The following is a 241,748-nucleotide window of genomic DNA, read 5'->3' as shown; positions in this document are numbered from 1 at the left end:
CTATGGTAGCCCAGGAAGGCTGGGGGAAGAACGGAATCAACAGGTGGGGTTGTTGCAGGAGCACCCCCTGTGAATAGCATACAGCTCATAATTTCTGTAGGATCTGACACAGAGCAGCTGTGCTCTCTGGCTCTATGATACAGTGGTTCTCTAGTACACTTGCCCATATTCTAGGCAGGACTGATTCTATTTTTAGATACCAAAAAGGAGGGATTGACTCAGGGAGTCATTCCCAATTTTGGCTTTTGCGCCCCTGGCTGATCGGCCAGGGGCACTTATGACAGCAGCAAATGGCACAGTGCAAAAGGACTGGTAACCATGACCATCTTATTACCAATTTATGGTATGATAGATGGTGCAGTATGGCTAGTAACCATCTCTGCTATCATGCAAAAGCAAAAGCATGCTTCTGTGTAGCGCTGCTGAATCGCCTCTGTGAGCGGCATCTATTACACATACGGTGACAGTCTCAAAAGGCAAAACAGGCTCAATGATTGCCATGCTATGGCATCTGCCAGGGCAATCCAGGGAAAAAAGCCGCGAAATGCTTGTCTGCCGTTGCTTTCCCAGAGGAAGGAGTGACTGACAACATTTACCCAGAACCACTCGCAACAATGATTTTTGCCCCATCAGGCACTGGGATCTCAACCCGGAAGTTCCAAGGGGCGGGGGAGGCTGCGGGAACTATGGGATAGCTACGGAATAGCTACCCACAGTGCAACGCTCCAGAAATCGACACTAGCCTCGAACCGTGGACGCACACCACCGAATTAATGTGCTTAGTGTGGCTGCGTGCACTCGATTTTATAAAATCTGTTTTACAAAACCGGTTTATGCAAATTCGGAATAGTCCCGTAGTGTAGACGTACCCACAGAAACCAGTTTATAAAAGTTTTCCCCTAGGTTTTAGGCTAGCACTGGTCATTTTTTTTAGTAAGGACAGCAGGCTTTTGCAGCAAAGCAGCTGTCAGCAAAAACAGCCTCTGTAAGTCAGTGGATCAGAGATAAGAAGGGCGCTTCTTTGCCTGCTTTTTAACAAATACAAGTGAAAGTTATATTAAGTTTTGTAAAGGAATAAACACTTTAAAAGACACGCCTATATGAAGACAGAGCCCTTTATTTAACATTTTTACGTGTGTTCAATTAAAAAAAGAGATCATGCAGAAAACACACCAGAGTGAAAACCACAGAACCGTAATAGCTAGTTTATATCCCCCTTATTTTGTAATCCAGTGGATTAGAGAGAAGTTTATTTTCCTCCCCATGTTTTAACAAATCCATGTGAAAGTTATAGTAAGCTTTTATTTCCCTAGGGCTTTTAGATTTAAGTATGAATTTTTTGTTGCATTATTAGAATGTCTTTGTTTTTAAATGTTTGCAACTCATGCACTGAGACTCAGGTACAAGCTCCTGTGTGTGTTTTGGGTCCATAGATTTTTATTAAAATAATACAACACAGGCTGGAGCTGGAGCTTTCTTTACATTTTAAACACAGATAAGACTAATTAGGCTAGCCAGTTCTTCATGCACTGTAGTCTGCCTTAGCAAGGCTCTAGGGCAGAGGTTCCCAAACTGGGGTTTGTGAACCCTTGGGGGTTCGCAAAATCTATCAGAGGGTTCTCAGGAAAAAAAATTCTGTAATGGCGGACAGAGCCATCCCTAGGGTCTCTGGGCACAGGGGCCAGCAGCCCGAGTCCCGGGACCATGACTTCCTGGCAGAATAAGTTTAAGCTCTTTTTGTTTGCCTGGACTGCTCAAGACCCGAATGCTTGTGGGAGGAACTCTTTAATTGAGTTGGCTTCTTAAATACCTTCATGCTGTTTCACATCTGGTACTCCTTGATGAAACATGTAGGAGGCTTAATCGAAGTGATAGGAGCTACAAAAGTGAAATCTTGGAAAAGTGTTGCCATTTTCATAATGTAATAAAATAAATAATGTAATGATAAATAATAATGTAATAATAAATAGTGTGTAATAAGCGTGTTATAAAAAAAACAAATTATTTCCAAGATCACTGCTTCTATAATTTATGCTCAGGTAAGGGAGAAAATCACTGGAAATACTTAGGAGGGGGTTAGCGAGATTTGATATTTTCGCGAAAGGGGTTCACGGGTTCTTAAAGTTTGGAAACCACTGCTCTAGGGGTCACTCCTCCAGTTTGCTTGTTTTTTTACACAGACTTCTTTCCTAACTTTTAAAACGTTGTTAAAGTTTTAAAAAATGGCGAGATTGCATTGAAAGATACTTTATGAAAGTTATACCAAGTATTTTATTCCATTTACTGATTGTAAAAGACAAAAACCACCGCTTTGTGACTGCATGAAGCTTAGAGATAGCCTATCTGAAGAATACCCTCACCCCTTGACTTCCCCCCCATACTTTTAACACTTGCTAAACATGCAGTGTTTCATTATATAAAGGTTTTTAACATTTAACACGAAAATACAGAATTGACTGAGATGTAACATAACACGACCTTTTTAAAGGATATTCTGTATGCAGTGAGGCCTATTTGAAGCATTGTTTTGTTTTGTTTTTTAATTTATTATGAAAAAGCAGTATTGCCTGAGCTGTAACAAAACAAGGCCCCTCTTAGGGATATTTTGTAGAAGTTTAGTGAACTAAAAAGGCTTAAGATACTAGTCTGTTCTTTTAAAAATAGTGTTTTTTTTAAAGTACCAAAACAACAACTGGGTAAGAATATGAAAACTGGTAACTGAAGGGAGTTTACATATGGCCTGTTTTGTTCCCAAAACACGCTCAAACTGTTAGTGTTTTTTCTGAGCAAGATTTTGTAATTTGAGATGTTTAACATTTTGCATTAAACATTTATCTGTCAGTTTGATGATTTCATCTAAAATGCTATTTGGGTCCTCAGCCTCTGTCACTTTGTCTACCAATTCTGCCCCTACAGCTAAATGTTCCTGGGTTAAACAGAGGCACTGCAGCATGTATTCCAGCGTGATAATGATATTTACCACACTCTCCATACACAAACTACCGCTAATTTCTTTAATTTTACAATTCACACCATCTAAAGACCAGTACATGCAGGCATGATGCTTCTGACCGGGGGCATTTATGGCACACCCAGGACAATCCTCATTTTGTTTCTCTCTCAGGCAGTGCTTGATGATTCCGTGCACCGCCGCTCACACAATTGCATGCATCACTGTTTTACGGTTATGAACTCGCACCAGCTTAATACCAAATTTCTCCCTCAACTTTAGATAGTATAGGCCTATAGAATAAGCGTCCCCTGCTGTTTCGGCATTCTGTGGAGCATCTGATTTTGTGACTGGCCAAAAACAGATTGGGCCCAAACCGCTCGGTCCTTCGGAGCTGTCGGTGTCCAAAACCTCCAAGTCCTCTGAAGAACCATCGCTCAGCTGCTGAAAAATTGACAGTAAGAAATGCGTGTAAGGCATCTTTGTACTTTTTCATAAACCTTTTACACCATGTATCAAGAGATCCCTTCCGCAGGCAGCTTTTACAAAGAACAAACAACAACTGAAATATGTCTCTGTGCAGGCTTGATCCAAAAGGCCCTAGCCAACTGAGCATCGGTCCCTGCCAAACCACCCCTTTGAACGTTCTTACATACAACATACCTGTGCCTCGTCTCCACACAGACCTTTGATTCATTTGGGTTCTCCTGGCCAGGGGCCGGAGTCTCAAACAAATCATGGCCCAGCGGTCTGGCCTCGTGTTTCTCCACCGCGTTGTTCCTGCGGGTACAGGCATTGTTAGCTATCCCCATCTCCCCGCTCCCATGACCTGGCTCAAACACTGTTTGCCACAACGGCGTGTTTGTTTCTTCAGGGCCCATAGCTGTGACCATATAACGTCTCTTCACGAGAAGCTTGACTGCCGGTGTTGGCCAGGGCCTTAGAGGTACAAACATCTTTAATCATCAAACCCGTTTAAATAGAAGCTCCTCCTTACAAAGACAGCCCTAAACTATTGGCTAAGAGTATCATGCGCCCTCCCTCCCTGAAGCATCTGACCCCAGCCACTGGGCTAGATGGACAATTGGTCTGACCCAGTATGGCCAGAACTAAGGACTTCTCACACATAAATGAACCTAGGTGTCCCGTCTGTTCCCGCCTATGCTCAGACCACTGGATGACAGTTCGCTCTTTTCTCAAACAAGAGTGGTAGGAACCGGTCAGGAGGTAACAGCTGCTTGGGTTGATTTCACTCTTCTTCCCTCTGTTATAAACTTACCAACTTTGAGGAAGGTTTTGAGTTCCAAGGGCCAGAGAATCGGCTGCTTGTCCAGGCACTCGTACGTCTCCGCGATGCTCTCCACTTCAACCTTCGGGCACTTAAACAGCTCATAGGTCCCATCCCGGTTCTGGATGAAGCTGCGTGTGATTTCCAAGGGCATCTTGCAACAGAAGCCAGGCACAGATGATCAGCATAGAGCTTTAGTGGCCGTCAACCACCACCAAGCTGTATTTGGCACTGTCCCTTAGCCTGCAGACGCTCACAAACAGGGCAGAGCGGGGACGTACAGCTTCACACGCGCCTGCCCACCACCTCTACAGCCCCAGAAAGCAGACAGTGGGGGTGGGGAAGCCCATCTGAGCTTACAGTCCCTGCCCAGAGCTCCAGAAGAAAGAACCCTCCCACAAACACCACCACCAAAGCCCTTGCTTCTAAGGGCTAGTCTACACTTACCTGCCAGTTCGACGCGGAGAGTTCGACTTTTCGGAGTTCGAACTATCGCGTCTAATATAGACGCGATAGTTCGAACTCCAGAAGCGCTCCGTTCGACTCCGGTACTCCACCACTGCAAACGGCGGTGGCGGAGTCGACCTTGGAGCCGCGGAGTTCGGTTCTGTGGCGTCTGGACGGGTGAGTACTTCGAACTAGGGTACTTCGAATTCAGCTACGCTATTCACGTAGCTGAATTTGCGTACCCTAGTTCGACCCCCGTTCTTAGTGTAGACCAGGCCTAAGCTGTAGCAGATATTCCTGCCTGACCCCAGCTGGGGTGATCAGTTCATCCCTCTAGCTGAGGCTGGACTATGCTCACCTGATCCCTGCTCAAACGTTCCCACCGAAGGAACTCTGCCAAACAATGCTTTCCGCTGATTGCAGACTTTCCAGCTCAGAATCACTCTGTTGTGAAGCAATCGAGGGCCTCACTTCTGCAAACTCTAGGGGCTTGTCTGCACTACAAAGGCTTTGCCAGTATAACTAAACCAGCAGCGCCCCCTAGTGGAGATGCGGTTCTTTGCAGGTATACTTAAGCCACCTCCCCTCCCTGAACGACACAAGCTATACCAGCAAAAAGACACTTGGTGGTATAAGCTGAGTCTACATAGGGGGGTTTCAGGCTGCCACATGACAAAGCCATGTGGATAAAACTTGGTTGCATAGATCTGACTTTACCCAGGTGAGTAGAAAGAAGATACCGAAGGAAATACTGAACTCAATACGTGTGTTTGCGGGAGCAGTGTCTAACTCTGCCCTGTCTCCTCTCCAGCCTGCTGACCTAACCAACTGGGCTCCACACTTGGTCTTTAGAGAAGAACCAGGAGAACAAACAGGCCTTACCTCAGGAGTGTCAAATATTTGCTTGACCTGCAGGATGTTGGTAATGTGCCAGGTGTATTTGGAGAAGGTAACCGAGGGCAGGGCATCTTTCCGGACAAAAGCTGTGAACAGGAAGACCATATTACAGATGTAGGGCCATCGCTGTTCTATATCCGATGGCAAACTAATCTAGTAACAAGAGGAGAGAGGTCACTGCAGGGGACACGACTAGCGTAGTCGAAAAATGCAATTTAGTTGAAACTAAACCAGTTTGATGGTGATGACACTGGATTTCTTCCAATGAATTTTTAAAAAGAGAATTTGTTTCAAATTGAAATTTTGTTTAATTTTGGTTTATTAACCACAATTTGGGGGTGGGCGGATGTTTGCTTAAAAAAAAACCCCAAAGATTTTCACACAACATTTTATTTTTCATCAGGCTGCTGGGTTCTGTCCCTGGCTCTGCTACTAACTCAGTGTGTGTCCCTCGCAAATCACTTAACCTCCCTTTGCCATGTCACTCCCCCATAAAACAGGGATAGTAACGCTGACTGGCTGTGCCTCAAACGGGTGCCATCTCTATCTGTCGTTCCAAAGATGTGCAAATAAACATATTTCTTACAAGATGTTGGTAAACTTGGAACAAAAAATAAATACCCCTGAAGCCACAAAGGTAAAATATGAGCGAGGAGCTGATGTAGTGAAACAAGTCTGGGCACCTGAATGTTTGCTACAGGGCCACCTTTGGTTTGACTAAAGACTTCCAAGCATTGTTTCTCCTCCTGTTTCCCGTGACAGAACCTCACTTCTGAGGTCAGAAACACAAGCTCTATAGCCTGGCCTACAGGGATACTGAAGGAGAATGTAGATGCAATACGCTCTGTGACTAGGAAACCAAGACAACGTTGTTTTGAAGCATCTGTGATCCCCCAAAACTAGGCTCCTGTTGAGGAAAGAACTGACAAGCAGCGTGGCAAATATTTACGAAGAAGGGTTTGCCCTTGAAATGCTTCACTTTAATGTCTCAAAGTAGTTAGACATGAAAGCAAGGCGCAAAACACGCCTGAGAGTTAGGTCAGTGTTATCACACCCAAGTTACAGGTAATGCAATGAACCAAGGAGAGGCCAAGCAACCTGCCCCACATTCATACAGCAGAGCTGTGGCTAGATCTAGGAGTCTTGCTTTTCAGACCCATTCCCCTGCCATTCGACTGCACTTCCTCCACTAAACATTTTGGGTGGCTAGAGCAGGGGTAGGCAACCTATGGCAAGTGAGCTGATTTTCAGTGGCACTCACACTGCCCCAGTCCTGGCCATGTGGGGGCTCTGCATTTTAATTTAATTTTAAATGACGCTTCTTAAACATTTTAAAAACCTTATTTACTTTACATACAACAATAGGTTAGTTATATATTATAGACTTATAGAAAGAGACCTTCTAAAAACATTAAAATGTATTACTGGCACGCGAAACCTTAAATTAGAGTGAATAAATGAAGACTTGGCACAGCACTTCTGAAAGGTTGCCGACCCCTAGTCGCTAGAGGTTTAAACTTTAGACTTAAAAACCTTTCCCATGTAGACAAGACCTACCGTTTAGACAGGCGTACGCTGTTCCAGTGTAGGAACTTTTTTGGGTTTAGCTTAAAACCCTTTTCCCAAACCGCACAAGCTAAACCGGAAAAATCTGTTCTTATGTCAGACTTGTATCACTTTACATTCACACCTTAGATTATATTGAAAGAGCTTTCCCCACATGCACAAGGCCTTAGAGGCAGGGAGGTGATGGCTTTAAATTGGCTAAAGCACCCTTGAGACTTTGAGCAAGTCACTTGTCAGACAATTCCAGGTAAAGGTAAGTCACACGCTGCTGTCAGTCAGAATGATTTTCAGAAACCCTGTGAATCATAAAGTATTTCCCCTTGTCACCTGATTTACTATTTCTCTCCTAATCAAGGCTGAAGGCTAGCAAAGATTCACACATAGATGACACACTGCAGGCTATTCCCTTTGATTCTGCATTTTTAAAGAGAGGAAAACAATATTTATTCAGCTGCTACTGCTCTGGATGAATGAACATGGTGTGAAATTTGCCCCTGACCAGAGAGCCAGCACAACACCTCAAGAGAGATTTAAGCCCTTTGCTTATGAGTGAATTCCTCCCTCTGGGCCTAAGGATTTTTAGTATGAATGCAGAGAATAGTCCCTGGAATATATCGACTATTAATTACGCTAACGCCTGTTGCTACAGCAGACTGTTACGGTCTGTCACATCAATAATCCACAGCCTTTAAGAATCTTAAATACACATTGATGTAGCAGCCCAGAGTGGCTGTGGAGCCATCCCAATCTGTGGACTGACTTCACCAATAAGCACCGACCAAGTGGACTGGATTGGAAAGCCACCAGCAGCTTATGTCTGAAAGAACTGTAACCATTTCACTGGCCTGGGTCACAGCCAGGGCCGGTGCAAGGATATTTTGCACCCTAGGCAAAACTTCCAGTTCCCCCCCACACACACGTCAGTTCATTGAGGGGCAAATCCCAACAAGCCTTTATAGACCCCAGGGGCCAGCTTTGCCCAGGGACTGCTCCCCAGACCAGGTTCCCCCCTCCCCACCCCCTGAACTCCCCTGGAGGGTGCACAGCCCACCCCACCCCACCCCGGCAGCTCCCGCCCTGAGTCCACTCACTGGGTTTGCTGGGTTTGGGCTGCTGCAGCAGCTCAGCAGGGAGGAGCCTCCTTCCGGAGGCATCGGAGAGCCAGAGCATCCCGCTTGTGGCGGCAGCGAGCCCCAGCCATGGAGGAGCTGGCACGGTGCAGGGGGGCAGCAGCCCTGCAAAGGTGGCAGCGCAGCTAGTGGGGAGCAGCCGCACCCCTTGCCCCTCCTGCCTGGTGCACACAACTGCCCCCCGGAGGCTCCTGCAGGCTGCAGCAGATGCATACAGGCGCTGGCTCCCTATGTGCCCCCCGGCTCCCCACTTGTCGTGCTCAGGCTCTGCGGCTCCCGGGAGGGTGAGCTGCTGCTGGGTGGGGGCTGAGCTCAGGTGGAGCTCTCCCCCATGCTCTTTTTTTTTTGATTGTTGAAATATGGTAACCCTAAAAAAGCGGTGCCCTGGCTCGGCAGGGAGAAGCCACCTTCCGGAGGCACCGGAGAGCCAGAGAGTCGGCTTGTGGGGGCGGCGAGCCCCAGCCATGCAGGAGCCAGTGCGGTACAGGGGGGCAGCAGCCCTGCAAAGGCGGGAGCATGGCTAGTGGGGAACAGCTGCGCTCCCTGCCCCTCCTGCCCAGGCTGCGGCCTGGCTCCCCCCCGTCAGGGGGCTCCTGCAGGCTGCAGCAGATGCATGCACCCCCCCAGCTCCCGTGTGCTCCCCAGCTCCCCCCTCGCCATGCTTGGGCTCTGCGGCTCCCGGGCATGTGAGCCGCTGGGGCACGGAGCCCTGAGACTGCTCCAGGAGGGGCAGCGGCGGTGGCTCACACTCCTGGGAGCTGCAGAGCCTGAGCACGCCGAGGAGGGAGCTTGGGGGTTCATGGGGAGCCGGCGCTTGTATGCATCCGCTGCAGCCTGCAGGAGCCTCCGGGGGGGGGGGGGAAGTGCATGGGGCAAGGGGTGCGGCTGCTCCCCACTAGCTGCGCTGCCACCTTTGCAGGGCTGCTGCCCCCCCTGCACCACGTGAGCTTCTCCATGGCTGGGGCTCGCTGCTGCCACAAGCGGGATGCTCTGGCTCTCCGGTGCCTCCGGAAGGCGGCTTCTTCCTGCTGAGCTGCTGCAGCAGCCCAAACCCAGCAAACCCAGTGAGTGGACTCAGGGTGGGGGGCCACCAAGGTGGGGTGGGGAGGGCTCATGGGGGGGCTGTGCACCCTCCAGGGGAGTTCAGGAGGTGTGGAAGGGGGAACCTGGTCTGGGGAGCAGCCCCTGGGCATGGCTGGCCCCTGGGGTCTATAAAGGCTTGTTAGGATTTGCCCCTCAATGAACCAATGGGGGGGGGGGCGCAAGCTGGAAGTTTCACCTAGGGCGCAAATATCCTTGCACCAACCCTGTCGGGAGGTCATCTAGTCCAACCCCCTGCTCAAAGCAGGACCAAGCCCAACTAAATAAAGAAGCCCTTGGTTTCATATCTCAGTTGATTTAGAGTTTTAGAGTTGAGCAGGAACTGGAATTTCTTGTTTTGTGGGACATTCCACCATTTCCAAATATATTTTTGTTCAGGGGAAAGTGGTGAATTTTGGAAACTTAACATTTTAGGTAAGTTAAAACATCTTGTTTTGATTAAAATCAAAACAGTTAGTTTCAATGTAGACTTTTTATTTAATTTTTAATGTTTTTATCATATAAAATTAAATTTCAAACTGAAAAGTCATTTCTAAATTAACATTCTGTACTAAAATTGCCTAAATGGAGCGCTTCTACATTATTAAAATGATTTGCTTTATTAATGGACATTTTACCAAAATGACACTTTCCACAGAAAGTTTTGGTTTGAACAAAACAGTATTTTCTGACAGGCTAGAATGTTTCTCTGGGTTGTTTTTTTTAAAGGATGCATATGTACACTGCATATCGTATTGTTTTGTAAATTATGCTTTTTGGCCAAATTCCTATATATTTGCATTCATGTTTCTTACACTGTAGCATTATTGAACAAGAGCCAGTGTTGTTATAGTCTTTGAGCACTCTGTGTGTTCATTTCTCATATTGATGGTGCTATTTTTGGACAGAGGATCGTGCCTTTATATTTATTGGTAATGAGTTTATATAAGTCATCAAATAAGTGCCATAGTCAGTGGGGTTCCTGTCTAGCTTTTTCCAAGCAATGTGATTTTGATTCACTCTTTCAAGGGCAGACAGTACAGCAGAATCGTGGCAGGAGATTACATTAGTCATGTCAAGCCTTCATTTGGCGCAGAATAGAAATTATACTGTTTTTGCACTTCATTACCCCTCCCTGGTTTGAGCACACTAAAGTGCCAAAGGATGTCGTACATCACACTTGGCATATATCTCCTTGTTTCACATAGCAGGTGGGTGCAATACAGTGCAGGGGCGGCTCTAGGTATTTTGCCGCCCCAAGCACGGCAGGCAGGCTGCCTTCGGCGGCTTGCCTGAGGGAGGTCCCCGGTCCCGCAGATTTGGCGGCATGCCTGCAGGAGGTCAGCAGAAGCCGCGAGACCAGCGGACCCTCCGCAGGCATGCCGCCGAAGGCAACCTGCCTGCCGCCCTCACGGCGCCCAGCAAAGCGCCCCCCCCCATGGCTTGCTGCCCCAAGCACACGCTTGGCGTGCTGGTGCCTGGACAGAGCCGGCTCCAGACCCCAGCGCGGCAAGCACGCGCGTGGGGCGGCCCTTTCCCGGGGGGGCAGCAGGCTGGGCCGGCGGACCTGCCGCAGTCATGCCTGCGGAGGGGGCGCTCGTCCCGCGGCTCCAGTGGACCTCCCGCAGGCATGACTGCGGATGGTTCGCTGGTCCCGCGGCTTGGCTGGACCTCCCGCAGGCATGCCTGCGGCAGCTCAAGCAGAGCCGCCGGACCTGCGAACCGTCCGCAGCTGCGGGAGGTCCAGCCGAGCCGCGCAACCAGCAGACCCTCCCCAGTCATGCCCGCGGGAGGTCCGCTGCTCCCGCGGCTCCGGGGCACCTCCCGCGCATGACTGCTTGGGGCGGCCAAAAAGGTAGAGCCGCCCCTGTGCCTGGAGCAGCCCCTGATACAGTGACAGACTCATGAACTGGTAAAATCACACTGCAGAATGTAAGATTTGCAAGTGCTGTATGGAGGATGGTTTTGTGATGAAGGCATAGGATGGGGAACCTGTAGCTCTAGGTTCAATTCCAGATTTTGTGCGTAACCGGGGAAATTGTTTAGTCTGCAGAAGAGACGAATGAGGGGGGATTTGATAGCTGCTTTCAACTACCTGAAAGGGGGTTCCAAAGAGGATGGATCTAGACTGTTCTCAGTGGTACCAGATGACAGAACAAGGAGCAATGGTCTCAAGTTGCAGTGGGGGAGGTCTAGGCTGGATATTAGGAAACACTTTTTCACTAGGAGGGTGGTGAAGCACTGGAATGGGTTCCCTAGGGAGGTGGTGGAATCTCCTTCCTTAGAGGTTTTTAAGGTCAGGCTTGACAAAGCCCTGGCTGGGATGATTTAGTTGGGAATTGGTCCTGCTTTGAGCAGGGAGTTGGACTAGATGACCTCCTGAGGTCCCTTCCAACCCTGATATTCTATGATTCTATACTTTAGTTTCCCTAGCTATACAGTGGAAATAATATTTATCTCATAGGGGTCTTAAGTGCTTTGAAACTCATGGATGAAAGATAAATAAAAAGTCTTTCTGGCTATAGCAGATACATAAAAACATAGCGTTCTCCTGTCACTCACTTCAATTGACATTATTAGGGACCTTAGGGCTTCTGCCTGTATTAGCTGGGGTGTAATAATAGTCACTAGACATGGACATGAACATCAGCCCAGATTTTGGTAACAGGACAATCTAAAACTTTGGATAAAAATATATCTCTAGATTTGAGGTGAGTAAAGTTCTGGCTTCAAGTTCTGCAGCATGAGACTAACATTTTATAGCTAGAAAACACTACACAAACACTAATTACACCAACAGTCTTGTATTATGTCGATTATACAGATGAGACACAGCGCTTAAAATATCTTGCCCAGACCACACCGTGGTTTAGAATGTAAGGATCCTCAGCCCAGTTTACCAGTGCTCTGCCCTTGTGCAAGCCATTTACACTGGTGTAAAGAAGGTGCAAAATGCTACTATTTTGATTTGGAAGAATTTTACATTCACTTTGCCCTGACGTAAATGATGCCTGTGCAACACCACTGAAGTAGACATACCAGATCTCCAGTTGGTGTAAATCTGCAAAGCTTCTTTGATGCCTGGCCCAGTTGATGTATGTGAAAGCATAATTTTGTCTAAAATGTGTAAGTTGCATTTACCATGGGAATGGAAGAGTTAAGAAAGGAAGATGGTGGCTTCTACAGATGGCAACCTATGTTTACTGTTAAAGCTACTCAATGTCCTTTTCATGTACAATGTGCTGTTTCAAGATAGGAAATCACTACACTGATCATCCAAAAAGGTTATATTAATAAATTAGCACACAATTCTCCCCACCCACCCAGAAAAGCAGGAGCCTGGCTTTGACGCTGGCTATTTTGTATTTTTAACACTTTGGCAGAGTGTTAGCATTCCATTTAAAATGAGCCAAAAGTCACAGCAAACAAGAATTTTTTTTTCGCCCACTACTGCATTTGGCTTAATAGAGCACATCTTGGACTTGGATTTCATTTACCTTTTCCACTGAAACAAAATGGGAAAGGAATGGACAAACTGATGTCAGATTAATTCAATGGAATTGGGGCATCTTGGTCTCCTTAGGTTCCTTTGAAATTCCCAACCAAAAAGAATCTTTCAGCGAGATAATGGACAGCTGTAGGGCATTTTGTTATTACAAGGAAATAGCATTTGTATATTAAGAAATTTCTGGAGTAGTCACGAAGAAAAATCATGAAATACGGCTCTGATTTCTTTTGTACAATAGTTTGGATGATTCGCTTGGTAAAGAATTAAAATATTATCAGTATTGCATTGAATAGGAAAGGTATTTTTAACTATTTTCAATCAAAAAAGGCACATTCTCATAGGCAAATGACTGTAATGTGCAATGCACTAGTAGCAATTGTGATTCACAGCCAGACATCTACCTGTTTGAAAATAAAGAGCAAGGTTCTCTGCTGTGCCTAATCTGACGGTCAGGGAATCAGCTACAACTCTCTCATATGCTGCCCCAGTCATAGCCCTGGGGCATCTTAGGAGCAGCCTAGTGGCTGCTGTAATTTGCACCAATTGGCTGTGATCCCTAAGGGACCTTGCACCAACTGAAGATAACTAGATTACACTGCACTCCGGCCACATTCCTCACTTGCCCCCAACATACTTCCTGTGCCCATCATTTCAGCTCAGAAAGTGAGGGTTTGTGTTATGGTGGGTAGACATCACTTTGCATTTGACAATAGGGATTGCATTCAGCAGAAGCAGAATGAGAGTCATTATTCGTTCTCATCATGTGTATGCCTGGTTTAGGCAATATCCTGATACTGTCTCACACACACATTCACCCAGAAAAACTCTCTTCAGGGCATGCAGCTTAAATAACTTTTCTGAATTTTCTAAGTTTCAGATTGAACATGTATCCAGAAGCAGTTGAGTTCAGATCCTACAGATGAATCCATAAATTCCCCTACATTTTCAAAAGTCACCTCATCTTAGGCTCCCCTGAGACCAGAATGAAACACTGGAAAGTTCAGGAACTGCTTTCTGGCATGGTCCATGAGCAGAGAAGCATTAATGCAACGAAGTTAGGATCCACATCCGAACTTCTTCAGCTTGGGGGTTTAGTTGGGCACACAGAGGTCTGGGGGTGATCTGAACTTCCCCAACTTTCAGTTAGAATTTGAGATCTTTTGTCTTCGTTCAGGCCCATGTCTCTAACAAGTATTGTTGTTTGTATGATTTTGGAGAATAAAAATGATGAATGCTTGTTTACTGGCAAACTTCATGTGTTGTGTAAATAAGTACTACAATATCCCTATCAATCTCGGCATGTTTATGATTTCACAGGGGCCGGGCGTGGGGATATGTCAATGTTAAAAGAACTATTGATCAAAATCTTGGCTGTAAAGACCCAAACAAGCAAATTGTGTTTTCTGGGAATTTGGGGTGATGTTTATATCTAAGCTATGTTGTCCAAAGTTATCACTGATTTTGGAATGATAGGGTAACATTATTAGAGGCAAGTACTTGGGAAGCATAATAATGAATGCCCTTTCCCTCAAAAACCTGTTAAGGATTTAATGCAATGGTGGATCTGCAGCAGAAAGTGGTCCTACAGGCTTTTTTATTTACCATGGGCCCCCAGGACAGGCAATATTTTGACAGCATGGAATCCAGTTTTCTGTTTAATTCACAACCAGACAGCACTGTTTTCATTTCTAAGAAACTTGAACATCTGAGCTAGAGAATTGTGGGATCTTATTACTGATGAATTTCTAGTGTTATTCTGGGACCACTAAGAGCAGCTTTGTAAACAATTCTCCATAAGCATCAGTGTTACATCTTTGGTATCCTAGCGGTGTTTCTATATTTTGGTCATTATGGCCCTGATTCAACAAATCCCTTAGGCACATGCCTCTCTTGATGTTACAAGCATCATTTGAATAATGTCAGTAAGCTTTCTTACTATAACTCTAGTTTATGGGTGAAATGTACAGTCATGTAGCAGGCCAGTCTGAGGCCTACGCACCACTTACATCCTCAGAACAGAAGAATACCACACATGCTAGCAATACTTTTAGTCACTTTGCTAAAGTGGGACATACCGGGTGCATAGGCATTGTGCTGGCCTCTGCTCAAGAGTGAATTTTACTCTACAAGCGCCAAGCGTCAGTTGGAGAATTGTGTCCAATCCTGGGCACCACACTTTAGGAAAGATATGGACAGATTTGAGAGAGTCCAGAGGAGAGCTAAAAATGATAAAAGGTTTAGAAAACCTGATCTGTGGGGAAGAGTTTAAAAAATTGGGCATGTTTAGTCTTTAAATAGGGCTGAGGAGAGCTCTGATAGTCTTCAAATACGTTAAGGGCTGTTATAAAAAGGACTATGATCAATTGTTCTCCATGTCTACTGGAAGGTAGGACACGAAGTAATGGGCTTATGCTGCCTGCAGCAAAGGAGATTTAGGGTAGATATTAGGAAAATCTTTCTAATTATCAGGGTAGTTAAGCACTTGAGCAGGCTTCCAAAGGAGGTTGTGGGATCCCCATTATTGGACGTTTTTAAGAACAAGCTGGATAAAAATACCTGTCAGGGATGGTCTAGGTATACATTGTTCTGCCTCAGCACAGGGGACTGGACTTGATGACTTTTGGAGGTCCCTTCCAGCCTGGCATTTCTAGATACCGATCCTCTTTTTGGTGTTTCTCTTGTGTACAAACATCGTGTGAAAGCTTTTCCATTACAGGGACAATGGTATTTTTCTTCTTAATGGCCTGCAGGCGTTCATCTGTTCTTACTTGACATACTATAATTGGCTGGCTTGTGTACCGCTGCCCTCTACTGGATGGGATCAAATCTTCCTGCCATCTCTGTCTTTTCCTTCTCTCTATCCACAGACACTCCTCGTCTGTCTGTCTGTCCACCCCCCTCGATCTATCTACCCATCCTCATACACCACATCAATCTATCTATATATCTATCCCCATCCACCCCCTCTATCTATCCATCCCTATCCACCCCATCCATCTCTCTATCTATCTGTCTGTCGCACGTGCCTGAGCACGAGTGTGACCCCAGACGCGCTGGTGATGTGTAGACGGTGGGTGAGCGAGTCTCTCAGCGGAGGCAGACCGGGGGATCCCAGGCTTGCAATGCCCCCAGCCGGGCACCAGAGGCCGCTGTTCCCCCAGCCGGGCTGCGCTGACCCGGGAAGTGAACGCAGGGGGCGGCCGGTGTCCTCTGGCCCATGTGGGCGCTGCCGGGCGGGCGGCATGGCCGAGGCTCAGCAGAGCAGGATGCAGGAGGCCATCGACAGCATGGTGCAGGGGCTGGAGCGGGAGAACATCCGGAAGATGCAGGTAACGGGGAGGGGAGGATGGGGGAGCTGGGGTCCCCGCTGGCCCCTCCCCGCACCCCCTCTTCTGTGCTGCCCGCCCCAGCAGCTCCCCCATTTACTGCCGCCCACATCTACCTGCTTCTCTCCCCCCAACAGCCCCCATTAGCACTCTGCTTTCTGGCCCATTGCAATGCCGGCCCTGGGGGCCTGGGCCCTTCTGGTAGTTGGGGGAGGAAACCAGTGAGCCTGGGGCCCCCACCCCTCTTGTGTGTATGTAGAGGGACCCTGGGGGAAGGGGTCAGTGAGCTGTGCCCCCAGGCTCACTGAAGTGTGTGAGCAGGGATCTGGGCCCCTCACCGGATTGGGGTGGGTGGGTGGGTGGGTGGGTCAGTACTATGCTCAAGGAGAGTTGGGGGTCAAAGTCAGACAGGTCTGGTTGGGAGGTCTGCACTATCTGCCCAAGGCCCCCACTGGATGGGTTATGTGTATTGGGAGTGAGGGGTTCGGATGCGTGTTGCTACAGGCAACAGCTTTGGAAAAGCCCAGCCTCTGGCTCCACGGAGCCCGCAGCCCAATCCCAACCAGCGTTCTCTCCCGCTCTTTGCAGGGTAACATGTTTCGATGCAGCGCCGACTGCTGCGAGAATGACACGGCCTCCATGCAGCAGGTGCACCACTGCATTGAGCGCTGCCACGCGCCCCTGGCCCAGGCCCAGGCCGTCGTCACCAAAGAGCTGGAGAGGTTTCAGGTGCGGAGAAGGTGAACGATGAACCCCGGTGCGGGTTAGCACTGACGTGCCATAGGGAAATAGCATCGACAGGGGCAGTCTATTGGGCCCCAACTCCCTGTGGAAACTAATCCCAGTTTAGTCTCAAGACGTGTGCAGAGGTTTGCCGTGGATGCGCACGGGTTTGGGATGTGGGGCAAGTCAGTACTGTGCCAAACCCTGTTGCAAAAGTAACCTGGACAAAGGGGGACGCACCCAAGCAGAGAGTTGGTAACATGAACGGGGCATCTCATTTTGGAGAAGAGAAGGCTGTGAGGGAGGGGGGTATTGGAGCCTTAAGGTTCTGCTCTGTGTTAAATCCAGGCTCATTATGCAGCACGAGGCTTAAAAGCTCAGGTCATCAGGAAGGAGAACCTCCTGCAAAGAGAATGTGTCTCGTTAGGATAGATTTTTTTTTTCAATGCTCCAGTTCTAGTGCTGGTGAAAGGTGCTAGTCTGAAAGCAGGGAGGCTGGAGCAGGCGGGAGTCCTTGGAGCACCTATGGAGTGGGCAGAGGGAAAGCTTTGATCTATCTGAGGTATTTTGATGGCCATGTTACCATTGTATCTCAGAGCCTCCCAGTCTGTTCACACATTCCCTTCACAACACCCTGGGAGGTAGGGCAGTGCTGGTTTCAGTTTACAGATTGGGAACTGAGGCACACAGTCATTCGCCCAAGATACACAGGACGTCTGTGACCAAGCAGGGACTTATACTCAGGTCTCCCATGTTTTAACAACAAGACCATCCTTTCTCTCTTTTCCATGTTACTGAATTTGACTTGGTCCTGCTTCAGAAGGATGGCATTTTGGGGTCATAGAACAATGTGATCTACAAGGGCATCTCTCCTGAGAATCTCAATAGAGGTCCCAGCAGTGGTACAGCTAGGGTGACCAGACAGCACATGTGAAATATCGGGACAAGGGGTGGGGGTAATAGGAGCCTATATAAGAAAAACACCCAAAAATCAGGACTGTCCCTGTAAAATCAGGACTTCTAGTCACCCTAGGTACAGCTTTTTTTGTGCAGGGGAGACACCTACTAGGAACTGGGCTAAGACCCACCAAGCGTATTTCCCATAGACCATCATGCAGCCATTGCAACATCTCTAAGCTGCTACCGACATGAGCTTGGTTAATACTGATGACCTAGAGGTGAAATGCCCTGTGTCAAATACACATCATTCAGTCCTCGGTCTCCATGTAAACTGCTAGCCACGTGGAACAGTGAGAGTAATTAACCACTGGAACAACTTACCAAGGGTTTTGATGGATCACTGACGATTTTAAGTCAGGATTGGATGTTTTGCAGAAAGCTCTGCTCTAGGAATTATTTTGGGGCATTCTCTGGCCTGTGTTGTACAGGAGGTCAGACTAGATGATCACAATGGTCCCTTCTGGCCTTGAATCAATGAGCTAGGTTGACACACCCTGCCCAGCTTATTGCATGTAGCCCACTGCACAGCATCTGATAGCTGTTGGATAACCTAAGCAAAATTAGTTTGGAGGTCTCATTGCAAATGGCGATCGACTTCCAGCCCGCAGCAAGCTTCATTCTTCTGCCATCCATCCCCTCCATTAGAAATAATTTTGTTCTGTGTCCAAAGGCATGACAGCCTGCCATCTAAGAAGTAGATAAGAGCTCATTTGTCCAGCCACTCCACCACCCAATGCATTTTGCTCGCAACTGCATGAACTCTAACCGTCCGGAATTCTCGTTTGCAGGACCGTTTGGCTCGCTGCACGATGCACTGTAATGACAAAGCCAAAGATTCCCTGGATTCAGGGCGCAAGGAGCAGCAGGTGAAACAACAGCTGGAGAGCTGCGTGACGAAGTGCGTGGACGATCACGTGCACCTCATCCCCAGCATGACCAAGAAAATGAAGGAGACTCTGGCGGCCATTGCACAATAAAGCTGTGTCTGTTTGGGGAGAGAGAGGGAGACGTGTAGTTCCTATTAAAAGAGAGACGTGCACACGGAGATTCGTGTTGGAAATTGAGGAATGAAAATGGATGATAAGGGTGATTTTGTATTTTCCAAGTATTGCAGTGGTCCATTCAAGAGCTGGTTTGGTTTATGGGCTTGGTGGTCTGGGGCTGATATGAGCGTCACCAGTTGTGGAGAGGACAGACTAGTGACTTTGCCCCAGTCCTCAAAGGATTAATGGTTAGTGTATATACAGACCATGCTGATAATAGCAGTGTCCTCCACTGACCTTGACGTCCCTCGTGAATGTAGAGCTGCTAGAAGGCACCAATTTAACAGGCCTGGAGCCTGAAGGGCCTATATCCCTAAGAAGGTATAACAGCAATGCAAGCTTCCCCAGTGCTGCCTAACCAATATGCCTCAATAGTGCCCTGCAGGAGTTAAGGGCCAGATTCTCAGCAGATGTAAATCAGTGTAGCTCCGTTAGTGTCAGTGGAGCTGTGCCAGTGTAAACCCACTGAGGATCTGGCTCCAAAAGTCCAGTCTCCGTGTCCTTTTCATGGTGGTGATGTGAGGGGCTAGGAGGATTTGAAGTGAAACTATCACTGGATTGGGTTTGAACTGATGACCTAGAGTTCAAAGGTACAGTGTCCCTGCCTCACTTGTTCTCCAGGCTGTTGTGAACAGGGGGGACAGGATTTTCTCCTTCTCAGCTGCTCTCACATCTGCAGAACTTATTGTCTAGCACTGATAGGTCCCCCTTGTCCCGCTAGTGCAGGTGCCTTTTGCTCTTGGAAGGAACAATTGAAAAGGGAGTGTATGCAATGTATTAGATAATCAGTCTGTTTCTCTTACAATGTTTCTTCCACCAGGAGAAAGAAGTAGTCAGGGAGAATATTTTTGCATTGGTAGGTCAAGTCTGTGCAGTTGAAACATCTTTGGCCTCTACTGCCACTCACACTGGTATAAATCAGGAGTAATTCCACTGGAATAAATGGAGATATGCCTGTGTGTAAACCCAGTGTGACTGAGTGGAGAATTAGCCCCTTGACTTCCTCTGATCTCATCAGGCCACCAATCCTGCAGTGTCTAATTCTACTAAGAGAGCAAGGTCATCCAGCGCCAATGAGTCATGAGAAGTAGCATGTTGTGTTGGAAAGGAATGGCCAATGCCACTTAATGATCCACTCCTGCTGGTTTTACACCAGTATGACTCTATTGGCTTTAGTAGAGTTACTCCTGATTTATAGTGGTGTAAGGAACAGCAGTGTTGGGCCTGAAGTCTATCATTAAGAGTTATACCAGGTACATTGTTCCATGCAGTGTGGCATAAATAACTGTCCTCACCTGAGACTCTGCAGAACAACCATTGAAGGTTTTAATAGGTGGATTCGCTCCTCCTTTTTTATCTGATATTCCTAATTAAACACACAGAGAGCCTGTCTCTGTTCTTCCTCATCCTGGTATAAATCAGGAGTTTCTCTGCTAAAGTAATGGATTTACAGCAGCATAAATGCACAATCAGATTCTGTAGCATGTAGCAGTGCAGGCTTGAGGTGGATTTCAGACCTTGTTCTTCCCTGGAGCAGCAGGGACAGGGAGCAATGCAGAGGAGGTTGGCTTGAATGCTGGGGCAAGGTTAATGCGCTCCATTAGTCATGGAGCAGCATTACTGGCTGCCTCAGATGTGGAGCTACTCAGCTATAGGAGGAGACAGTTCTGAAATCTGTGGTCCTCAAGGTAAATGAGCACAATACAGAGATGATCACCACCAAACTAAAAAGGGGAAATGACATCCAGTAAACAGCAGCACCACCACCTTGCCTGTCCTTGTGGCTGGAGACACTGTAGCAAGTACCTTAGGATGGTTCTATTTATTGTGAGCTGAATGACCTGTCTGTACCTTCTCAGGAACAGCTATAATGAACACAACCATTTTGTTCTGTCCTTTTAAAAACTGATTTATTTTCTAAAAGTTTGATTCAAAAATAAATTTTAGATGACAACTCCTCTGTATTTTTACTTACGCCAAGGCTCGCCATGACTTCATTGTGAGAAGTGCTAGATTTTGATTTTATATGTTCTAGTGTTTTCCTTTCTTGAATGCTTCATTTTGTATTATAGCTGTAGCCAGTGGGTTTCACTGCTAAGATTTAAAATAGCTCTAGTGCCAACTCACTGCTTGGGAACCAAAGGGCAACCTTATTAGGGGCGCAATGCAGAATGGAGCTCCATTGTGCTAGGGGCTTTGCAAACAGAATAGTGGAGAGTCCCTTCCCCAGAGAGCTAACAATCGAAATAGACCAGACAGGGAAAGGGGTGGCAGCAAAGGTCTGGAAGGCTTCTCCTGCACTGAAATTTCTGATTGGTTTCCAGTCACCTCTAAATCAGAGTGAGGTCCACATTTTGGACGTGTTTGAAACCCGAATTGGCATCTGGATTTTGTAACTGGGTGCGAACTTTTTGAATGAGCCGAACCAAAGCTGCTGCATTTGGGCTGCTCTGACTCCAATGTAAGATGCTGTAGGTGGGCAGCTAAATGCTACAAGCAGGGTCGTATAGCCGTGGGGAGCCGCGCATCAATATTTTTGGTGCTGCAGTGTTTATGCTGCAATGGCAAGTCCGCGGCTGACGGCTCCACGCGGTGAATTGGCCTTGTCATCAGCTGCTGTCAAGGCGCCTTCTGCAACTATGTCGCTCCCGAGCGGCCACTAAGTAGCTAGGGCCTCTATTCTGAGGAGTACGGGGGAAGTGAGTCACGTGCTCTCGCTCTGGCGCTGCCGGGAGGGAGGGGAGGAAGCCGCACGGCCCGCATTGGCTGGCGGGTCAGTGAGGTCACCCGCAGACGACACCGGCGATCACGCTGGTTGGCTTAAGTGATTTTTAAGTCATACGCATGCGTTCCCGGCGTTACTGTTGATTGGCTGAAAGGAGGCAAGCACGCGGCCTCGGCGTAATCCCTGATTGGTTGCTGAGCCGCGGACGCGGTGACGCCAGAACAGGAGCCGCGCGAGGCAGTTGTGGTGGGGCTGACTGAGGCGGCACCATGAGCAAAGCGCACCCGCCCGAGCTGAAGAAGTGAGTGCGGCCGGGGGAGAGCGGGGAGCGGCCCCCCGGCGGGGGGGGGGGGGGATGTGGAGCCAACGGGGGTAGCCCCTGGGACATAATGTCAGTAGGACCCACCTTTATTACCTACTCCCCCAGCGTCCCGGCATGCACTGCGCTGGCCAGCGGGGCCTCTCTCTCTGCGCGCGGGGTGGGAAGTAGCCCCTTCTCCCGCCTCCCTGTGCTAGGCACGTGGTGCCGCCTCGGGTAGGGGCCTGGGGCAGCCCCGCCCCATCCACCCTGGCAAGGGGCACGTGCGTAGGGACCTGCCCCTCCCCCCCCTCAATTCGGGTGACATTAGCCTGGGTGCCCCAGAGCAGAAATTTACTCAAGTCTCTTGTGCTCCCCCACCTCTCCCCCCAAAACATGCAGAGCTGCAGCTGGCTGTTTGCCCTCGGTCAGGCTGGCTGCAGTGTAGTGGTAACGTGCCCAGAGAACGCTGCACTGAGCCGACACATCCACCATGGCTTGACACCTGCGTACAAACCAGTGGGATGCCAGGGAGAGGGCCGATTGGCCAGGCTGTTTGTGTTTTACCTTAACGCGTACTGTCTTCTGCCTTGTTAATGTGTCTCTCTCCCTCCCTCCCTCCCCCTTGTGCTTTCAGATTCATGGACAAGAAGCTTTCACGTGAGTTATTTATGTGCCTAGATTTATTCTAAGCATTGCTGTCATTTTAAAGTTCCCATTGTAGTAGGAAGAGAGCCTGAGACATAAGCCCTTGTATTAGAGGCCTGATATGAGGCAGGACCTGCTCACAGAATCTGGCAAGAACCGGGCTGATATTGCAGAAGTACACATTCCTAAGAAGTGCTGGTCTGTACTCACGCAAACACATCCTGATATCAAGGATGGTACAAAAACATTCCCCAAGGATAACAGGAACACATCAGAACAGTGGTCACTAACACACTAAATGCCTAACCACTAAGAAGCCTTAATGTAACTTTACTCCTGCATTTTGAGGGCTATTATACATGATAATATCAGCCCACGGTCTGCTAATATTGACCACCATCCAGACTTCCTCGTTCTTATACTGCATTTTTGCATATGAAGCCTGTGGTATGGAGAATGCTAGTTCTAGTATGCAATGGGCCGTTCACATGCAGTGTGACTAAATAGTGTTTCAAACTATCATAGCATTAAAAGATGGTTCTAAAGCTCCGGTCTCAAAGGTAACACCTTCTAACCAAGAAAGCTAAGTACTACAGCTACATGCCGGTAATTTTTTATTATTATTATTATTATTTATCAAATATTTCTTCTAGTGAAGTTAAATGGTGGCCGACATGTCCAAGGGATATTGCGAGGGTTTGACCCGTTCATGAATCTAGTGATAGACGAGTGTGTGGAGATGGCACAAGGTGGACAACAGAACACTATAGGGATGGTGGTAAGTATAGAGTTTTCACCCCTATTGGATGATATAGGTTGAAACATTTTTAGAGGGGGAGTCTTTTTTTCAGAGTTTCTTTCCCTAGTCCCCATCCGTCGTGGTGATGAGCACTACTTTCTAGCAAATGTGCCTGAACCAGGTGAATTCTAGGAAACTAGCTAGTCCACACCATACCTGTCACTGAATAATCTCTGGGCGGTTTATTGGTCAAAGTTAATTGCTGTTCATGTTTCTAGAAGAGCTAATCTGGAGAAATATACATGCTGTAGACAGCTTCCTAGCTGGGTTTTGTTGGTAGTATTAAATACTCCTGATCTTTGTCCCATCTCTAGTTCTGATAAACCACATTGGTTGCTATAGAATTCTAATCTTTTTATATTCCTTATTTTTAGGTAATACGAGGAAACAGCATCATCATGTTAGAAGCCTTGGAACGAGTATAGATTAACCAGTGAACTCCTGCCTAGAGCTGTGATAAACCTCCCCTTAACTCCAGCTGTCTTGTTAACTAATGAGGATTTTTCAGGAACTGTACATTCCTCATGTAAACTTATTTTTGTTAAATAAATTTTGTAATGGTTAACATAACTTGAGTAAATGAATTTAACTTCCTCTTAAAACTGGTGCCAGTTGCCTGCCGAAGTAACTTGTGCATATTCCAGGAAGTCTTGGCTCTTGAGTGCAACAGAAGTAAGTGAGACTTGTGTTGATTTATATTTCTCTGGTAGTACAATAGGTGAGCTATACTTTTTTTATTTGACCATTTTATTAATACACAAGCTTTCAGGCCAGCATGATGAGAAACTTTTTATCTTATCTTATTTCAAGTGAAAAATTTCTAGGAACAGGTCTCCAGTCTTCACAGCAGAAAAGAGCCAGAATCTGGCCTGTGAATCCTACGCTGTTACTAGTAGCACCGTGAATTTCAGTCTGCCTCTTTCCCATCTATTTTCGCCTATTTTTAAATGGCTTTAGGGCAGAAAGGTACTGAATTACTAATCTTTTTCCTTATCTGGGGGCTGGGTAAGGATGGCCTAAAGGATTTAGGCTATCCTGGTCCGATCACAAGTCCAGCTGGTGGAGTCTGGAGGGGATGTAAAAAAGCCAAGACTCTCCGCCTCTTCAGTAAAGCCTCCGGGTTCGCCTTCCCTTATTAATACATGAGCTGGGTGCGTCAGGCTCCTGGGAAACAGTAAACCTGGTTTATCTTCTGTAGTGGTAATAATACTACTCCATTGTGATGTTTCTGCTGTTCAAACCATTCCAGCTGGTTCTGATGGTTAAACAGCAGTGTATTTACCATAGTGAACAACTCTAGCACAGTATAATAGATGAACTCCTGCACAGTGAGCTGTTTCCTCCTCATGTGAACTAACATTTATAGATAGTCGAGTTACAGCACAGACAATTTGGCCTCTAGACATGTGATTAATATTGCAATTTTGCTACTGTGGTGCAAAATCTCTCTAACAATGAAATCCTTTAATATGCTAGGGTTTGGCTGACGCATTTGCCCCACCTTTTGCTTTACAAATAGGTGCACCTATTTAATTACACAAAAATCAAAACTAGTTCCATATTAGCTGAATAACTTGCACAGACACATGGTCTGCTGCTACTGGAAATGGACTTAAAAATGCTGAAGAAAGAATATGCCAGTCCTAAGGATCTTCAAAAGATTAAACTATCAATAACTAGCACGAACATAAATATTCTGGTATGAAGGTTCTGTGGCTTTACACTTTTTCTCCACAGTAGATTAGAAGGCACAGACATGACTCATGGAAACAACCTAATCTTCCCAGGAGATGATCATCCTTTAAATAGTAGATGCAAGCCCCCAATGCAGCTTGCTTCTCAATATCGTCCTCTACTCTGGTAGCTTGTTTCAGAGGAAATGTTTATATTTAATTACCTTTTAAACATAGAAAATTCAGTTGGAAGGCTTTACTTATGCTGCTAATAACACTGCATCTTAGTAAAACTGAGTTTTTAAAAGCACAGATTAGGGAGAGAAATGCAAGTGCTAAATGGGGCATAAACAGGGAAGGTAGTCTTATGAAAAGTCAACGGGCCTAATCACATCCATAAGCGTGTGCAAGCTCAAGAAGCCCAGTCAGTTTCAGGTTATTACTGTTGCAAAGATTGAAAGCTAATGGTTGATGAACAGGTGTAAGTGGGGGAAAAAAATCGAAGGACAAATGAAGTATTTCCATAAAGCTTTAATTTTACAAACTACATAGCCCTGAATTAAAAACATTATCAATTTTTTAAAACAAAACCAAATGTGATTCTTCCCCCTCCCACCCCCAATTAACAGTACTTCTTTAGGTACCTTGAATTTCTGTTGAAATTAGACAGGAGGTAGAGTTACAAGTAAAAAACTATAAATTTATGTTGAGTATCCCTCTTTAAACTACTTGTAGGACTTGAGCTCACTAATTGGTTAAAGCAGCCTGATTTTTTAAAAAAACAACTGTCCACTGACAACCATGTATTTCTGCAAACATTTCATAACCTCTCTGGAGCTCTGGTATTTAAAGCAAATAAGATTTAGTTAAGACGTGTTAGATTTACTGTGCTTGATCAGTCTGTGAAAGCTGTAAAGCTATCGAGAATTAAAACATTTAAATTAGCCTCACTTGTAAAAATATGGCCCTAGTGCCCTATGTCCTACAAGCAACAGAATTTACACAAGGTGCGCAATCAAAAGAAACAAAATCCCAAAATTATTCGGATCTCCCTTTTTACTGGATAGCTAGCATGTCTTTGTGATTTTATTGACTGACTTTCATAAAGTTTCTGGTGTCTCTCAACCACTTTGACAAGTTAAGATTCTGTTGCATTAATGTGTTTATCATCAGCATGTGTAGCATTCATACCATCTCCCATGCTCCTACTGTAGCCCGCTATAAAAAATTTTATTTCTCTCTCCTCTTAAATACCCGCTGTATTCACTCACTTGAAAAGCATGCTTTAAAATAAATTACAGTACTGTTAATACATGCCAGGTCAGACAAGTACTCTGTACGGAGATTGTCAAAAACGGGTAAGATTCCAATGTATGAATAATCAAACTTTCAAAAATACAATTGCAGTTCCTTCTGATCCCATGACTTATGGCCTTTTTCAAAGCTGTATATTAACTTCAGCTGGGAAGAAGCCACATTCACTATTTTCCAAATTATATTCAGGTTCTCTACCATAGAACCTAACACTAGAACATAAGAACAACCATACTGGGTCAGACCAAAGGTCCATCCAGCCCAGTATCCTGTCTACCGACAAGTATCAGAGGGGTAGCCATGTTAGTCTGGTTCTGTATAAGCAGCAAAGAATCCTGTGGCACCTTATAGACTAACAGACGTTTTGCAGCATGAGCTTTCGTGGGTGAATACCCACTTAGTCGGATGCAAGTAGTGGAAATTTCCAGGGGCAGGTATATATAAGCAAGCAAGAAGCAAGCTAGAGATAACGAGGTTAGATCAATCAGGGAGGATGAGGCCCTGTTCTAGCAGTTGAGGTGTGAAAACCAAGGGAGGAGAAACTGGTTCTGTAGTTGGCAAGCCATTCAGTCTTTGTTTAATCCTGAGCTGATGGTGTCAAATTTGCAGATAAACTGAAGTTTAGCAGTTTCTCTTTGAAGTCTGGTCCTGAAGTTTTTTTGCTGCAGGATGGCTACCTTAAGATCTGCTATTGTGTGGCCAGGGAGGTTGAAGTGTTCTCCTACAGGTTTTTTGTATATTGCCATTCCTAATATCTGATTTGTGTCCATTTATCCTTTTCCTTAGAGACTGTCCAGTTTGGCCGATGTACATAGCAGAGGGGCATTGCTGGCATATGATGGCATATATTACATTGGTGGACGTGCAGGTGAATGGCTGACCTGGTTAGGTCCTGTGATGGTGTTGCTGGTGTAGATATGTGGGCAGAGTTGGCATCGAGGTTTGTTGCATGGATTGGTTCCTGAGCTAGAGTTACTATGGTGCGGTGTGCAGTTACTGGTGAGAATATGCTTCAGGTTGGCAGGTTGTCTGTGGGCGAGGACTGGCCTGCCACCCAAGGCCTGTGAAAGTGTGGGATCATTGTCCAGGATGGGTTGTAGATCCCTGATGATGCGTTGGAGGGGTTTTAGCTGGGGACTGTATGTGATGGCCAGTGGAGTCCTGTTGGTTTCTTTCTTGGGTTTGTCTTGCAGTAGGAGGCTTCTGGGTACACGTCTGGCTCTGTTGATCTGTTTCCTTATTTCCTTGTGCGGGTACTGTAGTTTTGAGAATGCTTGGTGGAGATTTTCTAGGTGTTGGTCTCTGTCTGCGGGGTTAGAGCAGATACGGTTGTACCTCAGTGCTTGGCTGTGTCTACCGACAGTGACCAATGCCTGGTGCCCAGAGGGAGTGAACTTAACAGGCAGTGATCAAGTGATCTATCTCCTGCCATCCATCTCCACCCTCTGACAAACAGAGGCTAGGGACACCATTCCTTACTCATCCTGGCTAATACCCATTAATGGACTTAACCTCCATGAATGTATCTAGTTCTTTTTTAAACTCTGTTATAGTCCTAGCCTTCACAACCTCCTCAGGCAAGGAGTTCTACAGGTTGGGTGTGTGAACTTCCTTTTATTTGTTTTACACATTTGGCTTCTAAGATTATAATGAAGCTAGAAGGAGAATGAAAAAAAATCAGTAACATTAAAGAACATGCACCCAGACTGCTCCACGCTTTAAAACTAAATACAGAAAACCTCTTTAAAACCAATTTAAAATTATTTTCCTTAAAAGAAGCAAAGTCAAATCTAGTAAAAAGGCTCCCAAACCTTTTCAGATGGTAGGGCATTGCCTCTTTCTACTCGCATAAGACCCCTGTGGCAACAAAAGCAATTGCTTAAAATGGAAAGCTGACACTATGTTAGGAAACCATGGAATTAATTTGTACTGGACTTAACAAAGGTTAGCAGTTGGAAATGAAGTGAGCCAATAACATGGGACCAGACAGCCTCTTACAGGCTAGTTTCAGAATTTGATTTTATCAATTTTTAAAATAAAATGTATATGTTACACCTGGCTCCACATCCCCCTGCCTTTTTCCTATATTTAAGAGTTTCTGTCACACCACAGGAGCCACTAAGGCCTTTTCCTGCAAATATTTAACCACATGCTTACCTGTCAACAAGAGCAGGGCCTAGGTGATTACACATAAACAGGTCCTGATTCAGGAACGTATCCCTATTCAGGACTGCACTTAAGCACATGCTTAACTTTAAATACTTGCTTAAGTGCTTATCTTGAATAGGGATGGGCTTTAGTACATGCTTAAGTGCTTTCCTGAGCTGGGGTCAGAATACATAGGGGAAGGAGAAATTTAAAAATCCTACACCTCTCTGGAATTTTTCCATCTTCACTATTGTGATAGGTAACACTTGTGACTACTGTATCAGGTTAGAGGGGAAAATATTGCCATATATTCATTTTTAACAGTAAGGGGGGCCAGAAAGATGTAGCATTTGATCAATACCATGATCAATTTCCTCTGGCCATCACTGGGCAATCTAGACTCATCAGCCGTGGGGATTTGTCGCTCATACCTGGGTAAAACTCACAGCTCTGTTTTGAGTTTCTCATGTAAATCCTCCTGGTCAATCATGTCCACGTTTCCATACCAGCGATGATAAGAAAGGAGGGCTGCATTTTTGGCGGCAACTGCGCTCATTTCCATGGCGCTTGCCGCCCATTCTATGCCATTAAGGTAGTATATTCTATCGTGCAGGATTATAGGTGGGCATTTGTTTGGGAGACTGTAGTGCGGGTAAGCCAGCCACTTCTTCTCTTTCACAGAGTCATAGGATGAGAAAAGCAAATTCATCTGCTCCTTGGTGAGAGGTTCTTTCGAGAACACTTTCCAAACGGCAGGTCCCATGGGTTGCTTCACTTCCTCGTGTGTGTTTTGGACAGGAGACACAACACCTATACTGTTGATAAATAAGTTGGGATCTTCTGTTGTGAAAATGTTGGCTAAATGAAAGCGGGATGGGTCCTTGTAGCCGAAGAAGGATGGGTTTATGCGCCCATGAACAAAAGTTGCGACAGTCTGATGGTAACTGTCTGAGAACTGTGCAAGGGGCGGGTTAAAGTTCTGGAAGGTGATGTTGGATATTTTACGATTCAGGGGTGTAGCAATGAGAACTATATCGTACATGTCTGTAGCTGACCCTGATGCAGAGTTGTAGCTCACTTCATACAGCTTAACTGTACCTCCTGGAAAAGAAATAATATTTAAGAAAACGCAGAATCCTCCTGGCAACAGGACATGAGTATTTTTTTGGGTTAATGCTTTTGTAAACTAGATTTTGGGGGGGGGGGTAAGAGAGCAGGGGGGATTTTCCCTTATTGGACTAAGAACTTTTGCATCACATATTGCACACCGGATCCTTTATTGACATAATTTAGAACAAGTCTTTCAGACTAGTGATTTTTGGGTGCCCAATTTGACTCCTCATAAGGGGCCTAAAAATCAGACGGGCCCTATTATGTATGTAGTGACCTGAATACCAGGGTTCTTGAGATAGGCATCCAAATGTTTTAGCATAAGCCGATTTCTAGCTTTAAAGCCTTTTCCTCTTAAGACCAAAGAAAGCGAGTGCACCTCACCTGTGCGTTTGGGCCGTGTTCTCTCCTCTATAGAGATAACCGTGCCAGAGATAAGTTGTGCTTTAGAAGCATAAAGAAGGCCAGTGCAGACAAGTTTGTTGCCACCTTTTACTGACCAAAGTCCAGAGTCTGCACCTGCCATAGACACTGCACCTGCCAGGGAAGAGAATGAAATTCTAAACACACTGTTCTAACATCCCATTCACTGAATTAAGCAGGGGACTGATCTTCACTCAGGGCTGGAATAGTAAAATGGAGCTAAGAAAACTATAGGTCACTAGGAAAGTAACACACAATACTTGCTAAAAATAATGGTACCAAACAGCTACTGAACAATTTGCTTTCCTATCGGAATATCACAGTGAGAGACGATACTGTTGAGCAACAAAAGTAATCCCCCTTTCCTTAAGGCTGAATGCATCGCCTTCAAAGCCTACCCATGACTAGAGAGCAAGAATCCTAAGAATGAAGCCAGAGTTTTCACTATAGCACAACAGAGGTCACAACACCCAGCCCTTTAATGACAGCTCCATCTGTCAGTAGAAACAGAACTATGTAAGTATGGAAGACAATTAAACACACACCTACAAACCCATTAATGTTGACACCTTGGCCATAATTGACTCTCATGATTGGAGTAACGATCTCATAGATAAACTTCTGGGAGAAGCCAGCCTTCTGCAAAGTCTCATCAATGGTCCGATTCAGCATCTGGATAAAGTCATTCCCTCCAAGCGCATGAAACAAGCCCTCCATGCTGCTGAAGGAGTAGTCATGAGACTGATAGCGGTAGATTCTTTATGCAAAAGGAGAAAGACATAAATCAATTAATAAGACTAATTTAGACTATACAGATTAGCACAGAACAATTAATTTGCTGTCACTGACTTACTGTAAATGAAAAACATTTACAGAAATAGCAAAATTTCTGAGTGCATTTCCAGTTTTTCGTTTTACTCTGCAAAGACCAGTATGCGGAGGGGGTCTGACCATTTTAGATTCTGTCTTCTGTCCCACTGCTCCCTCCTGACAACTGAGATCAGCTGTAGTGTTCGTGCTGATAGTCCTTGGAGGGGCGTTCTTGGGAACTGGAGACAAGGGATTCTCAATGGGACCATCAGAATCTCTTAACCTTCAGAAACAAGGGACAAGGCTCATCTTGCCAGCCAAACGATTGCCTAACACATCTAAAACAAAGCCCTTTTGGGTCTTTTCATAAGTTTCCTGACTTCTTTCCAGGTGGGTGGGTGCTTTTGCTCACTGCAGGCAGTTATAAATTAACGTCTGTTTCTGTGTTTTATGCACCCAAATGCCAGTGTGATGGACACACTACGTTAGGGCAAACTGTACTGATGACTCCTTTCGCTCAAAATTATATTGTCTGGTTTACACTGTACAATGTACAAGTGGTGATTGCTGTGTTTGTGCTTACTACTACAAAGTAGCACTGTTTAAACGGCAATCCTGTTTTAATTAGAACAGTTTACAAAGTAAAATGGCAGGCAACAAAAACTACTCGTAGAGATCACCCCACTGCCATGCGGAATGAATCCTGGGTTGCCCTAGCTATATTGCGACATATGCTCATAGGAAAAAAGACCCAAGAAGATCACAGAAGAGAAACAGAAAGAGGGTAAAAAAAAACCCAAAACCCTCAACTGCCACTTCTTTATTAAATGTTTCCACAGCATTCATCATCATAGATAGTACCTCCCAGTTTTTAATCACTCCAGCAGGAGAATTAATTTAGTTCAGGCTTTACATTGTTACCTCATAAACTTGTCCAAGATATCTTCCACCCACATGTTCATTCGCAGAGGATTGAATCCATAATGCCAGAGAAGTTTCAGAATATTGATAATGTACCAGCTACTCTCCTCAAACACAAATTCATCTCCATTGTAAATGCCCAGAAGGCCATGTCGGTTCTCAGGAACAGAAAGTCCTGCAAAGGAAAGAAATATTTGCCATAAGCTAACAGGGCCTGCTGGCATAATTTAAAAAGGAACAGGTCTATCTATTGCACTGTACTGCTTCAGGAAGCATAAAAGACGCATCATTATAAGCAGCAAAGAATCCTGTGGCACCTTATAGACTAACAGACGTTTTGCAGCATGAGCTTTCGTGGGTATTCTTGCATCCGAAGAAGTGGGTATTCACCCACGAAAGCTCATGCTGCAAAACGTCTGTTAGTCTATAAGGTGCCACAGGATTCTTTGCTGCTTCTACAGAACCAGACTAACACGGCTACCCCTCTGATACTTGATCATTATAAGCAGTGACAAGTGTGATAATTTTGACTTACCAGTTCAAACTGTCTAGATTTTTATTATTTCCTTTTAAAAACCTTAGCAGCAAAGCTGGCTCTGAAAAAATGTGAGTGGCGCCCCAAGAGTGCAGGAGTTCTAAATGACTTCCTCTAAGATTATACCAGGATTATTTCAACTCAAGTAAACAATAATGTAATGAGCAGGATAGTGTGTATGTTCAGTATTGCCCTTGAGTGGAGAGAATCAAAGCTATTCAAACAGACCCTGAGCTGCTAACAGAGATTTCCTTTCAGCTCAAGTACTATGAACCTGGGCTTTGAATCAAGAAGCTCTGAGTTGTAGTCTCTGTCTAGCTTTAAAATTCAGAGTGGCTCTGGTATACAGTATAGCAATAACCAGGAAGTTCATGGATTTGTTACAATATATCTTAGATATTTTGCTGTGGTCATCCCATTTAGTCAAGAGCACCTAAACACTTAGAAGGAACAGAGGGATTGTAGTGGGGAGGTTACCCGCTTCTGCGCTTCGGGGCTTAAAACAGCCCAGGAGAGGGCTGGGGCTGGGGCAAGAAGCCTAGGCTGACTGGGGAAGGGAGGCTCAGCTGTGGCCAAGGCCCAACTGGCCCCTATAGGAGGCAGTGAACCAGGAGCTCACTCAGTCTCTGTCTGTAGAGGGAGAAGGGCTTGGCTGCTGCAGGATTAGCGGGAACCTAGATTTGGAGCAGGGCTGGGAGCTCTGGCCTGGAAAGCCCCAGGCTGTAGGTCTATTAGGTACTGGGTTGCAGGGGACAGCCCATGGGCAGGCTGAGGCAGCAGATCCAGAACCCCCTTTGCCTATGATGAGTGGCATACACTGTAGTTTGCCCCAGTGAGCGGGGGCTAGATGGGGACTGGCAGTAGCCTAACCCTGAAGTATAGTGGGGGGGGGGGTCCCCTGGGAGGGGGAGACCCTGAGACTGAGAGGGTTCTACAAGGGAGGGGCAGAAACCCAGTAAAGGGGTACTGGGTCCTGGGAGGGACCCAGGGGCCAGAGTGAGGTAAGGTGCATTACTGTCCTGCAGAGGGCACTCCTGGCTGGAAAATGAGCTAATTCCCGAGGATGACCAGCAGGAGGCGCTGCAGGGGTGAGTCCGCACCCTCACAGGGATATTGCAAAAAAGCCTAGAAACAAAAATCAAGCGGCCCAACCCTCTAAAGTAACATCATATGAGTAAAACACATTATTTGTTTTGTTTATAACAATCACCAAACTGACTCTAAGTTTTGTTAGTTGGGCAGATGTAATGGAATACACCCCTGGGTTCACGTTATACACACTATTGTAATAATCTTTGTACAAGATATACCTTGTGAGGTATCATTTGAAAACTCTTTACTTGCAGATCAGTAATGTCATGGTAAAATGTGTGCAACAACGTAACCTCTCAAGGTCCCTTCAGGTCCTATGATTCTCTCTAGTCCTGTTCCCCGAACTTCCTGCATAAAGTTATACATTTCCCCTGTATGATGTTAAAAATACATGTTTAGACTCATGTAGCACAAACTGGTCAAAGGGACCTGTCTTAACAAAGGAGAGTATGCTTGTCTTAATTTGCATTTAAGCAGTAAACAGACTCATCAAGGAGAAGGGGAGAAATGAGAAAATAAAGAAAGCTCCCATAAATGAAAAAGACCAGCAGAGACCATCCTTCCACCCACTTTGTCTCCTGGTTCTCAGCTGAATGTTTTCAAGAGGGGGCTGAAACTATAAAAAGCAAACACATCTTTGCCCACCTCATTCTCTGCACCTGAGACAAGAAAGGAACCAGCCTTTGGACTCTGTGGGAGGAGTCCTGACCCAAAGAGTTTGGTCAATAAAACTCTTGGAAGCATATGGTGAGAAACTTTGCTTGAATTCAATATTGTTTGTTAAATTAGGCACTAGAAAGCATTTTATCTTAATTTTTCTTGAAACCTTTGTAACTTTTATGCCTCATTACTTGTACTCAAAATCTTTCTCTTGGTAGTTAATAATCTTGTTTTATTGTTTTTTCCAGTGTGTTTAAGTTAGTGTCCAGGTAACTCTAAGATAATAGGCTAGTGTATACTATTTCCTTAAAGGAGTAACAGACTTAGTATATTTGGTCTGTCCAGGATAGGACGGGACAGTACAAGACATATTTCTGAGGGGAAATCCAGGACTGGGAGTGTGTTGGGATCACCCTGCAGTATAACCAAAGCTGGTGAGATCCAGCGTGTGACTGGCATGCTGAAATTACACAAACACATCTGGGAGTGACCTGCATGCTGGAAGGCTGTTTGTGAGTAGTCCGGGTTGGAGGTTACATCAGCAAGACACTGCAAGGCACTCCAGGTTAGAAGGCAGGGGTGACACACTCCTCCACTGGTCTGGATTGCACTCCAGTATGTCACAGCAGTCTGATGGATTGTCCTTTCATGTATACCAATGTAACACCATTGACTTAAATTGATGTTTCTCCTTATTTGCATTGGTGTGAGTGGAGAAATGAGCCCAGTAACTTCTGCTCCTTAGGAAAAACTCACATACCTAGCTCCTTGACGAAATGCTTCATATGTAGGTTAAGAGGATGGATGATGGACCCTCCTGCTTCATAGTCTTTTCCTTCCACGTTTATAGTAGCCAAACGGCCCCCCACCGTTCCTTTCTCAAACACATCAATCCGTACATCTTTCCCAAACTTCTGGCGTAGAAAATAGGCTGCTGAGGTGCCCCCAATACCAGCTCCGATAACAGCTGAAAATACATTTTAAAAGGAAGTTATTTTCCCCACTTTAGCTAATTTCCACGGCACGTCCCAAGTCTCTGAATTCAGGCAGCCCTCCTGCTAGTGTCAATTGTGGCTCTCTTCTTCCAGTACTGTCTCTATTGTTGAGACTATAGAGACGGAGTTTTCATTTTGAGGGTAGAAATTTCAAAAGCGCCTACGTGATTTGGGCTCCTAAATCTCTTCTGTGCTTTTGAAAATCCCACCCTAAATTCTTTAAAGCCACAACCCTTCAGCTGAACATTAATTTGAGAGCAGCAGGAACCCACTCCAAAGGCCTCAACTACACTATAGAATTAGTCAACTTAACTATGCCACTCAGGGGTGGGAAAAATCCACAGCTGTGAGTGGTGCAGTTACGCCAACCTACCACCAATGTAGCAAATTCTTCCATTGACCTATCTACTGCCTCTCTGGGAGGTGGATTACTTATACTGATGGGAGATCCCCTCGCATTGGCAGTAGTAGTGTCCACACTGAAGTGCTACAGTGGCACAGCTGTGCCTCTATAGCATTTCAAGTGTAGACAAGCCCAAAGATTGAGTTGCTCACATCCACATGGTAACATGTATCATGTATGTAATGTAACTGGCTGTGTCATGTAGCTGGTTCAGCAAATGTTGGCAAATTTTGCTGCAGGGCAGGGGTTGCAGCATCAATTAGTAATTCATATTTATCATTTATGGTAGCAAGATGAGGGACTTGCAAGCACTTGATGGACTTGGGCAAGTTGCTTAGGCCCAGATCCACAAAGGTATTTAGGCTCCTAACTTCCTGGACCTTAGGCTCTCTGTGTTTCTCAAGGTATCCCCATACTATAGAGACTATTTCTGTGTAGCCACGTCAGCATAGCTATGCCAATAGAGCCCCCCAGAGTAGATGCAGGCTCCACTAAGAAAAAGGGTTTTCCGGTCAGTATAAGGCCACCTCCTCCCCGAATGAAGTTACCTCTGTTGACAGAAGTCCCCTTCTGTTGACAGAGCTCCAGCTACACTGGAGCTATGTCAGCGTAACTACATTGGTCAGGGGTGTGGTTTTTTCACACCCCTGACGGAAGTATCGCTTTCCAGTGCAGACCAGGCCTCAGTTCCCCATCCGTACAACAGGGCAGTGCTGTTCTCCCCATCTCACCAGAGCATGGTGAGGATAAATACAGTACAGACTGAAGCACTCAGATGGCAATAATGGGGGCCAGATAAGTTAAATACCTTAGATAAACGTGTATAAGCCTACCAAAATCCCAGCATAGACAGTGCTAGGTAGAGACTACCATCTCTTGGGGATGTGGACTGCGTAGCCTCATTTGCAAATGAATGAGAGAAAAAGAAAAAAAAAACACTCAGGCCTGGACTACACTAGGCTTTTATATCAGTATAACGACGTCTCTCAGGGGTGTGAAAAATCTACACCCCTTAGAAACGTAGCTATACCAACCTAATCCCAGTGTAGACAGCATTACGTTGCTGAAAGAATTCTACTACCTCTCGGGGAGATGGATTACCTGTGCTGACTGGAGAACCCCTCCCAGCAGCATAGGTAGTGTCGCAGTGCATGTGCAGCCGCGTAGTTGCGCTGCTGTAGCACTTTAAGTGTAGACAAGCCCACAGATTATTCAGAAGACAACACATTGATATGTTGTAGGAGGTATTAGTATAAGGTGGATAGAAAAATGGTATTAGTATAAGTATAAAAACATGCAAAGTGAGTGTATTAGTATAAGGTGGATAGAAAGCTGGCTAGATCATCAGGCTCAATGGGTAGTGATCAACGGCTCCATGTCTAGTTAGCAGCCGGTTTCAAGCGGAGTGCCCCAAGGGTCGGTCCTGGGGCCGGGTTTGTTCAATATCTTCATTAACGATCTGGAGGATGGCATGGATTGCAACCTCAGCAAGTTTGCAGATGACACTGAACTGGGAGGAGTAGTAGATATGCTGGAGGGTAGAGAGAGGATACAGAGGGACCTAGACAAATTAGGGGATTGGGCCAAAAGAAACCTGATGAGGTTCAACAAGGACAAGTGCAGAGTCCTGCACTTAGGATGGAAGAATCCCATGCACTGCTACAGACTAGGGACCGAGTCGCTAAGCAGTAGTTCTGCAGAAAAGGACCTAGGGGTTACAGTGGATGAGAAGCTGGATATGAGTCAACAGCGTGCCCTTGTTGTCAAGAAAGCTAACGGCATTTTGGGCTGTATAAGTAGAAGCATTGCCAGGGATGTGAACATTCCCCTCTATTGGGCATTGGTGAGGCCTCATCTGGAGTACTGTGTCCAGTTTTGGGCCCCACACTACAAGAAGACTGTGGAAAAACTGGAAAGAGTCCAGCAGAAGGTAACAAAAATGATTAGAGGCTGAAGCACATGATTTATGAGGAGAGGCTGAGGGAACTGGGCTTATTTAGTCTGAAGAAGAGAAAACGAGGGGGGATTTGATAGCTGCTTTCAACTATCTGAAAGGCAGTTCCAAAGAGGATGGATCCAGACCAGAGGTAGGCAAACTACAGCCTGTGGGTCACATCAGGCCCGCAGGACCCTCCTGCCCAGCCCCTGAGCTCCTGGCTCGGGAGGCTAGCCCCCGGCCCCTTCCCTGCTGTTCCCCCTCGCCCTCAGCCTCAGCACACTGTGCCGCCGGCACAATGCTCTGTGTGGTGGGGCTCTTGCAGAGCCGCAGCCGGACCCAGTGCTCTGTGCTGCATGGTGGCGTGGCTGGCTCCAGCCGGGGGGCACGTCTGCCTCTCCCGGTGCTCTGGGCGGCGTGGCTGTAGCCAGCCTGTAAGGGGGCAGAGGAGTTTGGGGTGGTGGTCAGGAGGCGGATAGGGGCAGGGCGGTCAGAGGGTGGGGAACAGGGGGTTGAATGAGGGCAGGGGTCAGGAAGCAGTCAGGAAGGAGGGGGAGTTGGATGGGGCAGTGGGGGGCAGTCAGGGTGAATGGGGGGTTGAATGGGGACAGAGGTTCCGGGTGGGGGCAGTCAGGAATGAGAGGAAGGATTAGATGGGGCAGTCAGGGAACAGGGAAGGGTGGATGGGGCAGGAGTCCCAGGGGGGCTATCAGGGGGCGAGAAACGGGGATCGGATAGTGGACAGCCTCCCCTCACGGGCCCTCCATAGAATTTCAGAAACCCGATGTGGCCCTCAGGCCAAAAAGTTTGCCCGCCCCTAATCTAGACTGTTCTCAGTGGTACCAGATGACAGAACAAGGAGCAATGGTCTCAAGTTGCAGTGGGGGAGGCTTAGGTTGGATATTAGGAAACACTATTTCACTAGGGGGGAGGAATAGCTCAGTGGTTTGAGCATTGGCCTGCTAAACCCAGGGTTGTGAGTTCAATCCTTGAGGAGACCACTTAGGGATCTGAGGCAAAAATTGGTCCTGCTAGTGAAGGCAGGGGGCTGGACTAGATGACCTTTCAAGGTCCCTTCCAATTCTAGGAGATTGGTATATCTCCAATTATTACCTTAGTAGGGTGGTGAAGAACTGGAATGGGTTACCTAGGGAGGTGGTGGAATCTCCTTCCTTAAAGGTTTTTAAGGTCAGGCTTGACAAAGCCCTGTCTGGGATGATGGGGATTGGTCCTGCTTTGAGCAAGGGGTTGGACTAGATACCTCCTGAGGTCCCTTCCAACCCTGATATTCTATGAATACACACTCAGCTGTTCTCAGGTCACTCTCTAAGTGCTGGTCTACGCTAGAAAGTTAGGTCAATCTAGCTACATCCTTCAGCAGTGTGAAAAATTCTCATCCCGAGAGATGTAATTAAGCCTACCTAAATCCCACCATAGACAGTGCTAGGTAGAGACTACCACCTCTTGGGGATGTGGATTAACTACAGTGACAGGAGAACCCCTTCCATTACTGTAGTGAGTGTCACCAAAGAAGCACTGCAGCTGTGCCACTGTAATGTTTTAAGTGTAAACAGTGTCTGCAACAGGCCATACCACCAATACTGGTTTATTCAACTCAGTCAGCTAGGCTCCATAATTACATCTTGGGCCTGCACTGTCTTGCTCCTTCGGCAGTAGCCATCTGCACCAGCATGAAAACATGCAAAGTGAGTGTAAAATGCTACCACACCAGAAGGGTAGTATGTTCCACCATCTTGCACTGGGGCAAATGACTGCACAAAGTGCAAGGCACCAGAGACACAAGACTCGTTTCTTCAAAGTTTGTGTGTTTGGTGGGAAACTATTGAGAACATAGACTCCAAAGGGCAAAGAAAGTAATAAACAACTATGAATCCAGGAAATATTTTAAAGCTCAGTAACAGAGTCTCACAAATTTCAAAACTAGACATCTAGTCAATATCACGGGTTTCACTTAGGTTTTTGTTACAGACGGAACTACGCCAAACACGGAAATTCAAGGGTCTATGAACAATGGAGAGTTTCCTGAATTTTGTGGTTACTTATAGGATTTTTGTGAGCTGAAACAAAACCATGGCTCCAAACTATCCCAAACAACAGGCATGTCTCCAATAATAATTAATCTATATTTTTTAACATCTTACAATTATTAGAAATGGAAATGGTCTGTTTTGTTTACTGTTGGGTTTGCTTTTAAAAAAATATGTCGTGCAGGGGATTAAGTAAGGAACAAGTATCTGGCACTGCTATTTCCATATGCAAGTGCAGTCCATAAAGGGGAGTTGTGAGCAGGAGGGAGCGAACAAGATTAAGGGCCATTATCTACTTCTTATAGAGTGCCACTGCCAGCTTTGAGTGGCCTAGGGGGCACACGGGCCCTAGATAAAGCATTAAGTGAGGAGTGACTGCACTGACCCACTGCTCTGCTTTTTCCCATCCTGAGCCAGTTACTCCAGGTCCACCTCCTGCCCTCTCACCCCAGACATCCGAGTCACCCCCCTTCCCCTCTCCCTGGCAGCTTGTCCCCAGACTCCTTATCCTTGCCCCACTCCCCCAGTAACTGTGCCTTAGACCCATCTCTCCACCCCTCTCACCAGCAACTGTGCCACAGAACCAGCGCAGTCGCCCAAACCCAGGGACTGACCTGCCTGTCCCCGCAGCCCCCCTAAAGTCCCCTCCCCGAGCCCCCCACCCCAGATCCCCTCCCCCTCTCCCCAGCAATGGAGACCCAGCCTCCCCAAGCCCTCCACCCCAGATCCCCTCCCCCCAGCCTCCCCGAATCCCCTCCACCATAACCCCCACCCCTCTCCCCCGCAGCTAGGCGCCAGCCTCCCTGAACCCCCTACCCCAGCCCCCCGTCCCCAGCCTCCCCGAATCCCCCACTCCAGAGCCCCTGCCAGGGCCGCCCAGAGGATTCCGGGGGCCTGGGGTCTTCAGCAGCAGGGGTCCCTTCCGCTCCGGGACCCGCCGCCCAAGTGCCCCGAAGACCCGCAGCGGGGACCCCCCGCTGCCGAATTGCCGCTGAAGCGGGACCCGCCGCCGAAGTGCAGCTCGGTCTTCGGAGGTAATTCGGCGTTGAAGGGCTCTTCGGGGCACTTTGGCGGCGGGTCCCGGAACGGAAGGGCCCCCCGCCGCCGAATTACCGCCGAAGACCGAGCTGAACTTCGGCGGCGGGTCCCGCTTCGGCGGTAATTCGCGAAGACCGGGAGCGGAAGAAGCTCCTGGGCCCGGCCCTGCAAGAGTTTTCCGGCCCCTCCGGAGCGAGTGAAGGACCCCGCTCCGGGGACCCCGAAAAACTCTCGTGGGGGCCCCTGTGGGGCCTGGGGCAAATTGCCCCACTTGCCCCCCCCCCCGGGCGGCCCTGGCCCCTGCCCCGCAGCTGGGCCCCAGACCTGCCCCCCCCCCCCGTACCTATCTTGCCGGGCGGGTAGCGCAGCTCACTGGCCCCCGGCGCCCCCCGCCAGAGGGAGGCCAGGAGCAGGAGCAGGGGCGCAGGCAGCAGGGCCCGCATGCTCGCCCCGGGCAGTGTAACGACCAAACCAGCCGCCGCTCCGGAGTCGCTACTTTGGCTGCACTGAGCATGCGCGCCCGAACTGAGCATGCCCAGTAACCTCCGCTGTCGCCGCCGCTGCCCTCACTTCTACTTCCGACGTGCTGCCTGCGCTTTGGGGGCGTCTAAAAGGCTCAAGGGGGCAAATCGCAGCGGGGGGGCTGCCAGGGTCTGGGCGGGGCGGGGCGGAGCGGAGCGGAGCGGGGTGGGGGGGGTCACGCTGCTGCAGGTAGCGGCAGGAGAGAGGGAGGCTGAAGGGGAAAAATCGGCGGGGGTGGGGGGGTGGTAGCCGGGGTTAAGCCCGGGGGGGAGACGCTGCCAGACCCTGTGCGGGGACAAAACCCCCGTTTAGGGAGGCGGGGGGGGGGGGGGACAGTGGCCGCTCGGGATGAGCCACCTGCCGTGCTCACAGATCTGGGGGTGTCGGGGTTGTGGGGGGGGGGGAGCACAGGCTGTTTTCAGTTCTGCTGCGTGTCAGCCCCGGAGCAGGGGGCGGGTTCCTGGGGCTGGGTCTTAAAGGCACAGGCAGCCCAATTCCTAGACTGTCAAAGCTTAGACACTGCAGCTCCTCTGTATCCTATACAAGTGCTGCGGGGCTGTTACTGCTCCAGCCAGGAGACTGAATGCGGGGAGTGTGGGGAAGTCAGAGAACTAAAGGTCGGTGTGGTGTGGCCCGAGTGTTGCCTGATGTCCAAATTAACAGCACGTTAGATTCTAGTCAGATTCTCAACCTGGGAAGTTTTCACAAGCTTAGGCTTTTTACCCCCTCCATAAAGACTAGAACCAGGCCGGCTGAGAATCCCTTGGTTGTCAGGCAGACAGAGTTCCATTCCTTTGTTCGTGCGCTCATTCCTGGGATAGGGGTAGCCGAACTAGAGAGAGCAATTGTGAATATTTCTGCAGAGCTTGAGAAAGCAGCCAATGCGTCAATAGATGCATTCCAGAAACTGCAATGGGAGATTGATGAAGTAGCAGAAGTGGCTTTGCAAAATAGACATGTGTTAGATGCTATGAATGCTGAAATGGGGGGGGGCTTGTGCTCGCATTGGGGAAAAATGTTGTTTTTATGTTAATCACTCTGGCTTAATTGAAAAGGATTTACAAGCTATTAAGAATGCTGCTGTTGTATTTCATGCTGTATCTCTTGATCACACCTTTAGTTTTGAGGACCTCCTCCCAGACCTTGGGTCTTGGTTCACTGGCCTTTTCTTGGTTCACTGGCCAAGTTGCTTACAGTAATGGCATATATCATCTGCTTCAGGCTCTTCCGGGTCGCAGTGGGAAGAGCTGGCGGGGCTCCCCCTCCCTCCCACAAACTCTGCCTCTCACATTTTGATTATGTAAAAGTGTCTTCTATTAGTTTCTATGTCTATATGAAATCACTGCAGCTCCTTTCTCTTATACAACGTGCTGATTTAGTAACTCCCTCCCAGAGCCCACATGTCTGTACCCCCTCCTGTACCCGAATCCCCTGCTCCAGGTCAGAGCCTGCACCCGTCACTCAAACTCCCCATAGCCTGCAACCCTCCAGCACCCGCAACTCCATCCCAGAGCCTGCACCCCAAACAGGGCCAGATTAACCTTTTGTGGGCCTGGTGCTAAACATATTTGTGGGTCCCCATGGGAGAAATGGGGACATGAGGCAGGGGGGCAGAGTCCTCAGAGCGAGGGGCGGGTTGGCTGGGGGCAATGGGAGATTAATCATGGCACAGCAGGGACAGCCCCACTCCACCCAGCCCAGTACAAGGGCACTGTTTACAAACCAGGAGCTGCCAGACCCACGCTGTCCAGCCCAGCCCTGCACTGCCATTGTGCTTCTTCCCCTTGGGGGTGGGCCCATGCTTCACCATACTACCCCCTGCCCAGCACCCCTCTGGCTCCCTACGCCCAGTGCCACACCACCCAGAGACCCCCACAAACCCCCTGCCCAGCACCCCTCCGACTCCCTTCACCCAGTGCGGCACCATCCAGAGACCCCCACAAACCCCCCTGCCCAGTGCCCTCCCAGATCACTCCCCCACTCACTCAGAACCCCCCCACAGATCCTCTCACTGACCAGTGCCCCCCAGCTGAAGACCCCCCACAGCCTTCCCACAACTGCACAGTGCCCCACACCTTCCCACCCAGAGCCCTCCTACAGATCCCCTCACTGTCCAGTGCCCCCCCACCACAACTGCACAGTGCCCCGCACAGACCCCCCACACTTCCCAGCACCCACACACACACAGATCTCCCCCACTGACAGCCCCCCAACACACAGAGATCTCCCCACCCCCCAGTGCCCAGCACCTACCCAGAACCACTAGAGACCTGCTCTCCCACACCCTAACCCCCAGCCACAGTAGCCGGCCCTGATGGGAGGTGACTATGTCTGCCAGGCTGAGATGGCAGCGCAGCCAGAGCTGGTCCTGGGGCAGGATAACTCTGGCCTCTTGGGAGTGGTGGAAGCAGCCAGGCTAGAGCAGGAGCAGAGCCTACCCGGACAAGGCTCTCTCAGGACCCAGCTGAGCCTCCCCCCTCCCCAACTGTTCCCTGTGAGTGGCTGAGACTGGCCCAGCCTCTGCACCAGTCCCAGGTGGCTCTTCCCCCAGGAAGGCAGGTGGGGCCACACAGGTCCCAGGCAGTGGAGACAGCTCAGAGCTGGAGCAGTGCTGGGGAGTGGGGCAGAGCCCTGAGACGTGACTCCCGAGATCCTACCCAGCCCACCCACATCCATTGGCCCCGTGGCCAGCAGCCTTGCAGAGCACACACCTCTCTCTCTCCCTGCTTTCCTATCACCAGTTATGTTACTACAGGAATGAAATCGAGACATTCCGTAAAACAGCTAGTTCCACATTGTTCTTCAAACCTCAGATAATTGAAATGCAGCTTTGCATTTGAGATACTATATGACTGTAGTACCTTTTGCACTGCCTGCATCTACACTGACATCAGGAGAGGAGAAGAGGACAAGACTGTCCCTAGCATATATGATTTTAAAGAAAGGTGAGACACACCCACCCACTATCAATACAACAAGAAGGGAGAACAGTAGCTGGTGCCAAAAGAGAAGATGCAATGAAACCCTTCTGTACCCACAACTGATGTCTGAAAAGCATCAGTCACTCTGCAGATAAAAGAAAGAAAGAGCAGCCAGTTTCAGACAGATAGGGTCCTTATGACCTATATAGGGGAAGTGCACTTCCCTATAGCAGTTTCCCAACATAGTTTTCTTATGGATTTATCTATTAAGCAAAAATTAAGATTAGGAGTCTGATTTAAATTATGTACATTTTCAGTGTTAGTTAAGTATGAAACTATTGCAGCTACTTTTATTTTACTCCTGCCTTCATAAAAAGCTACAGAGTTATAACAGATAATTACAAAGACTAAAGTACATGCTTTAATATAATTAGGACCGGGCAACCCAAGATGAAAACTACACCGTGGAAGAGTCCTACAACCAGGTATTTGAGGCCAATCCCTTTATCAATGGAATCCTAACCAAAATATGAGGAAGGAGAAGAGTCACCCTCAAACTTTTGACAATAGCTCAAGGTCAGACACCAAGAAGACCAGCACCATTCGTATTCTGGTTTTGGATAAAATACTTGATCTTGCCTACATCATAGAAACCTTCCTCTCTCCAAGTCTACACCCCACTACACCCTTTAGCAATAAAGTAACCATTAAACAAGTTCTGAATCAGTCATCTTTCTTCCCAATTTAGTTTTAACAATAAAGCTGCAACGTAAGTAGCTATGGGAGATGACAGTGCAACTACTAGGTATTGGTGGGGGAAAAGTGTGCTAGTAATGTCCTGGATATACTGGCAGGGCCGGCTTTAGGCCAATTCAACCAATTCCCCTGAATCGGGCCCTGCCCCTAAGAGGGTCCCGCGCCCAAGCCCCGGTTCGGTGTATTGGCAAGAGTCAGTGCACTGTACCGGGGTGGCCCGGATTCTCCAGGGGACAATTTAAAGGGCTTGGGGGCCCTTTAAATTGCCACCACAGCCACACTGCTGGAGCCCTGGGGTAGGGCTGTGGGGATCTGTGGGCTACTTAAAAAGTCCGTGGCTCCCGTTGCTTCTATCGCCCCAGCCCTTTAAATAGCCACTGGAGCCCCGCCGCTTCCTCAGGGCTCCGGCTGCTGTGTACATGGCCAGGGCTGTGGAAGCAGGGGAGCCCCAGGCAGCTGCTGCTACCCTGGTGGGGGAGGGAGGAGGAGGAGGAAGCACTTACCATACTGGGTGGTCTGTACCCCCTGTACCCGCACCCCCTGCCCTGTCTCCAGCCAACCCCTGCTGCACCCCGCCCCGCCTGAAGCCAGCCATTCCTGCACTTCTCTGTCTTCAGCACTGCCAATTTATGCCGCACCCCCGTATGGTCCTGCTTGAAGCCAGCCAGCCCACCCCACCCCACCCCACACACCCCTGTCTCCAGCCATTGCTGCACCCCTTGCCCTGCCTGCAGCCAGCCCCATGTCCACTGGTGCCCTGCAATTCCCTGGGCAGTAACCCTGCATACCTGCTTCAATGATGGGAGAAGAGAGCAGCTGGTACCCACACATGTGCATACCCTAGGGTGACCAGACAGCAAGTGTGAAAAATCAGGATGGGGTGGAGGTTAATAGGATCCTATATAAGAAAAAGACCCCCAAATTGGGACTGTCTCTATAAAATCGGGACATGTGGTCACCCTAGCACACTCCCAGGGAGTGGCGGGGACCCACACATGTGAAACGGAGTTCATTTCTAGTTCAGTCCCATCTTTTTTAAAAAGAACTGTAGGTAGTGTTAACATACAGCGGTATTTTCGCGGACATGTCAGACTTTTTGGTTCTTAAATTGCTGTCCGGGAGGAATTTTTAAATATGGACATATGGTAACCCTATTGGTACCAAAAATACATAGTCTGGCACATCCCTTAAATCAGAACTTTTTATAGGGAACCAGTTGCTAAGAAAGGAAAGGCTTTTTTTTCACCATTTTTTCCTCTTTTTTAAAGTCATCCCTGCTGGGGCCCCGCCAAAAATGTTTGAAGTGGGTGGGCCCCAAACTTCCTAAAGCTGGCCCTAATTAGTCTGTTCAGTGTTATAGCTTTTAATATGCTAATGCAAACACTGTAATAGAGCATTAATGTCCCAATGTACTGTAGCTTGTTTTAACTTACTGTAATACTAGAAGTGATGCATGTGAACATTGCCGTAACGAGGGCAAGGTGAGTGAGGCACTTGCCTCGGGCACGGAAAGTGAGGGGCTCAGAAAGTCTCTCCTTCAGCGGCAATTCGGCAGCAAGTCCTTCCCTCTGAGAGGGACTGGGGTACTTGTTACAGAATTGCCGCTAGTCGTCATCAATGGAGAGGGGCGGCACATACGGCTCTTTTGCAGAAATTCGTTGGTGGATCCTTCCCTCCAATAGGGAAAAGCCGGACATGCTGCCTCTGTTCCTTGCCTTGTGTGCAAAAATCCCTAGTTACGGCTCTGCATGTGAAGCTCTCTTAAAAGCTGACACTACAGTAGTGATATTCCCAAGCCAGCATGCATAGGGCTGGGAGTGGGGAAGGGGAGTGCGTTTAGGTATAAGTAACATCTCTCACACCAAACAGGAACTTTTCCAAAGTTCATTATTATACTTTGTCTTACAAACACCAAAAACTATTACATATGCACAAAGGTCAATAATCACCCCCTCCCCATATATATATATATATAGTTGTGCTTCTGCATATAGTATCTATCTCAGATTAATATTGAGCTACCAGCTGTTCAGGAATCAGTAAAGAGTCAGCTACCAAGCCACATGTTGAATCCTATTGCAAACAGTATGGGTGACCCATGAGGCATTCTGAAGCAAGAGATTACTGTAAAACTTTAAATAAGACGCAGAAAGAATAAAAATTTTCTAGGTTTTGTTTGTCAGATTTATTGTATTAAGTATAGTAGGTGTTTAATATAAAAACCAGGTACTGTGGTTTACAATGTTATAACAACAGATTATGCTATCACCATTATCCAGTCAACTTGCACACTATTTTGAATTAGTGATAATTCACAGCGAGAGAAAGAAGAAAGCTGAATTTAGATAATTATTAACCAGATTCCTGGTTATTCACCAGCCACTTTGCTTCAGTCCATGGCATAAAGCATCATAAACCCAGGACAGTATTGACAAGACAATATTCACCTCGAATTTGCATCTGCTACACTCCCTGCCCCCGCCTCATTCCCAGTCACAATATTCAGGATATAGCCTAGTGAGAAAGTGGCATGGCTGAAGCATGTAGCTGGCAACTGAAAACTAGTACAGAGTACAATAGCCCTGAGAACATTGCTTAATTCTGAGCACTGTGTCTGCAGTGAGATGCAGGGTGGGCCTGGTGCCACGGCACCGTTGGCACCATTGTAAAGTCGGTACTGACTCTAATATCCCCCTCCCACAGGAAAACTCCCTTGGACCTTTTCTGGATGCCACTAAAAATATAAAAATCTGCTTCCCTGGTGCTAATTTACTGCTACAGGAGACTTGATGCAGTGAAATAATTTCCCTATATTCCATCAAACTCTGCATCACATCTCTTGAGTATTTAAAAGAGTATCTCATAACTATTTGTCTATGTAAAGTATCAGAACTGTTCACAAATTTTAGGATTGCCTTTTGCTGCATTACTCTTGCCTGTGAATCCAGCTCTTATAGTCCCATGTTCACACGTCATTGCTTGTGTGTAGAAGCTGATTCACAAATATTCAGTGTGTGTATTATATGGTCTCACCCTACATCGTTCCCAAGGGCAAAAATCTTCTGCAACAATGAAGGCTTGGGCTGATGACCAGTGGCTGCAGAATTTTTGGATGCATCTTTGTGCAAAACTCGCCAAAATGACAGTGGAGGAAAAAAAACAATTGCACTATGGGGATCTGCAACACCTGATTACTTTGTCAATCAGTGCTCTCTCTCCTAAACTAAGGTGAATGGATTTCTTTAATGTAAGTAGTCACAACATATGGTTAAATATTTTATGCTCAATATCCTGTTAAGAACTCAGCGGTCACAGATAATACCTGTCTTCTTTGGAAACCAGGGCACATTATCCAGTCTTTTCCCCCACCCCCGCACAACCAAAACTGATCTGAGAAAAACCTTGCATAAAGCAGTTAATGGAGGTACGAGACATACCTACTTCCTTGGTGACAAGCTTTAGGCAACACCCCTATCCTCATTCACACCCATAGCAGTAGGACAGACTTCTAGTAGTGAAACTCTGATTGATATCCAAAATACCGAAGCAGACAAATTAATTGTCAGCCCCCTGAAGGAACACCACCCATAGTAAGAAGTGATCAGCTCCTATTATCTAGCCTAAAGAAATTCCTTCAGTCCTCAGTTTATCCATAAACAAATCTAGTGTTCTCCCATCAACCAATTCAACCAATTGCATATTTTCTCTACCAAACCATTTCCTCACTCTCAATTAAGAATTCTTATGTGTGCATAGACCCAAAGTATGCCTGATTTAGAATCATAGAATAGAATCATAGAATCTCAGGTTTGGAAGGGACCACAGGAGGTCATCTAGTTCAACCCCCTGCTCAAAGCAGGACCAATCCCCAACTAAATCATCCCAGCCAGGGCTTTCTGAAGCCTGAGCTTAAAAATCTCTAAGGATGGAGATTCCACCACTTCCCTAGGTAACAACATCTACTCCTGACAGAATCAAGATTCTGAGTTAAGAACATCAATGCAGACTCACGAGTTCAAGCTTCCTGGAGTGGGTGAGTTCCCTCATTTTATCTCTCTGTTTCCTTTTCTACCACAGGTATTAATCTTTAAGAATGTAACTTATTTTATTTAGGCTCTCCTTGTGATGTAAGGGTGATGATAGGGACATGCTAAATCTGGGACAAATAAGGGTGTCAGCTTGAAAGTGCTGTTTGAATCATTCCATTGGGCACACAACCAGTACATTGATAGATTTACACAACCCCCCCACCCCCCAGAAGAGTAGAAATATTGAGGAAAACCAAGACAAGTAACCACAATAAATGAGCATATCCCAAGTAATGGGCAAATCTGTTAAAAGTACCCAAATAATAAGGGTCTTCCTGGCTAACTGCATGAATAATAAAGAATCTTCACAATATAGTCATTTCTTAAATGGTTTGCAAGCCTGTAATCATGGTGATTTCTTTATTGCTACCAATTTCTATATTGATTATCTGTGCGGGGTCTGTTTTTTTATATGTCTTTGGCTGACATATAAGTAATTTTGCTTGGTTTAAAACAATTTAGATGGTGGGATCTAATTGGTAAGATAATCAAGTAACATTATGTTACGGTTGATTAGTTAAATTATATTACAGTGATTGACTAAAGGCATTGATGAGAATGAGGCATGGCCGCCCAAAGGTGGGGGTGCAAGTGGGGCAATTTGTCCCAGGCCCCGGGCTCCGCAGGGGCCCCCAAGAGAATGTGTGAGGCTCCCGCTCCAGCCCGACCCCACCTCCGCCCCTCTCCCGGAGCCTCAGTGGATCCAGCAGTGTCCCTGAACAGCTGCAGCCTGACTCCAGGGCCGCCCAGAGAAGGGGGCAAGAGGGGCAATTTGCCCCAGTCCCCAGGCCCCACAGGGGCCCCCACGAGAGTTTTTCGGGGCCCCTGGAGCGGGGTCCTTCACTCACTCCGGGGGGGCCGGAAAACTCTTGCGGGGCCAGGCCCAGGAGCTTCTTCCTCTCCCGGTCTTTGCCGGCGGGGCGGAAGGACCCCCCGCCGGCGAATTACCGCCGAAGCGGGACCCGCCGCTGAAGTTCAACTCGGTCTTCGGCGGTAATTCGGCGGCGGGGGGCCCTTCTGTTCCGGGACCCGCCACTGAAATGACCCAAAGACCCGTGGTGGGGGCCCCCTGATGCCGAATTACCGCCGAAGACCGAGATGAACTTCGGCGGCGGGTCCCGTTCGGCGGTAATTCGGCGGCGGGGGGTCCCCGCCGTGGGTCTTCGGGGCACTTGGGCGGCGGGTCCCGGAACGGAAGGGCCCCCCGCTGCCGAAGACCCCAGGCCCCCGGAATCCTCTGGGTGGCCCTGCCTGACTCCGGCGTGGCCTGACCCCCTCCCTGCTCAGAGCCATGTGGTAAGGGGGTGGGGCTGCGAGCTCCAGTGGGGCCTGCGCTCCCAGCCCCGCCCTTTACCATGTGGCTCTGAGCGTGGCGGAGCTCAGGAGCCACGCTGCAGCTATTCAGGGACCCTTTTGGATATGACGCGCTGTGGCTCCGGGTGAGCGGGGCGCCAGGGGTAATTTGCTGGGGGTAAGGGGCCAGGGCATATTTAAGTCCAAATACCCTTGAAATATCAAAAGACACCTGATATCGCAACATTTCTGTGTATTTACTGCTGCCAAAATTTTAGTAAAATGTATTTGGAGGTGCATATCAGACATACAATAGAGGGCCACATTAGTTTTGCTGTACAGTTCAGTGGGTCCATTAATTGTACACAAGTATGCGAACAGCTTAGTCACATTTTTAAATTAAGTAAGACAGAGCACATTGATTACAAATCATTTTGTTTTTATAGGACACTCTTACATATACGTATCTGATTTGTAAAACGAAGGATCCCTTGCATGTCTGTCTCTATTAAATTCATTATGTTCTTGACGTGCCACAATTATTAATGCATTAATAGCTTTGTTGACTGTCAACAGGTACAAGCCATCTCATCAGTAGTTTCCACTGTCATTCTCTCAGGCAGAGCTACTCAAATGAAAGTGAAGGTAGATGCTAACACACTTTCATACATAGCATGAGAAAAGCACAATTTCATTCAGTGAGTTAAACAGTGTGAAACAGCAAATGCAGTGGTATGTTTGATGTAGAGGAGTAGTCTAATAGTAATACATGTAATGAATTTGGGAAATACAGTATAATGTATATTTTATGGTTTGCTTCACTGGAAACTATAATTGAATTTCTAATTTTTTAAATAAACACAGAGTGAATTACTTCAAAATGATATATTATTGCTTCCTTACCACACACCAGGTCATTGGGTTATTGCGGTAAGATGTTGTGTATTGTACTATAATTTCCCTTGTTGCGGGCCTTCAGTGAGTTCAGTGCATGCAAAGGAAAGAGGAATGTGAATGTTATAAAAAATTGCTACTGTCACTTTACATTGTTCATGTATCCTGGAAGAATACATTCTGTAAAGAATTGATTGATTTCACAATATGCTTATATCTTGTGTGTTACTGAGACATTACAAACGACAATATGTTAGTTGCATAATGATTGTTGATAAATCAGTATAAAGTTTTTGAAAAAATCTCATTACCAATAAAATTTGTGAATATATTGAAACTTACAGATAGCTTGATGAAAAAAAAGGAATTGTTAATAATTGACCCCTTGTGTGATGACATCAGATATGAAAGAACATGCCTGAGGAATTGGAGGTGATTTATTAGATACTTACTTTTACATTGGACATTAACTGTTCCATTGAAATTTTTTTTAAAGGGAATGTAACAATAGTGAGACTAATATCTTCCTGTTAGCTACAAGTAAACATTGAAACAGCATGTACTTCTACTGAATATGCTTAATAATGGACTTTGAGTGAACTTGTGTGATTTGACTCTGGGGAAAGACTTCACAGAATGTGGACACAAAACAGTAGCATGTTGCATGTTTGAGAATGTGTTATTATCAACATGGGGCACAGCAAATCAGGTGATACATTGTGTAAGTGTGAGACAATAATATGAAAACAAGTGTGTATATATATGAGCAATAAGTCATTTCAATAACTAATTAAAAAGAGAGAGAATGGATTTTTATCTATGTCCAGAAACCAGAGGGGGGAAAAAAGGAAAGCAAAGCTCATTTATGCAGTCTGCTAATGTACTCTCTAAAAATTTCAGAAACTTCATCAAATGATTAACTAGTAAATCCTCATCTGATTGGAACAGTAAAATTGTTCAGCATCCCAGACAAAGTGATGGCCACAACTGCGGACCACTCATCTTAAAGTTATTGAATACCAAATTGCCATTAATATTGGTTATGTATGTTTACTTATCCATGTTGAAAGTAAATGCCAGAGATTACCAGTGGGCACTGCACTGGTGTCCTTGCCAGGGTGTACGGGGTGCGCTTCTGGCCCCAAGAAGGGATAGGGTCTCCAGTGGAAGGTGCGGTGCTGGGGGACCAGATTCTACCAGCCAGCCCTTCCTGACAGCTGCTGCTGCAGTGGCCAGGAGCACCAGGCGCTTGTAAGTCAGCCATGTACGGGCTGGAACCAGTTGCCAGTTCTTACCGGTACACTGGACCGGCCCACTTTCACCTCTGGTAATTATAATGTGTATTCTAAATATCTGTGTTGTTAGTTTACAGAAACGTATTTGCAGCACAAAGACATCAGTGCGGTAGAAACAACACAAGAGGCTAATACTGCGTTTAGAAGACATATAGCAATTCTTCTAATGAAGGAGTCAGGTAATTACTTTCTTCCATGTATTGTGGACTCATTAGGCACATGTGAAGATAACATGAAGAGTGGAACTTTGTCACATAGTAGACAGTTATCTTAATACCCCTAAAGTGGGATATCTCACAGGTTTGGTTCTCTAATGGTGACTATGAATCAATAATATCTTTAAGTACAAAAAAATTTGAATGGGGTGAATGATTGCTATTGATCGACCAGTTGAATGAAATTTGCATTTTTAGATACAGGTGCAGTAAAGTAAAAATTTGAGAAAATATGATTCCAAAAAAAGAAAAAAAAAGTTCAAACCATTGACTGGATTAAAATATTGACAATTAATAAATCAAGATTTGCATTTTCAGTGTTGGTCGTACCATATTCATCATTTCATAACGCTATATTTATTTTTAAGAAAGCGTGGAGGACTACTGCATATACTGCAACTTTATAAACTGTGAAAAAGAAATTGAGGATTGCACGATGGTAAGAAACATAGGATTGAATGAGAAATATATGCCATAAACTGGCTAAGGATCATAATTCCTGTAAAAATTCCACAACAATAATCATTTTCTTCATGCTGATAGTCATATATTAGGTAACGCTCCCATGTGGACGGAATAGCATGAGTGAATGCAAAGTATGTGTAACATTATAACTTCTGTGATTTCATTTCTTAATTGTTACTTATCAAAGGTCCAGTGTGATTCTTGCAAGACGTGGGCACATATACCCTGCATTGCAGAAGGAACCAATCAAGAAAACCTGACAGATGAGAAGAAAGAGTACAACTGCAAGAAATGTGCATAGTTCACTTCATTACCCCCCAAAAAACCCCAATACAAAAACCCATAGTTTAAATGCCTCTTGTTCAAAACATAAAACTATATTTCGTTGGGTTGCATTTTGTATAATCAGAATTTAATAAAACGTGTTTTTTACTTGAAAAAATTATTCTCTGTATTTGTGTCCATATATATAATGCAAATTATAAAATTATAAAAATAAATTTAAAAAAAGAAAGTGGTCTCATCATGGGCGTTCTCCATATCCCCAAACCTTACCTCCCTTTTCACGTATTCACACACAAACAAGGGAAAGCGCGCGCCTCACTCATCCAATAGGTCAATTTGGCACATTAGCCAGGAGGAAGCAGATCGTGAGCGTTTTCGACCGCAAACCCCATCCCTCCAGATTTGCAACCGTCCCTGGACCAGTGACAGGGGCACAACCAACCCTGGACCAGTGACACATGCACAACCATCCCCGGACCAGTGACAGGGGCACAACCAACCCTGGACCAGTGACAGGGGCACAACCAACCCCGGACTAGTGACAGGTGCGTAGGCAGCCAAGTCATTGGAAATAATCAAGGAGGAAGCCAGTGGAAAAAATGAATGGGACCACTCTGGTTATCACCTTGGGGTCAGGGGAGTGCTCTGTACCCCCAAACCTTACCTCCCTTTTCACATATTCACACACAAAAAATGAAAGAGCATGCCTCAAGCATCCAAAAGATCAGGGTTCGGCAACCTTTCAGAAGAGCTGTGCCAAGTCTTCATTTAGTCTCTCTGATTTAAGGTTTCGCATGCCAGTAATACATTTTAATATCTTTAGAAGGTCTCTTTTTATGGCTATAATATATAACGAAACTATTGTTGTATATAAAGTAAATAAGGTTTTTAAAATGCTTAAGAAGCTTCATTTAAAATTAAATTAAAACGCAGAACCCCCCAGACCCCTGCAATAGGTCAATTTGGCACATTAGCCAGGAGGAAGCAGAATGTGAGTGTTTTCGACCACAAACCCTATCCCTCCTGATTCGCCACCCCATGGACCAGGCGGCAGCAAGTCCTGAGCAGGAGCCCAGATGGTCACGGAGTAGGGGACAGGGGGAAGCCCCTAAATGTCCCATGGGTGGGGCATTCCAGGCAGGGCCGTTGGAGAAAATCCCCAGGGAGCCCCCAGCCTGAGCCTGGCTGCAGTGTGTTTGCCCCACTTGGATGGGTAACAACCTCTTCAGAGTGTACCTAGCGCACACCCCTCCTCACAGTGTCTGGCCCTTGTGCCTGCTGGTGACTTGAATTCCAGCCCTTGGCTTGTAGGGAACTAAAGTTTTGGGGTTTTTTTCTCATCTGATGGGTGACATAGGTGGGTGTCTGGCTGTTTCCCAGTGTGCAGGTGTCCCTGTCCCCAAAATAACTCACTAGCATTGATCCTAAGTCATCCTTTTTGGTAGTCTCTACAAAAGAGCTCAGGATTAAATAAACTGGGAAGACTGGACTAGCCTCTCAGGGGAAGTCCCTCCAGGTCAGGACTGAGGTGCATTAGCAGCGTAGTGTGGTCCCAGGGTGTACCTTGGAGGTTCTCATACTGGTGGTCGGGACCCCTCAGGAGGTCGTGAGCTGTCCGCCTCCACCCCAAACCCCGCTTTGCATCCAGCGTCTCTAATGGTGTTAAATATATAAACAAGTGTTTTTAATTTATAAGGAGGGGATTGCACTCAGAGGCTTGCTATGTGAAAGGGGTCACCAGCACCGTTCCCTCTAAGATGTGCGCCTGTGTGCGCGCACACAGATCCGAAACACCGCGCACACGGTGAAACAACGCATGCACAAAAATTTGCACAGAAGCACAAACATTTGTACAGAAGAAATTTTTGCACACATGGCCTGTCAAAACTTTGTACAGAAGAAATTTTTTGCGCACATGGCCTGTCAAAAATTAGAGGGAACGTTGGTCACCAGTACAAAAGCTTGAGAACTACTGGTGTATCTCAATTCATCATATGCACATGCTGTTGTTTTCCCATTTTTGGGGGGGGGTTTGCCCCTAGTGCTAGGTGGCTGGCAATTACTTGATTTTTAAGAAAAAATAATAACAACGTTTTTGTTGAACAGAGAAAAACACTTACATAGGCTTTGAAAAGATTTTTTTTAAAAGGTAAAAATCTTGTCTTTGACAATCACAAACAGATTTGTGTTCCCAGTGATAATCTGTTTGAGCCAGAGAACACTAATTCCAGGATAGCAAAGACATTTTTTGTTGTTAATCGAGGAAAGAGTCAGGAGAGCTTTGTTATCCTCACTATTATGTCCGTTATGCTAACTTCTTCTGAAAAAAGAGCTTGTCAGAGCCAGATAGATCTGGCTGCAGCTGTTTGCAAAAATTATGTTACTTTTTTTACTTTCAGGGTTCCAGTCCTGCAATTGAATCTACACAAGTGGCTCTTTACACTGGCACAGAGTTCCACTTAAGTCAATAGAGCACACTGCGCAGGTTCAGGAGTCTATTGCTATGGAATAGTTTGCAGGATCAGGTCTTTAGGGTGAAAATCACGCAGGACAAAGAGAGAGAGGGTTACTGCATTTAGGTGTCATGGTGAGGTGGTGCAGGAAAGACATAGAAGAGCAAGCACGTAGGAGTTTCTGCAACCCATGCATGCTACGTATGGGAGTTTTGTTCCAGCTTCAAATATTCCAGGAGGTAAATACTTCCAACATATCTGTACCTTCAGGCACTCTCTCCAAATAAGCATCAGAGCCAGATTCACAGCTGGAGTAGTCCCACAATTTAACACAAACTGAAGATGTGGCCCCAGGGGTTGATGTAGCAGAGCAAAGGTAGGGGAGAGAATGCAGGATTCATGATTGTGTGGCTATTGTGCTATAAACTTCCTGATAGTTTTCCACACAGAACCTAATTGGGTTGAGTGCCAAGCTCTGAACAACAGTTGTCTTAACTAAATGTGGTGGGTTTTTTTATATATTTGCATTTATATATGCATATATTTATGTATATTTGTATCTTGCATAGTTGGTATATATGGTGCGTGTTTTTAAATTGTGTGAAGCACCCAGATGCCATGACAGTAGAGTCCACAAATTAACAGCCTTGTGGATCTGGGCCTGCAACTCCTGTAGAAAGAACAGGATGAAATAAAATAAATATATTCAAAATATCTGCCTAAATGTTATACATTATTAAATATAATGTTTGAAAAATTCCAATGTATATGCACATATAATCTTCATATTTTCATACCTATATAGGCCCCAATCCTGCAAAGATGTACACACTTGTTTAACATGATATGCAGTAAATAACGCTAAGCATATGTGTGTATCTTTCCAGGATTAGGGCTGTGTGTGTGTCTGTGTGTGTTATATATGCCTCTGTTGCCGGCACAGAGGGCCCGAGGCAGCAGCAACAGTGGTTCGTTGCCCGGTGTGCTTCGCTCCAATAAACACACCAAGGTGGAGAAGCAGACAAAGTTTATTTGAGCCCAAATAAGGTGCAAGGGAGACATAGCAATCTCAAATCCTGCACACAGATACAAGCCGTTTTTCCCTTCTTATACATGATTTCAGCTAAGCGTTCCCATTACCCCCACACTCCTCCCCCTTACCCCCCCCTTCTTCCCCCTCCCGTCTATTTTTCTATAGCAAATACATCATGCAAGTAGCAATTACATTAAGCAGTTAAGTCATACTTGGCAACAACCACTTTAGCTCGTTAGTAACTCTTCTGTGAACAGTTATCTTGTTTTATTTCTTTGATCTGTTATTTTGCCCCTTAACCAGGAGCAAGCAGGCCTCATTATAGCAGGCCTCATTATTACCTTCTGGTACAGGTGTTGTAACTGATAACCATTCTTTGTTGCCGGCCTGTTAGGTCGATTAAAGTTCAAACATAAACATGGAAGCGCTTTGGTCAGACATGGAGTGACTTTAGTTCATTTAGGCCTACTACAGGAAGGCTTTATTGACACTTATGGTTTTCCACTCTCCTGAGTTACCTAGAGTCATGCCTAGTGACACCAACACCTCTATGTTAACAGATATCAGATATATTTTTACATACATAGGCAAATAATACTTTATTCCTATTTATCAATATATTAATAATCATACAATGCATTTGTAGATATACGTCTACATTTTCATTAGATCTTACATGTGCCTTTGAATATATAATAAAATATGATGTGCATTTACATTTTAATATGTAATATTCTATCATTTGCATGTTTATTTCTGTACATTAATATCTGCAATGGATGTTTTTGTAATTACAATTCTATACATGTGAATATTGTAAGGAATTCAGTATAATCTGTTTGCTTGCATATATACAATTGCATAGGTCGTCCACGAAAACATTACAAGGACACCATCAAAGCCAATCTGTAGTACAGCAGTATCAAACCCAGGGACCTTGAGGACACTGTCAGCAATAGAACACAGTGGCATGCAACAGTCAGAAACACTTGCATCGCCTCTGAGGAAGATGGCTGCCGGCATCTACAAGAGGCACATGAATGACGTCACAGAGCACCAGCAGCGCACAACCCACTGACTGCGAAGTTCCCATGCACCATCTGCAGCCAAATGTGCACCTCTAGAACTGGCTTGTATAGCCATCAGAGGGCACACCATGAGACCAACAATAGATGATTTGTTCAGATTTGTCATCATTGGCTCGATGGACTACCAAGATATGTGAATATGCAATGCCAGTTATGCATTTGTACATACATGCACAGCTTTAATGTTTGTGCCTTTTATGCACAATTCTACACAATGCATATATATAATTCTGTATTTGCATATGGGAAAAATTGCTACGTAAATAGCTACTCTAATGCGTGTTCACACTGTACAGAATTATAATTATGGGCAATGCATGTGTATGGTATACCTAATACTCTATGATGAATTTGCATATAGGCACTGTTTATTAGTGTTTGTAAGGCATGTGAATACACATGTGCAAGTACAGGCACAGACAAAGTGCTTGTATTATAAACACAAATAGATCTATGTGGATGTCATCAGTAGGTACCACAGAAATAGATTGTGTGTATAATTTCACATCCCTGCTGCTTCATAAAGCTCATGACTGCTGCAACCAACAAAATTTCCCATCTGCGCCGCTGGTGTAGTGGTATCATGCAAGATTCCCATTCTTGCGACCCGGGTTCGATTCCCGGGCGGCGCACTCAGTTTTTTTTACACCTCCTCTTCCCCCACCCCCAGCTTAACTACAGCAGCAGAGGAGCCAGCCATAGCAGCGCACCGTCGCGAATGGCGGAAGGAGGTTGCGGTAACATTTAGGGGTCTGGAAAGAAAGGAACCGCCGCCGGACAATAGTGCGCATGCGCCGAGGGAAGGCGTAGAGAAAAGAAACCGGCGGGAGAGGGCTAACGTATGATGTGCCGCGCATGCGGAACCTGATGGCCGAGCCGGCGGAGGGAACGGGCCTCAGAGGTTAGTAGTGCGCCTGCGCTTGTTGCCGGTCGGCGGGCTACCCTCTGCGCATGCGCTGTTGCTTTCCCCTCTCTGAGCCGGCCGCGCCGGGCCCCTTCCCCCGCCGCCGCCATTTTGAGAGGAGCATCGGGGCTTATTGTCCGCCTTGTGGGCTTCGCGGGACCGGCGGCGCTCGGGCTCCCCAGGCGCTGACTGGGCCGCGGCCGGAGACCCCGGTGGAGGGGCAGCGGTAGAGCCATGGAGGACGAAATGCCCAAGACCCTGTGAGTGGGGAGGGGGCGATCACGCCTATTGTTCGGCTCCGCGGGAAGGGGTCGAGACCCCCTCCTCACGCCTGGCCGGGGGGGTGGGGGGAGCGGGGCAGGGGCTTCCCCTCGAGGTGAGGGGGGACTGCTTCGCCCCCACCCCCACCAGTCACTGCCGAGGGGAGCTCCGTCTCCGCCCCCTCAGGCAGCGCTGGGGGGGGTCTGCTTCCTGGGGGGAGGGGCTGTCAGGGGAGGGGAGCTGCTGGGGGACTGTTTCGTCTGGGGGGGGCTGTGAGGGGAGGGTCTGCTTCCTGGGGGGGGAGCTGCGGGGGGGCTGCTTTCTCTGGGGGGGCTGTCGGGCGGGGAGCTGCTGGGGGGGCTGCTGGGAAGGGGGGTGGGCTGTGAGGGGAAGGGCTGCTTCGTCGGGGGGGGGCTGCTTCGGGGGGGTGTCAGGGGAGGGGAGCTGCTGGGAGACTGTTTCGTCTGGGGGGGCTGTGAGGGGAGGATCTGCTTCCTCGGGGGGGGGAGCTCCGGGGGGGCTGCTTTCTCCGGGGGGGGGCTGTCGGGAGGGGAGCTGCTGGGGGGGGGCTGCTTCGTCTGGGGGGGGGCTGTGAGGGGAAGGTCTGCTTCCTCGGGGGGGGGCTGCTTCGGGGGGGTGTCAGGGGGGGGCTGCTGGGGGGGCTGCTTCGTCGGAGGTGACTGGGGGAGGAGGGGGGCTGCTGGATGTGTTTTTCCCAGGCTAAATTGGTCCCTAATTCCCCACTTCCTCAGAGGGAGCGGGATGGGGGTGAGGAATTGACTCAAACTGAACAGTGCCCTTTCTCCATTTATTATCTGTTTTCCCCCCCCTTCCTGTTTTTAAGGTTTTGTTCTTTCTCTATTCAAGGTTTTTCTGTCATCTTTATTTTTCTCTCTTTTTCCCTCTGTTCTTTCTTTCTTCTTCTCTCTCTGAAAGAATTTTTTTTTGGTAGATTGAATGTATGTACCTTTTCATGAGTATATGACTTAATTTGTGTCTGCTTGTATCTGTGTTGTATTAACCCAATTTGCAAATGCGAAGCCTGACTTCTTAAATGGATTTAAAATAATCCTGACTTCTAATTGAGAGAGAACCCCAAAACAATAATCAAATGCCTGTATAGTTAAAAAAAAAACAACCACCACCCAACTTTGCGGTAGATTCCAAGCTGTTTAGGAAAGGTACAAGAGGGGTAAATCTGTATAGATTCAGAGGTATTGACTATAATAGGGCAATGTACTGTTAAAATAAACTGAGATGGGGAGGTTGTAAATTATGAGGAATTTTCCTTGTAATGTGGGTGTAGTTAGCACACTGCTTTGAAAATCTGATAGCTTTTTCAAAGCAATCAACAGTTTACACAACTGCCTCCATTTGAAATACATGGGAGAGCTGGAGGTATAACGCTTGTCTACATTTCTTCCCCTTTCCTCTTCCTGGCAGATTTTTTTTTAATCTGGAGTGATTTCTAATGCTTTGACTTCATGATTTCACTGATCTCTAGCTTTGCTGTTCTATTAACTTGTTCTCCCGTTTAGGATGCTGCCACCATCTATTATGTCTTACTTTTAGGAGTATTGTTGTATAGGTGGGGGGCGTGAGGGGGAATCAAAAGGAGGGGGTGAAACTTTCCAAAAGTGAGAGTAAAGTTCCTGCATTTGCCCTTGAATGATGCTTTGCACATGTCCCATAGGCATGATAAATGTCTTGGCTGACTTGCTGCATAGGAAAACAGGACTCTTGTGACCCATGCCACCTTTTCTAGATTCCGTAAGTGATAAAGTAAACACTATTAAAAAAATACTAAGGTATTTTTATCCAATGTATCCATTTGAACTGCTTGAAACATGTGACCTATCTGTTTTCAGAACATTCTCACCCTCATACTCATGTTTTAACTTCCTATTGTTGTACTCCTTATTTTTCCCTAGCTGATTTTCTCATATGGACTCTTGATTAATGATCTTACCAGTTACTCTGAGCATACTGCTTCTGTTTTAAAGAATGAATTATCTGCGCTCAATACATGCAGCTTATTGCAAAAGCCTAAATGCGTTTCTGACCTGCACAAAATAGCTATTGTATTGTATTTTCTTGAGTCAGTTTCGGGGGAATTACAGTTAACTCATCTGGAATATTGTGCCATTAATTTAAATTTCAATCTGTAATATTCACATGCTCAAGGTTTTGACTATAAGGCCACTTTCCAACATAGGAGTCTGGAGTTTATTTGGAATAGCTGATAGTAAAAACTGTACACAAAAATCCTAATACTAAAACCTCTGTCCATAGAAGGATTAAATTATTGTTCAGTCACACTGTCTTGCTACAGTTGGATAGGACACTAATGTCCTTGGGTGATTGCCAGCTTCTAAACTTTTATATTTCTGGTTTTCTTAGAATAGTTGTTTTTAGTAGCTCTTTCTGGAGGACATAGGTTGTTTTTAAAACAGCCTTTTCTTTATAAAGATATTCATGTAATTCTGATGCTTTGATATGAGGTTGTTAAAGCATTGATATTGAAGCTCAGCTGAGCTGGATTGATAGCTATATTGTTTAAGTAACTCAATCACTGAGTAGCCTATTTATGTTTACATAGTAAGCTATGTAACCACTGCTTTTGTTTAAATAAATGTTTGAGCATTCACATTTTAGGGTCACTTGTAAAACTTCACAGAAACAGTTTGCTCATGTAGCTATCTGATTCTTTAATATTGTTCTTATATTTAAAAAGATCAGTTTCTATTCACGTCTGCTTGTTTAGCAACACACTTTTCAAGAAGATACCTACTGAAGCCTATATTGAGGAAATAAGTACCAGTTAATTAATGAAGAGTATAGTTAGGAGGGTATGAAAATCCATAGTATTCCCATATCTGGAGAGACTTTCCCTCCTCTGATGGAAAAGTTAGCCTGTCCAGCTCAGAAGAATCATTGATGTTAGTGCCTACTCCTGCAATTGTTGCATGTACATTCTTATTTCTGACTTCAGTTGAGTTACACTTAGGAGTGCAGGACCGGACCCTTAATGTACTTAATCTGTCATTGCCTCTCCACAGTAGCTCTCCTGTAGCTTTGTCTCCTTGTGAAAAAAGCCTGTAGAAATGGTGATAGTTGAGTGTAGAAATATCTATGGGTAATGACTGTTAATCTAAACATTAACACAATGAAGAGTTATAGTGTAGCAAGTGAGCCTAATCTACGCTCCAGTATACATGTGCAATGCCAATAAAGCAGGGGTTCTCAGTCACGGTGAAGCAGTGTCACAACCACTATGTCGTTCTCATTTTGCTAAATGGGAGACAGGTCTTGGGTGGACAGCATTGGTGAGAACCACTGCAGGAAAGCAGAGTGTTCTTTCCATACCAGAGATGCTGCTTTCAGTTTGCTGGCACACAGCATAGTTAAGACCCATTTTAAATTTCACTAGTTATTCAGTACTTAATTTGATGCCCCCAAAATTATGAATTCTCTAGTGCATTTGTGAAGGTTATTCAATGTAAATGCAATATAGCAACTTATTTCGCCAGCAGTCACTCCACATAAGGTGGTGTTAATTTATTTCTATAAAGCCATCACATCCTCCCAGTAATACACCTCACATACTTTAGAATACTACCATTTTATGTCTTGTTTTGAAATTGACATGAATATAAATTAACACTGGGAGTAAGTTAATTTTTTTTTTAAACTTGGCACTCCTGGCAACTGCTGAAGTAGGATGTTAGTTAATTTATTGTCACCAAGCAATACTGTCTGTCTTCAGAGCTACATTTTTTTATGGTTACACCTTTGCTGCTGCCCCAAATCTTAAACTAAACCACCTTGTTAACATGTTAGAGAATTCATTTAGCATATTTGACTTCAGTAATAAATATGGAAAAAACATCAGTCCACTTTTAGGAACATTGGTGCCTGTCAACTTTAGAATAGTGTAGTTTTTCTCTGTTGGTCTGTTGAAGCAGCAGCTATGGAAAACCACCTTTTCTACTATGTTTTATATTGATTAGCTTGGCATAGTGCAAGTTTTTAAAAAAAATAGTATTTGGGAATTCTTTATTTCAAATGCATATGAAATATTTCTCTAACAAATCTGTTTTTAGATTTACTACACATGCATAATTTTAAAGCATAGTTTCCCAATTAATGATAGCAGCTGGTCCATTTATGAACACTACATTTATGAACTCTTTCACACTTTTGCTTCTTGTTAACTCTTTGAGCAGAGCTTTTAATATTTTAGCAATGTTTGATACCAGCCCAAAACTTTGCATGCCTTTCTTTAGCCGGTAAGTGCAAAAAATCTGCAAAGTTATTAGTCATTGAGAATAGGTAGCAGAGGTACACAACTATAGGAGTTAAGCTATAATGAAAAATAAGGGAAGTGGAAATACTCTTGATATTTGATATCTTTAACCAATTTTTCTACTTCACATTTCTGAGAATACTTGCATGTTTTACAGCTTCCATTTTGGCTTTCTCCATTAACCATCACTACTATTTAGCAAGTTGTGTGCTTTTTCTGATGAGTTATACCTCTTGCATGCCCATTAAGACATTCTGTATACGTACACAGAAATTCTAGACATCCATGCACAAAGAACTGAGTTTTGATATTTGACATCACTGATGCTAAAATGTTAGGAAACTTGTAGAACCATTCATGTTGCAGATATTGATACCGCAGGAACGTATTTTTGCAGCTCCAGCTGATATAAAGTTTTATATGTCTGCCAAGAGATTATCCAACTAAATCCGACATCCTAGAAACCTCTCAAGTTGCTATGTAATTCTGCAGGTGAAAAGGTGACATAATTCACTCAGTGATCAATTTGTAGATATTCAGTTTCTAGGAAACATTCTGACTTTTATTCTGTTAATAACGCCAACCTTGAAAGTAATGCAAGGCTATAAGCAAGGGCAGCTCCAGACCCCAGCACGCCAAGCGCATGCTTGGGGCGACATGCCACAGGGGGCGCTCTGCTGGTCGCCGGGAGGGCGGCAGGCGGCTCCGGTGGACCTCCCGCAGGCATGCCTGCGGAGCATCCGCTGGTCCCGCGGCTTCGGTGGAGCATCTGCAGGCACGTCTGCGGGAGGTCCACCGGAGCCGCGGGACCAGCGGACCCTCCGCAGGCACGTCTGCGGGAGGTTCACCAGAGCCGTGGGACCGGCGACCGGCAGAGCGCCCCCCTGTGGCATGCCGCTGTGCTTGGGGCGGCAAAATCGCTAGAGACGCCCCTGGCTATAAGTGCTCAAATAACTGAATTATTTAATGTACAGTAATACTTAAAGTCCAACTCTAAATAAGTCACTAGCTATTATCAGTGCAGGACTACATTTGATGTGGGGTGGGAGTGTTACTCAGCCTATTACTGAACATCTGGACTCTTCTACAAAAACTTTTATTTCAATTACTCCACCTAATATTACTTTAAACATTATAGTAGCTGCCCTATTTATAAGAGAAATCTTTATCACTCAGATGCAGAGAAATCCTTGCTTTAGTCAACACACTCACACTCACACTCTCTGATCCTGATGAAATTTTCCAAGTGTGTAGCTTTTTAAAATACAGTCCCTGGATCAGACTTGAGGTTGCCATTTTTCTTAATGTATTACTTTTTTATTCATGCTTGCAGATGGCCAAAATACATTAAATTCCGGTAGAAGTTAATCAAAGACATGGTAGCTGAGTGGACGAAGTGTCTGCCTTCTACTTCTCATATACCAAGTTCCTATTCTGTTGTGGTATATAAATTATTTAAGCCCTTTTATCTAGAAAAATGTAAAAAAAACCCCAAAAACAAAACCCTGCCTTAAGTAGTTCTACTGTTGGATTCCTAATGAAGAAATTAAAGCTATTCACTATCTGATTGGGTTTGTACTTTGGCTAAAGTACAAATCTGTCTTGAACTTGCTATAAGTTTAGGAAGTTTAGGAGATTGTCACTTTGTCCTTAACTTACTTTTTAACATCAAATCATTAATAGAACACAACCTGCATCTTGTGGTGCTCAGATGCAGTGCTGGTGGTCATTGGTATAAGAACCCAGATTGAGCAGGAAATTTGCTACTTGTATTGCCTGTGTTTCATTTAGTGTATTTTGTGCCTGGCACCGTTTTCTGACACTAAGGTTTGCCACGTTAACTTGTAGTTTATGGGAAGGTGCTCTCATAGGAATTTTTTTAACTCTTTGGAGTAGAGCTTAAATGAAATCTGTATCTTCTGTACACTTTCCAGAATCTGAAATTTTCTGTTGACCTCCCTTGTGGCCTGATTGCCTTCTACTATTGCTGAGGTTGCAAAAATGCCATAAAGGCACCATTCTAAAGAAACTTGGTACTGACACAGTTGAATATTATAAAGAATGTTTTAGACTGGCCTTTTTAAACGCAGAACTAAGATGGATTCACCGGCTTTTTAGTGTTAATATGTTGGCACTAGCTGCTGTGAAGCAAATTTTATGGAAATCATGACTCCTGTCAAAAAGGAATTAACCAAAAATGGTAAGATTTGTTGTTTTGCATAATCATCTTGATTATGATGTCAAATGGAGTTGTTTAAGACACAAAGAAGACTGATGTAAATGAACAATTAGCATACAAAATTCCCTTATTAAACACGTATGTACGAAAATCAACTGGTAATAGGTTTAGTCGGCTTGTTTAACTAGCATGTGCTGTGGACTGCCCATCTCCCATCTTTTGCTCAAACGTAAACCAAAGTCAGGTTCCAAAACACAATATTGTATCTATTCCCTCTGTCTAGAAAAGCAAATACTTTGTGTTTCATGCAGTTTATATCAGGGGCTTGTGGATCAGAATGATGGATCTTATGCTCTATGTTGAACTACACCGCGGTGATTAGGCCTCAATTGCACTGTTGAGTGTCCAGTTTTGGGTGCCACATTTCGGGAAAGATGTGGACAAATTGGAGAGAGTCCAGAGAAGAGCAGCAAAAATGATTAAAGGTCTAGAAAACATGACCTATGAGGGAAGATTGAAAAAATTGGGTTTGTTTTGTCTGGAGAGCGAAGACCGAGGGGGAATATAACAGTTTTTAAGTACATAAGAGGTTGTTACAAGGAGGAGGGAGAAAAGTTGTTCTCTTTAGCCTCTGAGGATAGGACAAGAAGCAAAATGGGCTTAAATTGCAGCAAGGGTGGTTTAGGTTGGGCATTAGGAATAACTTCCCTACTGTCAAGGTAGTTAAGCACAATGAATTGGCTGGGAAGGTTGTGGAATCTCCATCATTGGAGAATTTTAAGAGCAGGTTAGACAAACACCTGTCAGGGATGGTCTAGATCAGTGCTTCTCAAAGCTGGTCTGCCGCTTGTTCAGGGAAAGCCCCTGGTGGTCCGGCTGGTTTGTTTACCTGTTGTGTCCGCAGGTTTGGCCAATTGCGGCTCCCAGTGGCCGCGATTCGCTGCTCCAGGCCAATGGGGGCTCCGGGAAGCCGCGGCCAGCACTTCCCTCGGCCTGCGATTGGCTGAACCTGCGGACGCGGCAGGTAAACAAACAGGCCCAGACTGCCAGGGGCTTTCCCTGAACAAGCGGCAGACCGGCTTTGAGAAGCACTGGTCTAGATCAGTGTTTCTCAGATATGGCCACTGTGGCTGCCTGCGGCCACCAGGGACTTTTCTTGCAGCCACAGGCTCCTGGGCGATAATGGGGGGAAGCAGCGGCCCCTCCCTTGGGGCCACCAGCAGAGGCTGGGTCCTGCCCCCCTCTGGAGCAAGAAATGCTGGAGGAGCAGCAGCCGGTGTGAGTTCCCCACCTTCCTTGGTCCGGTGGAGTTCGGGCTTCTGGCTTCAGCTTTGGGTTGGCAGGCGGCAGGCTCCAGCCCTGGGGTGGTGGGCTCTGGTCCCCGTCCGCAGGGCTTTGGCCCGGACCCACTGGCCCCCACTGCCTCCTGCAGCCCCCATCCATCGCCTTGACCCCTGCTGCCTCACTACCCACCTCACCATCGAGGGCTTAATTTGTCCCCCAGCTTTCTGGGGCTTTGTAAATGTGCTGTGAAAAATATTTGTATGTTATTATCACTTTTCACTGCCTCCTAACCAACTAGCAAGTCTGCTACTGTGAAAAATGATATTAACAAACATACAAATATCACTTTTCATAGCAGTAGACTTACTAGCTAGCAAGTCTTAAGAAAAAGCAACCAAAAAAGGCAAAAGAAACAACAACAACAAAAGACAAGAACATACAAAGCACCTTAATTTTGTTCTGGTTAGGTCCAGTAAAGAATAGAGACAACTGTACATTATTTGTATTACAAAAACAAAACCCTTACATAAATAAATTACAATGATTTGGACATTCATATGTGCATATTTATTTGTTATTCCTTAAGTTAATTAAGTATTTTAGGAAAAATTGTCAAAGCGACCACCAGCAAGAGTTGGTGGCCGCACTCTGGGGCCACCAAAAAAATTGTTGTGAGAACCCCTGGTCTAGATAATACTTAGTCCTGCCTTGGGTGCACGGGAGTGGACTAAGAGACCTCTCGAGGTCCCTTCCTGTCCTATGTTTTTCTGATTCTATATCAAGTATTTAATAGGGTAACTTGTTAAACTGTTACATTAGTCACCATTTTTGGTTCTGCTAATGGAATTTGAGTATGTAGTAAAAGCAGGTTGATTTTATTTAATACATTTGAAATGATTTTAATCATTTTTAAATTCTGATTTGTCTTCCATTATTATCCAGATGATAGAAATGTGTGGCCATTAGAAGTAGAACCATCATAGAGCAGTAAGATTCAGTACTAGGTACTTGAGGTTTGCACAGGGATTTAACCCAGCTCCTCTTACATGTAATCTACTGTTCATTTCCTAATAAACATATCACAAACTTAAGTTCCTTTTTTAATTGGTTTGGTTAGTCTTTGGTTTGGTTTACACTTAAAAGTTAGGTCGACATAGCTAGGTCGTTTGGGTTTGGTCCTCAATAGTTATGCCTACCTTTCTCCCCAATGCCCCTTGTGTAGATGCAGCTATGTTGACAGAAGAATGCTTCTGTAGACTTAGCTAAGTTCCTTCAGGGAGGAGGTAGCCTTACACAGATGGGAAAAATCCCTGCCGTCAATGTAGGCTGCCTGTGTGCTGTGGGGTTCTTTCCATAGTATGGATACAGCTTTTTGTCTGTTTCTTATCTGTAAATGGGAATAATACTCCATTTCTCCAACCCTTTGTCTTATTTATTTATAGTGTTAGCTCTATAGGGCAGGGACTTCTGTATTTTTGCCATACGTCTATACAATACGTGGCATAATGGGGTCTCAGCTGAGGACTAGATACTACCATAATACAGATAATATGTATGGAGATGGCTGTGGCTCTCATCCACGCCAGAGCTGAAGCACGTTGGTGAGGCAGCCCATATTAAAGCTCTAGTCCTGCAAGGAGCTCCTCGTTTGGAGAGTCCTGTGCTCACATGGAGCTCCACTGAAGTCAGTGAAGATGTGCCCAGGCACAAGTCTATGCATATAGACTTGCAACATCTGGGCCTAACTGTTGGTTAATCAGCAGATGACTTCTGTCTCCAAAGCTATCAATAGAACATTGCTTGCAAGCTTTAGGTTTGAATGGGAAAATGTAATCTATGCTATTTAGGTTTTTATACTGTACTCATCACTGTAGTATCTGAACACCTTAATATTGGAGTATCTCCATAATCTGAAGTTAGAATGTAGTTTGCATGTACATATATTAAAACTGAAAAGCTTTCAGAACAACTGTTGAATTTGCTATCTCATAGTAAAATGTTTTGCTAAATTAAGGGATTGTGCTTGGCTCAGCAAGAAGTTCCTGCTTTCGTTTTTAATAATGCTGAATGGAGTAAATAAAAAAGTTTAGATATTTACATGTTCCTTTTAATCTTACAGATATGTAGGGAACCTGTCAAGAGATGTGACTGAGGCACTAATCCTCCAGCTGTTCAGCCAGATTGGACCATGCAAAAACTGCAAAATGATCATGGATGTAAGGGCCTTTTACTTGGATAACTTTTCCCACTTCTTGTAGCATGTCAGTTTAAAGAAATCCCCATACGTTTAACTTTTCATGAGTACAATGAAGAAATTTAAAGAAGGATGCTGAAGAGCTTAACTTCTTGATGCAAACTTCAGTGATGGGAATTATATTGTAAAAGGAATAGAGCATATAACTCAAACGTTAGTTGCTAGTTTTTTATGTCATGTCAAAAGGGCGGGGGGAGGCACAAAACATGCTAACCAAGATGCCTACCACAGCATAGTTTTAAAATATTTTTCTAATATGTTGTTAATATTGTGACTGGCTTAAAGCTGTTACAGCAAGCTTTCTCTAAATTGCTAAGACTTTCAGACATAGATATAACTGGGCACCAGCTACAATTTGGTTAAAATTTGAGGGGGTGATAATGTTTAATAACATGTGCTTTTTTTAACAGACAGCTGGAAATGATCCATACTGTTTTGTGGAGTTTTATGAGCATCGTCATGCAGCTGCAGCATTAGCTGCTATGAATGGACGGAAGATAATGGGTAAGGTAAGCTGTCATGTCTAAAGCGTGAGTTGCGGTGGAAATAATATATACAATGATATGGATGAAACATCTTTAAAATAAACAAAACAAAACCCCAAGCAGAACTGAACCACAAAAGGTAAACACTTTCTCCTGTTTTTTAATCTTTTAAAGTGAAGAACTTTTAACTTCATTTGAGCTTTACGATTGTGGTGGTAAAAACTGGATAGTGACAGTTCATAGGAGGGTTGGGTACAGAAGTAGGACAGGGAAGAAGTCAAAATGTTGTAATAAATATTTTAATTCCATTGATCTTGAAGGTGAGGGAGACTAGCAGAGCAATAAAGCAAGATAGATTAGTTATCTTCATTGTAAAATGGCTTAATGTAGCTGGAAATAGAACATTTTACCAAGGAACTTCAGCCACTTAGACTAATGTCTTTAACTACAAACTTGTGTACCTTCTCCCCCTGCAGTATAGAAATTAATAGCTAACAATCAGAATATGGTTCCAATATTTACTTTAGCAAATATTATTTGTAGGAGGTCAAAGTGAACTGGGCAACAACCCCCAGCAGTCAGAAGAAAGATACCAGCAGTAAGTGCCCTTTATGCTTTTGAGTAATTTTTTTATTTGCACAAATAGTTTTTAAACGTAAGCAATAAGCATCATACAAATGTTTGCAGTAATGTTTTGATCATTATCCTAAGATGATATTAAATGTGTTTGTGTTAATAAACTTAAGAACAAATCTAATCTTTGTCATCAGGTAGTACCGTTGTCAGCACACTGCGTTCACAAGGTAATTGTATCTTCTTAAACATAAAATGAAATCTCTCAAGGGTATTCACTAACCAGCTGAAGCTATTTTGGGGGTTTTTGTTCTGTTTTGTTCTTACGTTTGTGGCAAGATTTCCCTCTCCTTTCCCCATTGCATCAGAATGTGGTCTGTTGTCCACTCTTTTTCATTCTGGTGCTGCTTCTTATAGTCCTTTGACCCCATTAGTCATGACTTCTATTCTAGAATTTCATCCACTATGAAAGCAAGAAAATCAGCTGCCTTCAAGGCTGTTGTCTGTGCTGCTCCATACAAACTCATTTGGAGTACTTAAATTGCTTCTGAAATTCCCTTTTCATGGCAACCCAGTGTGTTGCTTCTGTACTTGGCCAGCCTTAAACTGCTTTTAAGAATTTGCGGTTTAACCAAACTAGTATTGTAGTGGATTTGTAAGTTTCACACCTGCTCTAATACAAGTTAGTCTCTATAGTGTTAACTGTTAAAATATGCTTTATAAAAAATTGTTTAATCAAAGTGGACAAAATCCTGAGATGTGGGATCTTTATTTCTCTCCAGTGCTCTTTTTAATGTCTGTGACATAAAGTGAAGGATTACTCTTTTCCTCTGTTGCCTTCAGTCTTAGTTCACTTGCACATGGATTCACTTGTATTGAATACACATGGATTCACATGATGTAATGGCTGGGCAACCAAAACTGTTTGACTTTTGAGAAAACTGTCAAATTCTTTAACATCAGACTATTGCAATGCAAGGTATTTCTTTGTTCTTCACAAAATATGGTTACACCAAACATTTTGTAGCTAGGTTCAATATCCATCCTACTTTTAAAGCAAATTTTATTCTACATTGTTCACAAAACCACTAGATGCTTTAGTTGGTAAACTTTTGGATAGCTAATGAACTATCTGTAAATGTGTTAAAATTAAACACAACTATTGTAACATTAATATTTTAAAGTAAGCTTTGTCTTTAAGTAGACAATTGCAATCTTTGTATGGTAAAATAGTGACTGGTTATGAACCATAACTACAAAAACAAAATTTGAGTTAAATACTGTACATCACAGCATTATCCTTAAAATTATTGCTTTTGTTATACTGTAACCAAGTGATGGTTATATTTGAAGCAGTGACAAATGTTACCTTTGATAGATAAAGAATTTTAGTTTCCCATGTAGCTCTCAGATATATGGAAGTTAATGCAATATAAAGTTGCTATACTGCTTATGTTTCCAGGAACATTCTTCACACTTGTAAATTATTTTCTCTCTTTTTCCCAATAAGACCATTTCCATGTCTTTGTTGGAGACCTCAGTCCAGAAATTACAACTGAAGATATAAAAGCAGCTTTTGCACCGTTTGGAAGAATATCGTAAGTGATTTCTTAGGGCAAATAAATTAAACGTTACCTTTTACTGGAGGCAAGCTTACAGTAAGTAAAAGTCCAGTCAAGTTGCAGAAATGACTGCAATGCACACTTTTTGTGTTCATAAAGAGACTTCAGAGTTCTAGTACTTGAGTAATAAGTAGGGATACATAATAAAATTACCCACCAGCAGTCAGTTTTTCTTTTTTAGAAAAAAATCACTGTATATGTAGCTTTGTTTTTATACTGTAGAAATCCTCATGTAACTTGGAGGATGTCATACTGGGTAGTTTCTCTGACATGGGTCTTGTATTTCATTTGCCACTAAATGTAATCATACATGTAATCATTCTTAAAAGAATAGTTTAATATGGATCAAACACTTGCCTTGTGGTTACATCTAAAGGCCACAACCAGTTTGGGCCTTGTTGTACTAGTCACTATACAAACACAGTAAATAAGAGTCCCTGGCCCAAAGAGCTGAGTCTGAAAGACAAGATTTAACAGGTGGATAGGGAGAAACAAGTGAGGTGGGGAGATGGGTTAACAAGTAGAACAGTATGTGTAAAGGCTTAGCTGATCAGTGGTAGTGATCACAGCTCTCTACCTGCCTACTCATTACTATTTGCTGTATCACATACAGCTGTAATGCTTATAGTTTGAAAAGCATATAAAAATACAGACATTGTAGCAGGGCTAAGAGTGGCTTGTTTGTTCCTTCCTCCAATTTAAACTGTTTATTTACCTTTAACTAACTACTTGTACTTGGATTGCTGCTCCTTGATGGTGAGGTACCAAGATAAGAGTGCTTTGAAGTGTTGTGTAGTGATGCTTTTATTTGAAAGAAGTTTTTCTTATGAAGTCCAATGTATTGGACTTAAATCCTAATTTTGTTTCTTATGATAGGGTTTTCAAACTTGATCTGCAGGAGATTCTCATTTTAGAAAACACTAATTTATATTTTAGATTTTTTTTTTAAATTTTAATGACTGTCTCTCTCTGTAGAGGTAGCAGGTATACTTACTTGCGGAGGAGGTTCAGTGCTTCACATAGCTGAACATCTACTCTCCTGAATGACACATGGCTTCTAAAGTAGGTCTTATCTGTCCTCATCCAGAAGGATTAGTCTGGGAAGGAGGAAGTCGTACACTGAAATGTAGGAGGGATAGTTTTAGGCAGATGTTCTTTCAGACCTGCAATCATCTTTCCACCCTAAAATACTAGTCTAGCAGTCAACTGCACAAGGCTTTTTTGAGAGCTGGCTTAGTGCTGGTCTACACTGAAAAGTTATGTTGGCATAACTACATCTCTCAAGGCTGTGAAAAATCCATATCTCTGAAAGATGTAGTTAAGCCGACCTAACCCTCAATGTAGCCAGCCTAGGATACTGCCTCATGAAGGGGTGGATTATCTGCAGCGACAAGAAAACCCCTCTTGTCACTGGTTAGTGTCTACACTGAAGTACTGCAGTGGTGCCAGCACAGCTATGCCACGCTAGTGTTTTAAGTGTAGGCATTGCCTTACTTTGCAATTTATATACTGATACTCAGAGTGTAAAGAGGGGGGTTCCAAACATAGGCTATTTTAAACTTGCTGCCTTGATTTTTTTTTATTTTTTTTTTCCAGTTCCTGTGAGGGGCGTTTGTATATAAAATAACTCTTAAAACTGTGTAGCACATGTCTGAAAAACAGCAGGATTACTGGGATCCTATATATCATTCCCTTTGTTCCAAAAGAGATTCTCGTAGTGGTGATTCTCTCTGCAGTGAGAGAGCTGATTGTCCAGACTTTGCAGGGCCTAAAGGGTGTTTTTTGTTTGTTTGTTTTTTAAAGTCAGGTTTCAAATAACTTGTGAGAGCGACCCTTTTATCCTTTTTCTTTGGGGTATTCAGTACAGAATCGTAGGGCTAACTATCTGAAAAACCTTTTTGGTCACCTTTGCTCAAGCTGACTTTTCATGGGGGGGCGGAAAAGGGGGGAAGGAGGATTTAAGATCCCTCTTTGTTGTAAACTGTTGTCCTAAAGAAGTAAGGGTAAATAGTAATAGAGGGACCTTGATTTCACACAGTTACTCAATTAAATGTGTGAGGAATAGACCATATTTATAAAACGAAATTAGAAATTTTTTTTTTGTATATTTAACTCTTTTTGTCATTGACTATTTCCTGGAAATGTGATTGAGATTTTTTTTCTGATTTTCTGTAAAATCAAAGTTGAACCAACGCATGATTAGCATGTAAGAATTTTTGGTAGCTTTATACAACTTAATTTTTAATATAAATACATACATCTTTATTGTGGTCTCCCTTTATGTTTGGTGTATGCATGTTTTCACTTGTTCAAGTCTTATTTTCAAAGTTTTCAGTTGAGGGTAAGTATAGCTTAGTTTTTATTTCCTTTTTAGGCTGTGCAGAGCAAACTGATCTAAGATTACATAAATGACTGTTCTCAGGCAATTTGTAACATATTATTCAAATTTTCTTAACACAGAAAATTGCAAGCAGTTTAACACTTGCTTTTTCATGAAGGGTTTAAAGTACATTTCATTCTGTAGCGTGTGGAAGTGGTCTTAATTTGAGCCTTTCAGTGATCTACATATTCTCTATAGTCGTATGTGTAGAAGAACTAGGTTTTAATACAGAATGCAATTATTTTAAAAGGTTTTAAAACTGGCATCATAAAACTCTAAGTATGATTTTTCTGCCAGTCTTGGAATACTGAATATCGTGCATCTAGTTGATCTAAACCATATTTTATAAAGCCTTTACATTACACTGCATGACTTGCTGACTGGTTTTATTTGTCTTGTTTTTTCAAAAGTGCCTGTATTTTTGTGGGGTTGGGGAGGGCAGGATAGTGGTGTGTATGTGTGTGTGCTTCTTGATATTTGGCTAACTGTACACAAATTGCCTGAGAAACACCATTTAATAAAATCAGACTTTCCACAAATGGGGTTTAGCTATTGTAGCTGGGTCTCTCCTTTTTTTACTCAATCTCAAATAATAGGCCTCTGGTTATTTTGCAGAGTGTCTCTGAAGAATGGACAGAATTGCCATGGCTAACTACCAGCTACAGTTCACAGTGGACAAACGTTGTAGTTTTCTTATTTACTTTATAAATTTTTGCCTTTTATATCTTGTAGTTTCCAATCAATCCTGTATGATTGCTGTTTGCGAATGCAGTTTTAAATTCTTTATAATAGTATATAGTTTAAAACGTAAATGTCTTTAGTGTTTTATTTCCTTCGATAATGCAACCATTTCTGAAAATGTCAATTTTTCAAAATTTACAGCTGCCCACAGTCCAAAAAGGGGGTAACGAATTGACCTGAGAAACTTAAAGAATTCAGTTAACAGGCGACGTATGCCTTTTAATTCCTATTTTTTTCATTTTTCTATTTCATATTTTTAATGAGTAGGTAGAATGTGTTGGCAATTAGCAAGCTATAAATTGCATGGTTAAAGAGAGCCATTCAGCTAATGTTAGTCAGCTGTGTGGCTTAAGTGAGTCATTTGAATAGCTGCTTTGACCATGCTTAGTGTCTTAACAGTATGTTAAAGCATTTTGAACTGGGAACCATCTATTGTAAAATGTTTATTAGAAAAACTATTGATTTGCATGTTTACAAAATTAAGTTTAATTTTGCTACTACATGACAAAACACTAGTAATGTTTTTGTTTAGAAAAGGAGGAATTTGTTTTGAATATGTTGCTGGTGCATTAAACAGTTCACTTTAATAAAGGTGAAACATGAAAATAAGGTCTGTGTGACTCACTTTCATTTTATTATGTGTTTTTTAAATGCTAAATTGGCCATTGCTTCTGCTTTTTAGAGATGCACGAGTGGTTAAAGATATGGCAACAGGGAAATCTAAAGGATATGGCTTTGTTTCCTTCTTCAATAAATGGGTAAGTAATGTCATTATAAATAGCAAGAGTTCTAAAATCTTGGTAGTTGCTTTAAAGAGAACAGCTGTGTAAAACGTACATTTTTGGTCCCTTTTATATCTGGTACTGTATCAGTTTCCCCTTCTGTAAATAGGTAAGTAGTATTAGCACTTTCTAAGCATCATCCCTATGTAAGTGCAAAGTATTTATGTACAGAGATGAAAACTAGAATACTTACTCAGACTGATATTTGTATCTGAAATTTTTACTTTTTTTCTTACATTAAATACAAATTACTTTGGACTGAGTTATTTGGCTCTGGCAGAATGGCAGTATTTTAGTGCTCAAAGGTCTGATGCACTAATCTCTAGAGCAACTTGTATTTGGAAATACTTTTATAGGATTTGCATTATATCATTAGTCAGTTTTTATAGAGCTTTATTAGTGATCTGGGGTGGAAGGTATTCAACTTAAAGGGAGAAAATGGAGTTAACCAGTGTAATACTAAACTTAGAATAATCAAACATTCCTACTTACAGCTTCTTTATGGGCAGGGTACTAATAACTTATGGCTCCAAATCTCTCTCTCTCACTCAGAAATAATACACTTTGGAGGGAAGAAAGAGTAGGGCAAGCCATTATGTGGTCTCAGTATATTTTGTAAATGGGAGATTGGGGGAGTTTAAAAAAAAACCCCAACACATACTTTTCTTGGTGTTAGGCCAAACCAGGTTGAAATATTAGGTCTGAGAGATTTATTCTAAGTGCAGATGAGGGAGCGCTAGAGACTCAGCTGAAGGAATGTCGTACAGCCTTTCAGCTTAGTGGAGCAACTGCACAAACATGCTCTACAAGAGTGCATAACTCTTCTTGGGATGCATTCAGTTTGGCCTAAAATAACTGCCTTAGTCCTGTATTTTAAACATCTTTTTGAAGCACAGATTTTATTTCAATATTTGTTATAAGTTGGGAATATCTGAGTCTGACAGACCTACGATGATTTGCTTTTAGTATGGTGTTGCTCAAAAAGAATTTGCTGAAAAATGTTTTTCTCCTATGGATAGGATGCAGAAAATGCTATTCAGCAGATGGGTGGACAGTGGCTTGGTGGAAGACAAATCAGAACTAACTGGGCAACACGAAAACCTCCAGCTCCAAAGAGTACATATGAATGTAGGTTTTTAGTTTCTGTCTACCTTGCCCCCACCCAAATAAGGAAGAAATGAAACCTCTTATTAGTTCCAAGTATTAGTGCTTCTATCATGAAAAAAATTTAATGCCCTATAGAATTCAGAAGTAAAGATTTTGCTTGAAGAAATATATGTTAAATTATAACTTTACACAAATTTCCTTAAATACTAATATTGTTAAAATTTAAAAACCTTTCAGTTACTTTTCAGCACTTATTCAGTCTTGCATTTCAGTCAGCTTGGACAATGAAAGTAGTGTTTTTTTTATTTAACTTGTATCATGCACTGCCAGTGTTTCAGTTTTTGTGGTGAAAATACTGGGTTGGGGAGGAGTGTGTTTAGACTTAAACTGATGGAAGAAAATATTTCCATTAAGTGTATTTAAAAGTAGATTTATAAACCTGAATTTTGGGCTTAATGTAAATGACATCCCTCTAAACATTATATGCATCAGTAATCCATCCCATTTATCATTTGGGATTTACATGTCTCCTATTTGAGATCATCATGTATTTTGAATGTAGCTTTCCTTTTGGCATGCGCATTTGTTTCTTTATTTTGTGCAAATGACTCAGTTGGGAAACCACACTGACTTTTCATGTCCCTTTTAATGCTTGTAGTTCTTTGCTTTACATATCTCTCACTTCCTAAACTACCACTTGGGAGGATGTTATAGCTGTATATTTTGTAAGATAAGTCTAATGGTAAAATTAAAGATTTACAGGAGAAAATGTATTGGTCTGATTTAGGCATCACCCAAAAAAGCCCTAGGATCCTTGCTCTTTGTAGACTTCTGAAGACAGGAGGAAAATAAATAAATTGTTTAAATGAAAAACTTGAACATTTTTTTTACAGCAAACACCAAGCAGCTGTCTTATGATGATGTTGTAAATCAGTCAAGCCCAAGCAACTGTACTGTATATTGTGGTGGTGTTACTTCAGGACTAACAGGTATGGCATCTTCTAAATTTTGGGGTTTCCTCATAAAATGTATCTAAAAATCAGAAGTACTTCCTAATTTTGATTGTCAACCTTTTCTACACTGCAGAACAGCTAATGCGCCAGACCTTTTCTCCATTTGGGCAGATAATGGAAATTCGAGTCTTCCCAGATAAAGGGTACTCTTTTATACGGTAGGTTACATTTTGCTCAATTTTTAAAACGTTACTTTTACCTTTCCCTTGAAAACACGTTAAGCACCGGTGTCAGAACGTTTTTAGTAGGAAACTAGCCTAGACAGACTTAGACTAGCTTTCAGTGTCTACAGTTTAAACTATGGTCTCATCTTGTTTGTGTGGTAATGTTGATCTGAGTTAACAAAGATGTACTACTTTTCTTTTTATAATTTCATAGTTGTAAGTATTGGATATGATTCTTGCAGATTCAGAATCATATTTTTAAATGCAATTTCTTAGATTCTTTTCACAGACAGTGCTGTAGATAATAAAAAATGCAGCTTGACACAATTTCAGATTTTACCTTTCATATGTGCTACTTACTTTTTGCAGCTCACTCAAGGTGAGACAGTGAAACTAGATAGGTCAGTTTCGCTTTCTGAATCTTCTGTACTACTACAATGCTGCAGTATATGAGTTCCCTTGCAAAGACTAGTTTCTCCTGCAAACAATTATTTTCATTTTTTTTCTTCTTTTTGTAATCAAACTTGGAAACTCTTAAAACTTCTTTAAGTGCAGGCACACTTTTAGGTTGACAGTCTCCTTTTAAGTGTCTTGTCTGTAGGTGTATGGAAAGTGGGTTTATATTGATGTTCCTTTTGTATCTTAACAGGTTCAATTCTCATGAAAGTGCTGCACATGCAATTGTTTCTGTCAATGGAACTACTATAGAAGGGCATGTTGTGAAGTGCTATTGGGGCAAAGAAACACCAGATATGATCAATCCAATCCAGCAGGTCAGAGAACAAACTTACACTAACTTGTAAGATGATGATTAGTGTGATCTTATTAATGAAATTGTTAACAGATTTCTAGCATGGAAATACATATTAGTTTCAGGGTGGTGGGTTGTGGATTTCAGGGTCACATGGCACATGTGACCTCCCAAATTAATTCTTGCTTCCATGATATCTGCCTTTTAAGATACTTGATCAAAATTAAACTGTTTGGAACTTGTGGAAACCTGCTTTGGTCAATGATAGAGAGTGGGAAGAGCTTTAAGTTTCTGTCAGAATTTCAACTTTGCTCTTTCCTGCAGTGCTCTCTGGAATAGTTATCTGTAGTATTAGACTGCTGTACTCCAGAGAATAATCAGCAAAATATGTGTGTGCAGGAGGTGGGGTGATTTTTCATATATATAGTGTTAGAGGGAGTTGCCCAGCTACATTTTTATAATAACTTTTAAAATGAGGTATTAGAATATAAGCCCTTTTAAGTTCTTGATTAAAGGCTAGCTTGATAGGTAGGAATTTCTACATCAGTAGATAAATATGCCTGTGTGTAGTGTATTCAATATTTCAGCTTTCTTTGCAGAATCAAATTGGATTTCCACAGGCTTATGGCCAGTGGGGCCAGTGGTATGGAAATGCACAGCAAATTGGTCAGTACATGCCTAATGGTTGGCAAGTCCCTGCATATGGAATGTATGGACAGGCATGGAATCAGCAGGGATTTAAGTGAGTAGACATGCTAACTGATCTGTGTGCTATAAATAAATTGTGAAGAATGATGCTTCATTGGGGGAATTTGGGATTCATTGAAGTACAAGGAAGTTGTACCATTGTAAACTGGTGTAAGAAGATCAGGCCCCATATCTATCTGAAAGTACAAGAGGAATTTTAGGTTGGCAGAATAATTACCATACTTGAAATATTTTCAGGGTGTAAGGGACTACTGTCCTTGCAAAAATGCCAGAACTACCTTTTAGAGTAGGGGGTGTATACGGCAGTGTCCTGGTTAAAGTAGTACTCTCTTTACTAATGGTCATCTTGAACTTCTCGTAAATATAGGCACAGTTTGTTCCTTTGTCCTAGCCAAATTCTAATTCTGGTAATTACAGTATGCCTACTTACAATTCCTTTGAATTTTAAATTTAGATCAGTATTTAGTTATTTCAAACAGCTGCTATTACTTCCCAGTTGTGGGTGTGATGTCTGTGCATGTGCACTCATGTACCTGAAGATTGATTTCTTACGCAGAATACTTCAGGGTTTAAATGTTGGATCCATTAACCAGTAGTAAAACTCAGATATACTATAGTGACCTAAATCCTTTGAACTACCCCTTCTGAGGGGTCTGGTGGCAACAAGCTACTTGAGCTCTACTCTTTCCTCCCCTCTGTTCCCATGCCAGCCCAGATAGAACTACAGATGTTTATAAAACAATCTGGACCTCTTTAAAATTCAGCTACATACAGCAGCAGTGAATTCCTGCATGGATTTTTGTTTTTTACACTTACTGGCCTTAGTTGTCAACAGTTTTCCTCTTTTGCTTATACTTATATCTGCACTTTATAAACATTTAAGTAACGCCAATGTAACTGACAAGTGTTGTGAGGGATTTTATCTCCACTGAACTTGTCTGTTTTCCCATCTGTAATGGGCCTGCATTTTTTTTCAGAAGTGCTGAGCATCTACAGTTCCAGTTGACTTCAGTGGTGCTTAGCATGTCTTAAAGTAAGGTCCTAAATGATTTGTCGAAAGCCATAACATCACTGTCAGAGCTGGGGTTACCTGTAGGAATTTTTCTGTTTACTAGGCAAGGTTCTGTTGGCCAACACTTGGAAAGTATTATCCTCTCCAATCTCTTTATGTAAATTCAGTCTTTTGGAACTATACATTTTCTGTAATCACCTCTCTTCCCCCTCCCTCCACAACAGTCAGACACAGTCTTCTGCCGCATGGATGGGTGCAAATTACGGAGTTCCACCACCTCAGGGGCAGAATGGAAGTGTGTTAACTAATCAAACTGGATATCGCATGGCAGGTTTCGAAACTCAGTGAGAGAAAAGGACTCTGGAACCTAACACCAGTGACTTGAGGCAACAAGGAGTGCTGTAAAGCCTTTGTTTACTTAGTTTTATCAAGTCAGTGCAAATGTCAGATACAGTGTATTTATTTAAAGAAATCATTTTAATCATGAAACTATTGGTCATCCACATTGTTTAAAAAAGCAAACAAACAGGAAAAACTAGATGCTGGATGTCTGCCAACTTTTGCCTTCTTTTCCTCCTTTTGATGTGTGTTTCTTAAGATCCTTGTTTGAAACACAACAAATGCAGGGATTACTGCCACTGTTAAATTGGGGCAGAAAATTGCACAAAGTCAAACTTTTTTTTCTTCTGAAGTAGTGTGCAGTTTTAGTTTGCATTCCTAATGGTTTAAAATGTATTATAAACAGTTGTACAAAAAAGCCAAAACTGTGTGAATTCTGAAGGTTCTTTACAATCTTCAGCCTGTGCACAAATTTGTTTTAAAAATAGCCTATTGTATAAAGTGTCCATCTCTCCACTTTTGTTTATACCAGGGTTTTCAAATATAAATTATTTTACATCATTTTGTATCTAGACATTTTTCAAACAGTTGTCTTTGCCTTATGTCATGAGGAAAATGTGATGCTCAGCATAAAATTGTGTGCACAACTCTCAGATGGATCTAACTGAAGTCACATTGTGTTCTACGTGAGAAGGTGCCTAGAGAAATCCCTGTTGGATTTGTTCTATAGGATTTTTATCTTCAGTGATAAACTTTGATGTGTACTAGGGAATATAAAATCCTGTTACAAATACCACAATGTGACAAATTCCTAAGAACCAGCTTTTTTCTTTCAATCTACATTTACACATATCCATTATCATGTAAAATATTTTAGCAAACTAATATTTTGCACAAAAGTTAGAAAACTTTGGATGTTTCCTTATTTAAAGGTAGGATGCAGAGTCCTTTCACGTGATTTATGCGTAACATTTTTAAGGGTTTTTTTTGGTCTTGCATGTGAATATCAAATATACACTTTGGTAGTCTTTGAATACAAAGTCATCCGCTCTTTTTTAAAGAAACTGTAAAAGACACAAAGTTGTATGTAGAAAACAAATCAGTCTTGCTGTTTACTGATAGTAAATTTTACTCAAATAGAGTAAGTTGACTTGATTTTAACATGTACAATTAGAGCTGTGAAAACTGTAGCATTGTATGTGTAAGCATCAGGCGGGGGGGTATGTGGAATGCTCCAATTTAGCCTGAAGGACCAGCTGGGCAAAGCATTTTTAAATGTTCAAAGGCCAAAAAACTTTCTATCCTACCTCCTTGACCAGCCTTCAAAGAGCAAAAACTTCTTCATTGTGTAATGTTATTTATTATTCCTATTAAGCTTTGGCTTCTGGAGTTCCCATATTTCTTCTCCCCCCCCCCCCCCCCCAAATCAGTTGCAGTTGGGCAACTCAGAGTATCAAGGGATTAAACTTCTGCTATATTTGACAGTCATGTGACAATGTATTTCAGGTTCTTGTATGAAGTAATAACAGAGGATAGTGGGGAGTGGGACAGGAATGAGGTCAGGCTTCCCTTCTCCTCCAATTAAGGATATAATATTGGACTGTTAAAATTTTTTTGAACATTTTTATTAGAAAATGGGAGGGGTGGGGAGAGGGGGAAGGCAGGCATAGGGCAAATCTCTTAGGAGATTGTGTTGGCCTATATCTTGTAGCCAACGTTATATAAAATGTGGAGGACCTGAGTGTGCGAGACTCTCTGGAGAACTTTTCTATGCAGCTGTTTTTAAAACTTGGCTTTAAAGATAGGTGAATACAAACCAACTTTTTTACTTGGAAATGTTTTCCTCCCTGTAACTCTTGCAAATAGGACTCGCAACAAAAAACAAAAACAAAAAAAAACAGTTTAAAAGTGAAATGCTTCACAAAGTAGATCAGTATCTTAACTTCTATGGATTATTCTAGGTTAGGGCTCTATTCTGACTTTAATTATGCAAACATACATTTTTACTTTCTGCTTGACCAGCTGTGCTGTATCATATTTTGCCCAAAGAACATCCATATCTGTGAGTAGGCTCTGGAGTTTAGCTCAATGCTGTATTTGAATACAGATTTTAAAACCAATATATGCATAATGTGTATTTTTACCTCTTTTATTTTGACTGCATGAACAGCATCTGTCTAAATTTAAAAAATGTATCGTGATTCCTGTCATTAAAATGTACACATTACTGCTTGGTTTAATTAAAAGCAGAGTGGGGGAGGGCTTCCTGTGCTGATTGCTGAGGACTGAAATACCTCTTGAATTATAGGCTCCAAGAGACAAGGACACACCTTTTTTTAATGAAACAAATTGAGAGGTCACATGCAATATGGAAAATCTAATCTGTAGTTGGAAAAGATACCTCTTTATTTCTCTGAGGCCTAAAGTTGTGAAGAGTATTGTCAGAATGAGACACATCTTGAATTCTCCCAATGCACTGGCTCTTTCCTTGCAATGGCCTTGGTGTAAACAGCTCTATAAAAAGCTTGCTAAATGTACATTACAGAAGTTACACCATTCTATTTATCATCAACCAATGTTTAGAAGAAACCTATGAAGTGAAATAACTTGTGACATGCTCTCTCACAAGTCTTCCATTGGGAGCCAGAGAGGGCTGTAAGTGATATTTGTATTAGTGTTGTATCCCTTTTGTCCTCACCCACTCCACAAAACACGTAAAGCAATATTGAAGTGACAATCATTTGAACACATTCCTCTGCCCTACCAGTGCTCTCCTTTCTTCCTCACCCTTTTTTTTTTTGTTGTTGTTCTGAATATTTGCACTTTTGTCAGGCTTTGGTGTTTACAGAAATGACACAGCTGCCTTGCTATGTAAGGTATGCGTTCTAGAATCCCAAACACACAACAGAAAAGGATAAAATGGCTTATTTCCAAGGTAGCAACCTGGACTGTTTTTGCATTAGCAGCCCACTTCATATTTGTATGAAACATTAAATTTCACTTGAATGAATGTATTTTGATATTTGTGGTTAAGGGTATAAGACTCTTAACTCCACAACTGGTGACTTTTTTTTTAAAAAGCTGTTAAGGATGTTAATAAAACTGTGTGAACTTGCATATTCCCAACCTTATCAGTTTTTTTTATTTTGCTTGTCACAGTGGAGGTTCCAGTACTTCAGGGGAAAAGCAGGCACTAAGAGGATGCTTCCCTTATTATAAGCCTTATGTCAGAATGCAGTAAGGATGTATATGCTGGCAGTGAGTGGTTTTCCTGTTTCCTCAGAGGGAGATCATACTGGCTCTGAATTTGTTTGTGCTTAAAGGTGTAGTCCAGGTTCTGTGTTCATACATATAATTTTCGTGATTTCATATTTGTGTTCCCTTTGGCCCAGCATACCTGACCAGTACTCTTGTTACATGGCTCACCAATAGCTATATGCAGTATTTTAGTAATTCAGTACATCCTATGGGATGGAATTAAATTCTACTCTTCAAACAAAATATTTGTTTATGCAGTGATATTAGTAAAGCATGCTGCCCAATCCTTTAGGAGTACCATACCAAAGGTGTGGTGAGCTTGATGTCACTTACACAACTTGTTAGCTTTTAGTTGGATTGTTCCCTCTTGTGAATCAATTAATGGTTTGTGCATGTGTCCAGGGTAGAGGTCATGGATAAACTAATTTAAGTATTTCTAGCACCCCAAGGTGTTTTTTAGAGTCAGAAGTCTTCGAATAACCAGTTTGTCACTTATCTTCCTCTCCAAGTAGCATAAAATCAGCTTATGAGCACTACTTACTAACTTTAATATAGAAAATCTATAATAGAATTTACATTAAAGCAATTAATAGTCTCTGCTTCTGTATTCACAAAAGATGCAATCCCCTTACCAATGTAAGTGGCATTGGCTGACAATGCTTAGCCCCTAGCATGCCCAAACATCTACTGATGAGCTCTAACTGTTGTCACATACTAGGAGGCTGATTTGGCATTCCTTTTGCAGGCATAATTCCCATTTGACAATAAGAATGTGGCCTGTGTTTCACTGTCACCAGACTAGAGTAGACTCTGCTAGGATGTAAGTAAAATAGCTCATCGGCACCGCTGGCTAATGGATATATCAGTGGCACACTATTTTAATATTTGGCAATTGGAGGAATTCGAAGTAGGGATTTTTTCAACCTGAAACTTTTCTAACACCATAAGAACTTAGAGGCTCTTGATCATGCCCCGGGTACTTTATAAATCTCAGGGCCATGTTCTGTTACCAACTGAATATAACTTAACTCTCATTCCAGTCCTACACTTGCAGTAGTTTTGCCGCTCCCTGTAGGGTAAGTATGTAGCTGGATAATTGTTGCTTCATTTATCCACAGGAATTTTTGTGAATGACTTCCTATAACAATATATCTGAGGACTAGATCAAGACAGTGATGCATTGGAGACTTATACAGGAAAAACCCACATTCCCATATAATGTTTACAATCTAAACACTGCACCATGCTGTTACTGCTTTAGAAAGGGTCACACTTGCCACCTCATGACTGTACAAGGAGTCTTGCTTTGTTTTTCTTGAAACCATAGCTCTTGGATTCCTCAGCTTTCATTGGGGGGGCTGGAGGGGGAGGATTCTAGCCCTCAATATTAGAGAAAAGCGTGACCAAGCTCTACCAGTAAGCTTCACAGTTAGACATCAAATGAAAAGAACACCTTTTATTTTTAAGATATTAGTTTTAAGCTAATCTCATGATTTTTAGGGGTACCTGACATGATTTTTGGATAGTTGGGGTTGTCAGTACTTGTGAATACCTAGGCCCAGATTCACAAAGTTATTTAGGCTCCTTACTTCTGGTGAAATCAATGGAAGTTAGGAGCCTAAATGGTTTTGAAGATCTGGCCCTGAGTCCAATGTGAATGTGTAATTCACTAACACATAAGTGAAAGTGTGCTTTTAATGAGTTTTTCTCACTAAACTCAGGTGCAATCCTGGGCTCGTTGGGGAAAGTTACACGCCTGTAAAGTGTGAATTTAAAGCCCCATTTCACTATAAGTGCCCCTATGAATACCCTTATTTGGGTATAAGAGCATGTGGGGGTGGTTTTTAGTTCAACTGACCTTGAAAGGCAATTAAGCTAAATTGCAAAAAGCCACTTATTCTGGAACAAGTGTTCATGCATGTTTTATAGAAGTAGATCTAGGTGGCTTAATTATGTTGATACAGTATCATAAATGGTCAATTTCTTGTTTAGACAAGCCCAAATTCACATCTACACCTCTGCACACCTACTGTGACATAATTACTAATTCACACTCAACTACACTCCCACCCGTAACTTACTTACAAAGTTGCATCTATACTTAAGAACATTACCACTGTAGCTGTTTAAGGGTGTCAGTATAGATCAGGGGTTGGCAGCCTTTCAGAAGTGGTGTGTCGAGTCTTCATTTATTCACTTTGATTTAAGGTTTTGTGTGCCAGTAATACATTTTAACATTTTTAGGTGTCTTTCTATAAGTTTATAATATATAACTAAACTATTGTATGTAAAGTAAATAAGGCTTTTAAAATGTTTAAGAAGCGTCATTTAAAATTAAATTAAAATGCAGAGCCCCTGGGCAGTGTGAGTGCCACTGATAATTAGCTCACATGCTGCCTTTGGCATGTGTGCCATAGGTTGCCTACCCTTGGTATAGATGCTGTCAGGAGGGGTTCTCCTATTAGTACAAGTAATCCACCTCCCCCAAAGGTGGGAGCTAGTTTCATGAAAGAATTCTTCCATTGACCTAGCACTGTCTAAGCTGGTGGTATACCTATGCGTCTTGGGGGTGTGGATTTCACCGCGAGAGACATAGCTATGCTAGTGAACTTCATATCGTGGCCCAGCTATCATTCACATTAAGTATAGCCATGCTGCATCAGTCCATTGAGCCCAGTATCCTGTCTTCCTACTGTGGCCAGATGCTTCAGGGTCAATGAACAGCACAGGACAATTTCGAGTGATCTTGTCTAGTCCCAGCCTCTGCTGGGTTTAGGGCAGGGGTTCTCAAACTGGGGGTTATGAGGTTATTACATGGGGGGTGGGGGAGAGTCGCAAGCTGTCAGCCTAAACCCTGTGTTGGCTCCAGCATTTATAATGGGGTTAAATATATTAAAAAGTGTTTTAAATTCATAAGGGTGGGGGTTTGCAGTTGGAGGCTTGCTATGTGAAAGAGGTCACCAGTAGAAAAGTTTGAGAACTGCTGGTTTAGGGATATGCTGGAGTTAGGTCCCTGATCATATTGGCTCATTCATCCACTCATTTGCTAGTTACACTCGCACTCATTAACTTACTGGCATGCTCATTCATTAATTAGATTAATTACACTCCCACGCATTACTGAGCTCGAGGCATAGCAGGCTCGCCCCAGCGCGTTAGTCAATTACAAGCGAGCTATCCCGCCAGCAGCTGCCAGGCGGAACTACACCTCCCATCATGCTCAGCCTGCCCACCACGTGACGGACGACCGACCAATGGGGACTGCCGTTACAGCCGAGGCCCGCTGGCCGTTTGTAAGGAGCCATGGCGGAGGCCGCTCGCTGACTCCCCTCGCAGGCGGCCCGGCTGGGACCCGAGGCCCGGGGAGGCCGCCCAGGTAAGGGCGACGCGAGTCCGAAGTCTCGCTCAGGAGGGGCCCGGCTGTGGCCCCCCGGAACAGGAAATGACATAAGGGAGGCCGAAGAGGATCCTGGGAAATAATGAGGGGGGGGGTAATGGGGGGCCCCAGGCCCCTCTCTCCAGGCCCTGGTGTTGGGCGAGGTGATGACATCAGCACGTGTTGTCGATGCTGTCGCAAGCACCCTCCTTACATCACTGCGGCACGTGCACCAATGTGACATCAGCGACGCTGTCGCTGTGACACAACCGGGGTAACCTTGGTGCTACGGCGCATGCGCCCATGTGATGTCATCGATGTCGCTGTGATATATCGGTGTAACCATAGTGTTGTGGCCCATGCGCCTATGTGATGTCATTGATGTTCCTCTGATATATCGGTGTAAACATGGTGCTGCAGCACATGCAGCTGTGTGATGTCATCAGCAGGGCCGGCTTTAGGCCTATTCCACCAATTCCCCCGAATTGGGCCCTGCGCCCAAGAGAGCCCTGCGCCCAGTGAGAATCCCTTCCCTGTCTAGAGGTGCCTTTTTAATTTTTACTCACCCGATGGCGCTCCGGGTCTTCGGCAGCACTTCGACGGTGGGTGCTTTGCTCGCTCTGGGTCTTCGGCGGCAGGTCCTTCAGTGCCGCCGAAAACCTGGAGTAAGTGAAGGACCCGCCGCCGAAGACTCGGAGCACCGCCCGGTGAGTACAAGCCCCACGTGTGTTTTTTTTTTTTTTTTTTTTAGTCATCCCTGCTGCGGCCCCGTCGAAACTGTTCAAATTGGGCCCCGCACTTCCTAAAGCCGGCCCTGGTCATCAGTGCCATGGTGACACAGAAGTGTCACCGTAGTGCTGTGATACTGCTTGTGTGATGTCATCAGTGTCACTATGACACTGGTGTAGCCATGGTGCTGTGACACACGTACCCTTGTGACATTATGCTGTGTCGTCTCTGCAGTCACTGTGCACCGCAATGTAAAGATGCCGCAGTGCATGTGACTGCGTTTGGTAGACCAAGTGATGCCATGAAGTCACTGTGGTATGACATCAGTGTCACATCACAGTGTTTGGCCTCTTGATGCGATGATGTAGAGGTGCATATGACCAGGTTGTGGGTCCTTTATTAAATTCATGGCATCATTGTATTGTGATGTCATATTATTTGGCATAGTGAGGTGATGATGCCTTGAAGACAGAATTTGCATCTTTATGGTAACTTCACAACAGCTCTGTGCATTGTTGCTACATTGAAAACATCAAAACACTTGGAAAATCACAAACCTTTGTATCATGATGTGGTATCACCATGAAATGCCACTATCAGGTCAACCTGTGCTGTAATGTGACATCCTCCAACCATCAGAGGCTGTGACTAACCAAGGGTTTTGGGGGCAGGAGGGTTGGCAAAACTTGCTCATTTTTATTAAAAGTGATGCAGATCCGTGATAGTTTTAGTACGGATAGACAAATCGCCTGTGGTCGCTTTCAGCATTGTGGTGTCTAATCCTAATCTGAGCACCTGCCAAATGATAGGGTTTTAAAAACACCGGGGGCCTTGTCTACATTAGTGTCTTTACTGTTAACACCAGCACTCCGAGTGTTAGCAACAGTCGGGTTTTTTTTGTTTGTTTGTTGTTGCCAGAAATGCCTAGGGTAGCCATTGAGTTACCATGATGTTATGATACAGCATTCTACACAACAGCTTCTTCAATATTTGGTGATGTGATGGTGCAGAGGTTGTTATATAACAATATTTTTGCCTCACGTTCATGTAATCAATTCATAGTGGCAAAGCGAAAGGAACTTTATCCTGAAGAATGCTGGATCAGGATATCGTGTGCTTTGACTCATCTGATCTACCAACCACCCTTTTGTATTAGAGGCTGGATGCAAGCTGCTTCATGATTATGCTAAATAGGGACAGCCCTCGGGCTCCTGGAATATTGACAGTGCAGCAAAATTTGGACTCATTTAATTTAGGAAGAGCTAAAAGCTGTAAATGATTTGGATCAATCTGTTCAGTCTAGCTTGTAAATTATATTTTTATTTTATTCAAGCCATGTGTGACTAAGGAAGGAAAGACACCTAGCAGAGAGGGTCCCATATGAGGAAAGATTAAAGAGGCTAGGACTCTTCAGCTTGGAAAAGAGAAGACTAAGGGGGGACATGATAGAGGTATATAAAATCATGAGTGATGTTGAGAAAGTGGATAAGGAAAAGTTATTTACTTATTCCCATAATACAAGAACTAGGGGTCACCAAATGAAATTAATAGGCAGCAGGTTTAAAACAAATAAAAGGAAGTTCTTCTTCACGCAGCGCACAGTCAACTTGTGGAACTCCTTACCTGAGGAGGTTGTGAAGGCTAGGACTATAACAATGTTTAAAAGGGGACTGGATAAATTCATGGTGGCTAAGTCCATAAATGGCTATTAGCCAGGATGGGTAAGAATGGTGTCCCTAGCCTCTGTTTGTCAGAGGATGGAGATGGATGGCAGGAGAGAGATCACTTGATCATTGCCTGTTAGGTTCACTCCCTCAGGGGCACCTGGCATTGGCCACTGTCGGTAGACAGATACTGGGCTAGATGGACCTTTGGTCTGACCCGGTACGGCCTTTCTTATGTTCTTAGCAAACAACTGCATTCAGACACACTGCTTACACAGTACTGCTATGCTCTTCATCTGCATCTTTTCAATATAAATCAAGGAACAAAGACCAAATAATCCCTCAAAAGAATCTTTGAAACTATATGATATTTTCTCTAGTATTTTCTGAGCTCTTATTATCTCTGTGTATCAGCTACATGCTGTTTGTTTGTTTTTTTAACATGTAAATAACAAAACAGAGAGATTCCTCTGAATCTGTAACATTATAGGATTACTTTACCAGAGCCAAGTTTGTACGTTTGGTAGCTGTTCTTCAAAGTTCCATAACTTCTCATTCAGTCCTTGGTGAATGTGTCATATTGCCAGCCTTATTCCATTAAAATCGTTCCTCACCCCTCATCTCTTTGAATGCCTACAAGTGAGTCGACAATATTACCATACAAATAAAAACAAACATCCAACTTATTTCTTCATCTGGTTGCCAGTGTTGACTCTGTCTTGTTTAGATTGGAAGCTCATTGGCGCAGGAAATGGCTTTATTTTTGTGTCTCATCTTTTGTCATAGAATATCATAGAATCATAGACTATCAGGGTTGGAAGGGACCTCAGGAGGTCATCTAGTCCAACCCCCTGCTCTAAGCAGAACCAATCCCCAACTAAATCATCCATATACACATTTCTGGCACTGAACGGACAAATAATAACACTTATGACAAGGTCCGCATCCTGTGAAATAAATTGACATCATCCTTTGCTCCATCATAAGATAGTTCTCAGCACAAATAGGTGAATAGGTCTCAGTGCATAGAGTTTGTGTAGTTGGCGAGGACTCAGTTCAATTTCCCACCTACAAAACATTGTAAGAAAACTGAAATCTGCCAAAGTTTGTTGGGCTATTGCTAATGGTCTCAGTAAGGACTTGTTCTCTGACCTAGTCATTTTGGCTATATTTAGACTTGGAACAATGAGATTTTTTTTGGTAATTATCAGTAAATGTCGATTTCACTGTACACTGAAGTCAATGCAAAAATATTTTCATTGATGATCAAAATGTACAGATAGGCAAAGTAAGAAAAGAACTATTTGAGAGTTTGACTTAAGGGTATTTACTTTGTGTATTTTGACATGTGACATTGACTATTTGTGTTTAACAGTTATAAAACTTTAACTTTTAATCTCAACGGTTACTGTCATTAAATTATTTTGGTCCTCCCCCCTCCGCCACATAATTTCCTGCAACTGTGACAATTTAAATAGATAAAAATTAAAAAAGCTTACAATGAACCATTGATATTACCAGTCAAAATTATAAATAAAATGTGATTCTGCCTTGCCTAGTTTATTTCATTTTGTATAGTAAAAGCCATTAGATCACATGGTCCTCTCATTTTTTTGCCAAAGTCCTAGCACACATAATTCATTTAAATCCTAGCCTTATACATTCTACTCCTGGATGTCCAGTGTGTTCCAGAGGTCACTTTCTGCTGCATTAATTGTAGATCCAGGTTTCACCCTCCATTCAGCTCTGCTCTGTTGTGATCTCACAGCAACAGCATGACAGTCTGCCACCAACAGATCAAATGGAATTTCTTCATTATGACACCTAAAATGTAGAGGCTAGACACTGGTCAGAATTCCAGGAAGACTTGAAAGCATCAGATCGCACCTTTTCCCATCCCCCTCAGACACAGAGCCCACATGAGACATTCTTAGCTGAAGATGTGAGTACAACTTATGGCCTATGCTGCTTTTCCTCTGAAGGAAGCGTCAGCAGTGTTATTGGTTGACATTGTGGTGGTGTGGGTGGAGGCAGAGATGGATTTATAAGCCTGTTGTATATAATGTTGGCTTTTTTGTCTGCACCTCCCAGCATACTGGGAACTCCAGCTGTAATGACCACATATTTTTTATATATATATATATATATATATATATATATATATATATATATATATATATATATATATATAAAATGAAATGTGGAAAATAGTTGATCACCCCATATCTTCACCTTCAGGGCTCTGCACAACTGTTCCCTCATCTCACTGATTTTTTAAATCTCATTTTCCTGCTCTCATATTCACCTTATCTTTCATGTCATCCCCCTATTCACTCCTACACATGGGACTGACTCACATTCTCTTAATAACCACTAAGGATGTACCCTTACATTTCTAACTGCCTTTCCTCCTCCCAATTCAGTTTGCCATTGACTACTTCCTGCAAGCCACATGCGGAACTCTCATTGTCAGCCCCACACAGACAGGGGAGGCTACCATCATGGCAGGAGGCCAGCTGTCGTACAGAGAACCAGTGCACAGCTCACTCTGCAGCACTGGGGAGTGAGCAGATTTTGGCCAAGAGCAAACTCTTACACTTCGAAAGCTGCTGGGGGATTGTTAATGTCCATGCAGAGGAGAAAGGAGATTTTATATATATTTAAAAGACACATTAAAAAGACCCCTTATAACAAGCTGTATAGAAGTCAGTGTTTCTGCCTTAGAAGAGCTGAGACAACTCTGCCCACATTTGACACCTGAGCCCAGATCATCAAAGATATTTAGATACACCTCTACCCCAGTATAACGTGATCTGATATAACACGAATTCGGAGATAATGCGGTAAAGCAGTGCTCCGGGTGGGCGGGGCTGTGCACTCTGGCAGATCAAAGCAAGTTTGATATAATGCAGTTTCACCTATAACGTGGTAAGATTTTTTGGCGCCTGAGGACAGCGTTATATTGGGGTAGAGGTGTACCTACCTGCATTACAATCCCATTTAGACGCCTATATACTTTTGAGGGGCCCTGGTGCTTAGAGTACTATCCAGATTGCTAGCAAGGGGTCAAGACTCTGATCCTTGCAGCCTTAACTCTGAGTTGTCTTGTGGGGCCTGATTTGCCTCTAACACAGTTTTACACTGGTGTAATTCCATTGACATCAATGGAGTTAAACCTGATTTACACCCGGAGGGGGGAGGCTCTGTGTCTTTAGCAGACCTACTTCTGAGTTAGGGCTGAAAGATGAGATCCCTACGTAGTAAGAATATCATAGCAATGCCATTCTGATCAGAGTTTTAAGTTCAGACCTTGTCTACACACAAAAGTTACACTACTTACATTATACGGGTATAGATAATACAGTACCGCCCTACTCATGTGGATGCATTTATACCAGTATAAAAGTGCTTATACTGGTATAGCTTTTTCCCATATGGGACAGAGGGAACAGGAGTCAGCTATATTGGTATAAGGCACCTTTATGTTGATGTAACATCGGGTATAATTGGTAAAACTTACACATCTCTAATAAAAATAATTATACCAGTATAAAACTGTGTGTAGACCAGGCCTCAAGGTGGGTGGAGTAATAATATGGATATATAGGCTCCTTTGTTTTCAGTTTAAACTGATTTTTACTGAAAAAATCTTGTTTTTTTTCCCGATTTTCACCCTACTTTTGCATCATTCCAATATATAGAAAGTAACTTGCTTTATTAGGAAAATACATATGTCGCATGCATTGCATCATATTATGATAATACATTAGTCTGTGTGTACCGGTATATGCAAAGCATCTTGTGGTAGTAACGCTAGAAGATACACACAATAAACAAACAGGCACCCATGCAAGCCCTGAAGTGCCTGCGCATCTGAATGTACTGATGAATTTCACGCCCACCACGGACACAATTCAAGCTGTTAGCTTGAATTTTTATTTTATTTAATTTTACAGTTTAAAGATCTGACCCACTAAAATGGGAAGAAAATGAAAATTGGTATAAGAATGTGTTTCAGCACACAAGGAAAGTTTAAAAACAAAAACAGGAGGAAAGGATCAAGTGGAGTGTATGCGCTACAAATCATGTGGCTCAATTCTTAAATGTCAGTATTTATTGGCTAATAGTTCTGTGTTTACAACAGCAACTGTTTATTCCAATGAAAAATTTTATTTGAGGATTAGAGCGATATTGTTTTCTTAAACTCAGAGGAGAAATTGTGTTTTGAGTTCTGTTTTAGTTCTGCAGAAAACCACATTAAATTCCATTCATCAACGTATTAATCTACTGCATACTTTTCCCCCCATCCTTCCATCCACCAAAATAAACCCTGATATTTACTCAGAAAAATTATTAATAGTTTTTTCCACCGATTTTCACCTTTTTTTGTTGTAGTAAAAACACCAATAAATTCCCGGGGAAAATTAAATAAAATAAAAAATAAAAATGAAGGGCCCTGTTGAGATAGTAGGTGTCTTTAAACTTCACTTTCTCCTGGACTGAAGAGATTTAAAATAATGTATAGCCTAAACATGATGCCGTGTGTGAGACAGAGAGAGAGCGTTGTCTCCCCGGAGCTTTTTTTGAAAGAGCTCCCACCATCACCTCCAGCTAAAGAAGCACTGGGATCAATCGGCCACCACTATTTTAACCAACGTGACTGAGATTTTCAGAGCTGCCTAAGGGATTTGGACACCCAGTTCTCAAGGAAATGGAGGGGAATAGGGCATCCAGATCCCCGACATGGCTATGGAAACACCACCCCACCTTCAATGCTGCTCTTAGGGTTAGATGACATGGTGAGGAATATGCTGGTGGCTGCCCCGCTTCACACAGTCCAAATCTCTCCGCTTGGAAAGTGGCTATGTATGCATGAGGCTGACTGCATCCATGGGGCCCCTTTGTAGATTTAGTCCTAAATTCTTTTCAGCTCTTTGATTAAGAGAAGCTGTGATGAACAACACAGGTAAGGAAACTCTTTGAAATATATTTTTTAATTCTTGGATTCTGTTCCTAGCTTTGCCACTGACCTGCTGTGTGATTTTGGGAAAAAAATCACTTCCCCTCTCTCTGCCTCTGTTTCTCATATTTTGTCTGCTTTGTTGATCTGCTGAGGGCAGGGGTTGTCTCTCACTATGTCTTTGTACAGCTCCTAGCACACTGGGGTGTTGAGCTCCATTGTGGCCTCTAGGTGCAATTGTAATACAAATAATAATAATAATATGAGCAGCTAGGGAGCGAAGCAGGAGATCCAGTTTGATTGACTTCTTGACTTCCCTGATGTTTCAGGCTCCCTGGAGGATGGACCCAAACTCAGTGAGGACTAAAGTCCCGGCCTTCTTATCAGACTTGGGAAAAGCTACGCTCAGGGGAATAAGGAAATGTCCCCGCTGTGGCACTTACAATGGCACCAGAGGGCTGAGCTGCAAGAACAAAACCTGCGGGACGATTTTTCGCTACGGCGCTCGGAAGCAGCCTGGCGTCGACGCTGTGAAGATCATCACGGGCTCGGATCTGCAAATCTACTCGGTACGGCAGAGAGACCGGGGGCCAGACTACCGGTGCTTTGTGGAGCTGGGGGTTTCAGAGACAACCATCCAGACTGTGGATGGAACCATCATCACGCAGCTCAGCTCCGGACGCTGCTATGTCCCGTCATGTTTGAAGGCAGCCACTCAAGGTGTGGTGGAAAACCAGTGCCAGCACATCAAGCTGGCTGTGAACTGTCAGACCGAGGCCACCCCTTTGACCTTGAAAAGCTCCATCTTAAACTCCATGCAGGCCTCCCCTGAAACTAAGCAAACCATCTGGCAGCTGGCAACAGAGCCCACCGGCCCCCTGGTTCAAAGGATTACCAAGAACATCCTGGTAGTGAAGTGCAAGGCCAGTCAGAAGCACAGCTTGGGGTATCTCCACGCCTCCTTTGCTCAGAAGATGAGCAATAAGAATGTGCCAGAACACAGGTTTCTCTGCTCCTGCCAGACTCTGAAATCCAGCAAGGCCAGCTCTGCCAAGGAAGAGGCCGCCCAGAGATGCATTCACTTCTTCGCCTGCATCTCTGCCTTTGCCAGCGACGAGACCCTGGCGCAGGAGTTCTCGGACTTCCTCAGTTACGATTCCAGCGGTAAGCGGGGCTAGGGCCGGGGTGGGCCTGTAGGGAGGTTTAGAATGACGAAGCGAGTGAAAGAAGATGGCGGGGTAGGTGGGGGAAATGAGAGAGCGCAGGGTTTGGTGAGCAGTATTCCAACTGATGGGGAGTGTCTGCACAGGGATGGATTGCCTGAACGCTACTGTCCATTCCCCCATTTGATGACTGCTAAACCATGCTGGCCGCAAAGCATTTCTGTCTCCGGCTCAGAAAACAAATGTGGCCTGCAGCAGATCAGAACCACAAGGGGCTATCGCCCCCTTCCCAGGCTTGATTACCTACCTCAGGGGTAGGCAACCTATGGCACGTGTGCCGAAGGCAGCACGCGAGCTGATTTTCTGTGGCACTCACACTGCCCAGGTCCTGGCCAGCGGCCCGGGGGGCTCTGCAGTTTAATTTAATTTTAAAAGAAACTTCTTAAACATTTTAAAAACCTTATTAACTTTACATACAACAGTAATTTAGTTCTATATTATAGACTTATAGAAAGAGCCCTTCTGAAAACGTTACAATGTATTACCGGCACGTGAAACCTTACAGTAGAGTGAATAAATGAAGACTCGGCACAGCACTTCTGAAAGGTTGCCGACCCCTGACCTACCTCATCCCCATGTACGTAACTTACTTGAGAAGAGGAAGCAGAAACCTTACATGGATGGTCTGGGTGGGAGTACTGAGTCAGAGGCAGTAGCACAGTGGATCATTGCTGGCTGGCTTCCTTCCTGCTGGGCTGTCTTATGTGGAAGAAAATCAAGAACCCAGGAGTGGGAGGCAGATGAGTGTTTCTCTTGGGGTAGCTAAACTGGGAGGGAGTGTCTCTCCATTCAGGGGTTACGGGTACACAAGTCTAATGGCTTTAAAGGGTTTTTTTGGGTAGGGAGGTGGATTTGGGCCTGTAAGTGGTGTACATTAAGAGATGACTTGTCTAATCAACCCTGCTTAAATATGGCACTATGCTGTTTTGGCCAATGCTTCTAACTATATTGTCACTAGGACATAGTATAAAAGTGGATGTATGTTTGTATTTGTATTTTGGAGGTAATCTACATCAAGTGGCCTTTGGACTAATTAAAAAAACATGTGTGTGGAAGCTGAGTAAACTAATTATTTCCAACATCTAGCTAATCCAGATTGGCTACGTGAACATTAAGGGCTTGATTTTGCTCGCTATTTAGGGACCTAAAGATAGATCATGGGAGTTAGGCACCGAGGTGCTCTTGAAAATTCCAGTTGGCATCTAGCATAAATACCCTTACTAAATGTAGGTTCCTAAATACCTTTCAAAATGTTGGCCCTACGGGACTAATTCTGGTTTATGCCAGTGTAATTAAGATCAGGAACAAAACTATGCATTGGCGCTACACCAGTGTATATTATTATCTGTATTGGGGAGCAGGGGAGAGCCCCTGTCACAGATCAAGGTCGCATTGTGCTAGGTGGTGTGAAATTGGTGTATGATCGGAACCAGGCTCTACCTGGCCAAACTCTATTAACACGCATTAACGCTGCTGCTGACTTGCTGCGTGACCCTAGGTAAGTCACTTAACCCATCAGTGCCTCACTTTCCCCATCTATAAAATAGAACTGATCATACCTAGGAACTTTGGGGGCTTAAGTGATTAGTGAAGTGCTTTGAGATCTTTGGGTGAGAAGTGCTAAAGAAGTGCAAGGTATTATGGTTATTGTTCAGCCATCATCATGTCCATTTTCACCAACATTTTGCCAACATGTACATACTGGGCCTGGTTAATCTCTCATGTAACACCGTTTAACCTGGTGGGGCTACCCCATGAGAGGAATTGGCCTATTGAGTTAATTACCTCTTAAATTACAAAGCAATCCCGTCAGCCGTATTTTGGAAATCAGCTAACCCTGGTGCAAGCAGGTACAGTTCCTTCTGAAGTCAGAGTTGTACCTGTTTGCACTGGGAATGAATGAATCTTGCCTTGAATACAGTAGCTGTTGTGCCAGCCATACAGAGGTGTGTTGTGGTTTGATATTAGTTAGGATCACTAATATGGAAGCAAAAGCCGCTGCACAGAGAAGGAATGGAGACCCAAGCTTACACTGACATCTTATCTAGGGTTACCTAGGGAGGTGATGGAATCTCCTTCCTTGGAGGTTTTTAAGGCCTGGCTTGACAAAGCCCTGGCTGGGATGATTTAGTTGGTGTTGGTCCTGCTTTGAGCAGGAGATTAGACTAGATGATCTCCTGAGGTCCCTTCCAACCCTGATAATCTATGCTTCTATGATTCTTATCCATGTCTGCATTCCTTTTGATTTGCCCCTCCACCGTCACCCCCCGCCACCTCTAATATCCTAGCATTTCCTTAGTAGCAAGTGTTATTGTTAAAATGGCAAAATGCTTTTAGTTATGACTCCTTCCCCTCCATCCCTCACTCTATTTTCACTTTTAACTTGTCAAACAATTCCCTTTTGGGGATGACCAAAGTTGTTTTTTTTTGTTTGTTTGTTTTAATTCTAACAGTCATGTACATGTGGGAAGGAAGCTCTTTTCTCACTTTAAAAGCTGCTACATATTTTTTTCACACCTGTAACTCAAGGTAGCTGGACTCTGGATATGTGGCTTATTGACAGTCCGAGATCCTTACTTGTGTGGTGAGTAAGGATTTGCAGAAACAGGCCCCTTTTTAACATGGAGAGGGAGAAGTGAACATTTGAAAATACAGACTAAGTTTAGATCTGCACTTTCAGGTAAGGAACCTCACACGTGGGTAGCCCCACTGAGTTTAGTTGGATTATGCACGTCTGTCAATTTAAGCATGTACATACATGTTTGCAGGATGGGGGCCAGGATGTTGCATTAACCTCGCGCTTAATTATAATTGCTTAGTTATAAAGATTCAATGGTTGTTTTTTCCAGGTCTCAAAGGGATCAGAGTACCCCAGTTAGTTTGCCATCCTGAATCCACTGTGCAGGCTGGCGAGCCCACTGCTTCCAAGCCAAAAAAGAGGAAAAAAGATGAAGCATCTGGTAAGTTCTTTAATAGGGGTTTCAGTGGGTGTCTGTAGATTGGACCAGGTCATTGCTGATCTGGAGGAACATTTGAATCTTCTAACCGGCCTGTGATTTTTTTAATGGGATTCAATGAAACTAGATGTTTCCTCTGTCTTGTCTCTGAGTGCACTTGGAGTGCTGGTTGTTAGAGGTGGAAAGCACCTTGTCGATTCCATCCCTGTGCAAGGATGGAGCCCCTGGGGGTCTCAGTTGTTAAACTTGACGATCAGACGCTACTATTCTAGCTCTGAGGGTAACAAAGAGTGTGTCGCTAAAGCTTGGAAACTAAAGCTTTTTTAAATTGAACCTAAGGTACACAAGGAAATAGTCCACTCCTGGCTCAAGATACAGCCAACTGCAATCTGAGGAAAAGCGGACTGAAAAAGCCAGCTGTTGCGTCTTCACTAAAAAGGCAAGGTAAGTTTCATTTCTGCGGTCTCTTTCGCTCAGCCATAAGAGAACCAGAAATACAAAAATACCTAGTGTGTGGGGGAAAAAATGCTGCAAACCAAGGGCCAGATCCTTTGCTGTGGTGAATTAGCATAGCTCTATAGAAGTCAATGGAGCCATGCATATTTACACCAGCTGGTGATTTGGCTCAAAGTTGTTATAACCCATGTGAACAGGGCCGGTGCAAGGATGTTTCATGCCCTAGGCGAAACTTCCACCTTGCGCCCTCCCTGAGCCCTGCGGTGGCTCCCTCCCCCCCCCCCCCCGCCCTGAGGCACCCCCCCTGCAGCAGCTCCCCCACCCCCCCCCTCCACCCTGAGGCGCCCCCCCAGCCATGGCAGCTTCCCCCCTACCCCCCCCCGGCCCGGGGAGCCATGTGGCAGCTGCCCGCCCCAGCTCACCCCTGCTCCGCCTCCTCCCCAAGCACGCCGTTGCTGCTTCACTTCTCCCGCCTCCCAGGCTTGCAGCGCCTAAGCCCCCTCCTTACTTGCTGCAGGCGGCCCTCCCCACGCCCCCCTGCCCCAGCTCCCTCCACCTAAATGCTGGCGGTGACCAGGGCGGCCAAAGATCCAGTCACTGCGGTCGCCGCCGAAGAAAATGCTGCCCCTCAAATCCTAGCACCGGTTGCCTAATAGTTGCACCGGCCCTGCATGTGAAAGAAACATTATGGGCCTGATTCTCCTCTCGCCTACGCTAGTGTAACTCCAGTGGAATAACTCCAGGTTTGCAATGGAGTGAGATGAAAATCAGACCCTATATCCCTACGCTTTCTTATTGCAACTGATGGTTCCATACCGCTCTCCTGCATATTGGCAAAACTATACACCTGAATAACAGTGTCTGTATGAAAGATGGTGCTGACTCTCTCGTGTAGCTGCTTGGGTTTGTGCCTTGTCATACCGAGTTTAAAAACAAACAAACGTAGCGGGGATAGTGTTGTGTTTATAGAAAATAAAAAAAATTGTTGAAGATGAAACTGAACCGTTTGGCCAAATGGGAATAGAAAACTGACTTGAGCTTTTATTCTGGCCTTTGTCACTGTCTTTGTGTCGTCTCCCAGCTGCATGTCTGTGTGAGATGATTCTTTGCCAGAATCAGTGAACAGAGGCATTTTACAACCATGCGGTGGCAAATATTTGTGCAAAAAGACAAGCCAGGTTCTGTCTCCTGATCTTCTAAATCTGGGGGCCTGATTCTCCTCTCCTTTACTCTTGAGTTACTGCATCAAAGCCAGAAGAGTTACAGCAATGTATTCTATGTAAGGGAGAGCCAACACTGTCGTTCTGGCTGGGGACTCGCCAAGTGCAAACGGCACTAACTCAAATAACTCCTGGCTTTCTTTGGGTTATTTATACATGGATATTTTAGAACTGTTTATTTACCTCTCATTTTAGGATCGCTTATTTCTCTCTATATTTAGGATTATTTCTGTTTACCGTGATAGAGAGTCAAGGCTCAATCCAATTCCCATGGAAACCTGTGAGACCCTTTCCATTGACATTAATGGCATTTGGATCAGGGTCTTAATAAATAGGAAAAGAAAATATTTATTTTATCATTTTCCTTATTCACCTGAAATTCATGATTGCCAGTGGTTTGTTAGATTTTTCTTAGCACTCTAGCTCTTTCCTAGAAAAAGTAATGAGAGAAAAGACCGAACAAATCAGTTTTCCTTGTCTCTGCTTAAAAGCGGTTACTGCAATCTCTGACTCCCTCTTGTATCTCATCAACTCTCAGCTGAAAATATCTTTGTTCCTTGTCTGTGCAGCTCACTTTTTCTTATTTGGGGGCCTGATCCTGCTTCAGTTCAATGGGATTACGAGCAGTAGTAAAAGGAATTTGCCCATTTTTGACCCAATCGGCCAGTTAGAATTCAGGGCCCTGGGAATGTTCCAGTTGGAAATAGACATTGATGGAGTCTGGTGTTTTCACTGATGCAATCTTGTGTATTCACAAGGGACGAACAACGTCCTGCTCCTGTGAATGCAAGAGGAACCAAGAACAAAAGGAGCAGTTTCTTAGCTTATAGTCCTCAAGCCTCTTGGGCCAACACTAGACCCAAAAACACGCTCTCCAGCTTTTTCGAGGGTCACGCTGTTCATAGAGGCTCCTACTTGGTTATCTTGCTTTTTGCCTCTGCCCTTGTCTGTTCTCAGTTTGTGTGTGTTCTACACACACACACACACACACACGAAAAAATACTCAGCCAAAATAGGAGTCACTGGGCAGGTTCACACACACTTTTGTCATAGGTGTAGGCTTATGATTACAGTTGTGTTTACTGAAGTCTGAGTTTGCACCTATCAATCTCAATGGGGTTTTAATTCAACCATAGCAAGGTTTCTCCCAGCTCGTAACAGGTGCTTACCCTTTACTAAAAGTGCTTTCAACTCTGGATTGGATACAGCAATTTGTTTAATAGCAGACAGTGACACTACGCAGCCATTTAGGACAAGAAGCAACAAGCACTGTAGCCAATTGACATTTCAGGGAGGATTTAGTTGAGCAAAATGTAATGATGTCCCCAATCCTGCAAAGACTTACCCGCTTGCCTAACTTTATGCACTGTGTAGAGTTCCACTGACTTCAATACAATTTCTCACAGCATGTAAAATGAACCACACGCACAAGTCTGTGCCGGTTTGAGTTCCGATTCTCATTTTGGGATGTAGTTGATATGAAAGTTCATACGCCATATGAAAGGCCTGATTTTTCTGTGGAGCGGAGCACTGAGTTGAGCTCAGCATTTTTGAAAGTCAGGTGTCAAGTTGCAGTGGTGTGTGTGTGTGTGTAAGTTACACAAACACTTGGCTGTACATGCCAACTGTCGGGCCCCAATGACTTTTAATAGTAGAGCTGAGTGAATAATGGCTTTTTAGGCTGGGGGCTGCCCCAAAAAATCTGAAAAAGAAATCTGGTTCGATTGGAGCCAAAGTCAGGGGCGGCTCCAGGCCCCAGCACGCCAAGCACGTGCTTGGGGCGGCAAGCTGCGGGGGGCGCTCTGCCAGCGCCGCGACGGGGGCAGGCAGGCTGCCTTCGGCGGCTTGCCTGCGGAGGGTCCGGGAGGTCCGCCGAAGCCGCGGGACCAGCGGACCCTCCGCAGGCAAGCCGCGCCTGCCTGCCGTGCTTGGGGCGGCAAAATGCCTAGAGCCGTCCCTGGCCAAAGTGAATTTTTTCCTCAGATTGACCCAAAATGTCTTGAGTTCTTTGTTTCATTTTGGGCATTTTCCACCTTTTTTTAAAGTTTGTTTTTTAAAGCCGACAACATTTTGATTTTCAATTAGGTCTTGAAAATGAACCTGTTGAAACAGAATGTTTCTGAATTTTCTTCCCCAGCCGAAGCTATTCATCCAGTTCAACCCCAATTCAGAAATAGTTTTGGATCCCGAAAAAAAATAATTTCAGCAAAAAACCAATTAGTCAAAAAACATTCACTCAACTGTAATTATAACCCCCTGAAAATGGGATGCATACTGGATACAATGTCGTCTTCATCACAGCGGAAATGTTGCTGTTCCTTGCTCTCACGTGCTCTGCACCCTGTATTTCTGCTTTGCCTTTCGTGAAGGGTGTCAAGGTCTGGAAACTGTCTGATACCTGTAATGCTGAAGATCCTTTGGTATATATGTAGGCACACAGAGAGCTTCTGGTGTGAATCCAGCATGTATGTGGCCTTTCATTGCTTATTGTTTCCTTTGGGAACCGCATTGGGGAAGTGAAGAATGCCCATCTTCTCTGTTTAAAGAGAGCAATTGGATTTAATGAAGGGTTTCCTTTTCTTTTAGCCTGTAATCAGCTGCTGGATGAGTCACAGGTGACCTTGTCCTTCCAAGAATGGCTGGCCAGCGTCACCGAACGCATCCATCAAACCATGCATTACCAATTTGATGGTGAGTGTTGTCTGGGAGCCACCTCGTGAGAGCCTAGAATCTTGTCTTCTTGCTGCTTCATTCTTACAGCAGCAACAGTAGTTAAGCAGCGTAAGTTGTGATCAGCTTTAAATATCTGCTGGGTCAAAGGGAGAAGAGCATGTGGCTGGGGTGGGGCAAGCGTTTCATTCGATTTGGGTGTTTTCTTCAGTCTTGATTTTCTCTGCAGTGGGTCTCAAACTTTCCAGACGACTGTGCCCCTTTTGGGAGTCTGATTTGTTTTGCATACCACAAGTTCCACCTCACTTTAAAACGACTTGCCTACACAATCAGACACAAAAATACAAAAGTGTGACCGCCACACTAGTACTGAAACATTGCTGACTTTCTCCTTTTTACCATATAACTACAAATCAGCTGGAATATAAATATTGTACTTACATGTCAGTGTGGTACTTGAGCCTGTGTTTCATTTGGGAGCCTTGTCTGAAGCCGGAGCCTTGTGTGGCAGGGCTGAAGCCCGAGCCCTGCTGCCCAGGGCTGAAGCATGTAATGTAGCTTCATGGGGGTCCCTGTGGCACGAGGCCCTGGGCAATTGCCTTGCTTGCCACCCCCTAACACCGGCCCTGCACTTGCGATTCCCCTAAACCCATCCTGTGACACCCCCCTCCTGGGAGTCACAATCCCCCGGACACTGATCTAGATGAGTTGAGTACCCCCTAGAAAACCTCTGTGTACCCCTATTTGAGAACCACGGCTGTAAACATCAAACATGGTCTGAATTGTTGCATGAGGCTTTGTTAGGGTGACCAGATGTCCTGATTTTTGGGTCTTTTTCTTATATAGGCTCCTATTACCCCCACCCCCATCCTGATTTTTCACACTTGCTGTCTGGTCACCCGAGGCTTTGTGCTGGCCTTCTGCACTGGGATGAGTTTTGCCCTTAAGGCTAGATTGTGTCTTTAGGTGCATTAGATGCAGGATGCATTGTTCCGTGGAGACATCTCTGACACACAGCTCCTCCCATTCTCCTCTTGTTCTGGGAGCTATGTCTGGAATAAATAACGCTGCTGCAGTCCTTACAAGGGTGCATTTAGCTGTTCCTCTGACACTTGGCAGCGCTATTGGGGTGGGTGAAGATGGGCTGAAGCTCCATCCAATCCTAGCTCTTCTCTGTCCTCTCCCCACCCATGGGATCACAGGGATATGCTCTGCACTTAACTTGGACCCAAAATCTGGGTATGCTTTATTGACTGTGCAGGGCAGCGAGTGCTCCACTCAGGAAGCACTAGGGACAATCTAACCATTCATGATTTGGAATCTTAAACATTACAATCTTTGGCAATCAAAGATTTTCCAGTACTGAGGAGATTCAAGTGTGGGGAACGCCAACCTTATCGCTGATTTTCTTCCTGAAAAGTCTGGGTGGGGTTAGGTGAAAGATCTGCTTCAGCACAGTTTTTATAAGATAGTCCACTGGCTGAATAACTTCCTCTGGCCAGCAGGAGTTCTAGGTTTTTTAAAACAAAAATCCTTTACTGGCACATCATTTGTAGTCTGTACAGCTCCATTGTTGCCAGTGCACCCTGGGTAGTCAGGGTCTGCTGCAGCAAACGTTAATGAGAACTAGATCACTTCAGTATAGTGCATGCCATTCAGATAGGTCTCAAAGTCCTTTACAAACCTTTGTTGTTCACACTTGGTACATGGGTTCATAAGTGGTGTTAGAAGCATGCTACAGATATGGGAGGAAGGTGCAACGGACGGATATAAAAGCCTGTTGGTAGAAGGTTATTGTAGTTGGTTATAAGCAACTTTTTGGACTCTGCGTTATTGATTAACTGTTTATTACACCTTTGTTAACTCTTCGTAAAGGGAATCTTATTGTAAAGTGGGACCCATTCACTGATCCTTGGTGTAGACTGAAATCAGTGGACTTGCTGATTTACACTAGCTGAAGATCTGCCCTCGCAACTATGAATCATTTAACCTTCTACTGAAAGTGGACGTGGCAGCTTAGTTAACAGCACACAGCAATGCTACACTGCCATTTAGGGCAAGAAGCAAAAAGCTCCATAGCCCATTGAAATTGCAGGAGCAATTTAGTTAGGCAAAATGTAATTGTCCAAGTAGGAATTTGGCCAGTGCCCCCTAATTCCATGCTGGGACACTGGTTTGATACTGACGCAGAGGGTAAGTTCCTTCCTGCAGCACCCAGTGTTAGCTGGGGAGGTCTGCCATCCAGTTACTGCCTGGGCCTGACCCTGCTTAGCTTGTGAGATCTGACAAGACCTTAAAGGGAAAACAAAACTGATCATCTCTTGTGCTAGTGAAACCAAATCCTTGTAGAAGCACTTAAGAATATTTATTCCTATCATGTCCCGTACCACCTGTTTCCAGTCAAACTGCTCCTTTTTTTTACCTCTTGGTTTAATGTGCAGGCAAACCAGAGCCACTGGTGTTCCATATACCGCAGTCTTTCTTCGATGCCCTGCAGCAGAGGATTTCCATAGGAAGCACAAAGAAACGGCTGCCTAATTCCACTACAGGTACAAGATCTTATGATCTCATAAGCACAAAGTTTTGGAAATCTGAACACTGGGAAATCTCTGGTGGTTTCCATGCAGAAATCTGTCTAGTTTAGTGTTTTTAGGCCCTGCATTGGGAGCGTGAGTATAAAAGCTATGGGTGAAGTTGGGTGTACGCTGTTGGCCGGGTTGCAATGCATGGTGCTTCCTTCAGGTTACAAAGAAAATGAAAGGACCACTGGCTATCTCTGGGGATTGGAGGTGGGATATGGAGCCATCGGATATAGAACAGCAGTGGCCCTACATCTGTAATATGGTCTTCCTGTTCACAGCTTTTGTCCGGAAAGATGCCCTGCCCTTGGGTACCTTCTCCAAATACACCTGGCACATTACCAACATCCTGCAGGTCAAGCAAATATTTGACACTCCTGAGGTAAGGCCTGTTTGTTCTCCTGGTTCCTCTCTAAAGACCAAGCGGGGAGCCCAGTTGGTTAGGTCAGCAGGCTGGAGAGGAGACAGGGCAGAGTTAGACACTGCTCCCGCAAACACATGCATTGAGTTCAACGGGGCTACTCACCTGGGTAAAGTCAGATCTACGCAACCAAGTTTTATCCGCATGGCTTTGTCATGTGGCAGTCTGAAACCCCCCTATGTAGACTCAGCTTATACCACCAAGTGTCTTTTTGCTGGTATAGCTTGTGTCATTCAGGGAGGGGAGCTGGCTTAAGTATACCTGGAAAAGAACTGCATCTCCACTAGGGGGCACTGCTGGTTTAGTTATACTGGCAAAGCCTTTGTAGTGCAGACAAGCCCGCAGAGCAGTGGTCCCCAACTTTTTCGTCTGGCCGTGGCGTCGGTGGAGCACCTGCCGAAATGCCGCCAAATTTCTGCGGCATTTCGGCAGCGACGCCTCTCGATGACGTCACTTGTCGGCGGCAAGTGGTGTCATCGAGAGGCGTTGCTGCCGAAATGCCGCAGAAATTTGGGGGCAACGCCTCTCGATGACACCGCTTGTCAGCGGCAAGCAGCGTCATCGAGCGGCGGCGCCGCCAAAATTCCGCTGTAATCTCCATTGCCGGCCAGGACGCGGGCGCATTTAGATGCGGCACCCGCGGGCACTGCATTGGGGACCCCTGCCATAGAGTTTGCTGAACTGGGGCCCTCGATTGCTTCACAACAGTGATTCTGAGCTGGAAAGTCTGCAATCAGCGGAAAGCATCATTTGGCAGAGTCCCTTCGGTGGGAACGTTTGAGCAGGGATCAGGCGAGCATAGTCCAGCCTCAGCTAGAGGGACTAACTCATCACCCCAGCTGGGGTCAGGCAGAAATATCTCCTACAGCTTAGAAGCAAGGGCTTTGATGGTGGAGTGTGGGGGGTTCGCTCTTCTTTCTTCTGGAGCTCTGGGCAGGGACTGTAAGCTCAGATGGGCTTCTTCGCCCCCACTCTCCTCTTTCTGGAGCTGTAGAGGTGGTGGGCAGGCGCGTGTGAAGCTGTACGCCCCCACTCTGCCTTGTTCCTGAGCATCTGCAGGCTAAGGGACAGTGCCAAATACAGCTTGGTGGTGGTTGACGGCCACTAAAGCTCCATGCTGATCATCTGTGCCTGGCTTCTGTTGCAAGATGCCCTTGGAAATCACACGCAGCTTCATCCAGAACCGGGATGGGACCTATGAGCTGTTTAAGTGCCCGAAGGTTGAAGTGGAGAGCATCGCGGAGACGTACGGGCGCCTGGAGAAGCAGCCGATTCTCCGGCCCTTGGAACTCAAAACTTTCCTCAAAGTTGGTAAGTTTATAACAGAGGGAAGAAGAGTAAAATCAACCCAAGCAGCTGTTACCTCCTGACTGGTTCCTACCTCTCTTGTTTTGAGAAAAGAGAGAACTGTCATCCAGTGGTCTGAGTATAGAGGGGGTGGGGGGGAAAACAGACGGGACACCTGGGTTCATTTATGTGTGAGGAGTCCTTAGTTCTGGCCATACTGGGTCAAACCAGTTGTCCATCTAGCCCAGTGGCCGGGGTCAGATGCTTCAGGGAGTGAACAGAATGGGGCAGTTTCCCAGCTCTACCACTGACTCTGTAGGTGAAATTCACATCCTTGCAGAGGGTCGGCACAAGATCTATGCGCCACTTATTTCCACTAGTGTCCAGGCCTCGTGCTGATAAACTTCACCCTGCCTGAATCTGAGCGAGTCGCCTCACCTCTCTGTGTCCCCAGCCCTAGACGGGGCTAGTGATGCTTTGTCCTCCTTTGTAAATGTGTTGGATGAAATCAAGTGCTAAGTACTGTCAGCTCCACCACTCGTTTCATTGTCCTGTTAAAGACCTCTGAGAAAACTCTTTTGTTGCAAAATGGGGATGGTTTTACAGCATGGTAGTACCTAGAGGCCCCACTGTGTTTGGTGCTGTCTAATCAGGTCCTGAGACAGACCCCACCCAAAAATCTTACGGACAAGACAACGGCTGGAAGCAAGGAAGCGTTATTCTAATGAAGGGGCGGGGCATTGAGTCTCAGGTGACATGATTTAATTTTGTGGCGGAAGTGGCCAGGAATTCTGGTTTGAGCCTGTGTTTGTGGGGTTCATTTTTTAAGCAGTCTTCATTATTATGGCACAATTAATGCCACTTGGGCAGCCTGGGTGTGCCCACAGATTGGGTACTTGGACAACTAAGTGACTGGCTATGCCTACAGATACTCAGCCTTAATTTTCAGCCTAGGTTTAACCAGCCCTGTCTGGGAGGTCATTTTATTACCTCCATCTAATACACGGTTAGTGTGATACGGCTGAAATGCTACCTCCTCTTGCTTCTTCTCCCCCAGGCAACACATCACCTGATCAGAAGGAACCGACCCCTTTCACTATTGAGTGGATCCCGGATATTTTACCCCAGTCCAAGATTGGTGAGCTGAGGATTAAGTTTGAATATGGCCATCACAGGAATGGACATACCACTGAATACCAGGAGCAACGCTCTTCACTAGAACAGACCCTGGAGCTGACACCTCTAACCACCATCACCTTTCCTTGACCTAACACCCAGCCCTTCTCCCCGCTAAGTTTGCACAGCCCTGCTCCATGGTCTCTCTGCACTATTAGCATTGAGCTTGTATGGGGTTCCGTACTGAACTGCTCTGTAAAGCTGATGTTTTCTGATTTCTAAATAGCCACCGGACTGACCCTAGAAGAAAGACACCTCACCTGCTCTATAAATAGCATACTTTGATGCTGCTTCACATGTAGTCTTCACTCAAACTGTCCTGTATTGGGAACACACCTCTGCATTCCTAGTCACCAGGACGCATTCAAACTTTTGGGTTGTAGTTCCTTTCCATCACTTCTCCCTGGAAAACAGACTTATCTACAGCTCACAGCTGGGAGAAGACAGTATATTACGAAGGGAGCTAGATCCTTGTATTACTACATGAACCATCATGGTATAGTCTGATTTTATGCCATATGTTAAAATATTTTTTTTAAATAAAGCACACTGGAAAATGGTGCTGCTTTTTTATTTCAACCTCTTTTGGCGGGAGGAAGGCAGTTTTAAAAGAAGATAAACCCCCCTAATAGGGTCCCTTTGTCCGTTCTGTCTCTGGACTTACAAAAATGCTGTTAGCCAGTCATGCCTGTGACGGGCGGGTAAACTTGGCTACAGAAGGCTCGTAAGACTTGCTTCAGAGAGCAGCAGCTGCACCAAGCAATGCACTGCATGGCATGGCCACTGCTTTTTCTTCTGCTGCCAGTTTTAGGCCCTAATCCCAAGGCTGTTCATGGCTGAGTCTTTCCACAGCCTTCAGTGGGCTTTGGATCAGGCCCCTCCTCCAAGCCCTGGTCACGTGTTTCCTGTTCAACAACAGCTCAGGTGTGTGCAAAACACTCAAGCGTGCTGACCAAGAGGGGCAGGATCAAAATCAAACAGGAAGTACTCAATGGCTGTAGGAGGTTTAGGTTCACGTTCCCCTTCTGCTTGATTTGAAACCTCATCTCTTCCCACTCAAATGAATGGCCTCAGTACTGGGCTAGGAGGCAATCTGATGTGAGAACTGCCTTAATCCTTTGTGGAATCTGTTCCACTTTCACTGTGTATTAACTGGGCCAACATACCCCTACTGAAGCCCCCCATGGTGTGCGGGTTAGGGTGCTCAGCTAGCATGTGGGAGACTCTTGTTCAAATCCCCAGTCTGCCTGCTCAGAGGACCTCTAGCTAATGAGGTAATAGCCCTTGTCCCTGGACAAGGATCATTTTACAGGGCCTTTTGTTCCTTTTAATTAAAGATTAATTGCAGCTGGCTGCAACCCCCCCCCCACTCACTCTTTGTCCACCATGATCAGGATACACACTCAGGTTGTGGCAGACCCCAGGGCCCTCCCCTGCTCTTTTGAAGGGTGTGAACTGGGGGCTCCCACCTCCTGGGGAGAGTCAGAGGGGGGTGATCCCTGTCCAAATCCCCTTCCTGTCCCAAGAAGACAATGGCCTCCTGAGAAGGGGGGGGGGGTGTTCAGACAAGGATGGCCCATCTCAAAGGACAGTCACCAAGGAGGCAGGAATCCATGTGCAAACCCCTGCTGAACAGGCAGCTGGGGGATTTGAACCAGGATCTCCTACAACTCAGTTGAGTATCCTAACCACATCTAGAGAGTGGGGATTGTGTTGGCCCAAATCACATTTAATTAATGTGAAACAGCTTCCACAGGAAAGAGGGAGGTCACCTGCCCCTCCATCAGTCTAACAAAAAGAGGAGGGTAGACAAACACCAGAGCATATTTGAACCCACCTCTCCCACACCCTAGCCACTGGACTGTAGGGGAAGCTGCAGGTAGTTGCTGGCCCAAGTAACATTAAATTAAAGTGGAACAGCTTCCACAGGCAAGAGGACATGAGCTGAAAGTTCAAGGCACACCCACCACAGCTGCATTCAACACCTGCCCTGCTTAACGGGGGGAGGGAAGTTGAATCTGCAGCTCCTAGAACCGAAGCACCTATTGGTTTTGCTGTCATTCAAACAATAGCTAATTAATGTGGAACAGCTTCCATAGGCAAAAGCAAGGGAGCTCCCCATCCCTATACACCATACACCTGGGCAGCTGGAGCCCCTGTTCAGAGTCCTTCATGAGAAGTAGAGGGCAGATTTGAACCCACTGGGGATGCTACTTAGGTGAGCTGCCTATCTCCTGCATTATACCGGGAGAGACAGGTTTTTGTCAGCCCATTAAGATTGCATTAGTATAACAGCTTCAGCAGGGCGGGAACCCCAAACCAGTACTGTAAGGGAAGTGTCCATGAGCCGATGGAGTGATCGGGCTTGGTTCATAAAGCCTGCCAGAGCATTCTGTGCTTCCACTCTGTTTTCATCCTGTGCTTTCTCCACATCTTCAAATGCTTCCGTGCATGTTTGCGCTTTCTCCAAGATGTCTCTTTTCATCTTCTGGGACAACATCATTGTCCATGGAATCACCAAGTGCCAGGCATTTCAATTAATTTATCAACACATTTATACGTTTGTAGACTTTAATGCCATGGTTAGATGGTTCCCTCTTAGAGCATGGCTGATGACTGGAGCACTACAGAGGCTACCTTCCACAAGGATGTCTTCAAACCCACTGTCTTGCATCACATTGCCTCTATCACACATGAAATTCACTGCACAATGCTTGCCTCCCATCTCGAGGTGGTATTGTCCATTTCATCAACCATGCTTTGCAGGAGATTGCTTTATCATAGATGACACAGGTCCAGTCTCGGCCCAGAGAGTGGACCATAGCCTGAAAATATTTCAGCATGGTGTACACTGTATTAACATGAGTTGCTGGTGCAGGAATCGTTGAGCAGTAGCCAATATTTATAAAATAGCAGACAGACAACATCTCAAATCATAATGACAAATAATGGCCAATATGTTGATGTAATACGTGGTACAAAGAGGCTCCTACTGTCATGTGACTACAGACTTTGATTTAAATGAAGGCAAAAAAGTACAAGGAAATGCATAAAATCTGTGACTTGGGGCTAAACAGGTCCCAAACTTTCCAAAACACTACTATTTTAGGTACATAGTTGCATTATCAATTATATTTAGAAGCTTTCTGCCAATTTTGGTCAAAATTAGCCAATGTTGCTTCCAGTTATGGCCCTTTTTGTGATTTTATGATTTTTCCACGTTGGATGCCAGATAACCTTTAAACTTTATGTGATAGGGGAAAACTGCACCACTTCCAGCATCTCCATCCACCCTCGTGATGACCACCAGCTCTGTGCCTAATGTGTGACCGCAATGACATTTTTCTAGCTGATGGGTTACCCTAACTCATTAATAAGACTCCTTTTTAAATCTGGATGTAGGCTAAAAGGTTAATGCTGGGTGCTTGAGAAGGGGGAGTTGCCTTTTTGTATTTGCCCAAACTCTGTCCTCCTTGCTATGTAAACAAGGCTAATGCCTGCATTTGTCACAAATCAGACCCTTTCAGAGCAACTCCTCAAGCTCTAGGCCTTGTTCTGGACCCAGTTAAGTCCAACAAAGCTGTTCCTGGCTTCTAAAGAAGCCGACTCTGTGTGATCTACACAAGGAAGAAGGGAAGCAACTTCAGTTGCGTACTTAGCCCTGGTTGGAGCTGGGCTTCCCACAGGACATTTTGCATTAGGGCACTGTGAGAAAGGCTGGGCTCCTGGCCTCTGACTTAAGAGGTGGAGGAAAGCTACAGCCTTCAGGATCAAGTAAGTAGGATGCTGTAGTGGGGCAGCTGCCCCATTCCCTGAGAATTTAGGCTGCAGCAGGCCAATGTGCCTGTGCAGATGAGCAGCCAATCAGAGAAGGACTTATTGGGAGCCAATCAGGGCCCAGATTGGAGACAGCCAATCAGGGCCAGGCTCAGCCCTATATAAAGGCTGCCCAGGAAGGGAGCAGTCAGTCTGTCCCAGATCTTCATGAAGGAAGGTCTGTCTCCAGAGGTGGGGAGACCAGCACCTGGGACAGCATAGTGCTGGGCAGGCCTGGGGGAGTAGAAGGGAACTCCAGCCTGGTGTCTGCCAGACTGCAGGCCCTGAGGGTAAGGGCCTAGCAAGTGCGAGGGGCCGAAGGGGAAGCAGCCCAGGGATGTGGAGAGAAGGAGGGCAGGATGGCTGCCACTAGAGGGTCTCTGGGTTGGGACCCAGAGTAGTGGGCGGGTCTGGGTCCCCCCCTTCCCCTTTGCCTTACACCTGGCTGATGGGAGTGGCCATCTTGGGCTGAACCAATCCCCTGCCAAGAGGGGTGTGACTTTGGGGGTGCAGTTGCCCACATTGGCTGGGGTGCAGAGAGACAGCTGATTGACACGCCCCCTCCCCAGAAGGGGGCAAGGATGGACTAAGGGGCACTGCCGGAGGGCAGTGGCTCAAAGAGGATGCCGCAAGTTGAGAGCGACATGGGCTCAGATGCCAACCAAGGGTGAGACACCACCAGGAGAGGGCACTCCACTGGACTGAGCTAATTCCCGGAGTCACCAGCGGGAGGCACTGTGGTGGTGAGTCCCAACACCGTTACACCCCCATCTTGCAAAGGGTGTCCTTGAGGAGCAGGGTTGGGGTAACTTTTCAACTTTAGACCAGACACAGAGTGAATTACCTTTACCCCACAAGAGGGCACAAATGGACAGGGCTGAAGGGCAACCTAGAGAGATGTTTTTGTAAATCCCTTATAATTAAGGAACAAATAACTTCTCAATTTAAAACAAACTGCCCGGTGAGAACAATGTCACAGTAACAAACTGAAGTAGCTGGAGAGGAAGTTTAAATGTGAGATCTCAGCTAAAGAGATCGCATCTTCAAAGCCCTGTACAAAGTATTATATATTGCTAAGTGTTAGCTATCTAAATGAATCCTTCCCTTTCCAATTCAATGTGAAACAGCCGTGATAACTTGCATATAATTAGTTATTTCAACTAGGTCCATAGGAAAGTTTCATCTGACATCTTTTCGTTTTGTTTTCATTCTAACCACACACAGAGCTTTACACTCATAGAATATACATCCAAATTTACACTACATCCGTTCAACACACATAACGGTCATCATCTGGCAAACAAACTGAACGGACAACATTAAGCAGGGGCTTAGTGTACTGTAACACCTGAGGTATGTGAACTTGTGTATCTTAAAAACACAAATCATAGAATCAGACTTAAAGGTCAGAAGGGACCATTATGGTCACCTAGTCTGACCTGCACAACGCTGGCCACAGAATCCCACCCACCCACTCCTGTATCAAACCCCTGACCTATGTCTGAGCTATTGAAGTCCTCAAATCATGGTTTAAAGACCTCAAGGTGCAGAGAATCCTCCAGCAAGTGACCCATGCCCCATGCTGCAGAGAAAGGCGAAAAACCCAAATGCACATAAATCTAATGTACATTAAAAGGTTTAAGTCTCTCCAAGTTAATACGGGGCCTGACCATACATTCACTGAAGTCCACTGCAAAACTGTTGCTCCCAGTCAGGGGCGGCTCTAGACATTTCGCTGCCCCAAGCACGGCGGCACGCCGCAGGAGGCGCTCTGCCGGTCGCTGGTCCCGCGGCTCTGGTGGACCTCCCAAAGGCGTGCCTGCGGAGGGTCCACCGGAGCCGCCTGCCGCCCTCCCGGTGACCAGCAGAGCGCCCCCCGCGGCATGCCATCCCAAGCACGCGCTTGGCGTGCTGGGGTCTGGAGCCGCCCCTGCTCCCAGTGATCTGTCAAGGTCAGTGTAGCAAGCCGGTGTGGCTCCCCTCCTGCCCAGTGGAGGGAGCGCCTAGCCAGAAGCCTGAGGGGGCAGGGCCAAGGAGCGTCGAGCCCTCCCCTCCAAGGGTCAGGCGGCGACCCGGAAGTATAAAGGCTGGCCGGCAGAGCTCAGCAGGGGGCCAGCCGCCGCAGGGAGTGCCGCAGGGAGCTCGAGACTGGGAAACCTCAGAGACCCAGTTCAGCTGCCCAGACTGGCCGGAGCTTCCCCTGCCCATTACCCAGGGGAGCCCCCGGAGCTTCCCCACCCCTGCTGCTACCCGGAGGAGCCGCCGAAGCACGCCTGGCCAGACTTCCCTGAGTTACTGCCAGACCTGCCACCAAGCCCTGGCCGCGAGGAGCCCATGCTGGTGGACTGGCCGGGGACCGACGCCACGGACAAGGTAGGCCCTGAGGGGGAGACCGGAAGTAGCCCGGGGGTAGCTGACCCCAGTCAGGCTGCAGACACACCCCAACCTATGTCAGTGTGTTTTGGTCAGGAGCCCCACTGACCGGTCAGCGGTGATAGCCGCTGCTAGGGCCCCGGGCTGGGACGCAGTGGAGTGGGTGGGCCTGCGTCCCCCCTGCCACCCCCCTCACGGGTGGCAGACTCCCCCTCAACCAACGCTCAGGCGTAAGAGCCCGAGCTTAGGTACAGGATTGATTCTTCGCTCAGCCCTGAGCCAAAAGGGTCTGAGCCTTATGACTCTCTGTGTTTGGTGCCCTAGGGCTGGGCCCCTTTGAACTGTACTGCTGCTCCGCCCTGACCCAGAGGGCCTGAGCTCCTTGAACCTCTGTAGTGTTGCTCAGCCCTGAAGCAGAGGGCCGGAGCCCCTTTGGCCCTGCATTGTTGCTCAGCCCCGAAGCAGAGGGCCTGGGCTCCCTTTGACTCTGCAGTTGCTCAGCCCTGCCGAGGGGGCCTGAGCTCCTTAGACTCTACCTTGCTGCTCAGGCCCGTGCCAGAGTGCCCGCGCCTTGGGGCTTGTGTTTGTCGCCCAGGACCGCTGGGGGACCAGACGTCGTGTAGCGAGCCAGTGTGGCTCCCCTCCGCCCCTCGGAGAGGGTCGAGCCCCGGTCATAGGCGCCGACTTATATGGGGCTCTGGGGCTTTAGCCCCAGGAATAAATCCCAAGCAGGGGCTCTGCCCCACCAATGTTTTTTCTCCCCTGCTTGGAGCGCCCCGCCGCCGCCGCCAGGGCTGGAGAGCCTCCCCCCTCCCCTCCCCTGCCCGGCCCCAGAGAGCTTAACTGCCTGAACGCAGGCAGCTGCGTCTGCGTGTCTCAGTCTCTTCCTTGCCGCTCAGCTGCCTAGCATAACAGCAACAGCAGTCAGCAGTGAGTGCAAGCTGCTGCTGACTGTACCATCTCTAAGTGGACGGGGAGGGGGGCCCGCTGTGCTGGTGGCAGCCCTCCTCCTCTGCCCCACCCCGGAGGCTGGAGGCTTAAACGCAGGCATGTCTCTCTCCCTTGCCTTGCCTGTTGCCTCTGCTGCTGCCAGCTGCTGTTGCTTGCTGGAGCACCGGCCGGGGGAGGGGAGGGGGCTGTGCCATGTTTGGCATCCCTCCCCTCCCCCTACCTGGAGGAGATGCAAAGGGCACTTCCGGCCAGGACTCGGAGACTGACCTCACTCACCTGAGCAGGTCCTGGGCTTCCGTGAGTGTTTGACCCTATGATTCCCCCCCAGCCCCCACTCCTGCCCAATGCTGGGGAAGGGGCAGCCCCATGCCATCCCCTCCCACCGTCCCCCCCACTGAAGCTACGGTGAGGGGCTGCAGGCTGCAGCAGGGGTCAGGGAGGCAGGAAGCCATATGTGAAGGCAGTGCCCCTCCCCTCCAGCATCCACCCACCACAGGGCAGATGGGGGAGGGGGATTCATAGACCTACCTGAGCAGCTGGGGCTTGGGTGAATTTTATGACACCCTGCTCCCCTGCCCCATAGCCATCACCATGCAGACCCCACTTCTGCCCCATGCTGGGCAAGGGGCAGCCCCATCCACAGTGAAGTTATGGTGAGAGGCAGCAACATGGAAGGCCAACTGTGATGGCAACCCCCACCCCCTAGTACCCATCACAGGGGAGGTGAGTGAGCTTTCTGGACCTGAGGGGCCCTAGGAAGGAACATATGCAGTGACTGTGGTGCAGAGTGAGTGTGCTGTGGGGGGCAGGGGGGAGAGGAGGGGTCCCTCCCCTGGATCTTGCTGCTGCCAGTGGTGGTGATGGGGAGTCCTCTCTGGCCCTAGCCCTGGGGCAGCCTGTCTGCACCCCAAGTTCCTCATCCTCAGCCCTGCCTCACCCCAAAGCCTGCACCCCCAGCACCGAGCACGCTCCTGCACTGTGAACCCCTCATCCCCAGCCCCACCCAAGAACCCTCACCTGAGGGGAAAAACATGCAACTTAAATTTGGTGGTCAGTTTGGAGTATCATTGTATTTAGCACAATATTTGATTATTTTACACCCTTCAAAGTATGTAACTGGTCGTATGCAGGTGTTTTCTCTGAATACTGTCTGTGTGCCTCAGTTTCCCCAATGCATTTCTTAAGGCTCTAGATGGTGGGATAAGGGGGTGTGATTGTTGTAAAGCCCTAGAGGGCCAGTGTGATGCTGTCTGCACAGAGAATGGCTGACACCCTGTCTCCAGGCAACTGATGGCCTGGGCCACTCTCCTGCAAGGTGCCAACTGAAGGTGTTGGAGAACAAAAAGATCAGGTGGCCTCCTAATGCTTGGAAAAGAGACAAAGGCCAGAGGAGGGAGTGTCAGTTCCTGTGCAGACTTCTGGGAAGCGCATGGTGTGGAAGGGGATGCTGTGATGCTTTGGAACAACTCCATACAAAGCCAGTCAGGACTCTAGGGGAGCCTCCTCTCTGAGCATACTGTCTCCAGGGCAAGAAGCTTACACCTTCCTGGGTCTGACCTCGGAGCATTCAGCATGCCCTTCCACACTGTGCACTTTCCGCAGCGAGTCTGCCCAGGCAGGTCCTGGGGCAACCAGAGGTCCCTGCACCCCAACTCCGCAGTCAGATGTGACTCTCAGCCAGACAGTAAAACAGAAGGTTTATTAGATGACGGGAACACAGTTTAAACAGAGCTTGTAGGTACAGAAAACAGAACCCCTCTGTCAGGTCCATCTTGGGGGGTGGGGAGCCCAGAACCAAGTTCTGGGTCTCTCCCCATTTCCCCAGCCAGCTCCAAACTGACACTCCCTCCTCTGGCCTCTGTGTCTCTTCCGGACAAGGAGGCCACCTGATCTTTGTCCCCAACACCTTCAGTTGGCATCTTGCAGGGGAAACTGAGGCACCCATACAGTATTCAGAGAAAATATTAAGGACATTCCCACTTCATCACAACAGGTGCAACAAAATATAATACTGTATATTGAAGTAGGCAAGTGCTGCTTCTGACTTTCCACTTTTAATTGACCTTTGTAATCTTGTGGCACTGATGCATTGTAGCTTCATTTTATATCGGCTTACAGGGCGGGAGCCAGGGCCGGCTCCAGACCCCAGCGCGCCAAGCAGGTGCATGGGGCGGCATTGTCCTGGCAGGGCGGCATTTGGCTCCGGCGGACCTTCCGCAGTCATGCCTGCGGGAGGTCCACAGGAGCCCCGGGAGGAGCGGACCTGCCGCAGGGACGACTGCGACGGGTGCGCTGGTCCCGCGGCTCGGACGGAGCTCCCGCAGGCATGCCTGCGGATGCTCCACCGGAGCCGCGGGACCACGGGACCGTCCGCAGGCACTTCTGCCACGGGACTAGGGAAGGGCGGCGCAAGCGGCGCGGCGCGCCGCCCTGCTTGGGGCGGCGGAATTTCTAGAGCCGCCCCTGGCGGGAGCGGGGGGGCCCCACCATTTTGGGCCCCACCAAAAATTATACAAACCTGCCGCCTATGGCCCCGGTCACACACCTTTACAGTCAGCTTGTTGTACTGTGCAGTCCATCAGGACAGGCTGACTTTTATGCACATGCATACAGTGAACTAGCCTGTTTGCTGAGCACTTGAAGGGAAAGGTTGCTCCCCAAAAGATAAGCAACATGCAGTGAAAACTGACTTGTCTCCAACAGACATTCACCTGTGCATCCAGGGCTATCCAGCACAAGGGATATACCTCGCTTAAGTCCCATTTAATCAGGAGTAAGGGGGCAGAACAGGCACAACCTAAATGGGACTGAAGTGATTGGGTTGGTCTTCAGTACAGGAGTGAATTCTGCCCACAGTAAAAAAGTCTGAGACTTCAATTGATAGGAATATTCCAGTTGGTATGACTCTTCCTTCCCCCCGCCCCACAGCAAACTAACTGATTTATAACACGGCAGTGCAGAATATAGCCAAAGCATTTACATTGCTGAAGGTTTTGAACAGGAGACTACAAATCTCATGTTGCATCAAGTTAAAGGCGCGTTGGTACAGTCTGCTGTTTAACAAAACCCCAGTATGTTCAGTGCATGGTGAAAGTCCCCTGAAAAATGAACACATGACCCGGGAGTGCTAAATGCTGTCATTGGGCAGCTGGTTTTTATTGTGTTTGTCATAAACAGATAGTTAAGGGTTAAAGTCTGTTTTACCTGTAAAGGGTTAACATGCAGTACCTGGTGACCACCTGACCAGAGGACCAATCAGAGATAAGATTTTTTCAAATCTCTGTGGAGGGAAGCTTTTGTCTGTGTTTTCTTTGTCTCAGGTACTCTTTTGAATCTAAAAGAGACCAGTCATGTCTCCAAGTTCTCCTGGAGTAGTTTCTACTAATTAATAGTGAGTATTAATTAGAAAGGCGAATTAGTCTTATGATTTGATTTCTATATTTGCAATTGTGTGTTTGCTAAAGGAAATGCTTTATTCCTGTTTGCTGTTATTGCTTTTACTGAGAAAGGGGGGAGGGGGAATTCTCTCCAGAGATTGATAAGGTTATCCCCTATGAGTGTCCAGCTTGGGCTCATAGAGATTCTGTATTTTCTTTTTGTTCTCTTAATAAACTCTTTTTAAGTTCAGGACTTGGTTAAGTTCCTTACCTGTGGATTCAGGGGAAGGAAGCTAGGCGCCACTCTGTGGAGACAAGGGTTGTCTCCAAGCAGAGAAAGCAGGGAAGGGAGAGGGAAGTGAAAGGAATCTTTCTCCCCCTGTGATTTGATCTGTGCTTCCCCAGGAAAGTCTCTGGAAGGAGGAGGGGGGAACAGAGGGGTGTCTCGATTCACCGAAATAATCGAGTGGTGGCAGCGAGAAGGAAACCTACCCTAAAGGTTAGGGTGGGGGGAGAATACCTGCGGGTCCCCATCTTTGAACTCACAAGCTCAAAGTGGGGGTGAGACCCTAGGACATGGTGGCATGCGGGTCCTCACCTTGAAACCCCCCAGTTTCAAGTGAGGGTAGACCCATGACAGTGTTACTGAAAGAAAATCAGGGGAACATTACAGAAGGGTCTAATCCTTTACCCCCACATCTAGAAACTGTCTCCAGAGAACAAATAGCTTATCAAGATCCCCCCTTACCCTTTGCTGAGCAAATATTTAAAATCACCCTTGTAAAATTCTTCTCCTCCATTCTCACGTCATTTAAAATGGGAAATAAAACATAATTAGTTTTAGCCCCAGTGTTCAGGTAGGCAAGTAGATTTTAGTTTACCTTGCCTAGTATGTTTTCATAAGGATTTTGAGAGGCTGATATGGATCATTTTGAAAGCTTGCCAATACATGCAGTTGATTTACTGGGAAGCGGATCTTCCAGGACTGACTTCTCATTTCTTGTCACTGAATGGGAAGTGTTTGTGTGTCTCCATCCTGGAATAAAAGACAAATACATCCTAAGTAAATTATCACAACCATTCAGAATCTTCCATATAGAAGCTTTTTCAAGAAGCAAACAGTGCAGGTAGCCAGCCACCTCTTCTATACATGTGATAGGAATAGCCAAAGCAGGGAATTTTACTGGAATTCAAACCTTTAATTTAAAATGCATTAACCCATGAGTTTAATTAAAGAAACACAAATAAACTAAGCCCATCCCTCTCTGGATTTGCCGGTGCATTCTGTTCCGTCAGGCGCCCATCCTGCAACTGGATCTGCTAGTGATACCTTGCACCAGCAGAGGTGTTTAAACCCAGAATCTCTCCAACTAAAAAGATGAGCCAATCCTACTTTTTAGCTCCTGTTGATCCTGCTCCCAATTAAGTCAATAGAAAAACTCCCATTAACTTCCCCAGTGCAATATCAACCTCTAACGACGCAAAGGGGCTCAACTGCGTGGGCCGCCAACAGAGTTTGGTTGTGAAACTCCTGCCCTTCCTGCAGCACGGCCGAGTGGACTAGGACATGGGAGATGTGGGTTTTGCTTGGATCACTCTGAAGCAAGTCACTTTGGACTAGATTCACAAAGCTGGGCTGAGAATTCCACTTGTTGACAGGGCCCCGGGAAGGGGGAGTGTTAAGACGTTGGAATCTGGACCTCTCAGAGCTACTGCTGAAAAGTGTTATATAAGGAGCTAGATTTGATTGGATGGTAGAGGGGACCCAGTAGGGAAAAGGTTGAGAACCCACACCTTAGCTGGTCAACATTTTTCACCAAAAACGCTGCTTCCCCAATTAAAAATGACTTTTTGATCAAAATCAAAATGTAACTTGATTTCTGGTTTTCAACAGCTGAAAAATTTCAGTTTTCTTTTTGAGGTCCATCCCCCTCTTTTCAGTGAAAACAGGGAAGGGGAAATTTTTCCAATGTTCCTATAGTCAAAAGACAGAAGTTCTGTAGCAAGGTTTTCAGGGTGGGGGTCATTTTGTTCATATTTTCAGAAAGACAGACACAGCTTTATATTTTAAGCAGCTCTATAGCAGATTGAAACATCTCTGGGGACCAGTCACTAGAGAGCATCAAATCCATATGCTCCTAGCTTGGGTTATGCTTCTACCGACCCTGGCCCTCCACCCAGATGAAATCACTTTGGGTCCCATGCTGGCCTCTCCGATTTCAGGATCGGGGCCTTATTTGCGAGCCCTGCCCCAAGGGAAGATTTGATTGTGTGTATTGCACAGGGGCCAAGCCTACGGTCAGTGCTTAAATAAACAATAGCAATACTCCGCGCGTATTACACTGGAGCTTCAATGTGCTGCTCAAACCTTTGTGATGTATCCCTTGCCTCTGAATGGGTTAGCATCAGAGAGGAAACAGCTCCCTTTATAACAGGTGAGACCCACACTGGCTTGGGAACAACCCCACCCGAAGCTAACGGGGACAATCCCTGCTGGGTTTGGTCCCTTACCTACTGCACTGTGGGTTAATTAATGTTGGGAAGCTTTGAGATCCTTAAAGAGTAGATGCTACTGAATATCTACCGCCTATCTACCTTGAGCCCTGTGGATGAAAAGCAAAGGATCATGATCCCCATTTTTCATTGAGGGAAACTGAGGCAAAGGATGGGAAGTGACTGGCCCCAGGTCACCCAGCAGGCCAGAGGGAAAGCTAGAAATAGAACCCAGGTCTCCTGCATCCCTGTCCAGTGCACCAGCCCCTGGGCCACATCACTGAAAACACCCACTGCTTCCTAGCCTGCAGCTTCCCTGTGTAATCGTTAGCCGGGCCCTGAAGGCTTCAGCACAGTTGCACATGGCTGTTTTTTTTGTTTTTGTTTTTTTAGTTAGACGAGCCTGTTTCAATCACTCACCCCAGCAAGTTCCATTTAATAAATCGCGTGTTGCAGTTTAGTCCCTCCAGCGTCTGGATTTCTTTGTGTGTCAGGTGAAAGTCGTATACCTACGCAGAAGAAAGAGCCTTTAACTCCAAGCCCAGGCGCCCAGGTCTGCTAGGAGACGCAAGTCCACAGCAAAGCATGGAAGACACGGGCGGATATTCTGTAAGGCTGGGAAATGCAGCCCTTGGAGTCTGAATGGTACCAGGAGGCTGGATATGGGGAATGGCAGGGTGTGGCCGTGGGACTTCCCCAGGAGTGAAAGTAACTTAAAGGACTTGCCGGTACTCTGGAAGCCTGAGGAGGGGCGTGGCCTCCACCGGAAGAGGCGGAGCCTTTAAATCCCCAGGCCCTTTAAATCAGGATTTAAAGGGCCCGGGGCTAGGGCTGTGGTAGCAGCAGCTGGGAGCCTCAAGCCCTTTAAATCACCCCAAACTCCCAGCTGCAGAGGTGGCTGGGAACCCTGGGGTTCAGGAGCAATTTAAATGGGGGGATTTAAAGGGCCCGGGGCTCTAGCTGCTGCTACTGCAGCAGAGCCCCAGGCCCTTTTAATTGCCGACGGAGCCCCAGGGCTCCAGCAGCAGGGCCAGGAGCTCCGGCTGTCGCTACCCTCCAGTTCCCTTTAAATCGTCTCCAGAGCCCTGCTGCCAGAGCCCTGGGGTAGTGGCGGCAGGCCTCCGGTGGCTATTGAAAGGGCCCAGGGTGGTAGAGGCAGCGGGAGCCCCGAATGCTCCATGTTCTTGCCGGTAGCCACTGCACTTTTTCTTACCGGTCCTCCATACTGGCCTGTACCCACTTACTTTCACCTCTGGACTTCCCCAGCGCGCACATGGCAGGTTACTGTGTGGCAAGCTGCTGTGCTGAAATTTACCCTCTGCCTTGCCCCGCAGCAGACAGGCCCAGACATTTTGTGTGTGTCTCTCTCTCTCTGAGGCTAAGGGCAGACCTTCTGTTGGGGGCCCAGCTCTGAGGATTTGTTCAGCACAGCTCTACCAAATGGGCATGGCCACTCACTCAACTCCTCAGTGAAAGGACAAAAATCCTGCCCTCACATGTCTGGGCCACAATCTATTCCCACAGCCGCTTCCCTGGCTGGATGTGTTTTCATCCAGATCGTCACAGCTGGAGCCGGGACAAGAATCGCTATGACGGCTTCCAAAAAACTCTGGTAACGGGCTTCCCAGGTACTGCGTCACGCCACCTCTCACAAGTGGGGGGGGGGCATGCATGCCAACCCAGGCTGTTTAACAGCCAGACCTCGCTCTGTGGTGTGTCTTCTACGAGGAGCAAAGCCACTTAGGTCTCCAAGCTGAGGGCCTAAAAGCGTATCCCTGGACCGAGGGGCTAACCCTCAGGCTAGCAATACTTAAGGGTCCCTTGAACTAGCCATTCAAATCCTGCTGGGTACAGCTCAGCTTTGGTACAAGTCCCCAGCTGTCGCTTGTGTGAAGCGTCTCACCCTGCTCTGGTGACAGTAACACCTCAGCCATTGGCCAGGAGCGGAAGAGGGCTCCCGGCTCGCTAGCCATCCCCGTTACCTCTGCGTTCTCCACGATGCGGGCCGGGGTGATGCTTTTCGGGATGGTGGCGATGCCCCTCTGAATGTGGAAGCGGATGAGAACCTGCAGAGAGGGCAGGAGCTGGTGAGCCAGGATACGTGGCTGGCGCGGTGGCCGGGGGAGCACAGCCAGCGCGAAGAGACGGAGAGACCCATTTTTCCACACTGCACCCCCAACCCCCTGTGTAGCTTAGATAGGATGTTGCACGTCTATATAGAGAAACACCACTAGGGCCAGTGCTGTTCCCCGCTCACCTGAGCGCTGGTTTTTCCATGCTTCTGAGCGATCTCAGTCACTGTGGGATTCTCCAGGAGAGGCACAGGGCTGTTCTCCCCCGAAGGCCTGAGGGAAGAGGATTTGGAGAGTCCTGAACAACGGCTGCTGCTCTTGGTGAACAGGCAGTACTTTGCAAACAGGAGGCTGGTGGAGAGTCGCCTTCCCAGCACCGCTGGAAGGCAGCAAAGCCTCCTGCTGCTGGTTGGAGAAACGGGGAAGGGAAGGCACTGAGGGATTCTGTCACTCCCCCTGAGCCAGCGACAGGGTCGACAAACGCCCGTTGGTGCTGCTGCGCAAACACCGGCTGCTAACAACAGCCAGGACCCCTCCCTGGCCCAGCTCACTCAGCCTCTCCCCTGCTTTGTCACCGTGCGGCGGGGCTGCACCCCAGAACTCATCACGCAGGGGGACCCCTGTTACATTGGCCAGGCTCTTGATAAACATAAAAGAATCCAGTAAATGCTAGTGGGCCAAGCATCTCCACCCATGTCAGTGAAATCAAACCGGAGTGACAGCAGAATCCGGCCCAGTTAGCCTAGCGAAGATCTCAGCCAGACCTTGGCTGGGTGGGCCAGGGTTACCAGCCACGAAGGAAGAGGACCCAGCTTGTATCTCACAGCCAGCCCAGGCTACAGAAACACCTCCCAGGCCTCCAGCTCACACTCACTCCAGTTGCCAGACAGTCAACACAGAGCCCTTCAATGCCAGTTCAGGGCAGAACTGCCCCTTTGTGCTACAACTGTGTGCTGTGGGCATCTACTGTCCCCAGAAGGTGCTTTCTGAGTCATGGAATCATAGAATATCAGGGTTGGAAGAGATCTCAGGAGGTATCTAGTCCAACCCCCTGCTCAAAGCAGGACCAATCCCCAACTAAATCATCCCAGCCAGGGCTTTGTCAAGCCTGACCTTAAAAACCTCTAAGGATGGAGATTCCACCACCTCCCTAGGTAACCCATTCCAGTGCTTCACCACCCTCCTAGTGAAATATTGTTTCTTAATATCCAACCTAGACCTCCCCCACTGCAACTTGAGACCATTGCTCTTTGTTCTGTCATCTGCCACCACTGAGAACAGCCGAGCTCCGTCCTCTTTGGAACCCCCCTTCAGGTAGTTGAAAGCAGCTCTCAACCCCCCCCTTCATTTTTCTCTTCTGCAGACTAAACAATCCCAGTTCCCTCAGCCTCTCCTCATAAGTCATGTGCTCCAGCCCCCTAATCATTTTTGTTGCCCTCCGCTGGACTCTTTCCAATTTTTCCACATCCTTCTTGTAGTGTGGGGCCCAAAACTGGACACAATACTCCAGATGAGGCCTCACCAGTGCCGAATAGAGGAGAATGATCATGTCCCTCGATCTGCTGGCAATGCCCCTACTTATACAGCCCAAAATGCCGTTAGCCTTCTTGGCAACAAGGGCACACTGGTGACTCATATCCAGCTTCTCGTCCACTGTAACCCCTACTCCTTTTCTGCAGAATTGCTGCTTAGCCAGTCACCAGCATCGACTGTGGAGCAGCAAGACCCCCACCCCTTCTACCTCCCCCTCTTCTCTGATTAGCTTACTGGCCATTCTCCCTTTACAGGTGACTTTTGGAGCACGGTTCTGCTCTGAGAAACCAACATCATTGGAGTCCGTGACTCCAGATCACACATGTACTGTGTTCCTCTAACGGCCGTGCAAACCTCGCTCCGGGATCCTAGAGCCACCCTGGCTTCCTTCCGGCGCCCACGCTCACAAGGCAGTTGCTCCTTCTGGAATGCAGGTGGCGGTTCCCCCAGGGATACCCGAGCCAGACTGGAATCCGGCTCCCTAGCGGGGGGAAACGCTGATCTCTAAACGTTAACAAGCAGACAGTCCTGTGTGTATTCACCCTCCAGCACAGCCCACTGCTTTAGATCTACCCTCTGAGGGCGCATGTTAGGGGTGACTTACCAGGGCAGGGCAGGGCAGCCAAAGGGACTGTATGCAATGAGGACAATCCCCTTAGACTTGCAGTACTCCACCAGCTCGGGCTGGGTCAGATAGGGGTGCAGCTCCACCTGGTGGAGAAACAGTTATTGTATCTCATGGCTCCATCCCATTGCCTCAAGGTGCTCATGAGTGGGCTCTGAAGTGCCGGGAAGTCCTTCCCTAGGAGGGACGGGTGCAGCTTTCATTGGAAAGCCCAAAGCTGGGGCCTGGTTTGCTGAATATTAGGAGCCTCCATAGCCCCAGAGTCAGATGAGCCTCCCTCCTGCCCTGGGCAAGTCTTCTCTTCTCTGCCCAATCCCACATGCCTCTCCCAGCATGCTGGACCGAGCATCAGATGCAGCCTCCTTCCTCTACACCCTGGCCTAAGAGAGGGGAAGCAAGGCTCAGGTTGCAGATTTCTGCCAGATCATAGAATATCAGGATTGGAAGGGACCTCAGGAGGTATCTAGTCCAACCCCCTGCTCAAAGCAGGACTAATCCCCAACTAAATCATCCCAGCCAGGGTTTTGTCAAGCCTGACCTTAAAAACCTCTAAGGAAGGAGATTCCACCACCTCCCTAGGGAACCCATTCCAGTGCTTCACCACTCTCCTAGTGCACCAGGACCTAGTGGATCAGGACTGATCAATCCCACTTCACAGCATTCCCCAGGGCCGCCTCCTGCAGCGTTACCTATTGGCCAGTGACAGCGGCTGGCCTGGAGAAGGGACACATGACCGGCTGCAGGAAGGCAGAGCCTAATTGATTAGGCCAGTGATTCTCAGCCTTCTCCACACCACGCCCTCCCCCCTACGTTAAGAGGCAGCTTGGCCTAGTTAGGGGCGATTCGGAGCCATGAGACTTGGGCTTTAACTTCCCCCTCTCCATGATTGTTTCCCCTTCGCCCGGCTTGTCTGTTTGGACCTCTGGCTTTTCAGTGCAGGGACTCTCTCTCACTGAGCACAGTGGGGCCCCAAGCTTGGTTGGGCTCTGTGCTTCTGGGATACAAAGAAGCCCTTTTGGGGCCAAGCCCTCAAAGAAGGAGCACAACCTCTCTGGCTCTGCCCAAGCTGTGAACCCAGCACTCAAAAGTCTGCTTAGCACAGTACAGAGGACGACACAGCGGCAGCTTCCCAATTACTATTTCCAACTATAAGGCCTGGTCTACACTAGGACTTTAATTCGAATTTAGCAGCGTTAATTCGAACTAACCGCTCAACCGTCCACACCAGGAAGCCATTTAATTCGAACTAGAGGGCTCTTTAGTTCGAATTTGGTACTCCACCCCGGCAGGTGGAGTAACGCTAAATTCGACATGGCTAGCTCGAATTAGGCTAGGTGTGGATGCAAATCGAACTTAGTAGCTCCGGGAGCTATCCCACAGTGCACCACTCTGTTGACGCTCTGGACAGCAGTCCGAGCTTGGATTCTCTGACCAGCCACACAGGAAATGACCCGGGAAAATTTGAATTCATTTTCCTGTCTGGGCACTTTGAATCTGACGTCCTGGCTGGACATCGGGGCGAGTTCCGCAGCACCTGCAACGATGCAGAGCTCTCCAGCAGAGGAGTCCGGCCAATCCAAGAATAGAAAGAGGTCCCCAGCATGGACAGACCGGGAAGTCCTGGATCTGATCGGTGTGTGGGGCGAGGAGTCTGTGCTGTCGGAGCTGCGCTCCAACAAGCGGAATGCAAAGACCTTCGAGAAGGTCTCCAAAGCAATGATAGAGAAAGGATACGGCCGGGATGCAATGCAGTGCCGCGTGAAAATCAAGGACCTGAGACAAGGCTACCAAAAAGTCAGAGCGGCAAACGGACGCTCCGGAGCCCAGCCCCAGACATGCCGCTTCTACGAGGCACTGCATGCCATTCTAGGTGGGTCTGCCACCACTGCCCCACCAGTGACCGTGGACTCAGTGGATGGCATAGTGAACCTGGTCAGTTCCTCCTCGATGTTCGCCGATGTGGAAGATGAGGAAGGGTTTGTGGAGGACGGTGCAGGCGACAGCGAACACAAAACCGCTTTCCCTGACAGCCAGGATCTCTTCATCACCCTTCAAGAGATCCCCTACCAACCCTCCCCGGCCGTTAACCCGGACTCTGAATCAGGGGAAGGATCAGGCGGTAAGTGCTAGAAACATGTAAACATTTATTTTTTATAAAACAGGTATAAAAAATAGAAATACTATATATAAAATTTTCAATGAAAAACTATATGAAAAGTAGGTCCACACATATAGGGACTGAACAATAATCCTCCAGGGACAATTCAAGAAAGGTCTCATTTAGGTCCTCGAAAAGCCTCCGCAGGAGGTTCCTGGGGAGAGGTGCCTTGTTGGGTGCTCCGTGGAAGCACACTCTTCCGCGCCAGGACATCCTTATGTAGATGGGAATCATCGCCTCTACAAGCATGGCCGCATATGGTCCTGGTCTCTGCAGGGCTTCCCTTAGCATCCGCTCTTTGTGACTCCGAGGGACCCGCATCAGGGTGATCTCGTTCATGAAATGCTGCATCTAATTAGGGCAATTAGTGTATTGTTACTGTTGTGAATGGTTGACTTTTACTTTGCATAACAATGACCCTCGCTTAACAGCCACGTGTTGTAGGCCACATAGGAAAAGCATACATTGATCTTTCCCGTGCACTGGCGGGAGTGGCTGGAAAAGGGTCAGAGTATATGATTTCCAGATTGCCTTTAGCGGGAGGGCACAGCTATCCATTAACTGATAAGCAGAATGTACTGTAAGGCTTACCAGGACTGTCTGCTAGACGGATTCAGCTGTCTCTCCCCACTTGTCCGCTCTCCTGTGCAATGCCGCAGCCAATGAGAGCGTATTCCGAAATCTCGAACTTGTCCCGAGATCTCGTGAGACTTGTTGCCCTGTATGGTCTTGTTCAGAGAAACTGACTAGACTGTGTTCACTGTTCGCAAACATGTATCTGTTCAAGGAAATCAGTTACTTTTCCCATCACACAGCTTCGGCTCTTTCCCGGACTGCCCCGGCATCCCCCTCGCAGAGGCTGGCGCAGATTAGGCGGCGAAAGAAAAAGACTAGGGACGAGATGTTCGCGGAACTGATGGCTTCCTCCAGAGCCGAGGCGGCAGAGCAGACACAGTGGAGGGAGACCCTATGTCAACAGCATCGCACACACATCGAACGGGAGGATAGGTGGCGGCAGGAAGACCAGCAGGCGACTCAAACGCTGCTTGGGCTAATGAGGGAGCAAACGGACACGCTCCGGCGCCTTGTTGATGTTCTGCAGGACCGCAGGCAGGAGACAGAGCCCCCCTGCAGTGTATCTGCAACCGCCCTCCCCCGCCAAGAAGTCCTGCCCCCCCCTCACCCAAAAGTACAAGACGGAGGGGCGGTAGGGGCCGTGAGAACTGTCACTGCACCACTGCATAGCGCCTAATGTACCACACACCTCTCACGCTATACATTTGTAGAAGTGCTTCCCTTACAGGCTCACCCAGTCCCAAATCCAAGTTTCATCCCCCCACTGTGTATTAGATTATTAAAAGCTGTTTGCTGTTATTCACTGTTTCGGTCACGTCTTTCGTGTCTAGGGTGACCAGATGTCCCGATTTTATAGGGACGGTCCCGATTTTGGGGTCTTTTTCTTATATAGGCTCCTATTACCCCCCAAACCCTGCCCCGATTTTTCACACTTGCTGTCTGGTCACCCTATTCGTGTCAGAGAATTTCTTTGTGTATGGGGGGGGAGGGGATTTATAATTGCACGATATAGCCTACATTACCAGGGTACAGACTTGGGGGCATGATCAACTGCAGGGCACACACACACTGCAGTCAGTAGGCACCAGGGTCACTCTGTGTGGTGTATGCTGCCCCGGGTCATTCTGTGATGTGTATGCTTGTCCAGGGTCCTAGCACCTGCCACCCTTACCATGCATTTCCACCGTAGCAACGAGCCTCTCCGCTGCCCTGAGCCCCAGCAAGAGCCCTCATCCACGGACAGATACTCACCCTTCCCCCACACCCCTCACCCCTTCCTACGCCCAAACCCGCAGCCCACTGCCGTCATCCAAACCCCTATCCAAAGAAGGCACCACTCGCCCCTTCCTGCAAACCCACCCCTTGATGCACAACCACTTGCAACCGTCCCCCACCCCAGAGACCTATGTAGGAGCAGGAGGATGTCATTCCTCTATGGAACAAGCGGTCTGTACATCAGTGCACACCGTGCCCAGCACAGTATGCGTCCATGTTTCAACAACTGAACAGAAATGCAAAGTAAAACAAAGATTTATTAATAATGAGTGTAACAATTAATTGTATTTAAAACGTGCTTTGGAAGTGGGGGAAACTTGGAGAACGGGGTATGTAACCGCAGATCGAAATCGACACATACAGACACAGGCCCAGGGTCAGTTTCTATTGAAAGCAAGTGGAGAGTCAAAGGTTACCCTGCTCTCCGAGGAAACTAGCTTTCAAAGCCTCCCGGATACACAGCGCTTCCCGCTGGGATATTCTCTCGGCACGGGTGTCTGGCTGAGCGTAAACTGCAGCCAGGCGATTTGCCTCAACCTCCCATCCGGACAAAAAGGTCTCGCCATTGCTCTCACAGAGATTGTGGAGCACACAGCAAGCAGCAATAACTACGGGGATATTCTTTTCGCTGATGTCCGAGCGAGTCAGTAAGCTCCGCCATCTCCCCTTGAGACGTCCGAAAGCACACTCCACCACCATTCTGCACTTGCTCAGCCGGTAGTTGAAGAGTTCCTTCTCTCTGTCCAAGGCGCCTGTATAGGGCTTCATGAGCCAGGGCATTAGCGGGTAGGCTGGGTCCCCGAGGATCACTGTAGGCATCTGCACATCCCCAACCGTTACTTTGTGGTCCGGGAAGAAAGTTCCTGCCTGGAGGCGTCTAAACAGACCAGAGTTCCTGAACACACGTGCGTCATGAACCTTGCCCGCCCACCCAACGAAGATGTTGGTAAAACGTCCCCTATGGTCCACCAGTGCTTGCAGCACCATAGAAAAGTAGCCCTTTCAGTTAATGTACTCGCTGGCCTGGTGGGCTGGTGCCAGGATAGGGATGTGAGTCCCATCTATAGCCCCACCGCAGTTTGGGAATCCCATCGCGGCGAAGCCATCTATGATGTCCTGGACGTTTCCGAGAGTCACTACCTTTGAGAGCAGTTGCTCAACGATTGCGTGGGCTACTTCAATCACAGCAACCCCCACGGTAGATTTGCCCACGCCAAAGTGGTTCGCTACTGACCGGTAGCTGTCTGGCGTTGCAAGTTTCCAGAGGGCTATGGCCACTCGCTTCTGCACACTCAGGGCTGCTCGCATTCGGGTGTCCTGGCGCTTCAGGGCAGGGGACAGCAAGTCACAGAGTTCAAGGAAAGTGCCCTTACGCATCCTGAAGTTTCGCAGCCACTGTGATTCATCCCAGACCTGCAGCACTATGCGGTCCCACCAGTCCGTGCTTGTTTCCCGGGCCCAGAATTGCCGTTCCACACCATGAACTTGACCCATTGCCACCATGATCTCCACGGCACGGCGTACCCTGCTTTGTGAGAGGTCTGCGCCACTCTGTGAATTCCTGTCCTCACCGCGCTGCCGGAGCCTCCTCGCCCGATTTCTCAGCAGCTGACTGTGGAAGAGGGACGATAAGGTGCGAGGAGTTGACAACGGCCATAAGTGCAGCGATGATCGCAGCGGGCTCCATGCTCGCAGTGCTGTGGCGTCCGAGCTGTAACCGACCAGAGAAGGGCGCGAACAGATTTCCCGCCGGAGCTTTCAGGGAGGGAGGGCGTGATTGACGGTTCTATGATGACAGTTACCCAAAACCACCCTCGACACATTTTTCCCCCCAGCAGGCATTGGGGGCTCTACCCAGCATTCCAATGGGCAGCGGGGACTGCGGGAACTGTGGGATAGCTTCCCACAGTGCACCGCTTCCAAAGTCGACGCCAGCCCCGTTACTGTGGACTCAGAAATTCGAATTAGTGTATTTACTGTGGATCCACAAATTCGACTTCATAAGGTCGAATCCACAAATTCGACTTAAGTAGATTCGAAATAGTCTTGTAGTGTAGACAAGGCCTAAGCAGCCCGATGCAAAGGTAGCATAAGCACTGCCCGGAGCGCAGATACCATTGCTACAGGCAGAGCAGGTGAGAGAGACAAGCTTTCGAGCTGCACAGAGCTGAAGGACACTCACCCGCCTTGTCTCTCTCATAGCCGGGGACCAGCCTAGACCGCCACGGCAAACGACACCATTACAGGTGTAACTCATACGCTGCCCGATCACAAGCCTTTACCTGGTTGGCGGCAGGTTTGATCCTGCACACGGACAGCAGCCTCTCCAGCTGGGAGATGTTGAAGTTGGAAACCCCCACCGATTTCACCAGGCCTTCGTCCACCAGCTTCTCCATCGCCTGCCAGGAAAACAAAGAGGTGCTGGATGATTTAGTTGCGGATTGGTCCTGCTTTGAGCAGGGGGTTGGACTAGATACCTCCTGAGGTCCCTTCCAACCCTGATATTCTATGATTCTGTGCAGCAGGTCACGGGCTGGGCCCGCACAGCTGGGGAAACCCAGGGGGCTGCTGGAATAATGGGTGAGTGACAATGCACTGGCTGGCTTTGCCAGGGTGCTGAAACGCTTGCAGCTGCCACCGGCTTCACCTGGAGCTGTGGGCGCTCAGCACCTGTGTCAAAGCCCACCACCTCCTTAGGGACGTCGGCCCAGATCCTCCAAGGGAGTGAGGCACTGGTGCCTGTATACCTTTGAGGAGGTGGGCCCAGGCGCATGGACCAGGCGCAGCGATTGGTGCTCTCATGTGCCACAGAAGATCCTGGCCTGGTGCTTACGTTGGCAGAAGAGGGTACCAATCATCCTTGGACATTAGGAAAAAGTTCCTAACTGTCAGGGTGTTTAAACACTGGAATAAATTGCCTAGGGAGGTTGTGGAATCTCCATCTCTGGAGATATTTAAGAGTAGGTTAGATAAATGTCTATCAGGGATGGTCTAGACAGTATTTGGTCCTGCCATGAAGGCAGGGGACTGGACTCGATGACCTCTAGAGGTCTCTTCCAGTCCTAGAGTCTATGAATCTATGAATCCTTCCCACCATTCTGTCCTCCAAGCCCACCCAGGGTAGGCGTGCAGCTCCTGGGACGACTGTGATCAATTGGATTCAAGTGGCGGATCTCCATCTCTCCACGTACTTAGGTTGGGCCTTCAGGCAGTGCCGAGAATGTAGTGCTTTAAAACGCAGCCTCCGCCTCGGGCACCCGCACAGCACAACTTTGCCACGCAAGCTGCAGTGATGTGCCCGAATTCGGCCTTCTGCACACGCCCAGAACAACTGAGGTGAAAGGGAGCTGACTGGAATCGGAGCTCTAGTCCCCATTCGGAACAGGTTTAAAAATATTTCCATCGGCACGTGAGCACGGCCTGTCTCCTCCCGTGACGAATTAGCTCCTTCTCGGAGCCTTTGTACATTTTAAATGAGGCCATTCCATTATCTCCAGCCAGACTAAAAACCTGCCCCGGCTCGTGGCTCTTAACCTCGCTGGTAATTACCACTTGCTACGGCGGCAGGCGCGTTCAGCCTGTCTCTTGGTCTCTTACAGCCAGACAGCAGAGGCTGCTGATGGGAAATATATGCGAGGAACGCAAGCCAGGCATGGAAATCGTTACGACTGGAGGGGGATGGGCAGCCTACGCTGCTCTTTCCTCACCGCTCACTGTGCGCTATGGGAGAGCCCATGGAAGCTAATGAGAGTCTTTCCACTGGCTGCAAAGGGCTTTGGATCAGGCCCTGTGTGCTTATGGCATCCATCAATGGTGCATGTCACCCAGGCATGCAGGAGGTGGGAATCAGGGCTTCCCCTGGTAAGGGACCCCTTCAAGGAACCCTAGAGAGACCCCCTCCATCCTAAATACCTCCATGTGGTTCAGGTGCCATATCCCATTGCTAGTGCGCCTTTAGTTCACGCGGTAGCTGTTAGGATATAGATATTCAGGCCTGTCTGCAAAGGCCTATACTTTAAGAATTTAGGTGTATTCTTATCACTTAGCTAGTTATAGAGGTATAAAAGAAAGAATCAAAGATCACTGTCTGTGTAATAGCAGCAAAGAATCCTGTGGCACCTTATAGACTAACAGACGTTTTGCAGCATGAGCTTTCGTGGGTGAATACCCACTTCTTCCGAAGAAGTGGGTATTCACCCATGAAAGCTCATGCTGCAAAACGTCTGTTAGTCTATAAGGTGCCACAGGATTCTTTGCTGCTTCTACAGAACCAGACTAACACGGCTACCCCTCTGATACTTGTCTGTGTAATGGCCTTCTCTTACTGTGACAGGCTAAGATGTAGTTAGGCAGCCATAAGCTGGGAAGTGTATGGTCACATCCTCACATTCCAAACTAGTCACATTGAAATAAGGTGCTATTGGGCTATTAGGAATACAATCCTGCCCTGATATTTATCACCTCCAGAGAAAGGGAAGAGCCTAGAAGATGTAAAAGGAAACTTAGTTTGATAGCATCCTGTCTGGCAAGAACTCACTTATGAATAGACACAGCTGGAAAACCCTTATGTCTGTATAGATGTAGTTGTGAAATCCTCACTTCTGTATTGTTTTGTATGTTTATTTGCATGGTCTCTGGCTGGTTCTGTAATTGTTTCTGTCTGCTGTATAATTAATTTTGGGTGTAAACCAATTAAGGTGGTGGGGTATAATTGGTTAAATAACCATGTTACGATATGTTAGGATTGGTTAGTTAAATTTCAGTAAAATGATTGGTTAAGGAATAGCTAAGCAAAACTCAGGTTTTACTATATAGTCTGCAGTCAATCATAGAATCTCAGGGTTGGAAGGGACCTCAGGAGGTCATCTAGTCCAACCCTCTGCAATCAGGAAGTGGGGGAGGGGAATGGGAACAGGGACCGGGGATGGGGGAATTAAAATCATGTCTTGCTGAAGGGGGAAATGGGAACAGGGGATGGGAACAGGAACAGGGACACAGGCAAGGCTCTGTGGTGTCAGAGCTGGGAAGGGAGACACTAAGAAAGGAAACTGGAATCATGCTTGCTGGAAGTTCACCCCAATAAACATTGAATTGTTTGCGCCTTTGGACTTCGGGTATTGTTGCTCTCTGTTCATGCGAGAAGGACCAGGGAAGTGAGAGGGTGAAGGAATAAGCCCCCTAACAGTAGCAGCTTGGGCTGAGGTGTAAAAAGTCCCAGGTTCTGTTCCTGCTCGTGACCCCCAAAGAACATCATTGCACTTGGCCTGATGTGCTGCCTCTTACCCTCCAGGTGTCCACGTAATCCACATCCGACTGCAGAAGCAACCCGTCCTTTTGAGGCATGAGCTCCCCGCTGATATTCTGCAGGGGAAAAGACCAAGAGCCACTTTCTAGGGGGAAGCATCCCATATGCATCTCTGGAACTGCTGAGAGTACTGGCCTGACTTGCCAAGAATTAACGAGTGGTGAGGCATCAAACACCCCAGCTGGCCCATTCATCCCTGGGGAACGCCCACCACCTCTGTCAGAGTTATTGCAATAGGAGGAAGTGCTAAAGAAAGGCAGGGGCACTGGATTTTTTAAGCTGGATGATGCAGCATCAGCGAGGTCTGCATGGGGCTTTTCTAGAGAGTGAATATCCCAGCCTGTTTGCTTGACCCTGCTCCCACTATTCCAGTCACGGGGAGACAGTCCAGGCTCCTGAGCTCAAAGGAGAACGAGGCTGGGTCACAACTTGGATAGGAGACTCCCCTGCTCTGGTGTTGCTGAGTCAGTGCACATCCATTTCAGCAGTAAGTGTAATTACCCCAATAGAGTTTAGCCCTGGTGTTCTCACAAGTCCCCCTCCTCTTACCAAAATTGCCAAGAGATCCTCATTGATCGTGGCTGGTCAGGATGAGTCTTCTATGTTCCATCCAGAAGACCCATCTACAGTAACACACGGCCCAACACCCGATTACCCTCGATTTTCCCTACAGTTCAACTGGATCCTCTCATTTTCTTCATTTCCCAGTCTAGATTATTTTGCTGTTAAATAGTTGCTGTGTTCCACCCCAGAGGTGGCAGCATTCCAGCTGCCAGGGAAGCTATCCTTTATCTGTCTCCCATGGGCACTTTGTGACTACATGAGCCAAGTTCTCTGTCGGCTTATGCCATCCATCCATGGAAGTCAGGCAATGGGGCCCAGTTATTCCTTGTTTCTAAAGCCCTTGTAGCTACTTGGATGGAAGGTGCAACAGAACCTTTATCTTATCACCATAATATCTGAGCACCTCACGCACTTGTGAGGCAGGACAGTGCTGTTAGTTCCATGTGACACAGAAAGAACTGAGGCCCAGGGTCTATCAAGTGACTTGCCCAAGGTCGCGTTGTAAGTCTGTGGTTAAACTGGGAGTTGAACCTAGTAATCCTGAGTCCCATCTTTGCATGTTAGCCACTAGAACATGCTTCCTAGAAATGCAAAAGGAAACCAGACCAATACACTCAGGGGCTATCGACCTGCCACGGAGGGACAACCCAGCCTTCCTTGTTTTGCCTCTTGACAATTGCAAATGGAAACCCAGTTCTGTCCTCAACTGACTCATCGCCATGTAAACTGCTGTGTGGCTATGGGGAAGAAAGGGAAATAAATGCCATCAGCTCAGAGAGAATCCACCTTACCGGAAAGCCCATTGGAGAGTGCATGAGATAGAGATCCAGGTAATCCAGGTTCAGCATCGTCAGGCTTTTCAGGAAAGCCGGCTTCACATCCTGCGGGGCGTGGAAGCTGTTCCACAGCTGCCCAGAGAAGATAGTTGCATTATTAGTTGTATTCGAGGAGCACCTAACCAAAGTGAGGGCCCTTTATGCTGGGCACTATAGAGAGAGGCAGTCCCTGCTCTGCAGAGCTCAGTCTAAATAGAAGAGACAGACCCAGGGTGGGAGGAGAAACGTGGAGGGGAGGGGAATTACTCCAGGTCACACAGCAGGTCAGTGGCAAAGCTAGGGATAGAGCCCAGGTTTCTAGACTCCCAATCCACTGTCTGTTCTATGGGAACAGGCTGCCTCTGTGATATGGGGGCATGGTCAGACAAAGAGTAGGAGAACGGGAGTATAATGAGCTGTATTGATGGGGAACCGAGGCACACAGAGAGGGAGGGTGTGACAGAGCCAGGAACCAAAGCCAGATCTCCTGAATCCCAGGCCAGCGGCTTGACCCCAGCACCATCCTTCCTCTCTAAGAGCAAAACCGACATCCCTTTCCCCAGCATTTTTCTCTATACAAATGATGTGTTTCCTCCTGGCCTTAGAGCAACAAGTCAAATGTTGCTCTTCATTCTCTGTCCCTGCTCCTATTGGTCTGCTCTTCTCAGCAAGAAAGCAGGAGGAGGAGCCAGCACCATGTGACCAATCAGCTCTCAGGTACACCCAGCTTGGAAATCTTTTCTATTTAGCATTCCATTGCCGCTTATTGTTTGTTGTGGGCACCTACTGTGAGCCTTTGTTACTTGCATCATAAACAGTCTTAGATAATATCATAAGTATAGCTTAGTCTTGAGAAAAGACGACTGAGGGGGGCCTGATACCAGTCTTGAAATATGTGAAGGGCGGTTATAAAGAGGACTGGTTTCAGAGTAGCAGCCATGTTAGTCTGTATCCACAAAAAGAACAGGAGTCCTTGTGGCACCTTAGAGACTAACAAATTTATTTGAGCATAAGATTCCATGGGCTACAGCCCGCTTCATTGGATGCATGTAGTGGAAAATACAGTAGGAAGATATATATCAGAGAACATGAAACAATGGGTGTTACCACACACACACTAATGAGAGTTACCAGCAGGAGAGAGAAAAACTTTTTGTAGTGGTAATCAAAATGGTCCATTTGCAGCAGTTGACAAGAAGTTATGAAGAACAGTGGGTGGGGAGGAAATAAACATGGGGAAATAGTTTTACTTTGTGTAATGACTCATCCACTCCCAGTCTTTATTTAAGCCTAATTTAATGGTTGTTGTAATATTGCAACTTCTAGGTCTGTAATCGAATGGCCAGGGAGATTGAAGTGTTCTCCAACTGGTTTTTGAATGTTATAATTCTTGACGTCTGATTTGTGTCCATTCATTCTTTTACGTAGAGACTGTCCGGTTTGGCCAATGTACATGGCAGAGGGACATTGGTGGCACATGATGGCATATATCACATTGGTAGATGTGCAGGTGAATGAGCCTCTGATAGTGTGGCTGATGTGATTAGGTCCTATGATGGTATCCCCTGAATAGATATGTGGACAGAGTTGGCAATGGGCTTTGTTGCAAGGATAGCTTCCTGGGTTAGTGTTTTTGTTGTGTGGTGTGTGGTTGCTGGTGAGTATTTGCTTCAGGTTTGGGGGTTGTCTGTAAGCAAGGACTGGCCTGTCTCCCAAGATCTGTGAGAATGATGGATCATCCTTCAGGATAGGTTGTAGATCCTTGATGATGCGCTGGAGAGGTTTTAGTTGGAGGCGGAAGGTGATGGCTAGTGGCGTTCTGTTACTTTCTTTGTTGGGCCTGTCCTGTAGTAGGTGACTTCTGGGTACTCTTCTGGCTCTGTCAATCTGTTTCTTCATTTCAGCAGGTGGGTATCGTAGTTGTAAGAATGCTTGATAGAGATCTTGTAGGTGTTTGTCTGTCTGAGGGGTTGGAGCAAATGCGATTGTATCGTAGAGCTTGGCTGTAGACAATGGATCGAGTGGTGTGGTCTGGATGAAAGCTGGAGGCATGTAGGTAAGAGGACTGTGATCAATTGTTCTCCATGTTCATTGGAGGTAGGACAAAAAGTAATGGGTTAAACCGTTGGCAAAGGGGATTTAGGTTAGATATTAGGAAACTTTCTAACTCTATGGGTAGTTAAGCTCTGGAACAGACTTCCAAGGGAGGTTGTGGAATCCCCTTGCTGGAGGTTTTTAAGACCAGGTTGGACAAAACTGGTCAGGGATAGTCAAGGTTTACCTGGTCCTGCTTCAGTGTAAAGGACTGGACTTGATGACTTCTTGGGGTCCCTTCCAGGCTGACATCTGACATTTCTGTGATTCTATAGTAGCTATGGGTGTGCTCCACAAAAGTGAGATGTTTGTGTATATGCAGATAGCACTAATTCTATTAACTATCGAATGGCATATAAGAACATGTAGCACTACTGGGCAAAAAATGGAATTTGAATCCTGTGGAAAATTCCAACGAATTGATATTTCTAGTAGGGTGAAAATTCTGAAAATTTTCTATTTGGAAACATTGAAACTTTTAATTTTGCTAAGGTCAAAACAATACAATCTGGAACCACACAAAATATGCAAGTGGAAGTTAAATGAAACGAGAAAGTCGAAACGATATGTGTTGACATTTTTCCATCACAATTTCACCAAAATTGAGATGTTTCTGCAGAATGGTTTAGATGTCAACAAAATTGCATTTTCCAACAGAAACCTGTGCCATTGTCCATTTTTGATCATTTCTACTAAGTTAGAAAGTTTAATAAAATTGCTCTGCACTGGGAATGGCAGCTCTTTGACAATTGTGTTTCAATTCACAAGGCATACAGTACAGCCAGCATCAAGCCTTCATGAGTCATAGAATCATAGACTATCAGGGTTGGAAGGGACCTCGGGAGGTCACCTAGTCCAACCCCCTGCTCAAAGCAGGCCCCCCAGAATCCATGAGATTGGCTTAAAAACCATAGGGTCTTATTTGCCTTCTGGCCTTTCGGGGGTCTCATTTTGCAGCTTCTGTGAATAACAAAGAGGGCTAGGAAATAGTTTTTTATTTAGCGGAGGCTGAAATTTTCACCCTATCATGAATCCCGGAGCAGAGGCCATGAGAAAAAAAAAACACCCAGTATCCCAAGTCTTGGGGTAACTTAGAAAGAATTGGCAATCCTGGGCTTCTGTTTGGAAGGAAAACGGGGCTCACCTTGCTCACCACATAGAGCTCATCTCTCTTCAGCCTCCCTTCCCCGAGCTTCTTTTGAAAGGCTGCTCCGATCTCGGTCTCGTTCTGGTAAAAATAAGCACAGTCGATGTGCCGATATCCAGCATCTAAAGCTACCTCCACGGCTTCCTGAACGGCCCCCGGGGGAGACTGCAAAGAAAGCAATAGATGCATTACCGCTTGCTATCTAATCTTCCCCAGAGCCACGCTCCTGGGGCTAACGAGCTACATTGATTTACACCAGCTCAATAGCTTGGGACCTGTCAAGCCAAACCCAGGGCCAGGCCTTGTCCACACTTGGATAGGAGGTACCCCTAGGGAATGGCTGGGTGCTGCAAACTCCACATGTGGTGCTCGTTCTTCCAAGTCGGTGTTAAAGCAAGGCCCCAGCATGGCGCTAGGGGGCGCTGTGGTGCCCACAATGCCACCTTTCAGCTATGGTGTATAGTGGCACTCCAGCCCACATTCGGTTGTTAAAAGGGTCCCACAGCACCCCGGGCAAGAGAGCTTCAGCTGCAACTTTGCAGAGCCAAGCCTCATGGAATATTTTGTTGCCTTGGAGACTAAAAGGGCTTTGGGTAGATGCATAGACGGGGGTAACAAGGTCGTCCTTTGCTGCACCAGTCCCTGGGGGCTCATACGCCAAAACTACCAACATCCATAGGCTCAGAGGCACTTCAAACATTAGTTTCTACGTGCTCCTGCTGTTCATGGGTTTGCAATAAACATCCACGCACATCTAATAGGCTAAGAGTCTTTGCCTCTCTCTTTGCTACCAGCCAGGGCCGGCTTTAGGCCTATTCCACCAATTCCCCTGAATCGGGCCCCGCGCCTAAGAGGGCCCCGCGCCCTTCCCTGGCTAGAGACGCCTTTTTAATTTTTACTCACCTGGCGGTGCTTCGGGTCTTCAGCGGCACTTTGGTGGCGGGTCCTTCAGTGCCGCTGAAGACCTGGAGCGAGTGAAGGACCCACCATCGAAGTGCCGCCGAAGACGCGGAGCACCGCCTGATGAGTACAAGCCCCACATGTTTTTTTACATGTGTGGGGGTTTTTTGTTTTTTTTTAAGTCATCTCTACCGGGGCCCCGTCAAAACTCTTTGAATTGGGCCCCACACTTCCTAAAGCCGTCCCTGCTACCAGCCCAAGCAAAACCTTCGAGAATTACCATGTTCTCTCTCGAACAAAGAGTCTGATCCTACGTCCATTGAATTCAATGGGTCTCTTTCCACTAACTTCCCGGGATGTTTACAAGGTTGAGTTAATACTCAGGCAGATTCATCTGCTCTGTCACCCAGCCGCACCCTGGCTGTGTGGGGAACACAGCTGCTGAGAGCCCTCTCTGTACCAAGCCTGCTTTAATTAAAGCGTTTACCCAAGAGTGGAGGCCGGCATGCCCCTGCCTGCAAAGAACACAGAGACAAAGAGCAAATGCGGCGTCTGACCCAAACCGATTAACTGGCACTTATGCACGGTTGTTCCTGCCTTGGAACAAAGGGAAAGCAGGTGGGGAGAAGTGTAGACCCAGCAGGAGTTATGCCAAGAGGCAGGATCCCTGAGGTGGATTGAACACAGCTGCACTCATCCCTTGTAGTGCCAGGGCTCTCTTGTTCTTGAAAGTGATCAGTGTTTAATCTGCTCTTGCTATCGGATGATCAGTACATGAGAGAGCCTGTAGTTGGGTGGGCTCCCTGCCTCACTCTCCCATCTAGCCAAAATATTGCTCCCACACGCTCGCCAGCATCCTGCTTTGCATCTCTACTTCCAGATCCTCTTGCTTTCAAGACTTTGTATGCACCCGCGGCTCTGTTCTCCCAATGTCCTGCTCTTCTCTCTAGCTGTCCTCTCCCGTCTCCCGCACTCTAACGTGCCAATGCTGGGCTTTAGATCTCAGGCCCTGGTTGGAAATTCACCCCCTCTCATCCCAAAATACCGATTCAACAAGATCAGGGCTTGCGCCATGGGTGGCATGGTGCGTTGGCGCAGATGACGCCCACCCTGTACCTCTCCCATGAGGCTGACAAAGAACATCCCATCTCCAAGGCTGCCAAGCCAGCAGTCTTTCATCAGAATTCAATTCCCAACAAAGAGCTCTTTGAAAGGAGATTAAGGTAGACAATTACCTCTCCCAGCGCTTTCTCGGGTCTCCTGAGCGTAGCTGGCAGCAGATGCCTGAGACAAGGCTGAGAAAGCCATGGGGCACCACATGAGCATCCCGTGTCCCAGGGAAGTTTATTAAAGGATTAAACCGACAATGATTATTTAATTGCACAACAAAGCAAATGAATCCTGATTGGCCTCAAAGGGACGCCGCTTCCCTCCACCACAAACGGAGCTCTGCCCTGGCACGGAGACATGAAAACCGCCTTGGGGACCCAGGATCCTTTGTGAAAGTAAGGACCAGACCTGGGGAGCAGCTACATCTATCCTGTGGCCCCAGTCGCCCAGTGGGCTACCAAAAGGACCACCCCCCCCAGCCCCCTACAGTCCCTTCTCTCTTATTTTCTCACTTTCATCCAACTCCCACCCCGTTTTTCCTGGCTCCTCTTTTTGGTACAGCCTAACACTATCGCTGCAGAAGGGCCACCCATTAAGACCTCATCAAACACTTGAAAGTGAGACCAGTCAAACTATTTTGCTTGGTGCAATTTTGTTCCAAAATAGTCAGGCCGGACAAAGATGTGGCTTTGCCTTTTACCTTAAAAGCAGCAAAGAGTCTTGTGGCACCTTATATACTAACAGACGTTTGGGAGCATGAGTTTTCGTGGGTGAATACCCACTTCGTCGGACGCATGTAGTGGAAATTTCCAGGGGCAGGTATATATAAGCAAGCAAGAAGCAGGCTAGAGATAACGAGGTTAGTTCAATCAGTGAGGATGAGGCCCTCTTCTAGCAGCTGAGGTGTGAAAACCAAGAGAGGAGAAACTGGTTTTGTAGTTGGCTAGCCATTGACAGTCTTTGTTTAATCCTGAGCTGATGGTGTCAAATTAGCAAATGAACTATGCACCCTGCCCGCTCACACCCCATATGAGCCACTTTGGCAGTCAGGATTGCCAGAGTTGTAGGAACACCTTGGCCATCTCCCCCTTGTACTTAGCTGTTAAAAAAAAAAAAATCAGCATTTACTGCATTGATTGAACCCAATGAGAACAAACAGAGGACAGCGCTTCTCAGCACTGGCAAGCCAGCACTTTACATAAGTGTTATGCATTTATTCTGCAACTCCCATTCTCTTTCTTAGGACCACTGAAGTCAATGGGAGTTTAAACATTAGACTTCAGTTGGTTTAGAGTGGTCCTTGTAGTAAGAGGAGGCCCTAAAATATAAACCTTGGTATCAGAGGCCTGGTATGAGGCCTGAGGCCTGATCTAAAGTAATGGTCAAGACTTTGCTAACATAAAGCAAAGTTAAGCTGTGAGCCAGAGGTAGGCCCTGCTCACAGAAGCTGGCATGAAAAGGGCTGATGCTGCATAAACATATATTCACCTAGCATAAACACAGCACTAGAACTCACTATACTGAAACATTCCATAGATAACAGGAGGACAGGCCGACCCATCCCAATGACAGGGGCAAAAGGGTAAAATGATGGATAGAGTTGTTTTGATCGAACCAACATGTACAAGGTGAGGGGCGGCACTGTAATACGTAGAGAGGTTGAACCTTGCTGCGTAGAGGGGTGGCACCTCAATACGTCAGGTGTGATGTGTAACTTGTTTGTATCTGTGTATAAGAATGCATCCTTGGGGTGGTGTCTTTGTCCAGCCTAGGGGGCAGTGGAAATCTCGCCACTGACTGAGCTGAGTCCATTGTCAGGGAGTACATATGTACTGGCTAGCTGTATTGCAGCAGCACCTTGGACTACGTTTGCCAGGGAGCCGGAGGCTGTGCTTTTTTCGACAATAAACCTGGCCGACGTGCCTTCGTACCTTACTAGACTTTGTGGTTATTGGGGGTTCTCATCGGGTCTGCTGTGTCAGCTATCTGCAGAGCTGGGGCAGCACACAGAGGGAACTCACGCACGCAGCCGAGTGATATCAACATTGGAGAGAGCAGAGTACCACACCGGTACAGCTCTGACAACAGTCCTCAAATGAGTATCTGCCTCCTGTAAATCGACTGCCAGGGAACTCAAAATACTGTTATGTGGGGGATGTTAATTATCTTTGATCTACATACAATCACAGCTCTGGTTAAAGCCAAAGCATGTGCTAAGCACCTTTCTTTCAGGCTCAAGAGAAGGAGCAATTAAGCCCCTTTATGTCACGAGATACATGGCAACAGTAGAAGCCACCACCCAAGTCAATGGCAAGATCAGAAGCTGAGCCATGTGGACATCACTGATTGCAAATAGAGGCTAGGCCCAAGTGTGCGTGCATATGTATGTGTGTCAGCAAGAGAAGCAGTTGTGTGGGGGAGCAGAGAGAGAGCTCCTTGTGGCCTGGAACTGCTGGAGAGGTAGGCTTGGAAACTGAAAGCCAGGAAACGGCTTGCTGTTTGTTTCTATTGTGTTCAGGGAAACAAGCAAACTGTGTGTGTGCCTTCTTTGTAAACAAAACAGGATCCAACGAAACAAATACCTATCGTCAGTTTCTTTTCCTAACCAAAAGAGACTTGCCAGACCCTGAAAATTTCCTCATAGTGGGGCAATGGTACTTAACATGTTTGTAGTCTAGTCTAGTGTCTAGTATGTACACTCCCCACACATCTAATCAAGGCTCTGCATGTTTGTGGTTTACTTGGCGCTATGTCTTCACTGCAAGAAGAGGTGCATTTACGCAGAGATCACTACTTCAATGTAAATTCCAAGTAGAGACATGGCACAGGGGTTTATTTTTTTACTCCAATGTAGTAAGCTCCTGATGGATGAAGGGTGGGGAACAGGGTTGACCCCAACTAGCTACATGGAGATAAAAGCTACCACTGCCTTGTCTCCAGTAGGATTTTGCTTCAAGAGAACTATCTTGAGGGATCAGCTGATGGTAAACTACAACCATGTGCCACCCGGATCGAGTGTGAGGGGAACATCCTGACTAGTATTTACAAATGTGTTCTGTACCTCGAGCGAGTCAGTGACCCTGAGCTGAAAAAATCTAGCAGAGATGTGACTGAGAATGGGAGTGTCCGTAGCCCAAGGAATTAGTAACGGGTTATAAATAAATAAGATTGCATTGCCCAGATTCTGAACTGCCCCTGGGAAAAGACCCAGAAATACCCAACTGCAGCCCAGAACGCTGCTGCCTTCCCTGCCTGGTAATACAACAGCGGATCCTCATCAAACCTCTAGCATATCTGCAGGGACGGGACAGCTCTAGCCGCTGGGCTGTGAGAGAGCCTGTGTTGCCAGAGCTGACATGAGTCTGCTGTCTGAAAAGACAGTGAGATGCCACGCAGGATTTAAACTCTATTTGAACTCCAGCAATAGCACTGAAATTCAATTTGTGCCAGTCTCTAACGCCTCTTGGTCATTAGGCCCTTGGGCTTCTGGGTTTGTGTTCACTCTTGTTTTGGCAGCTTTGATTTTAAACGCACAAAGGGAGAGGACTGGAGGAAATGGGCTAAGATTACATTAAACCAAAGGCTGATGTGTCCATGTCGGCTCGGTCGGAGTTCCAGGAGCCCAGTGGGATGCAAAACTCGGCATGATCTGGATCAGTGGTTCTGCTTTCGGCCTGTCTTTGTGCTATGCTTCAGCTCCGTTCAAGCCAGAGCCCCCTGCCTGACAAATCAGTTGCTTCGATTCAAGTCACCTTGGTTTAGATTTGGTCTAAACCAGAAAGGGGCCATGTGCCCCTTGGATCGTACTCTGCACCCTCAACTCACTGCGAGGGATGAGCACGCTGCAGGCTCAGGCCCTGAATTGTTGATCCCAGCTTGTGTGGAGCACCCGCAAGTAGGGTGACCAGACGGCAAGTGTGAAAAATCGGGACAGGGGGTGGGGATGGGGAGGGTAATAGGAGCCTATATAAGAAAAAGACCCAAAAATCGGGACTGTCCCTATAAAATCAGGACATCTGGTCACCTTACCCACAAGCCTCACCGACTTCAATGGAGTCGAGAGCACTTGGGGTAGATTCACAGTAGGCCTAGGTAGCGAGTTGCTAGGTGCCAGGGCTCCTCACGCATCACAAGGTGAAAGTTGGGCACCTTACCCAGAGGTTCTCAGAAGCGAACGTGCTGAGCAGGGAGCAGCCTACGGACGCTCGGAGTGAAATGCAGAGGAAAAGGACAGGCCCCAGATCCACAAAGCGAGCCGGGTGCCTAACTCCCATTGGTCTGGGTCTCAGGCACTTGAGTGACAGGCCAGAGGGCGGGGTCTCTCGCCACTCTGGATCCTCAGCTGTGAACCCTCTCTGGGAGTTAAATGCATAAACCAGCTGAGCCCTTTCTCAGAGAAAAACAAAGCGAGAAAAGCTCCCCCACCCCCGCACACGCATCCACACCACAGGGTGCTCACAGGGTAAGTGGGAAAGTCAGGTTAAAGCCCTCGCTCCAGGTCGGGCAGAGCTGGGCTTCAAACCTGAGTCTCCTACACTCCCGGTGGGTGCCCCAGCCACTGGGTTACTGGATACTGATCGACACAGACACACACCGCGGCCTGACTGGCTTGTGTGTGGGTCTGGTGTGCTTGGAGCAGATCTACTGGATCTGGCCCTGCAGGCGAGATCGGCTGAGGAACTCCTAGCTGGAGAATCCCACTGGGGTTTAGGCATGAGCACGGGCTCCGAGCAGCTTGTTAGCCCTGGAGTGGCATCAGGATTTAGCTGGCTTTGCAAATGCCACTGGTGGAAACGTAGGCACCTCCAGGGTTAGGTGGCAGCTGAGCCGTGATTTTGTGAAGGTCTGTGGTGCTGAGCTGTTGGCCTTTGGCACCTAAAGAGACACACAGGCACCTAAGTCCCTTTGTGAAACCAGCCCTGTGCCGGAGAGCTCAAGATCTTGCTGGCTTGCGCCCTAGAGAAGTGTTACCCATCACGGATCTCTCGAAGGAGCTACTCATGCATTGGCTCTTGGGGGGGAGCACGTGGCTGAACAGAAGCCCCAGAGGAGGAATTTGCCACTCTCAATATTTCTGAAATGTCAGTGAAGAAGGGGGAGCACCCCATGTCCCTTCGTCTGGGGCAGCCACTGGAAATTCAAACACTCTGTGCCGCCAGAGAGCTGCTACTCAGATCCAACTGGCTGGGCTAACTTGGATGATCCTGAATGACTGACAAGGAGACACAGGATGGAAGTTAGCCAAAGCTGGTATGTAAACTCACCAAGACGCAACTTGCTACGGGGAGAGAGGGGAGCAAATCAAAGTGAGACGGGGACAGCGGCATTTACTCATTAGCTTTGTTGCTTTTCCTTGTGCCAGCCGCCCAGTCCTGGCAGGGGCTGGACACAGATCCAGCAATCATGGGGCAGAAACACCTTCCTTGAGCTGATTTTCGCTGGTGTAATGTTGTTACTACTGGCCCCGCACTTAGTGGAACACGCCGCAGGCGATTTCAGTGCTGCACATTAAGCAACTCAAATATGGAGTTAATTCTAACAGAGCACATTTTGTACCACTGACAGATTAGATACTTATCTTGTCCCCAACACTGTAGGGTGTGGGCACCTCCCAACCTTTCATTTTTTTAGCCTCACAAGCCCCCTGTGAGGCAGGGCAGTGCTATTACTCCCACTGTACAGATGGGGAAAACTGAGGCAGAGAGGCTAAGCCAACTTGCCCAAGTTCTCACAGGATGTTTGCAGCAGAGCAGGCACTGGACCTAGGTCTGCCACGACCCAAGCTAACCACTGCCCCTCCTCTTCCTCATTATAGTGAATCAGATTTCCAGCTAAATGTAGTAAGGGCCACACATCTAAGCGTTGCCAAGAAAAGACCCCAAGCCACACAGTTTGGATCTGTCTCCAAAACTTGTGGATGGTGGATTTGGGATTTTAGTGTGAGCCAATAGCTAGTGGGAAAATGCAAAGTTTGAGACAAGATAGAACAATAGTCCAATACAGAATGGATCTTCCCACGTATCCCAAATTGCCTCTAGGACCTGAGCTTCTGCTCTATTAACTAAAGCTTTTTGGGATGTGGGTCCCATCCCCAGTGAACGTTTGGATTTTTAACTCAGAAAAATCAAACAGCCCCCAAAACTGAAGATTTTCTACCAAAACCTAAAAGTTTTCTGGCAATTTTTCTCCAATATTCTCTTTTTTTTTTGGGGGGGGGGGGGGGGGGGGGGTTGTGGGACTTTTTCAGCTAAACACCGTTAGCAAAACCATTTGGTTTTCTGCCAAAATGATTGGTTTTCCAACAAAAAAGTTCAAAATATTTTTTTCAAATCTATTTTCCAGACACTTTTCATGCAATTTCTCACTTTGTCTAAACCACAATTTTTCATCAAAGCAAAGATTCAATAAAAAATTTTCAACAGCTCTCAAACCCTGCTAAGCGTGTGTAGCAGCGTTCTGTCCCTTTATTGGGCGCCAGGCTGGGTGTTGGGCAAATCAGAACAAGACCCTGCAGGCCTGGATACCAGCTGCCATGTGGGATACGTGGCCTGCTTCTTTGACTTCTAATCCCAGCCCACGCTCTCTCTCGTGAACGGCTCTCTGCCCCTTCTTCTGCATGCCACATAGAGCACAGAGGTGTGACAAGATTCATGTCCCCTCTACAAACATGTAGATGCCACATTCTTGTTTTAAGAGAACCATCCTGTAGCTGACTATGCCCAGGAGTTACATGCCATGCAATAGGCTTTAAATTTGCATCCAATGGATGCTCTGCCCACCCAAGTGCTCAGAAATTCAGGAAGGCTAGGGTGACCAGATTTCCTGATTTTTATAGGGACAGTCCCGATTTTTTGGGGCTTTGTCTTATATAGGTGCCTATTACCCCCCAACCCCTGTCCCAATTTTTCACACTTGCTGTCTCGTCAGGCTAAGAGCAAAATGGGCTCCGTCCTACGGTGATTTGTTTCTGTTAGATTATGGGAATGTTCAGAAAGACATACAGAGATGGAGAAAGACACACGTATAGGGATGACACTGGTTTGTTACACTGGAGCATTCCCAGATCTTAGCAATCCCTGGTTAGCTCTCCAGCACATCAGCGCTATTGGGTGGTAGTGATGGGGGGAATCAGAGGCCCCCCTGTGTCAGAATCCCAGCACTTAACATCTTGAGTTTTGCAGCGTTTGGATCCCAGAACTGGATCCAGCAGTACGGACTCATCTCCAAAACGTTACATTCTGAAACATGGCTGGTGGGAGCTGTGGTCACTCAGCCCTTATGAAAATCAAACGGTTTAAAGTGGCATTGAAATATCATAAGCGCTGTGCCATAATATTTGTCGTCTCCATCCACATGCCCACAAACCTGGCATTTTTGCCGTATAATTATACAATAAATTAATTGGAATATATATATTGTACTTACATTTCAGCTTATAGCATATAGAGCCTGGGGTGGCTCTATGTATTTTGCCGCCCCAAGCATGGCAGTCAGGCAGCCTTCGGTGGCATGCCTGCGGGCGGTCCCCTGGTAATGCGGATTTGGCGGCTTGCCTGCGGTCCCGCGCCTTTGGCGTACCCGCCGCCGAATTGCTGCCGAAACCGTGGGACCAGCGGACCTCCCGCAGGCATGCCGCCGAAGGCAGCCTGACTGCTGCCCTCACGGTGACCGGCAGAGCGCACCCCGCGGCTTGCCACCCCAGGCACGCGCTTGGTGCGCTAGTGCCTGGAGCCACCCCTGTATAAACAAGTTGTTGTCTGTATAACATTTTAGTTTGTACTGACTTCACTAGTGCTTTTTATGTAGCTTGTTGTAAAACGAGGCAGATATCAAAGCCCTGGCTAGGATGATTTAGTTGGGGATTGGGCCTGCTTTGAGCAGGGGGTTGGACTAGATACCTCCTGAGGCCCCTTCCAACCCTGATATTCTACGATTCTATGAGTTGATCTACCCTCGGAAGACCTCTGTGTACCCGCTGGAGTATGTGTACCACTCCTGGTTGAGAACCACTGCAAAACAAGCAGACTCTTCCACTGCCCTCCAGTCAAAATTTAACCTCCAAGAGAATCTGCTTTGAAAACACAATTGCCAAAACAAACGGATACCAAAATAAAATGTCCAATTTCCAGGAAGCTCTCCACTCCAGTAATGCTTTTGTCGCCTTTCAAAATTTTTTTTTTAATTACAGGCATAGCAAATGCATTCCTAACCACATTGTTAATTTGCCAGGTCACTGTAGTAAAAATAAAATACTTAGAGTACAATCAAAGGCTAAATCTTTAAAAACCAAAGTAAAATGTGCTAAGACGTATTTTATACAATTGCTTGAATGAGGTCATTTCATAAACTAGTCACATTTATAACTCCTGAAGAAACAAGTTTCAGACACATTAAAACTCATCCCTACCACCCTCACCCTCCCAAAAAAGAAAGGACACCTTGCCTAGTGGTTAAAGCACTGAACTGTTATTTGTGAGTTCTATCCCCGGCCGTGCGATCTTGAACAAGTCATTCTGGTCAGCTCCTCCTCTGCAAATGGAGAAAATGCTTCCTTTGCCCGTCTTATCTAGTTATGCCCTGGTCCTCCTGTACCCAATACAGACCCACGGTGCGGTCCTGTACCCAATACAGACCCACGAGGAAGCCACTAGTGCTCTGCCCATGCATAGCTGGTTGCAAGATCGGGACCTTAGATTGTAAAATCTTTGGAACAAGAAGTGTTTAATACAGCCCCAAGCGCGGACAAAGACTCTACATGCTACCATAATCCAAATAATTATTATAATTCTCGAACAGCCCATCAGCAACAAAGTTCTAAATCTTACTGACCTTTTTGATAAGTCATCCGCTCCCTTGGGATTAAGAGAGATGTGGCAAACACTTCTGCGGGGTTATTATAGTGCATACATTTTGGTGTATAAAGTGAATTCTAGGGGTAGTGGAAGATGTTGTATTTCAGGGCCTCATCTTGCAACCACAGAATTGGGCCCAAAATAGTATACAAGCTAAAAATAAAGAAAGGGGAGGAGATAACATGGCTCATTTGACACTGGGGACGTCTGCCTTTCCCCAGCAGATGAGACTCTCCTTTTGAGAAAACGACAAAGCCAAATTCCGTATACCGGGCATCTTGCTGAATTCCCAGTCATCGACTGACATGGCCACATATATTTTGACAGACTCCCTGCTTTTGCCAAATGTCGTCTGGCTCCCACATTTAGGAATGGAAGGCAGGAGGGAGGTTGATGCGATACTGACCAGCACACTGCGCCAGTGGTTAGTTAGCCAGCCCCATAGCTTTTTGCGGACTGTAAGCTTTTATATTTAAAACATTCTAACCCCTTATAGTTGAAACTTTCCCCAACCTGATCCACCGCAGTGCTGACTTCCTGAGTCTTCAGGTAGCAATATTTCTAAAGCAGTAGTTTCAAGAGGTGTGGATGCCCCATTCAGCTCAATTGTGGGTTAACTCTGAAGCCTACTGACTAACTAAAATGCCAATTTGCTCCTTATTTCAGTGCTGTCCATTTCAGCAGAAGCCTCCAGCTATTTTGGGAGAAGGGGTGTTGTTTCAGCGGCACCATTTTCTCCTTCCCCTTCTGACTACTGATAACAGGTGTAGTGAGGCGGTGGGATACCCCACAGCCCCGCTGAGGGACGAGTCTCTCCTAGCACCAACATGGGCGGAGCCAGTGGATCCTGCGCCCGCCCCCCAGAGGTCACGGCACAGGACAGGAAGTAGAAAAGCTCAACTGCAGAGCTCGCTTGAAAGCCAGCCGCCAGAGAGGCCAGATGCCTCTGGCCTAGTTCCGGGTTGGGGAACGCCGGCAGGCTGCAGCCGACCCGAGGACTGGCCGGGCCAGCCGAGCCTACCCATGGCTAGCTACCCAGAGGAGCAGCCGAGCCTACCCTTCACTAGTTACCCGGAGGAACCAATGGTGCTGGAAACCTCCGAGGACACCGCCCTAACCCAGGTACCTTATGAAGGGGAGTCCGGAAGTAGCCTGGGGGCAGTTGACCCTGGTCTGGCCGCAGCTCTGCCAGAACTAATGTCAGTGTGTCGCGGTCAGGATCCCCACTGACACAGCAGTGAGTCTTCTGCCGCTGCTAGGGCCCCGGGCTGGGACACAGTGGAGTGGGTGGGCCTGCGTCCCCCCTGCCACCCAACTCACGGGTGGCCGTCTCCCCCTTGCACTAGATGCTCAGAACCCTGAGCTCCTGACTGTTTACTGGCCCGCCCTGACCCAGGGCCTGGGCCCATAGCGAACTATTGCGAGGCGGTGGGAAACCCCACAGCCCCACAGAGGGATGAGCCTCGTCCGAGCCCCTCTACAACAGGGTTCTTTCGGTAGGTGCTACACAAGAAATTTCAATGAGAAGTCCGTATAGCTCGTTGGAAGACTATTGTGTCTTAGAGCAAAGCTAGATTTGCAGTGCGAGCTCTCATAGGCACCGTGGTCGGGACATTTAAATGGATTGAGCTACAGGAGACCATGTGAACTTGAATTATTTTCATGTAATTAACTTTTAAAAAAAATCCAGTGCACCCTGAAAATCTCCAGTTAAGCAGACGGTTTTATCTTGCCTGTCTGACAAAGAGACGGTCACACACCGCCCACTGCTTGCTACCCAACGTGGTGCCAGACAAGCCAGGCACCAACCGAACACCCAGTGTTCCAACACGAACAGCAGGGGAAAGAGGACTTTGGGTTCCCTTGTTAGATATAATATTTTGTACCGTAAGAACCCTGTTTGACCAGAGATCTCCAGCAGCTTTACAGCCATCTGATATGCAGCTGTTTGCTGTTATTTAATAGCTAGTGGGCAAGTAGAATGATTCGTCTTGCGGCAGCACTTCAAGTCCCTAACCAGGATCAGCACCCCACTGTGCTAGGCACTGTACAAACATCATAAAAATGCATTCCCCGCCCCAAACAGAAAGGAGAAAGTTTAAGTGATTAGCCCAAGATCTGGTCTGCACAACGGTTATTTTCCAAGAGTGCTGGGCGTGCGACAGCTACTGATTTGGCCAATGCACGGGGAATGGAGTGAGCTGAAAAGCATCAACTGCAACAGCCAGAGCTGAAGAGCCAGATTCGCTAGCTTCAGGCGTAACCGCTTTCTATGCTGTGTAGACTGAGCAGAAATATGGACCCACCTGGCACACGTTCACCAGCTGGCTCCAGTGGGAGCCCAGGGTCTGACTTTAAGGCGAGCTCAGCAAACAGCAGCTCCCGTTTCCTCTCTCCATCTACGCGTTTAAAGGAGAATGGGGCTCTTAGGAAAATCGGGCCCCCTACTAGAGCGGACCCACCAGCCTTTTAAGCACCACGGCAATTAGACCTCCTCTGAGCAGAGCTAGATAGCCGTAAGTGCCTCTTAAAGGCACAAACCTGCTTTAATGGGAGTGGTTCCCAGACTCTCCCTTGCCCCCACAACAAACTCTCTCTGCAATATTGACTTGCCAGATCCAGAGCTGCAGATTTTGGCAGCACATCCATTAACGTGGAGGAGAACTGCCCAAGTAGAGAGGCAAGCTCAGGCCATTCCCTCCCTGACTGTACATACATGCCATGTAGGCGGATTAACCTGGGAACGAGAACTGTCAACTGTTTTCCTTCGCTTTTGTCTGTCTGAGTCTGACCTACATGGAGGCCGTTTTGCATCACGCTGGCAGTGTAAGGCGGCCTGGCAGTGGCAGTGAATATTGACACTGAATTCCCAGCCCCTTGGTATGGCCAGAGTTACACAAAGTGGCCTGTAAGACGCTGCCTTCCTCACCGAGCTTGGGAATCGCCAGCCCCACCCAGAGTCTGTTGCCAGACAAAGTGTTATTCTCCGCTCCTAAGCCAAACACACACAAACAGTTCCTCAGCCCACCCTGGGCTACAGCTCCCAGGAGAATTCTCCCATTGACTCTCTCTGTCCCAGCGTCAGGGCCTATTGCTGGGTACTTCCTTGCCCTTTCCATTGAGCGCCACCTCCCATGGCTTTGTCCCTGCAGGACCTTTCTGCCCCATAGTTCCCTCTCCCCCTTCCTTAGGGACAGTCTGGCTCTTTTATGTAGTCCCAGCTGCTGCCCCACACTCTTAATTGGGAGCCCTTGTTCTAACACAGGTGTGCTGGACCTGCCTCGTTTAAAGGGGCCGGCCACTCTGTGACATGGCTTTAGTGTAAATAGGAACCGGCCTTTAGGGGTTTCGATTTTTAAGCTTCCCGTTGCTTTCATACAGATTTCCACCCTTACTCTATGCACACTCGAGTGATCAGCCTCAGGAATTAAAAGAACAATTAGAAGAGCATAAATGGAGGATTTAAAAAAACAAACAAACCCAACAATCACCCTGTCTAATCCAGCCACCTGTGGGGCCCGGGCTGTTCAGAAAGCTTGCTACGGACGTATTTCCACAGCGCTTTTCTCCCTTCGGCTTTCAGCTGCTCACCACAGCCTGAGATACACCTCATCAGAAACTCCACTCTGCCCCAAGTGCGGAACGGTCAGATGAGATTAACTTTGGGTGGGCGCCTAGTTCCCTGGGAGCCAGGACGCTACCAATGTTTTCTTAGTCTGGAAAGAAAATGAGACCAGAGAATTGCTGCTATGGAGCTTACCTGCCAGGTCCCTAGGCCAAGTAAAGGCACGCTTCCCCCAGAGGGCAGCGTTACCGCCTTCGAACTCATCACGACGCTTTCAATATTTCAATCTCAGTGCTCCAGTCTCTCACACGGAGGCACCGTTTCAAGGCACTGGAGTTTTTATGCATCGGGTAACGCAGCCTAGACATGCCCACAGGTCAGGGGATAAAATGACGACACCCTTCATAGTCATTGGTTATCTTAGCAGCCAATAGGAAAGCTTAAGGATATTTTGCGGCCTTGAGAGTCCTGGAATGAAAGTCTTTATAGGAGCAGCTAAGTAAACAAAATTCTGTCCTGCAAAAAAAAACAAAACAAAAACCTCCTCCAGATGCATCTGACCAGGGAGGTGTTTAAATGTAAACAGATGGTTAAGTACTGTCCTGAATAGGGATCTATTCCTGAATCCATACTACTACCTTTCTGAGGCTCACCCTTCACTGACTCAAGAGATTTTCCGTTACCTATTGTTATTTTAGGTTTATACCTCTCAACCTTCCAAGGCCCAAAGGTGTGTGGGGACAAAGACCCAAAATGTGGGATGCCAATAATTATTCATTTACTTAAACTGTACGCTCTTCAGGATTGGACCTGTCTTCAGTTGCTTTGCATCCCTTGGTGGGGTACAGAAACCAACAAAGGAACTTCAAGGGGCATAAAAATGGAACCCTAGAACAACATGGTAGGGGCAGAAGAAGGGGTACGTGGGATGAGTTGGTCCTGCATAGGCTTTGAGGTAAGTGTTGGGGAACAGCTAAAGCACCTGGGGCCTAACTGACTAAGCAGCTCAAAATCAACAGGAGAAATTGCTGACAAGGTTGTTTTTGTAGGGAACTGATGTCTGATTTACAAGCATAATTGCTAAACTTTGAGCAAAAAACCTATCTTAGGAAAAAAAATGAAAATAGGCTGACAGTACGGCAGGGTGTTTTCCAGAACTTTTCTACTTAAATAAGAAAAAAGAATGGTTATGCTAATGAATAATTTAGAGTGTGTAATAAACTACAGCGCTAAAAATGGAAAATTGGCGATTGAATGGTAAATTGAACGGTTAAAAATAAATGCTATATTTTGTTAGTTCTCCACTGTGTTCAATTTCAGCTCCATGTACCATGCAGACTTTGCCAGGGGGTTTAGCAGTCATCTCTGCTTTGGATTCACTTATTTCTTAATGTTGGGATGAAACATTTTTATTTTCCTTTAGGTTATCAAGGTTTTTTCTTTATTTTTTTTTTAACGCATGCTCTTAGGAAGAATGGCCTAGTAGTTGGGGCACTAGAGTAGGATTTGGGAGACCTGAGTAGCTGTTTAGAAGCTTGTGCAGAAGGCTTTGTTAACTGCCGACCTTCCTGCATGTGCACCCAGGCTGCCTTACTTAGAAGCTGGAAGCTCCTGATCAATCAGCAGTGAGTTGTATCAGGTGTGCACACTGGCAGTCATTTTGAGCACAGGTCTGAGCTAACCCAGCCTATGCAGAAGATAGAGCTGCAGGGGATAGCCCACAGTGAGTCTGTGGAGTGAATCTCAATAGAGTTTCCTGTAATGTTACAGGTTAGTTGGACCTTATTTGTCTGCAGCCTTTATATGTTAAGGTATCTGTAAAGTCCTCCTTCTCACGAAGGAAAATAAGTACTTTTTTATATTGCAATAGGGTTATAGTTAAGAGGCTAGGGAAGTTTGCTACTTGCCTTACCCTGCTTACTTTAAGAAACAAGTTTAGAATGAAGTAAATAGGGAAGATGTACTTGTGTGGAATATATATTAAGAAGCAATGCATGGCCCTGCACCCAGACTGGTAAATCACCATTTGAGTCCAGCCCAGCCCTGGAGGTAGGAGAGAGAGCTGTTGGGGTAACCTGGGGTGAATCTGTGGTTTGGATCTCAGGACAGTTTCCTGGAATTTTACAGATGTCAGTGGGATTGAGACTGGAGAACAACCATAAAGGATGAATTGTAGACTGGAGGCCAAATGTCTTTGTGAGCTGTAGTACAACATTGACCCAGAGGACTAGTCTACGCTAGAATCACCACAGTGGCACAGCTGTTCTGCTGCTGCTGCTGGAACGTCTCCCACTGACACAGCACCACCCACACCGGCGCTTAGGTTGGTATAACTTGCATCGCTCGGGGGCTGGCTTTTCCACACCCCTGAGCGACTTAAGCCATACCCACGTAAAGGCCAGTGTGTACAAGCCCAAAGACCCCTGGTGCACCTAGCAGTTACAGTAATTGTCACTTTTCTTATTTAAAGTGGTGTGTGCACTCAGTATTGTGGATGCTGAAACAATTGGTTAAGTGGTACATCTAAATGTTTTATGTAACTGCTAACGTAATACTTAGGTTGAGCCTATGTGAAAGCAGAAGGTCTCTGATTGCCAGAAGCCCCAATCCCTGTGTGCAGGGCCGCCCAGAGGGGGGGGCAAGTGGGGCAATTTGCCCCAGGCCCCGGGCCCTGCAGGGGCCCCCACGAGAGTTTTTTGGGGGCCCTGGAGCGGGGTCCTTCACTTGCTCTGGGGGCCCTGGAAAATTCTCACGGGCCCCGGGCCCCCGGAGCTTCTTCGCTGGCCGGGGGTCCTTCCTCTCCGGGACAGAAGGACCCTCCACCGCCGGAGTGCAGCCGGGTCTTCGGTGGTAATTCAGCGGCGGGGGGGGGGTCCTTCCGTTCCGGGACCCGCCGCTGAAGTGCCCCGAAGACCCACAGTGGGGGCTGCACTTCGGCGGCGGGTCCCGCTTCGGCGGTAATTCGGCGGAGGGGGGTCCCGGAACGGAAGGACCCCCCACCGCCGACTTACCGCCAAAGCGGGGCCCCCCGCCGCCGAAGACCCCGGGCCCCCGGAATCCTCTGGGCGGCCCTGCTTGTATGTACTTTGTGTGTGTAAATAAATCTTGAAAAATGGGGGTTAGGCCATATGTTATATTTTTCATTTTAAAGGAAAAGAACAAATCTTGAGTTGCTGATGTTAGTCTAGCCAGGGTGTATTGTAAGTCCTGTGCTGTCGAGGTTTATCTTTGGAGTGTTTATTGAGTAGAAAGAAATTTGAAGCTGCTAATTGTGTGTGAGACTCTTTTCTGGTAAAGACTGGTACTGGATTCTTAGAAGGAAAAAAGATGTATCCTATTGAAATGTTCTACTTTTAGTACTGAGAGAGTTGCTACAGAAAATCCACCTGTAGTCTCCTCCAAGGATATGAATTCATGGTGTGTGCAAATACTTTGTCAAAGAAATTCTGTAGCACAGAATTGGTAAATAGACATATTGCCCTAGATGTAGGTTACCATATGCATAAATGCTTTTAGGTGTTCTGATGAGGACGGGAATGTCTCTTCCCCCCGAGCAAGCCCTCCTGAACATCTGTACAGTTCTAGGACCAGCTTCAAATGGAAATTTATTTAGGGTTCTGAAGTTCTTTAGTGATCTCACTGTAGCTTATTGGGAAAAGGTAACATTTTTGGTACCTGAATTTGTTGTTTCAGTGTTTTATGGGGGAAGTGGGGAATGTATGTGAAATTTGAATTTTTGATGAATATTTTCATCAAAATTTTTAAATTAAAAAAATGCTAACAGCTCTATTGCTAGTTGGAAAAACAGGGGCAAACACTTTTCAAAGTTGATGTTATTTCCCCCTTCCTCCAAACTTCAACCAAAAAGAAATCTGTTTGTAAAACTGCAACCAGCTGTAGTTCTGATTTAACTTTTCCACCTTCTGGACCCCAGCTGGGATCAGAGCCCAGACTTCTGGAAAGTCATGAGAACCCAGATTTTGCCATCTCAAAAGATGTGGATGTGCTTTGGATGAATGTCTGAGCCAGAGCTGTGTAAAATATTCAGCTCAGAATGCAACTCCATTCCAACTAAACCTTGGGGTTGAAGGTAATGTAATTTAAGCATGATATAGAGCAGTGGTTTTCAACGTGTGGGTCGTGGAATAGTTAAAAGTCTGGTCGGTGGTGCTGCTGTCTAAGGCAGGCTATTCCTTACCTGTTCCGACACTGCGCTGCGCCCCAGAAGCGGCCAGCAGCAGGTCCAGCTCGTAGGTAGGGGGGCCACAGGGCTCCGTGTGCTGCTTCTGCCCTGAGCACTGGCTCTGCACTCCTATTGGCCAGGAACTGGCCAATGGGAGCTGGGGTGGCGGTGCCTGTGGGCGAGAGCTGCGCAGAGCTGCTTGTGTGCCTTCACCTAGGAGCTGGACCTGCTGCTGGCCACTTCCAGGGCGCAGCGTGGTCCATGGTGCCAGGACAGGTGGGAAGCCTGCCTCTGCACCCTAGCTGTGCTGCTGACCAGGAGCCGCTGGAGGTAAGCCTGCAAGGTAAGCCTGCACCCCAACCCCATGCCCCAGTTGTGAGCCCCTTCCTGCACCCTAAATCCCTCCTCCCTGGCCCCACCCCAGAGTCTGCAGCCCCAGCCCAGAGCCCCTCCCACACCCCAACCCTCTGCCCCAGCCCTGAGCCCTCCCAAACCCTGAACCCCTCCTACACCCCAAACCCTCATCCCCAGCCCCACCCCAGAGCCTGCACCTCCAGCCCAGAGCTCTGACTCCCTCCCACACCCCAACCCCCTGTCCCAGCCCAGAGCCCCCTTCCACACCCCAAACCCCTCATCTCCAGCTCCACTGGGTCGTGGGCATCAACAATTTTCTTCAACTGGGTCACCAGAAAAAAAAGTTTGAAAACCACTGGTCTAGAAGTAATAACACTGTGGTATGGAAAAGTGTTGGTAAGAAACTAGACTGTATTTCCTAGGCATAGTCACATGATCTGAGTCAGTTGTCATATGACAGAAGTCAGTGTTTACTGATTCCAGCGGCTACTGTACAATGTATATTATAGTATATGTACAAAGGTAACCCGCTGTTCAGTATGTTACCTGTCTCTTCTCTATGCCTGATATATAGTGGATATGAATCTTCTACAGCTTCCAGGTAGCAGGCTTAATCTGCTAGCTCAAGCTATTAAGGCACTGCTCTTAGCTCTGGAGATCTCAGGTTCAGTCCCTAGAGACAACCAAGATCAAGGTTGTTACATCTGGTATTACGGATCTTAGAATTTACTTTTTCTTCAGGGCACAGAGGAAGTTCAAATGGAGCTCTTTCTTGCAAATATCTGATTCTTCATAACATTAATAAATCAAAGTGGAAAAGGGTTACCATGTTGCATTTCAGGAGGTATGCAGATTAAGATCATTTCAATACATTTGAATTACAATGGTTCCAGGGACCTGGTAATGATGATTTTGTCAGTTTGGATGCTCAACAACATTTAAACATTACATGACAGAGGAAAAACTGCCCCACTTCTAGTATCTACATCTATGCTGCTGGTGACCACTAGCTATGTGCCTAACTTGTGGTAGCAGCGTAATTTTTGTAGTTCATGGGTTACCCCTTATTGCCCAAAATGGGTCTGGGCTGGGAGGCTAGTTCCTTGAGTAAAATTTCTTACCCCCATGGCAATAACAGTTGAATATATTTTTACTTCATCTGCTGAGTTTGGCTGATGGGCAGTGTAGCAGGGTGGACCCTGCTCCTGCCTGGAGGGGCTTGAAATGCTGCCTGCCAGGGCTTGAGAGCGGTGGCTCTGGAAGCTGGGCTGATTAAAGAAGTGGCTGCAGCTGGGGCCACGCCCCAAACTGAAGCCCTGGGGCTTATAAGAAGGCTGGGAAGCCAGAGCCCAGACAGTCTCTCTCTGCCTTCAGAGAGGGATGGGCCTGGCTGCTTAGAGGCTGAGATTGGCTACCTGAGTGCAGCAGGGCTGGGGGACAGGCTGAGGAGCTAGGGAAGCTCCAGCCTGGAAAGCCCCAGGCTGCGGCCTAGTAAAGGGCAAGAGGTACCGGGGGTTGCAAGGGACAACCCAGGAGTAGGCAAAGCAGCAGGTCCAAAACCCTCCTTGCCAGGGATGAGTTGGCTGATACTGCAGTCTGCCCCAGGGTGTGGGGCTAGACCATGACTGTCAGTGGCCACTACTGAGGCAAAGTGGGGATAGTAGGGTGGGGGTTCCCCTGGGAGGGGGAGACCCAATTATAGTTAAAGGGGCACCGGGTCCTGGGAGGGACATGGGGCCGATAGGAAAAAGGGGGATCACCGGCCTGCAGAGGGCGCTCCGGGCTGAAAAAGAGCTAATTCCCCAGAAGAACCAGCAGGAGGCACCGCGGCGGTGAGTCCAACCCGTTACAGGCAGCCATCGGGGAATTAGGCCCAGTCACTTCAATTCAGTCTGATTTGTTGACTATCAATTTGATTTAGGTCAATTTTGTGTCAAGCCACCGGGGGATAAGAACACTGCTGATGGCTGCAGGCAGCTGCTATACAGACTCCTGCCACCAGCCGAGCTCAACTTTCTACCCACGCTCTCTTTTCCATGCTGGCATGAAATCCATCCTACATAATAGCCCTGTGGTGCTTATTTGAGCTAAAAATAAAACCACAGCACATGCCTCTCAAATAGATCACATTGAGGGACATCATGATTTTTCAAAGGTATTTAGTTGACAAAAGATGCAGCTGCGCACAACCAACAGATTACAGTCTAAGACTCTAATCTCTTCAGAGCCAGGATGCCTCTTACTACGTGAAGAATCAGAACCTAGCATATGGGGCCCTGATCTCAGTAAGTTCTTTAAGCACTGCTGTAATGCATATAATGTTTATATAGCTATAAAAATGCACGTACATAATTAATGTGCAAGATTTTAGTGTGCTCGGGGATAGATGAAAGATAGTAGATGCAGTAAACACAAGGTTATTATTGGGTATTGGCGTTAACTTCACAAGGACCCTGCTCCTATTGTCTAAGTACATCAGTATCATACCGGCAATGGTTCAAGAGACATCTAGATTCTAAACTCAGAGGCTGGGACTGCTTCTCACTATGTGTTTGTATGGCACCTACCACAATGGAGCCCCGATCTAGGTTGGGGCCTCTAGATGTTACAAGAGTATCTAACATCAGCCATCAGTGTACAATTGGAATTCTGCAAACAAAACAAAACAAAACACAACACAGGAATATCCTGAAGGATATTGGTGAAGTGAGATGGACAGTAGCTTATGGCTGATAAATGTCTAATATATACTTAGAGCCTGGTCCCAAGCCCATGGAAGTCAAAGGAAAGCCTTCCCACGGAGTTTCCCTTAGTGCCGTCAGTAGAGTACAACTCTTACAAATACTGGCACTGAAGAAATATTGCTGTTATAACCTTTGCCTAATTGTAACATTATATAGGACGTCTTTCCCCACAAACAGCCTGCCAAAGAAAGTCTACTGGGTGCTCATCTGAAATGCTGTCAAACCCAATCTCCTTTAAAACTGACTTGGTCATAATAGGGTGTGTTATTATAGAGTTAAAGGGGTCAGGGTAAGTACCAAGTGCTAATAAATCAATTTACTGAGCTCACATGAATGAAAGGGATACTAGCAGTAAGACAAGGTGTGTCCATTATGGACCAGATTAAGCAAAGGCTCCCATGCATCCTTGAGTAAGCCAGTAAATTGCAACCTGTTGCTCATTCTTTCTTGAAAGCAAGGGTGTATAAACGCCCCTGACGGGCTGATACAGTAACTCTTGGTTAAATTCTTGTTATAGTTATTCTTATTGAAAGGAGAAGTGATAGTTGCAGATTGTTGGAGAAAATTTTTATTTTTAGGTTGGGTGCAGCAAATTAGATACTTTATTATTTTTAGCAATTGTGTGGAGGGAGAGAGCTAAACAGGCTTTTTTTAGGTAAACAATTACAGCAAGCATTTATACCTTTTGTTACATATAATAATTAGCAACAGCTGCATTTTGTTTATATATAGGTCATTTTGATATTTTATTTTTATTTAGACTATAGTTTACATTTTCTACTTAGTTACCACAAGGTCGCAACAACTTCTCAGTTCTTCCTCCTCACTTTACACAGTCCTCGCTTCAACAAATCTCACGTTATTAGGGTTACAGCTAGCCTGACTCTTGCTTAAAGAAGAGAGACTGTTTGCATTGAAATCCCTTCAAATCCCTGTCAGTTCTTACTCTACTTCCACACATCCCCCTTTTGTGCTTTTAGCACAACTACCATTTTTAAACCTTTATTTGCATTAAGCCTTGGATTTTAGATTTTACATTAAAGACTTCAATGTTAGGGGGTTTAATTGGATGCAATGACAATGCATGATTAGCATGGACATGAAAGGTATTACTATTACTTTTTTACAACAACAATTTTAAACTAAATAATAATAAAAGCAGTAACATTTTTATGATGGGGTTGTTGTACAGTTTTAGTTACAAAGCACATTATACTTAGTATATAAAGTAGACACTTTATAAGCTATATGAGGCATTTTTAAGAATTCGATATATATTTTGAAGCATATGGATTTGCCCTTGTAATTTGGAGATTCTTTGAACCTTTGGTAGCAGCGAAAGCAAATTTTGAAACCACTTAGGTACTAAGGTAGTCCAATTAAAGGGTGTTTGAAACTTAAGGGCTAATTGCAGAATTTTATTTGCAGGCCAATAAATATGATTGCCTGCAGCAGTGATGAGATTAAAATGTGTATTTTGCAAAAGTGGTGGTCTTAACATACACACAGCTATTATTAGCTTGGAAAAGTAGGTGTCCTGTCAGGGTAGTTTTTTGCTTTATATTTTTTTAGCAAACGTTGTTATGAACAGTGACAACTTTTTTTGGCTTTAGTTTATGTACACACTGAAGCTGTGTGTGTGTGGGTTCTAATGGCCAAAATATTTATTGATTTTTTTATTTTTATTTAAATGTTGGGTGTTCTTCTAGGAGCACTGACTAGAAATCGATTAGGTGGTCTAATTTTTTTAATGTTTTGGTGAATTATTCAATTTTACATGCATTTTTTTTATGGACCCGGCAGGATTCGGTATGTGGGAGCCCACACCCCTCCTACCGGCCCATATGCTTAGATTTACCAAACCAGCACAAAACAACTTCTATATTACCATACAGGTTACTCAAAAGTCCAAACAATGCAGTTCCCTTAAAGTACCCAGCCTCAGGCTTCCATCCAGACACGCGTCAAATATGATGAAGATTACTGAAAATCTTACCTCATTGTATAAAAGAGAGGTTCTCCTGATCCCAAAGGACCAAGCCCCAGACTCAGGTCAAATTTTAACTTAGATCTTACCCAAAATACACGCTTAGAGACAATTCTTATTAAGTATCAGAGGGGTAGCCATGTTAGTCTGGATCTGTAAAAAGCAACAGAGAGTCCTGTGGCACCTTTAAGACTAACAGATGTATTGATGCATAAGCTTTCGTGGCTGAATACCCACTTCGTCAGACGCAGGACTCTGTTAATTCTTATTAAGTAAGCTAAAATTTATTTAAAAAGAAAAGAGAGTGTTGGTTAAAAGATCAACATACATACAGACTTTAATTCAATTCTGGAGGTTCAGATACATAGCAGAGATGTGTTTGTAGTTGCCAAAAGTCCTTTTAGACATAGTCCATAGGTTATAGCGCAATGTCCATATTCAGGGTGACTCCAGTCAGTGACTGGGGATCTCAATCCTTGTGGCTTAAGGTTTCTCCCTCTTGAAACCCAAAGCAGATCTGAGATGAAGAAGGATCATGTCCCAAGGTTCTTATACATTTCCAGCAGCCTTTTGGCCTGAGAAAATAATAGGCTTAACTCTCCTTCTCCTAAACATCCTGGCAATTAGCACAGGGTAATTTATCCATTAAACAGTTCAGATACAGGTTACCACAACCTTCAAAGAGACATATAGACAATAATACTATTTCACTCAAGTATCTTCCTAAATGTTAATATTCCCTTTTTGATCTTTGAATCAAAACTATAGCAATAGACAAGACTTGTTTGCTTACAACACAAGACCTGAGCAAACATCTACCCTTTCACCTGTAACAATGCAGACATGCATTTCAAAGCTCTATTCATTTAGTATCTTCCTAACCACTCTCTAAAGTTCGGCCATGGGTCAGGTCAGTCTGTGAGTTAATTAACTCTTTCCAGTCCTGTCACCTTTCAGTGAGATGATATATTACACTCATAACGTCATGTGGTGTTGGCTTTGTCCCCTGTTCCTACTAAAAGTAGGCATCAGATCACATTGCCTTCCTAAACTGGACACACAGGATGTCTACATTGCAATAAAACATACAGGACATGGCTACGCGGCTCTACAACTGCCATGTATCAGAGGGGTAGCCATGTTAGTCTGGATCTGTAAAAAGTGACAGAGTCCTGTGGCACCTTAACAGACGTATTGGAGCATAAGCTTTTGTGGGTGAATACCCACTTCGTCAGATGCATGTGGTGGAAATTTCCAGGGGCAGGTATAAATATGCAAGCAAGAATCAGTTTGGAGATAACGAGGTTAGTTCAATCAGGGAGGGTGAGGCCTTCTTCTAGCAGTTGAGGTGTGAACACCAAGGGAGGAGAAACTGCTTTTGTAGCTGGCTAGCCATTCACAGTCTTTGTTTAATCCTGAACTGATGGTGTCAAATTTGCAAATGAACTGAAGTTCAGCAGTTTCTCTTTGAAGTCTGGTCCTGAAAGTTTTTTGCTGCAGGATGGCTACCTTTAAATCTGCTATTGTGTGTCCAGGGAGATTGAAGTGTTCTCCTACAGGTTTTTGTATATTGCCATTCCTAATATCTGACTTGTGTCCATTTATCCTTTTATATAGGGATTGTCCAGTTTAGCCGAAGTATATAGCAAAGGGGTATTGCTGGCACATGTAGACATTGCCATGTAGACATTCAGGCTCGCACTGGAGTTTGGGCTCAGACCCCAGGCTCCAGCCTCAGCATCTGCACTGCAATTTTACAGGCCCCTAAGTCTGAGCTCCACAAGTTTGTCTCAGCTGACCAGGTCTCTGAGCCTCAGTGCAGTGGGGTTTTTTTTGTTTTTTTTTTCTTCTTTTTTTTAAATCATGGCGTAGGCATCGAGTTACGGGCCCAGGGGTCGGCAACCTTTCAGAAGTGCTGTGCTGAGTCTTCATTTATTCACTTTAATTTAAGGTTTTGCGTGCCAGTAATACATTTTAACATTTTTTTTAGAAGGCCTCTCTCTCTAAGTTTATTATAACTAAACTATTGTTGTATGTAAAGGAAACAAGGTTTTCAAAATGTTTAAGAAGCTTCATTTAAAATTAAATTAAAATGCTGATCTTACGCCACCGGCCCCCCTTGTAAGTTAAAAACACTTTTTTATATAATTGACACCATTATACATGCCGGAGGCGAAGCGGGGTTTGGGATGGAGGCTGGCAGCTCGCGACCCCCCCATGCAATAACCTTGCGATCCTCTGAGGGGTCCCAACCCCCAGTTTGAGAACCCCTGGTCTAGTGGCCTAGAGAGCAGGGGAGCTGGGTGCTATCCCTGGCTCGGGTGGGGAAAGGCAGGGGCTGAATGAGGTGACGTTCACAGCTCTTTCCCTGGGCAGGTACAACCTGTGCCGTCGCTACGCCCAGTTGGGGAGCCAAAAACTTGGGTACAGAACCTACAAGGAGCAGATCATCTTTGTGTATCAGTAAATTTTCCCTGAAGCACCCCTCAGTGTCAGGGTGATGTGTCCCATTCCCTGCCCCCTTGAGCCAGCCAGGGGTCTGCTTGGGGTCTGGCTTGGAGCTGGTGTCCCCTACAGAGGAAAGGCCCCATGTCCCCTTTCCCACCCCAATCCCTCCCACACACACACACACTCCCGAGCCAACGGGTCTGCCTCCCTGCCCTGGGGCTGGATCGGAGCTAACACCTATGCAGACCGTCATGCTCTGGGCTGGCTGTGACCCCGCTCTCCTGGAAGGTCAGACATGGTGTCGGTCACCAAGTGGTGCCAGTTCAGGTATGAGGAGGCCGGAGAAGCTGGGGACTTTGCCAAGAGGCCCTTTGCTGCCAGATTCCAGGCATCCAGCACAAGTGGGACCCCGGTGACCTCCCTGCTGCCCTCCTCAGTGCCCCCTGGTGCCTCTGCTGCTTCCCCATCCCACCCCATCCAGCAATGCCCCAGTGCCTTCTCCCTTCCCCAGACCCCCTCCACACCTAACTACTTCTCCTCCTAGTACCTTCAAACCCCCAGTGCCTCCTCCACTACTATAACCCCCTCAGCTTCTTTCTCCTTGACTGCACCAAGCCCCTCATCCTCCCTAATCCCCCATGGCCCCTTTCCCCTCCACCCTTTGTGACCCCTCCCATGCCCTCTTCACTATGATCTCCCTGACACCCCCATCCATGTTCCCCCAGGCCCCACAGGGATGGAATGGGACCCAGGCATCAGGGAGGATGCCCCAATGGCAGAACCACAGCGCTGCTAGGCCAGGGGTGGGGCTGTGGGGTGTAGCAAGGGAAACAGACCCAGCCACCCAGGTGTCCAAGGCAGCTCTCCTGGGAGAGGGATAACAGTGCTGCCAGCCCCGTGGGGAGGGAATGTGATCCAGAATCCAGGACACCTATGCAGGGGCTCTGTGGCTCCGGGGGCTGGGGGGAGGAGGGGAGAAGGAATGGGACCCAGACATCTGGGATGATTCCTTTAGGGGCTCTGCAGCTCCCAGACCTTGGGAGTGGGGGTGGTAGGGAACGGGACCCATGCATCCAGGCTCCCGTCTCTCTCTGTGTCCCCCCAGAACATGATGGTGCTGAGAGACCTGAATCAGGGTGGGGGTCTGCAGCCCATCCGGAATGTGCCGAGACCCTTGTTTCCTCTGGCTGATCGGTGACGGTGCTGACACCACAATCACAGTCCTGACCCACTGCAGCTATGACAGGTAGCCGGGGGCCAGCACAGGGGCAGGGGCGCAGTCCCAGGGGAGGGACGGAGGACTCGGGGAATGAGCATAGGGCTGGGAGGAGTGGGGGTCTCAGCCTGGGATGTGGAGAGAACTGGCTCCCAGCCAGGGCCGGCTCCAGACCCCAGCGCGGCAAGCACACGCGTGGGGCGGCCCTTTCCCGGGGGGGCGGCAGGCTGGGCCGGCGGACTGGCCGCAGTCATGCCTGCGGGAGGTCCACCGGAGCCCCGGGACGACCGGACCTGCCGCAGGCATGACTGCGGAGGGGGCGCTCGTCCCGCGGCTCGGCTGGACCTCCTGCAGGCATGCCTGCGGCAGCTCAAGCAGAGCCGCCGGACCCGCCAACCGTCCGCAGCTGCGGGAGGTCCAGCTGAGCCGCGGGACGAGCGGACCCTCCGCAGTCATGCCCGCGGGAGGTCCGCTGCTCCCGCGGCTCCGGGGCGCCTCCCGCGCATGACTGCTTGGGGCGGCCAAAAAGGTAGAGCCGCCCCTGCTCCCAGCCCTGGGTGGGGGAGGGCAGAGAAGTGGATCAGAGCACGCTGATGTGGGGGGGAGGGGAACTGACTCCAAGCCGGAGGAGGGGCTCCCCAGAGTGGATGGGGGTCCCAGCACGAGGGGTGGAAGAAGTGGGGCACAGAGAGCCCCAGGCAGAGAGGAGTGGGTGGGGAACAATAGAAGAGTGCAGTGGTCTCAGGCCCTCACAGTTAATAGGTTAACCCATCTGGGCAGGTATTGCAGGGACTTCTTGGGGGGGTCTCTACTCCCAAAGCAGATGGCAGGAGCCCATCTCCAGCCCAGCAGCTCCCCCACCCTCAGCCAGTTTGCTCCCCGGGGATACACAGACAGGAATGGAAGACTAGAAGGCAGGAGAGACTTGTCAGATTAATCTAAATTGACTTTGTAATCATGATATCCACTCAGCCCACACCTAATCTTCTTTCTCTCTTGCTCTCTTTCTAGCAACTCCAAAGACAAAAGGGACAAGACCACAGACACACCAAAGAAATGGTAGGAAAAGAGAAGGGAAGAAAAAGCCCTGGAGAAAGGATGGAGACACACTGCATGCATGCCCCCGCTACCCTGTAACAAGGGCTCAGGTCTTAAACACTTGTTTCAGTGGGTTTAAGCCCCCTAGAAGTGCCAAGTAGAAGGACCTCCCTGTAAATAGTGATCAAGGTCCTTCGCCTCCAAACAAATGATTTGGGTATCCATTACATATCTGTAGCTCAAGGACCATGCTTAAATATGGGCTCGGGTCTCTTTCTGTTTAACACCTTTGGAACCTAATCTTTTAAATGCCCTGTGTGATTCACCTCTCCTTGCAACAAGGGTTCAATCCCCACCCCTGAGATGGAGTGGCCTCCCACTGAGCTGGAGGTAGGGTGATCAGATATCTCGATTTTATACGGACAGTCCTGATTTTTGGGTCTTTTTCTTATATAGCCTCCTATTACCCCCCACCCTCTGTCCCGATTTTTCACATTTGCTGTTTGGTCACCCTAGCTGGAGGGGGAGGGACCACTCTCTGATCCCTAATGGGTGGAGCCAGGCTGGGCTCACCCCTCCTGCAAGAAGCTAAGGGGGTGGGGCAGGAAGTATAAAAGGCAGAGCCACTAATATAGCTCATCTTGAGACAGGGAAGGGAGTGGATGTTTCCAGAGCCTGCAGCTGCACTATGCTCTGCCTGAGGATGAGGCTAACCTAGGAGAAATGCTGGGATTGCTGCTTGCTGTGTACCTTGAGAAGATGGAGGATGACCCTGAGCTGCAGGTACCTTATGGTGGGAGAGTAGGAAGTAGCCCAGGGACAATGGAGTATAGTTTAGGTCTGTGGCTGCTGATCAGTGTGTTTTGATTGGCTCCCTGCTGACCCAGTCATGGAACACTGTCCAAGTTGGGGTCCTGGGCTAGGACCTGGTGGAGTAGGGTGGGCCTAGGTCCCCCTATGCCCTGCTGCTATTCCCCACCCTGGGGTGGCAGTTCTTAAGCTCAGAAGCCTGAGTTTGTCTGATGGAGTCAGGATGCTAAATACTAGACTACTTAAGGGCCTGGGCTCCTTGCAGGGGTGGCTCTAGACATTTTGCCACCCCAAGCATGGTGTCATGCCGTGGGGGGTGCTCTGCTGCTCCCTGTGGCTCCGGTGGCCCTCCTGCAGGTGTGCTGGTGGAGGCTCTGCTGGTCCAGTGGACCTTCTGCAGGCGTGCTGGTGGGACCAGAGGACTGTCTGCAGGTATGCTGCTGAAGGCACCCTGCCTGCTGCCCTCCTAGCGACCGGCAGAGCGCCCCCTGTGGTATGCTGCCCCTGGCTCCTTGAGACTGTTGGATTGCACTGTCCCACCTAAGGACCTGATCCCTAATTCCTGATAAGGGGTGGTGTCCCAGGGGTGTAGTGAGGTGGAGTCCCTTCCCACTGAGCTGGAAGGGGAGGGACACTGCCAACCCACAATCCCCCTAATCTAGCTTCTTGGTCTTAGGTCTCAGGTAACTGCTGGGTGAAATGACCCCTGGCTACTGAGGGAATGTAGGTCTCTCCTTTTTCCCCCACTCTTGGCCCTGGTCCTCTTTGTCACACCCCTTGTCTAATGACCACCTTTTAAGAAGGGTTTGGGTCACCTTTCCCATGCTTATTTCATCATGAGCCACTTTGATGTGCCAAGCAAAATGATTGCCCTGAAAACCCAGTTTAAGGTCTTAATGCTCTTAATCCCAAAATAGTGCAGCCTTTCTGCTGGCCAAGGAATGCATGGGTACAGGGGCACAACTATTCATGAATATATCTCTGAGACATGATTCAGCTATAATACTAGTTTATCAGTCAATGATTTTATTATCTATCTAGCCTGGGGACCATTTTGGGATGGACTAGTGTGGGGCCTGGATGGAGAAGGAAAAGTTGAAGGAGTCTGGTATGGGGTTGGGGTATGACAATGCTGTGGCTTCAGCCCTGTAGTTCACAATCACAAAGATGTAGCACTGCTTGACACACACATCCAGGAGACTCTGCATGGTACTTCAGATGCCCTAGGTATTAAAATCTGGAATGGATCACCGGAGCAGGAGGAGATATTGGTGGGGAGGTGGAGGTATGGTGATCTGAGGGTTCAACTCAGACCAGTAAGGGGTTGTGTAACCCTAGCCCTGCAACTCGGAGGGTGGGGGGGAGCCTTAAAAGCTATGCTTGCAACCTGGACACTAATGGCCAGCAAACAAGCATGCAGGTCACCAGAGGTGCTGACTTCTGCTGGTGCCGGTGGGTGCTCAATTCTACCCCTGCCCTGCCTCCACCCCTTCCCCAAAGTCCCTGGCCCTGCCTCTTCCCCTGAGCATGCTGTGTTCCCCTCTCTTCTTCCCTGCCCTCCAGAGCTTGTTGCCTCATGGCAAGCGCTGGGAGGAGAAGTGGGGATGTGCCTCACTCAGGGGTGAGGGGAGCTGGGGAGGGGAGTTTGGCTGCTCCCCCTAGCTTCCATGGCCAATTTATTACTTACACATGCGCGCACACACAAATTTCTTCTAAACCAGCTGCCAATGTGACAATCAGCCAAGGTTCCCAGAATTGTGAATTAGTATGTTACCACGCTCCCTCTCAGCAAGTGAGTTTTGCCACTGCTAAGCTGTGACAGCTCCCTTATGTACCTGTTTGTCCTTAGGAAACTCTTCAGGACTTTGCGAGTCCAAACCTTGCCTTGCCACTAACCAACAGAAACCCCTACTCCTTAGTTCCCCAGAAATTTATTTTATCTTTCCCTGCAGTGGCCTGCCTTCTCTTGGAACATGCACTGAAATTAAGCTTGCTGCTCCTTTAAAGAGATGGTAGCAATAGCTTATTAATTGTGGCTAACAGTAACTCTAAATGTAATCACAGCACTGCAGGGCCGCCCAGAGGGGGGGGGGCAAAGGGGGCAATTTGCCCCGGGCCCCGCAGGGGCCCCCAAGAGAACAGCGGAGGCTCCCACCTCCGCCCCTCTCCTGGAGCCTCAGCGCTTGATGTCTCCGCCGGGGCCCCTGAGCCCCGCCCTGCTCAGAGCCGCGTGGGGAGGGGGCGGGGCTGGGAGCTCCAGGCTGAGCTCAGCTCCCTCCGCTGGGCGTGGAGCTCCCAGCCCCGCCCCCTCACCACGCGGCTCTGAGCGGGATGGAGCTCAGGCCCCGTCGGCCACACGCTGCGGCTGTTCCGGCGAGGCGCTGAGACTCCGGGTGAGGAGGGAGCCGGGGGTAAGAGGCTGGGGCCGGGGCGGGGGGGAAGCGGGACCCGCCGCCGAAGCGCAGCCCGGTCTTCGGCGGCGGGGGGCCCTTCCGTTCCGGGACCCGCCGCCGAAGTGCCCCGAAGACCCGCGGTGGGGACCCCCCCCCGCCACACTTCGGCGGCGGGTCCCGCTTCGGCGGTAATTCGGAGGCGGGGGGCCCCCGCCGTGGGTCTTCGGGGCACTTCGGCGGCGGGTCCCGGAACGGAAGGGCCCCCCGCCGCCGAAGACCCCGGGCCCCCGGAATCCTCTGGGCGGCCCTGCCCCCGACTAGACCCCAATCCCCTCCCAGTGCTGGGGATAGAGCGCAGGCATCCTGGTTTACAGCTCCCTCGCATGAGCTGCGGTGCATTCTCCAGCTCTGGCCAGGTTTAAATCAAGATGCGATGTTTTCCTAAGAGATCTGCTCTGGTTCCAGCAGGGATTAATTCAGGGCCTGGGTCAGGCAGGGGGCCAGATGACATGATCCCAGGCTTTGAGATCTATGAGAACCTTGAGCTGTCAGCAGAGACCCAGGGCAGCTCATTGTAAGGGCTGACACCATAATCATCATCAGCTGTGGTTGCCTTGGTAGGAGGAGGAGCCAGGCTGATCTCCAGGTGGACAGGGAGTTTCAGCAGCTGCAGCTGATCAGTGGGTAAAGCAGGGCCCGGAAGTTTACTTAAGGGCCGGCTCTAGGCCGGGCTCCCTCTTATGGGGAGGGCTATGACAGAGAATCCCCTTCAGAAACTGCTCCAGCTTGCAGCTAGTTTGGGGTGTTCCAGACCCTCCGCTGGTGGGTGGGAACAGTCTTCTCATTTCCAGCCTCAGCTGATCCCTGGTGATTTTATCCCCCTTGGCTTTGGGGTCAGCATTGTCCTTTAGCTTCACTGGCTCTTCCCCTTCCCAGGTGTACCTACAGGGAGCAACCACATCCCTTCTTTTTAGGCCAAACAAGCCAAACTCTTCCAGTCTCCTCTGGGAAGAGTCATGGGCGGTTTCCCTGAGCATTGTAGTTGTCCTGCTCTGTCCCAAATAGGACCTAGGATTCCAGATTAAAATGTCTCAATAGCTCCTGGAAATACAAGGCCTGGTACATCAGCTGACCATGGCCTGACAATGCCAGCAGGAGGACTACCTTGTGGACTCTCAAGCCCCTAAAAGCAAGACTGGGAGGTGAGCGGAGACAGGGAGGGGGTGGGGGAGCCAGATGGGCTTTGCTTGTTTTATCCAAATATCTGTGACTCTTGTGTGTGTTGAGGGTAAAAGTTACTGTGGTTAAACTCCTCGTGCTTTGCCTGCTGTGTAGTTCTCAAAGGGTTAGATTATAAACCACAGTGCCCATGGGGCTCCCTGTATAAACAGCCCCCGCTCCCCACCCCAGATGTGGCTGCATCTCAGCACCAGGCAAGGGAGGTCCCTGTATAAACAGCCCCTGTGCCCCATCCCAGAGGTATGAGGATTCATACCCATTCCAGAATATGTGGCCATGAACTGTGGTTATGCTGGAAGGTGATAATGGCTCTTTGTCTGTAGATCAATCACAGACCTGAGTGTGTGAAGAGCTTTTCTTTCCAGCTAAGGGAAGGAGCAATTAAATGCCCCTTTGTGTAGAGATAGCTGTGAGCAATGGGGAGCCGCCACCCGAGACACCGGGGTGCATGGCACAGCCGATCAGAAGCTCGGGTGTCTCTGGGACCGGTTGTAGACGCAGAGGCTGAGGGACAGGCTGCATTCTGGGCAGAAAGTTGGCAGACAGTAAAGAAAGCCAGGCCCCTGGAAGGAAGCAGAGAAACAGCTCCTTTGGGCATGGGGCGGGCCGGAGAGGCAGGCTTGGGTTTCGGAGCAACGAAAGGGGCTGGGTGGTGTGATTCCCTCGAGGAACAGGACTCTGTGTGTTCACCGTGAGTAACTCGGATTATGCCAGATGGAAATAGTTCAGCACAGTCCCAAGTAACAGCAAACCACGGGGGGGCCAGAGGAGTTACCGTAATGTTGCTGATCGTGTGTACCTCATAATTCCCTTTCCGCTCCCTGGCGCTACCATAATGCTGCTGACAATGTGCGCTATAAAAAGGGGAAGCTGTTACTATAACGCCGCTGATAATGTGTACTTCATACTGGGGCACCTCCCAGGTGGTTTGATAATGTCGGGGCGTGCAAAAGGGGGGACATGCAGCGGCACTCCCCCTCCCCAATAATTGTCGGGGACACTGAACTCCTCCAGCCCTGAGGCTGCAGTGGTGGGGAGAGCGAGCTCCTGCTGGAGCCGGGGAGGGGGGCAAGAGATGCAGGGAAGAGCAAGCCCCTGCCAGAGCGGCAGAGCGGGGGGAAAGGAAGCACAGTGCCCCCCCCTCCAAGGGGTCATAGTTAAATTCTGCGCATGTCCCTGGATAATGTGCACTTTGTTCAGGGACGGGTGCCCCTCAGGCACTATAAAAATGGGGAGCCCATAGATGCTATTGTAGTGCTGCTGATAATGTGCACTTCCTAATGGCCCCCATCCCCAGGTGCTACTGTAATGTGCATGTCATAGGGTCTCCATCTTGGTTTGGGGCTTCTATGTGCTACCATAATACTGCTAATAATGTCCATGCCATAAGTGGGCCCTGATTTTGGTCAGTGCCACTGTAGCCCACACAACAACGATCCCAGGTGGCCCAGCTGCGCTGCCTCCTGGCTATCGCTGTCCTCATACCCTCCCACCCCCCACCACTTCAACTCTTTCTCATTGTTGCTCTCATATCAGTGCCCTATTGTGCCAGGGGAGTAGGAGACACATCACCAGAAGAGCACAGCCCACCTCGATGGTATTACTGCTGGAGTTACTAGAGGGGAAAAGGTTAAAGGGTGCAGTGAGGGGTTGCTCCCTCAGAAAGCCCAACAGCTGTTTGACTCTGGGCTGGATTCTGCTTCTGATTCCTGCTGTGTAACCCCACTGACTCCACTTCAGACCAGATATCCCCCTACCTTGTCTCTCCCCATTGGGTCATTCTGGTTTCACGGGTCTAATTGGCGCACCATCGACCACTGTATAGCCTGGTCTCTCCATGAGCCATTCAGGGACCAGGGTGCTTTGCTGAATTGTCACAAGAAGTTTGTAACCCTGTCAGTATTTCCAGACCTTTGGGGGTGTTTTTAGTTCACAGAAATAATTCTGCATGAAGAGAGATGCTGAGACCAAGGCATATCTCCTTCCCTTCAAAGCGGTATCAAATGCCAGAGGAGAGGGCGGCCCTTATTTAAGGGCAAGGGGGTGGGGAGGAGCAAAGACCGTGTTTACTTCAGCAGTGAATGTATCAACCATTTAAGGCCAATGTCCCAGGGTGGCCGGCTTCTTTAAGAGGTGCCAGGGGCTGGTCTATTCATGATGGGCTTTTTAAAGAAGGAACCCGCCTATAATTAACAGCCTATGCGGCTGGTGGGCAGTGTCGATAAATGATAGCGTCAATTGCTTGGATATGCTTTGGTTTGTTATGAAATATATAGGAGAGCTCAAATAACCAATATCAGTCAGGTTTATTGCGGAAAGTCAATAATGGCATAGTACAGGAAGAAAAGTTCAATAAGATACCGTAACAGAACGCACTCCGGTATTCACATCTGACACACTATTGTAAAAATCTTTGTGCAAAATATGCCTGCTTGAGGTACCAGGTGACAAGTAAAACTTGCCAGTCAATCATATCATAGTAAAATGTACATAGCGACATTATATGTAAAGTTCTGAACATAAGCTGAAATCAATACTGTGTGTTTACCGGAGATGTCGGGGGAGTGGGCAAACCTCTTTCTCAAGCACAAAAGACAAGTTGATACCCCAGGCAGGTGTCATCACCTATCAAGTGCAGGGCTGGATTAATGCAGGGGCTTTAGGGGCCACAGCCCAGGGCTTCAGGCTAAGGGGGGCCCCTGCAGGCCCGCCAGCCAGATGCAGCCCACTGCTTCTTTTCATCCGGCCTGCGGTAAGTCTCTGTGCTGCGGGCCGGACACCAGTCCCCGAGCCTCAGCGCCCCCATTCAGGCCTGGAGCTGCGAGCGCCGGCTCGCCAATGTGCCCTTGCGGCATCCAGGTAAGAGGCGTTCAGGGAATCCCTGTGCGCTGCCCCCAGTGCTGGATCCGCAGCTCCCATTGGCTGGGTACCTCAGGAGCTGCCCGAGGTAAGCGTCTCCCGGCTGGAGCCTGCACCCTGATCCCCTGCCCCAGCCCTGGGCCCACTCCCCCACTCCAAACCCTCAGGGGCCCCACAAAAATCTAATAGCCCTGGGCCCACAGGAGAGTTAATCCGGCCCTGATCAAGTGGTCATTCTTTGGCAAGGAAGCAGGGCAGAAACACACAGATCTGATCTTGGCAAATTTCCCCCACCAAACTCTGTGTCTCCTTGCTCTCAGCTGGAAAGAGCTTTTAACCAGGGGTCACGCCCAGGAACATGGTTTCCAAAGGGTGACTGAGCTATAAAAGAGGGGCAAAAACATCCCAAATTCTCTATTCTTGTCCATCTCTCTCTTTCACCTAAGCAGACAAAAGAAAACAGCCACTGGACCTCAGGAGCAGATCCTGCCCTGTAATTTGGTCAGCAACGCTACTGAAAATCTGCGGTAAGAATTTCACCTTGAACCAGGTCTAGTTTAAGTTGAGTACTAAGAAGTGTTTTTATGATTGTCTTGTAACCATTTCTGACTATAACTTGAACTTTTAAAAAAAATCTCTTTGTAGTTAAATAAACCCGTTTTGTTCTTTAATCACAATTCATCCAGCGTCGTGAATCGTGTGGGGAACTCCATTTAAGGTGGTGTAGCTCGATGCCCTCACAGAGGCAATGGATCAAATATATCTGGACAGCATGGAACAGACCTTTCTGCGGGGAAGACCAGGAGCACGTCGTGATCAATGCGCACCTAGCAATCGAGGCTGCTGGAAGCCAGAGCGTGGCCGGTGTTTTCTTTCTGACTTGCCGGATCATGGCTGTGGCGATACACGGACGTTCAGGGAGTGACCCGCAAGTCGTTTGGCAGTGAGCGGTCCTGCTTGGGAGCCACGGCAGCAAGGCATTGTGAGGCACCCCACGCTGCAGGGGAGGTTGTGTATTTCTAGGGTGATTGTACAAGTTATAAAGCTCTTCATGTCACTAAAATCCAGCTCATCAGTTGGTTACAATTCTTCCACTCATTACTCCTGGGGGAATTGGGCACCCCTGTGTGTGTGCAGAATTTATGTCCCTCGCAAATTTCTTTGCTTCCCCACAGAAAAATGACTTTTTGATGAGGAAGCTGCAAGAGCGATCGTGCAGCCTTCCCAGCAGTACGTTTTGGTGTCCAGGGCAGCCGGCAGAGAGGTAAATTGTTGTGGGCCAGGGGGCAGGACTGGGGAAGACCTGGCTAGTAGCTCCTACCATTTGCTGGGCTCAGCTGCTAGTCCCATCTTGGTTGGGGAGGATGGGCCTTTCTCTTCCCCTGCACAGCATCCCCGGTCATGTCAGACCCACCCCCAGCTTTCTCCCCCAGCTGTAGGAAGTGCCACATGCACATACCGCCACCCCCGCACTTCTGCACCCATCGCTCTTCAGCTGCAGGGGGAGAGATCGCTGTAGAGGGAGCTGCTGCCCCTGTGCCCAACCCCAGGCCCCCTAATACCCAGACCCTCCTGCCGAGCCTCACCCCGTGCACTCAGAACCCCCTGATGAGTCCCATGTACCCACTATCTGGACCCCTCCACTGATTTCTCCCCACACTCAGACCCCCCCTTCTGAGCTCTATCCCCCCACACCCAGACCCCCACTTTTGCTGAGCCCCAACCACATTCACCTGGACACACTGCCCCCCCAGTCTCCCATTACTGTTGCACCCAGAACCCTCCAACAAGCCCCTGTGCATCCAGGTGTCCCCCCGTCCCCACAGCTAGATCCCCCACTGAGCTGCCTGCACCCAGTTTGCCCCACCCAGAACCCTCTCAGCCCACACCTGGATCTCCCCCACACTAAGTCCCTCTAGACTTGGACCCTGCCTTGCTGAGCCTGCCCGCCCACAGCTGATGCACCTGGCAAGGAGGGGCAGGGCTTTGGGCCATTTCTGGGCCAGGCTCTGTCCTTGTACTGTGTCAGGGTTGGGTGCAGCCTCACCGCTGAGTCCTGGGGGGAGCCGCACAGTGATCTCCCACCTCTATGAGGCCAGTGGCCTGTGCTCCCCAATGCCATGCTGGAGCCTCTACATTTATTTGACAAATGAATTTTGCAGATTTTTAAAATATCGGGTACAGAATTTTTATTCTTTTGGTGCAGAAAGTTCTCAGGAGTAACTTGTTCTATACCTTTCATTCTCCTTGTTTTGGATACTAGCATTCCAGGTACTGACCCCGGAAGGTACCTTTGTAATTTGTACTGGGGCAAAATAGAAAGGTCACTTGTCAAAAATCCAAATACATATCTGCTTTTGTCACAGGCCGAGCGGTACTATCGCAACATGTGGATTACCTCCTTTGCGTTGCCTGGGCGTTCAGTTCGGCCTGCCTTCCGGTTATAATGCAGAGCAATCCCAGGGCTGCTGCAATCCACCTCCTGGGACCAGGAGGTTACTTGTTTTATGGGTTACTGAAGGACTCAGTGGCTGGTCACAAATCCCTGCGTTGACTGTCTGCCACCGGTCTGGTGTCTGTGACACAAGAAGATGTTAATGGCAATGGGGGCCAGAAACCTCCTGAGTTTGCGATGAACATTCTGGTTCTCCCAAAACATCTGAGGTGAGGTCTCACCTGAAGGCCGGGGAAACACTAGTCATTAATATTGTGGTCCAATGTTGTACGGATACTATGTAAGGAGGTGTGTGTGTATACTGGAAAATGTGTTTAAACTCTGTAAGGCATATGTGTCTGGATGTAAATATAGCATTGTAAAATAACAGAATGCATGCCTGAAGAGATGTGAACTCTACAGAAAAAGAGCAGGCAGGCGAAAACAGGCCCTGGGGGATTATCCTGCCTCGGAGTAAAGACAATGGAGGTCAGGGGTATATACAGAAGGCCCCCCTTCATCCTGCACCTAGCAAGCGAATGGATGGTGTGGGTTGCAGGCTGACTCGGTCGAAAACCCCGCAGCAGACTTTGGGTGAGAGAAACATCTTCAGCCAGGAGGTTAACCTGATCATTTGTGTCTAGAAAGCGTGCTGTGATTTTGGCTGTTTAGGTAATGACTTGTTTCCGATGGGCCTATTAAACTCTGTTCTTCGTTTATAATTTTATTCTCATTTTCTGTAATCTCAGCCCCTGTGGTTAAGCCAAGTGTTGGTCCTCAGTTGAATCTTACAAGCTTGTCGGCTCTTTGAGCTCAGAGGGGGTGAGTAGTCTCTTGGTCTATCCAAGGCCGTGATCAAGTGTCTTGATGTTTTTGGTCTTTTGGCCTCGAGATGAAAACCTTGTCTGTGTCTTTGGAACCTTGAGGCAAAAAATATTATCTAAGTTATATCTGTACTAGTTTATTTGGGGACATGTTCAGTGGCACAGGCAGAGCACCGGAGTGTGTGTACCTAGCTCTTCCTGGCTAGGGAGAGCAATTGGCGAGACTAAGAGCGGGGGTGATAATGAGGCGCCTCCTGCCCCAGGGGGAGGAATGTGAGGGTGCAGGTGCTGGTCCCTGAAGGAGCCCTGCTCTTGCTGTGTAATAAAACACCCTCCCACATGTCTAGTGTGCAACTGTATGTGGTGGTGTCACATCACGGTGCAGGGTGATGGCTGGGTTCTCCCTTCCAGGTGCTCTTTATACAAGGTCAGTGGTTGGGGGTACTAAAGGGGACAGAGGCGTGGTTATTGCTCGCCTAAGGCCTTGCCCCCATCGGCTGGTGGCTGCTTGGGGGGGGGGGGGCCGCAGGTGCTGTGTTTGGTCTGCGTCTGCGCAGCGCTTGGCTCCGTGACCGGGTTCCCAACCGGGGGGGGGCAGCACCACGAACACCTGGGCTGGGAACGCTGAGCGGCGCGTGCGCATTTGGGAACCGCGTCCCATTGGGCGCCTCCCCGGCCAATGGGGAGGCGCCGGCGAGGTACAAAGCCGGAAGCGGCTCCCGCGCGCGGGAGAGCGGCGGCTGCTCCAGCATCCAGAGCAAGGAAGGAGCCGGAGCGACGCGTGCCCCGCCGGGCCCCCGGGAGCTGCTCCCGGCCCGGCCGCGCTACGGGACCCGGCGTCTGATGAAGGGAAGGTAACCAGCTCCCCCCCCCCCCCCGTGCCCTGCCTGTAGCGCTCCCCCGGCTCCGCAGCATCATGCGGGGTGGGAGACACTAGAGCCGGGGCGGGGGGAAGCTTTCCAACCCCCCCCCCCCAAGGGACTGCTTTCATTCTGTGCAGTTCTTTTATATAGGCCAGGCCTAGCCTTCACCACCTCCCCAGGCCAGGAGAAACTAAACTATAATCAAAACTCCTTGATTTAAAAAAAAAACCTTCCCATAGTTGGGATCCTCCTGGCAGAGCTGCTAGGAAATGGAGGAGGAGGGGTAGATGTATTGGGACAGAGGCTAGAAGAGGATAACACCTCAAATTTGATTGATTGTCTTGTCCTCACTCCCCCAGGTTTCCAGGAAGCATCTGAGAATAGCTGGATCTACTCTGGCAGCAGAAGAATTAGCATTGACTTCTATGACTCTTCATCCTCTGTTTTGTCTGATCTAACATTGTTAGATGGCACAAGCTGAATACAGATTAAAACAAAACTTTTCTTTTTCTAGTAAACTCAAAATGTTAATGTTCAATAGCAATATCATTAGAGGGTCTTTCTCCACTTATCTGTTCATTCCTGCCATAAGCTCTTATCTTTATACATATCTATATCTCTAAGTCCATTTTACTGATTTAGTAGCAGCCTATTATATTCTTTAGTGATTTAATTATCCCCATTTTACAGATGAGAAATAAAGAGAGAGGAAAACAGCTCTTCTCACCAAAAGGATAGAAAAATGCTAACGTGCAGTTCTGATCCCATCCAGTAGAGGGCAGCAGTGCGTTACATAAGTAACATACAATGTCTGTTGATTTAGTTGGGGATTGGACTACAGGACCTGAGGTGTAACTTTGCCTTAATAAAAGGCATTTTATACCAGTTCAAGATATCCCTGATAGGCATTGGAAATTATTTATATTATGGTTAAATCCATTAGTAGATAACTACAGTGGATGTTGGGAAAGGAGTGTGATTGTCAGAGCAGGAGCCTGGGTGTGGGTATGGACATTGTCCAGTGATAGTGGGGCCAAGCCCCTCCTTGAACCACCTTGCTTATTCACCCCTCCCCTACAATCTAAAATGGGGGGGGAGGGGTCACAGTGAAGGCCCTGAGGCTACCCCCTGCTGTTTGCCTTTGCATGAAACCACAGGAGACAGGCAGCTTGAGAGTTTGGACAAAGATTTTCTTTGCCCTCCACTGGACTCTCCCCAATTTGTCCACATCCCTTCCATAGTGTGGGGACCAAAACTGGATGCAATTTTCTGCAGAACTGCACTAATGCTTCAAAGGAGAGAGAGAAACTTTCCTAGGGCACCCAGCCCATATGCCAAAGAGGACGCATGCAGGTGATAGCCCAGGGCCTTGAAGCAGGAGATTGGACTACAGGCCTGTAGAGGTGCAGACTCTTCCAGCCTCCATATCCCTCCCAGACCCAGTGCCTCAGGCTACTCATCACTGGCAAGGTTGGGTTTGGACCTGCTGCCCCTGCAACCCCTAGTACCCTTCTGTCTCTAGCTCCCTGCAGCCAAACCCTTTTCCCCCTCTACAGGCAGAGAGGGACTGTGGCTCCCAGCCTCTTTATACAGGCCAGCTGTGGCCTGATTGGGGCGTGGCCCAGCTGCAGCCACTTCCCAGTTTAGCAGCCCCCAGCCAGAAACAAACTAGCCCCTTAACTGTACATGCTATTATTAGTCACAGCATTATCAATCCCCTCTTCATTCCACCACTGAGCATGACTCAATGAATTTCTGTGGTAGGAATCTGCTGGACTTAGCTCTATTAAAACAAAATAAACACTCCCCCAATATTGCCTGAATACCACTGACAATTCTTCTCAACTGAGCATTTGCTCTGTATCTCCCAAGACTCCTGCAAAGACCTTCATGAAGGTCAGCCACAGCCAGCAAATACTTTTGGATGAATTTTGCTCTACATATTCCCCCCCCATAAACGAATTACTTTGTTCATCATCATCTCTGGAAAGAAACAGCAGGATTCCTGGCTTGCAGCTAAGAGAATTACTGCAGTAACAGAGTTAATAGATGCAGGGCCCTGGTGTAAGTAAATCATTAACCTGATGTTATCAGAATGTAGCAAGAAAATATATCAGTTAGACTCTGGGAGAGAGGAAGCTCAATTCAACCTCAGCACCCTGGCCCACTGTACCCAGCCCGGATGCTTCAGAGGAAGGAGACAAAAAACAACCAACTAGAATACATTTTGGGGGGGTGGGGGTGGAGAACATGTCACCCAGCAGGCGGCCGCCTGAAAGTGAAGCATGAGCTTTAAGACATAAACTGGAAGCGAACCCTAGGGCTCCCAAGCCCAGCCCCCCATCATCAGAAGCAGGCAGCCCTGCCATACAGTCACATTCAGTTTCCAGCTTGCTCTCTAACTAATTAAGTTGTTTGCCCCTACAACTCCTAGAGACTTTCCCAGAACCTCCCTGCGCTGACAGTTAGAAACCTTTCCTCTCCAGCCCAGCCTGAATTTGCAAAGGAAGTTTCCTCTAACTGGGGCTTGTTCAGATCCTTTGTCTATACTTGTAAACCCATTTTCACATAGCTGGGTCATGGGGTGAGCACCACAGCCAGCTTATACTCACATCCACACGCAAGGGATAAAACCAGGGCCCCGACCCAAGAGTCCATGGCCACGTTAATTTCATCCAGAGAAGGAAGCACTGTCTAATGGTTAAAACAGGGCATCAGAGGAGTCTAGAGGCCAGGGTTCTATTCTGGTTCTTCTACTGACTTTGGTCCAGATCCTCAAAGGTACTAGTTGCTTCTCTCCCTTTGAGGATCTGGGCCTTAACCCCTCCATGCCTCAAAAACAGTGACTTAACCGTACCCCATACATGAGAATTAATGAACAGTTTGCAAAGAGCTTTGCTGAGGAAATTGTTAGCGTACAGCCAAGATAAGGCTTTTCAACCCCAATGAAAATTTCTGCCAATTTTGTAACATCGGTGTGAGCCACCTGTGCCTGGAACCTTTGGGTTCCTGAATCAGTAAGAGGTGCCTTCTCTCACTGAAAACTGGCTTGAAGTCACAAGTAAGAAGAACACAACATGATAGGTGAATTCAGGGCCCCTGCAGGTATACCAGGGAGCTGGGTGTGGTGTATTTGCATAAGCAAGTGCACGGTTTGGGGTCCTGAACTGTGTCAAAGTCCAGCTTGCTGGCACAGTGGTGCGATTAGTCAGACACTCTAGGGATCAGAGTACATGTAATATTAGCATCGATTTCCAGGGTAATGAAACCCACCCACAGAAATTCAGTCAAGGTTACAGAAGGCCCCTCAGCCCCATGAACTGGAATGCTTATTTTGACCAGGTCAATGGGTGTGCCAAGCACGTCCCTGTGCCCAAAGCAATGCTGGGCAAGATGGGTCAGGTGGTGAGATACCACAGAGATGATCAGGGACTAGGGTGATGGGTGACCTTATGAGAACCTACATACAAGGAGCCTGGTGTGTCTAAACACGCAATATGGAACTCCTCAGACTTTCTAGGAGTTGAGTGACAGGGCTGGTGTATCATGAATGGCAGCATGTGGGGTTCAGTTTCAGAGCACCCGCATAAGTCATGCTTTCATATGCCGGTCTTTCCCAGCAGGGGGCACTACACAGAAAGTTATCCTAGCAAAATATACAAGCTGCTGAATTTCAGCCTGGATTAAGAAAAATGGCTCAGCTCAGTCTGTCATCAGTTCTGCTGCTTTCATCCCTCTTGGGAAAAGAGTGACCAGATAGCAAGTGTGAAAAATCAGGACACTTCTTTTTTGGGGGTAGGCGGGTGTATAGTTGTGTATATAAGACAAAGCCCCATATATTATCAGGACGTCTGGTCACTCTACTTGGGAAAGCCTCATCACAGGGCTTTATTTCCTTTTGGGTTTTACCTTTTGTAGGGAGCGGGAGGGGGCGGTTTCTTGTTCCAGCTTTACCAGGAGCTGGGTGAGTTGTATTTGCAACTTGTGCCAGGTTTGGCAATCTTGGGGAACAAGGGGTTGCTTGGCCCTGCAGCTGAGTTTTCAGCAGCCCACCTCCCTCCCCCAGGCCCTGGGGAGAGATCAGTAGTTTGAAACAATGAACAATATGAAGATCTAGGCATGGCCCCAAACTAAAACTGCAGATCCAAAGAACCTTGAGCCCTCAAGACTTTCTGTAGCTTGACTCTTGTTCTGGTCGCAGGATGCAGACGTTGATCGAGCCTGGCTTTGAGTTTTGGGGTGCGTTTGATATGTGAGTGACACGGCAAGATCTGCATAAAAAGAATCCAAAGGGAAAAGCTGTCAACCAGCCCCACCAATTGAAACAGCTGAGCTCAATGCAGCTCTTGACAAAGACCATTTGCCAAGCTGGACACATGGGAACAGTATCTAGCACAATGGGACCATGAAGAACCACTTAATTCTTTACACTTGCGGACGATTCAGGGCAGGATGTATCTTCTTGTGACTGATCCTGCCCTGAGTTATGGTCATGCCTACAGTTACTCTTGCAGGCAGGGCCGGCTCCAGGCACCAGCGCAGGAAGCAGGTGCTTGGGGCGGCCAATGGAAAGGGGCAGCATGTCTGGGTCTTCGAATTGCCACTGAAGAATGAAGCGGCACAGTAGAGCAGCCGCTGAAGTGCCGCTGATTGCGGCTTTTTTTTTTTTTTTTTCCTCTTTGCTGCTTGGGGCGGCAAAAAAGCTGGAGCCGGCCCTGCTTGCAGGGAATTCCCATAATGCAGGAACTGCCAGACAGACTGGATCAGGTCCATCTATTCCTGTACCCTGGCCAGCACCAGACGCTTCGGGGGAAGATGCAAGAAATTACTCAGCCTTCCTAGGGGAGCCATGATCCCAAGACACGCAGAGCACCTGAAACTCCCATTTACAGAGGGGTCCCCGTTTTTTTCTGCCTCATTTCAGCTCCTTTCTACTGACAGCTCTCTGCCAAAGGGCAGGCTGCCATGTGGTTGAGCTGGAATCCTCTGCCTTAACCTGCAGCTAAGCCCTTCATTCCTCTGGCAGCTTTGTAGGCAGCCGAGACTAGAGCGGGTAAACACCGTGGCAGAGCAAAACATATGCAAGGAAGATGATAGCTCAGCTGGAAAGCATCTTCAAGCAGGCGGGGACATGCCACTCCTCTCTGCAGTGCCTCTCCCACTTGGCTCAGATGGCGTGTACCTTTCTGCTCTCTTCTGCACCCACCCTAGCAACGGCCCTTCAGTGAAAGGACTTGTATGAGCTTTTTCTCCGACCAGCCCTTCTGAATCACAACTGGAGGCTGTAAACTTCCAGGAGATCCTTTCGGCTCAGCTAAGGAATAAGCACCAGCATGGAGCCACTGGCATGCAAGCATACTTGGCCTTGGTTCCAGGCATTATTGCGCATGCAACTGATTTTACTTAAGCACCGAATTTTCTGTCCGTACAGTACCTAGCACAATGGGGTCTGGTCCGTGACTGGGTGTGAGGCTCTGCAGGGATTAGAACCCAGGTCTGCAGGATGGCCAATGCCTCCACGCCGCTACCCGGCAGCCATGATAGGGCTATGTGCATCACTATAGAAACCCTATGGAGATAAATACCACCTCAGAAGATCAGGCTGACAGCTTTCCTCCTGGCCCCTGATTGGTCAAGGTGCCCCCATTTAAACCCAGGAGGAGTGCCAGGAAATGTTTGTGCAACAAGGTGGATTCCCCTGCAAGCTGTAGTGATGGACTTGGCTCTGGTTCCTGACCCCGGCTCTGACCAACATTGCTCCAACCACTATGCCTGACCGCCCAAGCCCACATTATGACAACGGGGCTCCTAGGTGCTACTAGGATTGCCAATTTTGGTTGGACGTATTCCTGGAGATTTCATCACATGACATAATCTTTAATTAAAGATTAATCTTTAATTCCTAGAGGGTTGGCAACCCTAAGTGCTACCGCAAGGCAAATCATAAATAATAATAAACAACAGACACTGAGGTAAACCCTGTGATATGACACAGAAATGATCTTCTCTATCTTCATCCCAAACCCACCAGGATTCTGAGGAACCATCCTCACCAGAGAAAGCTGCATGTCTGGATCGTGTGGCTAGTGGGACCCCACCCCTCTTGGAACCACTTGCCTGATGGCCTCCTATCAGGCGGGGTGAAAAGTCACCCTAGGGAAAGCTACTGTTATGCCAACCGTCCACTTGCAGAGCAGATGGGAATAGCAGAGACCCCAGGGCACTCACGGCAGCACTCTCTCTGACCGGAAATAGCCGATGACCTGTGTCACCCCCGGGTGAGCCCTCTCAATGGACTGTGCCAGTTGAATTTTAGCTGAGGGCGCTGGCCCTGCTTCCTTCACAACATGCAGGGGCCCCTTGCCAAGAGCGGCTGGTCGGAATTCTTGCTGCCTGGTGTTTGCCAGGTGAACAGAATGAACAGAAGTCTGCTCTGTCTGTTATATCTGGGAAGTCCCCATGCCTCAATGGCTGTAGCTGCAGTGAAGTCAATAATTCAGTGCTGATTTACGCTGGCTGAAGTTCTGGACCTGTGAACCAAAGCGACTGTGAGGTCCCCAAGATATCAGACATCCTGCTGAGGAGGTGAGCGACTCAACACAAGGCAAACAGAGTTATATCTTTAGAAACCTTCTTCATTACTCTCTAGATGAGCACACTAGCCTCTCAGGGGGCTGTATAATTAAGCCAAATGCCCAGTGGTCGATGGTGAGTAATTTTGATGAATAGATTCTTGGTCTGCAGCTTATTCTTAACAGTCCATTGCAAGTGCTGGATATCCAAAATTGAACCCAAGCTGGTTGGTTCTGATGGGGGACACAGATCTCCTGGCATTGGTACCATTCCATTCCTTGGCCAGATGAGCATAAGTCTAAGCATCAGGTTTCCAACAGGAATATTTACTGCAAACTCTTTAATATTTGCTTAAAATTTGCAGTTTCCACCAGCCACTCCTGCCAGTGACCTCAGTCACCAAAATATTCATGGAGGGTGAAATCCACTTTGCATAACATGACGTCTGTCTAACACTGACGTCCCACCTAACCCTTTAGACCAAGGGTCTTAAGTAATACACAGATCTTGTGCTAATTCTCTGCATAGGGAGTGAATTTCAGGCACCAACAATGCATCCAAACAGCCCAAAATAAGGTGATTTTGTTTTAAATCAAGCAAATAGTCACAGAAATGGGTTTTGAAGTATCTACCCAGCTCTGTCTCCAAACCTGAACCCATTACAACTTTCCCCAGAAAGGCATGAGGTTAGAAAATTGCTAAGTAACTAGTATTTCATCACAGTAATTCCATGTAAGACAAAAAAAATAAAAATAAAAAACCCACCCAATGTAACCACAGCCTGCTGGACACCCACTTAAATAAATACACAGTATTAAAAGTGGCAAGCATGCTGTTATTCCCCTGACCAACAGCACTCTGCTGCCTAACCCAATCCAACTGTAAGTGGCACGTAACCACTCCTACTTCCTCCTCCAGCCCATATCCTCAAGCTTGAAATACCTCTGCAGCAGATGCCCAGGCAAGATTCCAGCCTGAGTGACCTACAGGCTAGCTGCAAATGGGGCATGCATCGCCCAGGCAAGATTCCAGCCTGAGTGACCTACAGGCTAGCTGCAAATGGGGCATGCATCGTACACGCTTCCTGTCTGCTCCACAGGGCCACCCAGAGGATTCAGGGGGCCTGGGGCAAAGCAATTTTGGGGGCCCCTTTCATAAAAAAAGTTGCAATACTATATTCTCCTGGGGGCCCCTGTGGGGTCCGGGGCAAATTGCCCCACTTGCCCCCCCGCCGGGCGGCCCTGCTGCTCCAGTGCCTTCAAGGCACGTCCCACTGGTTCCAGTAATGTGGTTTCTGCAGTTCATCCTGGATCTGCCTGGAGCCGAACTGTCCATGACATTACACAGAGGTTATGGAAGCCAAGCAGAGCATGCTTGGTCTACCATAACTTGGCCAAACTAGTAGTTTTCCTGTAGAATATGTTACTAGCTGCATAGTGCCAAAACCACCCTAGCACAGGCTGCTATGACTTTTGCCTTGAAGAAGCTATGACATATTTTGACATTTAAGAGGTCCACGTCATAAAATTACTGAAATTGGAGATGTAAATGGCCTACTAAAGTCACCCAGGCCATCCCCGATCCATAACGCACGGGCTGTAACCTGTAGTATATTCCCAAATGCTTAGTCTACTCTTCTGACTTATTCAAGCAAAGGGGCTTCTATTTCTTTAACGTGGAGCAATCAGTCAAGCGTCAGTCCGGTACCAGAGGCAAGACTTTCTGCAGGAAAGGGGTAAGGAGAGTCACACTTAGAAGCTTCAGGCATAAACAATTTAAATCTTTATATGAACCAAGGAAATCTAAGAGAGATGGAGAACCAGACACCTCCAGGGGTTGGTAATTGGTTACAGAACCTTTTGCCTATCAAGCAACGGTTCAAATTTGTCCAGTCTGCTAGAGACCTAAAAGCCAGCAAGGCAAATTCCACAGTAATGAACGTGGCAAAAATGCCTTGATAGACAGCCCTGATGATTGGGCCATGAGAGATAAACCCAGCTGAGCACTTTGCCAAATCTCATGACGTTAGGCATTTGGGGTATTTTTTAAAGCCCCCAGCTACTGGAGTCCTGTGATTACATGAGCCCATCAGCTTTCATTTAAAACAAAAAGGAAGTTTCTAGCCATTGGGTTGGATGAGAAAAGCTTGACAACGTGAATCCTAAAAGGCTCACACTAAAAGGCAAATCAAAATCTCCAACAGTTATTATTTTCTAAAAATCTCCTGATTTTAGGGAACCTGACTCATGACATTTGGATGGTTGGGGTTGGCAATACTACAGCTGTAATGGGCTTGGAGAAAGCAAAATACTAATAACTGTATTTCTTTCCCCTTCCTATACCTCTGTTTACCTTTCTGCTGTGCTAGAGACTGCAGAGTTTGTTATTTTCAGGACTTTCAGATAGATAGGTAGATCGACCGATAGATAGATATTATACCGAGTGAAATTTCTGATAGGAGAGTGACAAAATCTCTAAAGGAGAACACTTGCTAAATATAACTACCTATATCTGATATGTAAGAGTTTTCTTATAACCCATGAAGCAATTGTGAATATTCTCCAAAATGACTCTTTTAAAAACAACACTTTCAGGGGCGTTTCCACAAGTTTTAGCCCTTGTTTCTCTCACAAGTTCAAATGCAAAATATACATATGTGCACACACTTACACTTCCTCGGGGCCCTTCCCTGGGAGGATTTAACCTTCCTGGTCTCTGGGGAATGGTGGCCAAACTGTCTCTAGGCCAGGGCACGCCAGCTCCTTGTAGTCTGGGAAACAAGGGATAGCCCCACAGTCCTTCAAGCTCCCTTTGAGTCTCTGCAATGCAAGCTGTAGTTTGCACAGCCTGCAGCAATTGTAATCCTCTTCTCTAATGGGGGGAGGGAGGATCCCACAGTCTACGTCCATCAAAGTGGCAAAGTCTCTGGAATACAACCTTACAGCAGGCCTTCCTGGTCTTTGCATTGCTCCACAGCTGAGTTCTCCAGCATTGCTCTTGCTCTGCCTATTTACAAAACCCTCCTCCTCCCCTTGAGTTCCCATTGGCTCCACTCTCAAAGAGTGATCCTGGGTGTGTCCTGCCAGGCTGCTTGCCCACAATGGAAATCACCCATGTTGCTTCAATGAGCTAATGAACACACCTCGTACCCATCACACCCAATTTCTGGCTGAGTCTGGTCCATCCAGCAGAATCATCCCACCCATCTTTAGCACAGAGTCCCCTAATACAAGCCCTCCTCCATATATCCTTCCCCCACTGCTTCTTCCCTTATTAGAATAACAGACTCATGGAGCTGGAAAGGAGGTCATCTAGTCCGGTCCCCTGCACTCAAGGCAGGACTAAATATTATCTAGACCATTCCTGACAGCTGTTTGTCCAACCTGCTCTTAAAAATCCCCAATAATTGAGATTCCAAAACCTCCCTAGGCAATTTATCCAGTGCTTAACGTCTCTGACAGTTAGGAAGTTTTTCCTAATGTCCAACCTAACCGCCCTTACTGCAATTTAAGCCCATTGCTTCTTTCTCTGTCCTCAGAGGTTAAGAAGAAAATTTTTCTCCCTCCTCCTTGTAACAAGCTTTTATGTACTTGAAAACTGTTATCATGCCCCCTCTCAGTCTTCTCTTCTCCAGACTAAACAAACCCAATTTTTTCAATTTTCCCTCATAGGTCATATTTTCTAGACATTTAATCATTTTTGTTGCTCTTCTATGGACTTTCTCCAATTTGTCCACATCTTTCCTGGAATGTGGCACCCAGAACTGGACACAATACTTCAGTTGAGGCCTAATCAGCGCAGAGTAGAACGGAAGAATTAATTCTCGTGTCTTGCTTACAATACTCCTGCTAATACATCTAAGAATGATGATTGTTTTGTTTGCAACAGCGTTACACTGTTGACTCATATTTAGCTTGTGATCCACTCTGACCCCCAGATCCCTTTCCGCAATACTCATTCCTAGGCAGTCATTTCCCATTTTGTATGTGTGCAACTGATTGTTCCTTCCTAAGTGGAGTACTTTGCATTTGTCTTTATTGAATTTCATCCTATTTACTTCAGACCATTTCTCCAGTTTGTCCAGATCATTTTGAATTTTAATCCTATCCTCCAAAGCACTTGCATCCCTTCCCAGCTTGGTATCGTCTGCAAACTTTATAAGTGTACCCTCTGTGCCATTATCTAAATCACTGATGAAGATATTGAACAGAACCGGACCCCAGAACTGATCCCTGCGTTATGCCCTTCCAGCATGACTGTGAACCACTGTTACCTCCTCTCTGGGAATGATTTTCCAACCAGTTTTGCACCCACCTTATAGTAGCTCCATCTAGGTTGCATTTCTCTAGTTTGTTTATAAGAAGGTCATGTGAGACAGTATCAAAAACCTTACCAAAGTCAAGATATACCACATCTACCCCTTCCCCCCTATCCACAAGGCTTGTTACCCTGTCAAAGAAAGCTATCAGGTTGGTTTGACATGATTTGTTCTCGACAAATCCATGCTGACACTTATTTATCACCTCATTAACTTCTAGGTGTTTGCAAATTGATTGCTTAATTATTTGCTCTAATTATTATAATTAATTACTGCAATGCATGCATGTGGGTCACACATGCATCCACAATCACACACACACAAATCATATATGGTGCTAATTGCTGCTTGCTTGCCATAGGAAAACTCAACAGCAAGGCCAAAGATTGAATGCACCATGCAAGCTGATATCCCCTCACACTGCTGAAGGTGATGGCTTCCCACCACAAGAACAAGCTATAATTGGACTGCTGAGTTTCTTGTACTCAACTCCGGGCTTAACAACCCAGCTGTGGCCTGTGCACATTTATAAAGCCCTCAGTTGCTGGTGGTTAGGATAGATGCATCCCAGCACTCTGCGGTGGGAGATTGCCTCCGTTGGACTTGGATATTTGGTGAGATCTGACCCTTAAGCATCTCTCTGGCTTTCAATTTGAGCAGGGAAGCTCTGAGTCTTCTGATGACTGAGTCTAGAAGCTGTATGCCTGAGGTCGCACTTGCAAGGGGGAGACCACCTCCAACCACAACTGGGGCCCGTAGGAACTGCTGGAACTCAGCACCTCGGAAAATCAGGCCTGTGAATACCTAAATCACATGGGTGTCACTTGCAATCTCCAATGAGATGGTTCCAGTGCTACTCATCAGAACAAACCTCCTTTTCTGTCTGCAAACCATTGGCTAACACTCATCCATGGATGACCAATCTCTGCTCGTTATCACCCTCAAGCTGCTCTCCTGATGAGCGGTAGTGCCCGTTAAAAGAAAGTGTGGGGACTGAGCTTGCAGAACCTAAGACCTAGAAGTTTGGCATCTCCACTTATCCGAGACACAGGGCAGAATCTGCAGGCTGGTAAGTGAGATTGTGAAGAGAGGAATGTGAAGATTACATCATACAGGGCATGCCTGTAATTTATTTCTCCCCACGGGAAGAAGAGCTTGGATGCAGCTCCCAGTGAGGCTCCCTGCTTCTTACCCACTTTTCTAGTTAGTTTAACTGATACACAAGGTGGGGAAGTAACTCCCACAAGGTCACGAACAATTAGTGGCTCAACCACAATTAGAAGCCTGGATCTTCCTGGCATCCCGTCACACTAGATCCTGAAGTATTCCTCACTTCCTAACTCAGGAGAGAGCCGAAGCCAAGACTTTCTGGCAGGCTGCAGGCAAATCAGGCAGGGGAACAGCCAGGTTGGGAGGCGTGGTAGCCACCTAAACTTGGAATCCAGCCATTTCTCCAGGAATAGATTTACAGATGTTGGTTTCTTCAGACTGGTTGGACTAGCTTTGCACGTTGCTTCCTGAACGGTTCAGGTAGCTGGATGTTGGGGCTGCATGGAAAGACGGGTGTTATGTAGGAGCGACAAGGGTATGATCATCATCACCATCATCCAAGTGATTTACCACCAGCACCTTGTGGAGATGTATAATCCCCTCAGTTCTAGCCCCATCCAAGTCAAAGCATTCAAAAGTCACCAGATGTCTCCATGCAAAGAGCAAACATTCACTGAATTCTGCACCTGGCTTATTTATGGGTGGGTCATCATGAGAGTTTGAACCCAGGACTTTTCCATTTAAAAGTATGAGCTGCTACTGCCTAACCAAAATCCTGATACTAAAAGCCTATCCCCTCTGAAGTCAACGGGAGTTTTGCCATTGACTTCAAGACAAAAGACTTGGGGTGAAATCCATTGGAATTTGCAGATGAGCTGTAAACTTCCTTATGTGACCCTTCTGCCAGGTGGAGCCAGCAGCAACAAAGGCCAGGTTCAGTATCTAGGGGTTCCTTTTCACCAATAAAACACAAAACCGTCTCAAGCTCCCACCCAGTGACCTGGGACAATTACACACCATCCCCATGGCGCCTCTAAGAGGCAATACTTCCCCTTTCTCAAACACAGAATCTGAGTGTAGCAAAAACTTGTAACAACAGGAGGGAAGTAACTCAGCATTAATTTGGTAAAACACTGCAAAAAGGGATCAAAAACATAAATCATGAGCAAAAGACCCATCCCAAAATAAATTGGGCAGTGTCCTTTTCCCCTCAGGTCCTTAAGTCTAATAACCCCAAAGTCCCTTTAACGTGCCCGTCCCTTCTCTGCACCCCACTCACAGTTGCTGTCCTTGGCCAATGCAGCACCAGAGTTCAGAGGTTCATCCGCAGAGTTCACCTCCCACCCTGGAGGCACCTTACACGCTCTGCTGCTCAAGCACTTGCTCATCGCCCCGCCACGTGATTGCGGCTCCTCTCTGCGGGGCTCTGCTCAGGCCCTATCATAAACAGGCAGTAAAGGGTTAAGAAGTTCACCTAGCCTAGCTGACACCTGACCAGAGGAACCAAAGGGGGGACAAAATGGTTCACCCAGGAAGGAGGGAAGAGTCCTTTGTTCAGTCAGTTCATTAAGTTGTGTGCTGGAAAGAAAAGATCCAGGAATCAGACTCCTATCAGGGTAGTGAGTATTAAAGAAGGAATAAGCTAATTTATGTTTATTTCCTTTTGTGACTTTGTCTTTTTGCATTAGAGGGATAATCAAATTGGGTTTTCTTTTGTGTAACTAAGGTTTTGCCCAGGGGAACATTCTCTGTGTTTTGAATCTGTTGTGTGTGAGAGTAGCTTGTATGCTAATCTCTCAGAGGTATTTCTTTTACTCCTTTTCCTTAATTAAAAGTCTTCTTTTTAAAAACTTGATTGATTTGTTCCTTGTTTTAAGATCCAAGGGGTTTGGATCAGTGTTCACCAGAAAATTGGTGGAGAAGTCTCTCAAGGTACCCAGGGAAGGGTGACAGTACTTGGGAGGGAAAGATTTTTGGGGGGAAGACAGAGTTTCTCAAATGACTCATAAACAGCTGTTTTAAACAATTTGGGTGGTGGCAGCAACCAGATCTAAGCTGGTAATTAAGCTTAGGGGTTCTCATGCAGGTCCCCCACATCTGTACCCTAAAGTTCAGAGTGGGGGTGAAACCTATGACAGGCCTTCTCCGCCAGCCACCTTGCTGGCCGCTTGCCTCACCTCTCTGCCAGCCAGTCACTCATCAAGATGTCTTCAGGGCCCACCACTTAACACAGCTCTGTGGGATGTAACAAGACTTTCCTTTGAGTCTAAATTAGCTCTTTTATTATACCGTGGAGAGAGGAAGGATCAAATGGTGTCTAGGACCCTTAAACAGGGCCCACACCAGAAGCTAAAAGTACCTGTCCCCAGGGCTGGCTTTAGCAAGTGCGGGGCCCGAGTCTTCAGCAGCACTTTGGATTGCCGCGCTCCGGCTGGGGGCGTGGGGCTTGCAGCGCTCCGGCCAGGGAAGGGGGGGCCGCAGGGATTGCAGTGGTCGGGCTGGTGCTCCGGGTGGGGGAGCGGGGCTGCAAGGCTTGCCACGCTCCGCTGGGGAAGCGGGTCGCGGGGTTGCTGGGCTCCAGCCAGGGTAGCAGGGCCATGGGGTTTACCACACTCTGGCAGGAGGAGCGGGGCCATGGGCTTGCAGCTCTCTGCCCGGTGCTCTGGCTGGGGTAGCGGGGCCGCGGGGCTTGCCACGCTCTGGCCCGGGGAGTGGGGCCATGGGCTTGCCGCGCTCTGGCTGGGTGCGGGGCCCGATTCGGGGGAATCGGCCTAAAGCCAGCCCTGCCTGTCCCCACCCTCTCTCAACTCATTGGGCTTTCTTGTGGCACCTTGGAGACAAACACATTTATTTGGGCATAAGCTTTCATGGGCTAAAACCCACTTCATCAGATGCATGGAGTAAAAAATACAATAAGCAGTATATATATATATGTATGAAAAGATGGGAGTTGCCTTTCCAAGGGGGTGGGGGGGAGCCAGTACTAATGAGGTCAATTCAATTAAGGTGGAAGTGGCCTATTCTCAAGAGTTGATTACTTTTGTAGTGCTAATGAGGCCAGTGCAAGACTGGGAGTGGCTGGGTCACTAGAAAAAGTAATTTTCCCTCTGCTGATACTCACAGCTTCTTGTCAACTGTTGGAAATGTGCTAATTTATATACCGCCTTGAGAAGGAAGAATTTAAGGATGCATTCAATTTAATATCAAATTAAATAATGCAAGGAGCACTGCATTGATTGTATTTGTCGCAGTCCTATTTAATTCAGTAAAACCATCCCAGTCTGTAATAATACCTAGCTCTTATACGATGCTCTTCACCGTAGATCTTTTAGCACTTTACCAAGGAATCAATATCATTAGCCCCATTTTACAAATGGGAAACTGAGGCACAGAGAGATGAAGTGACTTACCCAAGGTCACCAGCAGGCCAGTAGCAGAGCCAGGAACTGTAACGTAGCTGAAGTTGCTGTAGAATTTGCCATCTGTTGTGCTGGAGTACTGAAATATCAGGAACCTTGGTGCAGAATTTAGGTCAAGCTCATGTGGTGACAGGGGTGGTGGGAGGTCTTTGCAGAGATGTGCTCCTCTGAGCCATAAAGGCCTGAAGTATTGCAACTGGCGTCTCCTCTTCCACTGCAAAGAGGTAGTATTCCCAACCTCAAAGATCAGGAGATACCGCCTTCAAACTAATAATAAAAAAAAAATCATAAGGATTAAAAATCATGAGTTTAAAAAAACAACCACGGGGAGTGTCTTTTTTATTTGCCTTCTGCATTATGCGCCTTTAGGGTGCATGTTTTCCAGTTTTCTTCTGCAGTTTTTTTTTTTTAAAGGAAAGCTGAGGTGGGGCTTGAAGAAAAATCCACCAACTTTATGAGAGTTGTCAACACCCACTGGGCGAGGCTGGAGAGAGGCTGGGGGAATGGAAAGCAGCTCAAAATGTCTTTGGGCAGTGGTGGCACCTCTGAGAGGGGCGGGCGTTGCTATGTGTAGGCTATGACTGGATTTTAAGACAATCCCCCACTCATACATTTGGATCCCTTCGATGCTCCTGTAGCTAGAACCAGATCCTCAGCCGATGTAACTCAATGTAGCTCCATGTGACTCCAACTGACTCTTCCCAGCTGTAACTAGTACAACACGGACCCTAGCCCCGCCCCCCGAACTCTGGGGAAATTTCAGACTCCAACCCTGGATCTAGATTCAAATGCACCTGGCTTTTCTCTCTATAGTGAGCTGCTGAGGGTCACCAACCCCAGATCCAAACACCCCCAAGCACTGGGATGGGTTGGGCTCTGAAATCCTGGGACTTATTTCTAACTTATTTGAGCCTGGTTCAAGGGGTTCCGTCCATTGGCCTAGAGGCAAACCAGTAACTGCGACGTTCTGCTGCCCCGGGTGGCCACTCGTTCTGGCTGCATGGTGGAACTGGCACATACGTGCTACCTAGTTTAAAGGCATCTCCTTCAGCTGGATCCAGCCCTTGGGATGCCATGTGCCTTTCACCCACTCACTCTGCAAGCTCCAGGGATAGCTGGGGGGCATGAATTTACCTCACCCACCACCTCACATTAGACATTCACCGCCAAGCAATCTGCTGCCACCCCGGGGTGGTTTCAAGTAAATCAAGTTTCCTTGTGCTTGGGCTTGCCCAGAGCCTCTGCAGGTTTTTGGTGTCAGTAACTCCCCCCTTTGCAAACTCACGGCTTCGATTTCAATAGGGGGCAGGACCCCGAGACTCAATTAGGGCCTTTCCCACAGCATGGAGACGATAAGGCTGCACGTACTTTGTCGGGCCTAATGGAGCGTCACCATAGTAATGGAGCGTGGTGACCTGCCAGCAAGGGAGAATTTGCAAAGGGGGCTGTTGCTTCCAGGCCTCTGGACAAAACAGCCCCTACAATACAGCGACTCAGGCTTAATGAGGCTGTCAGGCAAAATCCCCATTAGGCTGGGGCTGCTGCTTGAAATAGACTGTGCTGTTAATGGCCCCTGCCAAAGAGGATGCTGGGTGCCAACATATTTCAGTAACATGGCTCAATCCTGTGCAAGCTTCTGAGGCCTGGATCCTCAAGATATTTAGCCTCCTAACTTCAATGGAAGAGGGGCAACTTCCACTGATGTTAGGAACCTAAATACCTTTGAGGTTCTCTCCTCTCCCACCGACTTTAAGGGGAGGGAAGATGCTTGTGCCCTTGCTGGACCAGTGTTCCCCCACCCCCTCTTTTCCTCACTGGGATTCTATTACATTTTAGGCTGGGACTGTCTAAGGGGCCACAGGGAATTGGGCACCTGTCTCTGGATGCTCCTTTGAACACCCCAGCTTGAAAGCACTGATAACCCAGGGAAAACTCTGGAGAAATTCTCTCACCACACCAGCTTCTCCTCTCACCCTGCTGTGACGCAAATATAGAATCAAGGCTGGATGGGACCCCTAGAGGCCATCTCGTCCACCCTCACCCCCACGCCAGGGGAGGATTAAGTACTCCTGAGAACTGCTTTGATTTCCAGAGTCACTCCCCATTTACACCTGGGTCAAGGAGATCAGAATTAGGACCAGTTCCTCCGATTATTATTTTTCCAGGAGCCAAAGATGTGCTGAGAAATGAGAATTCTGCCTTGGCAAGTACAGAGTGAGGGTTTGGGGACATGTTTCCATCAGGCAATGTCCCAGCTGCACCACACACGGACTATTCAAAGTGTAGCAGGCAAAGGGGACAGGATCGGGTCCAAAATGAATCTAGGAAACAATGATAAAATGTACCAGGATCAAATCTGGCTCTCAGTTACACTGGTGTAAATAGGGCATAACTCCACTGAAGTCCAGAACGGAAGGACAGTCTCGGGACAAGGCACTAGACAGGGACTCAGGAGAACTTGTCTCTGTCTACACTGCAAAAAAACACTCTCCGAGGCCGGGTCAATCGACTGGGCTTGAGCTACACAGCAGGGGGAAGGGGTCAGAGCTTGGGCTCCAGCCCAAGCCCAAACATCTACACTGCTATTTTCAGCCCCATAACGTGAGCCCCATGAGCCTGCGTCAGTTGAGCCGGGCTCTGAGACTCATGAACACTGTTTCTGCAGTGTAGACGTACCCACAGACCCCCAGGGTGACTTTGGCCAAGTCACGTTGGGCCCTAATTTAAAAATGGGAACCCCTGGGGGCAGAGCACGTATGAAAATCAGGACTGTTCATCTCTCTGTTCCTCTGTTCCCATCTGTAAAATGGGGATAAAAATCTGTCCTTCATCTGCTTTGTATTCCTAGGCACTAAGGCCCAGATCCTCCAAGATATTTAGGTGCCTAACTTCCATGGGCATTAAATTAATCCCTACGCAGGGAGACAGCACAAGGCTTGTGCACCCCTGAAGCCCTTGTGCGTGGGCTTAACTGGTGCCAGCTTTCTGCAGAGGAGGGATTTGCACCCCCAAAATACAGTGAATAATAAAAACAGGCTTGCATTAAAAGCAACAAAAAAATTGTAACACACCATCGAAAGTAAAGAAAACCATAGGGGGTGTGGAGACGAGAAAAGAAAGGATGAGGGAAAAAACAGGGATGAGGCCTGTCACCAAAATAACTTTTGCTGGGGCATCTAGTTAGTCAGGAGCAGGTCAGCGCAAGCAATTATCCAGTGCCTATGCTAATACGTTTTTGCAACCTCCGGAGAGTTGCCTGCTATGAAACCACAAGGGATACACATATTCCATGCGTCGCTGGAAATAGAGCGCAGCCAGATCTGGCTGTAGACAGCCTGAAGAATACCTTTACAAGAATGAGAGAGTGTCATGTTGGCTGCTGACAGCCGCAACAAGCCTATGACAGTGAAAAGCGGAGCCGAATGTTTATCCGCTCAGGGTAGGAGTGGCCCTTGAACGGCACAGCTCTGGTTACACTCTGGCATTTCATTCTGATCATATAGACAGGAGCTACCATGCCTAAATTTAGTGCAATGAGGTGGCCCCATTAGCATCCTGCAAATCTACTCTGTCTGCAGATCCTCATGCCCCAGCGGCCCTGGCCTTACATGGGAAGAGGCTGGACCTATTCCATCACACTGTTCACACCACCACAACATCCTCGGGGCATGCTAATCCCAGGGCTTTGCAGACCGAGGATGCTGCTTGGTGGTGTTCTCAGGCGGCGGCAGATTAGAAAGGAGGAAGAAGAGAACAAAAGAGCATAGACCCTTCCACTGAAGGCACTTTTCCAGGTCTAGTTATATTCGTCCACTTTCTGGACCTACGCCGAGCGCTGCACGTAGAAGACGTAGGCTGGGATATAGTGTGCAGCGCACGGGAGAACAGCTGATAGGTGCATAGATAACACAGTGATGAGTGCAGTGCAAATTCGATAGATCAGATGGATGTGTATGGGAAGATGCAGATGCTAGTGAAGTTAAACCCTGCGGGCCAGCAGGAGTTTTAGGCACCACTTACGTGGCACATAGATCTTTGCACTGGTTCTCTGCACAGGAAGGATTGTTTCCCATAGCGAAGGAGGGAGAGAAAGCTTAATTGCTGGAATGGGTTTAATGGAGAAGGAGGAGACTGGCTGGTGCCTGGGGTGTGAGAGGATGTTCCAGGCCACCGTGTCTGTAGGACAGAAGGCACAAAGCCAAAGGCAGGGCTAACAGGATCAGCAGATCCCTATCTGGTGTAAATCACTGTAGCTCTACTGGGAGTCAATAGAGCGATACTGATTTACACCAGCTGAGGATCAGGCCCCAGGCCCATGAGGACATGTTTGCAGGATCGGGCCCTGCATTAGTAAAATGCAGGCATGGTTTAGAATGGTCTAGCTGGAGCTGCAAGGGACTGGAGCAAGGCCTGGAACTGCACCCCCACCCCCTCTCCTCCCCTAGCAGGGGCAGTAAAAGACCCACAGTGCGGCCGCGGCTGGCCCAGGTCAGCTGACTGTATAAAACTGCAGCATAGACGTTTGGGCACAGGCTGGAGCATGGGCTCGGAGGCCCCACATGGGGGAGAGTCCTGGAGCCCGAACGCCTACATGGCTAGTTTTTAGCCCTGCAGCTGGAGTCCTGCGAGGCTGGATGCTGAGACTCAGTGCCAGAGCAGACATATCCTTACAGTTCCCACTATGTTGGCCTCAGCATCGGTAGCAAATCCGTCTCCTCCAGCCCATTATTAGATTACATAATTCTTTTACTGCCCTCTCCCGCTCAGTCAATAAAAGGAGCTTTCAGCTGAAAGGCAGAGGACAAGTGACTTCGCCCTCCGCCTCACAGCTCTGGCAAACTCATGAAGGTCAGGGTGGGTGGTAGCAGTGGGTGGCCCAAAGCAGAGGCTGAGGCGGCAGGAATCAAAAGGAAACACGGAATGCGCGAGTCAATCCCTCGGAAGGCGTTCAAGGAGCATGACGCAGTCCTGGAAGGAGCGTGGGACAGCCCAGCACTACCCATGTTGTGTGCCAAGGTTATTCTCTCCCCAGTGCATTCAGCAAGTTCATGATGTCCGGTGAAAGCTTTTTGATCTCATCTAGGGGCATTTCTCTAAGGGACCTATACGATTGCAGGGTGTGTGGGTTTGGAGCAGAACCCAGATCCGAACTTCCCAGCTCTGGTTGACCTCTAAGACACATGGCACTGGGCCCAATTCGCCAATGCCTCACACCTCAGGCAGGATTCTCCACTCCAGCCAACCTCCGCTTTGCAGCACACAGCAGCCGTGAGAATTTGGCAAGTGAGTACACGCTGCTACCCAATCAGAATGTGAGCCATGTGCAGCAACCTGGCTCCAGTGAAAATGACAACACAACGTGCAAGGCGGTGGAGAAGCAACCCAGGGTCATGAAGTTGTCTCTGGGCCTGGTTCTGATCCCCGCTGCATCCATCTGACACTAGTGTAACTAATTCCATTGATGGAGGGTCTGTCCACACTGCAATCAGAGGTGAGACCACAGCATGTGTAGACTAGCTTTGATTGAGCTCGTTTGGGTACCAATAGCACAGGCTGAACAAGCCTGCTTAGGACCAGAGGTCTGTACTCGAGCAGGTAGCCTGTGTTGCTGCAACTTCACTGCTGTTTTTACTTGATCTAGATCAAAGCTATAGACACACCCATAGATGGAGCTACTCTGGATTTACACCAAGGGGAGTGTAGAATCTGGCCCCCTGGAAAAGTAACACATGGGGTCTGATTCTCATCTCACTTGCACCTGTGCAGCCCCATTGAGCCGCGCCTGGTTTATACCAGTGGAAAAAAGAGCTCGCTTTTTGTTAACTGCAAACCCGCACAGCTACTGAAGGGATCAGGTTTTGAACACGCGCCTTTCTCATGAGTTCACCCTCCACAATTACTGAGCCGCATTCCTAGCCTGTGCGCCCAGAATGACTTCACTGGCAGACGTCCGCTTGGGTTTCCCCTGGCTGCGCTTGGCTGGGAGGCTGAAGTGAAGTGGGAGGTAGGCTTTCAAATGTCAATAAAGCCAGCAGAATGCTGACTCCCAGATGCCAGGCATATCTCGGGCAGGGACGCTGGGCTCGGGCTGCATGCGCGCCTCAGCTGCTAAAAATTCTTTGTGCACGGCCCCCCCCCCTCACTTCGACAGTCACATAAACACCCTGCACCATGCCATCCCAGCTCTTGTCCTTCTGCTACGGCAGGTTAGCGAGGCGTGAACACTAGGCTCAGGATCTCTATGGAGCAGAGTTTAGAGGAGGGTTCGGGGCTACAGCCAGAGAGGCCCTGTTTCAGAATAAGGCTTCTGCAGAGCGATTGGGCCCAAATCTCAGGTTTTTTTTCCCATTTCTGTGCTCGGAGCAGGGATGGAGGAGTTGACTCTCAGCTCCCTTTGTGTTTCCCATATGCTGGGGCTGGTGAAGGCCCTGCCTGGCCCCTGTGTAAGTCCCACCAGCTTGAGGAGGACTCTAACGTATACCCCATTCCCCATGGGACCCGTGAACAGAGAAAAGCCATGGGGTACGCTGCTGCACCCTCCTCTGCACCCTATGCTGGGGACTGGGATGGGCTTGGATCCTGCTCTGAGCAATGACCTGTGCTTAATGCGGACACTAGCACAACTCCTGAGAGAGACGCGCCCCCCCCTCCCCGCCCATCCCAGCATGTGTGGGATGGTCCCCATTTTACCAGCGTGATCTTGAAGCCCCTGGGTGTCCAAATCTCCATGGGGATCCGTGAGCCATCACGTTGCATTGATGACTCTGTGACCTGGCGTCTTTCGGGGTTGCATCCGAATGGGTCACACAGCATTACACGAGGATGCTTCGTGGGTGGGACAACGGGACCCAGGGCTGCCCAAGGCAGGCAAAGGCCAAGCCTCATTGTGCAGAGCCATGGCAGGCTGGAAGCAGCCCACTGTAGCAATGGCCAAGCAGCAGGCCAAGGAATATACACAGGGCTGGATTCACCATGGCATTCCTCCTGTTACACACAAGGAGCACACCACTGATTTTCATAGCTCCATAGCGTTTAAGCCAGGAGAAACCACCAGACCATCTAATTGGACCTCCTGTATAGCACAGGCCAAACATTTCAGCTGATCAAGAGGAGAAAGCAAGATTTTGGAAGCCCATGCAAAGGGGAAAGTGCTAGGATGCCCAGCAGCAATTTGGATCTGCATCGGCTATTGCCCCTTGCAGAGGGGTTGTAGCCTCTCTGCCCAGCCTAAACGCTGTTGTAGCAGAGCGGCTACACCATGAAGCATTTCAGTCTTCAGGAAACTCAACAGTTGCATGTCACAGGCAGAGAAAAGGAGAGATCGAAGCACCACCAAGGGCCCTGCAATGTGTGTGTGTGTGTGTGTGTGTGTGTGTGATTTGAGAGCGTAAGGGGGGTTTGAAACAATGGCAGCGTAAAACTAGGGATGAATCAGGCCCCAAATATGGCAGGTCTGATTTCCAGAGGTCAAGCCCTGTGTTATAAGTGGCCATAACGTTATCCGGATGCAGCTCCAAGAGGCATCCAAACGCATGCTTGAGTCCCCATTGTACTCCAAGAGTTGAACAAGGATGTTGGAATCCGACTCCGAAAAGCATGTAAACATGTCTAAAAATAGGGAGGCACCGGCTGGATTCTGCTCGATGTTGCACTGGTGTCAGTCGGGAGTAACCAGGCTTATTCCATCATATCCCTGTAACTGAGAGCTGAGGCTGGCTCCAAAGCTCTCGAATAGGGCCTCTCAACCAACTTCTGTTCTCAGTTACGCTGGTGGTAGCTCCGTTCACTTCGGTGGGGTGGGGGGTGCTCAGCACCTGTCAGGATCAAGCCCTGTGTTATTAGTGGCCATAACATTATCCAGCCCTTTAAAAATCCAGCCCTAGTATTTGTATCAATGACCTCATGCAGCAGCGAATTCCACAAGTCGACAGTTTGCTTGGATTTCATGGGACTTGAGTGGCTGTTTTAAGCTCTTGTGAGCCTGGTTCTGATTTCAGTTGCATCGCTGTCAAGCTGGATTAACTCCTTTGAAGTTGGCAGAGTTACACTGCTGCAAAGGACAGTAGAATCAGAGGGACCTAGAAATCATTGGCATTAGAGCCATTAAACTATTATTCAGTATCTGACCCCGCTGCAGAGGACACCGTCAGCAGATCAAGGGAGAGGAAGCAAGATTTTAGAAACCCATGCAAGGTGCAAAGTGCTTGGCTGCCCAGCAGCTCTTTGGATCTGCATCGGCTAGCAACCCCTGCAGAGGGGTGGTGGAAGCTACTCCAAGCATAAGGCTGGAGAAGCAGAGCAACTACATGGGTTGGATCCCTTCCCTACTTGGTCCTACTAAGATCCACAGCGCCCATTGCTAGCTGTTTGGGCTGATTGCTGGGGACGGGATTTATTCCATTAGTGCATCCCACGATTGTGATGAGTAGCTAAGCGAATTCCTACTTGCTTGGTTCACCTGCATCATCACACCCTCATCCTGTTTACACAGCGTGCGTAACCAACTATCCGACCACCACCAGGGATGCAGAATAATTCCGGAGAATCAAAAGTGGTCACAGTGGAACTGACAGACAACAGGGGATATCAACCTGTTTCAGAACACTAGGGGCTTGGGGGAACGGGGCTGTGGATAACAGAGGCTGCAGTGAAGAATTCAAAGCTCCTGCAATAAGAAAGCCATGGAAAAAACTGGAGAATATGTGACATAGCAAAAAATATCTTCTTCCCTTCTCAGTGAAGTGGGAGTGCAAAGCCCAGCCGAGTTTCTAGCTCCTTCTCGGAGCGCTGGAGCTTGTTAAAGGGACAGGGTAAAATTTGGGCACAGCTGCACACTAGCTGCCCAGGGATCCTCATTCCTCCTGCCTCAGATTCTCAGCTTAGTTTACGGTGACCAGGGGCAGCTCCAGGCACCAGCACGCCAAGCGCATGCCTGAGGCAGCAAGCCACTGGGGGTGCTCTGCCGGTCGCCGCAAGGGCGGCATGCAGGTTGCCATCGGCGGCACGCCTGCGGAGGGTCTGCTGGTCCCGTGGCTTTGGCGGACCTCCCGCAGGCGTGCCGCCAAATCCGCGGGACCGGGGACCTCCCGCAGGCAAACCGCCGAAGGCAGCCTGCCTGCCGTGCTTAGGGGCATCAAAATACCTAGAGTCGCCCCTGACGGTGACAATATGCAATAAAGCTGTTTTCTTTTACGAACTACACTCTGTCCCGTCTCCCCTTGCAGGGCAGATTTGCAAGAGCTCAGCTCCCATGTAGGCATCAAAATAAGTGGCCATATTTTTCAAAAGTGCTGTGCACATTGGGGGGCTGGGCTCTTTGGGCATGAGAATCTGCCCCCATAACTCCACCGACCATATTCCACATTTCAACATGGCCTTTTGACCGGAAAGACCCCAACGCCCATTACAAACGGCACACACATGCACAGTGCTACCGGAACGTAGCCTCCTCTGGGGTGGAGGGTAGCAACTGACCTGTGGAACAACACAGTGAGGGAGGGGACATTCCTGGCAAGGACACCAGATCAACCCCCCTGCTTATGAAATGGGGCCACGTCACATGCACTGACTGAGGCAGAGCAGACAGGACCTTGATATTTAAGGTCTGTAAACGACCCTGCCGCTGATCAAAATGAAATGAAACGAAACACACACACAAAAGCATGAAGGCAAAACACGTTCACATTACTGTTGATCTCCAATTATTTCTTTCACCCACCTACTGCATCTTGTTCTGAAGACTGTAAACTCTCTGGGGCGTGGACTGTTTTTACGATACATAGAATCATAGAAGATTAGGGTTGGAAGGGACCTCAGGAGGTATCTAGTCCAACCCCTTGCTCAAAGCAGGACCAATCCCCAACTAAATCATCCCAGCCAGGGCTTTGTCAAGCAGGGCCTTAAAAACCTCTAAGGATGGAGATTCCACCACCTCCCTAGGGAACCCGTTCCAGTGCTTCACCACCCTCCTAGTGAAATAGTGTTTCCTAATATCCAACCTAGACCTCCCACACTGCAACTTGAGACCATTACTCCTTGTTCTGTCATCTGCCACCACTGAGAACAGCCGAGCTCCGTCCTCTTTGGAACCCCCCTTCAGGTAGTTGAAGGCTGCTATCAAATCCCCCCTCACTCTTCTCTTCTGCAGAGTAAACAAGCCCAGTTCCCTCAGCCTCTCCTCGTAAGTCATGTGCCCCAGCCCCCTGATCATTTTCATTGCCCTCCGCTGGACTCTCTCCAATTTGTCCACATCCTTTCTGTAGTGGGGGGACTAAAACATTTGTACAGTATCTAGCACAATGAGCCCCGACCAGCCTGGAATCTCTAGGAGCAACAAAAGACAAATGATAAAATGAGTTCTATGCTGTTTACTGTGTGTCTTAGTCACCCCCCTGAAAAGCTGAAGAGCTAAATGGTAGAATTTGAACTCGCAGTCCCAGGGATTCCTCCTTTGCTCCTGAGGCTTGGAACACTCAGCCATTGCTTCCATCTCTGCCCTCTCGCTCTGCTTATGTGACCTTTCTGTATAACCTTGGTGATGAGCTTGTAACAACTCTGTATCCTGCCTGAGCAAGCAGTTAAAAAACCCTATTGTAAAGCACATGGGAAAGGGACAGAGCTAAGATGGGGGTGGAAATCTGAGGTATTTATACCACCCCCATTACTCACAATCTTTAATGCACTTTCCTCATAACACCCCTCTGAGGCAGGGCAGTGTTATTACCCCTTTTTTACACATGGGGAACAGAGGCACAGAGAGGCTAAGGACAATCAAGAAGCCTGTGGCACAACAAGGATTTTAACACAGATCTCTGCTCTCGCGCTAACCACTGGACCATCCTTCCCCTGAAATGTAAGCTCCTCTCATGTAATTAAAAATCTCATCCTCAGGTCAGCTGGCATAGCTCTGCCTAGCTCCATTAAATTGTCAAAGTTAGACTCAGGACTCACAGTTTGTCAGACCACTCTGTTTTATTAGCACAGCGCTCTGCTAATAACACCCAGATAATGTGAGCACCATGCAAGACACAAACGATCTTATTTATACAGATAAAAGGGCGAGAACTTAACAAGATAACAAAGGAAGCAGAATCAGATAAGTTTACCTGGGCTAGGCATGCATATCTTATTTCCTTACTATTACCGATCTTCTGTTAATGTTTCGCATTAGCACCATTGTTTATGCCTAATGTTTCTTTTCCTGGCACCTGTATTTCAACATTTCTTATTTCTGCTTAAAGGTACATACAACATTTCTTTAATCCAGTCTTATTTTTACAATATAATTCACTCTACTTTCACAAACGTCAGTGGGCCTGTGCCAGCTGAGGACACGGCCCTTAGCGCGGATTTAACACAATCACAGGCAAAACACCAATGAGAATCAACAGGAGTCGGCCCCAATAAGACCTTCAACACACTGGACCAGAACCTCACTTGGTGTAAATGAGCATAACTCCACTTCTGTGGAGCCATTCTGATTTACTCCAACTCAAGATCTAACCCACAGGTTTCATGAAAACAATGCTGCGGAAAGCACTTAGCTAGAGAGTAGCTGGGCGTTTACATGAGGCTGAAGGGTCCTGACTCAACCCTGATGCTCTCTCCCTACACTGAAGTCAGTGAGAGTTTAGCCTTAGTAAAGACTGAGTAATTATTGAGGGCTAGATTCTAGGATCTTACTCCATGAGCAGCCCTATGTGATGGTATTCGCTTTGGGGCGTAATCCAGACCAGTGAGGTGTTGCGTCATCACTTGCTCTGACACCTTGGGTACCTCACAATGCTTGGCTACTGCAGCTGTAAGCCCGGGCCACTCAGAACCTGCCTACGAGCATGCAGGTCACTCCCCGAGTATCTGTGTTTAGCTGCAGCCCAGGCCCAGCAGAATAGGACCCCCGTAGCCGGCCAGTGACACACCGGCCACACTCTGGCTTCCAACAGCCTTGATTATTAACAGCAAGATGACCCCAACGCTCTCCCAGTCCTGAATTTCCCCAAAACCATGTGCCCTGAAGTGTCCACCCTCTCCTGGACAGTTCAGAGAAATTATAAGATTTGTTGCACTTGTAAAGAGACAAAACCACATCACAACTTATTAACACAACTGGAGGAAATACACCCTTCCCTTTAAACACAGCACCGAGTTGCTTTATAGTAAGATTAAAACAAACATACTAATAATGGGATGTAGGTTAAATGATGCCAAGTAATAAGAATAAAGTTAGAAAGGGTTACAAGCACATAAAAGTGAAAACATGCATCTAAAAGTCTAAAACTTAATCTAGCAAGATACAGGCTTTCTTCAAGATGGTTCTCTCACTAGTCATAGCTGACTTCCTCTGTCAGGATCATCCACAAAAAACACACAGGGAAGGTTTCCCTTCTCTTTCTAGGTGAAAGATCTTTGCCTAAGGACCCACCTTTCTCAGCATCTGTCTAGTGATGGATGCCAAAGATGGCTTCTCTCCTTGGTCAGGAAGGAATCTCTCCTACATGCAGCATGGCACAATCAGCCAGGTGCAGTATGGAGAGCCAGCACAGATACCAGCCTTGATGGGCCAATGCTCTGATCCAGTCTGGCAGTTGCAGTGTTTCTGTGTTCCATAAATGATGGCACAACATCAGGCCCCACATGTCGCCATGGCGGATACTAGGGTGATTAATAAATAAGGAGCTGAAATAGATTTAGGTCAGTGGGGGATGAACAGTTCTTGGCTAATCAAAGGGCACAGCATTGACTACTGGAGCAGGAAACACAAAACCCGGTCGGTGTGGACAGGAAGGGTTTCTTCACACAATGTCCGGGATGCTCAGGAAACAGAGTTTTGCTGTAAATGTTGATTTCACAATATTTAGCACTTTGGATGCAAGTAAATTACGGTTAAAAAAGGAGGAACCAAAAACACTAACTCTGGATAACTGGATCTGGCACTGTTATTTATGTACTTAGAGCTGCCCTTTGTACTAGGTGAGATGTGCTAGACAAGTTTCTACCCAGAGGGGCTCACAATGAAAGGTCATGGGCTGGCACAGTGCAACTACAGATGGCTCAGAGAGCTCCACGGTCTTTATTAGAAGGCCACGGGAGAGTGAAATTAATCTGTGGCCTGTCTTTTCTGCACTTCCCCAGTCTAGCCACACTCACGTCCTCATCACTGGCGAAGTGAGAGAACGAAACGAGCGAAAACAAAACCAGTAATTAGTCTTCCCGGAATTGATTGCTCTAGGGTGGCTGGGCTGGTGGGTTCTCACCTAGGCAGCATTCTGTACCCCAGCCAAGAATTCCAGTGAATCAGGGCACACGGGAGGTTGGGAAGAGATAAAGGAGGGGCAGGAGGGCATGAATGCTTCTCCTTTGCACCCTGGGGCTCCTTCCCGGCTCACATTAGGTAGGATCAGTATGTGATGCGTTCTGTGGACTAGTTATCCAGGGCGGGGATCAGAGTTACTGTAACAGAATGCTGGAATCAACAGCAGAGCCAGTTCCCTGGTCACTTAAGCGCCAATTAATTCCTCCCAGCGTGGGCATGATGGGGCCCAATGAATGAATTAAAATGGGCTGGGGGGAGAGTTAACGAGCATACTGGCCCATTAACTCAGGAGATATAAGGCAGTGCAGGAAGGACACGTAGGGGAGAGAGATGCAGGTTAGCAGAACCAGGACGGATCTCCGGGTGGAGAGATCTTGTCCCTCTCCTCGGCAGAGAACTGAGGAGAAAGAAGAACTATACGGTGTATGGCTCAGTTAGGTGGCAGAAAGATCAAATGTAAATAAACTGCACAGGGGTGTGTAACAACAGAGATCTCCAAGTCGGTGCAGACAGAGCAGCAGCTGGATGTCGCCCTGACATGCTGCATTGCAGTGGCGTCCGGGCACTGGTGGAGATGCACATTAAACCAAAGCCTGGCCTGAGCAAAACCATGGCCCCCCAGCCTGCTGGTGTATTTCCAAAGGGGCAGGGGAGTCACATGATTCTGGGGTCTTGTGACACCCGGCAGAGCCACTTCAGAATGGTGAGACCCCCGCTCCTTGTGTATTTTGGGGGTGCTGGGAGGGAACACTGAGGGGCCCCTTTAATGTGTGGGGGCTGGCTTGGCCTCTCTTTTCTCTCCAGTCCTATCCTGCTGTTGAGCATAGGTCTGATCCCAGCTGCAGAGTGGGGTGCTGTGCTGAGGACAGCTGTGGGGCCAGGGACTACGTTCTGCCTGGCCTTTAGCTGGGTGTGGCAAGGAACTTTTCTCCCAGCAACCACTTTACAAGGCTCATGTGAAGACCAAGCAGACCGTCAGCCCCACTCTGCTGCATGAAAGGGAGCGGAGAGGGGGGCCGAGAAGGCAGAGCCATGGTCCCTCCCCCACCAAATGCACCAATTTGCTGATGGAGCTGGCTGTAAAGGGAAATAAGCTGCGGTATACAATGGGGTGCAACAGTGGCTGCATGTGGCACAAAGCAGCCCCCCGCAATTCTCCCTGAGGCATCATGGTTTACCCCGCCACTGCCTCACTCTGGCCTATCAGGCACAATCCAGCCCTGAGCTACAGTGACTGATGTTTATCATGCAGCCTAGCATAGCCAGAGGGCTAACCTAGCACGAGCAACATCTGCTGGATTGTCTATGCCTCCCTCCAAGAGGGGCTTTCGAGAGGACAAATACCACCACAAGATGTCCACCAGTGTCTCACAGAGGCTTTGGCTGTTTCCCAAAATCCATGTGAAAGCGTGAGCAGACAGTGGTCTTCCACCAGCGCTGGATCCAGGTTTCTAGCTGGTTGCAGGGAACTGTGCACACCCCCAAAATGGCTCAGCTGGATATGATGGCAGGCTAAGAGCACTTCTGGTCAAGTGCTGTGGGATGGACAGAAAAATGCTCCTGCAATACAGCATTAACCTAGCTCTAGAGCGGCTGCAGCTAGCAAGGGCCCTCAGTCTGCATAGTATATGGATGCATTGGCACAGATATGCGGCTCACAACACTGCAATGCAGTGTGGATCCTGAAGTATGAGCTCAGAAAGAACAGGTCTGTAGGCATGGGTCACATGGACCCAGGGTTATTATGTAGTGCAGACAGATGCATAGTTTGTTCACTTGCACAAACCCCGTCAGCAGAGCTCTGCCTTGCCAGTATTCATAGAATCATAGAATATCAGGGTTGGAAGGGACCTCAGGAGTCATCTAGTCCAATCCCCTGCTCAAAGCAGGACCAATCCCCAGACAGATTTTTATCCCAGTTAGCTAAATGGCCCCCTCAAGGATTGAACTCACAAACCCTTGGTTTAGCAGGCCAATGCTCAAACCACTGAGCTATCCCTCCCCTCCCCAAACAAAAACAAAAACAAAAACAAAAACCAGATTTTTTTTTGGAAGCAGGTCCTGGAGCACAGCAGACTAGAATGGTGTGAAATAACGATTTTTTTGGCTCTGGTTGGTAAAAAACATTTTTTTTTTAATTTTTCCAGCAAAATGAAAAGGCCAAAATAAATAAATAAATAAATTAAAAATCAACCCAACTGTTTTGTTTTCAAGGTTTTTTAGCCTTGACTTTATAAACCTGAGTCAAATTCTGAAACCTAAACCAAAGTCTAATCCTTTGAACATTCCAGATTTTTGTTAGTTACCAAAACCAGCCTGAAATTTGCAAATTGTTTCCATCAACCCGAATCTGCCTTTTACGGCAAAAAATGGATTTGCAGGGGGGGAAAAAGTGGTCCAGTCATACAGCAGAAGTCCTTTCCCCCTCTAGCTATTTGCAGTGCTGCCTTTCATAGATCAATTGAGGTGAAGGCAGTGGGATGTCGGCATGGAGTTAATGAAAGAACAGCTAACAACACCTTTCCCCCTCCTAACCGGTGCTGTTGGTGCTAAATTAACAGGGTGGCCCCTGGAGCAACAGGGACGAGGCTGGATTTCATTCCATCCTCCTCCTCCGAAGGCCACCCCTGTCATTTCTAAGAAATTCAAAAGAAAAAAAAGTCCCAAAGGCTTGTGCATGAAATTGATCTCATCAGCAGTGTATTTACTGCCCAACCCATGGCTGGAGAGATATTCTGGCTATTTGAGGTGCAGAGAGCTGCCTGAAACCCGACTCTGCTAATAATCTGCAAAGGGGAACTTTTGCATCAGTTCACCCCCCCCCCCCCCGTACAGCCACTTGTTTTTAACCCTCTTGGATTCTCTGCCTCCACAGGTTCAAACCCTGGGAGAGGAAGCTCAGCCGGTAGCCCATAGGGCAAGCTTGCCTATTATATTCACTGGCTTGCCTTCATTATAGGTAGCTGCTTTCATTATATTCAGCCATAATGCAAGAAACCTGCTGGCCCGTATCCTGTAAGACATTAGCTGAAGCATAAGTGCGGTTAAGTAGGCCGAAACCCTTAATGGCCCACTGGTTACCTTTAGATGTTGGGAACTAAGGAGAGTTTGCTCAATAGTAGACGTTCCAGTCAGAGAGAGCACAAGGAACAGGGAAGTAAGTACTGCCAATCCACTTGCACAAGGGTGATGGTATGATCGTGAGCTGAAACAGCAGCTACACGTATCAATCTGTTAACCTACAGAATAAGTGAAGCTCTGTATTACGTCAGTCAAATATGGGCATGGAGGATCCAAGCATGAGCAAACGATGCTCAGGCCCAATAACAGGGCAGTCGCCACATAGACCGGGGCTTGTTCCTTCCTGGGCTTCTTCCATTGCTGTCTGCTCTTCTACTATTTTGACTCACTGAGGAACTTAGACCATCAGCCACCATGGCATGTCAGAGACAGGGCTGCTCCTTTTGTCTCTTACCCACCCGGTCCTCGACCAAGGGTATGAGTATGCAATTCTAAGAGCCTATGCATAGAATGATACCACAGATACCCCTGATACTGTATTATCTCTATCTTGTTATGTGGCTTGGATCTTTTCTAGCTTTAGCCATTATTTTAATAAAGACATCTAAGGTTTTCCTTTGCTCTCAGTGTGTGTGTCCTTTCTCATCCACCCTGAGACTCCTCACAAGATATTGAACTCCATAGATATCAGGGTTGGAAGGGACCTCAGGAGGTCATCTAGTCCAAGCCCCTGCTCAAAGCAAGACCAATCCCCAATTTTTGCCCCTAATTGGCCCCCTCAAGGATCGAGCTCACAACCCTGGGTTTAGCAGGCCAATGCTCAAACCACTGAGCTATCCCTCCCCCTTCTGTGTGGCTTGATTTGGGAGGAAGAACTTTATCACGGTCAAATCAATTGGCCATCAATCCAAACATTACCACCCTTCCAAAAGGTCAGGCAACAAGCCACAGCTGCATTTGAGGAAAATATAAACCACCTGGAGCTTAATTTGCTCTCTAGGTACTTTTGCGGCCTCATCACTGTAATATCAGAGCACCTCACAAAGGATGAATTTATCCCCTCCTTCCCCAGTGAGGTAGGGAAGTATCATTATCCCCATTTTACAGATGGACAGCAGGGGAAAGCAAGCGACATGCCGCGTGTCATAGTGGAGGCCCGAGTCAGAGCCGGGAAGAGACCCTACGTCTTCTGAGTTCCAGTCCCAATCACAAGTCCATCGTCCCTGGGAGAGGGGTGGGCCCTTTAGGTGATATCTTAAAAATATAAGGGTCTCTCTTGCTTTCTGGGGGAGGTGGGAGCCCACTCCCACTTTGGAAGGGACTCAGGGTTTTCCCTGCTATTCTTGGCCAAAATTTCCCTTCACCCCAGTGCTGAACCAAGAGCTGGTGGATACATTGTAGTAGTGGCTTAATGTGTAATCAGAACTGATCATTAGTGCTTTTATGTGCCAGGTTAAAAACACTTTTACAGAGGTGGGTGAGCATCATTAGACAGGTGGGAAATGGAAGTTAAGTGACTTGTTTAAGTGGGGGGTATCAGGGAAAGGATCAGGAATAGAACCCAGTAGTGCTGACCTTCAGCATCCTGCTCTAATCATTCAGGCAGACGCCCTGCTACTACGGATAGACGCCCATCTTAATTTGTCCCCCCATAGAGTTCAGAGTGAGGCATGTTGCAGGGAATTTAATCAGAAATCGGTTATACAGGTTCTTTTCCACAGTTGCACTTCTGAGCAGCTGTGCCAAGATCTCTCCCTTGGCCAAGTTTCCAGAACTGATCTGGCACCTGAGATGAAACAATCTCTTTCAAGTAACTCCTCGGTTCCTGGGACGACTGGCCCCAGGCCAAGGGAGGATTAGGATACTCTTTCAAGTTCCTAAACAGGCAGGAGGCAGACAAAGGTGCATGGATGTTCCTCTACGAGCAACTGCTGTTGGTCACTGGTCTTTAACATTCCTCTTGGCTCAGCCTGTGTGTTTGGAGTAAACATTCTGGGTCAGAGGAAGAAAACCAGCCAACCAACATCATAGGCTCTTGATGGTGAAGGAAAAACTTGAGGGCATGTCAAGAGGACAGGATAAATCAAAGAGGGAGCAGAACTGAACAAACACCTCAAGACCCCTGGCCTTCATTAAGGACCCTATCCTGCCACCGTTACACCGAGTAGGACCTGGAGTGCGATTAGTTTCATTGGAATGACTCAGTAAGGTACACAGTGTGACAAGTGGCAAAAATCAGAAGCTGTAGAGGTTTGCTTTGGTGGGTGAGGGTTAACAAAGAAAAATAAGGGAGTCAGATGCTCCTTGGAGCCTAACTCCCATAGGCTCCTTTGAAAAGCCCAGCCAATGGCTTTTACTAGCCCACCCCAAACTCCAGTTCCAACTGAGTGGGTCAGAAGATCATCCCTTCTGCAATAAGGATGGAAAGAACCTGATTGGAAATACAGCAGAGGGTCTTCAGGATGGGCCGTTCAGGTCTTACCCAACATGTTTCAAGAGAGACAGCATCATCACCACCTGCCACTTGGCTCCAAATACACAAGAGTCAGCTTTCCCTCCCTGCCTTCCTACATTGGCCTCCAGTGCATTTAAAACAAATGGCTTGTGTTATTATGCACACAGAGAAGTCAGATGGAAACATAACACGACTTCATTTCTAAGAACTCAGAACAATAAAAACACAGTAACCAAAACCAGAGAGAGACAAAGCAGGCTGCTCCCTAGAACAGATGCACAACTCACCCTTCCTTACTATAGGCCGGGGGTTGGCAACCTTTCAGAAGTGCTGTGCCGAGTCTTCATTTGTTCACTTTAATTTAAGGTTTTGCCTGCCAGTAATACATTTTAACGTTTTTAGAAGGTCTCTTTCTATAAGTCTATAATATATAACTAACCTATTGTTGGATGTAAAGTCAATAAGGTTTTTAAAATGTATAAGAAGCTTAATTTAAAATTAAATTAAAATGCAGAGCCCCCCGGAGCCAGGCCAGGACCTGGGCAGTGAGAGTGCCACTGAAAATCAGCTCGCGTGCCGCCTTCGGCACACATGCCATAGGTTGCCTCCCCCTGCTATAGGCTGTCTCTAGATGCTTCTCTGCAGAGCCCTCAAGCTTGCAAGCAGCACTGGGAACCCCGCTTCCTCTCCCCCATCACAAACTTAAACTGATAGCTTGCAAATCCAACACAGTCCTCAATACACCACAGCATGTTGCACAGAACAGGTACCACAGTGAAAGGTAAACTCCATCCAAATGGATGATTTATCAGTTGCATTGTGCTGTATAGTATAATTCCCAATCAGTAAGGCCAGAATTTCCAGAAGGGCTCTCTGTCATAAGGGGTATATGTCAGAATTTCAAGATCTCAGCTCTGGGGTGCCAGAACAGGGGGAACCGGGGGCTATGCCCCATCATTTTTACTATCCATAAGGGCGAGAGATGGGGGAAGAAGGGGCAGAGAGGAGCAAGTGGGGGTGGGGTCTTGGGGGAAGAGGCGGTGCAGGAGTGGGGCGTTGGGGGAAAGGGTGGGGCCATAGTTCGGGCACTCGTGCCCCACCCTCACACACTTTTAAGGAGCTTCCACTGCTCCTGTCTCAGCTTCCATTTAGGCAGCAAGATAAATGACTGGACTTTCAGCATGTTGGGTGCTGGGCTCTTTGGAAAAACTGACCAAAGATCTCACAACAGTTGGCAGAAGTTAATGAGCTGAGCTTCCCTACACTGCCCTGGGACACAGGTAAGTTTTATACCCATTATACAGCCTGGTGAATGGTGCCCAAATGGAAGCAGAGGTCTTTTGAAAATCCCGCCCCAATTGTGGGTCTGGAGGACTTGAAAATCCATCCCGAGCAATTCTGAAAATCTGCCTGCACAAAAAGAGAGCGCGCCGGCTAGCTCAGACAAGCCCCACGTTCTTACATCACAGAGCCCAGCATTTATCAGAGCTGGGGTGTCACTACAGAGCACTTCACCACGTGGTGGAAATTCTTACGTAAGAAATAAGTATCTGACACAAACGTCCTTCCACTTTACACAAACACTGGGCTCTTCCGAACCACATGGGTTTCCTGTTATCAGATGGAGTCCTCTTGTTTTATGAGCAAAGCTCAGGCCTCATCTACACCCAAAGCTTATATCAACCTAGCTACGTTGCAAAGGGATGTTAAAAATTCACACCTCCCTCCTAGAGAGACGCAGCTATGCCGACCTAGCTTCTGCCTCTTGGGGAAATGGATTTATGACAGCAACAGAGACGTAGCATTTCCAGCGAGACATACCCACAGTTATTCCAGGGAAGGATCATTCACTTAAAAAGGATATAGGGAAAAGAACAGCTCTCAGGTCAGCATGGGGTTAATTACATTAACATGGCTGCCAGCAAAATGTGTATTTCTAGCTGGACACTGGTTGGACTATAAGGACTCTGAACAGAATTTATAAGCTCTCAGATCTGCGCTCATCACATCTAGCTAGGTATTAATAAGACCCTCATGCCAATATTATGTCAATGTCTCATGACAATTAATGGATGTTAGCTTCACAACAACATGAGATACCAAAGTCCTAACCCCATTTTACAGGTGGGGAACTGAGGCTCAGAGAGATTAAATGACTTGCCTCAGGTCCCAGAGGAAAGCTATGGCTGAGCGAGGGACCTGAACCCAAGTCTCTTGAGCCCCAGCCCAGGAGTCTAGCCATGAGATTATCCTGCCTATCTAGGCACAACATTTATGTGGAATGCACTGAGGCATGATACATGCCACCAAATACAATTTTGCATTGCTGTCTGTCATACAGTGCTTTATAATATATTTAAAAACTAAGTACTGCAGTGACCCTGTTCAAGTGCATGCACCTTACTGTTCTCCACTAGGAACAATCAGAACTGCTCAGCTGTGTGTCACAGACCCCCTATACCGCAGATGCAAAATGGAGATTCTCCTTTAGATCCAGCACCTTGTGATTTCGAGGTGGGAGGATCCAAGTTCTATTTCTGCAGTCAGGGGCAAGTGCTCCGTGACTGTGGTGAGCAGCATAGTTCAGATCCACCTACAAACTTCCCCGAAGCCTAAGGTGTTCACTTCAGAGCCAAACCTACTCCAAGCCCAGGGCTGCTTGGAACCAGGAATTTCAGTTCAGCTGTTGATGAGATACGTGAAATTCACATCTGGGTATCATCATTGGGAGTCTCAATCCCCGTAAAGTTTGGGGCGGGGAGGAGACGTTTGTCCAGTTTGAGATCCAGAGCCGTCTCTAATTTCTGGGCGATCAGGAAAAGGCATTAATCTTGCTGCTATCTGACCCTCCTTCCTCCGTGCTGAGGGCCCATTAAAACAGCCTGCAAATTACTGTTTGTGCCTGCGCAAGGGAAGCACGGCCTCTCTTGATCCGGTTTGACTGGACAGACTTCCCCAAGCGACGGCAGGAATGCGTGCGAAGGGAATCTCTAGGCAACAAGCCTGTTTGCACTCGTGAGTACACGCCCTTTGGCTTTGCACTATTGTTAGGGGCCACTTGTCCCCCCAAAGCAGCTACATGCATGTGTGAATGCACCCTAGCAGCATTAGCTGTCACTGTGCCCAAGCATTTTGAACAGCAGGAGATAGGGCAGCTCAGAGGCTCTGGCTCGGATTGCATTCATAGGGGCTTGGATACAAAGCATTATATTATTAATAGCTCTGCACAGTTCTTATTGGCTATCCAGACAGTTTAGGTACCAGAGTCCTATAACAAATCCATAGCTGCTTAGCGCGAAGAGCTTAATGTTTGTCGCTATGCTGAGCAATATGACAACACAGAACTTCACAGCAGCACAGGGGATAGCGCCTCGCTCTTCCTGCTCCTATGGCTTAAGCCAGGGGGTTTTAATCTTTTTTCATTTGCGGACCCCTTTGGAAATCTTAGACAGTCTGCTGACCCCCAGGTTGAAAACCACTGTTCTGTGGCAATGACAACATTCTGCAGATCCCCAGGGGTCCACAGACCACAGGTTGAAAACAACTGGCTTAAGCTAAAGGAGAATCTCCATTACACATTAGCATATAGGACCTATGACACAGAGGATCAATTCTGATGCCATCCAGTAGATGGCAGTGGTTCTCATTTACACTAGCCAGCAACACCTTGTTTTTCCACTTCTTAGAGCACCTTTCATTTGGGGATCTCCAGGTATGTCAAAGCTATGAACGATTTAAGCCTCATATCATTGTCTTGGGAGGTAAATCTGACAGCTGTGGTATAGACTGGTAAAGCAAACAGAAAGGTGAAGTGGATTACAGAGGCAAATTAAAGTAGGATCCTTGGGGTGTGGAGCTAGAGGTGTGAGAATTGGGGCCCTAATCTCATTGTGACTCAACCCTCCCATCTGTAAAATGGGAGCAATAACACCCCTTCCTTTGTCTGACTCATCTATTTAGATGGTTTGTATAGCACCTAGCACAATGGGACCCTGATTTTGGTTGGCCCCTCTAGGTCCTGCTGCCAGACAAATAAAATGGGGAGGATATTACAACAGACTTTGGGGGAACCCCACCCCACCCCATTTAATAAGAGCTCTGTCATCTAACTTTCTTACTGCTTGTGGGAAAACTAGCTCTGAGTCACGTTACCAGAGAGTGGAACCAGCTGGGCTTGTGTGCCATGGAACTTTTAAATGACCTGCTTCTCCACTGCTCCTTTCCTCACACATACCGGATAATTACAAAGCTTACAGTAGTCACCTCAAGGAAGATCATGCACATTACAAGTAAAATAACGCAGATTTACTTCAGGGCCTCATGTCTGTGTAAAGCAAGCGTGTGTGTGTGTGTGTATTTCATTGCACGCAGCAAATAACTTGCCATTAGACGGGGAACATGCTCGTACAGGGCCTCCATGAAAGCTGAAGGAAGTAAACACCAGACATACTTTTCCTCTGGAATCTGATCATAAACCTCAAATCAATCCTGAGCTTGATTCTTTGTTATCTAAAAGTAGCTTCCATCCTCCGTGGATAGGACGCACCTTCAGTGCTGCTGTTAAAAATGGCTGGCAAGATTGGCCACACCCAGTGCCAGGGCCGAGTAGGAAAAAACAGTGGCTTTTTCGTTTTATTAGCACCGGACTGAGCCACCCTTACTTACATGGAGTAGCACCTTGGTGTGCAAGGAATTCCACTGATTGCAGGCCTGTTGTGTCAGTAAATCACTGAGCTGCCTGAATGGACGGTGATGAGCGTTCGGTAGGACAGTGTTCATCATTACGGTTCTGGCACTAAATGTAAAATGTATGCCTATGAAGAGGGGGCAGCACAGAGACGATGCATCAGTTAAGTCTCCCCTCAGCCCTATTCTGAAAGCTTAAATGGTGCATGGGCCCTTGTGCTGGTCCGCTTCAGTGGTGAATTTCACCCTCACGGAGATGCTGCTAATCCACAGAGATAAAAGGAGAGTTTCTTAGAGCACGTGAGAGTGACACACACCATACCTACTGGGCAGAGTGGCCTAAGGAGAGCGTACGGGACTCAGACTCCAGACAACTTCACTTCTAGGCCCAGATCTGGCCTGCTGGGTGACCAGGGGTGATACAAAGACAGAACTGACCCCTCCCTCCTTTGTAAGGCCATTTGAAACCACTGATGAAATGCTCTATATAAAAACAAGATTGTTTCATTATTCTAACTGTGCCATTAATTCCAATACATCAATTCAATCCATGCCTGTCACGTTGATTAAAATACGTGATTGATCTTAGATCCAGACAGCCACTCGGTTGTACAGCACAACTTCCATACCACAACGTAGAGCTTATAGGCTTGGCTTTCAGAACAAGCTGAGCGACTTGCAGCTCCCCTGGGCTCTGCCTGGGTGCTCAGCACTGCTGAAAACTTGGTGTCTTTCTAACAAAATACGCTGCCGCTCGACCACAATATCTGGAGGGGATGCAGGAGTCACTGAGGGAAATGCTCTGGCACAGGGAATGCAGGAGGTCAGACTAGAGAGATCATAGAATCATAGAACCATAGAAGATTAGGGTTGAAAGAGACCTCAGGAGGCTATCAAGTCCAACCCCCTGCTCAAAGCAGGACCAACACCAACTAAATCATCCCAGCCAGGGCTTTGTCAAGCCGGGCCTTAAAAACCTCTAAAGATGGAGAGTCCACCACCACCCTAGGTAACCCATTCCAGTGCTTCACCACCCTCCTAGTGAAATAATGTTTCCTAATATCCAACCTAGACCTCCCCCACTGCAACTTGAGACCATTGCTACTTATTCTGTTATCTGCCACCACTGAGAACAGCCAAGCTCCATCCTCTTTGGAACCCCCATTCAGGTAGTTGAAGGCTGCTATCAAATCCCCCCTCACTCTTCTCTTCTGCAGACTAAACAAGGCCATTTCCCTCAGCCTCTCCTCATAAGTCATGCGCCCCAGCCCCCTGATCATTTTTGTTGCCCTCCACTGGACTCTCTCCAATTTGTCCACATCCCTTCTGTAGTGGGGGGACAAAAACTGGACGCAATACTCCAGGTGTGGCCTCACCAGTGCTGAATAGAGGGGAATAATCACTTCCCTTGATCTGCTGGCAATGCTCCTACTAATACAGCCCAATATGCCTTTGGCCTTCTTGGCAACAAGGGCACACTGCTGACTCATATCCAGCTTGTCGTCCACTGTAATCCCCAGGTCCTTTTCTGCAGAACTGCTGCTTAGCCAGTTGGTCCCCAGTCTGTAGCGGTGCATGGGATTCTTCTGTCCTAAGTGCAGGACTCTGCACTTGTCCTTGTTGAACCTCATCAGATTTCTTTTGGCCCAGTCCTCCAGTTTGTCTAGGTCACTTTGGACCCTGTCCCTACCCTCCAGCGCATCTACCTCTCACCCCAGTTTAGTGTCATCTGTGAACTTGCTGAGGGTGCAATCCATCCCATCATCCAGATCATCAATGAAGATGTTGAACAAAACCAGCCCCAGGACCAAGTCCTGGGGCACTCTGCTTGATACCGGCTGCCAACTAGACATGGAGCCATTGATCACTACCTGTTGAGCCCGACAATGTAGCCAGCCTTCTATCCCCCTTACAGTCCATAATGGGATCATAATGGTTCTTTCTAGGCTTAAGATCTATGAATATCAGGCCCTCTATATGTGAGTTGTGGACACAATTACTTGGAGCATGCAGTGTCGGTCCTAGGATTTGAGAGAGTAGGGTGAGTTAATATGTTTTATTGGACCAACTGCTGCTGGTGAAAGAGACAAGCTTTCAAACTACACAGAGCTCTTCTTCCAGTCTGGGTAAGGTACTAACAGCGTCACAGCTAAATACAAGAGCCAACAGATAGTTTAGCATAAGTAGTTAGAGCATGCACTAAGTAGCACCAATTAATGATGATAAATTATCTGTTCAACCTTGTATTTAGCTGTGATACTTCGTACCTTTCCCCAGATCTGAGGAAGAGCTCTGTCGGCAGGGACTTCTACTTGTTTGCACAGCACCTAGCACATGATGTTCAGATTTACAAAGGGATTTAGGCACCTAAAGATGCAGATAGGTGCCTAGTGGGATTTTCTAGATCCCCTCCTGCTGTTCTAGCATCAGCTGCCAGATTTACAAAGGTAGTTAGGCACCTAAAGGAATTTACTTCAGGGTGTTTGAATCCTGACTCAGATCCAGATCGGTACGGCGCATCAGGAGCACTCTAAACTGTAACCACTCTTGCTTTTCCAGTCCCCGCAGTGCAGGCAGTTTTGGTTCCTGTTTTACTAATGTGCGGTCAACTTGTTTCCCTCTTCGGTGATTAGAGCACCGCAATCTCTAGCCATGCTGGTTTATACTTAGTAATACCCTTCTCTGAGATGCCACCAATAAAAGCATGTGGTGGAAAGCTGGCCCAGTGGTTAAGTCTCAGGAGAGCTGGATTCTATTTCTGGGTTCACGCAGTCTGTGTGACCTGGGGCCAGGCACTAGGTCTGTCTGTGATTCAGTTTCCCATACGTAAAAATGCACTGCCCTGCCTCTGAAGTGTAAAAATACATGTAAAAGGGGGAGGCACTCAGATACTATGGTAATGAAGGCCGTAAGTACTTAAGTTAGGTATAAGTGTCTAATTCATCAGCTGATGGAAGTTAAACCACTGTGTACATTTTAATGGCTGCGTCAAGGAGAATTTGCTGTATATTTTTGTGCATAAAGATTTTTAAAAAATATTGTCTTAAATAAACTATTTTGGGTCATAAATTATAGCAGCAACATTTAACTGGATGCTTTAATTCAGACCTATACAGTGCTTAAGAAAGCATTAATCCTTTCCTACTTGTTGCTCATTCCATCAGAGAATTTTAAAGCACTACTGAGACGGATTAATTCACAGACCCTCAGTGAAGCTGGTAAGCATATTAACACCATTTTACAGACACGTGTTTTGAGGCACAAAGTCTGGAATTTTCAGAAAGGCCTTAGGGACTTGGGCAAGCAACTCTCTGAAACAAAAATCAAAGGGATTTGGGTACCTAACCCCCTTTAGATCTCTTTAAAAATCCCACTCTAAGAGACTACGACTTGTCCCAGTGTTGGGAGTCTACCACACAGCCACAAGCAGAGCCCAGGAATTGTAACTCCAAGGCCACTAACAACTAGATCACAATATCTGTAGTGGCAGATTTGTGCCTTGCACAACCTCCGGAGGGAACAGGAAATACACTGGTTAAAACAAAACCACAACATTATGACTACAAGAGCAACTAAAAATAATGCTTAGAAGGTGGCTAAAACACTGTACACTTGGACTACACAGTCTGGACAAGTTAGAGCTAACGTCAGCTCAATGAAATGCCTATGGAGAAATATATAGAAACAGAGGGAGTGGGGAAAAATACATTCCCTTCTGGGAAGTTAGTGAACATCTGAATGAAGTTACCCTCTCATGCAGAGAGGCAGCATAAAGCCTATGTTGTCTTAGACCCTGGGAGCAGATGGTTTAAGGGGCAGGGGACATTTCTCAGTGTGGCTTGCCCCATGGGCTGGAGAGTCTGGGCTTAAGACAGCCCTGATGACAGGATAAGCCCCACCTGAGAGACTCAGTTGATTCCAGTATAAAAAGAGCAGAAGCTCAGGAAGCCGTGGAAGGAGCTTCAGAGAGTGAGGAAAGCTCTCCAGGCAGGGAGGAGGAACAGAAACCTTGTGTCATGTGGACTTAGGAATGGACTTTTTAACAGTAATAAATCCAGTGCCCCAGGAGGGGTATTTTTTGATCAAGAAAGTCTGAAGTTTGAATAGTCAATGAGAGGAAACTGAGGCAGGCTGCCTATAGTGTGACCCTAGGCCATGAGGGGGAACACAAGAGGCAACCAGCTGGCTTACACTGTCTTCTCCACCAAGAAATCACTAGAAGTCAACAGAAGTTCCACAGAAAGACTGAGAGCAGAATGGACCAGAGGTACCTGCAATACAGTTGGCAGAGAAAAAAAACAAACTTCTCTCTGCATGACATAATGACAAACACCACACCACTATTCAAAGAGGTGTGTGTAGTTTTAGGCTGGTCTCTCAACTGGTTTGAATGATAATGTGGGGATCCTACTGGAACCACCCTCACATTTTAAAGTAAACAAAACACAGAGTATTATGGATCACGCAGTGTGTGCGCACAGGTGTGTTTCTAGGATATAAAATAAAGATAGATCCCTGATCACGGCACACACAAATATACTGCAATTCAACTTTACAGCAGCTTTCAGGCTAATTTTACCCCTGGATTCTTTGCAGAGATAAATACTAGAATTACAGAGATTAGTAGCAAATAGCAGAGAGAGAGAGAAAGTCAGAGATATAGTCAAGGGTGAAGAGAGATGTTTCCAGCTGTGATCGCGTGTCAGGTGGAAATATACCAGAGGGCTGATTCCAGACAAAGAGCTGCAGTAGAAAAGGTACTTGCACCACCAACAGACCTGCCTACACCTTGTATAGTCATTGCTTCACCAGCATAACGTGGGGATGCACATATGCTACCAAAGCAGACGATTTGCCACTGGGGTAAGTTGTACTGATGAATGCCTGATCCAAAGCCCATTAGGGTCAATGCTACTTCCACTCTGACTTCAGTGGGCTTCAGGGAGAGTCTGAAGTGATTTCACACAGCGCTGGACAGCAGCGAATCGGACACGGTGCTTCGATACTACAGAGATGCACACTATGGAACACTCTTGGAGAGACTGTACAGCGACAAGACAAAAAGGAAAGGAAGCCAGTGGTAGAAGAAGAGAGGAGAGTAGGGAAGGCGACTACAGGTTTGTTTTGATGGGTATGATTAGTTAACTCAATTCGTTATTGAGTTCTTCAATGGATTTGTCAGTTTTAAGATCAGATGGGATCACTATGATCCGTGAAAGGCAGGCCAGGGAATTGCAACTAGTGATACCTGGAGTGGGGCCAGAATTCTTCGTGTAGTCCCAAGGTACAAGACAAAGCAGGCTGCTCCCTTAAACAGAGAGGCACATTCACCCCACCCTACTATAAGCTGGCTACCGTTTTCAGATACTTTCCTGCAGAGCCCCCTCGAAGGGCCAGAAAATCATCCCCACCCCCTCCTTAAAGTAGTAACTTGCAATTCCAAAACTGTCCTCAGTACTTACCTGTGTGCTGTATTATCTTCCACATTTTGCAGGTGAGGCTGAAATCTTGACCCCCCCACTGCAGTGAATGGGGGTATTCTAAGAGTACATCCACATGGGGATAAAAACCCGTGGGTAGCCCGTGTCAGCTGACGTGGGCTTGCAGGGCTGATGTTTGGGCTCAGGCTAGAACCAGATCTCTGGGACCTGTGAGGGGAGAGGGTCCCAGAGCTCAAGCTCCAGCCCAAGCCTGAATGTCTACACAGCAATTTTTAGCCCTGCAGAATGAACCCCACGAGCCCAAGTCAGCTGACCCAGGCCAGCCGCACCATAGGTCTTTTATCCTTGTGTAGATGTTCCCCAAGAGACCTGCATAAGATCACACAGCAAGTCACCAGCAGACCCAAGAACAGAACCCAGGAATCCTGATGTCACAGTCCACAGCTCTAACCACTAGACTACACAGCCATCTATTGTGCATTTGATTCCCTAGAATGTTTTTGCGCACGGCAATGCTGTGAGTGGGATATGAGAGAGAGAGAATGAATCTCAACTGGGAATGGGACAGCTCGCAAGGAATTTCTCAAGCCATTCCCCTCCACCCCACCTCTCTCCATACAAGACATACTTGGCTTACTTTCCCTTTCGGCACCAGGCACATTCTATGCATTCCAACGCCTTGTACCACCTAAGGTCTTTCACCTGTCCTAACAGGCGCGGTGTCATATACCTCACTCGCACACAATCCCCGTAAGCCTAACCCAGGTATTACTCATTCACAATGAGGCCACTCTGCTTCCTCCAACTAAGAGATCTTGCAGTCATTGTGGATAATCCTCTGAAGACGTCGACACAGTGTGCAGCGGCAGTCAAAAAAGCAAACAGGATGTTAAGAATCATTAAACAGGGGATAGAAAATAAGATGGAGAGTATCTTATTGCCCTTGTATAAATCCATGGTATGCCCACATCTTGAATACTGTGTACAGATGTGGTCTCCTCATCTCAAAAAAGATATACTGGCATTAGAAAAGGTTCAGAGAAGGGCAACGAAAATGATTAGGGGTTTGGAACAGGTCCCATATGAGGAGAGATTAAAAAGGCTAGGACTTTTCAGCTTGGAAAAGAGGAGACGAAGGGGGGATATGATAGAGGTATATAAAATCATGAGTGATGTAGAGAGAGTAAATAAAGAAAAGTTATTTACTTATTCCCATAATACAAGAACTAGGGGCCACCAAATGAAATTAATGGGCATCAGGTTTAAAACAAATAAAAGGAAGTCCTTCTTCACACAGCGCACAGTCAACTTGTGGAACCCCTTGCCTGAGGAGGTTGTGAAGGCTAGGGCTATAACAGCGTTTAAAAGAGAACTGGATAAATTCATGGAGGTTAAGTCCGTTAATGGATATTAGCCAGGATGGGTAAGGAATGGTGTCCCTAGCCTCTGTTTGTCAGAGGGTGGAGATGGACGGCAGGAGAGAGATCACTTGATTATTGCCTGTTGGGTTCACTCCCTCCGGGGCACCTGGCATTGGCCACTGTCGGTAGACAGGATACTGGGCTAGATGGACCTTTGGTCTGACCCAGTAGGGCCATTTTTATGTTCTTATGTTCTCCTCGACAATACGAGGCTGCAGCAGAAATCACGAGCTTCTGTCTATATCCCCTCCATGGGCTGAGGCCATGAGCTTGAATGGCATCTATACAGGAGGCAAAGCAGTGGTTTTCAGCCTTTCCCCCACCCTGGGACACACGTCCCATGTAGCCACTACCTAGCAATATTGGGAAAGGTGTGTGTGTGTGGGGAGGGTGGTCGCATGACCCATTGACATGCATTTGTGACTTCCAGGTTGAGAATCTAATACTGCCCTTTCCCCCCAACTGCCCAACAGGACCGTTAGAGGAAACCCCTCACAGGGGTTGTAAAGGACAACCTGGTCCTTTGAATTTCCTTCCCTGACCCCCTCAAAGAGAATTCAAGGAACTGGGTTTTCAAGCTGCTCTGCCTTTTGTCGCACATGTTTGTGCCAAGGACAGTCAGGATGAAGTGTCCAACTCCCATGTGAGTCTCCAAAAAGCTCCCTCTAAACAAAGAGCCAATCCTCTGGCTTGGCTCCTCTTCTGAAACTGCCAACAAGCATGCTCTTTGGTCATAGTGCTTTTACTGGAGATGGGGTCACCTCCATTAAGAAATATATGGCAGCGTCCAGCTCAGTTCCCAGCATGGAACAACACTCTGATGATAACCACTTGTGGTCACCACCAGCCGGGGTTACATATGAACCCGTGACCTAAAGGTGACAGGCTCCATGTGCTATTAGCAGCCACTCGAGCCAACCAAATCCCATGGAATGAAAGGATTCTGGGGTTTAACATCAAAATCCATCAAGTGTGACACCCCATTCAATTAACTGTACAAATTGTGCATGATTGTCTCGGTGCTGAGACTGGAAAACATAGGGGCTAGAGTCTTAGCTGGTACATGTTGGCATTGCTCAATGGAGCTACGTTGATTTACACCACATGAAGATCTGAGCCTACCACCCTCAAACACTGCTCCATAGAGTCTGAAGAAGACGCACTGAAAGACTGTTCCCTCCCCCCAGGCTAGTAATAAAGATTGGTTAGGTCCAAACAGTCCTTTGGAAACAAAATTCAGACATTTCCACTGAACTGAATACTTCCCTGTGTCTTACCTTCTGGTTGCTCAGGTCTCTGGGCTTGGCTACTTCAGCATCTTAAGGCAGCCAGTTGAAGCCTTTCCTGTGAATCATGGAAAAATAATGTCACTTGATTCTTGGGATTAGATGTTTGTTAATCAAACAGAAACATGTTTTTTTTTAAAGCAATGTATCCTCACAAAACACGTACAAACCAAGGCAAAACATGCCAAACAGAGCCAGCCGCTGGCTTCCTGATACCTGCCAGACACCAGGGTATTTTTTTCCACCTCTTTGCAATAAACAGGCTGAGGGAGATTACAAGAATTTTCACTGTGTGCACACAGGCAGATCTGCATCTCTGTTGAATCCACTCCCGGGGCCTGATTCTCCTCTCAGTTTCACCATTAGAATGCCTGCTGAAGGCAGTGGAGCTACTCCCAATTCTCAGCATAAGTGAAAAGGTGAATCAGGCTCCGTTATCCTCACGTTGAACCATTCTCTGTGCTGTGGAGGGTATCTGCTACAAATGAGCAATCAAAAAGATCCAGCTGGTTTAAGTCTGGCTTTGGTGGAGCTATACCAGCTGAGGATCTGACCCAAAGGCAGATGGTAGTTACTTCTGGTCACTGCTGAGTTAGGTTGGATTTGAACTGATGACCTAAAGTCTACAACTAATTCCTAGAACTATCCTGTCTTTAGGCTTACTTTTAAAATATCATTCCCACCCCTTCTCTCATGGTCATTGGATAAAAGAGTGATGGGCCCAATATAATCAGACCCGTATAATCAGCTTAAACCTGTCATATAGAAGACTGTCCACACACAAAATTAACTAAGTTAACAAAATTAACATCACTCCTTTAGGTATTCTCTACACACAAACTTGCACTGGTTTTAATTCATCCCTGTGTGGATGCTCCTATTTCAGAATTTAAGAGGGGTTTGTTTTGGGTTAGTTTAAACCTGTTCTTAAGTAACTTAGGCCATGGCTACACTTGCAAATTTGCAGCGCTGCAGCAGGGTGTGAAAACACACCCTCTCCAGCGCTGCAAATTGCGGCGCTGCAAAGCACCAATGTGGTCAAAGCCCCAGCGCTGGGAGCGCGGCTCCCAGCGCTGTACGTTATTCCCCACAGGGAGGTGGAGTACGGACAGCGCTGGGAGAGCTCTCTCCCAGCGCTGGCACTTTGACTACACTTAGCGCTTCAAAGCGCTGCCGCAGTAGCGCTTTGAAGTACAAGTATAGCCATAGCCTTAGAGCTTATCTATGCAATGCAACACTGGGTGTGAATTCTAAATGCATACCAACTGACCCATGTAGACCCTGCTGGCATGCATTAAAAGTTCCCTAGTGAACTTTAATGACTACTGAATTACATTAAAGCACACTGGGAAACTTTTAGTGTATGCCACCAGGGTCTACACAGTCCAGTGAGTGTGTAACACATTGGTGCTCATTAGAATCATGCGCATTGCATAATGTAGACAAGCTCTGAAATTAAACTGAATTAAATCTGGTTGAAACCAAAGAAAGAGTGTCTGCATGGCCTTTTGCACTGGTTTAACTAAATCAATTCAATATCACACCTTGTGTTTGTGATGAAGTGGGAATGTTCTTGATGTGTTATGTGAATGCTGAGTGGGGAGTATTGACCTGGGAAGGTTGCAGGGGAGTTGTGCTGGGACGGCCTGCCTTGGGGAAGGGAGCATACCCGAGCATGTAACCTGAGAACCCAGGATGGGGGTTGGAGGCCAGGTAACACCTCTGCCCAGGAAACTGGAAAAAGGAAAAAGGCTGGGGGAGGAGCCGGGGGGAGGCTGAGTGAGAGTCTGGGAAATGGAGAGGGGTGCCCCAACAGGGCTTGGGTTTCCCAACAGGTCTGTGGTCTCTCGGGGGGCCCCAGATGGACCTAACTAAAGGGGGGTCCTGTTGTCTGTACCGGCAAGACCTGTTTTGGACTGAGTTCCTGTCATCTAAATAAACCTCTGTTTTACTGGCTGGCTGAGAGTCACGTCTGACTGCGGAGTGGGGGTGCAGGACCCTCTGGCTTCCCCAGGACCCTGCCTGGGCGGACTCGCTGTGGGAAGCACACGGAGGGGCACATGCTGAATGCTCCCAGGAGAGACCCAGAAGGTGAAGCCGTGTGAGCTTCTTGCCCTGAAGACAGTCTGCTCCAAGGGAGAGGAGGCTCCTGAAAGTCCTGACTGGCTTTGTGGGGAGCAGGTACAAAGTATCACCCGGGGACTCTGTGATAGTATTAAACTGATGCAACTGTGTACAGACCAGGCCTTAGAGAGGTTGATGGGGCGGTTGATAATGAGCACATACTGTGGACTCCATGGGAGAAATGTGTGATCTGAACTCTTTGCCAAGGAGAGCAGCTTCTATTTCATGACGCTGATGAGTGGAGACAGCCAGTCTGCCCACCGCCACTGTTTAGAAGTGATTAATGGCACATTAAGAATCAAGTAGCTAATTGTATTTCTTACCCTAACTGCTGTTTTCATTGTCATTCCGGATTTATCCTGCAGCTTTGACAACCTCTTTCCTCCCCGCTGAAGGGAGCAGAATGGCCGGGCTTGGCATATTCGGTGACTCACTGCAGCGAGAACCGCACAATGCTGACTTTTTACATGCCACCCCCATCTCCCTGATAGCCACCATTTTTGTGTTGTCGGGCCACGACGCCCATCTCCCTGTAGCCAGCTGTGGGAGGAAAGGGCAGCAACGGCTTAAACCAATAGACACGCAGAATACTGAAAAGGTCAACGAGGCGGCGACGGAAAGAACATCGGGGCCACAAGAGAACGTGGGCTGCAGAGCGACAAGGGGAGGTCACCTGGCAGGAGACAGAAAACGGCCTCCTCCAAAGTCAGTGTCAATCCGCTGCACTCTCGTGTAATCGCTTTGGTGTCTGTATCCTCCAACGGTGATTCCAGGACGCCTACTACGGACCAACAGCAGAGACTTGGCTTTAAGGTTGCAGTGTCCCACCACTGGATGATAGAGACATGGGTGTGCCAAAGCCTGCCCCCTGCAACCACAGCAAATGGACAGAATGCCTTCCCCCCCCCCTTCCTAACAACGGATGGTAACCATGGTTACCGCTTCTATATTGCCCGTGGGCCTGATTCTCCACTGCCTTCTCACCCGTGTGACCATTTGCACCTGAGCAAAGCGCCAGTAGCATTTTACACCAGAATAACGGCAGGGGCCAAATGCCCCAACCAAGATCCGGGGCTGACTGCTCGACACACCAGAGACAGCCTCTGCCCCAGAGAACTTACCTAAATTGACAAGGCCCAGGGTCTATTGTCCCTGTGGCAGATATGGAGAACACAGACCGATGAGGTCACTGCCCAAGGTGACAGGGAAGTCTGTGGCAGAGCTGGGAACCAAACCTGGATCACCTGCGCCCCGAGGCAGTGACTCAAACACAAGAGCAGCCTTCCTCCAACCCCCATGGCACTGATGCCAATAATCACACCCTACATGCTCATACCAGTGGGGACAGACTAATGCTCACACCAAATCGGCAACTTCTCCACTTTACAAACGGGGAGGCTGCAGTACAGAGGTGACACATAGAGTCACACAGAGCTGGGATTAGAACTCGGGATTCACCAGCGCCTAGCACTGGGTGCAACCTTCCACTGCTTTCCTGCAGACGGCTCCAGAGGAAGATGCAACCTCTAGAAAATTTCTTATTTTTAGTCACTGCTTTAATGTTTCTTTTAAAATTTTAATAGGTTTCTGGATCCAGCTGTGAAACAGTCTCATGCATCCCTTCTGCCATTTAACATGACCATCCGTTTTCTCCTTCTGACCCTTTCAGCCTCCAATTAACTCCTGTTTCTACCATCAGACTGTGCTGCATCTCCCAGGCATATGATAACTAAGAATAGCATCAGTGCCATTCAGGCAATCCATCACGCAGGCCTGCCCCAAATAGGGTAGCCAACTTTGTAATATTTAAAAACTGGACATTCCAGCAGAAGTGCCGGAACTTCCCCTTCCACCCGAGACCCCCCCCTTCCCCCAAGGACCCGCCCATCCCCTGCGGACCCGCCCCTGCCCCTTCCCCCAAGGACCCGCCCGTCCCCTGTCTCTTCCCCAAAGACTCGCCCCTGCCCCGCCAGCCCCACTCCTGTTCACTCCTCTTTCCCCCTCCCTTTGTTGGTCACTGCTTTTCCCCTTTCCTCCCATCCCTGTGTGAGTCGGGAGGGACTCGCCTGCAGGTAGGAGGTGGCCCGGGCAATGACTCAGTGCCTCCCTACCTCCCCTGCCCGCAGTAACCGAACTTTGGGTGTCTGGTCAGTAGATCTGACTGGGCACCCTCAGGTCCCCTTTTTGACTGGACTCTCCGGTTGAAAACCGGACACCTGGCCACCCTAGTCTCCAACCATGCTTCTTTGGTGGCAGAGCATCTGTCTAACAGGCTCATTCTCCACCAAGAGGGGTCCTTCCGGTGCACCCCTGAAGCCTTCGAGCCAGCGGCTATCATGTCACCTGTGGAACAATCTCATAGCCAGCGTAAAGGATTCTAAGGGCCTACATTACACCAGGGATATTCAAACCTCAAAGCTATGTTCTTTAAAGACTTACACTGAGATTTGCAAAGGAGTCTAAGGGAGTTGGGTACATGACTCACCTTAGGCTCCTTGGAAATCCCTGCCTAAGAGGTGAGGTTAGGCCCACACCTACTTCCCATTGACCTAGCTAGGAGATGCACATTCACAGCAGAGGGTGGAATCAGGCCAAAAAACAACCTTGCTTGCTCTCACTTGCACTGGTGGGAATCAGAAGCCCACTGAAGACTGGAAACACGCCAGTGTAAAACTGGACGAAGGAAGATCAGAGGCTACCCCCAAAGGGTTCAGTATGAATTAAGGAGAGGCCTGTAAATAGATTATGGATGGATGAAAGTTCACTGATAAAGTTCACCAGGTCCCATTGACGTCAGTGGAAAGACACCTGAAGGGGACCTTAAAAAAAAAAAATAGGGAAAGGGTACTTAACTTTAGCAGGTGCTTAAATCCTAACGAAGCTTAACTGTTAGCATGTGCATTGGTTCCATGGAGGTCCAGCATACACTTAAGTGCTTTCTTGAAACAGGGCCATATGGCAGAGAATCAGGCCTCAAAGGTACCGCATGCCACAGGCTACACTGAGCATCAGCTCCGCAAAATAATCCCATTAGACCATCTTGTGGCTTTCTATAAGTTTCCCTTTGTCAAATTAAAATTGTGTCAGGGACACTGTGGAAGCAACAAGAGGCAGTTGGGGTGATAAATGACTAGCGTGGGTTTGATTTCCTGCTGGGATCTCCAAACCCCTCTGCCTGAGGAGCATATTTCTGTGTCCCCATTATGCACATGTATATGCAATTAATGGGTTCCCCCCGCCCCTTCTACATAATGCTTTAAGTTAACTCCCATGAGGCCTTCTAATCCTCACCATCTGCAGGGTCTTAGATAAACAGCTGAACTTCAGCATATTGACTCTGGGAGAAAAGACTTGCATTTCTATAGGATACCCGGGCACAAAGTAGGCGATAGCAGGCTGACAAAGCTGGAGCATGCTACCCAATTAGTTACACTGCTCACAGCCTCTGAGATAATGAACATCACGGGCTCTCCCTCTCTCCAGGCAGCACCATGGAAGGGCTCCTGTGTCCCCTGGAAGCAATAAGGTTTCCTTGAAAAAGCCACCCAGAGCACAAAGTTTGCATATCCCAGCCTCTGCCACCACTGCTTGCTCTCTGATTTAATGCAAGGCGTAAAATGCCCATCCACCACCAATACCATGGAATCTTAAATAGGGGAAGGGATTAGGCTCCTCACACAGATATTCTCTCCTCCCCATGGTTCCTCCCCTCCCCCCAATAAACTGTTGTCACAGGCTAGCCTAGAGAATTAACGATTCTCACCGAGAATCTACTGCATGTAGTGGTGACACAGCGAACATCATTGCTCCACTGTCAAACCGCATGGCAAAGGTACAACAAAGTCTTTTCTTCAGTCAGACTGAAACACAATCCTACCGTTCCCCCCCACCTCCACCCCATCCCCATTATGCTAGGGAGCCGGTAAGCAAAAAGCAGGCTGCCTCTTGAGAAAGTATATTAGTTGGCAGATAACCAATTCCGCCACACTAGATCCTGTTGGATTAAATACAGCTCGTGGAGGGGGCGAAGAAGGGAAAAACAATGCAGCCAATTGTCTGAAGATTATTTGCCTTTCGCTGCGGAGATGGGTAAAACGTTGATTGGCGGGTTAATGGGGCAGCTGCAGAACTGTGTCTGAGCTGTTAGAGAGACATTGGCAGGCTAGGTCCCAGATTTCGGCACCTTTTCTTCAGAAAGCAAAGTAAGTGTAAAATAATACCTGTTCTGGTAGCACTTTGCACAGGCATCCATGAGTTCCTAAGATAAAAGGCCAGGAGAAAAAACAGGCTCGACATTGCTTTGGGTCTGTCCACATGGCGATCGGGAGGCGTGACTGCAGCACATGCAAATACACCTGCGCTAGCTCAAACAACAATAGCAATGAAGATGTGGCAGCATTGGATTGCCACTCAAATACTTACTCAGGGTCCCAGGGGTTATACCCGCGCTGGCTTTGATCTAGCTAGCTGGAGTGTCTACATGTACTGCAGTCACTCCTCTGATTTGCAGAGCAGACATATCCTTATAAACCAGGGTTAAAACTCCAGCTCTTGGGAAAAGCTATTGGTAATGTTAAGAGGTCAAGGCTACCGGCCCACGACGTTTACACTAGTAAATAGACCTAAGTGGAGTTACTCTGAGTTTATAGCAACAGGGCTGAACTCAGAATCCGGCTCCATGATATTCTTTCTCAATCAAAACACTAGGTCTTTTCCCATCTCTTCATTTCCCACAATTCTACCCTTCCAGTCATTGTCCTCACTCTGTGCAAATGTGTGTCAACATACGGCTGCCAATTCATTTTTGCAGTCAAGTGCAGCACAGTTCAGGGAAAACCTCTAACTCTGAGCAAGAAAGCCCCTAATGGTGGGTTTCATTATTTTGCTTCACACATAAGTAACATCTAGCGCTTTTCATACACAGCTCTCCATGCACTACAATCTCCATTTTGCAGACGGGGAAATGGAGACACAGAGAGGTAAAATGACTTGCCCACGGTCACACGAGGAGTCTGCAGCAGAGCCAGGAACTGAACATAGATCTCCTGAGTCCCAGTCCAGTGCTCCATCCTTTAGATGATTTTTAACTGGATATTATTCAAAATAAAACAAAACTATGGGCCTGATTCACCACTGATTTACACCAGTTTTATACCAAAGTGACTCCCCTGAAAACAATGAAATCCATCTGGCATAAACTGGTTTCAATGGAGTTACAATGGCACTGAGTGGGGCATTGAGTGGTGCACTGGTGAATCAAGCCCTGTAGTTCAGTTTTTAATCAAAGAAATAGCATTCCCAGGACTTTTGCTTTTCCATTGTGTGTCGTTGCTACTGGGAGGGATCAGCTCCCTGCCACTTCCCAGAGCTCTCAGCACAGTCTGCTGGAAAGCGACTGAATGAGTGGTCTGGGGCCGGATGCAAGACAAGCCAGCTGTCTCCTGGGCATCATGAAAGGCAGGCAAGTTGCCTTTGGCACAGCGATCCAGTCTGCAGCGGAAATGCTAATTTCTCAGGTTAGACAGGAGGACACCCATGCAGAGCCAGGTTACTGCTCTGGGCATGTGCACATGCGCAGGGAGACCACCACCGACAGTCACAGGAGCTGCTCCTACGCTAGCCAGGATCCAAATGAGACAGTGCTCCTAATCCCAAGTTGACACTGATCACTGGTTGTGGTCAGGAAGAGATTTCTCACAAGCGTGCAGGACTCGCCAATGAACATGCGAGCAGAAGGGTTATGCCTTTCTCTGAAGTGTTCAGTAAAAGATTGCAGACAAGATGGGCCGTTGCTTTGTTCCCTAATGCAGTGACTATTCTGTTCCACCATGATCAACGCAGGGTACAGCAAGGAACAATCCTGCACTGACCCCAAGGAGATAGATGAAATAATAGGCCTTCCCCTCCACCCCACCACCTAATTCCTACTGTTCTGTCTAGTTTAGAGTTCTGCAGAAAAGGACCTAGGGGTTACAGTGGACGAGAAGCTGTATATGAGTCAACAGAGTGCCCTTGTTACCAAGAAAGCTAATGACAGTTTGGGCTGTATTAGTAGGGGAATTGCCAGCAGATTGAGGGACGTGATCATTCCCCTTTATTCGGCATTGGTGAGGCCTCATCTGGAGTACTGTGTCCAGTTTTGGGCCCCACCCTACAAGAAGGATGTGGAAAAACTGGAAAGAGTCCAGCAGAGGGCAACAAAAATGATTAGGGGGCTGGGGTACATGACTTATGAGGAAAGGCTGAGGGAACTGGGATTATTTAGTCTGCAGAAGAGAAGAGTGAGGGGGGATTTGATAGCTGCTTTCAACTACCTGAAAGGGGGTTCCAAAGAGGATGGATCTAGACAGTTCTCAGTGGTACCATATAACAGAACAAGGGGTAATGGTCTCAAGTTGCAGTGGGGGAGGTTTAGGTTGGATATTAGGAAAACCTTTTTCACTAGGAGGGTGATGAAGCACTGGGATGGGTTACCTAGGGAGGGGGTGGAATCTCCTTCCTTAGAGGTTTTTAAGGCCCTGCTTGACAAAGCCCTGGCTGGGATGATTTAGGTGGGGATTGGTCCTGCTTTGAGCAGGGGGTTGGACTAGATGACTTCCTGAGGTCCCTTCCAACCCTGATATTCTATGGACAGTTGGCTATAAACTTTAGAGCAAACTGCAAGATACTTCCTCTGAAGCATCAGGCATCAGCCACTACCAGAGAGCAGTTATTTATTTGGTTTTTGACCAGGTAGAGGTCATTTTTCAAGCTTTTCCCCACAATCATGAGGGCTAGAAACTGACTTTATAAAAGCAAATAAACTCCCCTAAAATCCTCTCATAATCCCCTGATTCCAGGAGCTGGGGCTGCAAGAGAAATGCCAAACATCATGAGAATTGCAATACCATCGAGAGGCTCTAGCCCATTGTAAAGGCTAACCATGAGATTCTGCTCAGACCACACACCTATGGATCTTATTCACATCTAGGATTCACATCAGGCCTATCTCTTATAAGCATCATGATTTGTGGGTGCTCTAGCTAAATTTGCACTCAGAACACTTGGAAATACCTCATTACCGGGTATTGTGTGCCTGAAAACTGACGCCCCCGATTTTCTATAACCCTGTCGGCCTGCCCTGAGCGGATGGAGACTGCCAGCACGCTGGGTGGGGGCATGTGCTTCTCAAGGACCACCAGGACTGACACTTGTTGCCACCCTGTCCTTGCAACCTTCCTGTGCCCAAAGGCAGCCACCACCTCTGAGTCCTCAAGCCAGCCGCCAGGGGCACAAAGTCATAGGGTAGTGAGAGAGAGGGGGAGGGTCACTACTTGACTGAGGAGAGGAAGAAGTGGATACCACCATCCCATCCCTAACCTCAGCTCTCACTAACACCCTCAAGCAGACTACACACTTGAGTCCAGTTATTCATGTGCACAAGCCTGGGCAGGCTCAAGTCTTCAGTGCAGCCAAACATCTGACATTGTTCTCCCCAAAAGACCCAGTGAAATTTAAAAAGCCCTAACTCTCAGGAGCAGGAGCTTACGTGGTCAAACTGATCGGCCAGCGAAACCACAGGGAACTAGGGTGACCAGACAGCAAGTGTGAAAAATCAGGACAGGGGATGGGGCTTAATAGCAGCCTATGTAAGAAAAAGCCCCAAATATCAGGACTGTCCCTATAAAATCAGGACATCTGGTCACCCTACAGGGAATGGGCTGGATCTGCTCCATTTTCGAGAAAGACTTCATGCACGTTCTAATCTTTCGGGAAGACAGAATTTACTACGGGGCATGTGGGCCATGTGCTTTCCTTTGTGTGTCTGGCTAAGGACAAAAGCAGGTTTTGGCTGGCTGGAGGGAGGGGCGGGCCCACTCACACATGTGCCTGGCGGCTGGCTTGAGGACTCAGAGGTGGTGGCTGCCTTTGGGCACAGGAAGGTTGCAAGGACAGGGTGGCAACAAGTGTCAGTCCTGGTGGTCCTTGAGAATGATGTTAGGGTCAGTAGGCTGCCTTCTATTTATTGTGGCTTTTATGCATCTCTCGAGCTCTGCTTTGTTGTGTGCAGGACAGGAAAATATCGCCATTCAGAGCTTTATCCTGACAAAAGGGTTTCTCCTATTTACTCTGGTGTCTCATTACAAGCGAGAAATAAATTCCAGATACAGTCAGGTAAATTCCAAGGGCCTGATCCTGCAAACACTTTAAGCACATGAGTAACTTTATTCCAATTAGCAGTTCAGTACACTAGAGTTACTCACACAGTCCAGTGTTTGTAAAATCGAACCTTTAGTTCTTTGCCTCGTGTTCTTTATACACAAGCGGCCAGTAAATCTGGTTGAAAAAATGTTTTTCGGTGGAGAATATCACTAAAAAAATTGGCATTTTTTTCCTCCAGTTTGTCAATAAAATGAAAACCTGAAAATTGAACAATTTCAGGGGCTGGGATTTTGTTGTGGCCGTTGTTGCAAAAATGGAAATTATGTTTTTCGGGGGGATGGCATTGCCCTCCAAGCCATTAGCAAGTATGACTTTATTCAGGGGGACACAGTAATCTTAGTAAATTCCATGAGAAGAGGCTAGAGACTATTCAAACAGCATATCCTGCTGCCAGTGCTCAATGGGCCACATATAACGAATAGTTCTACATTCAGTTTCCAGAGGTGCTCAGCACCCTGCAGGGGGCTGGATGGGGGAGAAATCAGGCTCAAAATCTGCAATTTTGATTTAAGAGCTATGTAAAAGGTACGTCTTAATCATTAATAACCATAGCCCTGGTACATGATTACGGCTTCTGTCTGACAAGCCACAGCAAATCCCATGTTATAGCGGTGAAAAATATTGACAATTTGACTGAATATTTTGATTTTTTTGTTTTTACACAAAAATGTGTTTTGTTTAATATCAAACTGAAACTGTACATTGGTTTTAGTTTTCAAAAGCTACAGTGAAAGAAACATGTTTTGTTTTAAAATTTTTAGTTAACTGCCCCTGCACCCAAACATTTTGATTTTAATGAAACTGCAATTTTTTTCCCCCCAATGAAAAACATGTTTCGACTAGTTCTATACATTGGTATTTTCCAGATTGTTAGACAAATGCTTACGAGGATTTAGAAGCTCAAATTCTCAGCTTGTGCAAACAAACACATCTACACCGACTTCCACGGCGTTTAAAACTTTTACTCATTTACAACAGCGGAGAATTTGACCTATAGTCTCCAAAGGGTTAAAGCTTGAGACACTAATGAGTAATCGTCACAATACCCCTTTTAGGTAGGTTTCATTGTCCCCATTTCCCAGAGGGGAAAATGAAGCACAGAGAAGGGTTTTGTTTGCTTATTTGTTTTAAGTAATCTGTCCCAGGCCATAATAGGCCCCATGATTCCAAATGCTCAGGCTTCTTACTCAGATCACTGAATAACACCGTATCGCAGTCTCCAGGCCAGTGACTGTAAATGCAGCAAACATTTGCCTTTATTTTTTTTTTATACCAAGGGTCACAATAGTGCCAGATATTCTCCAGAAGCAATAGACACTCGGAAAGCCAGTGAGGTCGGCAAAGAGATCTGACTGGGCAACGTGCTTATTTTGCTCCAAGCGACATTAAAGTCAGGGAAAAAGGTGTGTGCTCAAAAGTGATTTATGACAACTGCTTTTCCAGAAGCCACGATGCTTGTTTCCTGCAAGCCCCAGATTGGCACCCAGCAGGGATAATTGGTTTAGTGTTGAGGGGAGCTCTTTCTGTGCAAGTGCGTATCTAAGCTCACACCCACATCCTGGGTTTATGACAGACATCTGTGAGGGGTAACAGTCTTGGAAACACTTGAGCATTAAGGAAACAACCAGGCACAGCCTCTGTTAGTAAATCATTCCTCTCTAGACACAGGGAGAAGGGGTGGATTTTCACCCTGAGGAAGATATTTATCCAATGGGATTAGGGAAACATCACAGCATTAACCACTCAGCTTCCAATGTATCCCTGAAATAGGGAGGGGTTTATACAGCTAAGGAGAAAACAAAAACCAAACCAAGCTTAGGATGTTGTGGCAGAACCTACGCTGTTACCATCTATATCCCAGTAGCACCTACAGGCCACAGCTACAGAGCCCCATTGGGCCACGCACTGTACAAACACAAGGCAGTCTCTGCCCCAAGGAGCCCACTGGTTAAACAGACAAGTCACACAGGGTGGGAGAAAGGAAGGATTATGATCCCCATTTTACAGATAGGGTACTCTGAGGCACAGAGAGATTAAATGGCTTGCCCAAAGCAAGACAGGGAGTCTGCAGCAGAGCCTGGGGAGTCTGGCAAGCAGTCCCAGGTTTACAATGGCACCAGTGGAGCCATGGAGCGGGGCCCATGCTCAAAAGGGGCCCCAGCCTGCTCCGCTTTCACTGTGCCCTGAGACCCCTCTGGCTCCCCCCACCCACCACTTGCTCCTCTCGGCCTGCCAAGGGCTCCTCTCCACCCCTTGGCCCTATCCACCAGCTCCTCTGTGCCTCCTGGCCAGATCCCAGTGCACCTCCGGCTCTGGGCAGTCTCTGCTTCCCTCCACCTGTGGGGTCCCACCTGTCTCCCCAGAGCTGAGCTGCCTGGGACTGGTGCAGAAGCCTGGCCAGCCTCAGCCAGTTGGATGGGAAGAACGGGGGGGGGGGGGGCTTGGCTGGGCCCCTCCAGGCAAGTGTGTCTTGAGGGAACCCAGCCGAGACAGGCCCTGGCCTGGCTGATCGCACCACTCCCGAGGGGCCGGAGCGATTCCTGGCCCTGGGACCAGCCCTGGCTGTTCAGCCTGGCTGACACAGTCACCTCCCAGCAGGGCCGGTGAGTGCGGCCAGGAGGCAGGGCGTGGGGGAGTGGGTGTGTGTGGGATCTCTTAGGGGTTGCTGGGCTGTGGGGGGGCATGGAAGATCTGTGTGTGTTGGGGCACTAGGGAGTGGGGGTTCTGCTGTGGGGTACTAGGGAGTGAGGGCTCTGTGTGGGGTGCTGGGCAGCTGTGGGCAGGAGGGCGCTGGGCAGGGGTGGTGTTGTGCAGGGCTCTGTGCATTTGTAGAGGAGGTCTGGGGAGGCACTGGGCATAGCGGGTCGGGTGTTCATGCTGGGTGTGGGGGGAATATGTGGCATGGCATGGACACACCCCCAAGGGGAAGGGGCACGCTGGCAGCACAGGGCCAGGCAGGCTATTGTGCATCTGGCAACTGCCAATTTGTAACGAGTGCCCTCACACTGGGCTGGGTGTAGTGGGGAGGCCTCTGCCATGCCCCATTGCCCCTGGCTGGCCCCTCGCCCTGGGGCCTGACCTCCCCACACCATGCGCCATTGCCTCCATGGGGGCCCACAAAAAGTTAATGCGGCCCTGCTGGCAGGTGTCATTCCAGCACCCTGGCCTGTCAGGCCATCCTTCCTTCCTGAGGGAAGAAGTCACTCGGTTTTAAACACCGCAGAGGTGTGAGGTGCTGGCAGGGCCGGCTCCAGAGCCCAGCGGGGCAAGCACCCGCCTGGGGCGGCCCTTTCCCAGGGGGGCGGCAGGCTGGGCCGGCGGACCTGCCGCAGTCATGCCTGCATCGCTGGTCCCGCAGCTCGGCTGGACCTCCCGCAGGCATTCCTGCGGCAGCTCAACCGGAGCCGCCGGACCAGCGAACCGCCCGCAGCTGCGGGAGGTCCAGCCGAGCCGCGCGACCAGCGGACCCTCCGCAGTCATGCCCGCGGGAGGTCCGCTGCTCCCGCGGCTCCGGGGCGCCTCCCGCGCATGACTGCTTGGGGCGGCCGAATTTGTAGAGCCGCCCCTGGGTGCTGGCCTGTCCCCTCGGCACAGCAAGGGCCCACAGCCACACCCAGAGTCTTTCAAGTGCTTCTCCCAGGGCAATTCAAACAGAGCTTGCAAACCACCACCAAACTCACAGCTCAGGCTGCCAGGACCCAGAGTCCGATCACTCAGGTCCCCTTTCGCTTTATTCCAGGGTCAAACACAGGACCCTGCCTCCTTCCTACAGGTTCCTTCTGATCCATGGCACTGTCTCAGCCCTTTTATAGGGAACACCAGGCCCCTTCCCAGCTGGGTCTGATCATCAAACAGGGCTGGCTGGCCTCAGGCCTTCAAAGAGACACCCCCCCCCCACGCTTGGGGAAAACAGTTTTGTGAAAATTCGTTTTCCCACCAGTCCCAACAGAAAGGATTAGGGGCCCTTTTATCCTGAAGTAATAACATTGTAACAAGCAGGCAGCTACAGAGCTTCAAGCATAACCAATCCCGGTCTCTGGACTGGGTAAGAGGTCTCCTAAGTGGAGATGTAATGCCGCTTAAGAACCTGGCTATGCAATTTCTTCCTCTCCACAGCAACCAAGCAGTTATCCTTAGCACAAAGTGACGTCTTAATCATGCACTGTGTTCTCAGTGCAATGAATTTCCTTTTTAAGAGAGGCGAGCGAGATCTGGCAGTCCCTATATTCCAGGCTGTTTTAATTTCTACAGGATGCCACAGATTAGGACATCAGATAACAACAGTAACAAACATCCCGATCCCATGGAGGCTTGCAGGCTTCATTTCAGAATCAGGAACATTGCTAAGCCCTGTTGCGAATCCGGACGTGAACTGCACACACAGGGCATTTTCCCATTGTCCCTGCTCAAGTCTAGCTCACACTCTGTAGACACCTGGAACGCCTGAAATACAGACCCATCATCTGACAAAGCTTCGCTCCCCAAGGTGACTGGTTTAGACCCCCATTCAGCAAGATACTTAAGCATGTGCTTAATTTTGAGCATATATCAATCCGGCTACATACGCCCGCAGCTAAAGGTAGCCGCGTGCTTATGTGCCTTGCTGATTTGCAGCCCTGTGCCCTGAATGATGCACCTCAGAATGATTTGGGTCTATCCTGCAAAGGAAAGGTGCTGGCTTGAAACCCCAACTCTTCTGTCCACTCATAGAAAAGGAAGCAGCAGGTACCCGCACCACCACTAAGTTTTCTCTGCAGGAATCCCTGCTGGAACTAGGACGAGATAGGTCAGAATCCATGTCCAT

At 47.3% G+C, this 241,748-nt stretch overlaps 8 protein-coding genes, 3 long non-coding RNA genes and 1 other non-coding gene across 29 annotated transcripts; 8 read left to right on the top strand and 4 right to left on the bottom strand.

Moving 5' to 3' along the window:
* Window positions 1-1,119: 1,119 nt before the first annotated feature.
* Window positions 1,120-8,427, bottom strand: LOC123364400 (uncharacterized protein C2orf42 homolog). Of its 3 annotated transcripts, none has more exons than XM_045006513.1 (5): window positions 8,240-8,427; window positions 5,568-5,668; window positions 4,230-4,392; window positions 3,614-3,730; window positions 1,120-3,394 (listed from the first exon to the last, which is right to left on the bottom strand). In XM_045006513.1, exons 1-5 carry the CDS (start codon window positions 8,316-8,318, stop codon window positions 3,204-3,206), a joined length of 651 nt encoding a protein of 216 aa, XP_044862448.1. In that variant the 5' UTR covers window positions 8,319-8,427; the 3' UTR covers window positions 1,120-3,203. The 3 variants fall into 3 exon arrangements, with proteins under 3 accessions (XP_044862448.1, XP_044862449.1, XP_044862450.1); XM_045006514.1 differs by having other exon boundaries at window positions 1,120-3,391; XM_045006515.1 differs by lacking the exon at window positions 3,614-3,730.
* Window positions 8,428-16,007: 7,580 nt separating this feature from the next.
* FAM136A (family with sequence similarity 136 member A) lies at window positions 16,008-20,873 on the top strand. Its single transcript, XM_045006516.1, has 3 exons — window positions 16,008-16,195; window positions 16,781-16,921; window positions 18,664-20,873. Exons 1-3 carry the CDS (start codon window positions 16,109-16,111, stop codon window positions 18,850-18,852), a joined length of 417 nt encoding a protein of 138 aa, XP_044862451.1. The 5' UTR covers window positions 16,008-16,108; the 3' UTR covers window positions 18,853-20,873.
* Window positions 20,874-21,806: 933 nt separating this feature from the next.
* Window positions 21,807-23,958, top strand: SNRPG (small nuclear ribonucleoprotein polypeptide G). The gene is made up of 4 exons (XM_045006223.1): window positions 21,807-21,944; window positions 22,579-22,601; window positions 23,243-23,367; window positions 23,763-23,958. The coding sequence occupies exons 1-4, from the start codon at window positions 21,913-21,915 to the stop codon at window positions 23,811-23,813; spliced, it is 231 nt and encodes a 76-aa protein (XP_044862158.1). The 5' UTR covers window positions 21,807-21,912; the 3' UTR covers window positions 23,814-23,958.
* A 3,664-nt stretch (window positions 23,959-27,622) lies between these two features.
* PCYOX1 (prenylcysteine oxidase 1) lies at window positions 27,623-41,023 on the bottom strand. Of its 2 annotated transcripts, none has more exons than XM_045002970.1 (7): window positions 40,838-41,022; window positions 34,835-35,041; window positions 31,788-31,962; window positions 30,602-30,813; window positions 30,018-30,170; window positions 28,955-29,624; window positions 27,623-27,681 (listed from the first exon to the last, which is right to left on the bottom strand). In XM_045002970.1, the coding sequence occupies exons 1-6, from the start codon at window positions 40,935-40,937 to the stop codon at window positions 28,966-28,968; spliced, it is 1,506 nt and encodes a 501-aa protein (XP_044858905.1). In that variant the 5' UTR covers window positions 40,938-41,022; the 3' UTR covers window positions 27,623-27,681; window positions 28,955-28,965. The 2 variants fall into 2 exon arrangements, with proteins under 2 accessions (XP_044858905.1, XP_044858906.1); XM_045002971.1 differs by lacking the exon at window positions 27,623-27,681 and adding an exon at window positions 27,895-28,030 and having other exon boundaries at window positions 40,838-41,023.
* Window positions 41,024-50,175: 9,152 nt separating this feature from the next.
* Window positions 50,176-53,261, top strand: LOC123362712 (jmjC domain-containing histone demethylation protein 1-like). Of its 6 annotated transcripts, none has more exons than XM_045003150.1 (4): window positions 50,181-51,400; window positions 52,355-52,442; window positions 52,847-52,917; window positions 53,131-53,261. In XM_045003150.1, the coding sequence occupies exons 1-4, from the start codon at window positions 51,383-51,385 to the stop codon at window positions 53,242-53,244; spliced, it is 291 nt and encodes a 96-aa protein (XP_044859085.1). In that variant the 5' UTR covers window positions 50,181-51,382; the 3' UTR covers window positions 53,245-53,261. The 6 variants fall into 6 exon arrangements, 2 of the variants coding, with proteins under 2 accessions (XP_044859085.1, XP_044859084.1); XM_045003149.1 differs by having other exon boundaries at window positions 50,182-51,400; window positions 52,334-52,442; XR_006576530.1 differs by having other exon boundaries at window positions 50,176-51,400; window positions 52,341-52,442; window positions 52,847-53,261.
* A 5,102-nt stretch (window positions 53,262-58,363) lies between these two features.
* TRNAG-CCC lies at window positions 58,364-58,434 on the top strand. Its single transcript has one exon. It is a non-coding gene; the product is annotated as a tRNA-Gly (tRNA).
* A 250-nt stretch (window positions 58,435-58,684) lies between these two features.
* Window positions 58,685-83,784, top strand: TIA1 (TIA1 cytotoxic granule associated RNA binding protein). 6 transcript variants are annotated; one of them, XM_045004476.1, is made up of 14 exons: window positions 58,791-58,966; window positions 60,661-60,737; window positions 68,856-68,952; window positions 69,401-69,499; window positions 70,019-70,073; window positions 70,246-70,278; window positions 71,559-71,646; window positions 75,474-75,549; window positions 76,593-76,701; window positions 77,574-77,669; window positions 77,767-77,851; window positions 78,507-78,630; window positions 79,208-79,350; window positions 80,553-83,784. In XM_045004476.1, the coding sequence occupies exons 3-14, from the start codon at window positions 68,941-68,943 to the stop codon at window positions 80,674-80,676; spliced, it is 1,044 nt and encodes a 347-aa protein (XP_044860411.1). In that variant the 5' UTR covers window positions 58,791-58,966; window positions 60,661-60,737; window positions 68,856-68,940; the 3' UTR covers window positions 80,677-83,784. The 6 variants fall into 6 exon arrangements, with proteins under 6 accessions (XP_044860413.1, XP_044860415.1, XP_044860409.1 ...); XM_045004478.1 differs by lacking the exons at window positions 58,791-58,966; window positions 60,661-60,737 and adding an exon at window positions 58,685-58,703; XM_045004474.1 differs by lacking the exon at window positions 60,661-60,737 and having other exon boundaries at window positions 58,783-58,966.
* Window positions 83,785-87,164: 3,380 nt separating this feature from the next.
* On the top strand, window positions 87,165-109,218 carry C2H2orf42 (chromosome 2 C2orf42 homolog). Of its 3 annotated transcripts, none has more exons than XM_045007796.1 (9): window positions 87,165-87,301; window positions 94,984-95,818; window positions 98,727-98,837; window positions 99,174-99,278; window positions 103,097-103,201; window positions 105,622-105,729; window positions 106,041-106,141; window positions 107,329-107,491; window positions 108,525-109,218. In XM_045007796.1, the coding sequence occupies exons 2-9, from the start codon at window positions 94,996-94,998 to the stop codon at window positions 108,731-108,733; spliced, it is 1,725 nt and encodes a 574-aa protein (XP_044863731.1). In that variant the 5' UTR covers window positions 87,165-87,301; window positions 94,984-94,995; the 3' UTR covers window positions 108,734-109,218. The 3 variants fall into 3 exon arrangements, with proteins under 3 accessions (XP_044863731.1, XP_044863730.1, XP_044863729.1); XM_045007795.1 differs by lacking the exon at window positions 87,165-87,301 and adding an exon at window positions 91,507-91,636 and having other exon boundaries at window positions 108,525-109,217; XM_045007794.1 differs by lacking the exon at window positions 87,165-87,301 and having other exon boundaries at window positions 94,975-95,818; window positions 108,525-109,217.
* A 5,298-nt stretch (window positions 109,219-114,516) lies between these two features.
* Window positions 114,517-168,303, top strand: LOC123363770. Of its 2 annotated transcripts, none has more exons than XR_006576891.1 (3): window positions 114,517-114,832; window positions 167,066-167,206; window positions 168,188-168,303. It is a non-coding gene; the product is annotated as an uncharacterized LOC123363770 (long non-coding RNA). The 2 variants fall into 2 exon arrangements; XR_006576892.1 differs by lacking the exon at window positions 114,517-114,832 and adding an exon at window positions 155,889-156,014.
* On the bottom strand, window positions 119,806-154,571 carry LOC123363766 (1,5-anhydro-D-fructose reductase-like). Its single transcript, XM_045005121.1, has 10 exons — window positions 154,440-154,571; window positions 139,815-139,982; window positions 136,553-136,669; window positions 135,176-135,253; window positions 132,175-132,291; window positions 125,863-125,969; window positions 123,911-123,998; window positions 123,636-123,719; window positions 122,074-122,162; window positions 119,806-120,196 (listed from the first exon to the last, which is right to left on the bottom strand). Exons 1-10 carry the CDS (start codon window positions 154,506-154,508, stop codon window positions 120,154-120,156), a joined length of 960 nt encoding a protein of 319 aa, XP_044861056.1. The 5' UTR covers window positions 154,509-154,571; the 3' UTR covers window positions 119,806-120,153.
* Window positions 168,304-168,335: 32 nt separating the features above from the next.
* Window positions 168,336-178,013, top strand: LOC123363769. Its single transcript, XR_006576890.1, has 3 exons — window positions 168,336-168,997; window positions 176,202-176,779; window positions 177,882-178,013. It is a non-coding gene; the product is annotated as an uncharacterized LOC123363769 (long non-coding RNA).
* A 622-nt stretch (window positions 178,014-178,635) lies between these two features.
* Window positions 178,636-224,308, bottom strand: LOC123363767. 2 transcript variants are annotated; one of them, XR_006576888.1, is made up of 4 exons: window positions 223,933-224,308; window positions 194,988-195,263; window positions 192,857-193,014; window positions 178,636-178,869 (listed from the first exon to the last, which is right to left on the bottom strand). It is a non-coding gene; the product is annotated as an uncharacterized LOC123363767 (long non-coding RNA). The 2 variants fall into 2 exon arrangements; XR_006576889.1 differs by lacking the exon at window positions 178,636-178,869 and adding an exon at window positions 191,804-192,074.
* Between the last annotated feature and the right edge of the window lie 17,440 nt (window positions 224,309-241,748).

Source organism: Mauremys mutica, chromosome 2 (genome assembly GCF_020497125.1).
Source record: "Mauremys mutica isolate MM-2020 ecotype Southern chromosome 2, ASM2049712v1, whole genome shotgun sequence".
In the NCBI taxonomy this organism is placed as follows: Eukaryota; Metazoa; Chordata; order Testudines; family Geoemydidae; genus Mauremys; species Mauremys mutica.
This window is presented reverse-complemented; position numbering and strand designations above follow the sequence as displayed.

Bases quoted from the DNA above. Each gene is read 5' to 3' on its own strand.
- LOC123364400 (XM_045006513.1), bottom strand. From the start codon at position 8,318: ATGCTCTGGCTCTCCGATGCCTCCGGAAGGAGGCTCCTCCCTGCTGAG. The intron at 4,393-5,567 runs GTAAGGCCTGTT...TTCTGTTGCAAG, and splicing joins AAATATTTGACACTCCTGAG to ATGCCCTTGGAAATCACACG. The intron at 3,731-4,229 runs GTAAGTTTATAA...CTGTACCCGCAG, and splicing joins CAAAACCTTCCTCAAAGTTG to GAACAACGCGGTGGAGAAAC.
- FAM136A (XM_045006516.1), top strand. From the start codon at position 16,109: ATGGCCGAGGCTCAGCAGAGCAGGATGCAGGAGGCCATCGACAGCATG. The intron at 16,196-16,780 runs GTAACGGGGAGG...CGCTCTTTGCAG, and splicing joins AGAACATCCGGAAGATGCAG to GGTAACATGTTTCGATGCAG. The intron at 16,922-18,663 runs GTGCGGAGAAGG...TCTCGTTTGCAG, and splicing joins AAGAGCTGGAGAGGTTTCAG to GACCGTTTGGCTCGCTGCAC.
- SNRPG (XM_045006223.1), top strand. From the start codon at position 21,913: ATGAGCAAAGCGCACCCGCCCGAGCTGAAGAA. The intron at 21,945-22,578 runs GTGAGTGCGGCC...TTGTGCTTTCAG, and splicing joins CACCCGCCCGAGCTGAAGAA to ATTCATGGACAAGAAGCTTT. The intron at 23,368-23,762 runs GTAAGTATAGAG...CCTTATTTTTAG, and splicing joins AGAACACTATAGGGATGGTG to GTAATACGAGGAAACAGCAT.
- PCYOX1 (XM_045002971.1), bottom strand. From the start codon at position 40,937: ATGCGGGCCCTGCTGCCTGCGCCCCTGCTCCTGCTCCTGGCCTCCCTC. The intron at 35,042-40,837 runs GTACGGGGGGGG...ATGTATTTTCAG, and splicing joins CTACCCGCCCGGCAAGATAG to CTGTTATCGGAGCTGGTATT. The intron at 30,171-30,601 runs GTGTGTGTTTAA...CTTCCCTGGCAG, and splicing joins CAACATTAATGGGTTTGTAG to GTGCAGTGTCTATGGCAGGT.
- LOC123362712 (XM_045003149.1), top strand. The intron at 52,443-52,846 runs GTAATTACTTTC...TTTATTTTTAAG, and splicing joins TCTTCTAATGAAGGAGTCAG to AAAGCGTGGAGGACTACTGC. The intron at 52,918-53,130 runs GTAAGAAACATA...TACTTATCAAAG, and splicing joins AAATTGAGGATTGCACGATG to GTCCAGTGTGATTCTTGCAA.
- TIA1 (XM_045004474.1), top strand. From the start codon at position 58,941: ATGGAGGACGAAATGCCCAAGACCCT. The intron at 69,500-70,018 runs GTAAGCTGTCAT...TATTATTTGTAG, and splicing joins GACGGAAGATAATGGGTAAG to GAGGTCAAAGTGAACTGGGC. The intron at 76,702-77,573 runs GTAGGTTTTTAG...TTTTTTTTACAG, and splicing joins TCCAAAGAGTACATATGAAT to CAAACACCAAGCAGCTGTCT.
- C2H2orf42 (XM_045007794.1), top strand. From the start codon at position 94,975: ATGTTTCAGGCTCCCTGGAGGATGGACCCAAACTCAGTGAGGACTAAA. The intron at 106,142-107,328 runs GTAAGGCCTGTT...TTCTGTTGCAAG, and splicing joins AAATATTTGACACTCCTGAG to ATGCCCTTGGAAATCACACG. The intron at 107,492-108,524 runs GTAAGTTTATAA...CTTCTCCCCCAG, and splicing joins CAAAACTTTCCTCAAAGTTG to GCAACACATCACCTGATCAG.
- LOC123363766 (XM_045005121.1), bottom strand. From the start codon at position 154,508: ATGAGTTCGAAGGCGGTAACGCTGCCCTCTGGGGGAAGCGTGCCTTTA. The intron at 139,983-154,439 runs GTAAGCTCCATA...CTTTCTTTGCAG, and splicing joins TTGGCCTAGGGACCTGGCAG to TCTCCCCCGGGGGCCGTTCA. The intron at 123,720-123,910 runs GTGAGCGGGGAA...CCCTCTCTGCAG, and splicing joins ATGGAAAAACCAGCGCTCAG to GTTCTCATCCGCTTCCACAT.